General features: G+C 37.8%; 7 protein-coding genes and 1 non-coding gene across 14 annotated transcripts; 4 read left to right on the forward strand and 4 right to left on the reverse strand.

Annotated features, from left to right (window-relative positions):
• Positions 1-2,223: 2,223 nt before the first annotated feature.
• LOC135074616 (cytohesin-1) lies at positions 2,224-46,759 on the reverse strand. Of its 4 annotated transcripts, none has more exons than XM_063968974.1 (9): positions 46,600-46,759; positions 46,400-46,473; positions 17,321-17,453; positions 11,854-12,052; positions 9,557-9,818; positions 8,070-8,188; positions 6,978-7,089; positions 5,560-5,690; positions 2,224-4,443 (listed from the first exon to the last, which is right to left on the reverse strand). In XM_063968974.1, exons 1-9 carry the CDS (start codon positions 46,676-46,678, stop codon positions 4,305-4,307), a joined length of 1,248 nt encoding a protein of 415 aa, XP_063825044.1. In that variant the 5' UTR covers positions 46,679-46,759; the 3' UTR covers positions 2,224-4,304. The 4 variants fall into 4 exon arrangements, with proteins under 4 accessions (XP_063825044.1, XP_063825042.1, XP_063825043.1 ...); XM_063968972.1 differs by lacking the exons at positions 46,400-46,473; positions 46,600-46,759 and adding exons at positions 42,509-42,806; positions 44,414-44,611; XM_063968973.1 differs by lacking the exons at positions 46,400-46,473; positions 46,600-46,759 and adding exons at positions 42,509-42,822; positions 44,414-44,611.
• A 4,436-nt stretch (positions 46,760-51,195) lies between these two features.
• LOC135074618 (ubiquitin carboxyl-terminal hydrolase nonstop) lies at positions 51,196-63,014 on the forward strand. 2 transcript variants are annotated; one of them, XM_063968976.1, is made up of 8 exons: positions 51,196-51,555; positions 52,213-52,448; positions 52,644-52,709; positions 53,090-53,255; positions 59,563-59,673; positions 60,392-60,531; positions 61,655-62,293; positions 62,566-63,014. In XM_063968976.1, the coding sequence occupies exons 1-8, from the start codon at positions 51,436-51,438 to the stop codon at positions 62,618-62,620; spliced, it is 1,533 nt and encodes a 510-aa protein (XP_063825046.1). In that variant the 5' UTR covers positions 51,196-51,435; the 3' UTR covers positions 62,621-63,014. The 2 variants fall into 2 exon arrangements, with proteins under 2 accessions (XP_063825046.1, XP_063825048.1); XM_063968978.1 differs by lacking the exon at positions 52,644-52,709.
• An 8,296-nt stretch (positions 63,015-71,310) lies between these two features.
• On the forward strand, positions 71,311-71,417 carry LOC135075067 (U6 spliceosomal RNA). Its single transcript, XR_010257961.1, has one exon. It is a non-coding gene; the product is annotated as a U6 spliceosomal RNA (small nuclear RNA).
• Positions 71,418-75,710: 4,293 nt separating this feature from the next.
• On the reverse strand, positions 75,711-80,568 carry LOC135074770 (spermatogenesis-associated protein 20). The gene is made up of 6 exons (XM_063969152.1): positions 80,337-80,568; positions 78,000-79,622; positions 77,708-77,916; positions 77,104-77,324; positions 76,524-76,659; positions 75,711-75,853 (listed from the first exon to the last, which is right to left on the reverse strand). Exons 1-6 carry the CDS (start codon positions 80,486-80,488, stop codon positions 75,711-75,713), a joined length of 2,484 nt encoding a protein of 827 aa, XP_063825222.1. The 5' UTR covers positions 80,489-80,568.
• A 3,159-nt stretch (positions 80,569-83,727) lies between these two features.
• On the forward strand, positions 83,728-216,412 carry LOC135074637 (rhomboid-related protein 3). 2 transcript variants are annotated; one of them, XM_063968999.1, is made up of 9 exons: positions 83,728-83,857; positions 84,947-84,970; positions 86,483-86,581; positions 86,823-86,888; positions 205,316-205,428; positions 209,849-209,966; positions 213,600-213,785; positions 214,148-214,420; positions 214,797-216,412. In XM_063968999.1, the coding sequence occupies exons 1-9, from the start codon at positions 83,849-83,851 to the stop codon at positions 215,034-215,036; spliced, it is 1,128 nt and encodes a 375-aa protein (XP_063825069.1). In that variant the 5' UTR covers positions 83,728-83,848; the 3' UTR covers positions 215,037-216,412. The 2 variants fall into 2 exon arrangements, with proteins under 2 accessions (XP_063825069.1, XP_063825070.1); XM_063969000.1 differs by lacking the exons at positions 83,728-83,857; positions 84,947-84,970; positions 86,483-86,581; positions 86,823-86,888 and adding an exon at positions 197,078-197,295.
• Positions 216,413-216,447: 35 nt separating this feature from the next.
• On the reverse strand, positions 216,448-219,636 carry LOC135074634 (CDP-diacylglycerol--glycerol-3-phosphate 3-phosphatidyltransferase, mitochondrial). 2 transcript variants are annotated; one of them, XM_063968995.1, is made up of 7 exons: positions 218,941-219,636; positions 218,616-218,780; positions 218,323-218,537; positions 218,133-218,203; positions 217,955-218,050; positions 217,578-217,704; positions 216,448-217,079 (listed from the first exon to the last, which is right to left on the reverse strand). In XM_063968995.1, the coding sequence occupies exons 1-7, from the start codon at positions 219,533-219,535 to the stop codon at positions 216,954-216,956; spliced, it is 1,395 nt and encodes a 464-aa protein (XP_063825065.1). In that variant the 5' UTR covers positions 219,536-219,636; the 3' UTR covers positions 216,448-216,953. The 2 variants fall into 2 exon arrangements, with proteins under 2 accessions (XP_063825065.1, XP_063825066.1); XM_063968996.1 differs by having other exon boundaries at positions 218,930-219,021.
• A 411-nt stretch (positions 219,637-220,047) lies between these two features.
• On the reverse strand, positions 220,048-222,909 carry LOC135075001 (probable isoaspartyl peptidase/L-asparaginase GA20639). Its single transcript, XM_063969368.1, has 7 exons — positions 222,721-222,909; positions 221,424-221,613; positions 221,072-221,268; positions 220,867-220,980; positions 220,614-220,782; positions 220,434-220,535; positions 220,048-220,356 (listed from the first exon to the last, which is right to left on the reverse strand). The coding sequence occupies exons 2-7, from the start codon at positions 221,608-221,610 to the stop codon at positions 220,184-220,186; spliced, it is 942 nt and encodes a 313-aa protein (XP_063825438.1). The 5' UTR covers positions 221,611-221,613; positions 222,721-222,909; the 3' UTR covers positions 220,048-220,183.
• A 3,342-nt stretch (positions 222,910-226,251) lies between these two features.
• Positions 226,252-242,986, forward strand: LOC135074619 (E3 ubiquitin-protein ligase SMURF2). Its single transcript, XM_063968979.1, has 13 exons — positions 226,252-226,414; positions 226,519-226,557; positions 226,815-226,956; positions 227,172-227,272; positions 227,935-228,184; positions 229,572-229,781; positions 230,427-230,551; positions 231,935-232,167; positions 233,570-233,752; positions 236,333-236,572; positions 238,132-238,319; positions 240,112-240,475; positions 241,379-242,986. The coding sequence occupies exons 1-13, from the start codon at positions 226,360-226,362 to the stop codon at positions 241,661-241,663; spliced, it is 2,415 nt and encodes an 804-aa protein (XP_063825049.1). The 5' UTR covers positions 226,252-226,359; the 3' UTR covers positions 241,664-242,986.
• Positions 242,987-246,721: the final 3,735 nt, after the last annotated feature.

Below are 246,721 nucleotides of genomic sequence, written 5' to 3' on the forward strand. Positions count from 1 at the left end.
TAACAAGAAAGTGTGGTCTCTGCGTTTCTGTCTACGTCATAAATACATATTTTACTACTTAAGTATTTGTAAACGTAGTTGAGTGTAGTTATTGTATTTGTTACGTTTATTTACCAACACCAATTCCATTTAAAATAAATTGGTAACGACTGAAAACTTAGTTTTCCGGAAGTGAACATTGAAATTACGAGTACCTATTAAATTATTATTAATAACATAACATAATGCAGGAAATTAGTTTCACGTGTTTGTAACATAGAAAATGTGTTACATGTCCATGGTTTCTAGGGCTTGGCTGATGTGACTCTATAAATAAAACAGGCCATCTACTTTTAAAACTGACCGTACCAATAGCAATAAAATTGTCGATAAATGCAGTCGACATGCAAAGATTCAGAGTCATCGCGTGTAACCTTTTGTCAGTCATGCCACAAAATGACCACCACACTACATCGCCATATCACGTGAAGTTGTGGCAGTCAACAAAGTCAAAAAACACGATCCATTTTACCGCACGTCCGAAAACGTGACCAACGCAAATTTGGATTGCTGGTCACAAATTGATGTGATTCTGTTAATATGGTAGGTACCTACCTACCTACGGACACTGACCAGACGAATTTAACACAATAAATAAGTAATTAGAGTTGTTGTTAAGGATAGTTATAATGATGAGTACTAACTGATAGAGATAAATGAAATTTGAGTGAAATACTATCACCAAACCGGTAACACATTCCAGTAAAATTGAAGCGGAAAAATTGGTGAATAGTAGAAAGCATGAAGACACAATAAATAGAGTATCTATGCAGACGATAATGCCGTTATCATATTTTTATTGTATTGTGAAAGTGACTCAACTCACTTCGATCTTTTATTTAACGCCAGACTTTCCTCGATATTTTTCTTGAATGAATTTCAGTATTGATATGTATGAGTATGAGATCAACAGGCTTGACTCGTCTTCTTCCTTGGAGTGTGCCTATAAGGTAAGATCGTTTTTTAATCAGGTCTAAAAAGAGTGGTTTTATGATAAAAATAAAGACAGCAACTGAATGAGAGCAAAAACAGACAACTACCCACAGATTCTTCACTTATTTTAAACTTACATTAATCCGATACTAAAGACGGAGAGAAAGAAAAATTCCAATGAAAAATGTGAAAATTTTTCAACCTTTTGCTTAATTAACCATCAATTTTATTATGTACCTAATCATATCTAAAAAAGTAATTTATACAAGACCCTAAACAGGTAGGTACTACTAGATAATAGGTATGCTCTACTAACCGCCAATCGATACATTCGTACGACTATGGTCGAACTCGATTTATAATTTCAGTACTATAATTTGCGCAACTGAACGTTTCACCAACATCGGAAAAGGAAGTTGATTCGGTCGCGTCACGCTCCGGCGCACTAAACAAGTGTTCGGTAAAACATATGAAGTAACTAGTTCTTTAGGTAACACGATGCTCTATAATCATTTGTAGATTGTTTGCTGAATGAATAGCTTTAAAAATGGTTGGTTAGTCACACTCGAGCAATCATAATAACTTGTAAGCAGGTTGACATCCTACTGACTTAAAACATTGAAGGCTTCCACAGACCAAATGCGGGTCAGAAGCAGTGCGGGTCAGTTGCAGCGCGGCAGTAGGCAGACTGAAGGCTTCGGCAGACCAAACGCGGGGCAGTAGCAGCACAGTTTGAATGCGGGCCCGCGCAAATTGTAATACGAGAAACTTTGAAGTGTGTCACACCAAATTTGAACGCGGGCCCGCGCTCCAACCGCCCCCGCACTGCAACTGCTGAACGACAAACCAGGCGGCGCGGGTGCGGGACAGAAGCGGCAACACACTTCAGAGTTTATTGTATTACAACTTGCGCGGGCCCGCATTTAAACTGCGCTGCTACTGCCCCGCGCTTGATCTGCCGAAGCCTTGAAAGATTCGCAAATCCCTGCAAGTCTTTAGTAACGTTTCAGGAATGATTGCGTTCAGTTTTGCCGGTTTGAGTACCGCTAAAAGCTAACGCATTAGCTCCATGAGCATGAGCATTTAGTATACCGTGATATAAGATGTTTTGTGCATTGTTATTATTATAAAGGTATCGTAACCATATTACCATATTAATAGAAGTTGTGTTAGTGTGATGGACAATAGTAGAGATACCTAGCAAACGAGACTAAGACCTAAAACCTGAAAAAAGGGTAAAAAAACGAGTGATTAAATAAAGATATTTATGTATATTCCTTTTCTTACAAAATTATTTACAACACCATTATTATTATGCAATATCAGTTGTCATATAAAACATTACGATTGAGATAAATTAACATTTTCTGTGGCGAATATACAGCGCGTTTGTTAACGATACTAACTCTAATAATTACTCTAGTTACAGATCGATTGATTTTAGGCACCATTCTCCCAACAAAACATAATATTAGCAATTCAACACCAACCAAATACCGTGCTACTCAAATATGGCTCATTCGATATCCTCTTTACTTGATTGTGACAAAACTTGCACTAACTTTAAGCATACCACAAAACATGAACGAACATTGAACAATTCAACAAGCCGACAAATTCAATACATTAATATTTAAAACGCTTGAACATACAAAACGTAAACATAGACAATCGGTAAAACAGTATACTTTACTATAATCATATAGAAAGAGAGACGATGACAATATATACAAATATAAGGAAATACACTTTACATTACTGGAAAATGAAGGCTCAGATAGAATTAGAGAGGAATAAATATAAATCACTATTGGAAAACAGGAATGTTATCTAAAATTCTTCTAGGAAACGAAAACTGTTTACTTTATATAATTCAGGTAAATTAAACCATATATTTACATCTTCATAAGATTAAAGCGATGGCAATTACTTTACACTAGATTATACTAATCTATACATATTTTTTACACTATTCTGTAATAATTCACATTACATATACCGATAAAGTAATACTTTCATTGAATACAAATACCCATCGACACATTCACACGTGTCGGCTAATAATGCCAAGTAACGTATTATTGTCAAGGCAACGAGCGAAGCATTAAATAATATTTCAATTAAATTAAAAATTTCTTCACATTTTCAATAATCATATTGGCAGTACACACACCTAGTACATAAGTTAGCGTTAGGTTGATAAATCAATGTTTTAAGATGCCTTATATCGTTTCAGTCTTTCATTCGTTATTTACATGGACAGCAATAACGTTCAGCCATGAAGCTGCTCCGACGAGCGCTGCGTATGATATGCACGATGCACTAACGCTAGTCTATTTCTACCACATGCTCTCATGACCCTCAATATCACATTATCATGAAACCTGACTACTAATCACTGATGTCAAATCATTTTCGTATGGTATAATCTGTGATGAACGCCGTTTTTCAATTTGCCTGGGCATGATTACAGCGTTATCTAATCAGATAATCCCTAGGCTTGTATGTAAATTGATCAAAACATTGTTTTAGGTGTCATCAAAACGATATCTATCACTTTAGGCCTCGGTGGTATTAGGCGTATCCTATAAAGATTTTCTAAAAGTATTATAGACTAAGGTAGCAAACACATTAACATGAGGTTTGTTTATCATTTGAATCATTTCTGGCGAGCATAATGGGTGTGCAACCTTAGTTTATGCATACTTGGGGCTGATCGTGAAACACATTCCCTAAACTTCTTGCTTGATAGCTCAAATAGGCGAGCTGTCTACTTGAAAGTTTAGAAAGATGTGAAAAGGACGGCATTGCATTTTATCAAATCGAAATGAGTGAATGCGTTTTAATCAGCACCTCAATTCTGCAATAAATATCTAAGTAGTAATTTTCCTTGTAGATGTATATCGATCGCAAACGTATTCATCGGACCACAATGGAAAATTCTTGCATTCATTCTATAAGACGGCTACAACCTTTCGATTCTTCTAGATGATCACGACTAGAATCGAAAATATCAATGATTCATACCGCAAGGTACTTCGTGTTTACGCAATTGTCAGTTTGAACGATTCAACGCTTACGCAACCGAACAAATATGTCCATAGTCCCAGCCTATGTAACTACACAGATACGTCACTCGAATCACTGTTTAGACGGCTGTACCGGACAGCGTGTTCTCAATGGCTCGTCAACACGTGTATACTGTCGCCATTGTCGAACTACCGTCGAGGTGGTTTGAGAGCTTTAGAGCTTCAGAAGTGAGGTAGCTTTGCGAGCATAGGCTGGCAGCGTTCCGTGGGCTCACTATTCACACTAGCACACTACCACGAGAGCTAGTGTGCGCCAGAGTGCGCGTTATGCTGCGCTTTCTTCTTGCGCTGCGCGAGCATGTCGTAGAAGGGATTGTGGCTGATGGAACGTCGCAGACACTCGATCCATTCGTCTCGCTCCTCCGCCGTTGATGCTGACATTCTGAAATGAATTGTTTGCGGTTAATATGTTGTTTTAAAAGTTTTTTCAGTTTTATTCACAAAGTTGCTTTTGTCCAGATCTATGATAAAGTAGTTATATCATAGATCTGGACAAAATATACGGTTATTATAGACGGTTATTATGAGTACGCTCATAATAGCTCTAATAGAACGTGGAATCAGGAGTTAAATCTTATAATTCACTAATGCTGCCCTCTAGTAGCAAAGCTAAGTATTAGAGATTGACCATTCCTAATGGCAAAAAGCAAACATGCTTTGTTTGCAAAGATGGTGGCGCTAGTGAGCCTGTGAACATTCTGTGTTTACATTATTTGATATTTATTTATATGAGTACAGAATAGGGTAAACAGAAAGCTCTTAGGCCCAGCGGTACAAGTGAGGGAATGACATATGACATGACAAAGCTTACAAGTGTAAAGCACATATGAAGTCTCGCTGATGTTTGACGTCACAAAAACAAGTCTTTTTCGGCTTCCCCTTCAAAACCTTGCTGCGGGTTTTATTTTCCAGAGTTGGTGCTTGCAAGATTTTGTTTATTTTAAATTACTTTAACTATAACAATCGCCAAAAATCTGTCAAACTCCATACAAAAACACCGGTTATCGTAATCGTTAGGATTAAAATAAGGTGGTGCAACTCAGCTTTATTAGTTTTTGAAAATAAAAGTATCAAGTACTAGCTTTTGCCCGCGGCTTCACCCGCTTGAAATTTAGTTTGTCACAGATCGTCATAAATTATAGCCTAAGATGTGTTATTCTGGGTTATTATAAAGAATAATACTGTAAAGTTTCATCAAAATGAAAGAGTAACAAACATCAATCTAGACATCAAAACTTTCGCATTTATAATATTAAAGCCCGGTCTGTGAACACGTAGAATTTTATCCAATGACCCCAAGCTATCCATCCTTATCGCTCGCGCGTAATTATATTGCTGTCGCGACTGTGTGACGGGCGCCCGCAGTGAGTGTGCGAACGCGACAGCAACATAATTACGCGCGAGCGATAAGGATGGGTAGCTTGGGGTCATTGGACAAAATTCTACGTGTTCACAGACCAGACTATAGTAGGATTGTTGTAAAGTTTGTGGTGGTTACCTGTAGACGGTGTGTTTGCCCTCGACGACCTTGCCTTCGGAGTCGGTCTTGCACGCCTTGATGAGGTCGGCGCCGCCGCTCGCATACAGCTCCAAGCAATGCGGCCTCTGGCGATCGTGCGCGCACCGCACCTGAGGATAAACGAGCAAACAATTTTAGATCCAATTCCAATACTCATAAAGGTTGTTTAGGCGTGAGGATAAATAAGTGAGGGACTAGATCCTATTCTAATGCTCATAAAGGTCGTTTAGGCATCGTACGCCTAATTTAGCGCGACTTACAAGCAAACAGTTTCGACAATATTAGTCGGTAAAATTTGCCGTTCGCCTCGGGAAAGAGAGAGATAGATGACCATTACTTGACTTAGGTCTCTGTCTTGCAGGCGAACTGAGTGCTGAGTGTGAGTTTACATCAAACGTCCTCACTAGTGAGCGGGTTAAAAAAAATATGAAAATTTTAGTTCTTGAAAGTTTCCGCTAGGGGCGCTGGACAATCCGTCATACATTTAAAGTCATTTTTTACACGCTCACTAGTGACGACGTTTGATGTAAACTCAAACTAAGCCCTCTGATGCTTATACTTTCCCTAAAGTCAAGTAATCGTGGTCTTCTCTTGTCTCTGTCGCCTTTAGGCTGCTGCAGTTAGACGAACTGCTTTTACGAAAAATTTCGCCCAAATGCCTAGAGTTGAATTGAGTTGGCGATTTATCTAAAGAAACATTTGTATTATGTCATAGAAGTATATTCATATAGGAATTCAAAGAAGGCTATTATGTTGCATCACAGACATTGGAGAAATTGAATTCAATAACACTTTTAGAGAAATGTTAAAATAACATCACTATCATGAATCTTAATTGACCATTAGCCACATTTTCGATTTCTCACAGTTCAGTTAAATTGTTAGCCGACATTACATTAACGCTATAATATCGCGTAACATGTCATAACCCAAATTACAACTAGATGTACTCTAGATATAATTATAACTTTTGTAAACAATTTGTTTGGCTACTGCAATTCCTTGCCGCAGTTTGTATACCAATTTTGCAATTTTTGTAGGTATTGGTGATGCTGACATCTTTCTTTGAGTAAGATGAATGTATTGATCCGATATTGAGGACTTTCTAGTCGTTTTAAGGCCCAGATTGTAGTAGACTTTAAAACCGCGCCGGCGCGATCAAAGGCCAATGACAGGTCGCGCGACCCATGACAGTTCACGTGACCTGTCATTTCCCTATGATCGCGCCGTGATCGCGCTGGCGATGGCGATCTGCACGCGTTGGTGTGGTTGAAGTATTAGACGATATTAATATATTAATTTTAATGTAAAACTCTTGTGGCGGAGTTTTGGGCTGACTGACACTGTGTAGGTTTGTTGTCGACACGAAAAGAAGAAGAATGTAAAACAATACTCACGGATATGTTTTCTAATGGAATGATGCCCCGCGGCTCCTTGTCCGTTGTGTATTCGAAGTAGTACAGGCAGTTGTCGTTCAGTATAAACCACCGTCTCTTCCATGACTTGTATCTGAAAAATAACAATACATTTATGTAAATAAATTGTTTAAAAAACACATTCAATATTACTTGTTTGCTTAAGCAAATAAAATGCCTTAAATATTCAAGACAGTTAGTCATAAGATTTTTCAAAATGTTTTTAACGTAATATAGCGAAAAATTCATATCTGCATCTATTATTTAATAATTGTTTGCTTTGACACAAATAAACACATTTTGTGTTTGACAATTTAAAAATAACTTCTACTGGTTTTTCCGTTTGGTCTGATATGAAATATTTACAGAGCCTCCAAGACAGTTAAATAAAGATAAAAAAGTACACATAAATTATTTGGTTAGAGTATTTAGTTCGTCAATATTACTTTTGTGGTAAAAAATATCAAATCATACCCTTGAACCAATTTGAAATAACACAACATTTTGTACGAAACTAAGTCAAACTTGTATGGACGGCCGACAGCATCGTATAATATGTAGTTGTAACAACAAAAATGTGGTATGACTGATGTGCTATCAACTATACTATCAATAAATGCATCGATCTTAACTTATAGATCTAGCGCTATAAACTCAGTCAGTGCCTGAGGTATGGGAGGGGTAGGGGAGAGGTAACAATGACAAATTACGACGTGAAAGGCATCTGAGGTGGAATTGTGTAAAGCAATCGTAATCATTTGACAGTTCATAACGTACGATAAAATCAGTTAAACAAAGCGTTTGACAGAATAATCGTACCTACGTTATGAACTGTCAAAATATGATAACGATTGCTTTACACAATTCCACCTCTAAAGTCCAGCTGACGATTGACCATCACAAAATCCTATATATTTTCCTACACCTCGGGCACTGACTGAGTTAAGGGCTAGAACTACAATCTACTCGCTAAGGGCTACCAAAAACAGTCTAAGATTTATGTAGTGGTAATAAGTACGATCTTGCAATAAAATTGTAAAACCTGGTGTTGTAGGTTGTAAAACAGCAACATACCTGCCGCCTTGCTTCCACAGCCAGCCCTCCTTGTCCGGATTGAAGAAAGTGTGCATTAGGTCGTTGCCGTCGTCCTCTGGTATCTTGAAGGGCTCCGTCTTTATAGACTCGTATAATGACTGGAAATAATCACACAAACAATTAGTAATAGTCATAAAACATTGTAGGAAAAGGACAATGTAACGGTAATGTTGACAGATGGGATTAAAAAAATATTAATAGTCATAAAACATTGCAGCAAAAAGACAATGCAATCATAATGTTGACGAATGGGATTAAAAGGCATGATCGTATTTCATTACATAAAATAAAATGGCCATCATAAAAAAATAATACATTATCCAGTAATATAATTTACTAGTTGTTTTCAAAAACAATATAAATATACATAATTGCCACATTCATCTACACTTTTGATTTCTAACAACCTAGCCAAAACCCTTACCTACATAGAACCATCAACCTCGAAGAAATCAGAGAAACCACATAATTTATTATCAACAAACCTATTAACCGAACACGGACATTTTCAATTATATTTTAGCGTTTATTAACACAAGGCAATATAACATCCTCAGTAATAAGTTTCACCACAGATAGAGAACAATTAAGCAGTTAACAGTAGATTACTTTAATCGCGAGTTATTTGCGGTTACTTAATAATGGTGTCGGTTGGTACAACAATTTCCTCAGACTGAAGATCATATTAATGTCATCTTGGACTCAATTATTATCACTGAACCCGCACGTTATTGATAAGAGCTGTTGACAGCAGTTACTGTGTTAATGTTTATGCACAGATATCAGTTTGTTATTTAACATCACGTATTGACTTTGAGCATGTTTGTTATGTAAAGTTTAATCAGCAAATCAATTAATAACTTTGTATATTTTTGGTTTTGGCCAAATGTTTGGATATTATTATTTACATAATGATTTTGCATTGAATTATAATATGATTATACAAGGATAAGTAATTTACTTTCTACTAAAATGTTTTATTCAAGTAGGTTTCAGACTTGACAAATCATAATAAGTTTAATGTCTTCCGCAGTTTACTGTTTTGCTGATTAGGTACAGTCGGCTACGGTGGACTGGGACTATTGGGATGGTCACATTAAATAGTTCGTGACACCCAAAGTAGCCAAAAAGTTCGTAACGCCTCTTTGTTACATCTGGAATCAGGTTGAGGACAACAATGGAAAAGCGATTGCGTCTCGTCCTGACCAGTACAGGCATACAAAAGGTCCAAACGCTACATAAAAATTAACACAAGTCCCTCCACTGCAGGCAGATGGTATTGTTAGCAATATAATATTACCCTAAAGACTAACTTGGGGCGGGCTGTTGACCAGTATGATCATATGTGTAAGTGCGGACACTACCGATGTGGTATTGGCCGAGTCCTCATACAATTTAGAAGCGTACTAAACTATCGGCCGACTAAAGTTTGTATTCTGCGGGTAGTTTTAAAAGCTTCCACTCACCAAGAGCAACTCCTGGGGCAGATCGCCGCCATTATTGATCCCCCGGTTCATAGCAACGAACTGCTCCGGCGAGGGCTTGTCCTTCACACTGGGGTTGTGTAGCGAGGTGTTGAGCATGATGATCGCGAAGCTGAGAACGTAGCACGTGTCAGCATTCGTGAAGATGTCAGGATTGAGCTGGCAGTAGCGCTGCGCGAAGCACTCCATCATTCGGTCGATCTTCTGAGCCTCGCCCGGCAATCTGAAGCTCCATAGGAATTGTCTGGAATGTGAAAGAGTAGAGATTAAGCTACTGTAACATTTTTAATGCCAATGCCGGCCGATGGGGCAGCAAGGTTCTGGAGTGGAGGCCGCGTACCGGAAAACGCAGTGTGGGACTTTCACACACAAAGTGGACCGACGACATCATAAAGGTAGCAGGAAGGACGCAGGCCGCTACCAATGAAAATCATTGGGGGAGGCCTATGTTCAGCAGTGGACGTCCTATGGCTGAGATGATGATGAACATCTTTTACCGTACACTCATAAGGTGGACACGTGGACAGATGACCTTATAAAGGTAGGAAAGCGCTGGATGCAGGCCGCTGCCAACCAAATTGGCCATTAGGAAATCATTGGGGGAGGCCTGTGTTCAGCCGTGAACGTTCTGTTGTTGAAACGATGATGATGAATGTCTAAAATACCGCGTATGCGACAAACTAATATTGTAGTTAGGTATCCAACTTATTTTTAAAAATAAAAATAAATAACACTCTTCCCGTTTCCGTTTTCTTCATCATTAACTGTTTGAAATTGCAGCAACAACGGCTATTACTTTGTCCAGTAGTTTCCATTATACAACGTAGTTTATAGATAAAATGTCCAATTAAAAAGTAACGTGTAGCACCAGAACTAACGATGATTCGTAGTAAATATCATTTAAAAATGGCCTAACATGTAAATAAACAATTTATTTTTTATTTTTCAAACGCGCGGTTACACTGGTGTATGGTTATTGGTTAGTTACATACACGTTGTTTTCTTGCTTAATATTTCCAGAACTTATAGGTGAATTTAGTATTATGATATTTTCCAAATAAAATACAACGCTGCTTACAAATGTTCAACTTTGTACTCATTGTCGCTCTCAACTCTCAAGGTAGGCGTTATTTCACCACACGCACGGAGATAACGATGTTTCAGACTTCAGCGCTCAAGGCAACGGAAATTAGTAAGATCTCGCTCCCAAAATATTAACTCTTTGTTTGCCAAGTACACAGATACCTTAACTACACAATTACTTTCCAAGAATTGTTTTGAACCTTTTTATTTGGAAATCATTATTCGTTCAGTTAATTAACTGTTTGCACTAACAGGAAAATCATATTTCAAAAATATGCTATGTAGGGGCGATGACTCTATTTACAATACGAGTAGATGTTGTTTTGTAACAAAAAGATGGACGGGCGATGTTTATGTACAGAGCACACTTAAAAAAACAATTAAATTTAATAATGCAACAATATCAATAAATCTTTGAGTCTGTTCGTGCTGTAATTGTTTTTTTTTGCACATTCGGTAGCAACTACCGCTCAGGTTTTGATTTGATTGGATACGTTCGATTGAGATAATAGCTTGCTGTAATACAGCTACGTCTGGATATAATAAATTGTATCGTAAATCATTTATTAACAAGCAATAATATTAACTGAAGTTTATTAACCTGTGGCAATATTTGTATTTAAAGTTTGTACTATGTAATAACTTAGCAAAATTAATCTGGCCTCCTTTAGTACTCTATGAAGTTATGTACCCACCGACGGTCTTCGAACTTAGACCGCGCGGTAAGGAAGTCTCCTATTATTGCCGACTTGTTAAGCCCCTCGCCCTATCTTTGCTAACTACAAGGATACCGCATGAACTAACCCGTTCACAAAGTATCAAAGTCTTATCTTGAGGCACGTTAGAAAGTCATGATCCGTAAAAGAACGAAAGGTATGCAAAAGCAAGCTGAAGTTGCAATGAAAACACTGTGCCAATAGATAGTTCTCCATTAGAGACCTCGCAGCGATCCCTAACAGTGGAGGGACAAATATAATAAAAATATCATAAAAAGTGCGGCATCTAGTCCCTATTACGGGTGCCAGAGAACGGGTGTAATACATATCAGAACATTCAGACCAGTACGAAGAAAAATGAGTCCATGCACACAATTCTCTCTGAATTCTTCTACCATCTGGCATAGTAGTCCAGTAAGCGCACCTCTATGGAAAGTAGACGTCAAATCCTAGGACCATCAAGCTGAAGAACCAACTGACCTTAAAGCCTGGACTAGTATCAAATCCGTGAAGTCGTGCAGCTCCACGAACGCTCTGAGCACCGCCTCATTGAACTCTGAGCGTTCCCCAAGGTAGTCTCCTATCGCTGTTTTGCTGAGACCCTCTCCTTTGTGCAGGAACTGTGCTACATCCTCTGGTGTCCTCTGTAGTAGTCCATTTTCATACAGGTATTCGATACCTGGAAAGAACAAATTCAGAATTAAGCATGTGTTATCAATACCAATTGTGAATCAAGAAAAAAAACACGTAAAGAGGCCATGTCTAGATTCTATCCTCGTAGAATCTGCTACTAACCTAAAACTTTATGAAAATCAATGTATTGTCAAAAGCTACTGAAATGCTTTTTGGTATTTCAATAAAGGGGAACATCAAAAACTCGAATTCCATTACAAGTAGGGTTTCTGCTCGAGCCTTCTCGAACTCGAGAAAACTCGAGAAATTTGGCTTCATTCGAGACGAGAAAAAAATGACCGGAGCTCGAGAATTCTCGAGTTTCGATTTTGAAGCTTGAATACTCTTGAAAGCCTGTTTTCTTAGAGAAAAGTAAGTTTTTAATTATTTAATAGGTTAACGTTGCTTTTAGACTGGCCTAGTCTTCCTTTTTTAACTGATTTGATTTGCAATTAATGATCTCAATCGAAACTAAGTAAAAATGTTAACCTACGAGTATGCTATACCTATTTATTAAGTATGTTTAACTCTGACTGATTTAAAGACCGAAAAATTTGTTAACTGTCTGTTAGGTTAGGTACACGTGCCTCCTGGTAATGTTTATTCAAGTCGTTATCTTAAAGAAATTTAAAAAAATATTAAAAAGTGTTTTTTTTATTTATAAAAAAAAACTATTAATCGTAATTTGCTATTTGGACTTGTGTCCTTTGGAAAACAAGTGATTCAATTGTAGCTCCAGATTTTTTATTGTTATTTATCCTTAAAGTACACGCGACTTTATGACTTTTGTTCCTTTAGTTAATAACTAAGTTATGATTATTAGTTAATATTAATTATGAAAGAAGATTTCATTTTTTGTTTGTTTCCTTACCAAAATAAGTGGAACTAAATTCTAATATTGATTGTTGTGCATTAAAGTAGGTATATTAGATTAAAAAACCTGTGTTTTTATTAAATTTCAACCGATTTCAACAGTTTTAATTAAAAGACTCGAGACCCGAGAAAACTCGAGACTTTCGCCTCGAGAATTCCCGAAACTCGAGAAAAAAAATAGGTCGAGAAATCAGAAACCCTAATTACAAGTTACTTAGAATAGTTTGAAAAATCCAAAGCAAAATGCATTAAATGTAAAATTCACCGTAATACCTATTGTTCTTGAGTAATGCATCAGGCTGAATGCGGGGTAGTTTTCGAGTGGGCTAAAAGCTTAGAAGAGCGCCGTACAGTACAGTACAGTACAGTCAGTCGTGCTTACAGGAAAGAGAGCCGTTCGGTTTTTACCGTTTATGGCCTTAGCAAGCCGCTCCACTTATGAGAGTTTCAGGTCGTCAAACAAAGGTATTTCGCATCCCTTTGGTTACGAGAACTACTTATTTAGAACTTATGCTCTAGCTCTACATATGGTAAAAGAATCATAGAATTCATAATTCCAGGTTCTGCTGTAGGTGAAATCAAATCTTTTGAGTTAAATTGTATTATTTAGATCGTTGAGCAAAATTTTTGTAAAATTACTCGCCTGCTTTTCATGTATTTCAGTAGCTTAGCTTTTTAATTTCCATTTCGGCAAATTCTGACCTATTTGGAAAAGGGTATCATAGATTGAATGTCGTCAATAATTAATGAATAATACTAGCTCCGAAAAGACATCACGATTCACGAACTTTTTACGTAGACAGAACCTACGTCTGCCAATGACGTCACTCGCCCACGCGACAGCTCGATAAACGGGTCCCATTTCAACTCTCTTCAATGGAGGTCTGATTTTATTTATAAACCCAAAAAGGAGATCTCATTCACTCCTTTTAACTACCAATGTTACATAATTTATAATTTTAGCTGAATGCGTATGGAACTCTCTCCACCCTTTCTCGTTACGTAAGAAACTTTTCAATTATTATTAGTGTAACTGGTAGAACCTTTAATAATATTTTGCTTCACAAAATCTATGTTAAAGTTATAACATGGTTCCTACGCGCAAAATTATGGATATCATAATATTTGTGTTTCAGCGAACGATGTTTTTGCAATCGCAGTGTAGGTAAGGTAAAGTCGATTTAGGGATGATTGGTCAAGTCCGAAAATTTTACTCGTACCTATCTATATTTTAACGTAGACGAAGGTAAAAGCCATGTAACACATAAATCTAGTCTTCGTAGCATCATAGAATTATTGTAATTATTCTAAGTAAGTATAGCATGTAATATTATGAAGGTAACCTTAGCAAATAACTAGCTAGAACAAATATGTTCTTGGTAATAGTGTACCTACACCACTCGTTACAAAATTATCTTTGTCCTCGTTTCATCAACGCTTGCCAATAATCTTGGAACTACCTTCACTTTTTCATTCGTAGAAAACTACGAAGTCATTATCCTTGATATCATTGGAAGAGTAGCAATTTATCTTCCGTGTGACAGAAGAAATGGATGTAACAAGAACAACAAAGTCGTGTAAGTTGTTTTGTGATGTCTGATGTGCAGGCAGCGAAATTGTTAGAGCATGCAAAATTGCAGATGGCTGCATTTGCATCTAGAGTTATATCGCTGTCGCGAGAAGAAAGGAATCGTGCGGGCGGATGACGTCAACCATCTGATAACAAGCTTGTTAGAAGGTTATTGATGGCTATGTTATTTGTTATTACTATACCGTCACGGTAAGTAAATTGACATAGGTTTTACGTCGCAGCGCTGAAGTGAACTTACGTGATTAATGAGGAATAATACATTGCTGTTATTGGGCTTCGTCTTTTAAGTTTTTACTATAAAATGCCGCAGTTGAACTTTTAAAAGTATGCAATTATGCATATCCCATGGGGATTGAAACCCTCGAAGTCGCGTGCCGGTGTAGAGCAATATTTGAATTATGCATGCCTATTGCATATGCAGACGATCACACTTGGAATTATGGGTTATGCAATATCACCTTGGGCTTGTAATGCCTATGATAAGGTAATTTGATTGATTGATTCCCGATAATATTGAGAATATTTTATTATCGGAATGGAATGTAAAGTTCATATTATGTTTAATTAATTTGTTAATCAAATATAACCGTTATAAAGTGACAAGTTGATGACTCAGTTACAAATAGAATCAGGTAAATCCAGTCTATAAAATAAAATAGCAAAACCTGGTGGAAGCTGGTCTCATAAAAACTAAGACAGATTTATTATTTCACGCACGCACGCCTCGCTCGGCTGTAACGAAATGAAATACTATCACGATGTGTATAACCGAATGACGATTTGATTATTCCCAAAGCATGGTTCCTTTGTCTAAGCCTGTTGAAAAGAAATAGCGTATCTTGGTAGCGTGCACGGAAATATTCATCACTTTCATCCGATTGAAAGTTGTGGATCTTTGAACATTCTTTAGGCCGACGTCATTAGGAATCGACGAGTGTGCGATACAAAGCTAGTGAGATCTGAGAGTTCTTCTGGAGAGTGGTTGAATGGGAACGGAGCTGAAGTAGGTATACAGGCAGAGCGCTTCACGACTGTCTTCGTGACCTAATTACCTAGTGTGAAAGACTTTGTTGACGGCCTTAGTGAGAACACGCGAGCGCCACTTTACATACATTTGCCGCTGGACTCACGGAAACATTACTAATGTAGCTGGAACTGTGTAAATAACTATGCAAACGAGCACAATAAGGCAAGTGGGCACGTTCACAGAATTGGTGATTGAAAAGGACCCATAACGAATAGATTGAATGATGTTGAGCATGATGATGTCACCGATACAGTCATGGGTGCGTGCTGGTATTTATTAACGCCACTATACCAAAACATAATGTTAACACTGGTCACTAACCTTAAATAAAAGTTTACCTTAACCAAATACGACACGTAATGAGTTTAATATAAATACATCGACAAGGTCACCGCCGTAAATTATTGAGGTTGCAAGTCAAGGATTGATATTGCAAATTGCATCAAATGAAATGAGATATCAAACTATCATCCCAGTTGGACGGCGACCACAAGGCCTTAGTGCGTAATAAAGTAACAAAATTAAATGAAACAGACAGGCGTCTTGGTCTTTGCGTCAGCGAGCAGCCATTTTCGTTTTAAAATATAGTTGAATATCCGCATTTTTCTGCCATGTCGAGAAGAGTTACTGAGAGGTCAATAGGTCTTTAGCATTGTCTTTACTCTTTAAACAACCAACGTTAGATTTGCGTTGTTGGATGTTCAAACGGCTAACGTTTAAGAAGCAACATTCACTAATTAACAATTTGCAAAACAAAGCGACGTTAATTAACTAGAATAAAAAGAAACAAACGTCGCAATGTCGTTAATGAACGAGAAGGCACCACGGTCAATTAAAATTTCCGTATCAGAGGAATTTCACCATCTTATTTTATCAAACAAGGGTCGCTCTACACGCAAATTACCCTAGTAAAAGTAATACTAATGAAGTGTGTTCTTGATTGTATCGCAGGACGCAATAATTTACGGGATTCCACACAAGGGCCGTTGTATGGCTGGGCAGGTGTAATCATAAAAGTGCAGGAATAGTAATAGAACAATTTTCAGTGTATGCTGACATGCCGACCGACCGTGAGAACGGTGCACCTGCCCCCATACCACGCAATGGGCAGTGCAATCAATTTGTCCCTATTATTTTAATTATTATAATATTTGATACAAAAACAAGCAATTCATGAGGCATCTAAATCAATTAAAATGAAAACTATTAACAAATCACGCCAATAATTTCAGCTTTGGAAACGTGCAACAGGAAAATGTATAGGTTCATAAATAATCCAGGTGTTATCGAGAAACAAGAGTTGTTATTGGATGTTATTAATAGAATTAACCCACTTGTTACGGAATTCACTTTTTCTATGACTTACCTTAAATCAGTCATGATAAATTTATCTCAAAACAATCGCTCCAAAACTTTATAGTTATTTACGTCAGTGTACTTATAAGACTTGGACAGTACTGCGACACACCTCATCTTTCAAATGTTGCACATAAAAATTGTTTACACTACCCACATTAGTAAAAATATTTATGTAAAAACTAGCGTTCTTTTAAAAGAACGCTAGTAACAAGTGGGTTAACGCAGAAGTTAGTGGCATGATGATGAGATCACGTCACAAATAGATTTGTATAATAATTACACCTATGCATGTAAGATGCAATACGAATATTCGGTCGGTATGATGATGTATACCATTTTGTGTAAAAACAAAAGAATGCTAGTGGTTGATCAACAAAGACCAATCGTTCTTGTGCCTTTAAAATTAAATGTGATTTTAGACTGACCTTTCTTTGGGTCCATATTAAATTTCTTCCTGCCTATGCTCATCTGTTTGGCTTTGCTGTTCTGCTTGCACTCCTCCTGGCCGTCCAAGGCCTCCAACTCGGCAACCACTTCTCCGAGCTCATCTTTGAGTTGCTGTAACAAACAAAAAAAATGCTATAACATAAAGGAACACATACAACAGAATATTAATAAGAGCGCGTTGCTTTACAGGCTTCTATTTCATTTTGTTCTTATTTATTATGAAGAAAACAAACGGCGGAGCTTTGCTCACAATTTTAATATTATGTTCTCAAAGATATTCGCTTCTTTTATTTCTTGGCTGTACATTCTAGCTGAGATTCTACTTATTTAATACTTGCATGAATGTAATGAAACCAAATGAAGCCCTATTCATTCAAGCTCGTATTCAAAATCCATAGTTTCATGGGGTTATTCTTCTGTAGTTAACAATGTACATTCCCAGAACATCAGACTGTACTTTTTGTAGCAAAATTACTCGTAACGTTACTGTTTATGAGGTCATTGTTTACCATTACCAAGATGTGCCGTCATACGTACGAAAAAAAAAGAGAATGCCATGTGTTTACTTATTGTTTGTACCCCTAACTTTCATCGACATTATGTTTTTTAGAAACATATTTGTTCAGCAGTCTATTAGAAATGGAAATAAGTCTCAAACGTGAGCAAGTCGCGCGACCACAAGGCAAACCGCATGACAATGTACCAGTAAGAACTGTTGCACCAGTTAGACCGATGGAATTCTGTAGTCAGAAACTAGATCACCTGCTCAACGTTACACGTGTTTCTTGCTATTGTTTTTGATTGAAATTTTAAGAATTTTTGGTATGAGACTCTACCAAGGTATCAGAACGCCACCCGCGTCGTGATTTGGGAACACTTGTTCGCAACGTGGGACTTTTTACAACACCTGAATATCAACAATACAATGTGAAACTGTTGCTTTGTGGAAAGGTGGAAACGTGTGACAATGTTGCATAAAAATATTTTATGAAAAAGAACAAAGTCAAGTCCCTAACTCTAGCTTGAGTGTTTGATTAATAAATATAATCAGAAGCCTGTTATTAAATTGATATATTGTATTGAGGAACAACAAAAAAGACAAATAAATCACTTTTGTATTAATTGACAGCGCCCAATTTTAACTACTATTTTTAATATACTTAACATGAAAATATCACACATGAATGCTTCTTAATTTGCCGTGGCTAATAAGGCAAAATTGTCGTTTCAACATTTTAAAAGTTTTTTAAAACAATGTTTCATTATCGTACCGAGCGCTCGCCAGAAATTGAATTACGCCAGCGTTGAGAGAATACTTCCACCAGGCTTGAAAGGGAGCAATAATTAGAGGATTTCTTTCGAGAGGCGAATTCGGTAAAATTTAAAAACATCTACGTTGGTTAAACTTGCAAACGAAACAAAGTAAAAAACCATCTCAGAGACCATACGTATTCCAGAGTAAAATTCTCCAAAGAAATTAATAAAGCAATTAATGAAATGAAATCTGAATGGTATACCATTTTGATCCGATTAATACCAATACAAATGCGGCAAATTGGATTATTTGTTAAAGCACAAACAATGGTGGTTGTATAATCCATCAGGTTATACACAATCCGCTCAAGGCACCAATGTGATTGCTAAATTCGCACGTGTGAGAACCGTAATGCGATACTTCGTGGAAATATTGATGGTAATTTACTGCCATAAGCTAACAAACCGATTTTTAACGATTTAATTTAAATATAAATTAACACAGTAATAATACTGATAGATTCTACATTCGACTCATGGGATAGGGAAGTGGATAACACAAAATAAAGTACAAGAACATTGAAAATGTGACGTTCACTACTAATATTTCCGCCAAAAACAAATATAGCTGCTGCTTATATTAGAATTATGAGCAGCTAAATTGAAACCGTATATTGATAACCTAAACAGTGGGTAAACACAAACAACGACTGGCATTGAATTTTAATGAAAAAGGAAGATTTGCAAACACATTTGAATATATTGGACGGAGAACCAGTTTGGAGGATTTTCCAGTTTACCCAGTCCTTGCCACAATGATAGATAAGTAGTTATTTATATTTTTTATACTATGTTTTCGCAAAAATACTCTAAATTAGCGTCAACCAGTTCAAGGGGCCATGTTAATACGTAGTAGCAATAATCAAGACAAGTTATTTGAGATAAATAAATTGCGTCACACCAGAGATACCTACTTCCTCGTTATACCTATACCTTGTTCGAATAAGAAAAACAAAGAAAAAGTCGCATGCTATATGTATATGCAAATGAATCCCTGGTAGTGACCAAGTTCATAAACTTATGCAAGCCATTTTAATGAGTTTCGTAATAAATCGAGCCACTATTTTGCATAGCAAGTAAGGTCCGCCTGGTGAACAATGAAACAATTATGCGGATTACTATATTTGCTTCTAAGTAAATTTACTTAGAACCCAACTAGCCAAGCAACTTGAAGCAATAATTCACAATGAATTTTCCGAGGGGCTTTTTCGTGGAAAAACGTTTAATTTAATTTTGAAGACGAATAATCAAATGTTCTTAGACAAGACCCAAATGATCATAGAGCCATAATTTTCGGAACGTATCTCGATGGCTCCTACGTATAAGGGCGAAACTGCCGCTTACGCCTTTTTCCAATTATTTAAGCAATGATTTCACTTTGCTCTAATCTATAACATCAGTAAGAAAAAAAAAAATTTTTTCCATTAGATACAAAATAAAATTTTAGGCAAATAGGCGTATGTGCAAAACTACGCCACGTATAAAGCCCAATCATACGATTCGTCAATCTATACGAGTAGTTGCTTACATAAATACCTATATATTTTTTATAATCCAAATCTTAAATAAAGCCATGAAAATATTTAGCAAATTGTTTTATTTATAAATTATGACACATAATATAGTTATTTAATTTTTAGCGTTAAGAGTCGCATCTCAAACTAATTTGAAAATTATAAATAACTTGAAAAAATCAAACTGCCTAAGGCATCGTGGGTTCAATTCCCGCCTTAGGCAATTCGATTTTTTCAAGTTATTTATATTTTTTAAAAATATGACACATTATGTTAAAAGACCTAACTAAATCTCGAGCACAGTATATGGGCGTATTTGCGTTAAAACGTAAAACGGTACATTAAACGACTTTTTCTAACTGATTTATTATTGATATAGCACATGATAATAATTAAAATAATTACATGCATAAATAAAGAGAGTAATCGCTTAAAATATTATATTTACGTTGTCATTTAAGTCTCTTTACGTTGAACAATATACATGAAATTATAGAAATATGCCGACGTAAAAGGGCAATGCGTAAAATCTCAAAATATATAAGAAAAATATAAAAATTGATAACAGCAGTAGCAAAAGCATTACATGTTAAGGCTAAATGTGAAATTTCATTAAATTCGTTTTAGTAGGTCAGAAGATATGACCCAAAAATATGGTTCTGGCCACTAAAATGGCTCTCCTGTAAAATTTACTTTTTTCACTTACGCCAGTATACGTAGGAGCCATCGATCTGTGTTGTTCAAAGTGCGAACGGGTACAATATTTGCTATCCTCTAATTTAAACTTATAAACTAACCAAGGTACAATTTGTGATGAATTTTCCGAAGGGCTTTTTCATGGAAATAGTTTGATTTCATTATGAAGACGAATATCCGAATGTTCTTGGACTTTCGGGTTATTTGTGTTATTTCAAGTACGGACGGTTGATTAGATATTCCCACTGCTGTGGGCTATTGTGTTGCGTGCACACTAGTGCGCAATATGCACAATGCCGGTTAGCCGCGGGCGCGGTCAGCCGCCACGGTCTGGCTGCCGGCTAAGTTAACAACATTTGCGGTTCGCCGAGCATCCCCAGACGTCGAGCAAACACTAGCTTAGACAATTAAATTAAGCAACACTCACTTCACTATCCATCCTCAAAGACACTAGAACGAATGTATTCGTGTATTCTTCCATACAGGTAGGAACGTTAGGAGTGTGTTCGAGCCTTCGAGTATACTTATAGGACCTAATTATGACGTTGTGTGCTTGATTGCACTACGTTTTTCAGTGCAGAATTTATATAATTAAGTAGCCACTGAGAGAGCTATACGTAGAAGTGATAATAATTTATTATTCATGCAAATCTTTTTCTCATCAAGGAGAGAAAGTATGATATCTCTTATTCAATCGAGATCGGGAGAATTAATAATTGGAAATGGGTTATTAGAAAAGTTGATTTTATTTCGTCTGGCTCTTATCGAATAGTCTTACTTAATTGACTATTAATGCAATCTTATCATGGATCTATCGATAAATAACTAAAAGATATAAACGCAACTTTAAACCTCTAGTCAGGCACACATTTGCTAACAACCTGACTGCGACCAGAACAGCCGTACTAAGTTATTGTAGAGATGGCTTATTATGGACGTCGCCCCCGGCGGAATGTCACCCTGCACCCTGACGCGTGACGGAGGCAACATCAACTGATTGTACATAACAATAAGGTCCACAATTACATGAGCGTATTTTAAATTGTATCAATACATTGCAGAGCATAGGCGCGGAATGTGCCGTTTAGGGTACCCCGTCTAGACAAGTTTTTGCACAAAGTGTACTACAGGTGTCTCTAGAACTAGGAAAACGAGCTTGCTGAATTGCCCTGGAACAACAAATCTAACTATGGAACTAGAATAGCAGCCCTATTGTGTCCCTACAGATGCTAGAAGCATAACTTAAATTCAGAAAGAAAGTGTGCGAATCTTTGATCCGCGGATCACGCTTTCAAATCAAATGACATCAACAAATGAGGATATTATAAAACTCATTTCCGTTGATTTTTAGTTATCTGGTCATTCATAGTCCAATTCATTCACAAGTAATTAAGGACAATCCGGTTAAGTCGAATACGAGATATGTGCGACTGTCAATACACGAGGCAAATATCACAATGGCTCGTGGTACAGATTAGGGTTCGTGGTTCGCCGGTCGTTTCGACACAATGGGCGCGTGATCTATGCGTCTACGATGGCTGACACACGATCATTCCATTCTACTTTACAGACATTATTATTCAGCAATTTAAACTGCGATAGAAGTCATTCAAATAAGTTTCAATGGGTACTTTAATTTCAGCGGAAACTTGAAAACCCTTTGACAACTTCAATAATAAAGGTAACTTTTAGCCGATTCAGAAATCTAAACCAAACTTTCAATTAGACTAACTTACATCAAGGCTTTCAATGGTATCATATTTTTTATAAAGTTTCTAATTTCAATTCTGTGGTTTTGTATTACATAAAGTATTCAACGCTGGATATTTACTTTCGCTTATCTTATACATTTGTAAATGAACCTTTCACCAATATCGTTTTATCAGCTAGAGACGTCTTTTATTTGCGAATCGACAATATAGACATCGTAATAGGTACTTACTATGGATTCTCTAAGTCTAGCTAGATTGTTTGATGAATAAATATCTCAGAATCGTGATAATTATAATGGTTTCCAGTATTCTGGGAAAAGGTATCAGTAACTCGACGATGGTGAGCATTGAAGCGTAAGACAAACAGTCGTGTTGATACAGCATGTATCATAGTCGGATAAAAAAAGGTATTTAAAATTCCTAGGTAGCAAGGTTGAATGCACATGAGTAAGTGTAGTGTAGGTATTGATTGCCAAGTGAAGGTCGGAGTGAATGTCGTTTACATCATCTGCGTTCACTGGCCGACGATCCTGCGCCGAGATAGCTTCAAAGGGATCTCGGATGGGCCCTTACATCTAGAGACTAGAAGATTAATTGCCGACTGCAGACATTCGATCGGCCTTGTCTCGTCTAGACGAATTGTTCGGATCTAGCCTTACTTATTTCTTTGTAACCGAAGTCCATTTACAACATTTCTTTCTATCTTTTAGGTCTGCTACTGACGATAATAATAAAGTTTGTATCAACTTACAAATGAAAATTCATCTTGGAAGAGTTTAGTTAGATTCAAATTCACAATAATTTTTTTAGAATTGTCTCTTATCAAAGTAAACAATAATGAAGCTTTTAAATAATATACTCTGCACTGCGAACACTGGCATTTTAATGTGCCTATTATTTCATACAATATGCTTACCAAAAATAAAATGTAAAGACGGTCACGAATTTTGAAACGATTCAATTTTCATTCGGAAGACGTAACTAATTACATTAAATCCGTAATGCTCGACTGAACCATATCGTTATTATAAACAACAAACTATGTAGCCGAAGTGTGACTAACGAATCGACTTGCATAACATATTGCGTATTATTTATAAAACTTTCTATACCTATATTGGTTAAAATTATCCAATAGATCACGGTCATTTCCATAAAACTGATAGTTTTGTTACAATCGCCTCTCTAAATCGTTTCAAACAATCATCATTACTACCCGTACGTCAAGAAATTTGCGTTTTGTATTGTTACATCTACTATTGCAATACGAAAATGTGTGGATTGTTAAATGAGAATAATAGACGATAGCTACATTGAGGTACATCAGACCGTTTCAAAGCAAGATGTCGCAAGACCGTAACACAATCCACAAGATCAACGAGCAATCGAACTTTTTATGGCCGCAGTTAGAAGAATCAAAGATACTAATTGAGAGGTCAAAGCACACAATTGATGTTTGACCTAAAATATAAAAATATCTCATATTGTTGTAATGACCAATGTTTATGTACTGACATAATAAGGAGTGATAGGTACTGTCCAGTAAAATCTCAGGAGATTTTGGACTTCTGCAACTCTACTCTTTTTGGAACCCGCACCACATTATGAAACATATGGGCTAACGAAATCGCAGGTGTTCAATGTTAATAAATTACCAACTGAAAAAATGTAAGGTTAATAAAGACACGCACAATTAATTAATTCTTACAAAAAACTCAAGAATAGAGTTATTAATACATTTTCCAGATGTGCACAGCTAAGGTAATTTTAAACGACCCCACGTCAGAGTATACAGCACATGTGGTGCATTAAGTTCTCATCTTCTAACGAAAAGTAACTATTTTAAGTAACCACATCTGTACTAAATACGCATATCTGTCACAGACAGCAGACATTGTTAATCATAGAATCGTAAGTCAAGATCTTGATGATTCTTGAATGTATCCCTTTTTACAAATGACTGAAAGCCAGTGTTAATTATGACGTTTTAATTTAATTGTAAAGCTAAAGACCTGTCAGGCGTTTAATAAAATTGTTCAAGGAATTCTAGGGTTATGCAAATAGCATTCACGAAGTTTCATATGTCATTTGAGCCCGGGTCGGGTCGTCAAACAGTCGCCCGCTTGTCGGCTTTTTAAGATATGGAACCCTTTAATAGCGCAGGGTAAGTGTATACGGGCGTGAAGGGGTCGCCGAGAATAGCCTGGCACGTGACCCACATATTTAAATTGCAGTAAAAAGACTGCACAAAGCGTAAATAATGGAGTAATTACATTCAGTATTACACCGGTCACAGGTACGAGTACTTCGTGAACATGTTTTGTGACTACATTTTACAAAAGTATGTATTTGTTTTAACAACTACACTCAGGTCAAACCAGTACAAAAATGGAAACATTTAGCATAGTGCCACTTTCTTTCTTTAGTTTTGCTGAAAACAGGTTGTTCAAACAAGGCGTGCGTATATTTAGAGCTAGTATCATCGGAGGCAATCTTGACACAATCACATCTGCGATCTATTGAGAGGGAGCCATAAATCTGTATCAAGACGAACGATGCAACGAGCAATCATGTAATTTAGACCGTAAACCACTGTTTGCAATTTCATCGCCAATTGGTTATAGCCCGGTAAAGAGTGAAACAATTTTAAAGGTTGTTATTTAATTTAGGCACATCCCTAATCCAAACGTAGTTCGTAGAATTATTTTGCGCGCTTACTGGTCAACAAAGAAAAGCGTTTGAAAACTCGTGACATGCATTATTTTTTGCACGTAAAGAGAGCACGCGTATCCTTCGAGACTTTCCCCTATTAAATTCACTTTCTCATTGTTATTTAGTTTCAATTTCACGACAGATCCGTATGGAATTGAACCTTGATTACGAAACAAACGTATTAAAGATCATATAACACGCTGACGTTTCATTACACATAATCATAAAGGTTACATAATCAATAATAATAACAAATTGACGAAAAAAACATGAGTCGCGATCACGAATCACGACACTAATTATTTGCGCGCATTATTTAGTCATAGAATTTTAATAGGCAGTTACATAAAATAAATAAGAAAATGTTAATATTGCAACTAAACTCAATTACGCCTCGTATGTTTGGTTTGCGTGATTAGCAGAGTTATGTTATCAGATCTGAAGTAAAGGTTACTCTTGAAGGTTAGTAATTATCAAATGCTGCAAAAGATCTGAAAAGAAGTTTTCATAAAAGAACTAATGAAACCGTCAACTGCAGCTAAGAGGCGTATTTTAAAAGCATTGAGAATCCGATTCATAACATAGTATACCTACTTATTCGTCTAATGTAAATGCACTTTAAAGCAATTTATTCGCTACTTGAGTTCTGACTGAATCATACAGCCGCTGAATGCTAACAAAAAAGGAACAGACAGAGAGTAATGGTTTAGCGCTGATTTAGAGGAGACAAGTGCCTGCGTCTAGCTGAGGACGACGTAAGAGTCAATGAATTTATTGAATTTATCACCTGGATTTCTAGAAGTTGATATTGAATATTCAAGGCGAAAATATTTTTTGGAAGACTTAGCCGAATGTTAAATTAGATTTGAAAAGGTCGCTTCAACAGGACTAGAAAAGGATACAGCAAAAGGGCAGAGCAAGGAACTCTCAGCCAGAAAACTTCGAGCAAAGAAGTCGAAGTAGTTACATCAGATCGTACTCATTTAATCAGGCATCGGGTCATGTTACACGTACTTGACGCTGCGTGGCTGTCCACGTGAACAAACAGACGGTAGACGGGAAACTATTAACGCGGGAGGTTGTTTACTAACTTCACCCATACATCCTATCAGCGACGAAAATTGTTGCTTCGACAACAACAAACATTAGGAAAGGCGAACTTCTGTGAAGAGCCTAATTGGAAGCACAATTTACTGGAGTAATTCCACTGCAGGCATCTGTGATTGGAACGAAAGATCGTTTTCCTATAATAATAAATAAAATCTGTAGAGATTAAGAGAACGGTTGTAAAAACCTATAAAACGTTATGATTCCTAAGAAAGATGATGTTACGATCGAATTTTCAAAAGATGGTAAAGCTGTATAATTTTCTACCCAGCCACTTCATAACACTGCACAACAAAATCTAACTTTTTTTTTGTTGCATGAGATTTTTCACTTGATGTTTACTAATTTAGGCTCGCTGATTTTAAATCTACCCTCAGATTTTTTCTAGCAGCTCTAGTTTATGAGATACAGGTACCCTCTTAAAATGTACTCTCCATTTGACTGCTGATATCGCTATCGTCAACGTCTTACTAGTTTCTGTTTCTTTTTTTGCAATGACTTCGTCTAGAAGGACCTATGTAAACAATCCAAATAGATTTGTCACATTTGTGGCAGATATACATTCAAAAAATCCCGTTTAAATGTGTCAGACTTCGTAAAAAATGCCTATTTGGAGTACTTTCAACGGCTGTTGGAAACAAATAACAAGCCCTGGATACCGAATATAGTGTGTAAAACGTGTGTGGAGTCTTTACGATTATGGAAAAATAACAAGAGGGATCCCTTGAACCTTATTAGTCCTATGATTTGGCGTAAACCGTCAAACCACCACGACGACTGTTATTTCTGCATTGTTAACATAACAGGAATTAACCGCTAAAATCATTCTAAGTGGGTTTATTCTAATGTGCTGTCAGTTACTAGACCTGTCCTGCGTTCAACTGATACACTAAAACCCCAACCAAGTATATCTCAGGTACTGTACTACAGTACGTCCGCACGAAAATGTTCAACGAATTGATCGTTACGAAAATTGGGTGTTGAGAAGTTAAAATGTGAAATTTTCGATGGACCACAACTTAGAAAATTAATAAACGATGTAGTAACTGAAAGTATGACAAACACTGAAAAAAAAATGCCTGGAATGAGTTTGTTTGGTTCGTAAAAAACTTTTTGGGAAATAAGTAGTCCGTAAATTTTCCTGACCACGTCAATCAGTTAGTACTATACTTTTAGCAACTTGAATACAACATGAGCATTAAGATGTATTTCCTTCATAGTCACCTTGATCGAATTCCTGAAAATCTTGGAGATTTAAGCGAGAAGCAGTAAGAACCCTTTCATCAGGATATTTGCGCCATAGAAGAGCGGTACCAGGGCTATTGGAGAGAAAGTATGATGGCTGAATACTGTTGGATTATCCAGAATAGTAGTAACACTCGAACTCATTCAAGAAAGTCACATAAAAGAAAGTTTTGTTCTAATTAGATAGTTAAATAAATTGTTATGTGACAGAAAACCATGTTTTTTTGTTAAAAATAGCTACTCTTCACATCTCAAAAAGTAGAGCTGCTAGCGAAAATCTGAGTACAGATTTGGAAACAGGGTAGAAAATGCAGATAGATCCATAAAAAACATTCCATGCAACAAAAATGCTGTTGTGCAGTGTAATCTTCAAGTGTTTCATATCTCAATATCCTATAGTACCAGCAAATATTACGAAACGTGTCCGTTTTCCGCATCGCATATAAAATTACAAGAGTGTCTAACAATAGATTTCAGGTCATTATACGGCTTTTAACGGCGGCCCATCGGCCTAATGGGCTGGCTAATGTGTAGGGTATAAATATATAACCTACTTATAAAAGGGCCCGGGCATTTTCCAATAATGATGATTAGATTAATATCCGATAAGAAAGCAGTCGAATTTGATAATTTCACGCCTATAATAAAATTTAGGGCGATATTGTAAGTATTAATGTTTTCAATTACACGTTTTGTAATACACAAGTTACTTATACCAGTGTTAATAATGTTACAGAGGTATATGTTAACTAGAAAGAATTTAAAACATTGCGATGTCGTTACTCGTTAGCAGCTTGTTACTAAATTAATAGTAAATATTGCATCACTGATATTGCGAAACAAAACGAGGCTACTAATCAAAATAATTTAGGTTTTATACCTACGATAGAACTAGTTCTAGCCTCTGTCTCGAGGTGAATTGCGGTCAAGCGAATTCTGAACAATATCTGGCATGTACCCAAATCCCAACTAATATTATAAATGCGAAAGTAACTCTGTCTGTCTGTCTGTCTGTCTGTCTGTTACGCTTTCCCGCTTAAACCTCGCAACCGATTTTGATGAAATTTGGCATAGAGATAGTTTGAGTCCCGGGAAAGAACATAGGATAGTTTTTATCCCGGTTTTTGAAACAGGGACGCGCGCGATAAAGTTTTTCTGTGACAGACAAAAATTCCACGCGGGCGAAGCCGCGGGCGGAAAGCTAGTCTACTAATAAATTACTGACATATTGTCTTTGTATGTATATTGACCTTCACCGTAACACTGTATTTAGTCGTTTAGTGTTTACTAGAATGCTTCCAAAGGATGTTATGCCACAGTGGATAATAGTACAGTCGTTATAAAGAATGATTCTGTTTAAGGCAATGACAAGATTGCACAAGATGGTTAGCTAATGACGCCATAGGTCATAACAAGATCTAAAGAACCGTTAGAATGGATTCCGAACATAGCTTCATAAGTTTTGCTATTTCAAACCGTTTGGGTGATTTTTATGATATCTGAACCACGTGCGCCCAAAAAGTAATTCAACGAAGTACCTATAACATATGAAAACATATAGTATATGCAGATGTTTGTGATGCTCATACAATATACATCCACATGGATAAAGCATAATCAGTCACAGTGTTCCTGAAAATCCAATCCATCTCGAAATACCAACCCTAAATCCATTCGTATTGGCAGAAGAAACATATTTTTGGTACTTTTTGTGGCCTAGTGATATTTGCAAAGGCGGCGGCGTTATGTCTGCCAAGTCTGTTATTATTGGGTCCGCCATTTTAGGATGAACTGTGATATTTGCAGGGAAAACATTCACATTCTTGCATACCTATTCAAACTTGACAACCAATAAATGCGTTGAATTTCCTGTTACCTTGGATAAATGTTCCTCTTGGTTTTTATCATGATTCACTTTTATTGTACCTAAGAGAGATATTTCTTAACCTTAAATGGGGTAAAGCGTTCATATAACAACCTGATTTTAAAGATCAATTAAAGTTATTTTTATCAGATTGTCTATGTTGATCATTACGCATCTGACACCTTTGGCGGATGTCTCATAACAAACAACGGCCTTTGTGCTGATGTCACGACTATTCATAATTGATTGAAAGGGCACTTGACGCGAATAAATCAATCCATTTATTTCTGTAAAAGATTGATACAATATGTTTCACGATTATTCTTTGTCTTGCTGGCAGTAATGTTTCGTCGTCTGGCGATAAAAGATATATCTATTTCATGGTACAGTTTAATTTACATTATAATGGTTAAGACGTAAAACAAGTAATAAACCAATCAACAAAAGCAATTCATCATATTAATGAAAACGGTGCATGAATAACAAATGATTGCTCTAATTAACACGGACGTTGGTCAATTACTATCGTTGTTCGCGAAGAGCATTGAGCAACTTTTCATGTGATTTTAAACTTCTGAAGAATTGGAGGCTTGTTTTGAAATGACTTTGAACATGGATGCTAAGTAAAATTCAACATTTGATCGAAACAAGTAGAGCTACTATGATTAAAACCTACGCTACTATGATTAGAACTTATTAAATGTCAAAGAACTTTATCAACTATACGAGTAAAGTCAACTCAATGTTCCGTATCTTTAACAGATTTTATTAATTTAATCCTAGGGGTACAGAGAGAAACTTTTTATGTTAAAAACCCAACATGAATAAAGAAATTTCTGCTAAAGGTGCACATGGTGGAAGACATTTCATAATTTAATCGCAAACTTGGTGAAAAAAATAAAAGGTGTAGTAAATAAATAAGTCAGGAATTTTCTGCGTGGCATCAAGTCACACCTTTCCTTCAGGTGGTGCGGAACAACAAAAATAATAAATTATTTATTAAATAGCTCTCCAATTATTACAGAACACCCAAAGGGGAACTTACGTAATTGTTTACCATTCTTGGACAGAGATGTGAGAGTCTAATTATTTCAGATAATGATGCTCTATGCACGAAATTCGGATTCGAACCCACAACGCAACCGCCTGTTTTTGGAGCGTACCTCGAACTACCAGACCCGACGGGCACCGTTTTATTTATGTATATTTTTCTTTTGTTTACCTTTTCAAACGACAATTTGAACGATGGACGTAATCGATGGCGCGTCTGTTACACGTACGAAAAATGGGGACATGCACTATTATTAGAGTCACTAATGTGACGTATTGAGATGGGAATGGACAAGTGTTTGTTTAAATGAGCAAGAAACACTTTTATGTACAAGGGGTTCTGGTTTTTTATTTACGGCAAACTCGGTCTGAATGTTGATCAGGTGTTAGGCAGTTAATACAAGTTCGGCTGAGAAATCTTCCAAACCAATAGACTTATGTATGCGTGGACTGCTAGGTGTTATTTGTGTAACTGTAACAGCAACAACCACTACCTAGTTAGTGCCAAACGGAAAATACACGTTCAGAAGAAACTGATTTCGGCAATCACTACAACAAATGGTTTGATTCTCCTACGCAAGTTTTTTAGCAAACAGAAATTTAATAAATGCTAATAAACAAATTGTTAGCACATGTGTACGTGTAATAGAAATATTCGGAGCTTAAATTAAAAACGTGTCTTCGTGTCTTATAACACGACGAAAAAGGGGAAAATAAATAGGCATCTGTTAGAATGGCGAATGTGAGAGAACATTAGCATATTCCGATATTCAATGGTAAATTTATATGCCTCTCATTATCATGCTCATGGTAGGTACGCAGGCTGCAAATGGAAATAATATTACTGAAATTCACTCAAATATGATCGTGATGATGATGATGTGCTTGTAATTTCAAAATTGTCTTTTTATTAAAATAACCAGCACGAATCCTTTGCAAAAAACGTTATTGGTACCTATTCTTTATAAAGGTGGTTAAAATATAATTATCAATAATACGCACCACCTACAAAAGTCACGTTAACATTACTCATGTTATTTATGCTAAAAACCTACAGCTCCTTGTTTCGTATACATTTTCACTCAATTTAAACAAGCCTCGAATGTGACGGGGCTGCTTTAAATTTTCAATAAATATGGATTGTCGACCGCGTTCAAAGGTGCTACACATACATTTAAATCTGAAAGCATTCAAAACTCAGCAACACAGCACGTTCGATACCGGGTGACTCAGTGAGCAATATACATTCGCGTCTAGCATTCAACGATTCTGAGAAAGGCAATGCACAAATTGGAATATAACAAGAGTGCTTTTTTAAACTTAAATGGGGAGAGCCAGTAGAAACGTTAGCATTGCGCAGCTTTCTGGCATTGACATTCCTTGATTGCGGCTGCGAATATAAACGTTCATATAAACGTTATGTACATACTAACTAGCTCTATGAATATTGTATGACTTGGCTTATACACTTTTGTTTGCTTGTAACGTTCTTTTTACATTATTAACTACAGGAATGATAATATAATACATATTAAGTGTTCTATTGGGAACTAGTTTTTATTTTTTATTTTATTTATTTATTTTTGGGAAACATACAGTTACAATATAATTTAACTTAGGTGCAGTAAGAAAACACATAAACCAATTAAGTTTCCACAGTTAAATATACACATAAAGTTTTGCAAACCATTATGAATAAAATTTTGTTGTGAAAAATATAAACTTATATAAAAAAAAAGTAAACAAAGTGACAAAAGAAAAATTATCAACTACCTAATTAATAAAGGAGCGAACTGCAAACATCACCCGACGCTCGCAATTTAGTTGCCACAAGACAAATCCCGGATTTGTTTTTTAAACTTACTTAAATTAGACCCAAGTATGTCTAATTCTTGGAATTGTTTGTTGTAGCAACGGCAAGCGCGAGGCAGAAAGGTGTTGAAAGCATAATTAGTCCTACAAAGGGGCACATCAAAAAGACACCTATTACGGGCACTAAGCCGGGGGCAACGGAGATATATTTCACTTAAAAGATAAGGAGAGTCAATTAAATTGTGCAGCAATTTGAATAGGAATATCTGGTCTCTTTCAACGCGACGGTCAGTGAGTGAGGGTACAGATTCCATGTGAGAACAAGTACCTCTGTTAGAACATCTAAAATGAAGGTGTTTAATAAATTTATTTCGGATACGATCCAACATATTGATGTATTTCTGATAGTGAGGATTCCAAACTGCAGATCCATATTCCAAAATAGAACGCACATAAGAATTAAACAGCAGAACAAGCGTAGAACAATTCTTAAATTCCTTTCCAGTTCTCAAAACAAATCCCAGCATACGATAAGCCTTGGCCGATATAGCATCCAAATGGCAACAAAAGGACATCTTAGCATCGAGGTAAACACCCAAATCCCTCACTTCATTCACGCGCTTGATTATATTGTCGTTCACTGAGTAATCAAAAACGATGGGACTTTTTTTCCGCGTGAAAGTAATCACATTGCATTTCTTAATATTCAGGTTAAGACAATTACTTAAACAATACCGAGACAAAGCTTCGAAATGCGTTTGAAATTACTATTGAGCAATCATCGGGAACAGGCGCCAATGAAAACAATACGAGTACAGTGTGCGGTTTGCCGCCGTAGTAGTGACCCGATCGACCTCGGCTGGTCGCCACCGCATTCCTGACCCACGCGTTCTTTCGCACAGAAATAATATGCGACACTTGAAAAAACCCGTTATGCCGGCGAATTTTTTCGGTCTCATTTCAATTACGGAATGACCTTGCCCGCTGGTAATCTTACCGCTCCGATGCTATGTGATTCTGAGAAAGAACACGTACCTGAAAAAGAGAAAACAACCCGTTAATAATTCCATCGGTTTTGCGGCGTGCATGTCAATGACGCTATGGCCTGGTGCGAGGCGAAAAGATTAGTCATAAAAAACCCCGCGCTATCTGCTGCAGCAAACGGATGTTTTTTGCCATCCATGTTTAAAAGGCCAGCTTTGTTGATGATATTTGCCAAGTTATTTACACTTCGTCGAGTATTTGTAAATTCTTTAACACTATCAGAGTTGGCATAGCGTGTACCTAATATTGATGTTAATTTCAAAGAATTTGTACTTTGTACCTTAACGTATACATATTAATTTGAGTCGTGGGACCAAGAAGTTATCATTTGCATATCAGGTTCACTAGTTACACAAGTCAAATATGGTGAATATTTAGGAAAATTCGCTATTCTATAATTCAACATGCCTACCGTAATTATTATTCACGATCGTCGCACATTTATTCAGAACAGAACAAAAGAGAATAGTTTTTGCCAGAGTAATACAGATTTAACCTAAACCTTTTTAAGAGAAAATAACAAGGAAAAAAAAACAAGTGTCATATAAAACCTGAGTGTACCAACTAATAATAATGCACAGGCTCGACGAACTCCAGCCAGCTCCAGCAAAAAGACGAAGCGAACATACAATGGGTTCATATTTCCGGACCGCGGTCACGGGCTGGCACTGTGCAACTTTCGAAGATTTTCGCCGGGCAGAAGCTCCGACCAGTGCTGTGCCGCTAATTACTGACATCGAGTCGAAAATGAATAAGATTTTATTTCCGATGTAAAGTATCGTATCTCGAATTCTCGAGAAATTTTGCCAATTCCAATTTGACTCAAATAAAGAGAACATCCAAAAATCCTATATAGATTTCTTTCTAGGCTCGATTAATGCTGAGCGGGCGCCTTTTTGGCACAAAATATGCGTGTATAGTTTTAAGTCCCTTTGTTCTGTTTTTCTGTTTTCTTTTGTGTCAAATAAAGTTTTTCTTATTCTTATTCTTAAAATACATGAATTGGGATTGCTCTTGCATACTCAGTTCAAAATAAACAGACTAACGGCTCAGTTGTTAGCTTTTCAATAAAAAAACTGAAATTATCGATATTCAGGTGACAATTCCCGTCGCTAGCTGGAACAATCTGCGTGTAAATTAAGGCCGATTGTAAATCTGGCAGACACCCAAAAAGCGAAGAGGAACATCGCGACATTAGAGAAAATTAAGCGCGCCGCCCCTTGGGACTGCTTCAAGTAGACTTGTCGATAGAATTCCAAATGCTCTTCGAGTTTTTTGCCTTCGATGATTGATACGCAGTCCGCTCGGGTTTTTTAAAATGTGAAAGTATAATCTTTTCAAAGAATAAGTAATCCCCTTCTTAACCTTCAACGTGGATTAACAATAAAGCAACTATTCAGACGATTCATATTACAAAAAAGTATGTTATTAAAATGTATGTCAATTTCGAAAACTAAAACAATGTGCGGTTAGTTCTCAGGCGCATCAGCACTAAGTTGTTGAACAAGGGAACAATTCATTTCAATTAAATGACCAAGCATAACTTCCTAACAAATAAAACGAGTAGCATGTCCGTCGACATTATACTCCGATACGAACGAGGGTCAGAGACGCGAGAGGATACGAGAAAAAAAAACCTATATTCGCCGAGGGAAATAATGAGACAGTTCGTATGGGAGCGGTGGCTCAACACATGCAAGAGTACGGGCAACGCCCCCCGACTAATTCAAGAACGCCGCAGACACTTGATGAAATTTGTAACGCTGCTAATAAAATCACACCCAAAACGAATCCTAACATTTTCGGCAAGTGAGATGGGTTACAGAAACAATTGTTTGATGAAGAATTACCTAACATGACATGCAATCTTTCCGCCACGGTTGCTTTATATTATGCTGTGTGCGAATCAAAAATTCAGACAATAACTTTGATGATTGATCAACAATATTGTATTGTGATGTAACAAAAGCTAATTTACGAAATAGCCAAGAAATCTTAATATTGCTAATGTAAATTCACACGAACAGTAGCTGTACCCTGCTAACCATTAATTTCTTTACGTAAGAAGGATAATCTTCCATTTGACCCGAAAGGCAATTACTCGACGCAGATACAAAGATAATTAATTGCAAACGATGTTGTTACTTCAAAACTTGATTAGAATTTGCTACGATTATTTTAGTTTAGACGTTATAAATTGCATTGTAATCCATGTATGACGATACATTGTATAATAAACAGATACAGGAATATTGATACCTAACGGAAGAGGTTGTATTTTGGTCGTTGTTTACTTTCAAGTTGCATGTGAGATATGATAAAGAAGCCATGTGGCGGGGCATGTGTTATTGTGTAACCATCCACTGCTAGCGACCGTGGCCGTGAACATTCTTGAACTTCGATAGTTATGTGGCTATGTACTTTTTATTGTTTCTTAATTGATCAATTAATCATTGACGAAATCATAATAGCACTAATTGGAAATGGAATGTTCTTGTTGTTTCCGTTACTATTTCATTTACGTTCAACATTCCAGTCAGTCATCGAGAAAATAAATCAAATTCCGTGTCACTAATTACAGCCTGAAACAACAATTTCAATTGCTAACTGAAGAATTCAAACGAAGGAGTAGACAAGGTCGGTGTTAAAATTAGATCATTGAAACATGTGACACATCCACTCAGTCAAGTTGATAACACCATAAGATCATCAAACGACTTGTGTGTGTATTTTAAGAACATGGGTCTTGTGTGCGATAGACAAGATTAGACGTAGTAAGATTGTAAATTCTAGTCCATGTCTTTCAGTTAAAACTAGAAAAACGTAACACTTCAAAAAGGTTCGTAAGCAGGTTAGCTATATGTTTTTACAGATGTACACACACATGACCCAGACAGAAGCGAAGGTATGTTGACCACTTGTCAAGTCTTTCTGGGACTGACAACAAAAAAGGGCAATCGAGTAAAAGCTTTCTAATAAATTATCCCCACCGCAAACGTGAGTGGCTGGCATTTTTAACGGAATTGCACAGCGCAATTAGAACTTACTTTGGTAGTCCTCAAAAGACCATTAAGTGCCCCTAGTAGAGCATTTAGCACTCCCCAAAAATGACGACGAGCGCCCCATTCAAAGTGAATTTGTTTTGTTGCGCATCACTGATAAAAACCACTTTCGTAATGGCATCGCAAATGTCAAGCTTCATTTCAGACAAACAGTGGAGCTGAGCATTATCACAATAAAATTGACATGATTAAGCGTGAATCATGGCATAATATTTACTATAATGTGTCATCGAATTCCAGTGAAATAATAATGTCGCAAATTTTGAATATTTTATTCAGGTAAGTACAATTAAATAATAAGGTATGTGCCGTATGTATGAGTAATATGTCACAATGATAATGTAATGAAGCTACTGACTAAAATAATGGATTTCATAGTCGCAGCCACATGTATTTTTTCCATATTCAAATATCAATCCCTTTTAAAAACATGGATGAAAAACAGACTCAAGAGCTAACAGACAAATGTTTACAAACGAAATGTAGAGCCGTAGATTAGTTTTTTGTTCGAATCCCAACCATGTTCCCCGTCTCTTCTTCAGAAATAAATGCATGCTACAGTGAATTAGTGAGGTAACTACCTTCTATTGTTATTGCCTACACCGTAATAGTTTTAAAAAAAATACTATAGGAGTCAAGATTCTGAAGACCTATAATACGGTGTTGTTTAGAAAGGCAAGAGACGATTCTCTTATGTGCATACAAAATATCGAAACAAAAACCGGCAAGGGCTCAAGCCAAGTAGGTACAAAAACTGGCAAGTCGCCAAGAAAGTTACCCGCTAAAAAAGTTGACAAACGTGGCTTTCTATTCAGCTAGAAAAGGAACCAGCGTGAATGTAGTAAAACGATTGCATCTTTATTTCTCCAATCTTGAAATAGGCTGGCTTATAGAAATTCTTGTCACGTGTCGGGCTGGAGCTACATTATTTTCTCTTGGACGTGTTAAAATACAATTTAACCATTTCTCTTTCTTTCGTGTTGTAAATATGTAACAGATGGGAGCTTTGAAAACAGTTTTGTAATTTTATAAACGTTATTTATCTTCAAGCTTTGGAAGAAATCAGGTTAAATATTTCATAGTAATCGCCATTGGTAAAGCAATAACTTTGCGCCGAAACCGCAAACTCTTGGGATTTATAGTGTCATAATCAGTGAATAATCCGATAAATCTTTTCGCGGTTCCGATAGGCGTTAAAATTTGTCAAGAGATTTTTAACGGTCTACTTAAAAAAAGTTTATATAACAGATACCGTTGTACTTGGCTAACTACTTAGTACTAGTATTTCCCGGAACGAGAAGGTAGCACTTAATACTATTGCGTGTTACTAGACTTCGGACACTCAACGCGTAGTACCGTCTGTACTGATTGCTAAAGAGAAATCACTTAAAAACATTACTTTTAAATGCTTCGGTTTTAGAACAATAGAAGTAGCGACAAGACTACCTGCAGTAAAACATAAAATCGCAATTTAGGATCCACTTTACTGACCCCAAACTGCAGGCGATTTACATTTGGTAGCCCTTGCAAGACTTGCAACGATACCAGAAACTGACTCTGTTTCTATTGACCGATTAGGTAAAATTTCCGATCTGTAACTACGTCATTCTAGTACTGCGTCATTCTAAGGTAACCTTTAAACACTAGATTCTCAAATTCTAACGAAAAGCTGATTATAATCTATCACTTAAAAAGTCATTTATAGGAATTAAAGGCACTTTGTAACAGCATAGACGGTCGCAAATCACAACAAGCAACAAAACTAAGTATCCGATCGAGTCAGTGACCGTACCAACCACGTTCGGTTCGCAGGCCCACGCCCCTCCCCCGGGCAAGGTCAAGGCACCTCTCCTTGTCTTGACGGATGCTATTCCCGGACCATTCCCATTCATTGACTATTGGCATTGAGTGCTTTACCAATAAAACCATGCGTTGCCAGCTCGCATATTTAAACAGTCGCCATTCAACATGAACGATGCTGAAATTCAGTCAAATTGAAGTAAAAAAAAAAGTCAAAATTTCTTTATTTGTTTAGACTAATAAATAGTTCTTACAAATCGTCATTTTGCTCTTAAGGAGCCTCTACATGTCTCATAATCTTTTTACCCTACCAGCGCTTCGAGACCAACATTTGGCAAGTGCTGAGAAGAAGCGCCGCAACAAACTCAGTCACCACTGTCTGCCGGTTAATATAAATAAATAGAAATAGCAGTAGTAGGTACATTCGATTCAGGAGCAGTTCACTGAATTTACCATGCATTCTTGTATAGTGTATAATGGGTATACAAAATTGCGTGGTATATTAAACAAGGTAGTGACGTGCTAATATCTAGACTTACAGATTACATACTTAAATACTAGTAGAAATGACTCGCATACATAAATTGGAATAACTTGGATTGACCAGTCCCCGAAAGCAGCGCCTGTTCACAGACATGACGAGTGAACCAGCCATCGCTTCACTCGACCATATTAGAGGGAATGTAACGACCCGCCTCACTACGCCACCACCCCAAAAAGTGTTTTCATCTGCTGGTCAATGTCATCATTTACATAATGCTCTTATCTAACAATTTTGTGTCACGTTACGAAAATGGAGAACTCCCACGCCGATGCATCAATTTGAATTCAAATGCTCAGATACTGTAATTTATTTGGTCATACAACAAAACTGTTCCAATTAATTGAAAATTGCGTGTCGCAAAGAAGTGGACCACGGAAATTTGCGAAGGAGTGTCAATGTGTGGGGCACGCGAGTGTCATGGAATAGCTAATAGACCTCATTAGCGTTAGGTGACGCAAGTCCAGATACCTATCTAAGGTCAACTCCATTCGATTCTGCGCATAACTGTTATATTGTTTAGAACTGAGACAAAGTAGTGTAGGGTAGGACACTTGACACACAAAACATTGTGTGTAAAGACATTCAAACAGAATAGTGTGACTGTGAATGTTGATGTCCAAGTTCCTGGCAGTGGAAACTTATGTAGAAATTTTGTTTCACGGCTGTCTTGCATCATAGTTTCCAACAATGCATATTGATTAGAATGGAAATTAGCACTTTAGTAGTTGGCATTTTTGGCCAAATAAAAAAACCTCTTGCACCTTGAACAAGAAAGAAAAACAGGATCAAGGGTCATTTTAGTTGACTACCGTACCGTAAAGATCTACTAACGCTGTAACAAAATGAATATCTTCATATTTTAAGTTGAAATATTTTCATTAACTTAAAAGTAATTATTTGCCCTGGCAACGATGTGTTCCACATCGAAATCACTGTGGAACTAATAGGCCAGCATAGAAAGAAAAACATTCATCGTCATGCATGGTCGGCTCCTTTATACGGGTAGGTCGTTTAATTCAACGGGTCGTCTACAGCAGACAAAAACATTGTACGACGGAAGCTTTTGTGATACATCGGTTATTTAAATTGAAAAGTACACTACTGTAATACAAAATACATACAAAAGACACTCAAGTACCGAAACCAGTGGTTCTGGTAATGGTATTATCAAAACCAACTATTTTAATAGACCCGATAAGGTAAATTAGTATTATAGAAGAAAAGGGGAGAATAATAATTTAAATTTTAGGTACAGCCGTATTTAATTTCGGAAAGCTATTAATAAAGCGACAGGATCCAAATACGACCCCACATTACCAAGTTAATAACACAAAAGCGAAAGTTAGAGGCGTCAAATTAATATCCAGGCACAAAGGGTTCGTGGAGTTTATAAAGGAGGTTTACCAGCTACATTAATTAACTCTATTATGTATCTCCGGCGTAAAGAGCTTTCTTCAGCCCCTGAAAAAATGACAGGGTTTTTGTTCTACGATTCTAATTATAACTTTCAATGAACGGTAACAACGCTTTATTTTATACTGATTTGAAAAAACGAGCTAATAGAGAAAAGCTAAATGTTATAATAAAATTACTGTACATATACATTTTTACTGGAAATGTTAGATATTTTAGTAATTAGTGTAAAAATATAGCCGGCATGTAATGTAAACGTTGACTTAGCCAATAAAGAGGTTTACTAACTAACTAGTGAGTCACGTTTACAAACTGAAATGCGGAAGCACTTGTGCACATACTTCGTCAAACCAACCAAGACAACACCAGCTATCCGTTTCCACAACAACCACAAACATGTGGGAATTGATTAGCACACGAAAAACAACCTGATGTTGCGGGTGTACATGGGCGACGGCAATTGCTTACCATCAGGTGATCCGTCTGCTCGTTTGCCTCCTATCACATAAAAAAAAAAAAAAAAAAAAAAACCTCGTATTGTGTCTTTACAACTTCTGTTTAGTCACATGAGTAAACTGAATATGGTTTTCAGTCTGCACTGAATAACAATCAATTTATGCCAAGCAACTTGGTATAGTAAAAAAATCTATGCAATGATAGAACAGAAAGTTTTCGCTCTTAGATGTTTTGTCGGATTTTCTTTTTTCTGCTGCTGCTTAAAAGCAGACTAAAGTCTGCAGCCAGATGACATCTTAAATATCTGATAAACCAGTATAAACAAGTGCAAATCCTGACCCGGGTGGATGCATACTTGTATTTGTATCACATGTGCTGTTCACATGATTAGGTCGTCCAAACATTGTTTTAGTTGTGCATACAGTTGCTGCTTGTTTAATGATGTCACGCCGCCTTCTGCGACAATGGACAGTATTGAGAACACATTTACTTATAGGCAAACAACGTTGCAGCACAAAAATTATTCAAATAAGTGGTACTATACAGTGCAAGAAGCGTTTGCAAATGCTATTTCCTAATTTTAGGATTCATGAGTAAGTTAGATAGAATGTTTAATTTTTAAATAGGATTCTGAATCATCATCTAATTAATTGCTCAGGGTATTTTTGGGACTAACTATTTAGGAGAAGTATCAAGGGAATATCAGAAGAAAGGCGTCAATCAAAAATCACAATTCAAAAGTCGTGTTGCATCTATCGAAAAACTCTTCAGTTCATCCTTTATGATGGTTGCTGAGGTGTCACACAAGTATACTGGTTGGATTTCGTTTATTGGACATCATGTATAAAGCTGTTTAATTAAACTAGCAAACATGATATTATGGATCAACAAGGGGGATTAACTTTAACATTTGTAACACAAGTGGACGCTATTATGTGACTGTGTCAACAGAGGAGACGCAGTCCCTGGCACGCAGCATTTGACCGAGGCAGAGGCTTAAATTCTTCGAAAACATTGATAAATTGTTGACCAAATATGTTAAGTTTTACGTTTCTGCCGAAATTGGTTAAAGTCTGTCCGGGTAAGTAATCCTACATCGTCACAATGAAATCTTAATCACATACGGCGTAAGGCGTAGGCTCAAAAAATAATGTATTCCAAAATTGGATAACAACACAAAAGATGGTGTAACTTGCATCGTTTAGTGGGTGTGAAATTTCGAAAAAATGGCCTTTAATTAAGATACGTTGACAACGGAAGAAACACAACCTAATGGCTATGCTCGCTATAAAATCATTATGGCTGAGGGTTCACAGACCTGCAAACCACATAAGCTCCGTTGTGCGCGTGTAATAACGCGATAATTAATTACGTTGAACTTAGGAAAACGCGTACATAGAAATAATTAAAAGAGTAACCATGAACGTATAACACGATACTTGTTTTTGCATCATAAATGAACTTAAGTTCTGCTGAAATAATAGCACACGTGTATGAGTCACTACACTCCGCGTACGGCTATCATATTTGTCGCGTATATCGTTTCGATAGTGATAATTACTAAATTCAAATATCTTATCGAACAATCTGCTCTCAAAAGTATAAATATTTAAAAACAATAAATGTTTGCACAGTAATTAAAGGGCGGCAGTGTCATCGTGAAAACAATAACTCCAGCACGCAAAACTCGTGGAGTCATCATTTTGCACGCAGTCGCAAAGACCATGATCGATCCAGCAGATTTGGATAAAAGCCAAAAGCGGTCTCCAGCGCAGTATGCCATCGGCGAATTGCCATTTTGTGATAATGAGTGATACAGACCAGTCTCGTGACGGTGGTAAGATCCCAAGCTGATCTGGTCTTGCCTCGCGGTTGAGTGCCATCTTTCCGCCGCCCTAACGAGCCATAGCTGGCGGGCACAGCGGATTCTTCACGCTTACGCCGTCCAGCACCACGTCGCAGCGATGAGAACCAATTGGAAACCGAGCCTCGGCGCTCCTGCTCGGCCGTCCCCGGCCCGGCCTTGATGAACATTTCACAGGTGCCGGTGCACAGTGCACATTACACACCGCCGATAGTCAGTACACTAATATTAGTAAAGCTAGGAGCCACACGTTACCTAAAAGCCCACAACACTTATTAAAAAAAGAAAGATAATGAAGCAAAACAAGTAGAAAAATGCATGACTGCCGCCGTCGGTTGCTCCGCGTCGTTGAAATGATTGCCAAAATCTGAGAGTGAATGTAACAACAAAGGAACTTTTAACCAATGCGAAGTGCACAGAAAGCTGCGTCGATGACGAACCTGTTCATAGCCGTCGTCGTAGGTGCGTGCGGCGCGGGCGCACCGCATCAGCAGTGGCCACCACAGCGCGCCGCACAGCAGCCGGACATGAAAACACATCGCGCGTCATACACTTCCCGCTAAGGTGCGCACTCGACTGAAGATAGTTGCGGGCGCCACCGCTGTTTTGGCACGGTGACAATAACAACGTAGATACGGCGCGGCGGTTATCTTTCTGCGCGTGTGACAAGACTCGATCCGTACCTAGACTTATCGGTAAAGTAAATAACAAAGATTTGACACAATTTTCATTGAATGAGATTTCGGATAAAAATACTTTATCCATAAACCAGATCACATTGTAATTTGGTCATAGGGATAAGATACGTATACCCATTGACGTGATATGCCAATCTTATCGGTTATAGGTTGTTTTCCAACAAACTATCCGGTTAGCGTCATGTTTTGCTGATACAATTTATCGAGAGCTACGCTATCAGAGCTGACCACTCTGCGGAAGCAGGGGAGGAAACATGATAACGCGATGAATCGCGAACACTGTCCGGCCATGGGAAAGTGGACACAACCGCAACTCAGGAATGAGTCAGACAGAAACTTTGTATACAACTGTAGTTTATTACTTTAATGTTACAATTATTCATCACATCCGCCAGAAAATTTTGAAAAATGACCAATTTTTCTAACCAATGATGAAAATTGTGAAAATAATTGGGTAAGTAATGTGAACTTCAGATTGTTAGAAATTTGGCAATTACTGACACAAACGAAAAACAATAGAGTTTGGAATTATGATAATGAACGTTACATAAATAAGATACAATTGACTCCTTATCGTAATAGATAACAAAATACAAAAAATCAGTGATCACTCATCACAGAAGCACCAAATGAATCATACAACAAATAGCTAATTAAACGACGTCAGTAATAATGACCTAACCGGTAAATGAGCGTAATACAATTGTACGAAATTGCTTTGATTTATCAAATCCAAAATATGTTTTCCTGTTTCACATTGGTTTGAAACGTGTTTGTTTCAACAAACAATGATTCAGGATTGTTTTTAATTTTTGGTTTGTTTTAAAGTACACACCCTGTATTTTTTAATACAAGTAGATATATATGTAGAGAGTGTGATAAAATATTTTGGTTCAAAATTCATAAGTATAAATAATTGTAACAGCCCAATAATAAATACAGAAAAAGAAGAATAGTTTGAAATATTACACAGAGGGACGAAACAGTCTATTGCATAAAACCAAGGCAGAGACAAATTCCACATGGGGAGACGAATTTCATTGTGAAGAGCACAGACATCGTTCAGTGGCTCAATCTCAAATAATAATACAACAACAAATAAATCCCGGGCCCGACGGCGTAGTCATAGCAATTTCCACTTATCCTTATCACTTGAAAACTTACTGCAGATAACACTACGCGTAACACGTGATAGTATCAGACTTTTATGGTTAGCACTTCACTAGTATGTGCAAACTGTAGTTTCACGGCACTATGAATTTTTGGTTACTGGAATATTGTTAACCGGCGCGAGAGGCGGCAACACGACGTGACCGCGCCGCGTCTCCACAGTCACTGAGCGGCGTACAACCGGGCTGTAGTAAGCTATGCATTGACGACCTACGTCAGACTGGTCCGCGGGTATTGAATGAACCCCGGCTCTGCGGATTTTAGGATTGCTTAGCTAAACATTCGAATTGAAGTTAGGGGAGGCACGTTAATAATAATGACGTATTTATTCTGCTAATGTATTAATGGGGGATGCTGCACGCGTCCCCTATAAAATATCGATAAATTAACAAAAACAAAATACAATTACATCATAAAACACATAATAAACATATTAATGGTAGTTAATTGATTTGCTTCTAAAATTATGATATTATTTTAGTTGGGCTGTTGTTGACCACCTTGTATATCTCTTAGGAATAGTTATTCACTCATTCCCTGGTATAGGTAACTATAGTTTTTACATACAAGATTTACTAACTCAAGCTCCACACATTATACAGGCTACTGGCAAAGTGTTAGGTCCAGATTGAGAACATCAGCGGAGGGCACAGACTCAATCTCAAACATGTTTTATTGGTCTGAATGTTTTCTAGGTGTAATGTTTGTAAATATTTTCAAAAAACTAAGTAGGCATTCTAAGATAAAAATAGAATAAAAGCTTTGTGATTAAATAAGGGCTACATGCCATCAAGCAAATGTCCAAGAATATTTATTAAATGAACAAAAAAAATATCATATTACACTAAGCTTCTACAATAGTAGTCCTAGGTCTGTTTTCACAATCAATCCCTAATTTTTAGGTAATCCCTATGGTAACACATACAGGAATTTTGTTTTCATAGGGGTCACTTAAAAATTTGGGATTGATGGTGAAAACGGGCACTAGTCTAGTCTACTAGTACTGTTACTGTCATTCACTTTTGGCTGGAATCACTAGGAATTTAGCAGGATTCCCTACCTCATAATGGCAACATGAGAGAGTACCAATTAATAACACTGAAGTTATGGGTGTCATTGTACGCCTATGACATAGGTATAGTCTATCATGGCTTGTTTCAAAGCAGTTTTAAATCTGGCACAAATCGGTACATACTCTAAAACTTTCACCTCCTTAATAATAAAAGTTACATATGCAGAGAAACCTACATTAAAGTGGCATTGAGTATGGAAATGTTGTTTTAAAAAACTTTTCAACGCACATGTAACTTTTTATTAGTAAAGGGGTTAGTGTACAACTGATAACTTCATGTCATTCGCCTATATTACACCTGTGATGCATTTATGCATAAGGCTTACATTACTTTGTGTATTTCTTAAATATTTGTGGTGTACGAGTGATGAACGTACCACCTTGCCATAATGATATTAACAAAATATTACAATCAATTCAATGATAGATTATAGAGATTGTAATGGAATACTGGATTTAACAAATCTTATCTACTCATATCTACAAGTAACTGTATCACACAGTGACAATGTTAGAGCCAATAGTGTCACTGCCAGAAATAGAGACAAAACATAGGAAATAGAGACAATTACTTTAGTAGCTGAGCTAATTTTACTACTAACACGTAAGTTACAGAAGTACTTAAATAATAAGTAGGTATTTGCTAATGGTACTAGTGATATCTAACAAAATAATTGACTGGTAAATGTCTCTAAACCTAATAGCTACTTACAATCTTTCAAACAAGGGCTTGGGAAAGTTATCATGCATCAAAGTTGGAGATTAACTTAGTTCTACATTATGTTATTCATTTACAGATTAACCAATCTTCTGATATCATAATGTTGTCACAGGATCTGAACACTGGAGTAGAGATTGTCATGAGTAATAGCTAGGTACATTCAAGCCAACGATTCTTTCCAACTCACCTGTATCTCTAACAGCAACTCTGTCTTCCTTCGACGTATATCTATCAAAGTCTTCTGCTGCTCAGGTGTCAGCTCTGAAATTAATTTAAAATAGTGTTTCTAAAGATACACAGCAATAACCCAAGCCATTGAGGTCACGTTATAATTGGAAAAACAACTTGTTCTACGTCTACTCTTTCTAAGTCTGTTGTGACTCATACCTGTATGAGTAAAAGGATCACCATGATTACTTGCAGCATTGTTTCCACCAAGGGACAAATTTTCGAATTCGCTGATCATTTCTAAAATAGTAGGAGAAAGAAACAATAAACAAAGTTTACATCGTTATTGCTGGCTGGCGGCCATATTTATTTACTACGAAAATTGACTGAATTTGACTGACTGACTGACTGATTGAAGAAACCAAAGACTTTATAATTTTATCAATCATTCACTTTTCTGTTGATTGTTGGGTTATTCGGTGCAGTGAACATTATTAAAATGTTGCGCTTTATTTAACTGGAAATAAAATAAGTGAAACCACTTCATCTTCGAAAAATAATGATTTATACGGATTTTTTTAATATGGCAACATTAGTAAAAGAGTTGTCAGTTTGTCAATTGGCCTGCCAACATTAAACGCTTTCCTTTATTTTAGGGAAATTATTTTCATCATTTGAAAGAAAGAAAAAATATTTATTTGATACCAAAAATAAAACAATACAAATCGACATAAAGAATTGTTGTACAAAGGCCAATTTTACAATGGTTACTGAGCAGAGGCTTAGTATGAGGCCATTGTAACGTTTCGAGAGCACTTAGCATTTTTTTAATGTATGTACCTTCCTTAAGGCCTGCTGCTCAGCCCAGGGATTGTAGGTTCTACTACCTAGTAGGTAGTACCTACTATCGTGAGGGGCCATTCATTTATTTACGTAAGACGATTTTAGGAAGGAGGGCGGTCACCCTTGTCTTATTTTTTCTTACAAGGAGTTGGGAGGGAGTCTTGCTCTTGAAGCAAGATCACAAAAATGCACAAAGTTAAAATCATACTTTGAAAAAAACGCAGGCAACCACGCCACGCCAGTGGCAAGTTTCGCTCCCGACGGATAGGAAAACAATTTCCATTTCTCCCGCTCCACCAGCACTGAGCTTCCCGGGAATTCCCCGCTTGTGTACTAGTCGTCAAACGTGTTACTTTTTCCTTTATGTAAATAAATATCCTTGGACATTTTACACTACGCTTGCGCTTCTAGTCCCAAACTAAGCAAAGCTTGTACTATGGATTTAATAAAGCAGCCCCGAGACGATCAATGAGGGCTATCGTTTTAGCGCTCACCAGTTAACGCCACTGTAGAGTAAGGTCCTGTCAATCGCCAGGGGTGCCAACTGTTAAGTATAAAAACGATAGCCCTCATTGACGGAAACGATTGTCAATTGCTCAGCGAAACGATCAATATTAGCTTCAATGGCTTCAATTAAAATTATCATCAATTTGCTTCAATCACGTAAATTCAATTGACAATCGCTTCAATGCCTTTTGTAAACGATCAATGTCAATAATAATTGACAACAACGTAGAATTGACAATCGCGATTTATCGTCTCGGGGCCACTTTACGTAATAAATATAAAAAAGGGGGGGGGGGGGGAGCGGGTCGGCCTATTCTTATTTTTATTTGGGGGTAAAAAAACACTGAACAAAAACATCTCAACGTTCAACATAATAATTACTATAAGTTGTTTTTGTTGTGTAGGCCCTACGCTGTAGGGCAAACACGCACTGGAGACCCCACTTTAGGGTAAATATAATTTCAAGCTGGCGACATTTTTAATAGTGATGTGACGTATTATTATTTGAAACACAAATGGGGAAAATTGAATACTCAACATTACTCAACAATATTATAACTTTATAAAAGTGGCACTTTGTGATCGAATCAAAAATTGAATCCGTTCGGCTCCTTACAAAAAAAGGCCTTTCGACCATCTTTCGACATTAAAACTGTCTCGTTTTGCCACTTATGTCTAGGGGGCTGAGGAACAAGGTTGATTTATACGTGTTTAGTTGTTAAGTAGGTAGGTGATTAAAATTAAGTTAAAAGGATAGTGCCAGGGTCTGGACCAAGTGTTGCCCAGAATCAAACCATAGTGAATTTTCTTCCTCAGGCCTATACTAATGTGTAAACCGAAGCGCACTGAAATCTATCGCTGGAGTTAAGAGAAAAAAAGAGTTTTGTTTTGAATTATTTACATACAAAATATCATCGATGTATACGTAGGTACTACGCATAAGATTTCGCGACTGTGGTATTAAATAACACTTGCTATGTTGAACTTAACCATAATGCATCCGTACACGTACTTTAGTGCGATTTAGACATTCTTTATAAACGATCTAGCGCTGTTTTAATTGTTTGGTAAGTTGAAAGAAATTATTTATTTCCAAAATGAAGCAAGAAGTTTTAGTTTTCTATACTTGCAAAAAATCAATTTATTGGTGTATTACATTACAATCGATTATTGAAGTTATTGTAAGCTAAAACTTCTTGCTCCATTTTGGAAATAATTATTTTTTTGTCAAGTAACCAAACTACTGCAACAGCGCTTGATCGCTTATAAAGAATGTCGAAGTCGTACTAAAGTAAGGTGTACACTTGTACAGGTGCAGTATGGTTAAGTTCAAAATAGCGAGTGTTATTTAATGCCACAATCGCGAAATCTTATGCGTAGTACGTATACATCGATGATATTTTGTATGTAAATAATTCAAAACAAAACTCTTTTTTTCTCTTAACTCCAGGGATAGAATTCAGTGCGCTTCGCTTTACAAATTAGTATTGGCCTGAGGAACAAAATGCTCTATGGTTTCATTCTGGGCAGCACTTGGTCGAACTTTCATACATGGATTGGCACTGTCCTTTAATGATCTATAGCCTGACCAGGAACATAAAAACCCTCGCCATGTTGCGGAAAACTAATGGTACTAATTTCTTTTAATGGCAACAGTAACTGAAAACTTCATTGACATGTCACCTTGCATGTCAGTCTATTGCTGTCAAAGTGTAAACAAACTTTATTTTAAATGTGCGCAATTGATTTTGTGAATTAAATTGCTAAAATCTTTTTATAGTCTTGAAAGAAAAGTGGTTCACAATGTGTTAAAATATTTGTCGAAGAGAAATACTAAGGGTTCGGACAATATTTTCATTGAATAATGTTTCCGACAAAGGTTGTCAAATTGACTGACATGTTTATCGTATAGTACAGTCCACTATGAAAATTAGCTGTGGTTTGTTTCAAATACCTATTTTAAAGTTTTTGTCACTTTCTAAGTGTTGAATTTTATGGAATTGGGAAAGAAGTACCGAGTTTGAAGCGTTCATGAGCAGACATTGCAGTTGAATATTCAAGTTCTGAATTTGATTATTGATGAATAATAAAATAAATCCTACTAACTCGATTGATGGTTTCATTTAATTTATTTAAACCAGGTTACCTATAATAATATTTTTTCGTTAATTTGTGAAAATATCAAATTAGCCCGTAATCCTGAATCCTGATACATAAAGTTAGCCTATTAATTTAACACAGGTACGACTGTACTCAGTGTTGCACTATCAAATGCAATTGACGCGCCTCTATGCCAGGGTTTTTATGTTCCTGGTCAGGCTATACTTAACAACTTTTAAATCAGTCTTTCGTTAACTTAACGTTTTTTTTTTATATCGCGGCATCGGTATAATAATAATATACATCGATATCAAACATAATTATTGTTATTTATTCATTTTTATAATAATTTTATAATAATACACATAATTATTTTGTTATAGCCTGACCAGGAACATAAAAACCCTCGCCATGTTGCGGAAAACTAATGGTACTAATTTCTTTTAATGGCAACAGTAACTGAAAACTTCATTGACATGTCACCTTGCATGTCAGTCTATTGCTGTCAAAGTGTAAACAAACTTTATTTTAAATGTGCGCAATTGATTTTGTGAATGAAATTGCTAAAATATTTTTATAGTCGTGAAAGAAAAGTGGTTCACAATGTGTTAAAGTATTTGTCGAAGAGAAATACCAAGGGTTCGGACAATATTTTCATTGAATAATGTTTCCAACAAAGGTTGTCAAATTGACTGACATGTTTATCGTATAGTACAGTCCACTATGAAAATTAGCTGTGGTTTGTTTCAACTACCTATTTTAAAGTTTTTTGTCACTTTCTAAGTGTTGAATTTTATGGAATTGGGAAAGAAGTACCGAGTTTGAAGCGTTCATGAGCAGACATTGCAGTTGAATATTCAAGTTCTGAATTTGATTATTGATGAATAATAAAATAAATCCTACTAGCTCGATTGATGGTTTCATTTAATTTATTTAAACCAGGTTACCTATAATAATATTTTTTCGTTAATTTATGAAAATATCAAATTAGCCCGTAATCCTGAATCCTGATACATAAAGTTAGCCTATTAATTTAACACAGGTACGACTGTACTCAGTGTTGCACTATCAAATGCAATTGACGCGCCACTATGCCAGGGTTTTTATGTTCCTGGTCAGGCTATACCTATCGATGACGTTGATTGATTAGGTTAGGTTGGACGTTAGTTGCCAAGTTTTTAGGACTAGGTATTTACACTCACTAAATCTGATGACAATACGCAATATCCCATTTAATCAGTATGATAACCTAATTGAAATTTCAATTTAAAGGCACATCACTTTTGACAATAGAAATTTAATGTTGCCATTAACAAATTTAGTTTAGCTATTTTATTTTTGTAGTGGCCAGTATTTTTTCTTTTCTGTCTTTTGCCAAATCGCGAGTCGGCCGAGTCGAGTCGAGTTTTGAGAGAAGAGAACTCGCCCCCCTCAACCAACACCATTCATCATCTGTCCTTCGTATCAAAATAAAACCGGGTCTTCTCAAAATTCCATAAAACCCTGTGATCAAACCACTTGTTTGTATCATGCTTTTCATTTAAATAGTTTAATTAAAGGAGGATCGTGTGTTTGCAAGCCGGTGTAATAATTTCAAGCGAAATAATGAATGACAATGGATGCATACACTTGAATAACTTTAAGGCTGCCAAGGGGACAAATCCATATAAAATTGTGCATGCATTTTTTGTGTCTTGTACGTCTTTGGAAGCCAGGCGTTACAAGGTAAGTGTAGAAATTAAGGGTGGTATAAAATCCTAAACATCGGTCATATTATTTGACGTTTTACAATACGCTAAAATGTATTTAGTTTGATAAATTGGAATACATTGTTATAATGTTATGTAGCGGTACATATTACGGCCTTTTTGCGTTACATTTTCTCATCTATTTGTGCCGAACATGGTTAATCAGCTGATTTTGTGATCTTTGACCTCGGAACAGCTGTTTGTGGAATCGTATCGTTTTTGTCGCATTGTTGTGTTGCGTGATTCATTGACCAGTATTTTAACGACAAATTACATTAATACACAAACAGATTACTGAGTATGTATCCTTAATTGTCAGGTATGTATTTATACAATGATGACAAAGGATGTAAATTATTATAAAGAGTAAACATGTAATTTGTTTAACCTGAAGTTTAGCATAGAATGCCAAGGCATTAAGTTCGCCATTAATACCAATTTATATGCCATTAATCTTCTTTGGAGTTAGGCACAGTAAACAGCACATCAGACATGTAATACATTTACCAATTACCAATATAGCCTATTAGAACATCATTAAAGATATCACACACTAGCTTATTTACAATTTAAAAATTTGTACAAGTAATTTACAAACTTGATGTGATGTTACATGGTATTTTATTTTCCACAGGCAACATCATGCCTTTGTTTTGCCTGTGGCAAGTCGGGGCCCCGGATGCACTCGTGCCTCCACTGCATTTACTTTGCATGCTATGCGGGTCACATTCAAGAACATTCAAAATCCAAGAAGCACTTTCTATACATTGACCTGAGCTACGGAAATGTTTTCTGTACACAATGTCAAGATTACATCTATGACCGGGAGTTAACTGAGATTGGGATGAATCATCGACTTAAAGAAGCCAAGTAAGTGTATACTTTTACGTTTGTTATTTATTTTTACATATTTACTATCTTATTGAGGTGCTTGAACTCTACAATGTAGTTAATTTCTATGACGTAGTTACTGAATAGTTATTGAATATATTGTGTGCTAAGTTTCTACGGACCATGGATAGTATTTTACTGGCCAAATATCAGAAATAGAATCGTTCGTTTCAGCCAAATGACGTCCACTGCTCTGCAAAGGGTTTCCATAACGACCGGTCCTGTGCTGCCTGCTTCCAGGTACTTTTGAAATGGAATATTTAGTTACATTTTTTAAATTAAATCTGAATGACTTGCACTCCAGTATTTTTTTTAAATCTGGGTAGATAAGTATCAAGTCACTTAAAAACATACACATTGTACTGACAGTGCCTAAGAACTCAAATGAGTAGTATAGCTGAGTATTTAAATAGTGTTTGCTAATCTTAAGGAAACCCATGTAAAAAGTGTATGCCATTTCTTCTTTACATGATACACCAATGTTAATGTAGGCACAAAAGACAAATTTATGAAAATATTCACACACATTACTATTTAAACATTTCTAGTAGATAAAGCAAAGTCCAATATGATATTATTCATAATAGAATTGTGTAGTTTAACACTAAACTTTATCTTAGGTCTTTGGGCATAAGTGTGCCATTCATGCCTTGGCTGCCCAACACCAGCGAGGCTCTAGCGCTGCGGCGACTTCGGAAGCGCCGCCTCATCAGCCCGCACACCACCATAGGGCTCCGAGGGCTGCAAAACTTGGGCTCCACCTGCTTCATGAACTGCATTGTGCAGGTATTTATAGATTTAATTTTCTTTTATGTACAGTACAGCACATCAAATGAAAAACTTGTGTTACTACAAAATAACACCTATTACAACAGCATCAGGCCTGGTTTCCACCAAGACGGACCGTGGCGGAGAATTTTTCTATAGAATTTGACAGCGGAAGGGGCGCAACGCGGCGCGGAACAGAGCTGTGCGGAGTGGAGAGTAGATGTGGTAATAATGAAATCTGATTGGTTATTCATAACACCAGCCTTGGTGGAAACCAGTCCTAAGATACTACAGTGCTTAGCTTTATGTGCCATGGTCTGTACTATGTTAGATTTGGTTAACTATTTTCAGGATTATTAAAATATCAAGACCAGGGGGTTCTGCTCAACATTACGTCGTAAAAAATATTCTAACTTGGGGATTTCAACTTAAGACGGTTCCTAATTGGAATTTGATTACAACGCCATCTTTTCCGTGATCTCCACAATGCCGTGGCTGACTCTTATGTTGTTAAATACGAATTTAGTGGGATATTTATAATTTGCTTATGTGATAGGTAGGCACTAATATGTCTAGTAGTTGATTTGTAGGATTGCTGACATATAGCTAAAACCCTTGGTGAGCTGTTGCTGTTATCGCCCAATGAGGCTCTTGATTCTTGGGGTCTAGCCATACCACACTTATCTACAAAGATAGAAGTCATCAATGTGCAAGAAATCTTTCTCTATTTCATTTTCCAAATCCAAAGCTATTTTATTACAGTTAGATGGAGAAATTTACGACATTGTTACGTACAAATAATCTTCCTAATGATCATAGTAAGCTTTCAAAGTGCGCGCAGTTATAATAGTGTGGTATATCGTCTATCTATTCCAGTTTCGATAACAATAGCATTAATAATTAAATTCCTGCTTCCACATTCCTCAATCTGGCCGCATCGATTCTGCAATCGAGCTCACTTTATTACGCGTTGAATTCAATTACTTTGCGTCAATCAAAACGTGTTTAAAGTCCATTCGGACCATTAAACTGTATCTCTCTGGAAAACTTTGAACGGAAATTGTTGGAATATTCTGCAAATCTAAACCTTAATACAAGTAATTAATAAATTCTTGTATTCAATCTCAGCAATGATTAATGGGATTACACCGAAATGTCCTCTGAATTAGAGGCAATGTCGTTTAAGTAAATAAATCTTCTTCGGCTTCTCAGAAGTTGCGCAACAACTAGCTATCGATTAGAAAACCTTCAGCTCAGAGGTAATATAAATGTCAGAGGTAATAATATTCCAGGTGCCTAATGTTTTCTTGGGCAACAGATATAAGAAATAATACGCTTAAACCCGAATGATCATAACAATATAGAAATCTGCTTGGTCATATCAGTAACCAAATCACTACGTAGCATTGTAGGTATTATATCGTTTTTAAAAGTGACTTTCGTATTATTATTTCTGAATTACACGACACCCTCATCTCTTACTTTTTTCCTTTCTTCAAGAACCGTAATTCCTCATCTGCACTATTACTACCACTAAGTTACTAAAAGAGAGAACTAACAGCCTGCTCAATAAAAATAGCGACGAACCTCGAGCCCGGGCTAGTTTTCAATTCTCGTGGCATTCGCGTCTCGTTCACTGCAAGCACACGTGTATTTGCATGAATAACATTGATTTTTGCGATTCCGTTTTGGAGGACAAATAGCAGGCTACATATTCTACACGTATTTTGCACGTTTTATGCAGTACGTGGGTCATGAATAATGATTTGAGCAACTTAGTTGTGGCCTGAGAACTTGCTAGAAAACTTCGGCGATCTAATTGTAACTCTTAAGATATTTTGACGCTGAATGTAACTCTTGGAGATAGGGATGACGTTTTTATTCTTGTAATACCTGACCGGGTTGATATATAAAATGAGGACAGTAATAATTTTGTTTGTTTCCCTTTTTTACAACGGTAGCGGATTTCAAGTTGAAACATATAGACTCAACTCCATCCGAAAATCTAAACTTGCGAGAAATACAGTTTTCCCGGTCTGGTTTTTCGCTCGCATTTTTCCCTTTGAGCTAGAAAAATCTTAGGGACCTAAATGAATAAAGTCTCAGTGTAACTAATGAGCACTCATGATGAAAAATCTACCTATGTGTATAATTAATGTAATCCCCTGCGCTCTCTCCAGGTTGCTACTTACACGTGTATGGGCGACTCTCACCGGGCGCCCACACTATCTTTCAGACCACCTACGTCATTATTATTGCAGTGACGTCATTCATTTGTGCTTTCAGCTCCCACGCCCTTTTGAAACTCTTTCAGTTTTGATCTTGAGAACTTAATGAGCTATTAAAGACGTTCGGTTATTATAGGCAATAAGGTTCTTTGAGAAGGTAAGATGGTTTAAATAGGTTGCCATGACAGTTAATTCTCATTAGCCTTTAGAATGGTTATCTTTTTTTATATTCTTATTGAGAAGATTTAGATGGATTAAGGCGAGCACGCTCCTTAATGCTTGTTTTCAGGCTACTTAAGAAGCTTTCTTTCCATTTAAAAGTTGATCTTTATCGATTTTTCAAATATATTTATAAGGGATGAGATTGTGAAAGTAAAGCTTTCATTTTTGTAGAGTTAAAAGAGTAAGTAAATATCATAAAGATTTTTAGTATTTGCTTAACAGATCATTAAATCAAGTTGGCAAAGCCCTCGCGATTTGATGGTGACACAACATTACAAACGATAACTTATAAAAAAAGGTTACCGACTCCAATTTAATGATGTTGTAAAAATGTATATTTATGCGGGCACGTGTAATTCTATAGAAACCAATTCCCAAAGCGCCCATAAAACTTCCCTCTCAGTCCCGGTAAAGCCTTTTTTGTACGAGTTCATGGAAATCGTAGAAAGTAAAAGTTTAATTAAATTATTTCTTTCAACGATTGCTAAATGGAAATTACTGTCTCGAATTTTATAAAACCGAGCAAATTATAAAACATCGCTGGCAAACTGCGCAGCACAATCTGTATGAAGTTATCTCTCTGGGTTATTCAGATAGGTAAGTAGGTGCTTGTTGGCGGTACCTACTTTTCCATTAAATTTGCCACAGAAACGTGAAGAAACCCAACAAATAAAACTTTCCTTGGCTAGCCGTAGTTATGACAAAGTACGCAGCATTTGTCAAACTTCACATTGTAGTCGATAACGGGGTCGCAAACAATCTTCAAGTTAAAAATAGCGAGTTAATAATGCTCATTAAAAATGTAAGGAGTCAGAGCGATCATACAACGCAGGTTCTCAGGTATAGAACTTGCGCAGTCTAGGTTTATCGTTATTCTTTGTTCAAAAAGATGGCTGACGGTACACAAATCATCGATTTTGAAATGTCTGGGCTGAAGCCTTGAAGGGCAACAAATGATAAGCTCCATTTATTTTCTATTTCAGCAAACATTTCACGAATACAAACTAAGGAGGACCAACTTTTGTAGTTCCAACCGAAATTAACTGAAATTTAATACTCAATTATTTCTCTTCAGTTTTATAGAAGTTCTAAAGAATCTGTACTTAAATACATACTTCTTAATTTAGAACTTCTATAAAACTGAAGACAAATAATTATTATGTTTTATCAAATACGTTTTTTAAAACTAATTGCTTGATTGATGTGATTTATGATCTTTATTAAAAAGAAAGCTTAAACTGAGAGCTCAATAAATTTTATCTTGTTTGCTTTAAAGCTTCATCGTTGTGTGAATTTTATTGCGACGTAAAATTAAACGCCCACATGGGCAGCTCTACAACGAAATGCAATAATGAAATGCCTGGAAATTTTATTATCTAGACTCCAAAGGTTATGTTACAAAGCTTTAGATTTCCCAGAAAGGACGTTGGATGTTTGCTTTCCACTCGCAATGTACGTGGTACTGCTTCGTATTTATTAAATCCCGCTCCCTAGGTAAATTCAGTTTTCCCTGTAACTTTGAATCTATTTGCAGCGTCCGTTATTGATTTTCCTGGTCGAATGAAATCAAAGACCGTTGTGCCTGCATGTACACAGTCGACAGCACATCAAACTATTTGTTTGGTGCAATATAGTCGCTATTACAACGATACAAGATGTCATAATGTTTAACTTGGCGCACTGTCCGTACAAACTGCGGACGGAATATTGCGCCGTATTTACAGTGTATTCCATGACATTCGTAGCGTTCCCGATAATTGAATTAATTAAGCTCCCAAAATGTTTTCAGCCTCGCTTTGCGAATCGTATAGTGCACAATGCACATATATGCATTTGTTAGTTACGTAAATCCTCTTATGGAAAAGCTTCTGTAATTAAATTAATATGAAGCTTTTGTTTTATCCTGTAGCATGGTGTAAACAGGTAATTTTGCTTGTTATTGTCTGTCACATAAATATTCAGAGTAATAAACAACTGTATTATTCACGTTTTCAATCATCAACATTAAGAGTAGGCGCACACCGTTGATTTTTAGTTGGCCGATAGTTGTGCCCGATTTTAAATTGTATGAAGAATCGGCCAAATCGAATCGGCGTAGTGTGCGCACTCCCATACATGCCCATACTGATCAACTGCCCGACTATCGGCCGACGAAAAATCAACGGTGTGCGCCTACTCTAAAGCCAAAGAAATGTTCCTCCACTGAAGTTTTGATTGTTACAGGTTCTCTATTATGTTTCGTTAGAAATTGCGCTTTTAAATTACCTATCGACAAATTACTAAGCTTCGTTACAGTTATGTTCAGCTAGCTAGTAGTAGCTAGTTGGATAGTCAATGAAACGTTTCATCTATTGTTTGATGTCTTCATTATTAGAAGTTAATATTTAAACTGATTTCAATTAAAATTATTGTATTGTAGCTATTGCGAAGTAAATCACTACAGTGGAAATGTACAGACACCTAGTCTAATTCTAATGTCCTTTGAAGGGGCTTTCAAATTTAATAATACGCGTCACAACATATGAGTACGACGTACTATTATGTATAGTCTGTCTGCGATATGTGTAGTGTAATGTCTGTGGAAAGTTTTGAACCTTGGAATAGGTAGAATGTGTATCAAATTATCGCTTTTTTTCATAACCTTGCGCAGTAAATCCCAGATTACACCTACCGAGTATTCAAATTGATTGCGACGTAGAAATTGAACGAATTAATAAAAATCTGATGTCGCGAGTCACCTTTAAAATTTTCCATCCAATATGACTTGTTAGATGTAATAGCCGAGCTGGTACGTATTACTATGCAATTTAAGTTGTCTTTCTGCCTTCTACATTCACGCTTCGTAGCATATTGGACGCGACATATTGCACTCAATCAGCTCCGCCCCGCTCGCCATATGCGTAAATTGACAACGCATTCTGCTCCGATGGGCTGACTTCGTAATATAGGGTACTTAACCCATGTATTATCTTTCTTTGTTGAGCACAAATATGCTTCCATACCATATTTTTGGTTTAAAATCAGCACTTCTCATGCTCAATCATTGCGATATCAATCCACGCAGATTTTTTCGTGAATCGTGATTGCTCAGTGATAAAGCTGATAAGCTACAAAAAGATGCAATGACCCCAGTCTAATGTCCCATGGAAAGCAATAAGCCACATTTTTTAAACCTACATTTACACGTGTATTCTGTGAAATTACTTTGTGACCTCGTTTATAAATAACTTTAGGGGAAGGACTTACTTTACTGGTATAACCAGACTTAACTACTATTATTATTATAGCAGCTATTGTACCTATCGTATTGCACATTCGCAGTTCGCAGATGCAGAATCTTTATGTTTGATTAAATTAAAGAGTCACTGACTCAAGATTTAATTTTTCGATCTAAATCGAACTAGGTCATCATCATTCAGTTAAAGAGCGCTTTATATCATGATCTCCTGCTTTCTTAATTCAGCTATCTTCTTGAGGTCGTCGATCCATCGAGCAGGGGCGGCTCCTACACTACGTTTGACGAGACGTTATCGCCATTCCAGAACTCCTTCACCAATTCTGCGATAAATATGGCCAGCCCACCGTCACATAAGCTTGCTACATTTTTGTTGGAACTATATCCATTTACTTTGGTCTTTTTCTGAATGACCTAGTTCCGGATTTTATCCCATTAAGCGCACCAAGGTGATCGGGTTCAATCCTGTATATGAGAGTACATATTTTATACCGTACGATTTTTCAATAATGCCTATCTTTTATGGACTCATTAGTTCCATGGACTCATTGTTCATGCTCAGCATATTATTTTATTAACTTTGTAGGTTGTATAATTACTTACCTACTGAACCAATGTAATATTGCCGTTTTTATTGCAGACACTAATTCACACTCCACTGCTCCGGGACTACTTCCTCGGCGAGAAACACAAGTGCAAGGCGCAGAGCAGCGTCAAATGCCTCGTGTGCGAGGTCTCTAAGCTGTTTCAGGTGAGCTCTCATGATTTTGTATAGGGATAGTGTAATATTTGGTATTACAAGACTATAGGTTGCAACCATGACAGGACTATTTATCGTCTCTCTCTTTTTCCTTGCCTTTTATTTTGTGTATTTCGCTGTCTCGCTGAGTTATGTCAGTAGAATATGAAATAACATTACAAAGGAACTATGCAGCACTCTTGTATCCAGATGACCCTTGTACACATAACCACAAGCATAGCCCAACGAACTCCTGGAATGTGTATACCACAAACTACGAAGCGTTTGCAATTTGCATGCATGTAAACCAGTGTTTCTCAAACGTTGTTCTTATTGCCCCGTAATTTTGTCACTGCCCTTTCGTGAACCACTCAATACTTTTTGTTTCGGGATTTATGACAGTTCAACTATCTCCCAGAACTTTGTTTTTATTGACGGTCAAGCTGTATACATAGATCGTTTCATCCACGAAGACGCGCCCCACCAATTTTTGGCCGAGGGATGCGCGGGGTACGGGGAATTTGGACCGAGCAATCGACAATTTAGCGTGTACCGATAACACTCAAACATTAGCGGAAGAATGGTGGGGCGCGCCTTCGTGGATGAAACGATCTATAGATCCTGTTTCCTGGATAAACAGGAGTTGCAGTGATGGGAATGTGAGATGGGAGCAATCACGTATACCAAGTCGTGACCCACCTAATGGATAACACTTGTGACCTCTTCCCAGGAGTTCTACTCCGGCGCCAAGACGCCGCTGACGTTGCACCGGCTGCTGCACCTGATCTGGACGCACGCGCGCCACCTGGCGGGCTACGAGCAGCAGGACGCGCACGAGTTTTTCATCGCCACGCTCGACGTGCTGCACCGGTGCGTACCCAACGCTTCCACTTGCAGCGTGACGTCATGAGTTCTACTCCGGCGCCAAGACGCCGCTGACCCTGCACCGGCTGCTACACCTGATCTGGACGCACGCGCGCCACCTGGCGGGCTACGAGCAGCAGGACGCGCACGAGTTCTTCATCGCCACGCTCGACGTTTTGCACCGGTCAGTAATATTGACTTCCATTTGACAGCGTGACGTCATGGGTTCTATTAGGGTGCCAAGACACCGCTGACGCATCCACTTGCAGTGTGACGTCACGAGCTCCACGTGGCGGGCTACGAGCAGCAGGACGCGCACGAGTTCTTTATCGCCACGCTCGACGTGCTGCACCGGTCAGTAATATTGACTTCCATTTGACAGCGTGACGTCATGGGTTCTATTAGGGTGCCAAGACACCGCTGACGCATCCACTTGCAGTGTGACGTCACGAGCTCCACGTGGCGGGCTACGAGCAGCAGGACGCGCACGAGTTCTTTATCGCCACGCTCGACGTGCTGCACCGGTGCGTACCCAACGCTTCCACTTGCAGCGTGACGTCATGAGTTCTACTCTGGCGCCAAGACGCCGCTGTCGCTTCCATTGGCAGCGTGACGTCATGAGCTCCACCTGCCGGGCTACGGGCTACGTGCTACACCGGTCAGTCTTTATTGATCTTACAGGGTTCTACCTGTAGTAATTTATCTGCCAAACTATTCGTTGGTTTCAGCCGAAAGACGTCCACTGCTGGACAAAGGCCTTCCCCAAGGATTTCCACAAACACCAGCCCTACGCCGCTCGTAAACAGGCACCTCCCGCGACCTTCACCAGATCGTCGGTCCACTTAGTGAGAGGCCTGCCCGCGCTACGTCCTCCGGTCGTGATCGTCACTCAAGAACTTTCCTGCCCCAGCGGCCATCAGCTCCACGAGCTATGTGCCCCGCCCACTGCCACTTGATTTTAGCGATTCCGCGGATTATGCCAGTCACTTTGGTTCAAACTATTTATTATCAAGTGGGGAAAAGGCGCTTAATCTTCTTTACTGAATTCCATCGGATTCCATCGTTCATTTTACGGAATCGATTTCAATACAAGTTTATAGTATCTTCATATTTTTTCTTTTAATTCCAGGCATTGCATGAACGGCGTAGAAGACACCGAGCGGCGTGAGAACGTGCGCTGCAACTGCATCATCGATCAGATATTCACGGGCGGGCTGCAGAGCGATGTCGTCTGCACGTCTTGCTCCGGAGTCTCCACCACTATCGACCCGTTCTGGGACATCAGCCTCGACGTGGCCGGCCCGGGGTCCCTTCAAGCCTGCTTGGAGCGTTTCACTCGCGCCGAGCATCTTGGCTCCGCTGCTAAGATCAAGTGTTCCAATTGCCGCGCGTACCGCGAATCCACGAAACAACTGACGCTCGAAACGCTGCCAATAGTGGCCAGTTTCCACCTAAAACGCTTCGAGCATTCTTCGCAGATCGACAGGAAGATATCCGCGTTCGTTTCGTTCCCCGCCGAGTTGGATATGACCCCGTTCATGTCGACGCACCGTCGCGCGGTCGATGTGGGCGCGGCCGATAACAACAACGCGCCTGAAGGAATATTCGAGGACAACCGCTACTCGCTGTTCGCGGTGGTCAACCACCTGGGTTCTTTGGACGCGGGCCACTACACGGCCTATGTACGCCAGATGAAAGGCAGCTGGTTCAAGTGCGACGACCACATGATCACCCGCGCGTCTCTGCGCGAGGTTTTAGATAGCGAAGGGTGGGTATTATACCTTATTTATTACTTAATTTTCGTTTTAACTCTTTATAGGACTTTGTTCATTATGACCACCTTAATTTGAATGTTATTTCGCTTACCATAATCAATGAAAATGTTCAATAGTATCTTTTTATGAATATTCAAATAAAGCAGTCACAAGTTCTCCTCATATATTTTTCTGAAGAGTGAAGGTCTTGAAAAGATTTCTTTAGCTAGGATTTTGTCGTCTTAGCATACTTACATGTAATTATCTATTGTTTAATTATTTCCAGGTACCTGCTCTTCTACCACAAGACTGTTCTGGAGTATGAGTGTGAAGTCTCATAGATTTTATGGGGACAGGCTAGTTCATACGAAAGTTATCTGCAAAAGATATTATAATATCTTTGAACCTGACGTTCGTATCACATTAGTCAGATTTGGGTTTGCTTTTAGTTAGGAATAAATACTTTCAATGTGGTAAGTCATGTCCCCTACGTGATATTAGCGCTTAGATTCGAAAGAAGTCTACTGTCATCTTAAATTGTATCTTTATGGGGTATACTCACCGGGAGCATTCCCTTTACAAGAATTCGATGTGCGAGCGTTTGTTAGGCACGTAAGAAATTGTGCAATTAACCCAATAATTGCAAGGCACTCAACTTCTCAATATCTTCTACCTCATTTCAGCCCTGTAAAAGTTTCTTCATGGTTTCTATTGCTATACAACATTGCGTTCTGAATAGATAAAGATCTAGTGTAGATTGTGTTAAACACCCTTTTTCCTAGCCTGAACTGTATCTAAACTGTGGCTAAATTCACATTCATTAAACTGATTGGTCAACAAAATGATTCGCAGAACTTTACAAAGCGAATGCTCCTAGTGAATATGCTTTTTTTGTGGAATCATTCACGAATTTGTTAGTCTTAAGCTTTAATGTAATCTTATCGTAAAATATATTATCCATAGCGATGGTTTACACAACAATTATATTGACGGTTTATTATGAATTGCAAAAATTTACACACGTTCTACTTTTTTTTGACACTAAGGCTGGGTTGCACCATCTTACTTTAACTTTGACAAACGTCAAAAATCTGTCAAACTCCATACGAAATACAGCGGTTATCGTTATTGACGGTCAAAGTAAGATGGTGCAACCCAGCCTGAGTGTTGCTTTTTTGAGCTACAGAGAGCAAAGAATTCTTACACTGTGTAAATTCATTAATTTATTTCATTGAAATACAGGGCAAGTATCTTTACCGTTGCAGCTAGCTACAAGAAAGAAATATTAATGACTTAAGATTCTGTCTGCAGTACACCAAGATTTTTCTAAAAAAAATAATCCTATAGTTGCAACGGTAAAAGTAAATGTGTTTATTACCCCATCTCAAAAATCCACCCTGTATTAATGTATAGAGTAGGTAGGTAGGTTAGGCTGCTTAAAGCTAAAACATACAAATGTTTTGCTTTATGATGATTTATTATACCAGTATGTAAAATCAAATTGTAATATAAATATTAAGTAATGCATATTATGATTATGAATTATGTAAAAAGGTCAAGATCGTCTCATTCCTATTTAAAAGAGATATTTTTTGTTTATTTCATTTTATTGTCTACAGAACAAATGTTTCAATCTACCTCGTTTTCTCGTTCGCATTTCACGAGGATCTTGTAAACTGTAAATAAGTGTTCTATCGAAACACCACGCTATAATGTGGGATTAATTATTATTATTTACAAGATCCATTCATTTCGTAAAGATAACTCTAAATTATTTCTTCTACAATTAAATAATAACTCTTGTTCATGTCAAGTACATAAATGCAACAGATTTACGATTACCTATGACCTATCTTTTTGTTACAAAGTGTCTGTTTTTTGCTAGAGTGAAGCCAACTTAGCATAGTCCTTTTTTCTAACTTGATCCATCTATCTATTGTAGGATATCAATGCTAACATTTATTCTAAAATCTTAATATTGTAGATTATATTATAATCTAATATAATCTATCCCTGAAAAAGACAAGTAAATCAATCGATGTTGCATTTTTACTGGCGAGGGTAATAGAAACGTTTTGCATAAAAATAGTCTGAAATTAACACTTCTTAAAAATACCTATTCAACTTCAATATACCATACTGAATTAACCATAATCCAGAGTTATCTTACCTCATGCATTTGACTTTACTAATGTAAACGTATTTAGTTATTTTCGCTGATGTATTTGGCATAGTGGGAATAAAGTAGTTGGTAATCTTTGACTGAACTGACATTAGCTTAATGTGATATTTAATATTTATGACTTGTATTAAACGTAGTTAGTTGTATGGTTTTACATTTCTCATGTAGTAGAATAATTTTTGTTTTAATGATATTGCTTGATGCAGCGACGCGGCGCAAATGGTTCAGATTGCGTTTTAATTGGAACAATGGGTTTTTATTTTACCATTATTTATTTAGCCTGTGAGGTTAATGTAAATCAACTTCACTTTTAACATTTGAATCCTTGGAATATTTTAAAATACTAGTCACAAATTTATAAACAATGTTTGGAACATATTTTAAGGATTGCAATTGAGACCATTTGTTTGTCCGTGCCAACAATGAAACAATTTGATTTGCATTTAATAATTTAGTGACGAAGATCCGAGCCTAATCAAGTTTCGTACTATTTTAGTCCATAAATATTATAATAAAAATAGTTAAAATGTGATAAAAACAAAAAACAATTTCAATATTACAAAATGACATCGCAATTCTTATTTTGTGTATTTATTTAATGACAAATTATGCTTATCTTCAAAATATAGAAATAATAAAATAATATTATTCAAGATAAATAGGTATACATAAAAAAATACAAAATACAAAAATATTACAAAACAGGTATGTATTTCGAATTATTCGTAGTTTAAAGTTGATGTTGTGTACAGTTTAATCATGGATTGTCGTTGCCCTATAACTCAACATTTAAAGATCTGGTTGTCTCAATGTAATATTGTAGGTACAGTGATATAATCCTCTTCAAGAGCTATCTTAGACTGGTAAGGTATCTACTGTTTGTTTTGTAAAGTATCATCTTTATCGTTTATAGTGCCTGATGATCTGAAATATACTTAATCAGTTACTGAATTCCAACTAGCCTTTACGTTAGCAGTAAAGTCCTGCTGAGATAAAGGTGTAAAATTTCAGATTATTTCAAGAGCCTAGGTCACTCTAAACATGGAGATGAAGCTTTACAAAACAGAAATCACTAGCAGTAAATATGTACGTATTGTACGAATCCATATTGACGGGGATTATGGAATGTATTGCTAAAAATATTTGATGTACTGTTGTTGTTAACCTATAATTATAATAATATGATCCCAATGAACCTGTAATTACCTATTTCTTCTATCCTGTTTTCAGTCATACGTAATGACATGTATGATCAATCTATATAATAAAAAAATACTTTAAAATAATACTTCTTTTAATTTATTACAGATTTTATTTTAAGCGATATTCTTTGGACAATTTCACACAGCGCTATCTATCCCCAAAGTAAGCAATTAATATGCTTGTGTTATGGGTGCTAGCTTAACGGATATACTACATAAATACTTTTTTTTAATACATTATACATAGTAACAACTAACACCCAGACCCATCACAGAAATTTCAATTTCATTTAAATTTCTGCCCAGCCGGAAATCGAACCCGAGACCTCTCGGCATAGTAGTCCGTTTAGAACCACTACTGCCACTACACCAAATGGCCGACTTGTGTGATATTAAACGTAACATCTGATTCTGTCAGTCTGCGGAACTGTTGAAAATTTTTAATCCAAAATTTCTCATCTAAACTCTTACGACGGTTCTGAAGTTATATCCCACACATTAATTCGAATCTAACTCAAATGATCTGTTTTTATTATGATTAACGCATCTCGGCTAATCATGAAATCAGGCGTGCTTCAAGGGTCACACTTAGGTCCTTCTCTGTTGTCTTAATACAATGTCTCTATTGACAAGAAAGACTTTATCAAGAAAACCAAAAAATTAATTAAATTTCAACGTAGTATACCTAAACAGTTAATTCTAATGAAAGAGAAAAATCTTTTAAAAGAAAAGCTTAAATCATACAACTTAATAATAGAACAAAACAAAAAGTTGTATGATGACAATACTTTTAATCTTACATGAGAAAATCGATGACTTGGAAGTTTATCTTAAACAGATCCAATCTCGGTATGAAATGGCACAGAAACAAATCAATGAACATGTACTGGCCACTTCCGAACTTGTTGACCTATGTAATTATAAAACTGAGCGTTTTGAGTCCTTATCAAATAAACATTCTTGTAACTGTATTAATGGCCTTCAGCCCACTATAATACCAAAGTCTACTCAATCTGAGTCGGGGCAGGACACATTCGCTAAATCCCAAACTAATGTAACTGATTTGCCTAAAAAAATTAGTGCTACCTGTAATGAAGGGAAAACTTTTATTTATTCTGATCAACTTGGTCAAGGGTTGGGTTCTATGCTCAGGGAGCACTTGAATACACAAGTATTGAACTATTGCTATCCGGGTAGGTTTCTTACAGAGATAATTTACGAAATTAGTAAAAACCAAAAATTAGATGAGAACTCCAATGTTATCATAATGTATGGTAATAGTTACTTAGTAGATAAAAAGAGTATAATTCAGAATATTGACCAACTCTTGGATTTGCAAAATAGATTAAAATTTAAGATAATTTTGTGTGCTTTACCCTATGTAAATTCAGGGTATAATTTCAATAAGATCAACAAGAAAATATTTGATTTAAATATACTAATGTATAACCTGACTTATCGTCATAGCGACGCACTTTTACTCTTTGACATAAATAAATTTATTTCTAGCTTTAAGTTGACTGTAGATACAATGTATCTCTCTAAAAAATTAAAGAATAAATTAGCCTCTTTGATTGCATTCAATATAAAATGTAATCATATTCATAAAAATAATCATAATCAGGGTACTAATAATTTGATTTCTCACTATGTAAATAGGAATAATATTAAGACTGTACCTACTACTAGTTGTTTAAACTGAGGCACTCGACAAAGGCCAAGTCTGGAACATTCAAGATTGTTCATCAAAATATTCAAGGCTTGACCAGCAAAGTTTTAGAAATAGAGCTTTTCTTAAAAAGTTTTGACATTAATGTAATGTGTATTACTGAACACTGGCTTAAGAAATATGAAAGCTCTCTTTACATAGATAATTATCAGTTATGTAGCGCGTTTTACAGGAAGTCTGCCATTCACGGAGGCTCCTTAATATTTGTCAATAATAATATTAAATGTAAAGAACGCAAAGATGTAGTAGGGCTATCAGTTGAGCGTGTTATCGAAATTTCCTGTGTCGAGCTTGAGAGTTACATAATTGTATGTGTGTATAGACCCCCTTCTGGGGACTTTGGTATTTTTGAAGCGGCTATTGAGGATGCTCTTAATAAAACTTGTAACAGCAACAAAAAGGTCTTAGTTTGTGGAGATTTTAACGTCAATTTACTAGATAGCTCATCATCATATTCTGTAAGACTACTTTCCCTTTTTAAGTCATTTAATTTGTTTAGTCAATTTAAGGAGCCAACTAGAATTACGGAAACCACAGCTACTTGTCTAGATAATATTTTCTCTAGCTGTGTCCCTGACAAAAAAGCTGTCATACACAATCTTACGTCAGATCACTATGGTATTAAAGTAGAATTTATTTTTAATAATTCTAATAATACAAGTAACAAAAATGCCGTATGTAGACCTGTAACCATTAGTCGTCTAGAACGTTTTAAGAATAATCTTGGAAATAAATTGCATTTAGTGCCGTACGTGCAGGGAGACCCAGATGCTCTTTACAATAACCTTTTCGAATGTATTAAAACCGAACATGACAAAGTTTTTACTGTAAAGCCAATAAAACCAAATACCAAATCTAAGTTTAGTGACTGGGCTACTAAGGGAATATACAAAAGTCGAAATACGTTATATGAGCTTTATGGCATGAAAAAGTATAATAATAGTATATCTTTTCTTGAGCATGTGAAAAAGTATTCCAAAATTTTTAAGAAAGTTTGCTTCATGGCTAAGTCTTTTTATATTCGGGACAAGATAGGAAACGCCAGTAATAAAATAAAAGAAACTTGGAATGTTATCAACCGAGAGACTGGTAAACTAAAACCAAGAGATAATGACTTTTCTCTCAAAGTTCACGACAATTTGATATCTGCAGATAAAGATGTAGCAGAAGTTTTTAACAATTTTTTTGTTAATATAGCTTCAGCAACAACTGCCAACTTAAAGTCATCTCCCTCCGAGGCTGAAGAAATATTGAAAACCCACGTGACACCCTGTGACTCGCACTTCTCTTTTAGACATATTACTCCATTAGATATCACTAAAACTTTTAATCTTTTAAATGTAAAGAGTACAACTGATATCTGGGGCATCTCTGTCAAGATAGTCAAACACATTATTGATATAATTTCCCCACAGTTAGCGATAATATTCAATAATTGCATAGAGAAGGGAATCTTCCCCGACCTCATGAAACACAGTAGACTAATGCCATTATTTAAGTCTGGTAGCAAAACCGACCCTGGCAATTATAGACCCATTTCTATCTTGCCAGCTTTGAGCAAGATTTTTGAAAAAATCATACAGGAGCAACTTATGATTCACTTTGGCTCTAATAAACTATTTCATAGTGAACAATATGGTTTTACCAAGGGTCGTTCCACCACCGATGCCGGGGTTGCACTACTTAAACATATCTTCGAGGCTTGGGAAAATTCTCAAAATGCACTAGGGGTCTTCTGTGATCTCTCAAAAGCTTTTGACTGCGTAGAACATCAAACGCTAATTCGCAAACTGCACTATTATGGGGTAAAGGACTCGGCTTTGGATTTAATACAATCCTATTTAAACTTTAGAGTTCAAAAAGTCGACATAAATGGTGTTTTGTCTTCTGGGTCACCTGTGAAAATGGGAGTTCCGCAGGGGTCCATTCTGGGTCCATTCTTGTTTCTTATATACATTAATGATCTACCATATTTTGTTAAAGACTCTTGCGAAATCGTGTTATTTGCTGATGACACATCTTTGATTTTTAATATTGATAGAAGTAAAAATAACTTTGACGATGTAAATAATGCACTAACAAGAGTTTTAAGTTGGTTCACTACAAATAATCTACAACTGAATGCAAAGAAAACAAAATGTATAAAATTCTCTTTGCCTAACGTAAAAACAGTTAGTACCCAAATAGAACTTAATAATAATGCAATCGATCTGGTAGAATCTACTGTATTTCTGGGAATTACCCTGGATTCAAAACTCCAGTGGGGCTCCCATATAGAAACTCTGGCGGGAAAGCTCAGCTCAGCGGCTTTTGCAATAAAAGGATACGGTCATTAACCGATGTTTCAACAGCTCGCTTAGTCTACTTTAGCTACTTTCATAGCCTAATGTCATATGGAATCATGCTATGGGGCAAAGCTGCAGATTTTGAAACAATATTTATTCTGCAAAAACGTGCCATAAGATACTTGTATAAAATGAAAGCAAGAGCGTCCCTTAGAGAATTGTTTAAAGAAATTGGCATTCTCACGGCCGCTTCACAATACATCTTAAACTGTATTCTATTTATTCAACAAAATATTAATGAATTCAAAAAGAAAAGTGATATTCACCAAATCAATACTAGAAATAAAAATAAATTGGCTATACCCGCTTTTAGACTTAATAAAGTGTTTGCCACTTTTATGGGACAAGGTATCTATTTTTATAACAAAGTCCCTGATAAATATAAAGAGCTACCGTACAATAAATTTAAAGGTATAGTTAAAGATCACATGCTTAAAAAAGCCTATTATACAACTCGAGATTTTCTTAATGATAAGTCATCCTGGGAGTAGGATTATGGTCCTCTCATGCTCGCACTAAAAAGAATTAAAATCGTGCTATGAAAAGTAATGTATAAACTAATCTAATTTTCTAAAATGTTATAGTGTCATGCTTCTCAATCTGGACTGTTACTTAGCTTTATTATTGGTTTTTTTTTTCTCTAAGAGATAACTTGGTATTGTCATTCTCACTAAAATGTCTCTGGGGTGGTGGCGTAGTGAGGCGGGTCGTTACATTCCCTCTAATATGGTCGAGTGAAGCGATGGCTGGTTCACTCGTCATGTCTGTGAACAGGCGCTGCTTTCGGGGACTGGTCAATCCAAGTTATTCCAACTTATGTATGCGAGTCATTTCTACAAGTATTTAAGTATGTAATCAGTAAGTCTAGATATTAGCACGTCACTACCTTGTTTAATATACCACGCAATTTTGTATACCCATTCTTATAAGATACACTATACAAGAATGCATGGTAAATTCAGTGAACTGCTCCTGAATCGAATGTACTACTGCTATTTCTATTTATTTATATTAACCGGCAGACAGTGGTGACTGAGTTTGTTGCGGCGCTTCTTCTCAGCACTTGCCAAATGTTGGTCTCGAAGCGCTGGTAGGGTAAAAAGATTATGAGACATGTAGAGGCTCCTTAAGAGCAAAATGACGATTTGTAAGAACTATTTAATAGTCTAAACAAATAAAGAAATTTTGACTTTGAAATTTTGACTTTGACTTTGACTTTGACAATCTCAAAGTTAACTAAGTTAAGCAAAAGAATTAAGTTACCAGCATACAATGAATTTGCTATTAGTTTAGTTTTATATGAGTTTTTTTATTTGCACATACGGCAGTCTGCTACTACTACTACTACCATCAGGATATTTTTTGTCCGAGATATCGATTTCCAAAAATATCCCACTACGCATGCGTCACCCTGTATTTCAAGATGGCGTCGAATAGTTTACAAGTGTCATTTATAGATGGCGTTGTTTTGACAGCTACATACAAATGACCACGAAAGTATGGAAACCTGAATCGCGGTATCGAAGTTTTTTTTCCTGCTCCGTATATATACAAAAATTCATTCTTGCCAAGTGTACTTGCTTCGGCAGTACATATACTAAAATTGGAACGATACAGAGAAGATTAGCATGGCCCCTGCGCAAGGATGACACGCAAAATCGTGAAGCGTTCCACATTTTTTGGACATATTTATTTCTAAAAACCAGTATTATTTTTGGACAATGTTCAATGTTCTGAGTTGCAAACATTAATTGGTTGACTAAAAGAGAGTGCTACATGGCAAAGTTTCCAGAAATATCGTACCGTCGGCGCAGGAGGATCAAAGGTAAGGTAATAAAAAGCATGTTTACTATAACATTTTTTTATTTTAGAATATATCACAAGAAAATAAACAACTAATTTGCTTCAAGCAATGAGACAACATATGTATATTACCTACCAAAACAATGGTAATTTTTAAATTAGCTTGACTACATACGGTAAAGCTACTTCGTTAAGTCATTTTATGACATACTGAAGTAAAAGTGAGTATGTTCATAACAAAAATATTTTCACGCCAAATATGTCCTTTTTGGACAATAATCCCTATCACATACCAATCAGACTTCCATTCATTTTTGTAAAAAAACTTGAGTTCTAGTAATTTCACCTTTAGTCTAGGCGCAGACCACCGATTTTTAAGTTGGCCGATAGTTGGGCCCGATTCTAATTTGTATTCATCATCATCATCATCAACAGCCCTTTACAGTCCACTGCTGGACTATGAGCCTCCTCCACTATAGTGGAGGGTTTTGCCATAATCTCCACGCTAGGCAGGCGGGTTGGAGATCGCAGTTTAAAAGATTGATGTTTTTCAGAGAGCGCTGCTGCCCATTCTCTGTTTGATGTGTAGTCCCTAAGTCGCCTCTTACGACACCCGCGGGAAGAGTAGGGGTAGGGGTTCTAATTTGTATTAAGAATACCAAATCAGGTGCGATTGTGGTCAAATAACTGCCTTGTTATGCTTAAAAAAAGTAATGTGCGCACTTTCATACATGTCCACACTGATCAACAGCCCGACCCAACTATCGGCCAACTTAAAGTCGGTGGTCTGCGCCTAGGCTTAGTAACTAAAACATATGACCAATATAATTCTTCTTTAGCCATTATTGTTAATTTTTTACATCGAATTTATTAATTTTATACATTTTGATTGTTGTTTGTTTTTAACAATAATTTTGTGAGTTCATTGAGAATACGTTGACTTGCGTATAAACTTAGTCTTCATAAATTTTATTTTATGTAAGTTTACACTAACGATTTATATGCCGTTAACTTATTGATATTAAGCACAATAAATACTTTAGAGAAAGATGTCGCACTTTTCTCGTGTGCTAAGAAATACCTACTGTAGTATGTAGGTATTAACTTGCTATGATATGAATATAAAAATAAATGCATACTGCAAATTGCCACTGGGTGATTAGATAGGTCCTGTATGACAACATCTAATTTGAGTTTAACTTTTATAAAAATAAAAAGGATTCCAAAAACACAATTTGCAGTTGCAAAATATACATAAAAAATACTACACTATCCAGATCTACACATGAAAATGTTTTACAAACTGAAATGTGGATTATTTATTAGTTACTAAAACTAGCTGCCTAGTGCATAACTATAGCATAATATTAATTATCTTCTGAGCTTCAACGACTCACCAGTTTTTATATCTTAGTACAATCAAATATATAGATACACGCTATTATTTTGACGCAATTATTTCTTTACGATGACTATCAGACGAACAACTAATTGACTTGTAAAACACTACACAATCTAAGCATTATATTAAATCCTACTCGTAACAGTTAATAATTATCGATTATATTGATTACATTGGAGTAAGAAAGCCAAAATAATTAAGCAAAAACAATGTATGTAGGGCGTGTCGCAAGCTCAAATAAAAACTTTATTTGATAATATTGTTGTTAGTGAGAAATAAAAAAAAATAGACAATATAAGACTTAAGTAGTTAACAATGTATAAAACAAAAAATATATTATTATGTATTTTTTTATTACAGGGTGATTGATAACACTGGATGCGTTAACAAGATATGCGAATACATTACGCGATTAATCGAACCAAAGATGTTGGAAGAAATGGGCAATATGGTAGTTTTTAAATTAGCTTGAATACATACGATAAAGCTACTTCGGCGATTTTGTGTGATGTCGCCAGATATATCTTCCCTATCGCTCAGCGCAACATTATCGGATGAGTGAGAGAGACGAATAGTGTTGAAAATATCAGGACAGTAGAGATCATAAAAACACGAGATTTTTAATTAAAAATATAAATATTTGACTCTAAAAGTACCTCAAACTACCACAGATAAACGACGAGATAATTAAATAAAGCTAAGTATATTATGTACCTACCGTTGTTTATGGTGTTTTGTAAAATACCTATTATATTTTTAAAGAGAATGTTTACCTCCTAAACTACAAAGTTATGCATTTTTGTTACAAAACCAGCACCACTTCAAGTAGCGCTGCTTTTGACGAATACAATTTTCAAAACCGTAGTTCAAAAATGTTATATTGTCTAGAGACCCTGAGTCTCTAGACAATATAACATTTTTGTTATCGATTAATTCCAAAAAGTTGCGCGCGAAAATGTATTATTTTGCAGCAAATGTGATATTAGTAGCGAAGCGATCACGATTCTGGATCAAAAACAAATGTCACATTGTCTACAGGCATACAGGGTGGAAACGATAAGTGATCTCATTCGATTATTTCTAAACTATACAAGATATCGAAAAACTGATTACTAACCCTGAAAGTACTTCACAAGCTCTATCCAACGGTACCAATATTAGGTTACAGAATTAACTGAATCTATCCGAAAACTTAATGTTTTCAGCTTCCATACTAAATGTATGCCAGCCAAACAATAATAGAATTATTAATTTTGTTTATTAAATAATAAACACTTAAAATGAACTCGTAAATAGCATTCTTATTTAAAATTATTCTTGGAAAACATTGGTTTTAGGTTTTACTTGCTATAAAATTAACAAGACATGAGTGCCATGACTGTGGCTGTACTAAATGTATGGAAGCTGGAAACATTGAATTTTCGAATGGATCCAGTTTATTTTGTAACCAATTATTGGTACCGTTGGATAGAGCTAGTGAAGCAGTTTCAGTATCAGTAATCAGTTTTTGAATATTTTGTATAGTTTTTAATATTATGTGGTTTTACTAAATGTATGGAAGCTGGAAACATTGAATTTTCGGATAGATCCAGTTTATTCTGTAACCTATTATTGGTACCGTTTGAAAGAGCTTGTGAAGCACTTTCAGAATCAGTAATCAGTTTTTCGATATCTTGTATAGTTTAGAAATAATCGAGTGAGATCACTTAACGTTTCCACCCTGTATAGTTGACCCACGCTGAACTGTCCCACCAAACTATATGGTTTACAACATGGCAAAAATCGGAACCAGCGATCCGGTATTGACGGCGGCGCCCCGCTGTCAATGTCATGGATAGGACAGTTCAGTATATTGGAACTATAGTTTTTGATTCCAGGCAGTAAAATGACATTTAAATTAACACTAAGGCCCAGAACATATGGTAAAACGAAATTGCAACGAAACTGCAACTTCTAGTTACTTTTGAGTTGCATCTAAGTTTCTGCCATAGATTCCGTTGCGAGACCATACATGACGCGACCAGTTCGAAACCGGTTTGAAATGGTCGCGTCATAAAATTTATTATTTGTTGACCATGATTCAAATATCAGTTTACTGCCTCACCCTTTTGCTAATAAAATGTACACGCATGTTGAATATAGCATGTAAATCTGTGTTCAACACGCGTGTAACTTTTATTACTAAGGAATAATAGATCTTTTGGTGTACCGTTGACTGTATGTACACCATACATTGCCCGTGAACCTTCTGCTCAATTCTACTGGTAGTATTACGGGTAATTTAGTTTTTCGGTGGTACAACTAACCTTATAAAATCATAACACCTACCAATGTAGGACCTCTGCAAAATACTTTTTCCATGGTTCTACCAGTGGCCTAATTCACGTACTCGTATCAAAACTTCAAAGACATGCAAGCGATTTGATCGCTGGAGTAACTTTTCGTATTCACGTATTAATCGCCCGATTTTGTTTCGATTAGTTTTTATGCGTATTCGATCGTACCTATTACTTATTTTGAAGTTAGGTTTAATCGGATTTCAGTGATTAACGTCAAAGTGACAAATAGCTGAGTTGCGATCCTATCGAGTAATCGTTCTATCGAATGACATGTGAATACGGATTTAAGACTGTTTTTCAATAGGACGACTTCTAAACGTTAGACGTTAACGTTACTTTGACTGTTACAAAATACGTGAATAAGGCCACAGGTAGGACTGAGCAGTAGGACCACGGGCAACGCACAATCTACACGGGTACACTTATCCCCTACTTTGAAGCCGCGGGAGGGGCGGGCGCCTCGTCAAGCAGATTCTCCAATTGCTTGACGTCGGTGACGGGCAGCGAGCAGGCGTAGCGTCGGCATACATACGCCGTCGGCGTGTCGCCCACGCTGCGGATGCGGCTTAGCACTGAAAAGTACGGCGGGATGGTCAGTTTCAGAGTCAAGTTTAGAATGAGTCTTTGGGAATCGGGATATTGAGATAATAGCTGTTGTTAGTATAACGATTGCATTCGTTCGTTCGTTTCAGCCGAAAGACGTCCACTGCTGGACAAAGGCCTCCCCCAAAGCTGGACAAACGATTGCATTGCACCATCTTAATTTAACTATAACAAACGTCAAGTCTGTCAAACTTCATACAAAAACACCGGTTAAAGTTATAGTTACAGTTAAAAGGTGATACAACTCAGCCTTAGAGTTAAGTATGAAATAACAATTAACGTGTTCTACTTCTAAATAAATGGGGTGCGCAATGAGTATTGGCAGCATACTAACTCTTAATAGTTGGTCCTTCGAGCCGGGCCAGTGTATGTCAAAAAATAAGAATAATTATATGACGTAGTTGGTCCCTGGAGCAAAACCAACTTGAGAATAGTAAATAAAATTTAAGCATGTGTATATCATACATACCAGCTTTCAGGGGCTGTGACGAAAACTACTAGCACCGTCAAACCGCAACCGCTAGGTTTATATGACATGATCCCACATATTCAGGCCGCAACCGTTAATAATATGACATGATCCTTCGAGCCGGATGAGATGAGCGTGTTCAGTGTTTAGTACAAAGCACGTGGACTCACGTATGTCGGACATACCGGCGGGCGTCTCGGCGGCGGGGTCGGCGACGGCCAGCACTCGGCCTGGCAAGAGGCGCGAGCGCACTACGCGCACCAGCTCTAAAGTACGCGGGTCAGTGCAGCCACCAGCAATTAGTACCTGCAAGTTTTAAAAGATATCACCCATGAGTGCGCGGATCAGTGCAACCGCATGCGATCAGCACCTGTGGGTTTTATACAACAGCATCGATTAAATTATGTATGTATTAGATTAGATACAGATAGGACAAAACAGTAACTTTAGCAGCAGCATTGAAAGTTAGAGAGATAAATTTTGACGCTCACTTGCGTACAAAGGCAGTCAGCAACAAATTCCGTACATAACAAATGAACAATTGAAAAACTTCTGATTATATGTGTCATCTCTTTTTTTTTTCAGACTTCTTTTAACTCATAGTCAATCAATACGTGTTTATAACGGAGAACCCAAAAAAACTTCACACACTCTTGAAGCAAAAACTTGAATAGACAATTTGAAATAAAAAGTAGAAACCACTTTTCTGTAGCATACAAGACAGTGATGCAGCGACAAATCGATTCTTACCTGAGTAGGCGAGTCATTGAAGAACATAAGCGCGGACATCATCTCTGGCAAAGCGGTGGGTGATTCTTCCAGCCTCTTAGCGAAGGTCATGAGCAGTTTCTTGGCCATTTCCCGATCGTGGTCGCCGCCTTCAGGCGCCGCACTCTTGTCGGCGTAAGCGGCCAGGCGCTGCAGGTTGTGGCAAGCCACACTGTTCCCGGATGGCTCGGCGCCATCTTGATCTGAAGTTTCAGTGAAGAATTTCTTTAGACTTTATAAAACTTACATAATATTGCATGATGTTTTGAAATAACTTGACTTTTGATTCATAGATGTTGTGTGCCCATCAGATTACGTATTTTTGTTGCAAAATAACACCTATTACATCCAAATAAGATGTCACAGTGTTTAGCTTGATGTGCTGTCATCTGCACATAATGTAATAAAGAAAATAGAAGAAAGGAAGTTAAATTACACCAAAAGTCTATAAAATATAAGATTTGAAAATCAGTATTTTTCTTCATAGAAGGTAAGAGATTTAGGTAAATGCAATTTAATGCGAGTCTGGATAAGAATATTATTATTTCTTTCATAACTTTAATGATTGTAATTAAAATTATTATACCCTCTTTGAGCCGCAAAACTACAGTATCATCCTCAGTCGAGCAAGTGAAATAGCCGCCGTTTTTGGCGTCCCAGAACAGATCGTTTTGTGTTTGCTGCAATTCGCGCGCCCAGTTCAGCCACCGCAGGTCCAGTGACGCCTCATACAAATCCAGCAGGCCTTTGATCAAGAACGCATAGTCATCTAGGAAACCTTTTATGGGTTTCTCACTGTAAGTTAAGAAATATAAATTGCAGTAACTTATATTTCAATTATAAGTATGAATGAACTACATTCAATTTTGTACACTTACGTTTGAGCAATGGAGCCATCATCAGCCCTATAGCAAGAATGTAGTAAAGTTTTAGTAGAAGGATCATACAGATGCTTCTTTATAAACTCGGCTGTTTTGATAGCATCCTCCACATACTCCTTATCAGCTAGGCCCTGGCCTGCTTGCGCCAATCCAGACAACATGAGGCCATTCCAAGAGCACAGCATTTTGCTGTCCAAGTGCGGACGAGGTCTCGTCTGTCTAGCGTCATACAAAATACCAATGCATTCAGTTATCACTTGATTAAATTGATCCATAGACAATCCAAACTTTTCAGCTGTTTCTTCCTTACTGCCATAGACAATCAACACATTCTTGTTCTTCAGTTCACCATGGGGATCACTGACCGGAGAGATATTTCCATCCTCTTCAACACTGAAGTAATCACAGAAAACTTCTAAGTATGGGGTAGAGTTAATATTTTTACCATCCAAAAGTGATTTTATTTCCTGAAATTCCCACACACAAAATGCTCCTTCTTTCTTGTGGGGAGCACCAAAAGTTGGATATGAATCAGCATCTTCTGCACTGTAATATCCACCAGATTCATGCCTCAAGTCTCTATTGACATATTTTATTATGTCACGAACTATCTCTGCATAAAATTCATCCTTTGTTGCCAGAAATGCATCAGTATAAGCCACAGTAAGCTGAGCTTGGTCATACAGCATTTTCTCAAAATGGGGAACATGCCAATCGTTATCAACTGAATAACGAGCAAACCCACTGGACACATGATCATGTATACCTCCTTTAGCAATCTTTGTTAGAGTATGGAGGCACATTTCAAGACATTTCTTTCCCTCAGGATGGGATTTGTCACGGGCATAATAATGGAACAAGAAATTAAAGATGGAAGACTGTGGGAACTTAGGGGCAGTACCAAATCCACCAAAATCAGGTTCATAGATGGATGCATATCTACGGACACACTTGTCCCATGTAGCTTCTCCTGGCAAAGATGAGGAATTTTCGGAGTCCACAAGAGATATCTTCTGAAGTGCTTCCATGATGCTAGTGCTAGCTTGAACAAACTGCTCTCTACTTTCTTTCCACTTCTTGGCTAGAGATAGCAAGATGCTTTTGAAGCCTGGTCTTCCCCATCTGTCTTCTGGGGGGAAATAAGTCCCTCCAGTTACAGGACGTAGATCTGGAGTCAGGAAAACTGACATTGGCCAGCCTCCACTGCCAGTAGTTGCCATTACAAACAACATGTACACACGGTCAATGTCTGGGCGTTCCTCACGGTCCACTTTGATGTTGACATAGTGTTCGTTCATTACTTTAGCAACATCTTCATTTTCGAAAGATTCTTTCTCCATAACATGGCACCAGTGGCATGTTGAATAGCCAACAGAGAGAAAAATAAGTTTATTCTCTGCTTTTGCTTTGTCAATAGCTTCTTGGCACCATGGGTACCACTGCACAGGGTTGTGAGCATGTTGCAGTAAATAAGGAGATTTCTCAGATACCAGCCTATTTGTATGTTTTGGTTTTTCAACTGGATTTGTATCGGAACTGGGTGCAGCCATTTTTATGATGTTATCACTGAAACTTCTTTTGAGTTGAGGTGTAGGAAGAGTTTGACCCAATGATGTAAATCTGAAAGCAATGGATATATTTTATTTCATTTATAGAATCTTTAATAGTAGTTTTTTTGCTTTTTATCTGCATATCAGACTACATGTAAACAAACAATAGACCTTAACTTGTAGATAATAAAATTTATAGCCTTGATATATAAATAAGGAAACTAATACTTATCAATAAATTATTATAGGACAGACAGTATGTACTAGTACTTGTAGTTGCTATGAAGGCTATTATCTACCAAATGGTGTTATCATAACATACACTAATGTAAAATTGCGTATTATGCAATGTTATGACTGAATTATAAATCTTAGAGATAGCAATGAATTGACAGTAATTAAACCTTTAATTATAGTTTACACATGACTGCTATATTTTGTGTTGCACTTGGCTGGTTTGCGTTATTATCGGGATTAAAAAAATGCGTCAATTAATATGCAGCACTAATCTGCATCATAACCAGTTGCATTATTCAAAATCAATTGCATTTCGTAATGAGGCATACAAAGTGCGACTTTATAGGTTCGTAGACCTCATTACATTCATTTTATGGTGTCGTGTTGTTCCTTTCTCTTGCTGACAAAGTAACTAGTAAACAAAAACAAGGTCACCCAACAGTGCCAATTTTTTCATGACATAACTTTTGATATCAAGCAAAATATGTCCTATAGGGCTTCTAAAAATGATTATCAATAAACATAAGCTAGTTAATATTGATTATACCTTTTTGGAACTCCCAAATCACGATGATTACAAACCGGGTTCGCAAGGGTCTCCTTCGTCGCAGATTGATTGAGATTTAAGCTTTTAAATCTATTATCGCCCGTCGACAAACGCCGCAGCAACAAAACAGCACGGCCAGTAGGCATAATCATTTAATTTAATCAATTAAGGTGACTTTACAACATTTAATTCCACTTTATTTTTAGCGATGCATGATTACGTACGAACAGACGACGAAATTTATTATTATGACATTCATTTTTTTAATCCGCTACGAACGAAGTTTGACAGCACAAGCGTGGGGTAAAGACTTTTGGCCAATATTACTGAAGCATAAAATGATTTATCAAATTCCCATTAATTTCAATTGTTTTACTTAATAATGGTGTTTAGCAGAATTATTACTTAGATTTCAATCCTTAATTATCAATTTATAAACTGTATTAGAACTTTCGAAGAAGTTAGAAGACTCCTGAAAGTTTTTAACATTACAATCCAATTGCATTGAAATTGCTATAATAATTTTGATAGGAAAATTCCACTTTCTATGTTCGACTTCAATGACTCTTTTTTTAATTTAGCCAACGCAGCGATGACATCAGCTAACTTATTGAAATAATTTAATTACTTCCACCAATCATTTACTTCCTACTTTGGAACTTTAAGTAAAGTTCTTGATCGTCGCTACGAAACTAGTGAAAATATTGTACAAGATTTAAAGATGACCTACCCTACGTTAGGTTACGAAGACTAATGTAATAGTTCCTACTAAGAAATCTAAGACCTAGTATAGAATCTAGCCAGTTGCTTCACACTCGTTGTTTACGTGAGGAGATAGGATAGCTAAAAAGGGTCCTCATTAATTATTTCATGCAGCCACCCTCTTGAATTTCACGCATGCGCTGAAGGCTTGACGCCGTTCTCACTTTCACCGCAACACGGCGTGTTTTGACGTATAAATAAATGTCCATCTCATTTCGGCCTAAGCCTAATGTGTTCTTGACACGAAATGTACAATATTTCGGAAATGAAGTCCGGTGTGAAAGTCCCTTTATGATACCTAGTGAAGTGCACGCACGATTAGAGCAATTTGTTATTGGTAAGTGTTGTTGAAATAAATTGAACTGGGGTTTTTTGCCATTGACTCCTTTGTAATGTAAACAAGAGGTATTCGAAAACAAAAGAGCTTTTGGTTGTGTAAATTAGCTAGATTATTGTCTTTTATAAATATATTATTTTTAAGCAGGTTACATAGTAGTTACTTCAATTTATTATAATAAAACAAAACTTAGTTTATATTGCTGAATAAATAGGTATGAATTGAAGGTGACTTATTTCATTAATATAGTAGAGCGACAATCTTTTATCGTCTCCATAAAATAATAACCAATAGACGAACTGTATTGAATGAAGGAGAGCATTAAAATTGCAGGACAGGACCAAAAAATACTCAAGCTTACTAGTAATTTGCCCAAGTTCTCCAAATAAAATGAAATAAAGATTTTACCAAATTAAAAAAATGTCAAATCAAAAGAGAATGAAAATCCTATAAGTCAACCCTATGTGAATTATACATACGGTATATGGTCCACCAAGATACCAATGTACATACCTACATGAAATCTAGATTTAAGAAAGTCTGCCATGCCGCCTAATAAGATCAAACACTCCACCACGTGCCAGCCCGAGTTAGTTCGTGCTAAGTGGTGCATAAAACTGCCCGTCTCCATGGCAACCAAGAGAGGGTTGCGGCCCTCCGCTTAGCCACGTTTTCTCCCTCAGCAGATCGCCTATCGGTTGTTTACCGAACCTCGATTCGCCTATAAATTCTTTTTATTTACAAATGTTGCATTTTAACGTGTATTGAGGGCAATTTACAAATTGTATTGCTTGCAGTACAGTCCAGTAGAGGAATCGACGTTAAAATCGTTAAGCTTGATTTTGTTTTAGTATTTGAGTGTATTTTCTACACTTTTGGTATAAAAGTAAAAGAAAGCTTTGTTTATAACCGTTAATCCCTTGTGGTAAGCTAAAATAAATATGCTTATGTTACGAGTGGGTTCATCACAATAAGTAGTCGAGCGGCGGCGGGGATTGAACCCGTGTTCCTCAGATCACGAGTCGGCAAGTCCGACACCTTCACCTTTCAGCTTCAGCTATCGTTAAGGGCACAGTCACAGGTGTGGATTGCTTAGGGCATCAAGTAGTCTTAATCCGGTTATCCGGTACTGTAGGATTTTAAAGGTGGTTTGTAGGTACGCAATAATCTACGACTAATGTTTTTAGATCAATTATCATTTGTATAGGATTATTTAGACGCATTAAGCGATGGTTTGGGCAATTAATAAACAATAGATGACCTTCTACCTCCAAATATAAGAGGGTCTCTTTATTTTATTCCATTGGGGACCACTGCCAAGGACATTTTAAATAAATTAATGTCACGACATGTCTCAAGGTCGCTTTCAAACAAATTAGGAAAGGGTTACGGTACTTAGGGTAGGTAAACTATGACTACTTACATTATTTATGTAGGAACTATTAACGGAATTATTACGGATATTCATAGTTGCGTGAGTACAACTTTAATTAAATACTGTAAAGTAGACAAATTACTAAAGTCCATTTGTAGGTGTAGACCACATGTAACAATTTTTAAAGTGGTAGAGATAGGTTCTACTTCACTTGACCTCGGCCCTAGACTACTTGATTACTAGATAAGGAAACTGCGTCATTTTTTTAACGTAAATTAGTTATATCAGGTTACGTCCTAAGGTAACGTCAAAAAAACCCATTACTTTTCCCATCACTATGTAACTATTTCTATTCCCAATTTATTTTCGAATTTATAGACTTAATATTTTAAAATCTGACTGTAACGGAGTTACCTATATTTTGTTTCAGGTACACCGGAAACAAGCCAAGATAAATAAATACGTGCCTTATGATCTTCCTCCGTTTCTCTTGTATATTCTTGTTATTAAATAAATTAAGCACTCTGTCCAGCTCAACTCATTGCGTCAAAACTTTTAAAAATTACGTCGTCCAAGAAATTTATATATAATTCCAATAATTCTTCCCGATTTTCAAGAGCAACACATTTTGTAAACAACGTGACCTTTAAAGAAGCAGAGAGAAGATAGAAGATACAGATTATAAAGCGTTGACGTTTCAAAGTCTAAAATATTTACGGGCAAAGGAAGCTATGTTGTACAGCCGAATTAATTAGCAATAGAGTGGATGGTTTTGTTAGAAAGATGTCGGTGTGGGTGGGCAGTGGCTGCGGAGGCGGCGAGGTGCGCCCGCCTCCGGCCGCCACCGCCACTCTCATGTCTACCAATACGTCTATGGAGTCCGGGATCGAGGCAGGGGTCCTGCCGACTGTCACGGGATCCCTGGCGTCCGCCCGGGACTCGCTGGGGTCTTTGTCCAGGGCAGCAGAGCCGTTGTATGATACAGACCACACAGACCTCGGCTCGGAGTTGGATGAGGCGGATATTAGGCGGGAGTTGATGCACGATGTAAGTAGCTGATGCAGTTTCTTCAGTATTCAATAATGAATATAAAGGACATCATCCATTTTGGTCCAAAATCAAAAGTGCCGGCCAAAAAATAAAAGTGCTGTATTCTGATAGAATACGTCCGCCTTAGCATTTATTACTATGGCACCAAAGCTGTAGCACTACTGTGCATCGTAGTATTTGAGCTCTAAAAATATATGAAACGACTGACTTTGATCTCAAATACTACGATGCACAGTGGTGCTACAGCTTTGGTGTCATAGTAACAAATACTAAGGCGGACGTATTCTGTCAGAATACAGCACTTTTTTTTTATTGGCCGACATTTTTGATTTTGAACAAAAAATGTATGAATCGTCGATGAATTTTAGATCTCAAATACTCGACGCACAGTGGTGCTACAGCTTTGGTGCCATAGTAACAAATGCTAAGGCCGACGTATTCTGTCAGAAGACAGCACTTTTTGTTATTGGCCGACACTTTTGATTTTGAACAAAAAATGTATGAATCGTCGATGAATTTTAGATCTCAAATACTCGACGCATAGTGGTGCTACAGCTTTGGTGCCATAGTAACAAATGCTAAGGCGGATGTATTCTGTCAGAACACAGCACTTTTTTTTTATTGGCCGACACTTTTGATTTTGAACAAAAAATGTATGAATAATCGATGACTTTTAGATCTCAAATACTCGACGCACAGTGGAGCTACGGCTTTGGTGCCATAGTAACAAATGCTAAGGCAGACGTATTCTGTCAGAATACAGCACTTTTTTTTGTTGGCCGGCACTATTGATTTTGGACCAAAAATATATGAAACGTGGATGATGTCCTTTTTGGATGCTTTGTTTGACCGATCTTGGCCTGTCCTATTTTTCTTATTCCTATTTTATTGGACATAAGTATATCAACTAAAGTACTCCAAACAACTGAAACTTGTTTGAAAGCAAAGTTTAGACTTTTACCTGAATACAGAGTTCTATAATAAAGCTCAAACATTGCCTGAAAAAGTTTAATATTGTTTACGAGTAAGAGCATTCTTACTTAGTTACAATTAGTTACTTATTTCATAAATGTTGATTGTTTTCAGAAATGGCGTCTCCTCTTCGATAGGGTAAGTTGAATTTCTTCATACAGTGACATCTTAATGGATAAGCATCAGGTATAAAAATATCGTTTCGCCACACTACGTGACTTTTGGTGTGAAATATAAATTTTTGTAACACGTCCCGATGATATCGCGTGAAATATCTTTATTTTATTTTGCTACCTGTTATTTCATCTACCACGAGCCGACGTTAATCGAAATTTAAGATAAGCTGGTCGAAACCCCAATAAAAGTCTTAAATAAGTAATTCAAATTCAAATTCTTCATTAGTCCAAGTCCCAAATAACTTAAATAACAACCTGGCTTACGAGTAGGTAGGTATTACATCCAGCTACTATTTCCAAATATTTTCATGGTAGTAAAACATGAATAACATTTCCGTATATTGCCAAACTGAAAAAGAAAAATGATATTCGTGGAAATAGGTCAGACAATTGCAATGTAATGCAATGCTGACCTATTTCCACGTACGAAATCTTGCTTTGTACGTACGTTACAAATCGCTATCAGTCACGCACAGATCGAAGCATAACAAATGTTTCTGAAATCAATATTATTCCTGGAAGTTGGAAGCATGAAAGCGATTTTCGACGAAGTACGTGGTGGTTCAAATGTTCCTAATTGCGTAACCCACGTTTGACTGCACGGAAAATGGGGCGGCATGTTCACAGACTAGAGCTAGGGTTGCGTTTTAAAATATGAAACAAAATTAAAATAAAACATTGTTTTTTTACCCAAATATTAAAAAAAAAGATTACATTGAAGAACTGATTATAAGCCTACATGAATTACACTGAAACATTACTTTTGTGTATTTACTTAACTTTTTGAATTCATGAAGTGCCATTTGGCATTTTTGATTTTCAGAAAATGCAAACTTGATTTCAAGGGTTTAGAGAATTAAAGTACAATTTTAATTTAACGAATTAAGTAACTAAAATTGTCATCATTACCTAACTACAAAATTACCTATTTTAAGTCAGATTTACGCATAAAGCAAAAACTAGAGGTCAAATGGTATCAAATGATATAATACTTAATTTAACGCCCAAACAGTAGTAATAAAAACGTTTCATATTTAATTTTGAAAGATTAACAGTCATGAAATTGACTGGTAACGGCACCATTATTTTAAACGCTCGTAAACTTAGCGACTTTCGCTATAAACCTGCGTGTTGAACACGCATATTTCATAAAACCTGTCGTTTACGATGGGGAGACAAATTTCAAAGAATAAGCTTTGTTTGGACTGATTAAAATGTACAGAAGCGGGATATAAAATGTTTTAAAAGCAGATAAAAACCGTCGGTGGCGCTGCGGATCAAACGTAGAGTGGTCACGTACAGGACATTGAGATAATGCGAGGAACAAGATAGGGGCGCTTGATTTTTTGAGCTGTCTTTTTGGAGAAATGCTGTAAATATGAAACACATGTGTGAAGCATGAAGGTGCGTGGTTATGACGTTAGGACGCTCCGTTGAAATCTAATCGATGTGGCACGTGACGTTTTGTTGGCAGTTTGATCCGGAGGGGTTTGGAGAGATCCCGTGGCCCGACTTCTTGCAGACGCTCCAACATCCAGACTTCATCGCTCAGGTGCCGCCGCATAAGAGGGAGGTTAGTAAAAAGAGTAATAAGTAAGTTAGCATTAAGTTTTTATGATTTTGTAGGACAAACAATATGTAGAGTAATTATAAAAGCTCCAATGATTCGCTTATTTCGCGATAGTTGTAGGACGTAACAACTGATATCACTACTCTGGTTTCAGTGTATATTTTATCTTCAATCAACTGAAATAGTTTAATGTTTATTGCAAAAAACCTAGTTACTTAATGCCTTTATTTTCTCTCTTCTGTAGATTCTTCTGGACAAAGCGCAGAGTGCATCGAGCAACGCCATAACGTTTCAGGAGTTCGTGAATGTGGTGAGTACTACCATAACTTATTTTGACTACTCTCGAACTCAAATGAAGGTCGTAAATAGTTTACGGCCACGTCCAATAAATATGGCGATATATGCGTCAGTCGGGCACGGCGGCCTTTGCCATCGCAGTGGGTTAGGTTATGTCCCACAGCGCCGCCCGCCTCCCACAATACAAGACAACTAAATTAAGATGCAACGCCGATTACGCTCGACTCGCGCGCGTTTCCAAACACAAAAGTCACTAAACCAAACCACAATCTAAAATACGTTTACCTTACACTAACTTAAGGAAATCTGAACGCAAACGCACGCGTTACTCCAATTTCGAAGGGACCCACATCCTTATCTGGTCCTTACTGTCCCGTCTCGTGAAACGATAAGGTCCGGCACGATTTATTAGGTGGACATTTTATTTTTGTGTGGTAAAATATATTATCTTAAATACGTATTAACACTGAGCACGGTCGTTTATTACTTATTTTATTTGATTGGGATCATTGTATATAAAACTTGCTTTAGATAACGAGTCATATTTGGAAAATAATTATTTATGTAGGTCCTTAGGCCTCAGTTTGAATGAGGACTGATTACATTAATTTTTATACTGATTAATTGATTAAACTAAGTGTTTTTATGTTCTGTGACTCTACAAAGTGTGAACTCTCTAAGTAACACACATTTGTTAGAGCATAAGGATTCTAAGGATGGATGATAAGGATCAATCATTTAATAATCAAATTATACTAGGTGTCCATAGTTTGCGACAATTTATATAGGTAAGTATAGGTAACTGGTCTGTTTTGACTTCCAACCTAGGTATTGCACCCATAATACAATTAGACGTGTTTCTAGATACTTGTCATAATTATTTGCAAAAGACCATAATTTAACGTCCTACTTTATTTATGATCTGGCCCCGATGTGTTGAAGAAGTAAAAGCGAATATATTTAAGAGCATAATTAAAATTAATTGCATAAAAAATATTAAAATTTATGAGCTGATTAAAATAATTAGGCGACTTGATTCTCTCCATACATCACTTTAATGCACGAATGTGTCAAAAGCGAGCAAACCCTCAATTAATAATTCCTCCGAGACGGGGTATTTTTACCAATATTTGCATAAAAGAATCTTAGGAAGCTCTTTGTGGCGACCCTAATGTCGTTTGAGAATTATGACCGTGGTCCCTTGCCTTTATTAATTAAGTTATTGGGTGTTTTAAACACTTTTTAAATTTTAAATTGGATATTATTTAGAAACGATCGCGTCGAGGTACCTTAATAAATAAGGATTTAAATTTTATTGCGAAGTCGGGTGTGAATTCTTGGATATAAAGTTGGTAGGTAAAATAGTCGCTAATATTTCGAGTGACTTTTCTTGGTGTTGCGTACAGCCGGGCCGAGGGAAGGAATGTTTTGCGTACAATTGTGTGGATAGTCGTAAATCAAAATTAAATTCGACGTATAAAGAGACAACGAGGTACAGTGTAGGCCCGTGGGCGTCCATGATGCGGCATTCTTATGCTAATCCACGCACCACATTCGAACGGGGTGGGCCAAATTGTTATTTATATTGTCACCTCGCGCTTTTTATTCGAACCTACCCAAACTGCCGTTAAATTACTGGCCGACATTGCTTTAAAACTCCGTTTGCAATAATTTCGCGTATTTGATTGGAGAACCTTACCTAATGTTATATTAGGATTAAGCTCCTCTCTGACAGACACATAAGACCCAAACATACTTATTTTATACGGCAGTCACAAATAAACATGCATATGTTTATGTTAAACTGCGTACGATTGAATATTTTAAATAACAAAGAGTAAAACACTCGTCACGATAAAATAATAACACGTCATCGACCGACCCATGGTTTTCCTATGAAATCGATGTCATCTATTGTTATGAAAATATTTTACATCGTTTGGAAGCCATGATTGATGTTGTTCGGGTGACTGGTAACGGAGGCTTTTAAGGAAATCGCACTCTTACGCCGAAGCAATTTCCTATAGGAAATTAGTTCACTCCATTACGCCGATTTAGGCGCGAAAGGGAAGCAAAAGCAACATGGCGGCTTCATTAGTCAAATGTGTCGGAAAAATCAAGATAAATAATTTATATGGTACCAAACTTATTAATATACATTCTTAAGTAAATGAACACGAAAAGAGATTCGATTTAGTTCATTGAAACTAGTTACTTGTACGTGTAAAATATATTTTTAAATGTATTGTTAGGTATGTTTGTAACAGGATACATTTAAGTTCCTGACATTAATTTGCATTCGCAAATACCAGTGCCTTTCCAAATTCCTTACGCTTTGGTTTTTCCACTACTTCCATAACCCTTTCATCACAATGAAATCGGTAAATATACTAGTTTATTGGTGCTATGTATAAAATAGATGAGAAGAGGTTCTACACTTTTGCAAATATAAATTATCAAATAGTTTATTTTTATAAATCTAAAATAATATAAAGGCTCCACAAAAATTTTAAATGGTTCAAACGTACCCTAAGATAATAACGTTTATGCTACAGGACCCAACATAATTCATGGTATCTTAAACTTAAACGACAACCATTTAATAGGTATTTTTAGTTTTAAACTGATAATAACTAAGATTTAAAAACGTATAATACCAATCGATTTATCTGAAGATTATTAGTTAGAACTAAACATTTTATCTTAACCCCCGGCGCTGATACCTGTGAGGTACACAAAAACTGAACCAAAGTGGTCCCCTAATCAATTTATGAGGCGCTAACTGGAACATGGAAAATGTATTAAAGCGCTGTGGGAACTCTACACACGCCAAACAGTTCGGATACCCATAAATATCTGCTTTGACCACAATATTCTAATGTTATTATCGGGGGTACTGTTGACTGGGATTTATGCTTGCAAAATAGCAGTATAAAAGTCATAAACTTTGAAATGTACAAAGTTTGACCATTAAAAACCGTCTGCATGAAACCACACAAAATTTATTAAGAGGCAAAGTTTGTAAGCTTGTAAGTTTATAGACGGTAATTTCCGATAGTTCGCCAATATTACTGCAATTTTCGTTGCACACAAATTGAAATAAAGGGTTGCTTATTCCAAATATGTATCTATGATCTTACACGTTAGACGAGAAAATTACCGACTCTACATTTTTTATGCATCTTGTTGCTGCAGGCAATTCCACTCATCACGGTCATTTTGAGGCACCTAATTTGCCATCTAGATAATGCAAATCCCCATAAAAAGACTGCCAAAAATAAACCAAAGTCACATCAAAAGTCCACAATGCGTCACTAATCCACATTGGGAACAAAAACAATTACTTAATAAAACACACCTCAATCAAAATTAATTGCTTTACGCATTAATCTCTTTATCTTCCCTTACAAAACAACGTGTCCGTTCTCTAAGGTAATGGAAGCAATCATTCCAGATAAGATCCCTCTAATGTGAGAAAAGGTAGACGTTCCGTTCGGATCGTTAATTTAATTTGAAATAATAAAAGTTATATCCATCATTTATCACTTTCGACAAATTTATTTTTAAATGCCCACTTCTTATCTGTGACTGGCCAGCGGGGTGGGGGCAAAAAGAGGAAAAGGTCGCGTAGAATAGGCGTAGGCGTGCCGCTGTCGGCGAGGCGTCAAGCCGTCATTAATTCGAAGTGGCGGAGACGCGGCGCGGGCGCAGCGCGGCGACAACCCCCGCCCGTCGCCCGCCGAGCCGTAGCATCGCGGAGAAAACAGCCAACTCGTAGTCTACGTAGCACACCTGTATTTTTATATTACCCATAAATTTTTTAGAAAAACTGTAGGGTTCTCTTACTCTAATCTAAGCAAAGTAGGTTCTTAAAAAACAAGATAAATTATAGTTCTTCCTTCACTCTTCATTCCGCTACCGCGGTAGCAAGAGTAAGAGCTGTTTTAGATATATTATTCGACATATAACATACATAACAGCTATTGCTATTGCAATTCCTTTTCTTTTGGAAATAAAACGTTTAGTAGTAAAATTATTCAGACTTAAATATCATACCATACCAGAAATACACGCCATAATATACCAGGCAATAATGGTATAAGTACCATAAGCTCCAATTTGTAACATATAACATACCTACATACTTAATTTGTTATTAAAAGAGTCAATAGGTAGGTACAACATTACATTCGAAAATTGTTAGCCGTTCTAAACGGGCTGTGGTGTAGCGGAACTGCCCCGACGTCGCCGTCGCCACCGAAGGGTTAGCAGCGGCAACCCTCGCCCTTGTCGTGACCTATGCGTTTCTGCATTTGACGTCTCGGGTCCAATGTTCTTCATGTTGTCAACAAATAGACCCCGGATCTCAGTGTTGTTTTGAAATGTTATGCAAAACAGTGTTTTGTTTAGTAAAACTATGAAGTGTCTTTTGATTAGCTATATTTTATTAGTTGGCAAGATTTAACCTTATCTTATACAACGACGAACGTAGATTATACACATCATTCTTTGAAAAAATGGACTTAGGTATAGTAGAATACCAACATTATGGCATAAGATGAATTTCAGGAACTTCTGAACCTAGAAAAGGAGAGCAGACAAAAAAGGTAAATACGAGTACCTAGAGGTTATTTAGGAACCTCCTCAGAGTTTACTTTAATAATATAATAGACTTATTAGCTGAAAATGATAATCCAATGAGACTTTAGAGAGATTGTACCGTTCTCACAGAGGGAAAACCTGCAAGCATATAATTCATCCTTAGTTCCCTAACAGCGGTGCCAATAAAACAAAACAAAAAAGCCGGGAGCGTTCCTAATGAATGATTATAAAAATTAGAAAAATAAATCGTCCTCGGAAAAGTTTGGAGCAAGCTAATTCGTTAGGTCCTGTCGGGGGCGCATTCCTCAGCCGAGTAGGTTTTCGTGTTCGGCCGTGTCCGCTCGTAAGTCAGCCGTATCGCTGCCATCTAAATTGAGATTTTATTGACGATTACTGTTCTAGCAGGTATCGTTGCGATCTTGGCGCCCGGCGCGGCGTCGATCCCGGCTTTGATCCGCCCCGCTATGTGTTGATGGGGAATATTTTTCTCAGCAGTTGGAGGTATTAATTAACCACCTCTACTTTTATGTGGCTTTTACTTTGAACGGTCTCCCAGACTTGCTTCAGTTGATCCAGAAAATAATAATTTACAGCTTCAAGTTCCTAGTGGATGGTTTTGTGCGTTAAAAATATTGGTCAACAAAAAGGCATGAGTAGTAATGTTCATCTCGCACAAATGATTCTAAAAGAAAATGCAGAATGTGCATCAAATGACGTGTTTTAATGAAAGGTTAGCCGAACAATTGAGTTATAATTATGTTTTATTCAGAACCATTATAGTAACGATTGTTTAATGTTTAAATCACCTTTTAATACGAGCATTCCTTGGCTGCGGATCTTTTTGTCATCCGGTCAGAAGGATAATACACAAATCACAAATGTCTGCGGTGAGTTTTTACAGGTTTTCGTTGTCTGTCGGAGTGTCTGTTGACATTGATCCGAACATTAATTTCTATATCGGCTATTGTTTTCGGTCGCACAATGCGAGGTATCCAAAGCCCAGCCATTACTGCAGAGGACTTTTTCGTGTAAGCTTTGATTTGATTGCCGTCGTTAAAGTAAGTGCTATCAAGATTATCATACAAAAGCGTGCATTCTGAATTTAGTGTTTGGTTTCCAAACTTGGTTATGATTCATCGTGATGTTTGCGACCGATTTTTGTCCCGTGTGATGTCATGATGCGACTAATCCGACATGCCGGGCTGTATGGTAATGTAATGATCAACTGAAAGCATACCGTCTGTAAATTGTTAGCGGTTCTTTTCGTTCTGTTTATGAAATTCTGGTTTTGCATGTGACTCAGTTTTTAATGCCACACATATGTCGAATTTGACATAATCAATATAAAGGCATGTTGACTTTGCACATCATGACCTGTGTCATGATGACCCTAATCATGACCATGTGTTTGTTTTCCCTCAACTATAAATACCTCTACGTGAAGATTTACCTGCAATACCTTACTAAAGACCATGCTAAAGATCTATATAATTATTATCTTGTTTCATCGATAGTACACCTCCCAATTAGACAAGGTTGACGCAGATAAAAAGCTTTAAGCTCAAAACTATAAGGTTCAAAATATATTCTACTATTTCCCCCCAAGGGTATTCTTCAAAGATATTGAAAAAACACATTGTGGTTATTTTAACACAATAATAATTGTCTAACCTTTACGACACGTAAACAAACCAAAGGGCACAGGTGCGTGTGAACTCGCAGCGCGTGAAATTACTGTAAATTTAACAAATTCACTCCGGTGTGGTCTTAGAAAAAATACTGTTACGATTACACAAACCATCTACCCCCGCGCCGATTCGCTACGGGACCTCCGCCCTAGGGTTGCCAACACCTAAGTTGGAAACCAGAAGTAAGTGGTGACAGACCACCTTCGTGACCGATCGTGTGAAAATAGTTAATGAATCACTTTTGTAAACCCTGGACGCTATGGCAGAAACTTGATGCAACTCAATAGTAACTAGCAGTTGCAGTTTCGTTGCAGTTGCGTTTCACCGTCTGTTCTGGGCCTTAGAAGTGTCTACGTCACTCTAACGAAACCGTCAAGCTATTAATTTCAATTTGACAAAGATGTAGAGTTCGAAGAGAATTTAAGGACCTAGGATTCACGTAGAACGCTACGGTATGATAAGAGTTAGAAGAAGTTTGCCTCTCCATAACATCTGATAAATTGTTTAGGATGCAAGCAATAATGGATGTACTTATATTGGCATTACTTTACCATCATGAACATATATTTAGTAGAATTACTTTATTTTACTACTACATTGGCACCCCTGCAGTCCAGCCCATCATCATTTGTCCCTCCGAGCGCATTACCCTTGGAGGGATGCCGCCATTTTTTGTGAGGGCTTGGGCCCTACATACATGATGACTCTTTAGCCTCAAATGATTTTGCTACATAATGTTATTGCGCATCTTTAAAATGCAATAACCATTTCAAGAGGTATTTGCCGGCTTTTTTTTTTTGGGAAGTATCTCAACAAATTGCATATCTTGAGATCGTTAGCACCCTGTTGAATATTTGGAAGAAATTTTCTGTTTTCTTGTGTAACTATCCAAAGCCAAAACATCTTGGCTTCATAGAGTCTTTTATCCAAACAAATGTCCAGTACTTTCAGGAGTGGACTACCTGGTATTTATATGAAAATCTCGAGGATGCAGAGACGAAGTATAAATATAACTACAAATTATAATTATTATGATGATCTAATAGATTATGTATAGGTAAAAGAGCTTTCAGCTTATGGACCTAAAACTTCCTCACCTTCAACCTTTTGAATAAATTTTATTATACCTACCAAATATCACACATAGCGGAATCTGTATTCAGTTCCAAAAACAAAGACAGCCTTCACGCATCGCATCCTCAAGTTCTTACAACAATGTTGCAAGGAGTTACGAGGTAGGCTGTTCAGGTAATGTAGAGTTCCCACTATCATACTGAGAAGACATTTCATTAAGGCAATAAAACATCCGATCTTATTTATGGCGAAGCAACAAAATTTTTCAGTCCTTTAGTACAACGACTAGCAAATTGAGCTACATTTGAATACGTCTGTAAATGTTATGTCAAGTTAAAGGCCTCTCACTTGCTATAATGTTTAAACATTTTAAGTTTCCAAATCTTCAGGTAACATGAAGCCATTGGTAGGTAGGTAAGCTTACTAAAATTATGACCTTTGACCCCGTTTTTTCTGTGAAAACCAGGTTACTCGGTGACCCCCATATTCGTGCTAATCAGGACCCGAGGAGGTCATTGTTATTTTACACCACAGAGCTCTCCCACGCTGATGTGACTGGTAAGTTAATGGGAGTAATTATTTAAACGTGAAAAGCTGGCTGAATGAGGTCTGTCGTATCTATTTGAATTTTATTTTGTTGTCCCGAAGCAGTGGTAGGATTAAGTAATACTGGAACGCGTAAAAGCTCTTTTTAAAAGCTTATATCATCATCATTTCAGCCACAGGACGACCACTGCTGAACATAGGCCTACCCCAATTATTTCAATATCGCCTGGTTGGTAGCGGCCTGCATCCAGCGCCTTCCTGCTACCTTTATGAGGTCGTCGGTTCACCTTTTGCCTAAAAGTCTTAGCATAAAATTAATCACTTTTATGACTTCATTTTGTCCACGTGTAGGCACCATGTCCGGGTAAGTATGCGCTGAATATTGTGTTTGATTGAAATCGATCCGAGCAGATACACGTGTAAACACATCTTAGTTTTAGGGTTACGTATAAGTTTAAATTAAACGGAGACCCCCTAAGAACACTCACGATAAGATGTTTATAATATGTTTTCATATAGGTACACTTAATACGTGAAAAAGTTCAGACCAACACAAATAAATTAATTTTTCATACACTTAATTAAATGTTTGCATTGTCCAGGTATCGAACCCGCGCCCTCTACTATGTGATAGGTGGCTCGCGTTCCATTAATAAGTAAATGACTATATTTTTTAAAACTATTTTTACAGTATTTATCTGTTTGTAATTCTATAAAATATGTATAATACGGAATTCTCTGTAATATTTACATCTCGCTTGACTTATTTTTTTCACAAAGTTCACATACTTACAATGATCCTAACTGAGAGCATTACAAAAAAGAGTCTAGACGATAGAGTATACTCGTGTAAGCTCTCCGGCGCTTGGGACTTGGGCGGAAGCGCCGCGCACTCTTCAAGTAAGTTACACATATACATTTGAATGAAACTATTAGTCCGCTAAATATGTTTTATATTGCGCAGTTGTTTTCTGAATATTTATAACTATTGATGATCAAGGTTATTAACATGCATATTGATATTGACATTAAACAAGGCTATCTAGATGACATCACAATACCATTTGCAGAAATTAAATAAACTATGCTAAATACCATCAAAGCCTTATAAACACCTGTCAAGATAATTTACTACAACTGCTTCATACTTTGTAATGCCCTTTTGATGAACTCCACATCGCCAATTCTAGAACTGAATGTCGCATAGACAAATCTTTTTTGACAATGATCTTCTCATTTTACCGGTGAATGAACTGCTGCAAATATGTGGAGGTGTAGATCGTAAAGTTTCCAAAACGGGCACCGGTGATGGCATGGCCGTGACATCACCCCGGTAACAACAATAACACTGCTCCAAATAGGAATTCGCCGCTTCGTCTCAAACAAGTGGCATTTAAATAAGAAATTGCAATCGAAAAAGGATAATAAAACAATTCGACAGTTGACCGAGAACAAGGCGCGTTGCCCGTGGAATGCCGCTCTCTATATTTAGCGAGCTCGTTTGCGTTGTGTCGAAATGAATAATATAATATGAGAACAGAAGTTGAACTGCGCGTATAAATTAGCAGATAATCGACCGACATCACCTGTCGGTGCCCACGCGCACGCGACTCGGCCGCGGCCGCCTGATTTACGGCCCAATCTCCGAGCTATGATATCGAACCACGTGTCTAGTATCTACCATCACTGTATAAATAAACTGCGATTATCCGCTGGGAGCTTTCAGTAGGTGCGACTTTCTAATCACTATTTAAATGTCGGCACCGTAGCAGCCCATGAAATCGCTCGCGCCCCGATGACGAGATAAGACCGATGCCAGACGCCTCCAGAACTAAATATTTACAGTGCGACTGTGAGGAAACATAAATAGTGTACGTCCGACAGTATTCGTTAGTGCTGTTAATTGGATTCGTCATGGTGCCCGCGGCGTCGCCGCCGACGGGTCACCGCCGACAATCACGCCGACACTTGCCGAAACGTTGCCTTGCACCATACAATGATGCGCTGATTATAATATACGAGTCGTGCGAAACGACTTTTCAGAAAAAAATAACATTACAAACACTACGTAGGAAAGTAGCCGCCAACGCAACGGTTGAATCGAGAGTGGGAAAGCTTGCACGGCGAATTACCATTCATATGTATGCACATGGATGAGGGGTAAACGCCCCTAATGCAGTCTCTAGCGTGTATTTGATGTCCAGATAATAACACATGTCGAGGCTTAACCGACAATTAGCCTGCCGTTCTCAGGGAGCTGCCAATTAAAAAGAGCAGCAGATCCGAACCTTCACCCATAGGAACTCAGAGATGATTGCTGCACTAGGAAATAACAAGCGATAGAAATGTAGGAAGGCGGTTATTTGTCACGCATTCTTGATCGCCGGTTTACAACAAAAGCAGTTTACGCTGTGCACATAATAAAAATTGTTAGAAATTATGTAAGTTAATACGAGATTAGAAATTAAATTACTGTGGTTATGAAAAAAAGTGGTTAATCTGGAGTTTATCAGCGTTCTAGGTTATTGTTGAAGTATATGTATTTAAATGGGATTACTAATGTTTGGCCAAAAAACGTTTCCCAAATTATCACATCGCAAACAACGTTTCGCAAATTTTCATTTGGCAAATTCTCATTTGGCAAAGCAACTTATTGCAAACTTTTAATTCGCAAATGTTGTTTTTGGCATATTATTGTTTAGCAAATTATTGTTTGGCAAAGTATGGTTTGCCAAATGTTTCATTAGGCAAAAATATTTCACGATAAACTATTTACAAAATAATTTGATTGGTGCATAGAATGGATACAAATTAGCTTGTGGTTATTATTTTGTTTAGTGGGTAGTTAATATAAAATTTGTTCTACATTAATTTCCTTATTTCATTCTTTTTATCGAAATTTCCAAACGATTCATTAACAATAGAGGTTATTCTAGCGCTCGGCGGCCGCTGCCGCGGCACGCTTCGCTCGCCTTCGCGCATTAAGGGTCACTGTTCTAACCTAACCTAACCTACTTTTTTCTGTAATACCTACTTTTTGCAACCATAGTATTTCCTGCAATGTTTTATATAAAATTCTTGTGAAAACCATGATCATGTGCCTTATACTTTGATTTGTGGGTAACGGTGGGTAAGTATGTGAAGTGTCAATTTGACCAAACAAATTATTTGGGATATAATATTTGGCAACATAAAACATTTGCTATATAAACATTTGCCAAGTAAAATTTGGCCAAATAATAATTTGACCAAATGAATTAGTTGCGAAAAGTACAGTTGCTAAAAGTTCATTTGGGAAATGAAACTTTGGCGATAAGTTGTTTGCGAAGTGAAATTTGGCGAAAAGTAATTTGGCCAAACGGAAGGATACCATTTAAATGGTATAATTTCACGGGCGATGCGCAGGGGCAATTAGTCACCTGGCGTGAGAGTAGAGGGAGAGAGATAAGGATCGGGAACGTTCTGAGCGCTGGGAGTTCTGGCGCAGTTCACACGAGCCCGCTATGTGATGGACTGAGATTAAGGAAACGGGGACATAAAATATAGGTATTAGGTGAATGTGGACAGTTACTCTGATCTATGTCAAGTTAGAGTCACCAAATCGTCAAAATGGTCATATCGTACATTTTACTTACCTTTACATTTGACTCATTTGTTTGTTGTATTATTCCGATATGGTAGGCCTTTTATAGGTAAAACTTAAATCAGCACCTATCTGATTTATTTTTATACTATTTATTTAAACCACATGTTTTATAGGTCCATCCTTAAAATGTAGAGTCTTAAATCATCTTCTCCTTAAAGACCTCAAAAGTGCGTGGTACTATGATACTGTAATTGAAGGCACGTAACACAATAAATAAACTGTGGTGCCTGTCTAAGATAATCACATCGTAAACCAAATGTGGGTAGGTGCTCACGGTATGAATATTAAAACTTATTTTTACTTGACCCTGGAGGTGATTGATCAGTATAATAGGGGCCAATTTGGGGGTGGACAATTTGACAATGTTGTAAGTGCAATCATACTTTCGTTAGATAAATCTTTAGATAATACAAAACCAAATTAACCTACGAGGACATTACCTACATCAAATCCGACTAAACTTCATGGCAGAAAATATGACTACGGAACAACATAGCCACATTATTAACATAATTTTCTGCATTTTGGTGAAAAGCATGTTTTAACGAGACTATGAAATAAGCATTGTCGCACTTAATATTTTAGTTCTGAATTTTCTTTCCATAAAAACTAAAGTCAACTAACGACCAAAACACAAAAACCCGACCATAACGACCTATACGGGTGAATATCAACAAACTCGTTTTTTGCCTAATTCCGGTGGCGAATTTTAATTTCCACTTTCCAAAACTTTTTTGTGGCAGAAATAATAGTAAATAACTTGTATTATTCAATGATATGGTAGAGATCAAAATATTATTAATACTTCTCGAGATATGTCAATTTGAAATTATCAAGAGCCACCGAAATTGTATTTGAGCCACCGGAATTAAGAACCAATCCACCGAAATTTATTTATACAGCGGACTTCGGAATGTTACGGATGATTGTCTCAAATTAGTTATTTATTTGTAATCAATTAAGTATTATTATCCAGTAAAGATGTTTATAATTAAAAACAATATTCAGGCCTGTGTTGTGACCCTAAAAAAGCATCAAATCTTCCCACGTGAGTCGTAATAGCCGACTAAGGAATCAAAATACTGGAGGGTGGGCTGCAGCATCTTTCCGGGTATTATACTACCATACTAGAACTACCAACCAGCCTGCTAAGCATGGTGATAACGGCAAAATCCCTCCATAGAGAACAAATCCAAAACTTTCTGGCTCTAGCCGCCAACAGCCCCGTTATTCTAGTGTCATCACAAATACATCATACATGACCCTCAAACCCAGAAACCAACTCTAGTCCCGGGAGGGCGACCAACTGCCCCAGGTTGGTGTTAGGTTTATCTTCCATAAGTAAAAATATTGGTCCAGGCTAGCCAAGTTTTCATGATGGTATCATACCTATCCTATACTCAGAATTACGCAACTAATTATTCGCTAAAGACCATGCGAACTGGAGATTAAGTATGAAGATATTTCTAGATCTATACCAGCTACTGAACTAACACATTACATATTTGTGACAGGGTAATTTAACGGAAAACTATGCATACCTAGCGACAATGAGCTAGATGAAAGTAGTACAATTAAGAAACGGAGGACTAAATCCAGCCAGCCTCATAGAGAGAGAAGGCCTAGCAAAAGATGCCAGAACTGTAAAAGCGTACTGAGCTGCACCCTAATAGTACTGCAAAAATCAAAATGTAGTAATCATTTTTAGACGAACAGGCAATTTAATCACATTTGCATTCTCCGATCACCACACAGCTTATGACCGCAGTCTATGAAGGAACACTATCTGCGGTTGCGATCCTCATCAGTGAGGGACCGAGGAAGAAGAAGAAGTCATCACCGAAATAGAAGAATGCCGAATAAAAGATGCTCAAAAGCTGTCGACTGATGAAGCCTAAGCCACGACCAGTGCCAATCCAGCTCCAAAGCCCCACGAATTTTCATCTCGAGTGGCAGAATAGATTGCAACCTACGAGACTAGGGAAATATTAGCTGTTTCAGGACTATTCTCATCTGTTTTTAAGATTCTGCTTAGTATCGATGTATAAATAGCTATCGAAGTCCTCACGCTGATACAAAGTGTATTATAGAGACGATTTTTTGTAATAAATCGAAAGTATGTATTTGCGAGGACCAAATTGAATATACCAACATGAATAAGGAGGATAGCAGAACCATTTTGGTAAATGCCTAAGCTGCTAGGAGAGATTAAGAATCACTACTAGTAATTAGGCTGAAGATCGAGATTATCCCGACACTTTAGCGAAGATATCCTAGACTTTAGCTTGAGTGAGATTAGAATGCCCTATTAAAAACAACAAGGTATGTACCAGGAGATAATGAAATCACAACTGAGCTTATGAAATCAGATGGAATGCTAGTACTAAAGTTCTCTTAAATACCACCATGTTTATTGGTCGATAAACCAAAAAATAAGACATGGTGGTGGTGCTAGAGACTGGAATGGAATGGACGTTGGCGATGGTCCAGAGTCAGGTGAGGCAGCTTTTTCCTGAAACATAACACTCTCGCTATCCAACATCCAGTCTCCCAGACAACCTCATTTTCGAAAAGACGTTCGTAATACTACGTACATATTTAATGCTGCGTCAAATTATGCAGAAGACTGAGGACTATAATCAGTCATTATTATTGGCCTTTTTGTACCTTCTTCGATGCGGTCAAGACCTGGGCTGTGCTACAGTCTCTTTAATGGCGTCAAATTGACTGTCGATACATGCAACTTCTGAAGTATTTGTATGAAAACTTCATCAGCCCTCCCCCAAGATCAGAACTCGAAACTTATCTGATTGCTGCGAGGGTTCAGAGTTGGAGACACCATAATCCCTTAAAGTCTTCACTACCTCCCACTTAGAGGTTTTCAAGCTTCTGAGCTAGACCGAGCTCAGTATCAAGATACGGCGAGTACATCACACAACTTCGATTCACTGACGATATTGTAGTTATGACTGAGACCTTAGTAGACCTAGGTACAATGCTCCAGAGCCAATAAGACCAATTCCAGCAATAGATTCGCCACCGGAGCCACCGAAATTGCGCCACCGGAATTGAAAAACTGTTACAAAATTCAAATTATAAAGAAAACTATAATTCTGATCAATAATTTCTGTATGCAGATACAACAAAACACCAAACTTTAATCATGTTAAAGAATCGTTTAGCATCTAAGTAAGTAGCTTTCACTCATACACTTGCCAGCGAAATTGAAAAATTTTGTATTCCTGTGCCGCTGATACAAATATTTACGGGTCTGCTGGAAAAACAATACCACAAGTCGCAAGTCTTTATAGCCCGATCAGGAGGACACAGTTGAGTGATGCAGGGAAGAAGAACTCTACGTCTCTCAAAGCTTCTTTGGAGAAGTAAGAGAGTGTCGAAATTGAGCCACTGTAATTGCTTTTTTTCGTGGGACAGTTTTGAAAGGCTATTTAAAACACTTAAAATATGAAATATCACATTTCTTTCATATCATTTGGAAGTCTTATTTAATGTATTTTATGGCTATACTATTTTTAAATTACTAGAATCCCCGAGAAAGAAGGAATAACACAATTTATGAGTAGAAATAGAGTTAGGACGCGCCACCGCTATTAGATTTTTGGTCTTTGAAAATTTTTTTAGTACATAAAATAACTACCTAGTGTCCTGAAGACTTTGCTATCGTGTAAAACGCTGTATAAACTATATACAGAAAAAAAATCATCGCTCTAGTTACATTTCTCCCATCGATTCTCAGCTCCGCCGCGTAAAAAACGTGTTTGGGATATTCACCCATACCTGTCTTGGTAGGTACTTTGATTATATTGAAGTGTGGTTACGGACTAAATGTGTCAGACCAATCAATTCTGATTGCCTATTTGTTAGGTGTGTCTAAAACAAAGCCGTAGTGCGAACGTGCGTGTTTGAGGTGCGCGTTAGTGCGCCCGCGCCGCCCTCGGGTTCCCACGCCCACGCAGCTTTCCTTCACTGCTTAAACACTATATTCACTCTTCGATATGCACGCAAGGATTACTTTGTTGTCTATGTTTAATTGTACTGGGTAATTGATTCATGAGTTTCATATTTGATATCTTATTTTGATACGGTTATGACGATGTATCTCAATAAAGTTGAAAAATCGCGCTGTTTTTCAAATTTTTCAGTTAAAAGTTCTTCACAAAATACAAACTGACATTCAAAAGTGACGAAACTGTATTCTAGTCAGTTACTTTTCAACTTCAATTGAGTTTAAGCTGTACCTATGTAGAGTCGTAGGAAACCACACACGAAGCGAACAATTTGAAATGCGTTTCAACTAGGTTTTAAGCTCCTCCTTCATTCGAACTGCGTTTCGTCAATTTTGTGTTAAGCCGAGTGTGTTAGGCTTTATTAGATCCTACTTAAGTTTATTATGTTTTCCTAAAGCGCAAGTCTTAACTGCAAGAACAGAGAGTACAAAGAGCGTTTACGAACACCTATTTATAGTTCGCGAACGCATGTCCTTTGAAATCTGTTCGCATCCGGGCGGAACTGGGCCTCGCTCGCCACACAGGTCGTTTCACCCTTAATCCCCTTTACTGAGAAACGTACTAATAAGCCGTCGGCCGGACACATCCAATTGTTGGGCACACCCAATTGACCACTAATGTGATGTTTACTATATCTTAGATGCCGCAGATATAGATTTGTGTGGGATTCTGAAAGGGATTTAGTTCTTAGTGCAGACCGCCAGGATTATCCGTTAATGCCGATTGTATTCTCGACTTACAAGCTTTTCTCACCTTTGTTAAGTGATATGAATGATTTTAGCATGTAGAGTATTGTAGAGCAGAATCGCTACGAATAGTAGGCACTGAAGATTATTTTGCGATTTGTCGTTTATTATTAACAAATGATCTTCTTAGATCAAATCAAATCAAATTAGTTTATTTGTATAAATGTGGGTAAAAATGATGACAGAATATGGATAAAGCACAAACACATTTACCATTACTGGCATACAAATCTTTTATGGTATCGAATCAATATTAAAATGTCAAATCATATAAGTCTTGAACAAAGATCACTTAACCCTGATATAGATAGATTAGCCACCATAGGTGTTATATCCACCCCTTGGTTAATAAATCATCAGAAAGTGTCAGATACTGCCTTAAAACAGATTATTTTGATTTACTTTCAAAGTCTTTTATTCATACTTACATACGGTATGATATTTCACTTGAAAAATCTACATGCTTAGGTTCTCACCAGAGCGATTGTAACTCGATCAAGTCAATAAGTCTGCGACAACTTATTTCGCTATTAAAAAGTTGAAATGTCTATATTTCGCTATGTTGTACATTAGCGTATAATTTTTTGCCAAGTAATTAAGCATATCTGTGAGTGCCGTGACGTCACGCGTCTGCACGTGGGCAGACAATAGCCGTGGTAGTGGGCGCGGACCAAAACGCGAGCCCACGCTGTAGGGGCACCAAACTTTCGAATTCGCCAAGACAATGATTTCATCATTTATACGGCAGTCTTTATTTCGTAGACATTGATAACATCATCGGCATACAATGCTTTCTAATGACAATAATGGTCCGGCCATTAGAGATATCAACTTGGAAATGATGTAGTCAAATAAGAATTAATCTGTCTTTTGCTTGAGGCTTTCAGCACTGGAAAGCTTTATGATTTATTATTTTGTGGACTTGAAATAATTACGCCGAATCAGCTGAATTTGTAAAAGCTATGGAGATCTGATGGTCAGCTTGAGGTTCGTTCGTTCATTCGTTTCACCCAAATGATGTCCATTGCTGGACAAAGGCCTCCTCCAAGAATTTCCTGGCTACCCGCATCCAGGTTCTTCCCGCAACCTTCACTAGATCGTCGAGTCACTAGGTACGTTGTCCAAAAGAAGTTTCTAGGCTCGAATGTCCTCCAATCTCCGAATATTAAAAAACAATGGTGTCAGTACAGCGCGGTCACGGCGCGCGCCCTGACCCCGCGTGCGTGCCGCGGCTTTACTTATTATATTTTATTGATTAATTAACATATTTCAGCTATGGCGGCCGCTAATCGAGATCAAGCGGCAGATTTGCGTTTTATGCCGCTTTATTTTGGGTCGTTGACTGACTGGCTACTCGTAACTGGAGCACGTTTATTGGCTACCTGCTGGTTTTAGGGAGTTTCGATCCGATTGATTGTGACTGATTATTTCGTTGCGTAATGATTATGATTCTGATTCTGACACCAAAAATATAGGACATGATGGTGAGAAAATAAGATAAAATATAGATCTATGAGAAAAGCACATGTCTATACGTTTTTTGATTTAGGAGGCTCTTTCTTCAGCGATATCTTATTTTAGCGGGTACTTTATGTAACTGCTAAAGAGGCTACAGACGGACGCTAATTACTTTATTAAGCTCTTCTTGCTTTTATAAAATAGACTCTTAAAGTAAAAGCGATCCATAAACATAGACTTCATTCACGTTAGAGACAAGATTGCTTCAGAGGTGTGATTACTTCAGGGACCACCCTTCAGGAGAAATTGACATCAAGAACTTTCCCATACTATTAACTAAGTATGTACCACGTATCGCCCACATTATCCGTTTACATAGGTATAATAACAGTAGTTCCTACTGATTCGAAACTTTTAAAGCTAAATTCCGTCACCCAAAACCAGTGCTAAGTAGTAAGATAATAAAGTGTCACTTTATTAATCGAGTTAGATTGGTATGCGCGCGCGCAGTTGGAAGCTGCGACCCCCGGGGTCTTTGTCGGCGCCCCCTGCAGCTAACCTGCACTTACTTGTAACACTCACCCAAATATCATAAAATGCCACAACCGATTATCAACTTTAGCCTTTTATATTTTACGTCAAAATTGGCTTGGTAAAATGGTTGTTAAATATTGTTTTCTTCTTTACCACTCTGATACATCAAGATCGCCAGCGAAGACTTTATTCCAATAAGATAAATATGGACTGCGTCTTGTTCAAATATTGTCAATTGATTTATTAATTGTGATCGTTATTACGTGTGCATGATATGTTATGATGTCTTCTTTTGATTATAAGAAAAATCCAAGACTAAACAAATATTATAAGAGATTTTTTGATATACAGGCAAAAATGCTAATAATGTAGGCTAGAGCCAACTAGAGTTGGGGAACCAATTCTACTTAAGTAGGTACCTAGCGAAGTATCGTGAAGTAAATAAGTCCCAACTCTACATTAATGGTCATCGATAGAAAATTAAAACGTAGATTACATTTCACAGTTTATTTTTCTAAATAGATCTTATGTCAAAAACGAGAGAGTCCAATTTCATTTAGAACTGGACGTAAGCGGTCTCGGTGGCCCATAGTGATATATCACTGTGGACATAGACAAATAAAGGGCCCCGCAAGTTACAGGCGCCCATTTAGTAATTTTCTCCTTCTTTATATCACAATATAATGTTATTGATGTTGGATGGAATCCATAATGGGAATAAATAATATAGCTGCGCTTTTTTATTTCGAAGAATAAAGTATTAAGACATTTCTTGTCCAAATATTTCCTTTTCATACAGAAAATAACGACGTCTTTGGGTGATGCTCACGTTTCTGTGGCATTTATCTTTAATGTTTAGAAAACTAGCTCTTTTATGCACTGATTTGAACTGCCTACTTTCATTAGAGCTTTTCAGAAGCTCCATGCTCTATTATTCTGAATAACGAAGCTAATTGAGTTACTATTGTTGAGAGCCAACAATTTGAGTGTCGTTAACCTGACAAAATCATAATGGATAATTTAGAAATCGGATCGGAGCAAATCGGTACGTCGATACAATTCAAATGAAGTCATCAACGTTATAAAATCGATTCGTCACCGGTCAAATGATGTGATCGACCGTCGTGCCACCGTGACAGGTGCGCGTCGCGATCGCCACGCTCCCGATCTTTACCGATAATCCATCGATTATTTACAAATAATTGCTCGATGCCGCGTTCCCGAGCTCCCGGTCACGTCTATTACCGAAAAGACCGATTAGAAAATCGTGCGGAAAACTGTGATCGATTGTTCGGCTACTGTGTCCAAAACGTTGGTGGTGAAATTGCTTTTATGTCGAGCGATTGTAGACGAGTAAACACTGCAGACGAATGGCGGAGATCGTAAATAAAAGAGGTTGGACAACTTATTCACAGCCCATCAGCATTCAAAGGGCAATGCGAAAGTTCTCGCCCGATGATATATCACAAAATCGGTGGCACGCAGGTACCTATAGTGACGGGACAGCCATACATAATCGACACTCGATGAAAGTGAACCTTTGTTCAGTGCTATTTCTCGTCTGAAACATTGTTTAGACGTAACTTTTTCAAATGATATAAGAATGTAACTCAACAACACTTCATCATATTTTTATGATGATAAAGTATTGTATAATTTTGTTATTTGAATAAAGATTAATACGATTATAATTAATTATGCAAGACGCAACTGACCGCTTTTTCTTTTGTTTATATGGTCATTATATTTGGGAAAGTCTTTTCATGTTAAAATTTTTTCGATACCTACAGCTTGAAATTGGTTACATCTCTCTTAAGCTCAATTTATAATAAGTTAATTTTTTGACAAGACCCATAAACCGATTACTGCTAACAAGGTGGTCTCCGCCACCGTCTTCTGTCCTCTTCTTTTTCTGTAAAAATATATTGCTGTCGCATCCAATGAGACGTGACGACACAATGCACATACGAGCGTAGTCGACGAAATTGCCATCTTTAGGCCGGTCTTATGAAAGGTGTCTTTGAGATGCATTGAAGTTTTTGATATGTCGCGTTCGTAGAAATGGAACAGCTTTACAATTTAGAATGGAATTACCTACCTAAAAAAAGTTAATAGAAATCACGAAACGTGTTTGGATAGTGTTAAGGTTATAGGAAGATTTTCTCCAATGAACTTAAAAGTCAATCATTTACATCAGTAATTATTAGTCATTACCTGAGCTTTATCTAAAGATCCTGCGCAAAGGTGTCAACCAGTCGATCCTTCTGGAATTTTGTATGTTTTCCGAGTTTGATACTCCTAACAGCAAAGCTAATAAAGCTAATAATAAATAAGTACCAATAATTTCTCCTCTCCTCTAATTTTGCTATGCCCTCGGATTCAAGTTCAATGCAGGGTTCATTCTGTTCAAAATTATTGGAAGATCGCAAGCGATCTTTGAAAAATAATTAAAATACTTATGTACTTGAGAGTCTGTACTATTGGAGCTTTATTTCGTTGCTGTCTCTGACTGTTCAGGGCGTGAAATTCATTACCAAAAGCTATAATACCCAATAAGCTAAGCACGTTGATTGCCGTTTAGATGCGCGGGTATCACCGCTATTCCTGTCCCGTTCCCGGAATGCGGCGGAAGTCCCGGCGAGTCCCGCCTCCTTATTAACGACCTGTTTAGACGCGCTCCTTTGTTACTCGCGTCCTGCCACTTCAGTACACGTACACCGGGAATAGGTGGACGAGATCGGTCATCTCAGATTCCAAAGGATTAACGTTTAGATACAAGGTAGACCGACGAAGGCGCTGGACGCAGGCCGCTACCAACCGGGCAACATGGAAAGCATTGGGGGAGGCCTATGTTCAGCAATGGACGTCCTATGGCTGAGATGATGATGATGAACGTTTAGATATGGGTACGAGATAGTGTTAAGACTAGCAGACCCCATTTTCTTCACATCGACTCTATCTAGTTAGGGCCGGGCAAATTATTCAGTTTGATGTAAGGGGGCGTCCATTAATTACGTGAGACGTTTAGGGGGGGGAGGGGGTCAAGAAAAACCTCACTAAATCTCACGTGGGGGAGAGAGGGGGTCTCCACAAATATCACGTAATATTTTTTCAGCAAGAAATAATGGAAAATTAAAATATACATTTTACAGGTTTTACATTCTACAACGAACCTAAAAAGATATTAAGATACGTTACGAAAGATTACTACGCAGCTACGTTAAGAAAGGTTTAAATGTATATGAATCTAAAGTAGGTACTAACTAATCGAAGCATAGATTCATTTACGTTGCAATTACGCATTTTGAAAAATCTCACGTGAGATTACTCACCAAGGGGGTGGGGGGGTTAAAAAACTGCCAAAATTGTCTCACGTAATTAATGGACGCCCCCTTAAATCGATTAGAATTATCGAAAATGCTCTACTGTGTCTCTATTCAACCTATGTACATATTTTCAATCTACTTCCACTGTTAGAGACTGTTTACATCTCTATGTAATTAGATGATTCAACGATTCTATTAAATTATAAAAGAAGAGAGCTTGCCAGATTGGGTAGTCTGTACATTACTTACATAAATTAGTTATTTCATCATCGTAAAATATACCCTATAATAGTGCACCATTTGATCTAATTTTATTGTTTAAAACTGTTATTGTACAGTATCCTTGAAATATTTTCAACATATAAATACATAAGTTTAACAATTTTATTAAGGAATTTCTATTACAAGAATAAAACAGCTGGCTGTTCTAACCTGACTGTGTCAATTTCCGACCAAGATGAACAACATCCCAAACCACATTAGTTTTTAGCTATAAATAATTTCTGAGTTAGAGACAAAGATAGTCAGAAATCAATACTACCAATGTTTGCAAAGATTGGAAAATACTTTTTAGCAGTGAATTTATTGTAATTTGAAAAATACTACGTGACGAAAAAGGTTCCTCATCTCAAATAACATCCATTTGGTGATTCAAAAACGTTCAATTATTTGGTAAAATTAAGACTGATTTTCCAATCGCCGGATATCTTAAAACTGAAAAATAAAATGTCAATTTTTTTCTTCAGTTAAAGGATAAAGACGATTGAAAAATCAACCCTTAATTATCTAATAGGCAACCATTTTCGTATTAAATTGTTCTCAGATCTCTTGATTTTCATTGTATGATGGTGTTACGCTGAGTATTTTGTCTTTTGTGCTTTATTTTTCCATAAAGAACTCCGCGTCTATTTTTTCCAGCCTGACATCCCTAACAATAGAATCACTTATTACCGCCGACTAGTTTGAATTGACGCTTCCTGTTGGTTGCACTGCGTTGTCCTCAGGATTGCTGTTAAATTACTCAGCTTCAACACATCCTTTGATCTTTTGATGGTTCTTCGAAGCGTCTGTTTTTGATACATTGTTTTTGGGAGAAACGAGGTGATTGGATCAATGAAACAAATGACTGCACTCTTTTTGTTCAAAATTTTGTTTTGTGTAAAGTTTCTGAGCGTGTCTTCAATCGCACAATTTTCTTTATCAATAGCAGTCTTCTTTATGTATAAAATGTGTAAAGCCACACCTATTTACAACTAGGTACATATCAAGCCACAGTGTAAAGCTTGATGTGCTGTTTAAGAGTGTTTATGTATTAAGTTCAAAACGCCACCAACAGATGGCGCTGTACGTTATTAACTCGCGCAAGTGAAGTATTTTTTGGCCCATACATATATGGCTGACTACAGAGTCCATTTTTGAACAACTTAATACACGTCTTGTCTTAGTACAATACTATTGTGGTTTTATTTGAGTTAACCCTTTAGTACAGTTCAGAACATCGCAAGTTCAGTGTGTTAACATTGGTCCTAAACGAGACCGGATTTTGGGAACAACAGTCCCAGTCAAGGGGACGCGACGCTTCGTGTACTCGCAGTGGATCGCTGTGGCAAAAGTACACGCAACAAACCGCCCGGCAACAAGCGGTGCAGCGGCGGTCAGGCGTACTGGGCGCAGCAGCGCCAGCGCCGCCAGCAGGAGCGGCCGCAGCGACGTCACGAGGCGAAAGCTGAGCTATCGACGTGATTGAAGGTGACGACATCATCAGGACGACAACAGTCAACGGCACACAGGCAAAGGAAGTCGACGCAAGTGTGAGTGATTGTGTGGTGATAAACTGTGAGTACAATTTTGACATTTACCCAGTTCAAGTGAAGAAGTTCGAGGCAATTTGGACCTTATTACTTAAGAGTTTTTAACTTGTAATATTTTAGATTCTATTGTGAGTAATATTGGACTTGTAAAATTTTAAATGCATGTTTTAGGACTTAGAATAATTTGCTAAAAAACGAGGGAACGGGGAATCCATGCCCGATTTTGTTGATATTTAAGTTAAGCGAAAACACTTGTAATTTTTTCATAGATTTGTCATATTAGTAAAAAGTTAGATTCTACAAATTGCAATATTTTGTTTATGCACAGTCTTTTAATTGTAATTTCAATATGGAAGGTTTAATTAACGTTCAGAAAGACTTACAAAAAGCTATTGAAAAGGGTGCAGTTAATTATAGGAAAAGTCCAAAGGATAGAATCACTATTGAATATTTAGAAACTAGATTGGAAAATGTAGAAAGAGATTGGGGATTATTTTATAAAAATCACAATAAGTTAGTTCTTCAGTACGAGGGCAAAGAATTGGAAAATAGTTCATATGTCATTAACGACATCTATGATAATACTGAGGAATCTTACATAATGTATAAATCATGTTAGAAAACTGAGTTAAATAAATTATTGGCTTATGCACAAAGAGAAAAATCTGCAAATTTAAATGTTGAAAAATGTGAGTCCAATAATTCTTTTGTTAATTTACCTAAAATATCGATTCCGAAGTTTTCTGGTAATTATTCAGAGTGGCCAACCTTTAGAGACTTGTTTACTTCACTCGTACATAATAATAATTCACTCGATGATGTACAAAAATTACATTACTTAAAAGGCCAACTGTCAGGAGAAGCAGAACAATTAATAAGACATACTCCTATTACCAGTGATAATTATTTGCAGTGTTGGGATCTATTAGTAAAGAGATACAACAATAAACGTTATCTTTCAAATTGCATTTTGAAACGATTATTTAGTCAAAAACAATTAAATGTTGAATCATCATCGGGATTAAAGGAATTGTTGGACACTACATGTGACTGTTTAGGTGCGCTACAGAACATAGGTATACAGGTGTCCACATGGGATGTTATTATCATTCATATAGTAACGTTTAAATTGGACTTAGAAACGCGTAAACAGTGGGAATTACATATTTCTAATATTGATGCCAATATTTTACCAACTTGGAACCAACTTAAGGAGTTCTTAGAGAGTCGTTTTCGGGCTCTGGAGTTCGTAGTTGCGAAGAGACCTTTCCAACAAAATAGTAGTCCTCAGAACAAGCCCAAGGTATTGCTTTCTACTAGTGGTTCTGGTATGCGATGTGAATACTGCTCAGATGTTCACAAGTTATGTTTCTGTAAAGAGTTCGCTAAACAAGATTGTGCAAGACGACGTGAGTTCGTTCTTAAAAATCGCATTTGTTTTAATTGTTTGGGCAGTAATCATACCGCTTACGAATGTAAGAGCCCCAGTACCTGCAAAATATGTAAAAAGCGCCACCACTCGTTACTTCACATAGCATCTGAAAAGGTAAACGAAAAGAGTTCATCTGAAGAGGTCTCTCCACTGGTGACTTGTCTGTCAACAATGGAAAAACCTAAGCAGGTTTTATTAGCCACCGCGTTAGTAAATGCCGAGTCACAAACAGGTGAATTTCAAGTTATACGGGCGTTGCTTGATCAAGGCTCTCAGGCGTGCTTTATTACCGAAGCCACTGTGCAGCTTTTGAGATTAAAAAAGAGATCAATTCATGGCGTTATTTCAGGATTGGGAGATAATAAATCAGTAACTACCAAATATGAGGTCAACTTTACAATACAGTCGCGTTTTGATCCTTTGCATAAAATACCTATCAAGGCGTTCGTGTTAAAAAACATCACTTCATATTTGCCTGAAAAGCACATCAAGTCAATCAATTGGATAGATTTGCAATACTTACCGCTAGCGGATCCTGGGTTCACTGCATCAGGTAAGATTGATTTGCTGATTAGTGCAGAAGTTTATAGCTATATTCTGAAAGAAGGGTTAATGAGAAGTCCAACGGGATCGTTGATCGCGCAGAACACCACATTGGGGTGGATCGTTTCAGGTGTAGTTGACACTGCCAATGTAATTGAAGAGAAGAAAAACAAATCTAAAGCCATTTCAAGAAATATAACTGTCATGCACGCACAAGTAAATGAGGACGACATTTTAAGGAAGTTTTGGGAAATTGAAGAACAACTACCTGATAAACGGACTATCCTAACCGAAGAAGAACAACGCTGTGAGGACTTCTTTACAAGTACCACAGTGAGAACACCCGAAGGTCGTTACATTGTGAGGTTACCATTTCGTGAAGATCAACCGCAATGCACGAATCACGGGTCTAGAGATATCGCAGAAGCTAGATTTAGATCTTTGGAAAAAAGATTCGCAAAGGACAAACACCTAAAAGAAAAGTACACAGAAGTAATAAATGAATATCTAACTTTAGACCACATGAGGCCAGCCAATGAGAACATAAAGGAAAATGAAGCAACGTATTTACCACACCACGCTGTTGTACGAGATGATAAAACGACAACAAAGGTTCGAGTGGTATTTAATGCCTCAGAGAAGAACAAGAAAGGCGTATCATTAAATGATACTCTTATGATTGGCCCCACCATACAAGCGGACCTTCGCCATACTGTGATGCGATGGAGAGAACACCCGATTGCATTAGTAGCGGACATCGTCAAAATGTATCGCCAGGTTTTAGTAGCAGAGGAAGATGTGAAGTACCAACGTATCCTGTGGCGCGACGAACCTGAAAAACAAATAAAGGAATATGAATTGCTGACAGTTACTTTTGGAACAGCATCGGCGCCTTACCTTGCGGTCAGAGTGTTGCAGCAAATCGCCATGGACGAAGGCCAAGAAGTTCCTCAAGCTGCTGAAAGGATTCTACAGAGCTTTTATATGGACGATCTGATGACTGGTTGTTCAAGCGCCGAAGAAGGTGTAGAGCTCTATAATCAGTTAAGCAAAATATTAGAAAAGGGCGGATTTAAATTACAAAAGTGGAACAGTAATGATAAAACGTTAGTTGAAACTATCAAGGAGATGGAAAGGGAAAGTGACGGGTTAGTGACGGAGGAGGTGATAGAAGGAATTAAGGACAGTAATAATACACAAGAAACAGAACTAAAGCTCAAATTAGACCAAACAGTAAAAATATTAGGACTTACCTGGAACCGCGACGACGACTTCCTGCAGTACTCGGTGATCCTTCCTCCAGCAACCGCACCTGTAACTAAAAGAACAATTATAGGAGATATAGCGAGACTGTTCGACCCACTAGGATGGATAGCGCCTACAATCATCATAGCAAAGATTTTTATTCAGCGTTTATGGTTAGCTGGTGTAGGTTGGGACGAACAGCTTTCTAATGAACTATTAGATGAATGGAACACTTACCGAAAATCATTATTGGATCTAACCAAAATCAGAATTCCACGTTGGCTTGGTACTTGTCCAGACGACGTCCAGGTCGAACTTCACGGGTTTTGCGATGCCTCCAAGGCAGCCTACTCCGCAGTTATCTATTTAAGGACAATCAACATACAAGGACAAGTGAATGTATCACTTCTAACTGCCAAAACAAGAGTAGCGCCTATCAAGCAAGTGAGCATCCCAAAGCTGGAACTATGTGGAGCGGTTCTGTTGTCAAGATTGTTAACTGAGACTGCTAAGGTTCTTAACATTCCCAAGGACAAGGTTAAAGCGTGGACCGATTCCACCATTGTTCTTGCATGGCTGAATGCTCACCCTAGTAAATGGAAAACCTATGTCGCCAACAGAACCTCGGAAATTCTAACGAACATGAACTCATCGCAATGGAGCCATATTTCTACGAAGCACAACCCTGCCGATTTAGCTTCTCGAGGAGTTTTGCCGGTTCCTTTAGCTGAGAGTAGCCTATGGTTCAAAGGGCCACAGATAATTCAAGAACAAATCATAACTTACCCTAGAGCGACGGATTTGAAGGGCACCCTTGAAGAATCAGCCGGTAGAACTTATGTGGCAACCATCCCGGATGATACGATTTTCAAAAGATTTTCTTCACTGTCGAAATTACTGAGAGTCGTAGCATACTGTAGAAGGTTCATAAGACGAACAAGATCCACATATTTACGCAAGGATGAAATTGATGAAGCTCTACAGTGCTGTATTAGACAAGCTCAAAGAGAATCATTTCCATCTGAATATGCTCAATTGTTGGTTGGAAATTCGGAACACAAGTTAAGTTCATTGAGATCACTATGTCCATATTTAGACGACAACAAGATCATCAGAGTCACAGGTAGATTGCAAAAAGCACAAGGAGATGAGAACTTTAAGCATCCAATAATTTTGCCAAAGAATCACCAACTCACCAAGTTGATAGTAGCTGACGCACATGAAAGAACGTTGCACGGCGGTCCCCAGTTAATGATAAATTATCTGCGGTCTGCTTACTGGATAATTTCAGTCAGAACAATTGTGAGACAGCACGTTCATGCATGTGTGATCTGTGCTAAACAAAAGGCTCAGACCAAGGCTCAATTTATGGGCTCATTGCCTTCAGTAAGATGCACGCCAGCTAGACCATTTCTTCACAGTGGTTTAGATTATGCTGGACCCATCAATATAAGGACATCCAAGGGTAGAGGTCATCGCTCTTATAAAGGATACATCTCATTGTTTGTATGCATGAGTACGCGCGCTATTCATCTCGAGCTGGTGAGTGATATGACCTCTCAAGCTTTTCTTGCAGCGTTCAAGCGATTCACTGCTCGTCGAGGACATTGTACCGACATTTGGAGCGATAACGGTACGACGTTTGTAGGAGCAAGCAAAGAGTTGCAGCAATTAAGTTCCATCCAAGAACCCATTGTACAAAATCTTGAAATGAATGGCACTACGTGGCATTTCATTCCCCCCCATGCCCCCAATTTCGGAGGTATCTGGGAGGCTGGAGTGAAATCTACTAAATTTCACCTCAAACGCGTAATTGGAGACCAAACTTTAACTTTCGAGGAATTAAGCACTCTTTTGTCTCAGGTGGAAGCATGTTTGAATTCACGTCCGATAAGTGTCATTCATAGTGACGATCCTAGTGAACCACTTCCACTAACTCCAGGACACTTTTTAATTGGAGAGTCACTCTTGACAGTACCAGAGCCCAATTACGAAACCTCATCATTAAGCTCTTTAAGTCGTTGGAAGTTAATACAGAGATCAGTTCAAACCTTTTGGAGACGTTGGTCTCAGGAGTATTTGGCATCAATGTTAAACCGATATAAATGGAGATCTCACACTCCAGAGCCAGAGATCGGTCAGATTGTTTTAATTAAAGAAGACGATTGGCTCCTAGTAGGTGGCTTTTAGGGCGCATTTTAGAGAAGCATCCAGGTAATGATAACCTATCACGTGTGGTCACCTTGCGCACTAAGTCATCCGTCATAAAAAGACCTACCTCAAAACTTTGTATTCTGCCTATAGCAAACTAAGTTTGTATTGTTAAAAATGTTATTTTATTAAGTACCTACTATGTTATTTAAGTTAAGACATTAGTTAAGTACCAACCCAATGTTTAGTTCATTAAGTTTTGTAGGCCATTCCTGCAATTAAATGGCCTAAGGGGGCGGTATGTTTAAGAGTGTTTATGTATTAAGTTCAAAACGCCACCAACAGATGGCGCTGTACGTTATTAACTCGCGCAAGTGAAGTATTTTTTGGCCCATACATATATGGCTGACTACAGAGTCCATTTTTGTACAACTTAATACACGTCTTGTCTTAGTACAATACTATTGTGGTTTTATTTGAGTTAACCCTTTAGTACAGTTCAGAACATCGCAAGTTCAGTGTGTTAACATGTGCCATCATCCATAAATTCGAATTGGCGGATGGTATTCAAAACATTTTTTTCATGAACATGCTTATTATTTGCATAATTCAATATGTTTTTATCGAGTTGCATTAACGGAAATTAACCGACGGTGAAGTAATAACGTTAACTTAATTAGATACGAGTACTATTTGACCACCCGCATTGAGGCGACCTTCCAACATGAACAAAATACTGTTAATGTCAGAGCCAATAAAATCAACCACATTAGAGCAAGATTGACAAATAAATTGCCTGTTTCCCTAATAAACCTAACCTGCGAAGTAAAATATTGACCCTTTCCTCCTTTCATAAGGAAAATCTTGTTTTATTTCAGTTAATTTAATTATATCTAATGTAGAGTGATTTACAAGAAACAATGACGAAACCAACTTTCCTGCCAAGGTTACTTCGATAAAGCTAATTCGATCGTAAGGAGATGAGAAGTGTCAGTAGTAGGTTAGGTTGTTGGAAAGTTAGAAACTTTTTGGTTAAACGCAAGCATATTTGAATATTTGAATTTGGCACTCCGCTGTCAATGTAAGGTTTCCAGACTTCTGGATTAATTACTCGATCTCATGTAGTCTCTGTGTGCTGTATGTTCTAAAATAAATCCGTGGTAATCTTCGTGGTCTTTTCCTTCTTACGCTCCAAACTCCAACATAGGTCAGTTAGAGCGTGTAAGACTTGGTGTCAAGTGTAAGACTGTTGAAGATGTCACAACTACGCCGTATCAACCGCTGATGGTATTTATTGAAAGACGTGTATAGCTGCCGAATGCTTTAATTGCACTAATTTTAAAAACGTTAGAACTACCAAAGTCCCAAATGTAGGTCAGGCGCAGCTGGCCAAAGTGCATGAATAAAATGCAAGTTAACAATAAAATAATTAGTAATAAAAAATGTGCGAGTTGACTCGTACAGAGCGTATCGTATCGCCTCAATTAATATTATATTGTTGTCAACTGTACACGAAGTTTCAAATTGTCCACAACTTTTAGATTAGTGTACCAACAGTATTTCATAACATGGTAACACATGTCATGTCATAAACAAGGATAGTGTGACCTGTCTGTGTTCCGTCTGACACGCCCGTGAGTCACGCCGACCGCGACATTCGCAAGGTCGGGCTAATGACCGTGGTAACCTGCATCCTATATGCTGGTGCTTAATCATACAGCCGCCGGCTATCATAGCGCTTTGGTGATCCGTGTTTATTGGCCAATAAAATAGCAGCTTGGGACAATAATGTGTCACTGTGTGAACAGGAGACGTATTTTTCTTGTGATAGGTACAGGAACTCACACAAACCGCGAAACGGATTTCGGTATAATCGTTGGAAATTCGTATGCGAATTGGAATTCAAATGATTCAGAAAAAGGTTGACTCTACTTTTTCGCTTTTCATTTTCACAGATTTTTCTGTGGAAACAGTTGAAAGTGCAACATAGTGCTCGTCTAGCATGGTCAATGTATATCTATGTAGTAGCTAAACTACGCTGTGCTACGGATCATGTGCTACAGAAAACCGTAGTATCAGTATTAAGAAATAAAACAAACATTCGTTTTCCAAATTAATATTAGAGTTCCAAAACAGTATGTTCTGATATGACAAAATTTATCTTTCTACGGAACCATTCGCATACTTACATAAAAACTCATTATAGCGAAACCTGTACGCGGTGACTGTGGGTTTTTATCGGGTACCTTTATAGCTATTATATCCGTAAATATTTGAGAGACCTGTTTTATGCTAGGCATTGTGCTTCTGTTGTGGTAGCTTTGCGGTCATTCGTTAGTCATGGTTAAGAATTTTGATTACAAAATATTATTTTGTATCGGGACAGTGGTACCTACACAGGCTTAAGGCACAATCTTCTTTAGAAGACAACAAACGATTAATGTGTTTAAAATTGTTAACTTAAACAAGATCACGTTTGTACAGCATAACGCAACAAGCCATAGAAATCCTTCCCTGTTTAAATCCCGTTCAAAACATTGGATCTAACAAATAAATAAAACAAATAGTAAAGTTCATTTATTTTCGATGCGTCGCTCACCGCAACGGGCTAGAGTAGATGATTGCTCAATTACCAGGACCTCCTTAGTAGAAGCACTGACAACAATAACTGTTGGAAAGGCATTTACGACCTTATTTGATTTACGAATAAAATTGTTTTTGTGTTAATCGAGCGGTAATGTCAGGCGGCTTTACATAAAAGGTGGGTACGAGTCTGCGCCTTGTCATTAGTGCACAATCAAACATTATGTTTAGGGATCGCCGACAGCTTAACCGGGGTTTTTCATCCATTTCATAATTTGTTATTCGGGATTATAGGGAGCGTGCCGCGAGACAAAGTAAATATAAGGGGCGCGGGCGCGGCGCGTAACGACCCGTGATAATTGACCAAATGACCACCTGAGGGTTTTTTGCAGACGAGCCAAAATTGTATTCTGGGTAACGGCTGAGCGTGGATGTCTGGTTTGCTTAGTTCTTGGCTATTAACTGTACTGTAGTGGTCCTTCTTACCTTACTACCTAAGATATTAAAATTCAAATTCATACATAGATATAGGTACGTGTACCAAACATACCTACACAAAAAGTTTACATTGGCTAAATGTATGACTACCGATTCGAGCAAACATTAGTGCGATCCTGTCGACTGCTCTACACACACTCATTTTATTGTTATCTAGTAAACCTAAACTTACTTCACTTTTTTGTAAATCTTAATGGGACGATCAATTCACAACATGTGGAAAATCAAGAATAGTGGACCGTCGCGTTTCTTAATTAATTGTGTAAACAACATAATAGAATTTCAACAGTTAAACTCCCACATTAGCGCAGTAATCTGAACTGTGCGTTTATTTATTACTTCTAGTTCTATTAAGCTAACCGCGTGAACCTTCTTGCTACTGAATTACAGCTGATTTTCAAAACAAAGATGTGATTCCCTGAGATAAAGCCACTATATTCCTACTTGCACTCAAACTGGTAATTTGCCCCAAGATTAATTTTAATTACTTTCACACAGGTGTCGGAAAATAACAATTGCTACAAAACGAAATAAATCGAGTTTACAGTTATTGTAGAGGTTAGTAACCCCATTATTTATTTTTATGAGTCTTTTGTATTTGTTTAGAGTTTTTTTCCTGCTCATATACATGTATTCTATTGTATAAGTGCTAACTTTAATTATGGGTATACCACTGTGAAACCGTATTAAATTAATTAGAATAATTCAATTAAATTATAATGAGTGAGTATAAAAATAACTACGTTTGTTACGTGAAATTAAACTGTTTCCCTTTACTGCGATATTATGCATGGTAATGGTAATTCAACGTAGTATCTATTTATTATGTAACCGAATAGGAATAAGTCTAAGTAAAAAGTAAATTATGGAAGAGAAAGAAAAGAGAATTAGGTATAATAACTTCTCTTTAATTTTCACATGTCTTTGTAATAATAAGCTGTCCAGTGCTTTCAATATTTCTTAAGCTTGACCCTGTCACATCCCGTCAACCAAAAGCACAAATGCCTACTGGGAATCGAACCCGTAATCTCTAGATCTGAGATGGTGGTTTAAAATCTACCAAACTAGGTACGTTATTTCACTTTCGCACTTCTGGTGAACGTCGCGGAAAATACCTGGATACGGGCAGCACAGGACCGGTCTTTGTGGAAATCTTTGGGCCTTTCTCCAGCAGTAGAAATCATTTGGCTGAAGCGAATGAACGAATTTCGCACAGTGAGGTATAATTCGTTAAGGTGTTCCCCGAACACGCGTGGCGCACATAGCTGTATCTGCGTGCTCTACGCTCGTACGGCAGAATACGGTAAATGTAAATGCGGCTGATTAGTTCCGCCACATGCCGCCGTCGCATCGCTCCGTTTCACGGACACGGTTGACGACGCTACTATACTGTTTGTTTCCGTTTTTTACTGGACGACAAGCGTACGAGATGAGTGACTGCTCTCGTTGGCCCCGCTGACCTTTGACTGTACAGGCGACAGCACATCTGGCTATAAAATTTGTTGCAAAATCGCCTCTATTACTTAGTATGTAGAGGCCACGTACGACATTTGTTCAGTAGATCACGTCACAACGGCACGTGTAAGCGACATATTTGTAACAACTTTTCGAATGCCCGTCATTTTCTGGTCTGATGGGTATCATTGGAAGCTAAGGCAAATCCTGGCTATACAGGAGTTGTTAATGTGAGAAAGACAGGTGGTACTAGTCGTTCTGGTCTGATGCCAGCTCAATCTTCTTCTTCTTTTTCTATATTGTAGTCTTAAGTTAGTACCAGACTTAATGTACCGCTATGTGAGAGGTCTGACATGACATGGATCAATAGGACTAACAGCTTAACATGCACTCAGTAATACGAAATCGTACTTTTTTCAAAAAAGAGAAACTGATTGACTTATCACTTAGGTAGGTATTTCCTATACAAAGGCTTTTTATGAGTATTCCTTCTGAGAATCAAAACTAAAATCTCCAACTCCTGGGAGTCCTAGCATCAGCAGATTACTCATTAACAGTGTCCAGACAATTCAGTAAAACTTTGGAAAATGGGTTCAATAACTTTTAAGCTCTGATTACTGATGATTCAAATGTAGAGACAGGATCTATAAACAATATATTGTCTCGCTGTCTGTCTGTCTACCCACACACCTCAATACATTATTATTTATTATTTGGCCTGCTATCATAGAATATAATAACCATTGGAAAACATACGTTATATCTGCAATCAGAAATTAAAAGAATAAAAGAACTAAAACTACAAACGATCTAAGAAGTTCTCTTTAAGTGTTTCAATAATAAGCCTCATAAAATGGCATTATCATTCATCAAATAACCATTGCGATATTCAATGGAATAAATTAATGTACCGAATAATCCTTTTACTGCCTATTATGTTTAATCTGAAATATTTTTGAATAACGTTTTGTGCACTTGAACTGATGCGAAGTGCATCTTATTTACCCCTTTCACAGTAAAATGAATCTTTGACAACCGAATACAAGCTATGAAATCAAGATTGCTCGACTTAAACCACATTCAATGGATGATATAACATTAAATATAGTTATTCATTTTCAAGTACGCACCAAACTAAAAAAAAACTGTAATTGGCCACTCCAAATACTCGTAGTTACTTAAAAGTTATAAAGTGATCCAGTTACTACATAAAGTTTGAGCTTTACATTAAATAAGTATAATTTATTGGCATGCTCGCTTTGTTGTGGATGACATCTAAAATATAAAGAGCGGGACCCACTCAATGTTATTTGCACTCCTGAGCAAATAACTCAAGACGTACGCAACAAGCGTGCAACCAATTGGCCAGTAACGCAGCTGACGTGCCCTGACGTCTATTGCTTCACAAATTCGCAATTTGTAAACATTACTAAATCACTATAATAGGCCCCAAAAAACTTGCGGATCTACTGGCCTCTCTACCTGCGGCTTCCGAATCGGCAAAAAATGCCAAATGGAATCAACGGGTCCACACAAAAAGCCCACATTGTGTCCCCTGTATTTAGACGTGCCGATTTGAATCAACAAATAGGTTATATCGCTCGGAAAAAAATTAGGATTATTGGTTTGAGAGAGGACGATTGTTGTTTATTTGCACATGTGTGTAGTTGTGTACGGGTGCAATGCTTTGCCTTTGATTGACCCGATTACCGCGGTTCCAGGAATGTGGGTCAGTGTTAGAGGTTGTAGGTATTTGCACCGCAGTTTTGATGCACATAATTGCCTCAAATTGCTTGCTAGTCAGTGTTTCGAGAATTTTCGGCGTCGAGAAAATTGCTCCTAACTATTATACAGTGATAATGTAAAAAGAAAATCCTAACATACTACTCGTACCCATATGCCTAGAATTTTTTAGAATCTCTGCCAAATAGAAAAACCACCCAGCTTCTAAATCGAGGTAATAAGCTCAAATTATCAAATATGACCATGTTAATAAAGTAGAGATTTAAGACGTCTTCTAGCCAACACAACCTAATATTATAATGTCGCTCGCATTAATTTACGCAAGTTTTTTCTACGCCTTTAAAGACAGGTTTTACCTTACCTTTAAGGACACGTCAAATTTACTGGATGCCATTCAATTGACCTAATAATGATCATTCGGTATTTAGGTCAGTGTTAGCTAAGGAGGCAGGATGCTGCAGCGGACGCGCCAGTTAGCCGATGAAGTAAGCCGGCCCACGCGCAGCAGACAAAGAACTAGAAGTTGGGCTCATTAGATGAAGTTTGCGGATGCCTTTATCATCTACGTAATAACGTTAATAACGGACGAGTTTGTTTACTATGAAGTGGTGGAATATTCCTATTGTTGTCTATGGTTGAAATCCCAAATTGGATTTTATTTTCGAATTATACGAGTTATGTCCAGCTACAAATGGTGTAAAGAAGACGAATCTTTTAAACATACAAAAAAGTATTTATGACAATAATGATGAGGTCTACACATACAAAACTTCTTTGAATGAATCATGTAGACACGAACATCGTTTCATTCATTCATTAAAATTTATTCGTAACCAACGTTCTTTAGTTTTTCTTCGTACAGAACTTAATATTATGTCCAGTACGTAACGGGTTTGTTCATTGATGAATAAAAACGCCATACCGGACGCGGGTGCGCGTGCGCACGCCAGGAAATACCGCGGATGTCCGACGGTGACGCGAAAGTGCGCGCGATTTATGCGCGAGACGATGCGCATTATTTATCATTATATTTTTTAATTTTGAAATTAAATAATAAAAATTCTTAAGAAAGAAGTGCCATTTGTAATTGCTTGTAATTACTACTGGACTTAGTTAATGAAGTCCTACTCCCGTGTGTAGAGTTGCTGAAATGCTAAAAGTGGAGTATCGCGTTAATTTCAATTGCGCATACCGCCGCCAAATGCCGACAGCAAAATACATTAAATGTACAATTTCACGCTTTTTATTACAGCCTATGTAAAATTTTAAAAACTCCAGGGGTTGTCGCTGAACGATTTCATAAAGGTTAAACAATAATAATCAGTTGGTTTTTAGATCAGTAAAACTAGAACTTTAAAAATGAGCACGCTCTTGATTACCCACAATCTCATACAGGAGTCATGAGCAAAGAAGATATTTTCAACGAAAAGAGGATATCAATAAGTTGGTCCCTTTGTCTGATGCAATTTTACTATTGGCTTTGATTGAATAAGTTGTTATGATGAAATGATCAAATTAGCACAACCGCCAAATAGGTGTTATTGCCAGTAGAATGAATCACCAGTATTATCTGCTATTACGTTCCAGATCGTTGTAATGATGTGCAAGGCTCCACGGCTCTAAACGGACAATTGCTGCTTTTTCCGGTGACGTGTGGCGCCGCCGTCGTTGGCATATGCTTACAAAAGTAACAGAACCGAACACTACATAAAATGTATCATTTATGTAAAATGGTCGGACTTTTCTGCCTACACGAGCTTTTACTGTGAACAAAGTAAAAATGGAGGATACAAATTAAATGCGTACAATAAATAAGACCAAACCAACTCACGCTTAACTTTTCGCAGACAATGTTGCTAACAAGGAAAACAACAACGCTTCAGTAAATAGATCCCAAATGAAGATGTATTCAATAAGGCTCACAAATCACGTAATTAATAAAATAACTTCAACCTTCGGCCTCTCGTGTCTAGTTATTCGCAAGCGACGCCGGCGCCATATGTTTATTGGATAATGAGCCAATCACGATCACGAGTGCCCCGTCGCGATCAATTGAATGATTGCTCTGTCTTTTGATTGTGCTATGATGTGATGCGACTATCGAACACGTACTAGGTACTAAATAAGCGATGTTGGCAGCTTGTTGGCCTTTTTATCGAATTAGTTGAAACTGACGTCTTCTTTAAAGTTGTAATTCCAAAGCTTGCAACTTTTAAATTCGTTTGGGCTCTTACTTATTACCTACTCAAACGAGCACTTTTTTATAGCCCATGGGTAAATTAAGAACCTAACTTCTGTGTTAGAGGTAGACGTGAAGAGAATAAAAAACCATAATTACTTATTTATTTAAAACCTTATTATTATTTTGCTTCAAAGTGTTTTCAAGCGAAGTAGATTGATTACACATATCGGCCCCACTTTTTCTCGTTTAATCACTCAACCGAAACAAGGAAACCCGACCAGCGATTCGCAATAGTATTTTCCTAGTGGAATATTCCACGAAAATGCAAAAAGTAACTAAGTATAAGTTTACAGTTACCTTAAAGACAATAACGAAAGTCATCCAAAGATCGGCGGCCGTGTTCTATTCTCGTCAAAGTACCACGCTAACGAAGAGCAGTTTTTGTAAGAAAATTCATCAAGCTCGAAACTCTATATGTATTCGTAATTGTTCCGTAGGACTTTCTAATTCGTAGGGACTTTTTTCTTTAACTATCGCAATTCTCAATACTTACAACTGTCATAAATTTTGGCAACTGCTCACTGTAAAATGCATAATTTGGGTAGCTAGAGATTGTTTTACGGAGATAAAAAAAAAACAGTTGCTGTTTTGCAGTCCTGGCTGGTCAATCAAGATTGGAATACCATAAATTACTAACATGGATAATGGTGTTGAAAAGAATGTCTGGAAGCTGCATCGGATTTTTCAGCTGCACAAAATGCCACGGACCCCTAAATAAGCTCGGTCTAACTTGAAGGCCAATTAATCGCTACTTGTTAATTAATGGATTAGCGCGTGGATTTGACGACACGGTGATTAAGGCTCCGTGCGAATACCGTCACGGTAGTTACGGCTCCGTGCGAAAATCGCTTCGGCCGAAGTTCTTTGATGTCAGGAATACCTACTAAATACCTGCTCTTTCAAGCGCTACCACGTTTTTGTAGGTTTACATTTAGTAAACTAAACACTACAAAAAGCTAGTTGATTTTGTAGGTAATATCTCGTCAATTAAATCACCAACGAGCTCGTAACACATCACTGTTTATTAACTAAGCTTTGTTGAAAAAAATAGTGGCGGCTTTACCAGTAGGTTGAGTAGACTAGATCCTAGAGCGGGTTTTCAGAGAGTTTTAGAGGAGGCAAATTCCGACCTATATATGTATTAAGAAATAAGAAGATGACATGTCAAATGCTAATACAGATCTTATCTTCTGAAACAAAGGTTTGATAGAAAAAAAGAACCCATGCAAATGTAAAAATTCGATTCCTTCAGCGTCCTTTATAATCAACCCGTGTACCTACACTGAAATGTGTTAAAACAAAGATGACGCTATCAGTGGCAGAATAAGCCACCCCCGCTAAGCTGACACCAGTCACCAAACACTGCCCGTTTCTCACACACTCAGCGTTGTTGACCCAAACTCACTCCGCTAGTGATGGGCTGACTCGATCACTCATCGTTATCCTCAATTTAGGCTGATATAGCAGAAGATGATAGGTTATAGTTCGATCCTCGCCCTATTGGGTATTGAGAAATAGGAAAGACTGCGTAAACTTTACTGATGATGCGTTACTATACAGGGTGTTAGGTAAATGGGTATATGAGCCGACACTAGCCCATGTTAACATATGCATATAAATGGTATAGTGAAGTCAGAAAAATGATTTCATAATTTTAATTATTTTAATTTTCATACGAATCTGATTTTATAAATTTTATTTTGTATGAACATTTAAAAAATTAAAATGATGATATCAAATTACTGACTTCACCATACCATTTATATGCATATGTTAACATGGGTTAGTGTCGGCTCATATACCCATTTACCTAACACCCTGTATAACACACCAGTAAACTTTTTTTCATGCAATAAAGCTAGTTGCCCCTTAGTTGTTACACATACAATATGCAAAACATTATAATTACCTAGTGATAGATTTATTGATTTTTTTTATTTGTTTTAAGAATATAAAAAATATAAAGCTAATTCGTATACCTACCGATATTTCAAAATCGATTGGTTCCAACGCGACGTGCTCCACGCTACATCTCTGATCCACCGCCCGAGTTTTCCCACAAACTTTAAAAAATACTCGCTCGAGGTTTACATGTATTTGTCGTGGCGGCTACGCTAGTTGTCAGCGCAAACAGCTCTGGTCAATCTTTTAAGTAGGCAGTGTGTAAATATTTTTGTTAATAATTTGGTTTGGCTGGGTTGTTCCCACGCGTAATGGAGACCGGCCACAGACTGAGGACATGGATCTGTTTGGATAGAGTCACCTGCGGGGGTTTATAGCGCGGGGTCATGTCACATAGACTTTGGTTAATTGAGTATGAGAATGTTCCTAAGATTTGGTCCTTTGACATGGAGCAAAGTAACACCTTTTTTGTCATCAACAAAAAAATTTAAGAAAGTTTTCTAAATTCTCATATTTTATCACCATTCAGATAATTTTCAGTTTTTTCTTCTTTGTTCTCGCTACTTAGCAGAAGTGTCTAGGTATTGCATCACGTCTTAATTACCCTTTGTTAGAGTCTGTATTGTTAATCTGTCCATTGACCAACTTTTTATCCGATTCAACAATGTACGATGATAAAGTTACATGTATAATTCTAATTATGAAGATTAGAAATCTTACGATTTTTACTCAATCTGACTGCAATTATAATTATTATCACATGTCATGTCATAATCATTGTCAGTTCATAGTGCTGCGGCTACGGTCCCAACGGGTTCAAATTCTCCAATCTCCAGCTTCAATACTGGAAGTTTGCAGCAGCCTGGACGACAGGTTACTCGCTTCTTGGTGCGATCTAGGTTGTTTGGAGTAGGAAGATAAAATCACAAATCACGCAATGGCCCAATCAGAAGGCTAAGTGCGGAAATCTTGAACCGTCAAAGTAACTAATGTAGGACAAGTAGCTGGTCAGGCTTAGTCGGAATCAACTACCTTTTCTGGTAATTCAAAATACATATCCGAGTAGCCACTAATTGGTATGCAAAGAATTCCAGTGTCGCAGCAAAAAACAAAGTTTTCAGCGAAGCCGCGAGGCCGGGGTGTGAAGGCGCTACCTCGGGCGCGCGAACGAACCGCAAATACCGGCGTCGGTCAACATTCCCACGCCGCGAACTTCCACCTTTATAAAGCTGTTGCACACTGATTGATGCGTATGTTGCGATATATACTTTTTGAAAAAAATCTGCTTAAAAATTCGTATTTTTTTGTTTATTTGAAAAATTTCTCAAAAACATGCCCCTATAACAGGTGGTTTTTATTACTTTGTGTTATTTTCTATCGTATTATCTTTGTAAAACCAAAAATCGCATGTCTCTATCCCTATCACAACATTTGCTATGATTGTTTGAACAAAGGCCTGCCACAACATTATTCTCCGCTACAGGTAGAGACAATTTTAATTTTAACTAAAATGCTTATTTTACTTCGAAATCTTTTGTTTTTATTTGAAATCTAACTTGTCTTTATCAAAATTGCAAATCTAGAGCCATTTTCAGTTTCGTTGTTAACGAAGCGTTGAATGGCGCGCCCGGAGAGGCTTAGTTCAAACGATCATTGCAAACGTTGTGATAAGGATAGAGACATGCGATTTTTGGTTTCACGAAGGTACCTAATACGATAGAGAATAATACAAAGTAATAAAAACCACCGGTTATAGGGGCATTTTTTGAAGAAATTTATCAAATGACCAAAAAAACACGAATTTTTAAAAGCAGTTTTTTTTTCAAAAAGTATCATTTTTTATTATTTAGCCTTTTTTGTGTATTTTATGTATTTTTTTAGTATTGCCTGTTATTTAGCATTATTACTGTTTTTATTTTATCAGGATATACCGCTTAGCTTAAAAGTTATTACGTTTTCTTTACAATAAGTAATTGGAAGAAAAAAAATTCTATAAAAAAATTAAAAAAATCTCAAAAGTTTTTTGACCTCTTTTTTGTCGATAAAAATAGGTCTAGTTTCATATATTTTCATATGTACACTTTAACGTGACTCACACTGTATATTTAAACTAGCGGCCGCCCGCGACTTCGTACGCGTGAATCCCGTTTTTCCCGCTAAATCCCGTTCCCGTGGGAATTTCGGGAATTCCTTTCTTAGTGCACCTCTACGATACCTAAGCTACGTCCCTTCCAAATTTCAAGTGTCTACGTTTAGCCGTTTAGGCTGTGCGTTGATCTGTCAGTCAGTCAGTCAGTTTCTCCTTTTATATATTTAGATATGTATAGCAAATGCAAATCTCAGACAGTTTCGGAATAGAACTTCTCACTTATGTGTTACGCGGTGTACACGGGTTGAAAGCTCAATGGTAACGACATCGACTAGCTATCGTTTAGTAGACTGTTGAATGATATTAGTGAGCTCTTTGTGTATGTTACTGTTAACTTGGTGTAAATCCACCCTTATCCTTTAGAATTCAAGTTCCGATGAAACTGAAATGTATTCAAGTCTAATTGGCTTATTCTTGGAGTTTCTATTCCAGTAGCTTTCAGTGTTTTATTGCATTGCATTTATAATGGGGGCGTTTAATAACTGCTTTCACGGCGATGGACGAGCAAATATCCACGTGTCGCCTCACGTCAGCCCACCCGATGTTTATTTTTTAGTTATTCCACCCCGTACTTTATTGATTTGAAATCAATAATTACTCAGTAGGTTGAAACTATTTATAAATGTGTTATTATTTCAAGTGAATGAGAATAAATTTTTCATTATAAACGTGTCGTTATTAGGAAATTATTAAAAACTTGTCGTCTACGTAAATTCAATACTCCGTTTCGATAGATCTCAGGAGTTTAGAACGACGTTATCAGAGCATCTCAAATATTGTTCATATGATAAAATGATAAGTTAGGTCTTAACCTAAAGCAGAAGAACATCTCAAATACCTACGTAAGGCTTTCCAAAGGAATAATTAATAAGCTGGGTCTTATTCTATGTTCTCTACAAAATACACTTTCGTAGATCAAAAAATAATGAATATTGCCTTGGATTTGTGTATTTGTTTGGCTCTTGTAAACATTGTAAGTAGGCTAGTTGGTGCAATATGGCATAACGCGCGAATTGAAGCAAGGCTTCCGGCCTAATGCACGCAAATTGGGGCGCGTGGGAAACGCAAACATGGAAGGCTGCTCGAGGTCTAACTTTTGTAGCAAGTACCAGCGAAGTAGATGCTCGCATGTAAGCTACGACACCAGCTAAAATATTGGTTACTTATGTTTTGTACTTGCAAATTATTTTTACACGTAGGAACATGGACCTATAAAAAAAGTCGGACGGATTCTCATCAACAAAATACTGTGACATTAGGATACACCAGCTTGCCTGTACGTACAGGCCGGCACGCACACATTCACACCCTGATACATCACTTCGAGTGCAAACTTCACACAGTTGACACATTTTAGCAGTGAAAAAACAACACGAATACGACATGTCTTGTGTGATGAAATTGTGTAAAAACCGTTCTGTTCGAACAAACAAAAATTAAGGAATCACATTTCACAGGCAAAATAATAATCCAATCACTTATTTCCCGACATTAAAATATTGAAATTAATTGAAATCAAACGTCATTCACTCGAAAAAATAATACGTCAAAGACCAGTGTTCTCAGTTATTTACGTGGGAAAATTACCCGAAATATGGGAAATTAATAATAATTTTAGGACTTTTTAGTTATTTATTACGCATACTATGGAAATAAAATAATTTATCATAATAATTGTGTTTTAATGGGATATATTTTCATAGGCAAATTTGATCCTTCCCAAAAATGTGGAACTGCAAAATTCAAATTTTCTTACATTGATTGCAAGTCAGTGTCAGGTTGTATGTTAAAAAAAATCTATCAGAGATAATAAAATATATTGATGATGCATAAGATTATGATTTTAATGTACACAAGATTCGTAATTTGTAACTGCGTGAATCATTTTTGATCAACATTATGTACATACCCTGACACACTGACTTGCAAACAATGTAAGAAAATTTGAACATTGAAAATTTCGCGTCTACCTCAACGCATTCACCTTTCATCCTTTTAAAATGGCACGGAATAATTCTGTCTACATTTCTAAGTAACATCTGCCGATCTATGTTTTTCTTAAAATAAATGGGTAAAATGTTTTGGCTAACATGGCATCCCTAAATTCACTCACACAATAGACAAACGCCAAAATTTTGCGTCACAGTTTTGTTGTAGCGCGAGTTCCGTCCGCCTTTTTTTATAGGTCCATGCGTAGGAAAAGCTTTTTTAACAATTGTTATTTGTAGTCTTGTCATAGATCGGATTAAGGATACTGAAGCAAACTACGAAGAAAAAATTAACCAACGAGGTTCGTTAACACTGGGCCAATCTTTTAGCTCCAGAGAATGAACATTATAACTACTTAGTTGTAGGTACGAGTACTCTACATTTTTGTACATAACAAAGCATTAGCCAAACGTCCAGTTTTGTAAATATTTTTGACACAGTCTCCATAACGATCCGATGTTACAAAACTGCACGGTCGACAACACTGGCGATGATTTGCCCTAATGACTTCCGAGGGCGACATGACAGGCGCGGGCGCAGCATAAACGCGCAACCATCAATGGGTGCACGGCTGTGAATGGCCGTCACTCCGCGGCAGCGGACATCGAGGACATAGAAATGTTAGAGCTGGAAGAGTCATAGTCAGGGGTGGCCCCACAAAGAATGTACGGACCGTCTAGGACTCGTAATTCCACGTAAAAGAGTAAAACTTTCTGTGTTTAGAACTTTAGATGGCCTTGGATCCAAGATTCGAAGTTTAAACGTTGAACAAAGGCTTTCAAAAAATTTTGAACTAAGTACGAGTACGTTACACGTTTGGAAATTTCAAACACAGCTTGAAAGATCATCATTCAATAACATAGTTCGTGTGTAATGTGCAAGATTATATTTTGACATGACATAATGAAGGTGAACTGAATGCTATAGCTAAGTTGCTTTAACACGTAAAAACTACTGCATGTAATGGTTACAATTGGGTATTTGACACCATTTCCCAATAATTCTAAAGCACAACTTTTTTAAAAAGACACTTCTTTCTGGTCTTAAAAATTTAATTAATTTTTAATTACCTGTAAATTACGATTTTTGGTTGCATTATAATTGAAAAAAGTAGTTTCATTGAGTTGATAAAATTGTGACGTCACATGCTAGTATTGCCGTACAAAATCTATGGGACGTTTTGACAGTTTTAAAAAGTACGTCAATTGATTGGTGGTGTCAAATACCCTATTGTTTTTATCTCTGTGTTTATGTGTCACTGTCAAAAGGAAAAACTCGTATGACTTTGCTTATCCAGCAAAGTGACATCCACGTACTACTCCAAAACAATAACAATGCCGCCGCGCGTGCGCCGACTGCGCAATGTCACAAATTGTTTCACAGCGCCCGAAGATTGATGTACAACAATCGTAAGGGACAAGGTTAACCATTTTCACATTTTAATGTATCAACCACCTTTTTATGGCCAGCTGGTTTATGGCGTGAGACTTCTTTGGTAGGCCGAATAATGATATTTTAAATTCGCATACGCTGAATCTATAGAAAATCGTATTTAAAAGCTTAATTGTATTTTTCAAGGATCAATTTTATTCTGATAACAAACTAGATCCCAAGTTTTATGAGCCTGCTATAGGCAGATCTGAAAATCAGTCTAGATTATGTGAGGTAAAGTTATCCATTATAAACTTTCATCTCTAACAATTAAACACAACAATAAACTAATAAAAACCCTTTTAAAGGACGGAATTTCAAAGGACATCTACCACTTTCTCACATCCGGAATACCTCACAACAACTGAGCATCCCGACAAATAATTCAAATCATGGCGCGGTCAGTCAATCAATGAGTCAGTCACCGCCGCAGGTCCGGAACTAGCCCGACGAATTTCATTGATGAAGTGACGCGTGACTCACACCACTCGATGTGACTGCTAGGGCTGGTGCAAACATTGTAGGCCTAGAAAAAAACTAGCAAAAACACCTATTAATATACATTCCTTGTTTACTTCCTAATTCTTTATATCTTCTTCTCTAGTATTTATCCACATTTTCCAATATGACCATATTTCTTTTACAATCATCATAATCATCACAATCAGGTCATATTTTACGGACGAATCTCTTTAATTTACAATCCTCGTTATCACCCTGGCCAGACGGGTTGGAAAAACCAGAAAATTAGTCACTTCTTACAATATCCATGTGAAGAGTAATGTTGTGGAGAAAAAATAACTTTAATAAGTGAACAAATATGCATAAAACAGTGTTACATGAATGTGGCAACCCTGTCACCATCAGTAGCGGCGCGGACACGACGACATTCCGGTCGGGCAGGAAGCCTCAAAGACGGACATGAATGACGCGCACCTCCGCGCTGCGTACGCGCATGCATCACGAATCGACTTACTACAGATTACAGATTCGATTACAAACCGGACTTAATTGCTTCCGACCGTTATCGATACCGTCTTATGGAGTGCAATACTTAACTCGTGGAACCTTAAGCGGTCGCATGAGACAATTTATTTCTATTGTGTCTCGGTTCGCTGGTACTTGATGAGCTACAAATTAACAATACTTTTTAGTTAATCTTCATCATTAGGTCATTAACAATGCACTGCAGTAACTGGTGCCAGTTGGTCTGATGATTGCATATTTCTGCCTTAGTCACCTCTTACGACTCCACGGGAGAAGAGCTAAGCTTAATCTTAAAGTAATAAAAACTTTTAACGCACTAATAACTAACACTTTTTCAAATTGTTAGTATCATGTACGAGGTCCCACTACCTTGGGTCCACAACATATAGGTAGGGACTTTCGCTGAGAAGTCTCCAATAAAAAAAAATACATTTATTCTTTCCTAGGTAGGTAAATAAAAATATCGAAAAGCTTCATTTTTTACCACATTGAAAAAGCACGAAGCTAAGGTAAAAGCTTCTAAATTCTAGTTAAACTAATTCAAAGCTCCAGAGCACGCGCTACACTAGTTTTGGTTTTAAACTAAAAGCACTACTTTTGATTGCGATTTAGTAGATAGGCGTGGAAATGAAAGGAAAGCGCTGAATAGCCGCGTCATCCAGCGCTGCCAAGTAAAGCAACTGCATTGCACCTGTAGCATAGAGCAAGTAACTTCAGATGGTTCGGAAGTTCGGATAACAGTTTAAATGCCTACGAGTAAATTAAAATTAATCACAGTCACAAACTTCCTTTAATATATAGGATTTAAGTTGGTAGGTATACTGTTATTATGAGTGTTATTTTATCATCACAATAAATTATAACGGTTTAATTTATTTATTTATTTGTTTATTATATAATAATTATAACGGTCAAAAAATGTTTACTGGGATTGGATTTAAACTCGATTTTTTAAAGTGAAAATGTTCGAATATCGCATTATAAATCTCAATTATAATATCAATTGACTCTATTAGGTGCTTTCATATTTTATTATTGTGTCTACTTATTTATTTATTTTATAGAAACCAACAGCGATACATTGAAAATGTTGGTTATAAGATTTAGACTGATAGTATAGCCAATGAAAGGTTTCCCTTTTTATAAAAATACATTTGTACAGACATTGCTCATCATATCGAATTAGCACACCAATAATGCCAACAAAACTACAGAGCTCTTTTATCATTGCTATAATATTTTTTTAAAAATCTTCAAGACGTGCCGACAGCCAGCCCGTAAATAAATCACTGGCCACCAACAATGTTTAATCTGTGACTATTGAGTAAATTGAAAACACTGCCGGCCGATAGTACGTGACGACACTGCAGTATATGCGGATACTCCGTCATCCGCCATAGCCGAACAATGACACCGGTGACGAACTATTTCAAACCTTTTTGTGATCGAAATTAAAAAAAAACCTCATTCAACTTTTCACTGTTTATATTTCACAAGCTCACGTAGAACAATAGGGGCGGTAAACGAAACGTAACGGCGTCCCCGGTTTGTTTACAATAGATGCAGATCGTGAGAATGTTGGTATAGACCAGTGGTCCTCAACTGTGACACTGACCATCAGGAGGACATGAAACCAAGAATATTATGGATCACATAAATGTTAAATCTACTTATTATTATGCCAATATTTAATTTTGTTGGCGTAGTTAACTAAATAACATTTTGCTGCGAAATCAGTAATTTTCACATTTCATTCAATAATGATAAAGTCACAAGGTACCATTGAATTACCAGAATTTTATTTAGCATCGATGTACCAATGTATCTTCTAAAATGAGCTTTAAGAAGCTAGCATGAGATAATAATTTCTTAGTAGAGCTCGTTTAGATGAAATACTTTGACAACTAATTACTAATTCTAATCCAAAAAGTTTGTAATTTGGAATCCAAAAAGGTTGGGATCCGCTGTTTAGACAAACTCAGTGCTTAGAAGAACTTCTCCTTACGTGCCCGGCACAATAACTGGCCGGGCAGGAGTCCACGTTTTATTGTGTAGGCTGTATGCAAAGGTGTCATAAACAACGGCCGTAGGGACTGATGAAAAAAAATAAGCCGACCAACCCGCATACAATCACGTAATGAGTTTTGGGTGAGGAAATGCAATTATTATTTGTGCCCGTGGGAAACTATTAACAATCGCTCGCTTTTTACGCCACTTCCGTACGAGCGAAGTGAGCTGTGAAATAGCGGAGGCTTTGGAATTTGTAATTTAGCAGTTTATTACAACAATAAGTAAAGGTCTACGCAAGTAAAATAACAAATGAAATGTTAGCTGGCTATTGAAAATTGATTTTAAACACTGTCTAATTAACATTTATAGCTTAAGCTACTAATGCTAAAGTCGGTTTCTATTAAACAGCAACTTAATAGTTGCTTATTAAAACTAATGTTATTGTGTTTTAATGTGCAAAAATCATTATAATCATAATTTATCGTCTATACTTAAAATTACAAATTGCTTGTTATTATCTTTGTAAGAAATTGAAGTTTATGTAAGTACCTTGGTATACAGTTTTAAATCCATTATACATGTTATGACCTAACGACGTTTACACACAGATAAAACACGAAATTAAATTAAAGATTAAATCTCTAAAACTTCGACTGTCTTAGAATAGACTCGAACTCAGGACATTTTAATTGCCAAGGGACTCTCTAACTACTGAACTAAAGGGATTGACTACAATCAATTTTGTTATCACTCATACGTCTAATGACATAATTTATGTTATTTATGCAAGTTTATACTCGTACTCGTAGATAAGTAGACAGATTATTGTGATCGCTGTTAACTAAGCTCTTAATAATTGTTCAAATGAGAGGGTTGACGTGCGGTAGGTAGCGGTAGAGTCGCGACTTCCGGCGGACATAGAACTTCCTCGCTCGCTTTGTCCTCTCCCCTTCATCGAGCCCTGTATTGGCTCGAATAACAATTGGGTAATGTAGAGTCCGGTTAGACGGCTGATTGCGGGTAGTTTGGCAGAATTGGCTCAATCAACTAACCCCTTTATGCTATAACGGACGTATAACTGTAGCATACTTTTGTTTGCCTTTCCATCTCGGTGAAATAAAAGAGGGATAGATAATGACAAAGAAATTACCTATAAGACAAAAGCGCTATTCTTATTAGAAAAACTTTATAATATACATCAATGAAATCGTGTATTCGCTTTCTTTGTTACTGCTATGGTAAAGATAAAACTATAAATTAATGTTTCCACACAAACCAAACAAGGTTTTATTCTTCCTTTGCGAACATTCCCTAACACTAATACATCGTAATGCATAATTACAGAAAATACCAATTTGCTATTCTCCAAAGACTCTCTGTACATCATAATCCCAGTGATTTACCAAACACATAAAGCCGTCTGCGGCGGCAGCTGTGCCCGGGCATCCCGCGACAGCGAAATTAATCGCTTAGTTTAACCAACAATTAATGATGCCCAACATGAAAGGGGAAGTTCGATAAATGCTAATTGCTGCTTAACAACTACTCAGGCGGCTGTAAAAACCAAGTAATCGCCGACCAACGATTAAGCGAAATGTTTACTGTCCAAATTACATCAGGTTAACTTGTTTTTTTACTAATCTCCACGAATTACGTTAAGTGAATAGTTAACCTGCGTTTAAAGGAAATAAAAGTTACTTTAATGTCCCATAATTAAAACTGATTGTAATGCGTAATCGACTCGTTATCGTCATGCGATGAAAGCTTCTTGAAGTATAGCTCTTGCTAAATAATACTTAAGTAAAAAACCGTCGTTAAAACTTTTATTTGATGTTTAACATCGCCGTTATCAGTATTTAAATTTACGAGTGTAAGCACAAAAGAACAGAGAGTTTATTAAAATATCATCCACTAATATCTGTTCCGCGCGTGTTATCAGCCGATGAGAAGTCGGGGGGATGTCTCAGGGCTGTCAATTTATTCCCAACTCCATTTACAAACAACTTATCAACGCGTGAAACCTTAATATTCCATTGTTCGGAGAGCACAATATCGCTATTTTAATGCCACTATTAAACGCTAAAGGCTATCTAGCTGTGACTGACATTCTCACATAAACCATGGATAAATGTCACGTGACTTTGAATCATTAGCATTAAATCCTGTTACCATTGCCTATACATAGATAGTGTAACGTTGTTGAGTTCGAGTTTCTATGTAAATTAAGGATGAAACGAAGCGATCAGGAAACTGAATCCATTGTCTTATGGCACAATCATTAATTTAGGGGCCATTGAAAAGTTTCTTTTTACCCGACTGCGCGACTCAAAGGAGTGGTATTGTGTTTATTTATAGAGCAATTTGTAGTGCACAAAGTATAATATGTTTAGCATTTTATGCTTGTTTTAGGATTATGTTGATATCGAAGATTGAATTACTAACACTAGAATCGACATTCCGATTCCGTTGGGCTTTTGTCGTCTTACATACTTAGAAGCACAATTTTTTTACCTGCATGTTTCCAGAGGTACCTATTTATAAATGGTTGTTGTATGTAGGTATATTATATTTATGTTTTTTTGTAGGTATGTATAGTTTTAAATATTTTTCATAATAGTTTTGTATCAGCCCTGTCGCACCCCAGCACCCGGGGGCGGGGCGGCAGGTGCGCGGACGCACGTGCGAAGCAGCTTTCGTCCGCGCTCGAGGATCGCCCAAATATCAGATTTTCACACAAAAACTTAATTTGCTCGGTATGCTACTTGACAAACTTGTTAGGATAGTGATTGACAAATTGATTTTAAGTAAAGATAGCTTTGTCTTAAAAAAAGTCTCATAGTTAATTGTTTAAAATTTTCTGCAAGTTGGTCTTCACATTATTGCGAACATAGATAGCTTAGCTTACCTGTACGTACCTACACACCACTGTTCAAAAACCAAATATGTTTCCCAGTTGCTCAGGTTATACCACAAATAAGTGCAGCTATAGGAATAACAAAACAACATCAGGAAAAAATTGTTGAAAGTCCTTCCAAATTCGAAGAGTAAAACAAAAGAAAGATGTATGTAAAATTCAGAAATCGTCGGGAATTCACTTACGTCACCAAATTGTAAAGTTTGCCGGAACTTTGTTTTACACTGGTATCTTGAAAATCTCTAAAAGGGCATGTTAATGCGCCGAGCCCAGGAATTTCGTGTACAAAGTTCAAAATAAAGGCACGTGCACCGTTCTTCCGTGTATGTTTACAAGTTTTGAACTGAAGTACTTGTAATTTAAACAGCTCGCTTTCTTTGCTGTTGCGTAACACGGATCAAGTTCCTTCTCAGACAGTAACACAAGGTTATGTACACAATTACCTACCTAACATTCTATTTTAAAGTAATATAAGATCCTGCATTCACAATGCTTCATTCCGGATGCAGAAAAAAGATACTGTATTAACACTAATAATGTGTTTTTCTTTATTAGAATCCTTGCCTACATTTTTTAAAAACTTCTTCGCCAAATGAAAAGAATCATGTATTATTTTAAGTTTTTAACTAAATCAAAAGAACTTCCTATTATTGAACGTAACGAAGTGTTACTTGTAGCTGGTAATGTGTGAACCATTACAGATTCGTGTATTCCTGATATTACATACAGATATTACCATTAAATGTGTACAATAGTTCTTTTGTCGGCCACAACCACCGTGATGAGGCGCATACCGCCGATTCAAATGGCTCCAAACTGAACTCATTCATTGTTGCAAGTGCAGTCAAGTGTGTCACCGATGCCTAGTTTACGGGTCCGTCATTATATTTAATGATGAAGATAAATATCTACATTTGGAGCTTCTATCATATTAAGACGTCATAGATAATGTAGAGAACTACTGAACAGCTGAAGCTTTAAAAATCAGTTAGTGACAAGTTTTTTTCCAAAAGCTCTACAATTTCCGAATTTTCACCTTTAAAATGGACATCGACAATAATTAATTCACTTTATCACAACCTTTATACAAGTAGAACTCCGCTGTCAGGAGAACTTTCGTATATTCACGTCCAGAAAATACCTTCGGCTTCAGGACCTATTCACGCCGTGTATTTAATTTGAAACATTTGAAAATGGTTCTCGTCTCACCAGTAAGTACCCCAACCGTCACAGCAGCGGAGCAAGTAGTTCACAGACAATAGTGGCCGGCACGCAAGGAGCAGTTGTCACAATTCCGTTGCCCACCAGGCCCGCGGGAACCTGCCTGCCTACGCTACTTGGTAGTTCACGTATTGCGCGCTAGCGGGGGCGACAGCGGATATGGAAGCCTAGAGCAGTTGTTGATTACTGCCAGTTGAGCTATTTCTCAAAATCTACTCAACCTTGACAGTCGAGAAATGAGTAGATCAACAGACAAGAGAGGCAGATACAGAAAAAGTCAATCCGATAAGGAGTCCACACGAAACGTCCTGTAGAGCAGCTCACGAAAAGGGACTTTTCCTGAATGAAGACTTTCAACAATTGGACCGACAGTTAAGTCTGTTGACCTGATAAGTGTCTGGGGAAAGTCTGCTAAGGGTCACAACTCACAGACCTAAAGATGATGTTAACAAAGGCAGACTACAGAAGAAACTCCACTAAAGTTTAGATTTTTGACACCGCTGGTCGCTTCTGTTGGTCGGTGTGAACAAGCCTTTCTCCTAATTATATCACATTACATGCGAACCGCTAACTGTGAACACAATTGACGTCGTTTGCATTGTTGACAATGCGACTTGTCACAGCATGAACGGGAAACAAATAATACTGGTTTGAATAGGTGTACGGATACATAATTATTCCTTCATCACATTCTCTGGCATTCAACGAAGCAGGACGAAAATGTAACTAACGCGCTATTAATATTGTGGCATGTTTTCAGAAACTAATTAATAACGAGATATGTTATGAGCGGATTTAATCACTTTCATCTCAAATTAACTTTGCTGAAACGTGTCGTTTACAGTTTGGAAAGGGGATTTGCTTCTTACAAAACAACGGTCTCAGTTTTACAACAGCCCCATTGGCAAATTCCTTACACACATACACTATTTAGTACATGTGGTACTTAATGCAATGGCCGTTACCGTTGCTACAAAAAACCGGATTACAACTTCCCCAGCGGCATTTGGCGATTGTCAATTCATGTCCACCCTCAAGTGAGCAGGAACAAGGCAGCACAATCGGGCGGAAACGGAAGGCGCGCGTTTCGCGATCTCGCGGCGAAATTCGGCCGGCAGCTGCGCGCGCGCCGCGGCCGCCCCACCTGCCGACGTCTAATAGGTCATTTCCGCTGCAAACGCCGCGCGGGTCGGACGTCGCCGCTACGTTCAGACTGTAGAACATAACGGATTAAACATAATCTGTAGGATTAAATAAACCTACTTGAGATTGTGGTCGTTTTGATATCCTTTTTAACAGGACTATTCTTAATTCTGTAGACAGGAAGAACAGCTTGACCGTCAATCAAAACTCGACCAGTCAAGTTCAAGTTTGCCCCAAAGAAAAGATAAAACTGTCAATTGACCTGCAATGAAAATCAGATAAAAAGGACTTTCCCACCCTATTCAACTAAAACCACGTGTAATTTCCTATCATTTCGTCTAACTTTTTCAGCTAAAGTGCAAAAATTCTGAAACATGCGAAAAGGGAACCAAAGATACGAACGAAACCGACAAAAATCTAATAAGGAACCGAATGTCGCCGCTACATAGCTCGTTTACATAATATTCACGAAAAAGAACAGTCCTATTTTCCTTGTGCAATAAATATTTTTTATTAAGATGTGCAGCCGTGCTGCGTAACTTTTTACCAAAACAGTTATGACAAAAACTAAGTTGTATTTATAGAAATCAGGGGCGTGCGTAAGCTTGCATTAATTAATCACCTGGATTAGAAAAAACCATCTCGCGAGACAGTTCTCTGCAAGGGAGCATAATACGACGCATATGTTCTAGTATGTCATTTTGATGAACCCTGCATGAAAGAAAGTATTTTAAAGATAGAACGGAACAAAAACGATTTCATGTGCAATTAAAAAGCCTGCGAGCTATTTTTATAATGTTACACTTATTAAAAAAACGCAAAAACTTAACTCGCTACCCTTTGCGTAACGAAAATAAAACAAATGACAACCAAATACGTTCACGGTTATACTGCTTTAGATGTCTTCGTATACGGAAGTGATCATACAGATGTCATGATTTTTTTATTACTTTTAAAATAGACTGAGGATTCCTCGATTTACATTCGTGGAGTGTTGACAAATGGGTCATAATATACCTACCTACTTTGGTAGTTATGATTTGAAAGTTGCTGGGTCTTATTGTGGTAGTTTTAGGGTTGATATTGGACTATCAGAGTGTGTGTTTACTTTTCTTATTAATCGCGTCTCCTGAAGCTAAGGAAATTTAATAAAGCAGACGATTTATGGCCCTGTGTCGTTTGCAGGAAGCGTTCCCGGCCCGGGCTGGACATTTAGTGATTCCTTTTAGCGGTCGTGTTTGGTTTATAACTAATGAACCTTATTTCCCTTTTATTTTAGCGATGATGAAAAGAAATTGACTTTTGCTTGGAAGGAAATAGAAGGAATTCCTTCTCTTGGTAGGTCTAAATACCTGTGTTTTCAATGAAAGAAAATTTGATTGTGTAGTAGTGGATAAAATAATTTCTTGATGTAGAGCATTATAACTAGAATTATCTTAGGATAGCGTATCTTTGTACGTTACCCAACGTAACATCATTAAAACAGGAAAAATTAGGTATGATTGCGTAAAAAAAATTATAAGCTAGGTATTGCATGAATTTATTGAAACGCTCAATAAGAGATATTGTCCAACCGCTGCGGCTTTCCGACTTGTAGTGTTTACTGAAGCTCCGTATCTTAGTACCGTGTGTTAACACGTTTCATTTACATTTATTTTTTGTAGAAACACTTGAAGTTAACCCCCGACAACCGCGGTAACTCGACTACTGGCGCTGCTCCATCTGTCAGCGAAACCCTCTACGGCCAAAAAAGCCACGCGCCATCTTCCGCCAACCTGCTTCCGCTCGGAGATCACGGCCACTTATCGGGTTCTATTTTTGAATTTGAACGGCTGCGTTCTATTGAATAAACAGTAAACAATATTGGTTATATACTGAAAAAAACCTTCTTTGTTTTTTTTCTCTATTAGCTTCAAAGGAGGCACAAGACAACGCTGCTCCAGACAATATTTTCTCCTGTCCTGCTAGAATACTATAACTAGATGTAACGTTTTTCAGGAGATATTTTAAGGTGGATACTTATTAAGCTTCGTTATTTGCATGCTCTACATTTTTTTTATTAAAGATCAAATTATTATTTTTAAAGCTTTAGCGGCTACTAACACTTTAAACAATTTAAATTAAAAATGTGATTTGTACTGAATTTTCAAAATTCATAATGTCTCGAGTCGACTCTACTACTAATAAAATTATCGCCTTATAACCATTCAGAAGCACTATCCCGTGCTAATCAATTGCTAATCCATCATTCACGTCATGAATATTCAAGGAAATGTTACGAAGAAAACACTAAAGATAATATCATTACTCAAGAAGACGCCTTACTCACGGCGCCAGAGAGAAGCCCGCATAATCATCATAGTGAATCATTGACTCTGTAATGATTACGTGTCTTTCGGAAAAGCGTTTTCCCACTAGAAGCGTCATTAATGTACTGGCTGGATAAATATATGCCCATTGATACTCGTAAAAGATTAAAGGGACTGAATTAAGCCATAAAGCATTATAGCACGGCAGTCAGAGATGAGCCCACATAATCATCATAGTGAATCATTGCCACTGTAATGATTACGTGTCTTTCGGAAAATCGTTTTCCAACTAGAAGCGTCATCTATCTGTAGCATATGCCTATGGATAAAAGATTAGAGGGAGTGAATTAAGCCATAAAACATTTTAAGAGGACCTATGAGTCAAATTAGTAACGTTGGTTTATGAGAGAAAATGTGTATGAAAAAATAAAATAATTGTATTGTCGTATGAAACCTTTGGGAAATATGACCATTGACTAGCCTTCCGAATTAATAAAGTGACTCTTTACAATGTTAACAGTAGGCTAATTATTTTTACTAAAGTTACGTGAAAACGATTTTAAAAAGATATGTCTTATAAAAAATCACGAAGGAAAACATTTGTGACGACCGTGAACTACTTGAAGACATCTGTTATCGGATGTCGACAGTGCGGCCCCACAAACAACCACTTGAGTGCAAATGGCTGCTACTTGCCGTTTACACGATGCTCTTAAGTGTATTTCCGAATACGATTGATGGACAAAAAATATGTCGTCTCTTTCGCAAATTTAAAAGATCTATTTTTTTATTGTTCTGCAGACAAAATTATAGTTAGGCTCTGATAAAAAACCAGCGTGAACTAATCACCTTAAAAGTGAATAAACTCCTAAATTGATCTTATCTTTTGTATTAACGACATCTTTTTTGTTGCAGGTACGCATCTCAAATTACCAGTTTTGGTGACAACAGTAGCTAATAGAGGTGCCTCGTAATCTTATTACGGCTGTTCCTTGTAAAGAGATTATGTTCGTGCATGATCTATTGTATTTGGGTTGTAATCCCATTGTGCTAACACAACTTAACGCCTGCAGCATTATCAGGCGAGCAATCTACTGCAGAAAGATAAGGTAGGTAACTTGATACGGTTATTTTTAAAACTTCTTGCTTGTTTTTTCGTCTTTATCATCATTCTAGAGCTCCACTGATCTGGTTTTGGAAAACAGAAATCCTATTATCCCTTCCCTCGTCGGATTTACATCGATAATTCAGTTACGACGATCCCCAATTTATAGGAAATAACTAAGAGCAAATTGCGCGAAGCCAATTTCGTTCCAATTATGCTAAACCTAAATTTTATTATAAACTGTTATCAAATTCCAATCATTAGGATATTATTAAAGTATTTTTAACAGTTTTCTAATAGTTTTTTAACAGCATCGATTTCTTTAAATGCTTGACTTTAGTTAAATGAGAATTTGAGGTAAAATTACTTTATGTTTACTGTTCAATGTACATTATGTATATCACTTGAAATTTTAAGTACCTAACAAATAAAATCATGAATATCAGCTAAAAAAACGGTTTTTAAAGTGTATTCTTAATTTAAGTCTGAGCTTCATAGACAATAGGAAAAAAGTATAACCATAAAATGCAAGCCAATGTAAGTACCTATATTCTTCTCGTATATCCGTTACCATAAGAGGGAATCGATCTGCATGATTGAAATAGAAGCGGCAGAAAAATAAATACAATCGCATTTTGTTTCCCGCATACGTTGTGCACTCGCTACGAATGGAAATTAGTACTTCCAGGTTCTATTTATGTTCCATTTATTTTATTGTCTGTTTTATCCGTTTGAACGAAATTATATCTAGTTATCTGCCGATCAAAACTTTGTTCTAGGGGCTTTCTGAGCTTTGCGTGTATAAAAAAGCTTAAGTAAGAACAAAACTCGATGCCTCAATGGTGTTTATAACCTTTACTGAGATTGTAGAAATCCTGTAGCCTGAGCCTGTAGCATAAAAAGTTAATACAATTAACTATCGCTTATTAATGCTCGAATATTCTTTCCATTCACCAATAGTGTCCCAAATGGAAAAATACACAAAAGAAAAAAACTTTTTTATCTAATCATGCCCACGAACTCTGTCAATCATACCCATACACCTTTCAATTACCGTCTCCTATGCGAAACCATTAACCTTGTTACAATGATATTCCACAAAGCATGTGTCGACCCGGGCACAGCGCTGGGCACAAGATACCATCTGGTGGGCAAGGTGGAACTGTAACCATTCAATTACATACGACACACGTGCGCCGAACGCGCTAGCTGATGGATTAGGATGGGATGAATATTGTCGTATGCAGATGGGATATGATGTATGCTATCCTCTAAACTGTGGCAAATTTTCTATATACCTATATAACATTGTTTTACTAGAGTTAAATAAATATTTTAACCCTTCATACGCCAGTGGGAAAATAGTTCCCACCATATTTTGAACTTTATTCCTTGTCTTAGGTTAAAGACTAAGCCCGTTAAAGGCTTAACTTACTCCAAATATTTATTTACAAAAGAGGCTCTTACTATAAACTCTCGCACCATAAAATTCACGTTTAAAATATATTACTACGTTATTTTTTGCATATTTTCAATCTACATGCATTAACAGACCACATGGTTTAAACTAATTGTTCTGCTTTTAATTTCTTATAAATCCCGGCTCCCCCAGTCTGCATTAGCCGGGTGTTAATGCGTTTTTTCTATGACATGTGCTACTGCCAATTTAAGGAAAGGTGTTCCGCACGCTGCGCAAGCGCCGCCGCTGTGATTTTACACATTTTATCCAGGATTATGTAGCAACTTTGTACTTTATAATCTGAGGGCTTATTTCGAATTTATTTTTCATAGTTTTTGTTAAGTATTGTTTTAATTAATTGGGCAGGTTTTTGACCGCATTCTCACCAGATGTGAAGGTAACTTTAAATATTAATCGTGGAAAGTGTACCTCATATTAGAAGCATCATTGTTACACAAGCTCTCTTTTTTTAAATCGGTTACATAGGTACGTACCTCTGTTATTTGTTTAGGTGAGTTTTAACTTTTATTTAGATATGTATTACAATGGGTAGATACTGATTTTCCTATTTACAACGAAAATGGCCCTAGTTGAATCAAACAAAAACAGAACATTGCTTTAGAATTGCAACAATATTGCCTCTATAAAACATCAATTGGAGTAAGTGGCCGTATACACGATCCTGTCGCGAAAAATATCGTAACATTTAGCCGAAGTAATGGTTTTGTGAACCCCCATGACGCTGGTCGTAAACCAAACCGTGCGTTTGTAGGGGACATCGAATCGTTTTAGAGCTTTCAGGAAGTTGTGCTTGTGAATTTCTACGAAGAAAATTCAATAAAATGTAGGTCAAAACTTTATTTCTAGTAGGATTTCTTCTTCATACACGCTTATAAAATCTCGTTTTGATGTACGGTTAGACAACCGCATAATATTAGCCTAAACCACAGAATAAGTAATAGTACAGGTACAGAAGGATTACTCCGCAAGACGATTTAAATAAATGCGAGTCTTGCTACGACGCGATACAGTGGAATTCAGCTCGCACAGCACTACGTACCTACAATTTTATTCACCTACAAGTTTTGTCTCTTTCTATCGCGTGCCTCTGAACTTTTCTTACGCTGTTAGGGTTGCTGTCTAGTGAAAAAATATTAAACTACTTATTTGTAATGAGGTACGTATGTAGGTAAGTATGCATTCATTATGGAAAACCTTGGGAGAGGCCTTTGTCCAGCAGTGACGCATTCTGAGCAGTAGTCATAGTAGGTTAGGTTCCTATACTATCCTAGTAATTATTGATTACCCACTTGGCCAACATACCTTTCAGCATCTTTGGGAAGCGAAAAAAAAGATGAATCCGGTAGATTACTTTTCGAATTTAAACACCCGAACGCCGCACAATATTTCTTTCTCTTTATGTCCATTTTTAAATAATACTTCGATCATAGAATTATAATCATACTACAACGCACGCCAGCGTCCTGACGAGCGCGCGCGTGACACTCGACTGATATAATACCCGCCGGCGGGGCGCTTCGCTGTAGGTAATTATCGGATGTACCGCGCGGAGTGAGCCAGGCCTGCCTAAACACTATCGTATGTAGGTATAATGAATTTTAATAAGTTCTGTTTTCCAAAAAAAAATTAAGTAAGTAGGTACAATAGGATATGCAGGCTGTAATACACTTACAATAATCTACACCAACACTATTAGTAGCTCGTTAATCGGAAATTGGCTAGACATTTTTTACCAGCATGACTGATAGTCGTAAAAACACAAAATGAGTGTAATTTCGTTATTAAATGTTCAACAATGTTAATAATAGGCACAAAAGTAAAATTGGGACGAACTTGTAGAGCGGAAATGTAGTAGCAATTCAAGTAATTGCCGTTCATCGCTTTTGACGATTGCTCGGTTTACCTATTCAAGCAAATTCGCTCGAGTATCGTACAATGGACAGTCCCATTGTGAACATTTAATTGCCTTTATTCGTCAAACGTTCCATTCGAATGTGAATTATTTCATGCTTGTTATATTGCAAGGTAAAATCAGTTTAGGGTTGAGATCTATTTACAAATCGATCAAATCAAGTACATAATTCGTAGATATCGAATACGTACGAGTAATATTTTAGCCTTCTTTAATCCTTCGTCATATCTGTAGAAAAAACATTTTTTCTCACATAGAGAGCAGCACTGCTGCTTATAGGTACTTATGTCTCAAATAACCATTGCTACATTACATCTAATAGGTAAATAAGGTGTCTGTCTGAGCACACTCCAATGACATTAATACTATTTTATACCACAAAGAAACAAACAAATATTAAGCTCAATTGAATTAATAAACACGAACGAAATAGTCAATCTAACTAAAAATAGTATTGGCGGTTGGCGCTATAAACCCATAATTATGTAAATGCTATGGTATTAAAAGTACCTAAAGCTTACAGCCCTATGCGTAAATAGCTCTAATTACTTTCACGGCCAGTATTATTCGAATCCGGTTTGATATTTCATTGTTCTTAACAAAATCAGTCCCATAAAAAGTAGATTACTTTTCTGGGCCAAATCCAAACCTCAAATAATGGAAGATTGAAGGCATGGCGCCGAGGAGCCGATACGTCTGAAGTGCTAGATCTTTTCATGTCGACCTAGATAGCCTATAAAAATAGTCTAACCGGAAAATACATGTTTGTCATCCTTTTTATGGCGTGGATAATAATGCGAAACTGTGTTAATTCCGATGACCAGACAGCGTTTCTGGGAGTAATAAAAACAGTTTTCGATGCGAAATTATTCTGATATCTTGTTCGCGCATAATAATCGCGTTTTATATTTATGATCGTATCACGTGAAAAACAATACCACTGATAGAGTTTAGTTATTATAGTAGCCAATACAAAAAATATATTTATAAGTGTTGCTGTTAAAAAAAAATTATATGATTTTCTTTTGTTTTCGCTCTAGAAGTTGGCATAGCATAGTAATAAATGGTGCCGTCACGCTAAGTGATTCGCGTTGGCGCCGATCCGTTTAAAGATTTTTTGTACGATTGCATCGTTTTATGATAAAGTTAATAATTATAGAAAATTAATTTAGTTTCAAATCACTCAATCGACACGATAGCTATGAAGATAATTAACTAATTTTAAAAATGAAAATAAATACCGATGTTAATTGAAACTCTATCTGAAATTTTTCTTAGTTGCTTGGATTTATATTTTTTTGAGTTTTTTAACCTTCTTCATGGTCAATTTAACTTTCTTAAACAGATCTTAGAAAAATTAAAGCACTTTCGTTAAAAATGTATATTTCATATAAATACTTGGGTTCGTCGTAAATTATGTAGGAACAGAGAAATTCCAAACAAGAAAGCCCCAAATTTTCCTTGTCTACAAAGACGAGCATATCCAAATTGCTGTAAGTTTTTGTGGTGGATTCTTTCATTATCCGCCTTCCGCCCTCGATTCACTTTCTTCCTATGTATAAAACATGAGACGAACACAGTAAAGTAACGCTAAAATATTCCAGAGGGAAGCTCATTCCGGTTTATTATCAAGAATACACTAAGTGTCACTATCGCCACTTTTGTAATCATGCATATCATATATTTTTGTCGATAAATCCTTAGGCAATACCAACCATAGCTTAGATAAATTCTTAGATAAGAAGAAGAAGTAAAATAGATTTTTTTGCTGAAAAATGAAAACATAACTGCTTTGCAATAAAAACGAATGCTTGCTGCTGATCCTTAGGTCACTAACTTTTTTCCCCTCCCTTTTACAGCCGTTCAATGTAGACTTCTTTCGTATCGTTTACTGTTAGCTAACATGCCTATTTTAAATTTCAAAGCTTGACTAAAATCTGATAAAAAATGTCGTGCCCGATTTGCATTTAGCGGTCTGTAGAAAAATGCATTATAAACAGGCAGTTTTATTTAGGTTGTATGAAAGGCGGTAAAAAGCACAGTCACGCGCAATCGGACGTATAAAAGTGGATGTGCATTCGACAATCGACTGTAGTATGAGGAGTTAGGAGCCAATCTGTGGGTTATGCAATATGTTTTTTGTGTGATTGTAAGGGTTTCGTGTATGAAGCCCGTCAACGGCGGAAGACGGCGCGGCGCAGCCCAGACGCTTTCCTTACCCTCGGATTAGGGATGTCACTTGGTTGAACAGTTTAATCTGCGGAGTATGTTTTTGGGTTAATGCTGTCGAAACAAAAAGAGAAAGTTTGTAGTAGGGTACTTCTCATTTACACTCAAATTTGATGGTCACTCAATAATAGTTCATAAACGGTAAAAGTTAGAACAATAACTTTGAAATCAGATGATAAAATATCTATTTAGCTACATACAAAATAAATTTTATCGTAATAGAAGCAAAAATAATACGAAAACATCACATGAAACGATAAAAAACGGGGTCATTTTTCGCGTTCTCATCGTGTCACACCTACGGTTGCAATGAAACATTTGGTTACTGCATCCACAATTTTCATTCAATTTGTGTGTAGCATATACTAAAATCATCGTTCTTAAATATACTTTCCACACAATAGTCAAAAAAATATCTTCTTATAATTATTTCGAATTGAGAAAGCGAAATACGTTGGTCACATGATTTTAGGTACCTAAAATTTTGAGTAATAATACAAGATTGCCGTTAAACCGAACACCAGCAACCAACCACAGCGTTCTATTCGGTTAACGTCAGTCGCGCTCCGGCCATTGGGGAGGTGAGATAGGTCGATCGTCGCTCCGCGAAAAAAATACGAAACTTTTTGTGATTATCCATAGACATACCTTCACTTGCTTGAACAATATTTTCTACCTCTAAAATTTAAACAATTTAATTAAAACTTAGGCCATTAAAAACTTAACATGTTAGACTTATTTGTGTAGTATTCGACTTGAACCGTTAAATTCAAATTTAAGGATAATTCATAAAAAACTAAAATTTTCGTCACCTTCGTGGCATCACCTTCGTGGTGTTTTATACACGAAGGTGATTTTAGGCCACGAAAGTGATTTCTTGCTTTGGTTTATTTTAAAATATAGTGACTGGTGTTTATGTTTTTACAATATTTTAATAACTAATAAATTATACGTGGTAAGTATAGTTCAGTACATCAATAAAAAAATAAGGGCCTGGTATTTTTGTTGTCTGTCTGTCTGTATGACTGTATGTCTATCTGTATGACTGTATGTATGTCTGTATCACTGTATGTATGTCTGTATATGTAACTGTGTATCTTTTTGTAAGATAAATTTAATCTGAAGTTTGAGTTAAAAGTTGTACAACAAAAATACGAGGCCCTCTGGCCTCAATAAGAAATATTTTTTTTTTGAGGGACTGATAATCAGTTTGAGTTCTTTTTATTGAGGTACTGATAATCCTTTTTTTGCTTCTTTAGCATTTCAGAATGCCACCAGTATCACCCTTAAAACCAATTGCGTAGAATCTTGTAACTTAGTAGGTGACGTTATCGGTAAAAAATTATCTTGTATTTAAGTAGGTACCTATTTATATTATGTTGTTGCTATTTATCTATGAAAATAAGACTAATTATATGTTTTATAAACACTTAAGAGTCATTTACAGTAGTAAAGTTTGAAAAAATATTGCTGTGAAATACAGAGTCACTTTCGTGGCATCGAAAAATTCAAAACGTTAAAGCTTCCAAACGAGACTCACTATTTGACTGATTTACTGAGAATACACTCTTCACATCAAGCGCTACAATTTTTGTTTACAAAAAGTTGAAATAAGTTAGAAATAAAATTTGCCACGAAGGTGACGATGAGAACCGTGGCGATGAGAAATACCCAATACCTACATGCGTTACGTAAAAAAAACGGCTTATTCATAGAACTAGTACAGATGAAAAACATATTGCCAATGCTATTATTTTTGAAATCAGAGTACTATTACACACGTCTAGCTGACAGTCGTTCGTACTAAAATAGCATCCAAAAACTAACGATGTTCTAAAAAACATTTTGGTACAAGACTTACCTACCAAATACTTTTAGTCTATAATAATTCTTGAAGAAATAAATATCTTTACCGGAAACCGGAAATAGGCTCATCTTAAAAATTTCTCGTTGTTTTATTTTCGGTACCTCGTTATTGTCCGTATAACTAATAAAAAGGAATACCAATAACAGCCCTAGCAGAGCAGTCAACCCCCTAAATTTATTGCAATCCGATACAGCGCCATGTCTACGCGTATTGATTGCAATGATCCGCGATCACTCGGGGAAAACTATTTGGGAAGCGGGACGAGAGGACATAAATATTTCAGTTACGACCGCCAAGGAAACGGCTGAGAGCGTATGCGATAACTTGTTTTTTATGGTCCCTAGGGACTAGGGAGCTCACACTATGTGTAAAGTATACCCAGCTATATGTACCGAAATTATAGAGTCAAATGGTATTATTTCTTTAATTCCCTTTCTTTGAGCGGGACATGGAGAGTAAAATGCACGTTGCTATGAACCCTACATATTTTTGCCTTTTGGGTCGAGACGCTAGGTCTATGTGGGCTTATCATCTTTTATAGGTACACAGAATTAGCCAGGTGGCTGATTGACTGTAAGGATTATGGGAAGCTGGTGAATTTCTTAGTCAACACACAATTTGTCCGTACAACGCGGAAATGCAATCACCATTTAGGTCATTACATCGCGTTATCATACTCAAAATTATTTGATTCAATAATAAAATTGGGGCTAGTCATTTCTTAGAAACGGTTGCGTTTATATTCACGTAACGAAAATTACGAGCTTAAGTAAAGGTTTGCATGTCGGGGTGTTTTATGGGTTTATGTTTCCGCCGCTGCCCGAATGCGAGAAAAGGGGTGGCGTTGCGGTCAATGCCTCTTAGTTTGTACTATATGGGGTAAGGGAAACATGATTTTCCACATGAGAAAATCGCCTGCCTCAGGTAGAACTTGAACGGGTGACCTGTAACTTATGAGACTTAAAATAGAACTTAGGACTTTGGGATCAATAGAGTTGAACTCTCTAAATCTACCACAGATTGCGTTAAAATTTTATGTGAACATGCTATTTGGTAAGACGTTAAAAAAATGACGTCCACTACTGGACAAAGGCCTTCCTCAAGGATTTCCACAACGAACCGTCCCGGGCTGCCAAGCTGAAAAAAAAAGAGTCATATAACACAAATAACATGAAAAGGTTTGATGTCTCATTAACTCACATAATTTTTTTGCTGTAGCAGATAACACGGCCTTAAACTTGGTATACCTATTGAAATAATTTAACTTGGTTAATTACCAGTTGACAGGTGCTGGTCACATAAATTAACCCTAAAGGAGTCTACTGAAGTTACTCATGCGGGCTTCCTAATGTTAATTAAACATTATCTTCAGCTTAAACATAGTTCACATTGGATGACAATAAGTTATTTGGCAATCCTTCCAAACATTTTGACAATTAATTATTTTGTTTTATAATAATTACCATGAGACGATAGCATGACTAAGAGGCATGAAGGAGTAGAGTCATATATCAAAAACATTGCCTGCTGTTTTTATTCTGCTTCTAAACAAAGAACTAGTCCTAGCTAGTTTTTAAATATGCAATAGCACCCACGCAAAAGGGTCACTCACTCAAAAGACCAGAATATGTAACTTGTATACCTGATATCTTTTTGTACCATATATCTTTTACTCTAAGGTACTAAGCTAATCATAAAGTAAGCTAGAATAAGTGAAAACGTATACCGCTTGTTCAACATTTCATAACTCTTACAGTTATTAAAGCATAATTAATTGATTCATAAATAGCTGGCTTATGTAAAAGTTTCTTCGCGTTCTATTATTGTCAATGAGCTCTTATCTAGAGAAAGCTTTCAATCGTAGAAAACGTGGGAATTTACAAAGAAAGCACCTAATAAACTACGAGTATGGATCGTCAACACCGACATGTGATATACCACAGTATAGCATAAGCAGTAAGCACAAGTGACTAAACCAACAAGTTACGATAAAAACCGATAAATACAAATTTTATTTCAAAAGTACCTTCAACAAAAAGAAAACAATTTCCTTGGGTAAAAACATTAAATTTTCCTTAGTTACAAACTAGGTAAATGCATCTTACAAAATATTATGTTACTAAAAACATTGAGCATTGTTTCCTAAGTTAGGGCGAAGCCCTGTATTTTAAGATAAGCATTTGTATAGGTATTATAAAGTTATTTTTTCTACAATAAAAAGTTATAAAAATATCAAATTCCTTAGAATATTAAACCAACGTCCTTTCATTTCTAAATTATCCAACATTATTACTTACTACTAGGGTTTCTGATTTCTCGACTTATTTTTTTTCTCGAGTTTCGGGAATTCTCGAGGCCAAAGTCTCGAGTTTTCTCGGGTCTCGAGTCTTCTAATGAAAACTGCTGAAATCGGTTGAAATTTAGTAGAAACAGTGTTTTTTTAATCTAATATAACTACTTTTATGCACAACAATCAATATTAGAATTTAGTACCACTTATTTTGGTAAGTTAAGAAACAAAAAATAAAATCTTCTGTCATAATTAATATTTACTAATAATCATAACAAAAGTCATAAAGTCGCTATAAATAATAATAAAAATCTGGAGCTACAATTGAATCACTTGTTTTCTAAAGAACACAAGTCCAAATAGTAAAATTACGATAAATATTTTTTTTATGAACAAAAAAATTTTTTAAATTTTCTTACAGATAACGACTTGAATAAACTTTACGAGGAGGCACGAGTACCTAACCTAACGTCTGTTAGGTAAGGTAACTGTCTAGTTAACAAATTTTTCAATATTTAAATCAGTCAGAGTTAAACATACATAATAAATACATATATCATACTCGTTGGTGAACATTATTACTTAGTTTCGATTGAGATCATGAATTGCAAATCAAAACAGTTAAAAAAGGAAAGACTAAGCCAGTCTAAAAGCAACGTTGACCTATTAAATAATTAAAAACTTACTTTTGTCTAAGAAAATAGGCTTTCAAGAATATTAAAACTTCAAAATCGAAACTCGAGAATTCTCGAGCTCCGGTAATTTTTTTCTCGTCTCGAATGAAGCCAAATTTCTCGAGTTTTCTCGAGTTCGAGAAAGCTCGAGCAGAAACCCTACTTACTACAGACAAAATACACTATAACACCGTGTACAATATTAGAAGCTATTTGCTGTATAGTAACGTATTGTTTTTTACGGCAAACATATTTCTTGCGGTAGAACAATCGTCTTTGTCGATAAAATCAATTGAATTGTTTGTTACGTGTACATTCTTATATTCTACGAGCATAAATCACACTTAAATAAACGCTACTATTCTACAAATTATTTTGTTTTGTTCATTTTATTTTTGCGTTAAATTGCTACATTTAAAAGTTCGATATAATCTTTGTAAAGTAGAGTTTGTCTGTTCTTTTAATTTAGAATAGGTACCTAAGCTGTTGTCTGTAAGGACCGCGAACCATAATTAGATAGTGGTACGATTATAATAGAATATTAGACTACAATAGAGGTAGATATAACTACGCAGAGAGAGATGTGTGTTCTTATTTTTTTATTTACGACTGTTTTCCGCCTCTTTTACCTTACATTTGCAGATATGGTTTTTAAAACACATAAGTTTATAAAAACACCTTAACGCCAATGTGAAATTATTGAAAACACAACAATTATGATCAAACCTTGACTTTTTGAGTTAAAGTAGCCCTGTAAATGCATCTTAACATGTTCGAATCCACCTGCGAGCCCGTCAGACCGGAGTCCGGGCGACGCGTGCGCATCGGCGACGCAAAAAACGCGCAACTTCGGAATCCTTGGGCGAGTCTTGCCAATTACGGACTTTATGGACAATATTGTTTTATAATATGGATTTTTTGAAACATAACGCGTTTTAAAGTTTGTTGTATTGAATAAGTTATAATACTTGCCTGATAGAGAAATACATTATTATATTGTAGGAATAGCTGAAGAGCTGCTGAATCAGCAATATTCAGCGATAGATTCATTGAGTTTCCATCATATTTTATAAATATTGTAATGAATGAATTTGTAGTTAATCGGAAAGTGATACCCAAATTAGAAAATAATTTTACTAAGTACAGTCGCTCGAAACCACCAGAAATGTCTCATTTCAATAAACATTTGGGGTAAAAGCGATAATGATAGCGCATTTGAAAGTTTACGAGATACTCTTCCTGAAAGTCAATTTTCAATTTCGAAGCGTTAATTGTAATTCTACATGCTGTAAACGTATTTGTACTTTGATTTCTGACGCGATGCGTTTGCGCATCCCGCGAGCATGAATGGCGGGACGGACTCATAAATTAGCTGAAACAAGAAGCGGTCCTCCCAGCTCGGATCCTGCGCCTGGTTTTTACTCACCCGTCTAGGGTTGTCAGGGTGAAAAACACAAAAGCCGGACTCGGTGCTTAATTTGGCCGGACATTTAGGTCTAAAAGCCGAACATACCTTTTTTAATAGCTAACATGAGATGTGACGCGAGGAGGAGGGGCAATAAAGTATCTTCGAATCGGCATGTGTGCTTGATATTATTCTGTGGCTCGACATTCGACGGGCGCGGCAAAAAGCCGGACAGGCTGGATATGAGATTATTTGTCCGGACAAGTCCGTAAAAAGCCAAACATGGCCAAAGCCGGACACCTGGCAACCCTAACCGTCACCCTCATGTATGATCCGCAAGGAATTTAACACATCCTGCAATCGATTTCTGTTCCTCAATAATAGGATTCCACTTTTTAGTTATATCCGTATTTTAATAAAACATTGCAACTAAAGTGGATTAATAAATCAACGTTCTGCTCGGCAGTTTTTATTGCTTTGTGTATTGTGTAACTTAATAAAAGATAACTATAATAATAGCAAAGGAATATTTTTTTCCTGAACACCTGAAAAAGGTTATGAAATCAAACTTTTTTGATGCAATGTAGTAAAAGGAATCCAAACCGACTCTAATTAACGTTTGTATAATTTCATAAAGGGCATTACACACGTGGAAATAATTCCCAGAAGCCCAAAGTTATCTCGTTACGCTTTCTAGTCATATATTTTGTAACCATTTCGTTTTATGTAACGCTCTAAAATGTTATTATCTATGTAATCACGATGCGATTTAATTACTTGCGCGTGCATCGGATTTTTGGAGCACGACTATCGCTTTACTTTATCTTTGATGAGGAATATGTGTTCTCTTATCGTAAAATATTTATTATAGGTAAATGCATTCAAACTTTTTAAAAGTACATTAAGATGGGAAAGTATATTTTTTTATTATTGCTTTAAGATCGTGCTTTGTTCTGGCAAACTGTAGCTTTGCTTTTAGGATGAAAGTGTGAAGATAGAAAAGTTAACCTATTTATAACTAACTGTGCTAGACATTGTCAGCCCACATTTAACAAGCATGACATGTTGATTGTACCAGCACTCTCTATCAGTTAATCACCTCAAAACCGAACAACTATGTACTTAACTTAGTATTGTACTTTGAAGTTAAATAAGTATCAAATATTTAAAAAGACCGATCTTTTTGCGACTTGTTCAAGTTTGTTCAAACTATATTAGTTAATTTGTTTCCTAATTTATTAGTTCAAGTATTCTCCGAGCAGAGCATTGTTTATAGCATTCGCAGTAAGGAAGTATGGACATCGCTGGAGCAGGCCCGTGAGAGCAGTTTAGTGAGTGCGTGTGAAATGCGCGTGACAATGGACCAAGCATACACCGTAGGGCTGTCACCAACGAAGCTTTAAAAATCTATTTTAAGACGAAATTTAATGTAACTTAGATACTTTTTCCAGCTCTCTGGTAACAACAATGCAACTTGTACATTTTCCAGCTGTAATTACTACTATCAACTGTCAGTCCATCCATCTATGCCGAGGTAAATTAATGATGTTGCATCGATATCTAAAAATACACTACGGAACAAAATGAATAATTAAGAAATAGGAAAATATACTCGAACCATTTTAAAATGAATTCACGGCTAAGAACTTCAAAAGTCACGTACAACATAGTGAAAAATCTGTTATTTTGTGGTACCGCGTTCAATCATGCGTTATGATGAATGTAAAATCTTGATATCTGAAGATCATTAAACTTCAGGTGTGCCAACCCTGCATCACCACATGTGATGCGCCAGCCAGCTCTGATTTAGAGGAGGCATTACACGAACAATGCGTCGCGCAACTCGGTGATAATTACGAGTTGCGTAGGCGGCCTGGGAAGCGACTGGCAACCCTGCGAGCGTTACTCTAATCCAATAGTATCATGACTAATTGGACGTGATTGAGCCTTATTAATCCCGCTTTGGGACCTAATATTTACTTTTATTGTTTGTAAACAATAAACAATCGTAGAAAAGTTCAGAATAACCTAACTTTTTGTGATAGACACGATCGCTGATATAAACAAGTCTTATTGTATATGAACAATTTGAAGAGTTTGTATTCTGCAAATGCAATTTCCTCATATGTATTCGTGATTTTATGAAGTTCTCTACTTTAGGCAAACAAAAACTTTTAATGTGACCTAACCTAACCTATAAATAGGTGCTACATATAAAATTTTAACCTTTCGTGTTCCATTTCGACAAATAAAAAAAACTATTTAGATGCTACATATTTTGTAATAAAAATGTAGAGTCAGCTCTACTATCGACTGTACTAGCGAACACAATAAACCACAAGGCATGAGAATTCACCGAGCCCTCTAATCAGACGTAACAAGTAGGACAATAAATGAAAAGATAGAGCACGATAAATAGTATGTCTGTCAAACGGCTACGAAACCTTTCCACATGGTCCCATTGTAGAGGTATAATCATTATACTTAATGGATGCATGTAATTTGCTATGACGCAGATGATAAAAATAGACTGAATACGATGTCATATTGATTATCTATACTTATAATAAATCTGTAGAGAGGTCAATTCTGTACATGAAATATATTTTCAAAATAACTATCAGGGGGTGATTAGTGATCGATACTGATGCCAAAAATGCAATCAGTAAAATTTTTGTCTGTCTGTCTGTCTGTCTGTCTGTCTGTATGTTCCTTATAGAAACAAAAAATACTCGACGGATTTTAACGAAACTTGGTACAATTATTCTTCATACTCCTGGGCAGGTTATAGGATACTTAGGAATTCCCACGGGAACGGGCATTAGCGGGAAAATCCTTTTGTATGAAAAATCTAAACCGCTTAAGTTAGACGCTTGAAATTTGGCAAGCAGGTACCTTAGTAAACTTAAAGCTTAGTTATAACAGGATATTGCAAAATTCCTACGGAAACGGGAATTAGCGAGAAAAAACATTTGTATGAAAAAATCTAAGCCACGTAAGATAGACGCTTGAAATTTGGCATGCAGGTACCTTAGTAAATTTAAAGCTTAGTTACAATAGGATATTGCAAAATTCTCACGGGAACGGGAGTTAGCGGGAAAAAACATTTGTATGAAAAAATCTAAACCGCGTAAGATAGATGAAGGGGGTAAAACGGGATCCACGCGTACGAAGTCGCGGGCGGCCGCTAGTATCATAAAAAAATATGATCATATCGGTCATCAATCTAGCAAGCTTACTAATGCTAATGGAAAAAAGAATCGAATAAACAAATACAAGTATTAAATTAACTTTCTGTGACGTAGGTAACTTTCTGTCAACGATATTATCTCCATACACATTTTTTCATCAATCTTCAGTAAAGTAATTGCAATGTCGTCTACAAAAAATTAAGAAATCTCTTCATCACTTAGAATCTTTCAAAAAGACTGTTCTTAATTATGTCTAGCACACAATGTGGAAAAGCATGCTTCCCAGCCATTGTTACGCTGCTATAGTTTACGACAAATTAATCTAATAAAATAGCTAGATAACGATCTCGAGAACAACGATTCATCACGGGGTCACGGCACTGTTTGCAGCCCAAAGAAAAAAGCAACACCTAACTTTTACAATCTTTAAGGTGGGTCTACCTACGCTAGTCGAGCCGAGCACGAGCCGAGACAAAATTCGTGTAATGTGGACCGACATACGAGTCTCGAAAGAGTGCGCTTCGAGCGTTTGGCTCGTGATAGACTGAACAATTCGTCACAAACACAAAGGGATTGCATCGCGCAAAAGAGAGTGATTGTTGTACGTCCACACTTGACACCACGAGTAGAGCGGCTCAGCTTGCGCTCAGCTCGTGTTCGGCTCTTTAGCATAGTCATAGACCCACCTTTAGGTTGTACAGTTTTCGTCACCTTCCGTTATAGCATGCTGGAATTAATGAATCAAAGATGTCATGCGATTTAATAGTTACATAACAACATGAGTCATTGATTTATTTATTTTATAGAAACCAACAGCGATACATTGAAAATGTTAGTTATAAGATTTAGACTGATAGTATAGCCAATGACAGGTTTCCCTTTTTATAAAAGTACATTGTTGTTGATTAACTTTGGTATATTGTACTGAATTTCCTGAATAAGATTTAGGGATTAACGGTCTATTTCGTCGGGCTGTGGCTGCGGTGTGTGAACACTCCGAGAATGTACGGTAGATAGATGTCAGTCAACGAACTAAATCATCTTACACCTTATCTAACGTCTGTATTAATCATAATCATCATCATCAAATAGAGTAGAATCAAACATACCTACTTCTGTATTTCTTATGATGAAGCTGAAAATTATCGAAGGCTAATAAAAGACAGTATGTACCTATTTAAACCCTATTTAATATAAGTAGGTGCGTTTTAATTTTGAGGAGTGAAACAACAAAAGTACTTATATGACAACATATTCACTGCTCTAATAGATGCACTAACTTCAGACTTAATGTCGCAATCACAACTGAAGTTCCGTGCGCAATTAGCTCACATAAAATACACACATGCATATCGACTACAATTATCATTTACGATATTTCTCATTAAATAAATGACGTAGATTATTGTATTTCTGAATTATAAATGCGCATTTAGATATAAATAATAACTAGGTATTGCTAACGAAGCTCTTGTATAAAAAATACAATAAAGAGGGCGTTCGCTTTTTTAAAATGTGCAAAGTGACTGAAAAATTCTTATCAAATTGTTATAGCTAAAGCACACGAAAGTTTTTACATTAACGTACAATTTAAATTCAAAAAGTTGCTCTAACTAGTTGAAATCTTACCATCTACTGTGAAATGTATGAGAATGCTTTGTAATTAATTTAAGAGCCGACATAATGATCGCAGAGAAGTTACATTAATTGTTGTAATTATACGTAGCAATATTTTCTGTAATTCAAGTAAGAGAAAGTATAAATGAACCAGAGGAAATAGCTATTCTTAGCTACACTGGGACACATATAGATTACTTCTAATATTAAAATAAAACATTAGCAATTATAATATCCGTTTAATGAGTCATAGTATACTAATGCGCGAATTAATCAAAGCGTGCAGCGGAAGTGTCATTCTGTTCTGCAGGCGGAGAGCGCCGGGACACGGCGATTAAAGTAAAGTTTCAGTGTTTTGTTTATAAACAGACGGATACTGCTCGAAGAGAAACAAACGAGTAAAGCAAGGCGACCGGTCGAACTGAAATCCAGTTATTTTTGATGCGCCCGCGTCTCCGGTTATAATTACTCGCCCGTGGCCTACAGACGAGCAATAAAATCGGAACTGTAACCAGAAGTATAAAGGGCTTTGTAGGTGCGGCTATAAATCTAATTATAAGTAATGCTCAGTTTTAAAATGGTGTAATTTACATATATATGGAAGCTATTAAAATGGGCAATAAATAAAGAAAACTTACCGTATTTTACATGAAACTGCGTAGCGTTAAGTAACTATGATGTACTATTTTAAGCGATACCTCGGCATTGAGCAAAAGTGTGATAAAACGTCTTGTAAATAAATAATACATTACAGAACACGAATCTCGACTGCTCTTACATTTGATGTTCAGTAAATAGGACTTAATGTCTTCATAAACTTACCTGAAAAACTAAAATATCCCGTCTGAACAGTGAATATCCATTACAATGGCGGCGTCTAAATAGCTAAAATATTCCAGTAGGCACCTACATAAGTATAACTTGGCACGTAGTACGTGTAGAAGAGTCTGGACGTTGCAAAGAAAGAACTTTGATGTCGTGCAGGGCTGGCTACCACTACATAGCATGAAATAAATGTAGTTTAACGTAATCAAAATACCTACGGGTTAAAAAAACCGACCAAGATTTGTCTCATCGTCATCTAAATTGATCTTCGTTTTGATTTTTAATTAATAATTAGCGGCGATGTAAGAAGAAAACACCTTCAACAAGTTGAAGGGAAAGGAAATCCTTTCCTTCTAACATCAGTTTGACGAAAGCTCCTAAAAGTTCAATAAGTTACAGCTAAATATAATAAGAGACTAATTGTAAATGAAGAATGAGTTTGAACTTAATGGACAATACTTCGCAGTCCCACTTTACGTCCACTAGCAACCCTAGGCGTTGTAAGTCGCGTGTCGCGTCGACAGGCGGGATGCCACCAGAATTAGACGCGTGCGCGAGCGCCTCCGCTAAAGGATTTGCGGCGGAGTGGCCCTCGTTGCGACGCGAATTGCTCGCTAATTCCGTCTGCATTTCTATTTCAGGTTGCATTACACTTTGTGCGGTGACGTCGAGCGTTTAGCTCCTTTCATCCCACTTTTAATGCTACTTAAAATCAGCCAAAAGGATATTAACAAGAAAGAAGAAATCACCATTGATCAACTTCCAAGATTCTATCTCTTAATTAAAGAAAAAAAAAATTTTAGTCTATTTTTGTACGAGTTACCTAAACAGGGTGTTAAGTGGCCGATACTTTTGGATCAGATCGGGGGGACATCTATGCGATAATTTCCAATCTTGTATCTTATGTGTGGAAACAACTTTTTTAGCCAAAAAAATATTTTGATCGTAACAAGGGGTATTGACTCCTAGTCAACAATTCCACACCTTACCTACATGGTAGCTGTTACGTATTCAAATTCCGCGAGCTTAGCAAGTTGGCGAGCCAAACCTGTATGCAGCTGGAGCGAGCCCTTGAACCGTAGCGGGCTGGCCTTGTGACCTATTGCGGCCTTGCGCGCGCGCAGGTGAGAACCGCATAATTGTGCATTAATTGAGCCGCAACTGCGATATGCTTACGCGCTAGGGATGCACCGGAACGAATTTGAATCGATAACAATATGACGTGTTATTGAAAGATTTTTATTGATTCGTCGAACTGAATACTTAATATTATACTAATTTATGGTACAAGATTGACAGATTTTAATTTAACTACCTAGTTGATAGTTTACTTTCATAGCTTACTACATTATTATGAGATCTGACGCTATATTTGTTAGTTAATATTATTGACGACTCATGAAATGGAAAAAGAGATAAGAAATTAACAAATGATGACAGTTAACTCTACAAATTCATAAAAATGATTTTGTGATTCTGAAAACCACCATATTGACATATAATAGACAACACATCGATTTTATCGTCGTTCTTATGACAATGTTCAAATTGCCTGGACATCTCTATTGTGCGTTAAATTGACCTGCTATACTTATGTGCGTTGACTCACCTGGCACATAGTTTTATTGGACATGTGATGCCGTAACATGTGGGATGACTATTTCTGTATTTTCCATACGTAGTGACAAAAAAAGGATTAATATACTCGCTTACTGAAAATCGATATGCTCTTTCCTGCAGTCGAAACCTTTTTAAATTCCTTTCTATCCATGTACTATGTACTTACCTACTTAATTTAACTGCGCATGCGGTTATCTTACAAGACATTTATACCTATTATGGGAAACGCGAAAGTATTTAGAGCTATTATAGTTTCTTAAAATACTCATTTTGCTAACCACAACCTGATATGTGACCACTTTAGCGCTACATTCACTTTTTAAATTAAAGATTAATAGGCTTGACATTTTATCTTAATCGTTCATTGCTTTTTAATATAATTATCGATAGGTACGAATAAAAAAATATTTTCCTCGTTGTAGTGGAATCGAAGGTGTAATAAATATGGCCGATTTTAATAACAATGCTAATGACGTCACGTTTAAAAATGATAAAAACAAAAGCATAAATCCAAGTGCAAACATTGGTACACGTTTATTGGCCATCCGAACCAAACGATATCGATCGCGCGACACTTGCCCCGGCAAACACAAACAATGTGGTGACGCGCGACTTCACTTGAACTATAGATAACGCGTCGCGTGTCTGGGGTACCTACATCAGATAAACGCATCTAGAGTTGGAGACGGACACTGGAAAGAAAAAACGATCATTCATAAGTATCTTGTTATGTACATGTAGTTATGTACGTATGTATAAGCTCGCAATTACACCGGTGGGCGCTTAATAAATCAGTTTACGTTCGACCGCTGGCTTATTGCTACGTACCTATCACTGGCGACGAGGATGGGATAAATGGCCCTGATGGGGGAAAAACGATCATTAATAAAGGTATCTTGGAGTTGCAAAAAGTAGCATATTTCACTTTAATGGCTTGTTTATGTGACTCTCCTCACTCAAATATTTAGGGAATATCCTGTAGATCTACAAATCATGAGTACTTAGTCTTGTGAAAAATGATCCCAATTTCAATAGAGGCAATAACCCTTTTACTATCCAAATAATTTAGATTCCTTCATAAACCTTTCAGAGATATTTTGAGCTTTTGTAAGCTCTCGTACTTTTTACAAGTTGATGAAACCAAAGTGGAATTATTCGTGTCTCTACCTCGAGATATGGTCAAGATATGGTTTTTTAACATCCCCTGATTATTTTAAAACAAATTGCGATTGGCATCTCGTTTGTTACTGACAAAAAACTGTATAGGTGCTTCATTTTCAATTATTTGTACTTCCTAATAAGATACTTCTACCTTCCATGCACATTTCAAACCACGGCCAGCTTTATGTCTCAGTGAGCGTTTCTTCTCTTACCTCAACAGATATACTTATTACCAAAATAAAGCACGCCAGCCGCTCTACTCCCATGTCATCTTCCTTATTCTTAACATAATAAGATTCAAAATGTCATTCCTGTATAGCAAACGTGCGTTTGCGGTGTTCGTCGGCGTCAAACAATGAAATGTTTGCAAGAGATAGCCTGCTATCGCCTGGGAACCTCAAACAGGCGGGTCCGACCGCGTGCCACCGCCTCTGCTGGTCTCACCCATATGGGGAAATACCTCTTAATTAGAGTTTTATGGAAACACTTCGTTCCCATGACGGTGCACGCCATAGAAGGCAGTGTGAGCTTTACTTAGTAAGATAATGGCGAAAATCATTTTAGTTTGTAGAATTCCAAGATTTTAATGAGTAGTGTCATTATGCATAGGTATGGTGACGTGAGTAATATAAAAATTCATTCAAGTACGAGGTAGGCACTTACGTCCTACTTTTTTTGCCCTCAAGTTTTCCTACTTACATAAAAGTAAAGCCAATTTTCAAGTAAATTTAATAGCACACGCAACATTTAAGCATGTAGATTTTTAATTGCAACGAATTAATGACTAAAGTGCTCTAACTTACCACACACAACATGTGTAGTAAGGACTTGAATTAATGCAGTCATCCGGTGTAAAATTTACTGTGCGAATTCCAGTACATTTGATTATCTACAGGGGAGCATTGTGGCCGTTTATTTGTTGCATAAATAGCTCAAAATTTACGAGCCGCAGCAGACAATGTTAGCCGTGGCTACTGCCTTTTGTCTCTGTCCAACGTAACAATGTTGGGGAGGATAGAAGATTAGTTTAACCTGCAACAGCTGGGTAGCGAATGGTCTGTCAAAAAACCATGGGGGTCGGATAGATATCGAGGAAAATTAAAACATTTCACTTTCATGTTTCTTTTCGTAATTATATTATCATGTCAGGCAGTTGTATCAATTTGCTTTTTGGTTTTTTAAAATAAGTAAGTTCAATAGATAGATCAAAATTGATTTATCAGGCAAATTACCTAAAATTATTCCTTTCGATGATATTTCTGCATATTGTTAAAAAAGTTTATACCAGACACTTCAATGTATATTAGGAAAAAATTACCTGCGTCCCAATAATATGCGCTCTTTGTAAGTAATATTTAGCTTTTCAGGCTTTACGGACCCCTACGATAACGCAAGGGTTAAAGCAACAGTTTGAGGGAGAGCACTCCGTGGACGTTGCATGGTGTCGGAATTAATTTGACGGGCGTCGGAAATGCATTATTTGGTATGCAGCGGGCTGCTGACGTGTCCGGCTGCAAGTTGTGTGCTCATCTCAACGGCAACGTTATTCTTGGGAGGCATAGTATGCATAATACCGAAATTGTTTACTTGAGCACTGAATACTTATTCTAGAAGTCTGTAGAATCAGATTTTAATATATGGTTGCAGTCTACTGCTCCTGACTGATTTAATGAGATTTCCATAAATCTAATTAAAGCTTTTATATAGTAGGTAATATTCTTAGCCTGCGTTGCACTATAATAATGAAATGATGAAAGTTAAGGTAATGCAATTCAGCCTTAGATCTTTCTTCATGAGATTCATGAGAACTCCTGCCAATTGAAGGTTAACACTAAAATATTATATGTCAGTGTGCGAACCAAAGCAGTCTCCTACGTCTATCTAATAAAGTAACGAGTAAACACACATGGCAACACTAAACACCGTGATGTACAATATCCTTTACATGAGCTCTTTGAACAAGCTCATGGTTTGCAAGCGGGGCCGATCCACGGAAGGCATCAATATACTTAGCACCTTATTGATGCTCCTGAGTATTTGCATTGAATATCTAACGCGTTTTATCGCTAATTTTAAATCGGTCCACATGTCTTCCATAGTTTTTCTTGTACCCTTTTTACTTAAATTGCTGCTTTTACTGCAACGGTTAGTTTGAGTATAGATCACAAACTAAAATTAACTGTTTGATGTTGTGAAAAGTTTGAAATTGTATTTCTTTGGATTCTATCAAAAACTTGGTCCTTGTCTTGTTTAAACATTAGCTGCTCTGCTCCAAGACCTTCTTCAAGATGCTGTTTTGCATCCTGCAAGTTTTCATACTAAGCCATAGTATTCTTTTGAACACGATGTCGAAAATTGGACTGTCTCTGCAGCTAATAAAAAAATCTACCGTATAATATCCTAACATGCTTGTCAACTGAAGACGAATCCCAACGAGCCGGTACTTCTTTACGGAATGCAACAATCGAGTTGCGCGAGCGCAGACCACAGGTGCGAGCGCACCTGCCGACCGCTCGTGCGACAGCCGATGCGATGCAGGATCGATATACCTGATCAATCGATTAGGCGCTCCGCAAATGTTAGGCTTGTTGCCGACAAAACAAACCTCCGACCAGTATTTTAATTTATACCAAGTAGCTTTTGCCCACGGCTTCGCTTGCGTGAAATTCAGTTTATCACAGAAAGACCAGACCAGCTTACTTTATTTAGTGAAAGGATATTTGATAGTGGGTTAGCAAGTAGGATAGGAGGTAGTACGATTATAATGAGAGTGAGACCAATTACCATTGATCATTGGTGGTGTCAAATCCTATTTAAGACTACTCTCTATCATCAAAAGATGCATAAAAGATGGGAAATCACAGTTGTCGAATGCTCTTGGGGTCCAGCTGAAGTGCTTATTGGTTAATGTGGTGAAAACAAAAATAGAAACGGGAACAATAACAAGCGAGATAAATAAAAATTAATATCTTCTGTCTTCGACAAAAACAAACGAAGACCAAACATTATTACTCGTACTATGACGTTTGAGGGCGACTACAAATAACGTCCAGTTGCACCACCTTAACTTAAAACAGTAACTTTAAATAACCGGTGTTTTTGTATGGAGTTTGACAGACTTTTTGACGTTTGTTATAGTTAAATTAAGATGGTGCAACTGAGCCTAAGTTTGCGCTCTACCTTTCCACTTACCACATTTGATAACTCGATCGATTAAACTTCTCACGGCGTATTAAAACCCTGTTAACATTATCAGATTGTTAACAATTTCGTTTGCTGCCGTTTTGCGATAATTATCTAATGTCAAATGTTGATGACGTTTCAATAAAACATGTTAACACCTTCACAGCTAATTACGGCATTTTAATTTAATATTTCTCATTCGTCAAATATTATTATAACAATCTTCATCGTAACCTTTTTGATTTCTTCTATTTGTAACCTTCAATGGGTGCACATTCTTTCTTTTAAGATGTCTAAACCTGGGTAATAGAATCATTTTGTATCCACGTAAGTCTGTTGTCACATAATTATTTGAACTTAAGAAGATTTCAGTAAACAGTAAACTTTACAGATACAGATTACTTCATTAATATAAGTAGCCAAAGTACGAGTAAACCAAACTAATCCAACCTAACACTAGCAGCCATTGTCGAGAGTAACCGGTCGTCCACCGGATAATAAACGTGCGGCGCGGCCCGTGCGGAACGCTTGCGGTTTCCGAGTCGGAAGCGGCGCGATTACGGCCCGGGCCCGTAACGATCGGAGCGCGTTGTGACCGAGATCGCGGCACTTACCTTTATCGGTCGGCTGGGCTAATTTGTCTGCGACCGCGCGGCATTAGTTTTGCTCGGTGTTGCAGTACCTACCAGACGGTAAATAGATAGATAGAACACGCTTACATAAAGAAAAGGAACAGAAAGAAATACCTACACAAAAGTTACGGCACAATTTAGGCGGTCTCATTGCTATAAAGCGATCTCTTCCACGACAGCCTAGATATTTATACACCTCATCATCATCATCATTTTCAGCCATAGGACGTCCACTGCTAAACATATGCCGATCATTGTGGAAATCATTCACAATGGCTGGTTGGTGGCGGCCTGTATCCAGCGCCTTCCCGCTACCTTTATGAGGTCGTAGGTCCACCTTGTGGGTGGACGTCCTACACTGCGCTTTCCAGTACGATGCCTCCACTCCAGAACCTTGCTGCCCATTTATATACCTAGGAAGATTTATTTGTCTACGTCTAGCTAGTAGCGAACAATATTCGAGAATTTTAAGAGGGCCCCTGTGCTTACTTAGGTCAATAATCGTCACTAACTCACTGGCTACGAATCATCTAGGACTCTCTCGATTGCTTTATGCTTTACGTTGCCGCTAAAAAAGATATTACATCAACAGGTCCTTCTAGGACTACTTAGTTGTTTATTATGCTTTTCATTAACACCTGCAGTAGTTCCAGCGATAAGAAGTCGACCATTTCAAATTGTGATAATACATTGTGTGTATTAGCATAGTCAATTCAAGCAACAATAGTCAAATAGTTCCCACCTCGTCTGCTATAACGATCGGCGCTTGCGGCTGTCAGATCGCCGCTCATTTTATCGGTCGGCGGACGGTCTCGGCCTGACGATCAGTCTACTGTGTCTAATGAGGTTCATGTTACAATTTCAAACAACTCCTTGTTATAAATTTACAAAGTTATACAATTTGTTTTAGATAGTTATATTTTTTCTTTTTATTCTTTAATGCCACATAAATAGACACCTACATAATGCCATCATAAAGCACTCTCTTAAATGTTGTTGAAGAAACCAGCTTTCGTCAATTTTCATATTACAAAGTAGATTGGTACGCAGCGTCATCTGATCGCATTGCGAAATACAACAATGAAAATTACCAGTTTCGCGCACCTGTCATCTGAGTCGTTCTATCTGTAGTTTTTTCAAATATCTCAGTCAAAAAACTGAACAATAATGAACATTTTGAGCATTTACTGTTGGTATTATGACGTGTAAATATTCGAGGTTTTTGTGTGGACGAGTCCCGCAGGTGCGCGCGCATTCTACAAGCTCTGCTTCCGCGTCTTCCCGCCTCATTAATACTGCAACACATGAATCGATTCAAAGTACGCGCCAATTACTGCCACGCTGCCACTACAGTAAAAGTAGGATTGGTTATTGATTTTCCGTAAGGAATCCCAAGTTCTAATGCGGCTGCTTGTACTATCTGTTAAGCATAGCTATATTCAAATAAGCTCACATCATTAAGACCACTGCCAAACATTGGACTCGCTCGTAAACTTCCAGATACAAACGACCGCATCCAAAAAGTTGCTCTAACCTTTATACTATTCTTCAGTGCAAGTATTCTAGCTATAATGTCTAAATTGTGAACTTTATTGTCCCAGTAGCCACCAAAAAAGCTCTAGTAAGAATTTCGGCGTTATACAAATCGATTAAAAAGCAAATCCCAGTACAGCACCATTTGTTACAATTACGACTTCCGATGGAGAATACCAGTCACGGTTGAGTGGGCGAAGGGAAAAAAGTGGCATAATCGGGAAATACCTAATCGTTGGATCGGCGCCGGCGCCGCTGCTAGCGACACCTCGAGCGTGACGCGTCGTGACCCCTGAACGTGAAATATTGGGTATTCTAACACAAATTATAGAATATTGCAAGCATTATTGAAATATTACGGTAATATTCAATACTAATTGAATTGTTTGACGAGCTACTTCTATCCAATGTAGTACCAGTAGACCATGACGGCAGCTTGACAGCTCCCTATCTTATGTAGAGTTTGTGCTGAACTTCTAAACATAATGTGGTAAATAAAGTAAACGTTTTGATACATGATCCCATTTTCTTAACATAAAGGTTGTCCCAAAAAGTAGTGTCAAGCTGAAGCCCAGAGGAAGAGCATCACTAGGACTTCGGCTTGACACTATTGTTTGGGACATCCTGTATAAAGCTAAGCTCATATTCAAAACAAATATATTGTGTGTGATATTGACAAAACTCATGTAAGTAACTGACTATTTAGATACCATACCAAATCTGTCTTACAACTTATTTAAACGCTCAAAGATTACTTAGATCAGAGAAAATCAATTCAGTAGTATGAAGGTTATAGAAATAATTTATCCACCAGTGACTTGAAGCACGTTCTGCTGACACTATCTCACGGTTGTAACTGACAAGTATCTTCATCTCATCTGTAACATCGTGTCGCGCAAAAAGCGTTTCACGGGAATCACAAAATCGATTCTCACCAATTCGGACGTTTGTATCGATCTCTCTATTGATCGCTGTTTGTTACAAATCCGGTATGCGGCTACTAAATAAAAAAGTCCTTTGAACGAGTTACGATGTGGGAAAGGATTTCGATTTTTTGTTTTCACACCGTAACTCAATGAAACATGTATATTTAAAGGCATATTTATATTCTGCCGAGCAGCTACTTATTTCAATGAATAATTTAAGTTTATTTTCTTTCTACTTTAGTATTTTAATTATTGAACACATTACTATGCTAAAGCCTATAGTTAGCATAATCCTATAAACAAGCGTTTTACTGTCTGAAAGTGAAATATTTAGATGTAAAATCAATATTTATCTCCATATTTTATCAAAACGTTTTAGTCCATAATTACTTAAATTACAAACACTTCACTCGCCTTTCTAAAATTCCTGGATCCAAAATTGAATGTGAGGTGGAATATGGCAACCCTATTATCGGTTATTATAATGGGATGGACGCGCGGTGGCGCCTGCGCTCCGCTTCTGTAGTGTTTTAACAGCGGTTAACTCGGGATCATGCCAGGGTTGCGATATCAGGGAAAGATAAAAGATTTTTAAAGGAAGGAAGGTTAAATTATTATTTAAATGATTATCAAACTTTTTTCAGTACATCGCTCTATGTAGGTATACCTACTATATCCCGCTAATAGTGTTTCAGAGTACTGTTGTGGCATACTAAAATGTTTTATAATGTTTTTGTTGTTGGTGCTCTACAATTCTATTATTGACAGTCAAAACACATGTTTATTGAAAAATATCATCATCTGCAACTAGTGTTTAGCTTCATACATCAAATAAAATATTAGCTATAAATCGCTCAGAAAATAATAAATAGTGCAAGGGCAGCGCCAATGCATGTACTAGCAATAAAATAAATTGATTCTAAAGCTATAACTCAACAAATTTATATAGATCATAAATTGAAAAATTAAGCTATTAATTATTTCCATTCCACACGCCCAATAGCACAGAAAATACAATTTTCTCACGCAGAAATTAAAATTTAAATGCATTTAAAGCAAAACACAGCCCTAGTAAAGTGATTAAAACCGCCGCCGCGCGTGCCCGCGGGCGCAGGCGCGCGTATATCACATTCCAATATAAATTAGTTTCGGCGGCTTGTGCCGAAAAATACACCGCCGGTAATTAGCCCGCGTTACTGTAACAGCTCCGACGGGTTCATAGAATATATTTAAAGGCCTTAGCCCGAGACGGGAACGGGATTAAATGGTACGAAATAAGGGTAAAGGTGCGTCGTGTTCAAGCGCTTGATTTAACAGCCCGAGTCGGGATTATATCGTAAGAAATAAGGGTAAAGGTAGGTACCTACGTCATACTTTAGCGCACGACATAACTTATAATAGGTATTCAAGCAAACGATATCCAATATAAGTTAGTTTCGGCGGCTTTTGCCGAAAAATGCACCGCCGGTAATTAGCCTGCTAACAACTCCGGCGGGTTCATAAAATATATTTAATCTAAAGGCCTTAGCCCGAGACGGGATTATTCGTAAGAAATAAGGACGTACCTTTAGTAGTTATGTCGAGATTTTTGGCCCTTGAAAGGATTTGGCCAAAGATACTCATGAGCTAATAAGGCATGAATTTAATATTATTATCACCTGTTGTTCTTCATAAGAGACAATGTCACCCTTGGTTGTTGAGCTAGACAAGAAAAATTAATGCTACCTAATAATTTTGTCCAAGCACTTTGAACAATGATAGAGTGATTGATTTTGGCAGAATGCCTCGAGTTCGAATTATCCTTTTGACCTGAATCTATATTTTTTAAATATTCTGCTAAAAAATCAAAAGATAAAGTTCCAATCTATGTTAATCATAGTAAGAAACGAAGATTGATTCCTTAGGTATGGGTGCCAAAAAGTTTTTTTTAAATCATTTATTTAAAAAAAAACATTCTTTACTTAGAATCTTAGATGGACATAATATTGTGCTACGTACAAAGAAAGATAAATACATAATGGCACACGCAGTACAGTCTGCTTACGTATTAATTATAAGAAAAGCTTTACATGTAAGACGTTTGAACAGAAAGGCGCCGGACGCTAACAACATTCGTACGTATTATTAACGTATTGGATCGGAATTTACGATTGGTAATTGAAGAGTTCATTTTGAAGAACACAGCGGCCAGTAGTTTGACGCGCGCCGAAACGCACGCGATATTTGCGGGGCTCTATTCTTGACTCGATTACACTAACATTCGCAATTGAGTTACGTCATAGGCAAAACAACAACAACAGCAGCAAAATTATAAAAGGAAAAATAATCACAACAAAAATGCCTCTTATAAGCTAATAATTATAGTTACGGCAATGGTTATACTCGTATTATTAAAATCGAGACGGAAAAAGTAGAAAAATAAAGCAATCAGTCGCATTAATCTAAATCTTACCATATTTATTCAAATGAGCGGAATCAACCCCTGGAAATAATTTTCTTCATTAACTATTCTTATATATTTTTGATTATTAATAGGCGGACTTTAAGACGCCAAGGGTTCGTTCTAGACTATCTCTTAATCACGTCACATCAACAAGTCAGTTTTAGTCTCCACTGCAGAAGAACGGCTCTTTAATTTACCAGACTCAAATTATTGAGGATTTCCAGTACCTTGCCTTCACTTCCTATTCTAGGCTGTCTACTTAAATAAAATTAGAGCATTGTTCTACAGTAAAAGACGAGCGATGTCCAAATACGACCGGCGCATTTCGCGAAGGTGCGCTGCTGAAAGCGATCGCAATTTTTGCGTTTAGCCCGGGGCCACCGCCAAATTGCAGCCGCCGGCGTAATTGCGGGACCGTGTGGGAACACCGACCGATTTATTAAGATTTAATCGCGCCCAATTAAAATACGCACCGCGTTATTACAGAGCACCGAGCCGGCCAAGTGCGTGCCAATGCCAACAAAGAGGTTTCCGCTGTTAGCCGACTTTGAAGCCGTCAAACAATATTTTTTTAAACTGCACTTGGATTAGTGTTGATTACACAATTTATTGTTATCCACCTAAAGACCTCTAAATAGATCACAATCTTTTAAACGAAGCGTCAATCAGTTTTAGAAGGGTATTTTGCTTAGCACTACAAAAAATAAAATACAAATAAAACACTTCTGACAAACTGGAAAAAAGTATTGCAGTTGACTACGAAACCCTAATAAAAACATGCAAATTCAATACACATCGGAGGGCGCCGGCGCACGCGCTACGCCGCTACGCCGTAGCTCGTAGCGCGGCAATCTACGATAATTACTAGGGGCAGTGCAGCCGATCCGTTCTATGATGGATTCGTATTTGTAATAAATCACGCTATCTACACTTCATTGAAAAACGTGTTGCTATCATTAAATCGTATCAGACATAGACGATTAAAAATAATGAAATCGCTTTGTAATGTCGATGGATAAGTAGATTTATTTTTCTATTGTTTCTTTTTCAACGTTTTTAGTTATAATAGTTTCTCTTTATTAAATTACGTTTTATTTATTAATGTGTTCTGGAAAATCGAAGTAAGTTAAATGAGTAATTCGTTCGGCAAAATAAAATTAGGAGGTGATTTTCCACGATTAAGGCGAGGCGATTTAAAATAACGTTAAACCACTCAAATACATTAATTTCATTAAACGCAACGTTAGGCTCTAACTGCAAGCAATCGAGAGAATTATTTTTAATCTGGATAGATGTTAATTCTATCTACGTAGGTATGAAAAGAATACAAATATTAATAACGCGAGTTTGTCCAGAAGTCTCTACGAACAACAATAACGTGACACTTTTTAACAGATATATCGTAATAAACATAATATCGGTCAAAAAGTGTGGCTGGAGAGATCGCGAGATAGCCTTCCCACGACAAAGGGACCTCCCCGGCGCGCATACATTACACGCAGCGGGCCACACGCACGCCCGACTAGACCTAATCGGAATTACCCCTAATTGTTGGAGAACACTCTGAACTGCTGTTAACGCCTTGGTTAACACGGTGACGTGGAGTTAACGCGCTTAGTTTAATCACACATTTATGCAATGATTCTATTTTTCATTAAGAGCAATCTAGCTTAATAGAGTCGTGATGTTTTAAATAAAATATGGTATGGCTGATATCGTCATAAGCCAAATAAGGTGAATGTACTTAAGTATCAGTGCTAGCTATTGACGATCGCCTAGATTCGACAGTGTAAACATAACATTGTTAGTAGAATTCATATAAGATAAACGTAACCCATAATAACAACGCCTTATCGCGTTCGTGGGTATGCTAGTAATGAAATTACTGACTTTATCGTTAACCTAAATAATAGACCTAAAATGCCTTCGTAGGGTTATAGGAAACCATATCGCGCTCTTTTTACAAATGTTTCAAGATGAATTAGAAAAGAACTCTCAGTTTTTAACCGACTTTATAATTTTTCTTAGCTTTCACACAATAAATTAAATCTCTTTTTTCAATCTGGCACAAGTTTGTATTTCTGTTATGATGAGTGCAGAGCGGTCCTGCTCCAGAATCAGCATTAGCATGTTAATGACGGGGCGTGTCGCGCGCTCACAAATCAACGCGCGCGCCGGTGAAATATGCGCTTTTTAATAACCAATTACATTGTCCACTAGCCCTTTGTTTAGGCAACATGCATCGAAAGGGGTTGTCAGCACAATATCAGATGATATTTTAGACATGAAAGGTCTGTTTTTGTTCAATCGGATAATGTTTTTGTGACTCTACAATTGGATTAGACTGAATTCCAGGGCACACAAACCAAACAATTGGGATTTTCCTCGCTTCTTAAATCCTAGAAAAAGAACTAGTATTCTTTCTTGGTTCAGGAACATAGAATTTTATCTATTGTTGGTTAAAGTTAACGTGTTTAATATTTACCTACTTAATAAAAATCAAAATAACAAAGTTGAATTTAGGGATGCATTATTGGGACTAAGTTTTGAAAGGTGTATTTGGTTTTTTTTACCGTTTAGTACGCAGTAAATAAAATCAAAAACCTACTATAGAAGTCCCTTAAAAAGCATTTAAAATATCATACAAAGTAAAATCTAATTTCTGGATGGACAGAAATTATGACATTTGAAATGAAGCACCTGTCTCGACCGGTCGAGATTAGACCGGGCGCAGTAGGTAGCCGAATTAACATAGTAACGAAGGGGCGTGCCCGCGGTAACTCACGCCCTACAAAATAAATAATTTCCTCCAGGAATGCCGGGATAATGGACCACGAATGTTTGCCTCGAGATGGAATTCCAGAGCAAATTAATTTATGGTAAATTAAAAAGTAAATCTGTGGTATTTTCAGCTGAAGTCAACAATTTAACCTACTAAATGCTTAACCATGTAAAGCCATTTTATAGATATAATTGCTGATTGAAAAGTTTTTAGATGGAACACTTAAAAAGATTTAATGCTTGAACAAGACTAAGTTAATTTCTTTGTTAATCTAGTAAAATGTAGGCTGTATTTTACGCTGAATGTTGCTACTAAACAATCAACGTAATTTGTAAAGAATCACAACTTTAATATCATCATTATGTATCGGGTGATGCTTTAAACATAATACTTTGTTATTAAATTAAAGCCATTCGCTTTTTGCCGACCGTAAAGTTTAACAAGGCCGACCTTCCGAATATCAAAGTCGAATCTTCCTCGTCTGCCGTCCTGGGCCCAAACATTTTATATGATCCTCTAATTTACACGCGCCGACCAATTAAGTGTCGAATAAAACTCATTACATCGGAATTTGCCCGACATTTTTATGGGTATCAAGAATTTTAAGTGGGTTTAGCTCTGACCTCCGATCGATTTTGCGAGATTATGCATCCTTTTATTTACTAAGCGAGATCGATATTCCTGGGGTGCTTCATAAATTTAAAGTGGTTTACATTTGTTTATTTATGACCAACACGGCTACAGTATTTGTGATGATTTTAGCTCGCATCACAAACGACCTTCATCATCATCTTATCTTAGAAGATAAGAAGATAAGATTCATCATCATAATCATAACGTTAAAGATTGACCTTATTTTTAATTGTGGTTGTATAACCAAGGAAACTAATGAAACGATACCCTTTTCAATGCTTAATGACTAAATATCGTAACTTCTCGAATCAATAACAGAGTTAGTTGTGGTATAGTCATCTATTACCACTATTTATTGACATAAATACTTTAAGAACTAATACTGTACGTGTTATCTTGCATCAATAATAATTCAACACTTTATTTAGATAACTCCAACTAAAGTATCAAGACATATTTTATTTGATTGATATAATAAACCAACTAGAAATTCGAATTTAACTTCCAAACAATACACAATCACCTGGCGTCTGGATTAAGCCATCAGCAGTAGAATTGAGAAGTAAACAAAAACCGAGGAGGTATAAATTGTGAGGTATTTATTGGATCGTCCGCGGTCGTGCGTGCGGTGGGTGGCATCGACATTTGTCACCGAGCGCCCGCGACTACGATGCCGAGCACACTTCGACCGGAGTGAGCGTACTTGCTAGTTTAGTTTGATTCTTCATCATCATCATCATGATTTAAATCAACATAGGCCTCCTCCGATGATTCCCATAATTCAGTTTAATTTTTCAATATACAATGATGAAATAGGTAAAACATTTGTTGCTGCAAATAGCCTGAAAAAACAGATGCAAGAGAAACATGAAATGCATGTTGCCAGCGTCTCAAGCGGATATTTATACCTATACGTAGCACTGAGTTTTCAGTTACACTGACTGTAATACGTTCGAAATAAGCTACGAGTATGTAGAGAAAACATAACTCGTGTAATAACGTAGCGATAGTAAAATAAAAGGTGGGATGAATGGAAACTAATGATACCGATACAGTAAAAACCCGTTTTAAACTTAAGAGCGTTTACGCCGTTTGGCGCAAAAACAGTACTTTTTCAACTCGTTACAATCATTAACCAGTAATACTACAAATATGTTATAGGCATAAATAGTTAGGCAATTTCGTCGTCTAAATAGTTAATTGAGAAAATATTGCGATTAGTTTAGTATTTAAGAATTCTATCAAGATAAGTCCACACAGGTTTTGTAAATTTCCACTTTAGCGTCAGTTTACAAGCTGAAATTTTTATAAAAATACTGTGAAAACGATTTAACAAACATTTATATCCTATAGCATAGATCCTTAGGCAAATAGTTATCTGAGAAAATTTTTAGATTTAAGCATTTTACAATAAGAAATCACAAATTAAAAGAACGTGAAATACCCAAAAATCAAAGTGATTTTTTCACCAATTTTCTTCCTTTATTCAACATAAAAATAGCTTAATATAATAAAACAACATCTTCTTTAAAATATTTACTTTGAAACGATATTTAATTCATTGTTATTGTTTTGCTATAAACATTTGAAAACTATTAAAAAACGCCGCGCGCGAATCATTTCCAATGATGCCCCTTGAAACGCCGCGCTTCGCGTAAACGCTCTTAAGCAATAAAATCTCTCGTTGAATTCTAATGTTTGGGCCAATCCAGGTTTTTCCTATATTCTTGAGTGTAGATTCATATTGAGTGTTACTCGTATTTCAAAATAAGGGACTTCATTTCACAATACTATTTCTTAAATTCTTGGCCTTCATCTTCATGATAAGGCCGAAGATGGAAGCGAACTTCAGTCGGAATCCTCAACCACAAAAGAATTGACTATTTTACGACCGCATTTATATATCTCTAATACCGCATCCATAGAGTTAGGAGTGCGAGGAGAACCTCTGCGGCCGCTATCTCGGCAAGCATCGAGCAGTCTATGCAAATGCAGTTTTTGCCAGCTACCAATTGAGGAGTACCGAAGTCGGATCTGCAGTGGGTGGCCGAGGTGCAGGAAATAATGAAAGTGGATTGCGTAAACTGGGCATTCATTCGCCTTTGTTGCTAACCCACAATGTTATTAGATAGAGCCAATGTTTTGGACATATTCGTAGTTGATAAATGAACTGCGCGAAAGGATCAGCGTGATATTGATTATTATTGGACTAAACAATTTCATGATAAAGAGTGTGAAATATCCTTATTTCACACTCTCCATCATGAAATTTTTTAGTCTAGATCCTTCTAGCTAGAGACATACATTTAGGGAGCCGTATAATAAGTATTCAAAGGAATGGTGCTAAACTGTACGTAATGTAGGTACCTACCTAATTAGATATGGTTATTATTGCTGGGAAAATGAAAATGTTCATAATACTCGTACATCAGAGAAAACAAAACTCTACAATGAATATTGAGATATGTAACCCATTTAAATAAAACAATTATGAATGTATTGTTAATTTGTGAGCACTGTCAGACTAAGTAGTATAATTAAATTGTACTGAAAAGTGTATTCGTTTACTTGTACTTTCTTAATGTAACCTTTAAGAAGTAATTAATGTAGGCTATCGCCTAGATACTCTCACTAAAAGAGACAACGAAAGCTAACAGAATAACAATTCATTTATTCCACATATCCTCGGCTGAGCCTACTCATGAGAGTGAATTATCTTGTTACTAATGGATTAATTATGCAGACAAGGGCTTAAATAAAGATATTATGTTAATTCTACATACACAACGCCGATGTTATTAAAATCACTAGATTGCGATGAATCACAATTACCATAGAGACGCTTATAAATAAATGAATGGAAGTGATACTCGATGTTCTCATTTAATATTCGAGATGACTTTGATATTTTACGTGTTAAAATCGTAACTTTTTTTCGTCCCAAACAATCGTTGTTCTAATAAATGTCACTAATTGTATAGCGCATAACACGGGTCCCGACAGCACCTAGTTTACATATTGTAATATTCAGGATTGGCTCAACGACTGAGTCATCCCGGGGACTTTATATTCAATTTGGTTTAAGGTGTCGTTCCGTCGCACGCGACCGATGTGTCGACGATTTTTATCGGCGGGTGTGAACTGAAACGGTCTGCCGAGCTTTTAAATCGTTTCATTCAGGAACAGCTCAATTTCTGCATCGAGTCCCAGTGCAATTTTACTTTATCGTACCCTGTCGTTTACTTTATCGTACCCTGTCGTATACCTGTGTGAAAATTGGAACGTATCGATTCGAAGCTGCAATAGGTTTCGTGAAAATCCGTTCTTTCTTGTTTCATGAATTGTTTCATGAAAGCTCTTTCTTAGCTGAAAATTAGACTGTCTTCACAGACATCGTTAAAACTATGAGATTTTAAGGAACTTTAACCCGAGCAATTTAATCTTTAATCAGAATGGCCGGGCAATGTAAAAAACATGACAGTTGTTATTCCGAAAAGCTCTAATCCGGATTTTTTTCTGTTATGAAACAATTACAACGGTCACGAATATTACTTTGTCTAGGATTGCTGTGGCCTTAATTTTATTATTATCTTCAAACAACTTCAAAGCACGAGCCCTTAACCCAATATTTTTTGCGTTTGCGGCGCAGTGCGACACGACGATAAATTAGATGCGTTGAAATGTTTGTGTTGTGGCGTCGGCCCGCTGTGGCGCTGTCGCTGACGCGCCGCACGCGCATACATTAGCGCAGCGGTTCTTAAACTGATGGTTCCTTCTCAGTTAGGCAACAAAAAAATTAATAAACGATCATAAGTTGACAGTCTGACACCATTTTACTCACATCTGGCACACGTACTTTTAGTTACAGAAGCGCTTTATGACATTATGCATAAAACAACCATAGCATCAGAAATGAGGAGATCCGCAGGAGAACCAAAGTAACCGACATAGCTCGCAGAATTGCTAAAATCAAGTGGCAATGGGCGGGGCACATAGCTCGTAGAGACGATGGCCGTTGGGGCAGGAAAGTTCTCGAGTGGCGACCACGGGCTGGAAGACGTAGCGTGGGCAGGCCTCCTACTAGGTGGACCGACGATCTGGTAAAGGTCGCGGGAAGAGCCTGGATGCGGGCAGCGCAGGACCGTTCATTGTGAAAAACCTTGGGGGAGGCCTTTGTCCAGCAGTGGACGTCATTTGGCTGAAACGATCCATAGCATTTATAACGGACCAATGTGACGCAAAAAAGCTATTCACAAAATTAAAAAAAATATATGGGTATTTCTCATCGCCACGGTTCTCATCGTCACCTTCGTGGCGAATTTTATTTCTAACTTATTTCAACTTTTTGTAAACAAAAATCGTAGCGCTTGATGTGAAGATTGTATTCTCAGTAAATCAGTCAAATAGTGAATCTCGTTTGGAAGCTTTAACGTTTTGAATTTTTTGATGCCACGAAAGTGATTCTGTACTTCGCAGCAATATTTTTTTCAAACTTTATTACTGTAAATGACTCTTAAGTGTTTATAAAACATATATTTTGTCTTATTTTCATAGATAAATAGCAATAACATAATATAAATAGGTACCTACTTAAATACAAGATAAAATTTTACCGATTACGTCACCTACTAAGTTACAAGATTCTACGCAATTGGTTTTAAGGGTGACACTGGTGGCATTCTGAAATGCTAAAGAAGCAAAAAACGGATTATCAGTACCTCAATAAAAAGAACTCTAACTGATTATCAGTCCCTCAACAAAAATGTTTTTTTTATTTAGGCCTCGTATTTTTGTTGTACAACTTTTAACTCAAACTTCAATTTTCAATTAATTTTTAATTAAAATCTTACAAACAGATACACAGTCACATATACAGACATACATACAGACAGATAACAAAAATACGAGACCCTTATTTATTTATTGATGTACTTACCACGTAGAATTTATTAGTTATTAAAATATTGTAAAAACATAAACACCAGTCACTATATTTTAAAATAAACCAAAGCAAGAAATCACTTTCGTGGCCTAAAATCACCTTCGTGTATAAAACACCACGAAGGTGATGCCACGAAGGTGACGAAAATTTTAGTTTTTTATGAATTATCCTTAAATTTGAATTTAACGGATCAAGTCGAATACTACACAAATAAGTCTAACATGTTAAGTTTTCAATGGCAAAGTTTCAATTAAATTGTTTAAATTTTAGAGGTAGAAAATATTGTTCAAGCAAGCGACGGTATGTCTATGGATAATCACAAAAAGTTACGTATTTTTTTCGCGGAGCGACGATCGACCTATCTCACCTCCCCAATAGTCGAAGCGCGACTGACGTTAACCGAATAGAATGCTGTGATTGGTTGCTGGTGTTCGGTTTAACGACAATCTTGTATTATTACTCAAAATTTTAGGTACCTAAAATCGTGTGACCAACGTATTTCGCTTTCTCAGTTCAAAATAATTATAAGAAGATATTTTTATGACTATTGTGTGGAAAGTATATTTAATTACGATGATTTTAGTATATGCTACACACAAATTGAATGAAAATTGTGAATGCAGTAACCAAATGTTTCATTGCAACCGAAGGTGTGACACGATGAGAACGCGAAAAATGACCCCGTTTTTTATCGTTTCATGTGATTTTTTCGTATTATTTTTGCTTCTATTACGATAAAATTTATTTTGTATGTAGCTAAATAGATATTTTATCATCTGATTTCAAAGTTATTGTTCTAACTTATACCGTTTATGAACTATTGTTGTGTGACCATCAAATTTGAGTGTAAATGAGAAGTACCCATATACCATTTATTTGCACTTTCTTAAAAAATGACTGAAAGCTCCTCCTACTGTTGATTGGACGAGAAACTTTTTTTCCTTAAATACCAAATTTTTCAATATCTAAGTAAACTGAATTTTGATTTTTTTTATAAAAACTTTTTTCAATGATTAGGGTTTAACGCAACAAAGTTTCAGAAACGCTGCGCCGGCGCACAATACCATGGGGTGCCATTGTCCTCACACTACGTGCCCCCCGCGCCCCCTGACCCGTGAAGGCTTCGCGCGAGCCCCGCAATTAGGAGATAAAAATCGGTCCACGTACAGATCCTAAGCTGGACCCTCGCGAGTGTAAACAAACTAACAAACAGTTGGTTTTCTTGCATTGTGCCTTAACTGGCACAGTATTTTGAAGATTCATATAACCGTGATCCTAAGCCGTGTTTTTGCAAGATCATGATTGATGACACCTCGTCAGTTCATATCAATTGAATATGAGAAATGGCATAGTGTACCAACGTAATTTTTAAAGAGATTTTTTGCTGTTTAAATTACTTACTAACAGTCAACGGGCCTACCGCGTGAAGTTAAGCGATATACATATTTTGTTTCAAGATTGAAAGAAAAGTGTTACTTTTATTAAAGCTTCACTTAGCTCTTTTATTTGAAGCTTCAAATAAAAGTTCAAGCGTAGGTTAATTTGGAAACACAATTTCAAAAACATCGATTAACCTGTAGTAATAGTCCCCATAAATGGATCACGGGCTGTACCATAGATTAAAGACGTCATAGAGTGTCGTTGATGTCCCTTTAAAGGTCACGTAGCCCATTAGGAAAACCCATTAAAACTTGTAAACTTCAATACATGTTTACGTGTTATTTATAAGCTTCCTTATATTGTTTTCAGAATGCGTGAAACCCCCGGATTTAAACGAGTAGTATTTTACGTTTAAATACGTTTGTCCTCTTAATCTATTTTCAATTCATTATTATAACTTGGAAGCAAGTTTCATTATGTAATTAAACATGAGTTTAGATATAATTATTTCCCATACTGAAACTGTCAATGTGCCAGCTATACCAGGAGTTATTCTCGGATAAAAGTTTGGTCGAATCGGGCCTTAGTGGTCTACTGGCAGAATAATTCGGCGTTTCCGCGGGTTCCGTGCGCGCTAATAGCGCGGTACTAATGACGGCAGGTGCGCGAGCGCAGAGCACGCTACGCGCACACGACAGCCCTCGGAACCTTTTTAAGGTTCCGTATGTTTTGATCAAGAAATTAGAACTGTTATGATTAACTGACTGGTTTCAGTGAGCTATTTAGTTCGTTGAATTTGCTGGACTCCTACCAAAACTCGGGTGTGGACGTGTGGACAACCGTACGGTCAAGATCCAATCCCCTTTTAAAGAAACGTTTGTGTTTCATATTTTATGAATTCTTATACTGATGTTTTATACGTATTTATCTTTCTTGTTCACACTTCTTAGCATGGATGGCATTTTGGCGCATTTAGTTGCGATTAACGCAACCAGGTGACGCGATGACGTGTGTTAGAAAGCATTAGAATTTGAAATCCCTCAATATCATATTCTATATCCTAAAATTTTACTAAATCTAAACTAAACTTAAAATTTTCCTTTAAGTCGCATACTAATTTCTATAAGATTACCACCATTCTCTTACCACGGAACCCACAGCGCGGGCACGACACGCACTTGGCCCATTAATTTTTTCGTAAACAAATCATACAATAACCACCGGAATCGGATCGGGCCCTAATCGCGGAATTGAATAGATGTTATTGTGCCTACACGCTGCTTCCGTTGCGTGTTTTCGGTAAGCGATCCATTCATTCGATTATTTCATTAAAACATTCGATTTGATAAAATTGGTCCACACATGATCAATCGAATTCAGAATCAGTATTGCCAACTCAAAATCAACATGATCATGAGATATATTTTATGTTAAGAGACATTTAATAACAAACAGTTAACAAAATACTTAAGTACTTAATGCAGCATCAGCTCAAACCCAACTCGAAAAATAAACAGCGACCTTTCAAAAGCTCAGTACTTTAGCTTTCGAGTACACAACAGCTGCGTGACGAGATGTTGATGTCTTAATCTTAAATAATATTTTAATGCTGATGAACACAAAGTACTTTGTATTGGTATCATTATTAAAAATACCAAAAAATAAGGTCATGTCGTCAGATATTTTGATGAAAGCTAATTGAAACGTAAACAAATATTCGCTCTCATTTCACTCTACGTCATCGTACGTGTAATCCATCTTTATATTAGGTAGTTGGTTACTTTGTAAAATATGTATGTACCGTGAATATTGGTCTATTGCTCTAATGTGACTTGTATCTCTATGGTTAATTAATTAATTATATTTTTACCGTTCAAATTAGACTCAACTAAGTATTTATCACTAACGACAAAATATTTTTTCTAATATCGAGTCAATTAACCACAAATTACCCACTTATTGTTGTACGTACTTTCAAAGGCATAAATAATATTGATACTTTGGAACATTATGTCCTCAATGAAACAACGTAAACTCATTTTCCTGTCCGCAAAATTGAAGTAAACACATAAATGCATGTTACGGTAAACGTGCAATCGATGTCAGACGTCACTGTACTCGTACTTTATTTATTTACCAACGTCATGCGGTCGCTGGAACTCATTCTATACCGCAATAAATCATTGCTTCAAGAAACTCAACTTACGTGTTTCATTCATTATTTTCCAGAAATGAAAATTTCACGAACGAAAACGTGAAACAGAAATAGGTCACAGGTCAAATAAAAGGTACAACACTAACTTATAAGCATAGCTGGGCATTAACTCGTTAATCCGTTAATCGTTAATTAACGAAGTTAACATTTCTATTAACGGATTAACTTTTAAGTTAACTTTAAAAAATGTTAACGGACTCGTTAACTTCCGTTAAATTATCCTAAGTCCGTTAATCGTTAATCCAGTACCTACTATTTACCAAAAAGATACAGCAGGCACGCTGAAAAACGCGTTCTGACAAGTACGTTCGGGCTTCTAGAACTTCCAGAACCCAAAACAACAGTTTTTGTAACCAGATCACTAACGACACTTGTTAGTATGTGTAGGTGGGACAACTCTTGCAACTGAATTTAAGACTAGTTTTCCTCAACCGATTGAGCTGAAATTTGGTATACTTATGTAAGTACGATGACAATGCAATGTTTTTGTACCATTGAGCTGGTCTGATGATGGAGTCATGAGGTGGCCATAGGAACTGCTAAATGAAACGGCAGCATCGCTTCGAATTTGGGTTCGTTAGATTTGTCTTTTCGAGCACTTTAGTACTAGATGATGTCCAGGGTCCTGATGATGGAGTCAGGAGGTGGCCATAGGAATTCCTAAATGAAACGGTGGAAACTTATCGAGTTTGGGTTTGCTGGATTTGTCTTTTCGAGCACTTTGGTGCTAATTTGTATTGTAATTGAACCAAGGCTCTGAGATTGAGATATTACTAAAAATTGTAGAATAAAATTATAATAATTATAAAACTTTTTTAAAAACAAGCTTTTATTCTGAAATGCAGTTGTACTAAAACGAAAAAAATAATTGTACATATGCAAGGTTCAAATAATTTCGAAAGCTTGTAGCGCAAACATAAAATAAATTATATGCGCGATAAAGCTTTCGAAATTATTTGAACCTTGCATACAATTATTTTTTTCGTTTTATTATCATATGTTAACGGATTAACGATTAACGTTAACTTGCGTTAAATTTTGCGAAATGTAACGTTTTAACGTTTAACGAAGTTAATTTTTTTATTAACGGTTTAACGATTAACGAAGTTAACTATTTGATTAACGGTGCCCAGCTATGCTTATAAGAGTAAAACGTGTTCAACTAAATGTGCTATCGACGAATATGAAATACGTTTCAGGAAATAGAAAAAAAGTAAAATTTTAATTTTCGAAAGTCTTTTAAAACTTGAAAAACCTTCTACAGTAATAAATCTCGTGTGTTGCGTAAAAAGACTTGCATGTAATTGCGTAAAACCAGCAAGCTGAAAAGCCAGGGCTTCTTTATTGGAGTATATTGAACAAAACGAAATCAATCTACAATATCACTAGCACAATGATTTCAGTATCACCACATTGTGTACGATTACATTAGCCCCGCAAGCTGTTACGTTGAAAAAAGCAGTTTTTTCGAGACCACCTGGTACGCCCTGCGCCAGCCTCACAAAAAGTCACGGGGAAAAAACGTCATAATATTTGAATATTATTACAAAAAACAATTAAGGGTGCCGCGCGTCACCTGTCGCGGGCTCAAGATACATTTGCATAGAAACAGAATTCGGTAAGGATGCGCCTACACGCGACCACTTCTACGACTTCGATCGGCTGCCCCGACAAAAAACTCGACGACAAAATATGCATTTTCCGCCTGGCAATAGGATATTGCACCTCTTATTTGCACTTGTGCTATTTATAAGTATATGAATGGCAAGAAATTATATAATAAATAATATATCCTGTTGTTCTATGTTCGTATGTGTAATATCGGTACTCGTATGAACATAATATGTAAGTATGTCGCAATAATTGATTACAACTTGATAGAACTAAACGCTACGTTTTGCGTTTCCATTTCTTTTGAACTTTTTTGGCTTTCGGAGCTTAACATATAAGTAAATCTTGTGCACACAGCCTTACCGCGACACCGCATCATTTTTATTTCAAATATCCGTTACAAAGGACCTTTTGTTATACCTACACACTCTCTTTCGCGATGCTATCTCGAGTCGTATCAAAACACGCATTGTTAACGAACCAAACAAAAACGTTGCGGTGACATCACTTTCCATTTTAATCTAAAGCCCGTGGGTGAATATTCAAATCATTTTGAAAAAGTCTTAGCCAGACGTCAAAATGGTTTAACTCCATCTTAGATATACTGGCTCTATTAAAAAGACTTGATTGGTTAAAGCCAAGGTTATAAAACTTCAAATGGCGATATGTGCGTTCACTCGAGCCGCTTACGGAGACAATATTAATTGATTTTTAACTGTTAATTAGCATTAGGACATCGAGCCAGCACTTTTATGGATCTAGTCAGCAAATAGGCATTCGACAACATTCATTTAATTTTGTTGGACACCGGCAAAGACAGTATTACATACATAAGATAAATGATACTTCATTTACTTATGTAGAAACGATCTTACTGATCGTACAATTACGGAAGAGTTAACCCATTAATGCTCGTCTTTGTTTCCAATTTGTCGTAGATTTAGCTGCTACTAATGTCAGTAGTTTGTGTAAATACCACCTCTACCATCTCGCTATTGTGCCAGAAACAATCCGATGTTATGGATGCCCCCGCGGTGACTATGTCACCCTGCTTGTGCTATTGTCCACCTCATTATTGTTTAGTTAATTAGATGAAAGAGCAATGTGAATCAGCGTGTCACACTCTACTTTCGTGGCTCTAGCAACAACATTCATAGCAGTTTATATTTGCTCAGCATTCACTAGCATTTAGAAAAGCTTTCAAAAGAAAAGCGTGCTGTAGCCGATTAGCAACAGTGGTATATTTGCTAAAAGCGTAATTTTTCAGCCCTTGCAAATGGTGGCTTGTATGTCATTGTATTCATTATGTACCTATGCTATTTCAAAAGGTTAAGGTAAAAGCCTTATAGCGCCTCGAGCGATATCATTGGGATAAATAAGCGTCAGTGCGGAAAATAAAAATAGTTTCCTTAGACTGCAGCCTGCACGCCGCGCATTCCGCGGTTTGTGGCTGAAAATTACGACTTTCATTCCAAAAAGTATTATATCATCTACATAAACCGTGCTCGAAATGGGCTTTATCGTGTTTAAATAAGGTTATTTTTTAAGTGAAAGGGGTAATAGTAAAGGACTTATTATGCGATATTTAGGCTTAAGCAGGTGCGGCGGCGGCTTTGAAATCTGATGGCCGGTGATCCGTCCGCGCATCGGAACAAATTGGATTGTTGCGCGCTCCTACTTACGGCGAGTGCCTAAATGCGCCACTTACTGTTACGACCATTTAAGGACAAGGCTTCATGCTATTACAAATAATGTTAGTATAACAATCTATATGTAAAGTTATCTTGATCAAGAAGATGCACAGACATAAATAGCAGACAGGTAGACAATATAATCGACTGAACCGTTTTGTTGCAAAGTAGTTGTTGTACTTGTTGTAACCCATTAGATGCGAAGGTACGCCCTACAAAGCTTACTTAGCTTTTCGGCAGAAAATTATTTTTACTCTTCAACCATAGGACAGTTGTATGAATTAAAATTAGGTTAATAACCCAACATGTTCCTAAAAACTCTGGCATGCGAACACCATAATCGGTGATCGTTGACACCCGCTCCGGGCGACAGTCGCACAACAATGCCGGCCACAGTCCGTCCTTGCCTGAAGGAACACGACCAAAACACATGATTAGCAGTTTAGCACATTGTCGACCTCGATCCTGAATTAGAGGCTTTAAATGTTAATGAGATAGTCACAAAGACTTATAAGAAGATTTGGCAGCAAATAAGTATCTTGAATCTATCAATAACATCTTTTCTAGGCTTTAATAGACAGACTCGGTGGTACATAATAGGCATCTTACAGAAATGAACAAAACAGCTTGCAGAAAAATTATCATTAGAGGACACGCCTAAGTAGCCTCTTCTATTTAGGTATACTAAAAATAAAATTGTAGAGTTACATTAATACTTAAGTGTCAAAGTGTTTACAAGCAAGGATGTTCATCCTTAGTAAAAACTTTGCACTTTTAGCTCAGTGAACTACAGCAGTTTTCCCAAAAGTAAACACGTCGTTTAGCAACCGTTGACACCATGTCGCTCCGAGCGACATAACACGGCCAGCGCAGTCAGCAGTTAAACAAATAAAGGAAGGATTTCAAACTCTACTATTGATGCAATAAGGATCAATTTTCGTTAGCTTTTCTGACTGATATTACACCTAAAATGCCATCCAAGAAAAGCAATGAATTAACTTCATTGTAACAGAAGTGCTTCTTTGGCGGAACATTAACTACTTACTTTACCTGTATCTCTACACTTGCTCATTTCGATATTTTTCTTTTAAGTTTTGTTGACTTAATGTTAAATAATATCGGATAATTTTGAATTCGAGCCATCATTCCGCTTTTTTAAAGTATAAAAAATATTCTTATGCGTAAAAAGTAGAGCCATTGAACTCGTTATTTACAAAATACGATATCATTAACCGTAATAATATAAGAATAAAAACCCACTTCCCCTCATTACAATGTTGCCTTTAGCAATAACCACAAACTATTGTTTCCCTAAATGCGAGGATTAGCATGTTATGAAATTACGATAATTACAAAAAAGATGAGCGCGTGCGCACCGATCGATTGTGCTCAGTAGCGCCGCCTGGGGCGCTCGTGCCATTCGCGTTCCAATTTCGAATGCAAATTTATTTTCAAGAAACAGAAAAGATCGTTATTGTTTAGGGCTGCTAGCATTAAGAAAACTTTACCAACTTTGGAACTTTTTACACTCAACTAAACTAGTGTCGTATTTTCTGTCACTTCCTGAAAAACATGTTAGATATTTAAGCCTTTTATTAACATAAGTGATGAACAATGGTTACAGATTTTTGACAACGATGAAGAGTCGAAAACCTGTAACCATTCTTCAGAGCAGGACTAAAAGCTTTAAAATTACTCTTTTCAGCTCTCCTGCCTGAAAAGATGCTATTTTTGATTCATGTGATGTTTGAACTTAAGACTTGGACCTAGCAAACACAGACAGATCACTATATCAACTGTATGTTGCCCATATGTTTTCCCGAAGTGGTGGTAGGGCAAAGGTGCCCTGGAAAGGTCCTATACAGAATCTTCTTCTTCTTCTTTTCAGCCAAATAAAACAAAGGCCTCCCCCAAGGTTTTCCACAATGAACGGTCCTGCGCTGCCCGCATCCAGCCCAAGTAGCATTTTACTCCATTTAAGAGTTCACTAGTCGTTCACATGTACTCCACAAGCTGTGTATGTCAGCTGTATACGAGCTGTATAGCTTGCTATAATGCTTTTATAGAACCAGTTTGGGCACAAATTAGACAGCCTTAAGTTCACTATGGCTGTACATTAGCAGTATAATAGCATTATAATAGCAGTTTAAGTAGTAACATCGGACTTAAGGCTGACTTACGGCACTATATGGGACGCAGTGTGAACCATACAACGTACGTGAGTGTAATAAAGAGTAACAAGTGGCTAAATGCACAGCTTTCAAAGTTATAAAGTCCGACAAAAGTACTCCAATGCTACCTAAAGTTCACGTGTGTCTTAAATTATTTCCACATTTTAATATTAGTTTGGTATTTGTACGTGAGTGCCAAAAGGGAAACAACTCGGGCGGATAATCATTTATGCAAATAATAACACGGGTTTTAAATACTTAATAATGTTAATGCCATTGGGAATGCAACTTTATCGTGAAATGTATACATATTTACAGCTAAAATATTTACGCGCCTCTGTAAAAACGCGATATTCATTTTAAAATATTTAAAACTGGCTGAGAGGAAATCTACAATTTTCAGTTTTTGATATTGTATTGGCATTATAATTATATTACGGTAATTAATTATAACATGAAACCAAAACTCAATCGCTCTATCTGCGAATTTTGTGATAAATCTGCATTAATTTTGGAGATTTATTTGGTAAATATTTTAGGTTATGTAGAACAAAATGGTGGAAATGAAATACGGCTATGTGAACTGTTATAACTCCAATTTAATGCGGTGAGCGTATATTAGGTTCACATGTGTTCTGTTAGAATGCTGTTATCTATATGAAGTTCCACATTTGTACCACTACAGCGCTAATGTCTATAAATTTATTCTAATGTGAACTTATGTACAGCTTTAAGATGTACCTAGTTCAGGTCAATTGTGTATCTTTAATTCTTTCAAATACTGAAATTTTAGAGATCCGCAATAAAAATTATTAATGTCCGTTAAATCGCCTAGCCCAGGTACTAATAGTCATCCGCGCGCTTTGGAGGGAGCCGGTTGCGGCAGATGCGCGAGGTGCACACTTGGTGTTAAGCCCTTGGTAAGCCCTATGTGCACCTCATGTCGCGCTAGCAGAGGACCCCATGAGGTTTTAGTGGGTAGGCCCCGTCCTTCTGGCGGGGAGAGTCCCACATAACCCCTGGCTGCCCCCGCGGCCCATTTCCTCATGTAAAAAAAAAAAAAAAAGGTACTAATAGTCAAGTATGAATACCTAAAGCATCAGACGGTAGTGTTCCCGGTTTAAATTCGTTTATTATGCTTGACAATTTATTCAAAGCGGAAGCTTATTTTTTTTGCGAAAGGTTAAATAATTGTCCAAATCAAAATGGTATTCACTATCACTAGAACTGCAATCATCACACTCTGATATCTGTATATTTTGAAGGGAAATTTCAGGTTCAGGCATAATATTTTCCTCTGCATCATGTACAGAACCACCATGAACAACTAAAAACAGGCTTGGGGAAATGTGTAATAGAATATCACATTCATGTTCAGCTTAAAGCAAATAAGAGTAGTACTTGTGGACTAATAAACTGCTATTGATGTTAATGGACAACATATATAGTCCTTTTAACAGCCTACAGTGTACATGCGAACCATTGAAACACTTTTGTACAGATAGTAAAAAAAGGTTATTTTAATTATCACAAACAAGTCCTACTACAGCTACTAGCTGTATAACAGTCTAAAACAAGTAAACATAACAGCCTTTGGCTTTATAAATGACCACGTGTGTTCTATTAAAATGCTAGCTCTATAACATCGTACAAGTAGGCCGTTAAACAGCGGTTGCCGTATCTCTACCCTCCTATAATGCTCTTAGTCAGATGGCTGACTAAAGAATAGTTGTTAGAGTATTATAACACCAACAATCGTATAAAAGTATAACTCTACACTAGTCTACACTCCTATAAGTCCCTTAGACAGGTATAGGTGTAATTAATTGCAATAATACAGCTTATACATCACGAGTGAACTGTACTAATGCTTTAAGTACACATTGGAACTAAATGTGAACTCTTAAATGGAGTAAAATGCTACTTGGGAGGCTCTTCCCGCGACCTTTACCAGATCGTCGGTCCACCTAGTAGGAGGCCTGCCCACGATACGTCTTCCAGCCCGTGGTCGCCACTCGAGAACTTTCCTGCCCCAACGGCCATCGTCTCTACGAGCTATGTGCCCCGCCCACTGCCACTTGATTTTAGCAATTCTGCGAGCTATGTCGGTTACTTTGGTTCTCCTGCGGATCTCCTCATATCTGATTCGATCACGCAGGGAAACTCCGAGCATAGCCCGCGCGCATAGCATTCTGTATAGCCCCTATACAGAATAAACTATTTGATTTGTATCTTTTCGTGAGCCCTACGTAGTTTTGACCATACTGGCAGGAGTTTGACCGCTCGCGTGTCGGGAGCGTTGCACCGCGCACCGCAGTACCGCGGGCGCCGATCATACGAATTTGTGCAGCACGCCATGCGCAGGGTGGCTTGGTAGCCCAAATTAGATGTTAGTGTTAGACGGTTTATGCACGCAACTCGATTAAGATCAATGAAAGGCGAATGTACGATCAAAATACATAAGTCCGTGTAAGTACCCGTCAGAATCTCTCGTCCGCGTCCGGTGTAACTACATAAAATGTTGTTATATCGATAAAACACTTTCCCTTTATTAAACTGACCAAAAATATGAATTTCATAATACCTACTTGAATATTGAATAAAGCTTGTGGTTGGTCTAAAAATTAAACCAATTCATCAAATTATGAATATTTTTTTGTCTAATTTCATAATACGGTATTCTACAAACATAGCATAGTGAAGAAATATCACAATTGACATCCTATGGGACTATCTAGGTGTAGGTAGGTAAAGATGGAGTAGTATCATAGCATTCGTGTGCCCTTTTATTTCCTAACGCTCCATTCGTTAACTTTATTTTAATGCATCAAACGTAACACTGCTATCTAGCATGTCCCACCAAAATTACAGCAAACATTTAGCCAAATTGAACCATAAATCTTCGGCAAAGGTTGTAAGAAACGGCGACGATGATTGTGTCCAAGATTTGTGTCCAGTGTCCCCCTGAAAGTGGGGTAACGACCCCGTCGAATGGGGCACTCGGCACACGGACTATCGCCCGCTGGGGCGCTGGGTCACGCACCTCAGTCGGGGCCCTCCTGAAAACCAACGTAGAGAAGTTAATTACGTAGTAACAGACATTTTATTAACTGTTGGAGACTATTTTTTCTGTTTGAAACTGCAATTCAATCTTTGTATTGTCATTTGTCAGTTTAATATTCCTTCTTCAGTTTAAATTAATTAACTTGTAACTTACAATCAATGTTACATTTTAACGCTCTGTGGTATGCTTTTGCCAAATCGCATGGAAATGTCACGCTACGCCCGCCCGTTGTTTGACAGTGGATTTATAGTAATCTGGAAGCATGTTTATTTAGGTATTACGCTTTAAACCATATACTAAAACATAATAACTTCAATCTGATAAGTATGATGCTCATTCTCATTATTTTTACTACATAGAGAAATCTCTACAATAACATTTATCACAATTACATAAAACCTGTCAAAAAGTGAACTGTAACAATTAGATAATAATATGATAATTACTTAATTCCAACAACAATCTTAATCCCGACCGATTTGATTACTAATCACTGCTTATTTTAAGTTGTAGCAACATGTGACGCATTGCGCAATGACCGACTTACGAATTTCAGCGTGTGTACTACCGCAAGGACGGTCAATCACAGCGTCTAAAACCGTCTAGCAACTTGTCTCAACTAGTTCTCTCGCGAGTTATCAAACAAATTGTAACGTGGTGTAATCGCCTTTGACTCATCTGATGAATCAGTAATGTGTTGGATAATTACGTATTTTCTCTAACACGTCGAAACGTAGTCGGATGTCCGGAGGTAGAGCATCTCTAGCTTGCCCTAATTATCCAGTATTTTTTCGAGATTCCTGAAAAACCACTTATAAAACTCAACCATAATATGATTTAGTTTATGGGAAATAACCTGAACGAAGATCATGGATCTGAAACGATGTTAGTCAGAAGAAAATAAAAGAAATTCGAATCTAGATTCGACTTCTCTTGATATAGACAAGAAAGAAAAATTAATTAAACAAATGATTGAAGACCATTCAACTTTAATAGATACCTCTAATAAAGAAGCACTTAGTTTCTACCCAAAGCTTTAAAAGCCGGATGATATAGAGGCAGTATGTTATGTATGGGTACGTACAACGTAGAGTTAAAAAACCTTGATGGACCTCCGAATTAACTGAACAAAATTACAGGTCGTTTACTTTTCAAGTCCTTGTAATTGCTGACCGCTTTAACATCCAGATTACGTGTGTGTATCAAGTATCGAGCGAGTATCGATCATCATGGCGATGTGGAGCGGCCAATTTGTCGGTGCTACTAAATCATCGGACAAAAGCGCCGCCGATCTAAATCGATTTGTCCAAATTATGAGACGGCTCCGAGGCCGTAATGCGACCGCCAGTGGTGGTTACTATCCTCTTTAAATATTTGCCGCTCCGTAAAAAGAAAGACGATCGCAAAGATCATTTTCATAACGCATTCAAAGCTTGCGTAACAACATGCAACCGCAGCTTTTTTCAGGTTGCAGTAAAATATAGCGCGCATAGATGAGAATGAGCGTCTTCTGAAAACAAATAAAGTTAGAACGTTTCATAACAATGAATAACAGAAAACATATCTGCTTGTATCACAGTGCCCAGTCGTAACTAAGCTGGAGATAACATTTCGTTTCTCGTAGCGCGTTTCCGTGTTAAAATGTGAGAAGTTGCAAGTTGCAGCGTGTGATTTAGCAATTATACAAGCAAACCTCGTTACGTTTTGTAAGCACTCCCAAAGTTCTCTCATTCTCTCGTTTATTTGTTGTGCTTAATTATTCTAACGCGCAATACAATGTGAAAGAAAATAATCTGCAACCTATTTAAGATTACTAAAAAAATATCTACGATATTTGTCTATGACTACATCCAATCAGTTCTAAGTCAATAAGTAGACTTGAAATCCAGGTTAGTGTTGTTTTCCCTTGGTTTTTTTATTTTGTTATGTGTAGTGTAGTACCTATTTAATTTTTATTTAATTTTTGCTCTTACTCAACTTCTCGTCCATTTTATGCCACGTTAATGAACGACTACTAAGTCAAAGTGACCCCAAGGCTCAAATAAAGAAGGGTCGGCGGCAGCAGACGGGATGACTGGGTATTTTGAGTAGATTAACAAATTTGTGATAACAGGGCATCAGGCACCATATGTTCGGGTCTTTAGCTGAGCCACTTCGTAAATGATACTCGCGCGAAACGCATATTTTTTAGTTTTTGTTACTCTCTATTTACTGTCGGTTTAGCTATCGAGTTAATTATTGTGGTAACTTATTTAAAATACAGATAAAAAGTGCCAATAACACGCTCGTGCGTAGACTAGAACCACACTTGGTGTATAGTATTTTTTGCAAACCTTATTAACTTTTTTATATTAACCTTATAAATTACTCAAGTCTTATTAACATGATAAAGTTTTACTAAAAAACCACTCCATTTAATCAATAGAACTCTGTTAATATCTGTGGATGTCGATGTTTATTAATTTCTAAAAACTTAGTTACAAACACTACTTTGCTACAAACTAAGTAGGTATATGGTATGTAGGTAGTTTTTCTCATCACACTAAAACTTTTTGCGATATTTGATTTAAACCCACGATCAAATCTTTCGCAGGCTGTCAAAACACAATCGTGTGCCCCAAATAATTTTTTAATAAAAATCTGATATAGTCAACTCACACTCACATAAACAATCTTAATCGATTGGGAATTCTTAATTACCTCTTCACGTGACTAATTATTACGGGGACAATGCATGCTAATTAGTCACTGCACTATGTTATTAGAATACGTGAGAAATATATACTTGCTGTAGAAATATTATATTTTAGAGATCCAATTGTGATTATTAAGGAACGAGCTTCCTAGAAGGTGTTTATTCGCGCCCTTTGGCCTTCACAGCGGCAGCTTCAAGAACTTTTTGCTGAGACCGCGGACTGATAAAAAAGTTTGGGTCTAAACTGGCTGCATTACCAGCGGCACCTCGCCAAATGTCAGCGGTAATGACCCGCGATTTGCCGGCGCCATGATGTAAATATTGGGCGAATTAGCGCCCGCCGCGCCACCTGCCATGGCCCATGCGCCATGTGTTGACGGATCGCTGTCCGGAGTCCGGCGCACGCACATACAGCTATAATGGGCTAGGGTCAAAGACAGAAACATATGGGCGATTTTTATAACGATACAGCTACATGATCAGGTGTTTTCTAAAACATAGTAATTGTTTTGCACCGCCTTACTCTCTTTCCATGACCCGTGGTTGACTGGCAGAGAATGCCATCCGGCATCAAGTCCGCCACAGTGCATTGTATGTATGTGCAGAAGTTTAAATAAATAAAATAAATAAGCCAGTATTGTAAGCCAAATTGTTTTGTAATGCAAACGTTTATAATGATTTCTTCCCACATTTTACTATTTTCAGATAAGCTTACAAAAGAAATACTAAGTAAATAAGCACATTACTAAAATTTTTAGTAATAAAGTCAAAAATAAATGCACATTATTTCTCAAATTTGAAACACCTGAAAGAGATTAAGATAGGTAGGTTCTATAATAAAGACAGGTAAGTAAGTCCTAAACAAAGACCGCTGGCTCATCATCTGGACACCAGATGTTCTAGCAGGAACAATGAGTTGTAAAACAATTTAAACTAGACAGCTAAGTGCAAAACTAAAAAAAAACTGATGTGTTAAAACTTTTTAAACTGTGTGAATTTGTGGGTGGAAGCTTTCTAGCCCTAGGGGCAGGTAGATGATAAAGTTCCTACAATGATTAAGGTATAGTAGGTAGGCATATACCGTATAGGTACCAACCTACCTACCTAGGCATTATTTAAAAAGATAGGTAGGTGTACGTACGAATCTAATAGTAAGAAAATTAAGTTATGTAGGTTGTACCAGACATTCTATGTATGTATAGGTTCTTTATTGTATCAAAATACTTAAGTACCTACCAACACAATTTTATAAAGGAAACATCAAGGGTCGAAGGACATCCAAGTTTCTTTTCTGTAGCTGGCCATTGACGTTCCACAAATACCTACCTACCTAAACAATAGGGAATACAAATAAAAATGAATAAATTCGGAACTATTCAAAAAACGCTTTACGCTCGGAAACGGAACCACCCTCTCCAAAACAACTGCTTCAACCACCACACCGCTGAGGGCACAAAAAATTGGACGGCCCGCCCGACTCCGAACGAAAACGAGTGAATGATGATCAGTCTGCGGCGAGCGCTCGTGAGTGAGAGACGCGCGCCGATTCGGTCGCACCGCACAGCTGATCGCACTCGATCTTTTTACGAAAGTATCTTTCCAACAAATAATTTATTTACGAAGTACAAATAAAAACAATCAACGCCCAGTATTATTTAAAATACAGTTTGTGACTTTCTAGTGTTGTGGTTTAGTTGAAAAACAAAACAGTGTAATATCAAATTTCGCAAGTGATGGGTAAGTTAAATCATTGTTTTCTTAAGTTTTGGTTAGTTATAATTTATTCGCATTATTAATACCAATCTCCTTTTGATTTCTCTCCAATATATAAAGTTCAACTTTAAATTAACACAGTTATTATTCGGGATATTTTTAGGTTATTTTGTCAAGTTTACAAGAAGTTTTCTAGTTGTTACGGAGACAATTAATAAAGTTTATAATTAATTAACAAATAAAATTATGTTATTACTTACAACAGTATGTTTTAATATGTAATAATTTCATTGGTGATAATTTTCTTTAAATAATAAATTAATGTGTGCGCCATTTGTATAGAATGTCCAAAAATGATTGATACTTTCGATTTAAATATGATAATTTAATGCAGTCCTAATAATGTTTTAGGTTAACATAATTAATATTTTTTTGTAAATGTACTTACATAAAATTGTTGTTCTATTTTTTGGTCAGATTAAATTAAATATTGTAATTATTGACATCATCATACATAATTAAGCACACATAATTTCTTGGCTGTATTTTTATAATATGTATACCTATTTTGCGTACATTAACAAAATAATAGGTATTGATCACTTACTGAAATAACTAATGAATTGAATAACCTAGATAGGGTTCAATTTTTTATCAAAAGCAAGTTAATCAAGCTAAAAAGCAAGTTAATCAAGCTATTTAAACTCCGTGTATTATTATAAAGCTACATCAAAATCTGTCCAGTAGTTTTTGGTGAAGGAATAACCATTAAATTATAAAAAAGAACTTTCACGCTATTAAGTTTACCCCAATATCAAAACTAGCGAAATGAAACTAAATTTTTACCATAATATTTTATTTAGACATTGAAACCTACCTACTTTCGTAGTTTTTAATAATATTGCATGAAAGTTTTAAACAGTTACGCAAATAATAAAAAAATACTGAGAACATTACTGACCCAAATAATAAAAGTAATAGGCGTAAAATGAATCGGTTATCTAAATGACCAGTAAACGAGGCTTAACATTTAAATTGATTGATACGTAAAACTTTGATTTAAGTGCAAGGTCTTTGAAACGAAATTAGCAACACGAAATCAATAAAGCACCCAGCTAAGTCCGTTGTGCAACAGTTAGAACAAACGTTACTTAGTCAATTTAGTAGATTTTTATTACCTACATGTGTTGATTAAAACTATGCAAACTTTAGGGATTTTATTTACTATTAAGGAAAATGGAATTAACTATTGCAAAATTGTATGAATAATAATCAACTGCAGGCATTAAGACTTGTATGGACTTGTCGCGACAAGGAACGGCAACAAAGCGGTCGCTCGCAAGGAAGTGTCATTCATAAAACGAAGAGGTTCTATCTAATACATAATATAGTTTTGATTTCAAATTCAACGCACACAGTATCAAGACCGCCAAGACAATGCTTGAACTTCCTTTATATGCAATGAATTATGCTACATATTGTATCTAAATCAGCAGCTTACCATTTTAAAATTAACCATCTCTACAGGGTGGAATTTTAAAATGCCACCTGGAGGAAAGTACTCTTAATAATGTAGATAGAAAATTTTACTCAAAGAAAACATTCCTTTATTTTTGAAAAGAAATAGAACTGCATACAAAGATTTCCACAAATTTGCTTGCCACACCTGGGAATCGAACCAACTAAAATCTGTTAAAAATTACACCCTGTATTTTTATTGCATCGATCGTTATGGTTAAGTATAAGGATGAAAATTAAATCTCTCTAACAAACTTAATGAATTAAATAAAAGGAAAACCATGAAATCTTCAATTATTTAATTTACTGAAAATGTTATGCTATGGTGGTGAATTTTCGGAAAAAAAATCGGAAATCTTTGAATGTAAAATTTTCTATTTACAGTATTAAGGGTACTTTTCCTTCAGGTGGCATTAGAAAATTCCATCCTGTATATTGCAGAAAACTTAAATGTAATAATAATATGTTTGTACATTGTGGCATAATTGTAATTAATAATAACTTCTATCAATTTTAAAAATAATAACTTTAAAATAACTTTATAGGCAATTATAATGGAGAATTTGTTTTTAAATTAATTCTCATCAGTAATAAAAAACTGATATACCTATTTGTACTGTGTGTAACTGTAAAACATTGTCGAATTCCGTAATACATTCGCTTCCCGCTTGCAAAACGTAGTGTACTTTCACGGCTTCATAATAATGGAAAGAGACTACAAGAGATTAGAACATAATAGTGCGGAGGTGGGCGCGTGGGAACGCTCCCAGCGTTCACGTGCCAGGCACATCACTCCGCAACACTAAATCTAACATTAATATGCTAGATTTAGATAAAACATCCCGTTGATTTGTACAGATATAACTTAAAGAAGTCATTATTTGCGGCGAAAGCTTTGGTGCGGAGGTAAAAGCTTCAGAAGAATAGAGATTTTTATCTCCATAAAAATGAATATTTAATTGTGTATGTTGAACGTCTGAAAAATCTCTATACCGTGTTTCCACGTCCCTTGCGTAAACAATAAAGAATATTAACTGCTTGGAAATATCACAAGTTGGGATTTAAGAAAATCTAGTTACATAACTAATCGAAAAGTAAACACTGCAATTAAAATGTAATGTTTTAAGATCAATGAATTTTTAAAGCATGTAGGTTTCCTATAAACCTGAATGGAGTGAATGAACTGCAGAAGTAAATGAAATTATGTATAGTAATAGTATAATACATCCATTCATAAAGGCTCTGACTGAGCTTTGATCCTATTTGAGCGTAGGCGCACATCGCTTAGCTGTTTTAACATTCATATTTTTATTTTATTTGTTTCTGTTTAATAATCAATTTAATGATAACATTATTATGATAACATACTAATTACAAATTGAACGTTACTGCCAATACTGGTAAGAATGGATAAAAATATTTATTTTGCAAAACTCGTTACTCTACCATGCAAAAACTAACGACTTTAATGACACTGTACTGTAAAAAAAAATGGTTTAAAGATAATTTATAAAGTTTGAGGAAGTGTTTCATCACTTGTAACAATTAAACCTCCAAAAGTCCAAACCAAATAATGCCTTTCAATTTAAAAAAAAAATCTTTTAAATTAAGTGTGAGCTTAAACCAATAAATTAATATGAAAATTTTATTTGTTTGTAGTATTTCATCACAATATTATTATTGAGTACCAAACAGCAAATCATGAATGACGGTGTGGGTTATTGAAATGAGTATTGCACGCTGCTCCGCGTAGGCTCGCGCGCTCGTTTGACGGGCCAGGCGATGGCAATAGTACCTAGTTAGTGGTTCCGGATACGTATCGGACGTGTCGGATGTCGGCGTGAGTCACGCGGCGCCCACGCCGCCACCGCGCCCACTGGCGCCCGACCCGTGCACCCACCCGCAAATTTCTATTGCATCAATTTATAAATACACCGTGACATATGACCTATAATATAATGAGGACCTAGCAATTGTAAAAAAAACAACAATTTCAAAAAATAAAGAAAGAATCAACTCTGTTCTTTTTGGTAACTGAGAATAGAATATAATTCTGACAATCAAAAGACAATGACAACTATGGAATGAAACAATTCGCTTTAAAACGGTACATGGCTAACGTAGTGGTCTAAACGAGACACAGGGGCTGTTGCTGAGACAGATATAGCGTGCGTCTGCGGCGCGTCTAGGCTATTTGTATTTGGGTTTTGGCATTGGACATTTCGCAGTCTCGTGGGAAACTGAGTTGAACGACTGCGGAGACAATGCGGTTGTCTGCTATCGCGAACAGTCGTTCACCGACGCGCGCTACCGCCCACCCGCGCTGCCGATTGCCACTGCCTTATGCCATCTTAAACATCTTGCAGTTTCAACTCTTGCGCCACTTAAACATCTCATTGTTTTCGTTAAGAGCAGTATTTATGATATCACTTACCTGTATCAAATGTTGATACAACTTCTTTGTTGCATGTACTGATCACTGTATAATTTAGCATTAGCCAACATAAAAAGCTGCTGGGTTGTGGCTCAAATAATGATTTTTACTACATCATATTTATTTATGAGCATTTATGTAATATACTTATTTATTTAATATTTGTATATTTACTAGACCATGCTATACATATTTCATTTTCACATACACATGCTTTAAGCTAGGTGCTCGCTCGCATACCTTTCGTTCCACTGACCAGCTCCACGGATAACTGGGCGACCTTAGGCCTGGCACCTTGGCTCATGAATCTCACAATACCAATTTTATCGCGGGGCAAGGTGTCTCAAGGGCGGCGCGAGGGGGGTTGGTCGATATGGCCGCTGGCCGCGAGCCAGCCGCCGCCGACGACTGCGACGCGCCGTGACTTCGCGACACATAAATCCACCCTCACATCGGTAAAGTGCCAGTCCGCACAATGCCAAACGTTAATAAAATTGAAGGCGCTCATAATCTAGAGCATGACTATAATAATAGCACCATAATACCATGACGACAAAAAGAAACAAAAAATGTTGGGCCCTTATCAATTTAACTGCACTTTCAAGTATCAATTTTTGATGGCGGCGTATATTTATTTTACCGCATTTGAATGAATGATCTGGATCTTATTCATTCAATTACTCATTCATTTAGGAACTTGACTTGTTACCAAAATTTAAACGAAGTTCTCTATAATTTAATAACTGTAAATTAATTTATTTAAACTAGATTTATCTACATACAATGTAATAAAATAGCGAGCGCGTTAAGGAGTTAACCGAGTATGACAATTACTATATGAAAGGGGGAACTAGTTATGCTCGCCGATGATTAAAAAAGCCGTGCCGTTAAATTATATCGGAATAATTAAACGCATGCAATATGCACATTACAGACGCTACCATCTTGATTGTGGAGTAAGAGCTGCAACTGCGGTCAAATCATCTGATCGCGGGCCGATAACAAAATGCGGGTTAGCACAACTGTTAGGTAATCTGGGAACCTAGGACAGAAGTTCCCAAACTGTTACTGTAGGTAGGGCAGGGGGTGGTTTGTCGTGGTATCTAAACAATACATAAGTATTATCCTTACCGACCCTTTTAGTATCTGCCCTTCTGGCGGGGAGAGCCCTACATAATCCGTCGCCATGACCACTGTGACCACAATGGCGGGTACCTATGCAGTTTTATGCATTTTTCCCACGTAAAAATAAGGGGGTGGTTTATCGTGGTATCGAAACAATACAAATTATCCTCCTTACATAAAAAATGGTGGTTCACATATTAAATGTCAATCAATGGAGCTCAAATAAAACCTTAAAGTAGTTCAAGCTAGTCGCCCTATATTCCCGAAAATCGATGGTGATAACAGCTCCACTGGGAAGGCAGCTTTCCCTTGAGGACCACTGACCTAGAACGTAGGCACTAATATTTCTAACAAGGCTGCAGATAAGCCAATTAGGAGGTTAGACGCCACCAGGCCCGCCGCTAGCTGTTTCGTCGCCCGCGTGCAAAACCGATTATGCCGCCCTACGACTACCTACTTAATGAGTTTTGTCAAAAAAAGGCTAATTTAATTGATGTTTTCTCATTTTTCATGCTATGACATATTTTCTTAAACTTAATAGTCCAATCAATTGGTATTTTTTTCCTGCAAAAGGTGGAAAGTAAAATGTTTTAATTTGTATTAAGTATATTTTTATGTATGGGCTAGTTATGAAAAAAGTATGTTTTCGAACTCGAGAGGTCAGAGCGTTAGTCACCATCTTGAGTTAAAGGGCCGAACATTAATTATTTTTTACATTTAACGCTTCAATAGTTGACTATATGAGGAAAATGTCTTTGAGAAGTATAAAGACAATAAAATTTCAATTGTTTAAGTATTTTTATTTATTCTGTACGTCGCGTTGATAAAAAGTTATACAAGGTAGAAAATTTTCATTTGCACAAAAATCATTGTAGTAGCCTCCCCATCCCTCTTGGGTATAGGGACGGTGCACACGAGTGTGCGATAGCAGGGAGGGTTAGTGGTAGACGTTTCGTGTGCTACTCCCGCTCTAACCGCACTGGACTGGAGCAATGAAGGGTGCGGGAGCGACCCGCTCAATTTCCTCTCCCTTACCCAGATGGGCGCTTACCCGCTTTGATCGGGAGATGGCCAAGGAGGCTGCATTCGTATGCGATAGTCACGGACGGTGATATGGCGGCCAACCAATTAAGAAAATCGTTAATTGAGGTGTGTGATGTTAACATGCCTCGATAACGCTACCGCACACCTTGTCGTGCTGTCTACTGGTGGTCGGCTGAACTAGCTGAGCTGCGTTCACTCGTAGCTGGCGTAAACGTTCACGAGACCCGTCATATGGCTTGCCTTTATGAAATCGGAGCCGCCAAAGACCGAGCGAGGGCAGAAATGCTCGCAAGTTTGGACGACGATACTAACTGTGGGAGATTTTATGCTAGAAACCAACTACAGCCTATTGGTCCTCCACTGACTAAAGAGCAGGCTCTGCTAGATAAGGTTTTGCGAGCGCTCTTCCCGAACCAGTTTGCCTTTTTCGCTCTACCATCCATGATAGATTCCCGCAGTGTCAACTCAGCTGTGGAGGGAGCCCCTCTTTGCCTGCCTAGGCCGGATAACTATGCCTGCTGCGCAAGGAAGGCCGTCCAGGTAACTCAACATCGGATATGACTGGGTACAAAGCGGCGCCCTCCTCCCGGGCGTAGATGTTATCAGTTATGCAGGTGACACTCGTCACAGCCTGAGGGATTGTATGGACGCGGCCAATTTGGCGACCACTGCCAGTACTTAAATTGCCTGCGCGCGTCTAGAGACTTGAGTGTTTCTCCTAACGCCCATATTATTTTACCGTGGATGGAGTCAGGATAGAAGTCAAGGTTCAGAGCAATTGTCTGGGCCTGATAGTCGGATAGCCGGTGTCAGTTTGACCCTCATTTTGCCATACTGTCATAGCGCCTGCTTAAGGCCGCGGATGCTTTATCGTGGGGGGGTTCGAGAGCCAAATGGCGGCTCCTTTACGCCAGCATTTTGAAAAGCATTGCGCTTTACGGGGCTCTCATATGGGTTGACATTCTCGACAGAAGTCGAGAGGCCCGCTCGAGAAGAGAGGTGGTCCGCCGCGTGGCTCGGAGGACGAGGCGCACGATACCCTCGCAGTGTGTGCGGCGTGGGCTCGAGGCGCTGGGCCGGGACCTCGTGCTGGCTAGCATAGTCAAAGCAATGCTGGACAGTAATGAGGCCTGGGCGGCCATAGCCTCCTTCTGCAAAAACGTCATGTTGCAAAATGAGTCCTCGGAGCGAGAGCACGAGGACGAACCAAACGCGCCCTCACTCCGTCGGCGGCGGAGGGGTCAGAGGAGGGGACAATATGATCGCTTCCTGATTCCCCTCCACGATGATGGTCAGCGGCTGATAGTGTGGGGGTGCCCCCGCCTGCATTGCACACACCATCTCTTCCGTCAGACGGGAACAGCTGCGTGATCCCAGCTGTTCTAAGCGCCCTGAGCTTCTCTTCTCGGAAGCTCTGAGCGCCCGATTTGCCGCCCCCCTGGGCGTGCCGCCCGCGTGCGGTGCACGCATTGCACGCCCGCTTGCGGCGGCCCTGGACGCCACGAACGTACACGGGTCATGGGAATTGAAAATCTTATTTGAAATGGTAACATGTTGTGTTGATACCTTCACTTGTTATTCTTAATACAATAGCAATACTCGGTTTTACGAAACTTTTTCATAACTTACACGTTAGTAGATAAATAGTAAATATCCAACCAAACATCTATTGTTTACTCATCAAAGACATCCTGGAGTTGAGGCTGATTTATGGTTTTGGTTTCGCAAAAAAAATCTTTACCATCAGACAGAACGATTTGATGAGGCTCCGAAACTACTGGACCGATTTGAAAACTTTCGTCGCCATTAGAATCCTACATTGTTTCTAATTAACATAAATCGTACTAATATCGCCGGGTCATCTAGTTAAGAATAGAACCAATACTTGAATGATTTACTAAAGTTATGTTGTCATTGTTGCAGATGAGCGGCAAGCGCACGCGCAGCTATAGATGCGCCGTGCACCAGCGCGACCGCGAGGTGAGCTCCGAGAACGACTTCCATCTGCTCCTCGAAGATCCCACACTATTCGCCAGGTAATACAACAGAATAAATCTTTGTTTGATACAAAATTGAAACAAAACAAACAATAATAAAATTAAGAGCCGCATTTTGTTTTTGCCACTATTAGCAAAAATAAACGGGGTCTCTTAGGACTCAGTATATATCCCGCTAAGTCCTTTTAGTATGGCGTAGATCCTATTAGAAACTCGGGGTCGGAGACTCGAGTAGCCCGGACTTCGGCAGAAATTGAGGCTATTGGTTGGTAGTCATTACTTTTGGTAATAAAGAATAGATTCCGTCTGCTGATAATATTAGATCCTGGCCTGCTGGTCAAGAATTCACAGTTCTGCAATGCTATGACGGATGGAACTGAGTCTATTGCCAACCTTTATGGTGTAATCGACTTGAAAAGGATATTGTAATGTCTCACTAATTCAATTATTGTTTATCTATAACTTAAACACCTGTTTGACTATAATTTCCCGTTTGCAGTTAATGCTTTTGCAAGAGTGCTTAACAATTTAGATATTTCATACTTTCAGTATTTTCAATTTAATATCATGCAATAGGTATGTTTAATTTATAATTGATTGTTATCATAGTCCATATGTAGAGTATTATTGCATGATTGCAACGAATTTGCCAACTAAATTGGCACATTTGATTTGTGACCCACGCATTAAGCAACAGTACATAAGAAATTGGTCGTGATAAATGATACATGATGTTTACGTAACTGCACAATAGTTATTATAAAATTATTAATATTTAGGAAGTAATAAAAATTCCAAATTGAGTTCAAAATATTCACAAAGTGCCTATTTCAAATTCCGATCATAAATTCAGGAATGTCGCGTGACTTACCTACATCTCGACGGTCCCTACGTATAAAAACGTATCTGAAAACGGTCAATTTTACAGGAGAGCGGTTTGAAGGTTTAAACATGTGTAGCTCGCGTTCTATTTATCATACATTGATGAAATTTGGTATGATAGTTTTATATGAGGTATATTTTATAAAACATGAAGAATTATCAAAAAATAATCACAATAAGTGTATTATTTGTCATTTACTCACTTATACAACGGAGAGTTTCTAATTACAAATTACATAAGTGGTACTTACTAACTTTTACGTCGGAGAAATATATTTGTTAAAATTATTAACTGCCACATAAGTAGTTGTACACGGAAACAAAGTTCAGCTACTATTGACAGTAACTCTCTGTACGAGTCAACTCGCACATTTTTATTACTAATTAATTTATTGTTAACTTGCATTTTATTTATGCACTTTGGCCAGCTACGCCTGACCTACATTTGGGAATTTGGTAGTTCTAACATTTTTATAATCAGTGCAATAAAGCATTCGGCAGCTAATACACGTCTTTCAATAAATCCCATCAGCGGTTGATACGGCGTAGTTGTCTGACATCTTGACATCAGTCTTACTTTGACACCACATCTTACACTCTCACTCTAGGCCCATAGTCCTGCTTGACTAGGCATAACAACGTCCCGCCTCGTTTCCCAGATAGTTGCATTTTGGAGGCACTCAATACCTTAAGATTCTTCCTTATCTAAGGGGTCTTTTGACTGAAGAATACTTGTAGAACCGGTAAATTTTCTTTGTCAATAGTGCCGGCCAAGTTTGACAGCATGGCATCGAGTACGAAGATCCACATGGCTCTTTTTTGAGTTCGATCTTGTGGAACATTGAATACAACTGGGTACTAAATGGAACCCTTTTCAAGGCATGGATATTTCAAGGTATCTGTCATGCAGATAGTTTCATCATTACAAGAATATCCTCATAAATAAATAAATAACTTTCACAGCGAGGCGGCTTGCCTGGGCGCCACAGACAACATTATGGTCGCCCTAGGCCAGGGACCACATATATTTAAAGGCATCCCTGACACCTTCACATGACGCCCACACCACTGTCAAAACTAAAGCCCAGATAAAATATCTAAGAGTTATCCTGTTAATCACCAGTGGCGCCAAGTAGTGAGCGCAAATACGGTGACCTTATGTATATAACCAGTGGCAGCTCGCACTTTTTCCAATCCGTCGCCGTGCGAATGGAAGACAGCTTGCTTTTTCATGGCTGCTTCCCAATTTGGAGGTCCGAAAACTCTCATGTCGAAAAGCTATGGAGATACGCTATCTATACTAGTACCCTCAAAAGCATGATTCTGTCCCATCTAAGGCATCACCCTCATAGGAAAGGGTAACGCTGCCCATCTTCTAAGACCTTAACAGGCCCAGAAAGTCTACAGGGCTACATCGTCGTCTTTAACGCAGCGTGAAGAACGAGGTGAAAGCTCCGCCATAAGAGGACAGAGAGGCCGTTTGACGTGAGACTCGCTAGACTGTGCTGTAGTCTAATAGTTGATAAACCACCTCGCCGTGGGCCGTGGCTAAGTTGGGTTGCCGAACCTTATTCGCACTCGTGCTGAAGTTTAAGGTTGCTCTAGCGATCGCACCATGACTGGGCACGGATCCTTCGAGCCCTACCTGTATTGCGGTGGCTAGGAGCATACGACACACCATATTCTTGCGGGATAGCATAGTCAAAGCTATGTGGACGGTAACAAAAGTTGGGTGGTAATGAATCACATCTATCTGAGAAGACAAGGTGCCACAAGAAGCTGCAGTACGATAGCGCGACTACGAACCAAGTGCGGGTGCATTTTAATTCGCTCCAGGGAAGGTGACAGTATAATTGCCTCCTATCTTCCTTCCTCGGTAATGGCCAGCGTAACGGGGGCGTGAGGCCGCACGGAAGGCATTGCATAGATAGGCCACCACCACCGTCTGCTGACGGTGAGTGTGTGTACGGAAAAGCTGTGTGCTTCCAGTTGCTCTCGTCCCAACTGTCGCCGTGTAGGTGGGAGATCTTTGTCCGGAATCTCAAAGTTAGCACTTATAGAGAGTGACGGGGCACCAGGGTATTTTAAGTGGGTATACCTCATCCTTCTGACGGGTATATGCTTGCAATATCATGTAAGCATTATCATGTAATAGTAGATTCTAAATGCAGTTAATTTAAACCTTTGGTTTGTAAGTGTTACCTGCTTATCTTTATTTCTGAATGCCTTAATATGCTTAATAAATAAATAAAATAAATTTTACGATTTTTTACTTATATCATGTATTATAAAGTAGCATAGGAGAATAACTTGGTTGCGTTGAGTCTAATAAATGACCCTAGATACTTCAGTCGTGTTGTATATCATATTTTATATTGTTTTGTCTTCACTTTTGTGTCCACCAAATATTGCCAAAATACAATTTCTCAGCGTAAAACACCGTTACTGGCACTAATTTATAGACAAAAAACAAACTTTTCCAAAGTAAAACATTTATAGTGGCAGTTACGGCTAGAAGATTCTTGAATTTTCCGACGTAAAAATATGTAAGTGCCACCTACTTATAATAGTAACTTCAATTTTCCCGAGTAAAACAACGCAACTACGTTATGCATACAGTTAACTGATTAATTTACCGTTGGTTTAATGTTGACTGAAATAAGTTAGGTCAGAAATCATAATAATACCTATTTCCTTCATAAATTACGTATCAATTTACTCGATCTGCGCGGATGAAAGTGGCAGTTGCGGGGCTGGGCGCGCGGATTAAGGCGTGTGGTCCAACGTAAAATTTCTTAACTCCCACTAATGCAATTTTACTGCGGAAATCGTTCTAATTTTGTAGTTGCGGGATTTGTTTTTTGACGTTTTAAGGTTCAATTTGAATAAAAACTGTATGTTTTTTTAACTGAGCCGAAACTGTTGGGTGCTCTGAAGGTTTTGCAAACAAAAACGGCAAATCACGGAACTGGTAGATATTGAACTATACGTAGGGACCGCTGTCACATTTGCATAAGGTCCTAGACCCAATATAATTTTTAGTAATATGAAATTTTAGTAAAATGTAGACAATTTTAATTAACTAAAACCAATTCAAAATTTTAGTATGATAAAATTCGTAGTTTTACATTAAAACGATTAACAAATCGATCAACGTTTCAATATATTTTTTATGTTCACTTGTCGTGTCACACTGACATGTGGTGTGCTTTGGTACAACAATAAAAATCGTTATTAAATTGCCTCCAAACGTGCCAAGAATAACGTGAAAGTAAGATGATTGATTGATCGCTAACTATTTTCTCAGTTACACAGTTTTTCCTCGTAATTCGTCTTTCAATATTGGAAAATTGTTATCTATTTCTTATGAAGGTATTTGTTGTCTACCCGACTTACTTTCCGTGGTATTTTAATAACTTTCTATATTATAAAGCGTTAAAGAATCTATTTAAAAGTACGCCTATTGTACGAGTGCTTTCAATATTCAAAGTTCAACCTGCTAACCTAATCTTTTTACTTCTTTCTTTTCAACGAATGTTGCGTAAGCCTTACCACTAATGAGACCCGTTTGTTGCAGAATGGTGCACTTGGTGGCTATGGAGATGCTCCCGGAGGAGCGCGAGCGCAAGTACTACCAAGAGCGATACACTTGCTGCCCTCCGCCATTCTTCATCATATGCGTCACACTTCTTGAGGTAAACATCAAAGCAAACCCAATGTTTCTCGTTACCTATTTACACAAGTAAATCATTGATGTACTAAACGTTATCTTTAGGAATATCAGAATCTAAAACTTTTATAACGGTTATAAAATTGCCAATGTTCTCGAAACCTGATTTTGCTTACCTTTCTTCTTCGGATCTAATTGTATCGCTTGGTGATTTTTAAATGCTCTGACTTTCTGACACAAACGGCTTCAGAAGTTGCGACCTACACAGCTTCTTGCTCAAATACCTTTGTTGACGGCTATAAAAGTGAAGATATAGTTCTAAAGCGTTTACAGATGCATTGACGGTAATATTGCAAAACGATGTTGTATTCATAGTGCAAATGTGTTCAAATGGTGCATCACTTTCTATTGCACGTAGAGACCGCTGCGCGAGCCCCGCTCCAGTTACCGCGGTTAATTAAAATTTGTAATAGCGGATTTCACATCCGTGCAAACAAGCGGTTTACGTGAATCATAACAATTGGTGCGCCCGCGCCGCGCGTGCGCGCCGTCATACGTTGATTCACCGCAAAGTGCACGATTCTTGCGGAGGTGTGCTCCGCTATGGGCAAATCGCACGCAGCTTTCTGTTAACGGTTTTCCCTCCATGAATAATGGACTAAAACGTCAATAGTTACGCAAATCTCTCCTTAAACAAACAGGTTTCTAGTTGTTCAGTATCATCTAATGAAATGAGACGCTCTTATTTGTGCTCTTGATTGGGTCCGTCGGCGAGCGAGCGCGACAGGAAATTCCTCGTTATACGCAAAGCCAATCTCAGGGAAACAATCCTTCTGGAACGTCATTTACCAAATAGCATTCCCATGGAATAGAAAACAAAAAATGATATTTCCTCCTCAAGCACTTACCGTAGACACCTGATCATTAGCATCGGGCTTAACTTGTACAGACCCTGTGAAGCGTTGCGAATTCACCGGCCCGTCATGAAACATTGCATTTGATCTAGATCATATCAATATAAAGAAGTTAATGACTATAAAAAGATACAATTCTATTGCATGCACACATTCATCATAAGAATTTTTTGTTTGACCACACTAGGTATCTTGGAAAAGCGACATACCATGAGTTGCGAGTGGTGGTTGAAATATCTATTGGGATTTTATATCGCAGTTGCCTCGGATGCCTATAGGGGTATATGGGCTGTAGGTTTGAGAATCACTGTCTTAGAAGATTTGTCCGTTATATTTTATATATATTTTATAATCGTTAACAAAATACCAAAATCTCATTCAAACCAAGTAAATTCAATCTGAAAATGAGTTATTCCACGCTACGTTCCGAATTGAAAAGCTCTTGAAATAAAGTAACAAACAGCTGCATTGGCAGATCCAATCCAATTCCGAAATTGAAGCTGCAGTCTAGCGTTTGGGGGTAATGGAAATAGTACGAAAGCCTGGGGATTTAGTACCAAAACCCGCGGTAGCGAAATCGGAGAAAATAGGGGAAATTAATTTTCATCGAGTCTGCTGTGGCTGTGTGTAGTGACCGACCGAATATTCGTTTTCGTTTTCGTTTTCGGCCATTTTCGGCCAAAAAATGGACATTCGGCCATATTTTCGTTTTCGGCCAAAAACCAGCCGAAGCTTCGGCCAAACCGAATATCAAAAATACGTGAATAAGATGGTGACGTTTATCGTTCCGATATCTTCGGGAGTGAATCTGGTGCACTCATGGTTCCAATCAGACTTGAACGGACGCGGTATTGTCACACTCTTTTGAAGTTGTGAAGTGAGGTTACGTTGTAAAGGGTGTCCAGCGACAATTTTCCAAGTTCAAAATTGAATACAATAAACCCAAAGAGTTTTCATTAAGTTTAATTGTTTCAAAATAGAGTCTTATGCGGATTTGAAATACGCCATGAGTCACTGGTTGGGAGCCTACAGAGCGTTCGCAGTTGAGCAATAAGTATTTGAAATGTATTGTCGAATGATCGATGAATGTCTTATACCACAACTGCAACTGCATCCCGGTCAACTACGTAACTCTATTTCAGCAAGAAGGTGTCTCACCACACAGGGAGAGTACCTCGATGGAGACACTGAGGACTATTTTTTTTTTCAAATAAATGATCAGCAAGTACAGGTACATACCCTAGCCGCCTCGGTCACCAGATCTCACACCATGCGACTTTTTCTTGTGGGGATATCTCAAGTCAAAAGTTTACAGCAAACAATCCTTAAATAATTCAGATTCTGTAAGAAAATATCCGCCGTGAAGTTGCAGGAAAATTATTAGCGCGATTTGCTCTCGCATAGTTGCGAATGTAATGGTCCGGCTGTGAGAGTGCCTATAGTAAAACGGGCATCATTTAAAAGACATTGCCTATAAAAAAATTAATCCACATTGTTAAACTCCAGTTTGCATTAGTAATAAATAATAAAAAATCATTAATTTATTTGTATTCATTTTTGAAGTTAAAAAATTCCCACTGGACACCCTTTATTTCTTCTTCACTTCCCAATATTTCAATATACACCGGAAATAATATTCTACTAAGAATTCATGATTAATTTTTTTGTGTTTTAATGCCGGTTTTCTATAATCAATCTTTGAAAATCAACTGTCAAACGTCATTATGTTTTTGGTCAAAACATTAACGGTTTTCAAAGTTTTTACATAATTTCAGATTGAAATTTGAGAGTTGAAGGTCATTTTCGTTTTCGTTTTCGTTTTCGGCCGAAAATGAGACTGCAGCCGAAGCTTCGTTTTCGTTTCCGTTTTCGGCTGAAAATCCATATTCGGTCGGACACTAGCTGTGTGTCGATTTTGATTTTGACTTTTCGGTTCATTTTTTTCTTCTGGGGTTATCATCTACAGTTAGTAGGTATATGTATAGAGTTAGGTTTTCAAAATTATTTTGTTGAGTACGTGAAGCTCCTGGATGCGGGTAGCACATGACCGGTAGTTGTGGAAATCCTTGAGGGAGACCTTTGTCCAGGTGGACGTCCATTATTTGAAAGGAACGAACTCATTTGATTCTTGCAAAGTTAACAATTGTTTTCCCGCGGGTGTCGTAAGAGGCGACTTAGGCCGGGTTCCCACTATGCCGGACCGGCAGATCTCCCGGTCCGGTAAAATCGCCGGAAGGCCTAGCGGCGGTACAAATTGTATGAAGCTGTTCACATTATCCCGGATCCGGCTTTTTCGCCGAGCCCGGCATTTTTACCGAGCGTTTTGTCGCTACAAAATGCCGGCAAAATCACCGGACCGGAGTAATGTGAACGAGTTGCGGTTGCGGCCCACCCCGCCGCGCCCGTGCCTCCCGCCCCGCCCCGCCCGTGCTCCCCGCACTTCATTCGGCTCGGATTTCGGATCCGGTGATCCGGTCTAATGTGAACACCCTTGTCCGGTGTCCGATTTCCGGCAGAAATGCCGGTCCGGCATAGTGGGAACCCGGCCTTAGGGACTACACATCAAACAGAGAATGGGCAACAGCGCTCTCTGAAAAACATCAATATTTTAAACTGCGATCTCCAACCCGCCTGCCAAGCGTGGAGATTATGGCAAAACCCTCCACTATAGTGGAGGAGGCTCATAGTCCAGCAGTGGACTGTAAAGGGCTGTTGATGATAACAATTGTTTTCTCTTGTTTCAGTTGGGCGTATTCGCATGGTACGCGTGGGGCTCCGGTGGCGTCGCGGCGGCGGCGGGCCCGGTGCCGGTTGATTCTCCACTGGTGTACCGGCCCGACCGGCGCCGTGAGCTGTGGCGGTTCCTCACCTACAGCGTGGTGCATGCTGGCTGGCTACACCTGGCCTTCAACCTCCTTGTGCAGCTAGCGGTGAGTTCTATCCTCTTTTTACTAAGAATTTGTTTGGCCAGACCAGAACTTGGGGCTATTCTAAAAAAGTTTCAATGTATATTCTGTCAATGATCATGCCAGGAAAAGGGGACGTAAATGAATGAAGATTTGATTAATAAACAATGTTTCGTTGTGAATTGTCACATGTAGTTTTGCGAGCAATAAGTATACCTACGACTAAATTCTAAAGGTGTGCATCCAGACTATGCGTCATCTGAGTTGCATCAATCAAGTTAAGTGACTAACTGCAGTCCTTATGATACCGTCACAATTGTCTCAAACCGAGCACAGTTATATGTATAGATTTGTAGTACCATTACTTACTAGGGTTTCTTCAACAGGTCGGTCTACCTCTAGAGATGGTTCACGGTGCGCTGCGTTGTGCAGCGGTCTATTTAGCGGGAGTTCTGGGCGGTTCTCTGGCCGCCTCAGTACTGGACCCAGATGTGTGCCTTGCGGGCGCTTCGGGCGGCGTTTACGCGCTGCTCGCTGCCCACTTGGCGAATGCCCTGCTGAACTTCCACGCGATGCGCTACGGTGCGGTGCGACTTGTCGCTGCGTTAGCCGTCGCGTCTTGCGATGTAGGGTTCGCGGTGCACGCTAGGTATACAAAGGTGAGTTACACATACATTTTTTTATTCTTTACTAACATTTCACTTGTGTTGTGTAGGTAGTTGAGCGAGTGATAATGAGCAATAAATGACGAATGTCATCATCGTAGCTGCCGATGTAATGATGTTGTTCTGTTTTTATGAAAATCATGATAAAATTGATCACGATTTACAAATTAAGAAAAACGTATACCGATCACTTTCTTTGCCTAATGATATCATTGGTGTAGGAAACTTGTATGACACTTTTTACACGCAATCTAACTTTTGCCGTATCCTTTACTGACAATCACAGGCTTGAATCTAGTTTTGTCATCAGCGTTTTTTCATATTGGGCTTTATACTTCAATTTGAGTAACAAGAGCTATTTTCTTTCCAGGAAGCGCCGCCAGTGTCATACGCGGCGCACGTGGCAGGCGCGCTGGCTGGTCTGACCATAGGGCTGTTAGTGTTAAAGCACGCACAGCAGCGGCTGTGGGAGCGGCTGCTATGGTGGGGCGCGCTAGGCGCATACGCGGCGTGCACCTTATTCGCAGTCCTATACAATGTGTTCAGCGCGCCCGTCGACGAGCTACACTACATGCCACCCGACCCGCCGCCCGACGTCGCCGGCTTCTGACTCACGCCGGCTACTAACGGACGTAGACTTTGACTTTGAAACTACCCTCATTTGTCACCTCAGTGCGGGTCCTACCCTCAGTTTCTATATTGGTAGGGGCCTACTCTGAAACTTATTGGCCCTTGCATAACCTAAGAAGACCCGGTTTCAACGCTTCACTATCACTATCGTACTGTACTGTAATCTCGTCTGCCGCAAAATCTCGAACATAATGCTCGCAGCCTCGTCGCTCGTATGTCGCCGCTCACTAAGTTATTGCTCGCGATTGCGGCAACAATAATTCGATACGCGGACAGCTTTATACGTTACTTTTAAAGTCAAAGCCTAAGTCTCACGGAACCGGTACGACCCACTCACAACACGCCTAGTCAATTTACCTTAGTGTGATTCGCGATAAGTAGCATTATTATTTGAGGAGGCTTGTGCCCGGTTTGATACACGTCGTGTATTGCGTCTATTCCAGTGTAAAGATTTATGAATCTTTTATTTTAAGGCCGCGTTTCGCGTCAGGTCGACGTTCAGTTGAATGTGCGTTTTTGCTGTTCGATTCGTCAGAGCCTCCTCGCAATACTTAATTGTTAAGTAGTATTAATTGTATTGAATAGGTGAACTATTTTTGTACCTACAATCTGCGTCCGTAGTTAGCGTAGGATGATGGCGTTACCGCGACACCACACTCAGTTCCGTGCCGGCGGCCGGCCGCAGCGCGCGCGCCTGTTGCTTGTTGTGTGGCCCAGTCGCGCTGCGCTCGGGCGCCGGCGTATAACCCAGAACACCAAAGATTAGGATAAAACTCATCCATACCTGCATGGTGGCTTCACTTCACAGCTGATTCAATATATCTGATTTTGATATATAAAATATTTAATTCAAGTTTTGCTCAGAAGAAATACTTTAAGTATGCCTAAATATTGATTTTAACATGATTAATTAATATTTAAGTGATGTTGTGTAAATTGCTCAATCGCAATTTTTATTTTATTTACTCAATTGATTGTGCTCAAAAGTGAGTTTTTATTTAGCAAAATTAATTTGATCACTCAAATTATTTCAAATAATTATGATTTTGTAAGGTGAATACGTCCATTCCGATTAGACCACTGATGTCTACTTTCAGCTTCTACTTCTAGCAAAATAACTCACTAGTATAGATTTATTATAATAATGTGCCTGATTCCTATTATTGTAAATTTGATTGTATACTTTTAATTCTAATCAAATAATGTCACAAAACGACTGATTTTTGTATAAATTATTGCAGAGTGTTTTCATTTAATTTATTTTAAAATTATTTTAAGTGTGAATCGAAATAATTATAATTATGTGATTATATGAATGAAAAATAAGGATGATAATAATTAAAGTGATTGGAAAATCATTTTCTGTTTCTTTTTAAATCAAACACCTTGAAAAGGATTGAATTTGTTTGTAATTGATAACATTATAATAACAGTATTATCACAACATTAAAGCATACATAAATATTAAATTAAGTCATTTTATGACAATAAAACATTTTGCTTTGTTTTATCCTGTTTTGTCTGCAGACTAGCATTTATCTTATATGTTATACTGACGACTGATTTGGAACATAAAATAATATTAATATTCATAATACTAAATAATGTGTGTCACGAGTTAATAACAAAAGCAGCCGCCAGATTTATAGCTGTGAACTGTGATACATACATTATTATAATTATTATGTGAGATCAAAAAAGAAAGTAAGTATGGTTATTGTATGAAGTCATTTTGCAAGTGCTTGCCGAAACGAATTACCTACTCTTATACAGCTTTCTATTGCAATGTGAAAAATATAATTGACTTACAGCATGTTGGTGAATGTATGATAGCATACTTAACAGACTTCATCTCTTCAACAGATGACTATGCTCTGTTAGAAATAATAATATGAAATTAAAAGAATGTCCTAAAAAGACCTACTGTCCCTTTCACCCACAATGGAGTTTTGCGTTTTTGTAGTTCTTCACTACATTCTGATGCATGTTCATGCAACTTCGAACACTCATCATGTAGCCTCTCCTAAAACAAAAAGACATAATCCAATTTTTACAATCAATGATCTACTTTTTTTTATTTACTATCTGTTTGTGTGTTCCTGTTATGCAAATAAATGTTTTAACTATCTATCTACCAAACAAGACACTTTTGTGTGGTTTCTTCCACAAATATTTTTTACAAATGCAAAAATAGGACCATTTATGAACCTACTTATTATGAGGAAAATAGCATAAATTGGCATTATAAGTAACTAGCTTTTGCCCGCGGCTTCACCCGCGTGAAATTTAGTGTCACAGATCGGCATTAATTTTTTATAGCCTAATGTTAATCTGGGTTTAACAAAATCCGTTTAGTAGTTTTTGCGTGAAAGAGTAACAAACATCCAGATATCCAGACATCCAAACTTTCGCATTTATAATATTAGTAGGATGATAGACTATGTAATTAATAATTTTGATCGCAACTGGCATCAATTTTGTATCCAAAGAAGGTAATTAAGTATGTATAGTGAGTAGTGACCTGTAAATCTGGTGAAATAGTGAGGATGGCAGCCTGCGCCTCGAGGTCACGCCGAACTGACCTCTCGCCGAGGTTTGCCGAGCCTACCAGTGTCGCCCACGGCACGTTGCTCCCTGGAGGGTAGTACCTGTGAACCAGAACATTATACTTCGAAGTTATGCAGCAAACCATAATACACTTCAAATTCTGTAGCACTTTGAGGAGAATGGATGTAAGTACTCAATACTTAATTATTTATTGCATTCATAAATGTTACAGAGGTGATATGGTATAACAAGCATATTGTTGCTAACAAGTCATAAAAATAATGTACTGTGGATTTTTGTTATTCTATACTACTATAATTTTAATGAATGAGAAATGTAAAACAATCATACCATAAGCCCTTTGCATGGAATGTCCAACCTGGTCTTTCATACTCAAGCATCTGCACCCTACTTGCTTGGTTTGTCTGGACAACTCTGTCCCAGAATCTGAAAGAGAGGCAGTTTGAGACTTCATTTTGTTTTATCAAGATTAAAAATATAAATTTAATTAACATGAAAAGAAACTTACTTTCTAGCTATTAAAGAATATGCGTGTGGAATGCCCCCTGCAGGTCCTGATGCTCCCAAAAATCCATTTGCCTGAAAATAATTTCAAATGAATATATGGTATCAGATATTGTTTTCATTTAACATTTCAGCAATTATTTTTCAAAATCAAGAATAAGTATTGTTGAAAATGCATTTATAAAAACACTCACATTAGGATGGGCCATCAAGAGGCTAATATTTGCTTTGCAGTCTTTTAGCAGAGTGTTTGCATATTTTTCTGTCAGGTTGAAGTATCCAGTTGCCAAGCGGACATATGACCCTTTAGGGACACACCCGAGCATTTCATGAGTGGCCTGCTCATCCTGGCAAATATTGAACTCTCCCATTTGCAACAATGGGAACACCCAAGTGTCTGTAGTCTCAACTGGAATGAAAACCCAAATTTAGCCAATGAAAGTTTTAGTAATGGTTTTTAGTTGAAAGAAAACTAAGAGTCACTTACCAAAATCCTTTTGAGAAGACAATTTTGATTCTTGTAAACTTTTCCATTTAGTAATAAGACTTGTGATACCCTTGTTTACATCTTGTATTACCATACTTTTGGGGCTTTGTTTGTCATTTACAATGCCATCTTTCACACACTTTTTACTGTGGTTACTAACTTCATCTGCAACATTTAAAGAAAATATTTACCACAGAATCATATTGTGGACAACATGCCAGTGTCTTGGCGCTGTAGTTAGTCTATCTAACAATATGATGACAAAATAAATTTTGGTTTGAAATAAAAAATTAACCAAAAAAATTAAAACTTACAGCCATCATACCTATAACATCACAATAAAAATTTGCAAGATCAACATCCTGTATTTCAATATATCGATCCTGCCTTTGCTGGAAGTAGTCATTGGAGCAGTTGGCCCCACTAAGCAGTACTGAGTCATCGGCGATATACAACTTCATGTGTTGCAGACCAACCAGTTCGTTGTATCGCGATGGCAATGCCTTAGACCAGGAACCTTGCAACCGAGGCGTCTGGTACATAGTTATATTACATTGGTCAGGAACATCCTCAACAAAGTTTTGTAGAAGGGTACGCGAATTTATCTCCCCTCTAGTTCCTCTTTGGTAATCTAAAACTACAGTAAACTTTAAATTCTCTTTCTTCAACATATTCTGCTTTGTAACCTCAAGAAGTTGTCGTTCCAGTGCTCCCGTTCCTATATACAGGCTCGCAATAGATACTCTTCGATTCGCATTTCGAAATCTCTCACATAATGTATCATAAAACTTTCTAGGATCAGTAATTATATTAACTTTAGAAGAATGTACAGGAAAACATGGTGCAATGTTATACAACCAACTAAAGTAATGTAACTCCTTTGTTTTGAAACGCACTGGAAGACTACCATGCTTCAACATATTGGTAACTTTCGTGACGCTCGAAATATGTATATTTTAATATATTTAATTAATTATAAAAGAGTTTTCGAAGCACAATCAACAATACCAAAAGAATTAGTAACAAATGTCAATGTCAAGTTTCGGAGTTGTCAGATATGACAATTATACTTTTAATTCAGTTACGGCCCTGCTACTACACTATTTCGCCCTACGAACGAATGAGTTGCTTGGAAACCATAGAGGCTAATTCATTCATTAAAACCAAAGATATTGTAAGAATATATGGAGGCAATCGGATCAATCGATATTATCGTAACCATCGTATACTCGATACTGAAAAGGTGATAAGCCATCTCATGTTTTGCCCTACACAATCAACAAAAAATCTCAACATTCAACAAAATTGGCGTGCTTTGCCTTACAAAATTATGTCAATATTCATATTGACATAATTTTGTAAGGCAAAGCACGCGCTGGAGTTTGCTTTGGGTTGTCGTTTTTATAAAAACTTCGTTAGTGAAAAAATAAAGTAAATTATTATGGTATTGCTGTATTTATTATATCTCAATGCTTAAGTAAAATATATATTTTTTATAATTAGTATTATAATAGGTATATTCAGTTATATAAGAATATCCATACAAAATACAATTACAGGCACATCATTTATTGTGAAGGGTAAGCATCTTCTAAAACCTGATCATGCTCAATTCCGTAGTATATCTTGCCGTCTCTTACATAGGCCCAAGACATACGGTTAGAACTGAAATACACTCCAACATCGCCATTCTTCGACAACGTTATGGCCCCAGCGGTATTATTTAGTCGTTTGGTCATACCTAAATTAAAAAAACAATATTAAAATGGTATAATATTATAACAAAAAAGTATTACTTTATTTAAACAAAAGACTTACCCAATACAGATTTTTTTGTAGCAGTATTAGCATCGACGCCACTTTCTATTAATTTCACTATACTATGAGCCAAGCAATATTTTAAAATGGATTCACCATGACCTATAAAGAAAGTTCAAGATAGTAAAGAAAAACAATATGCAATGATAAAATACATAACACTTGAGGATAAAATTATACCGGTGGTTGAGACTCCAGCAATATTATCATCTGCATATGTACCGCTTCCAATTTGGGGTGTGTCACCTATACGTCCCACTGCTTTCCCGCTCATTCCACCAGTGCTAGTGGCCACAGCTACGTGGCCATTCGCATCTACAGCTACAGCACCGACAGTGCCTACACCACCCTAAAATATTCATAGTTTTTGGCAGGTTGAAACAGAAAGTACTAGTCACATGACAATACTATTGTACCAGTAAATATTACAAACCTCATCTTTGATGCCGATCTCAGTTCTTCCAAATTCACCATGTTTTAAAAACTTTTGCAATGCATCTTTCGCATTTTGACTTATTAACGACTCCGGTGGTATTGTTTCGAATCCCTAAAACAAGACAAGTGAAAGTTATAATAAAATATGATCTATGCATCGCGTTACTTTTGTGAAGAAAAAAAATTATTAAATGATAATCTACCTTCTGTAAAGCAAATCTTTTAGCACCTTCTCCACCTAGCAAAGAATGCGGGGAGTCAGATAAAACTTTACGAGCAATGCTAATAGGGTGTAAGAAATCTTTTATCAGTGTTACTGCTCCGACGTCGAGTCTAGCACCATCCATAATACTGGCTTCCATTTCTACTTCTCCATCTAAATTTAATACTGAGCCATAACCTGAAATGTAGGTATTTTATAAAACACTATACAATCAACATGAATGAAAAAAAGGCAGCATTTAGGTATAGGTACATTAAAATGACAAAAAATTAAGATAATTAGTCAGGGATGAGTAATAAGGCTATTTGTTCAAAATCGGTAGACAATCTCACCTGCGTTGAAGTTTTCATCTTTCTCCATTGATACAACAGCAGCTTCGACGGCGTCAAGTGCACTCCCACCTTTCAGCAGCACATCATGGCCAGCAATAACAGCAGCTTTAGTTCCTATTAGCTTACCCGTGACTCTGCTGTCTGGGATGTCTCCCGCACCACCATGCACAATGATTATAGGTTTCATCGTCTGAAATATGAACATTATTCCCCGCTCGTTTATAAAGTGAAATGTAGGTATTTTTATCATCGATTCGTGATAGTTAAGTTTTTATTTGAGCTGTAAAATAAGGCATGATAAATATAAAGAACGTCGCACACTTATCAATTCGGAAAGGGATCGTAACGATATCACTTTTTGTATAAAAATCCATTCTGCAACGCACACTTATCCTCACCGTAACGTAAACGCCTCTCCTCGTGATTGACAGCACGCGAAAGGCGATCACAGCTCGCGAAAGACGATATGGTGTTGATCCATTTCCGAGTTGATAGTCTTCTGCTATGAGCTTGTCTTGTCTGCTAAGTAACTTGATAATTCAATTTATCAATTCCTAGCTTTTGCCCGCGGTTCCACCCTCGTGTAATTTAGTTTGTCACAGATCGTCATAAATTATAGCCTACTAGCTTTCCGCCCGCGGCTTCGCCCGCGTGGAATTTTGTCTGTCACAGAAAAACTTTATCGCGCGCGTCCCTGTTTCAAAAACCGGGATAAAAACTATCCTATGTTCTTTCCCGGGACTCAAACTATCTCTATGCCAAATTTCATCAAAATCGGTTGCGAGGTTTAAGCGGGAAAGCGTAACAGACAGACAGACAGACAGAGTTACTTTCGCATTTATAATATTAGTTGGGATTGGGATAGTTGGGATTAGTTGGGATAATGTTATTCTAAACAATAATACTGTAAAGTTTTAGTAGTTTTTGCGTGAAAGAGTAACATCCAGACATCCAAACTTTCGCATTTATTATATTAATAGGATAGGATTTTAAAGGCAGCTCTAAGGTTTTGAATTCGAAATGCTAATGTGATATTGTGGTGAAATGAAGCGAGCACCCCACACTACGTCATACTCGTCATGCCCATCACTAGGTACGTTTTTTTTAGAAAAACGTATTATGTGGAACTTTTACTTAAATTATTCTTTAAAAAACTTCACTTTAAAAACTTTGGGATTATAGCTTTTTATACTAAGCAATATAGTTATGTTCCCATGACCCATAATAATAATAAACTTGGCATAATACTTATTGTGTATTATGTTATGATAAACCTTAAAATGCATACTAGACTCACCTTCGAAAATGATAAATAATTTCCACAGATCTATTTTTCAAGGCGACAATTTTACTAACGAATTTAAATCAATTCTCTTTTCCAATTATTACAGCAAACATGCAGTTTGCTTTGTTTATACGTTCCTTGGTGTTATCTTACTTAACTTTATTTGTAAAACTTGGTAAATGTTTTGTCAGTGCACTGATAGTGATAAACTGCTGATTAGTGTTGTTTATCGAAAGGTAAAAATGAGATGCTATCGATACTATCATTGTGCAATAGTATCAATATGGCATTTTGAGCAATACTATCAATACACTGTGGTTTACATAAATATTAAACAAAACAATTACCTACCTCTGTAAATTTATAGCGATACCATCGATATCCTGCCCTCCTAGACATATTGTGGTACTTTTTGATCGCTCCGGAAATCGAATTCCTTTATGGAGAGAAGTAACTCTTTACAAAAATCTCCAAAATGAAAGTCTAGAAACTACAACTATCATGTTTTGCCATTTATCTAGGGGGGCTGAATATTTTTCAGGCAATTTAGATACTTATCGATAGTGAAAGCATCGATGGTTCTGCAACACTATGACTGATTTTGTATCGAAGATAATATATTCCTATAGATTAGCACTTAATACCTACTATAGGTGTACCAGAATCTCATGGCAAATGGGGAAAATAAACTTTGTTGAGTGCAATACTGGGGAAATTGGATTAAACGATCTTGATACTGTTTAATTTTTATTTATGACTAATATTAATGAACATGAAGCACGAATGCCTGCCTATACATTTTAGGTATGTGCATGAAGAATGTTGTTATACATCGGGATTTTAACATAGGAACATGTCTTGAAAAATAAGTAAACCGTATATTACTGTAAATAATTTTATTAAGTATCATACTTCTAACTTATCACTTCATTCAGAACTGGAAAACGATTCTAAGAATTCTACTTGCATTTCTTGTTCTTCAAATAGATGGGTTAGTCCCAACGGCCCCGGTGGATCTGCCCCGTCAACGGGGCGGATGGGAAAAAGTGTTGCAACGACCCCGGTAGTCATAGTCTTAACGTTCAACGGGGTGGATGGAACACATCAAGTGTCAACCACCCCGGTATATCGTTTAACGGGGCGGATGGATCAAATCAAGTTTCAACCACCCCGGTATTTCACTAAACGTGACGGATGACACAGATCTAAAAGGTTCCACCTCGGTATTGCATACCGAAAATAAAACCTGTTAATAAAATAAAAAATAATAATAATATGTAAATAATAATCAGTTTTATTTAACAGTCACTGTTTAAAAAATGTTCAGCATAAAAGTAAGTTTAATTGTCACAAATATGGTCATAAACCTTTTAGAATCACAGATCCGCAATTGCATTAATCAGTCAATATTAATAACACTCTAATAGTCTAATGTGATAAAAACTAACTCTAAAACTCCTCACTAACAAATAATAACAAGGAAATCTAAAATTGTTACAAAATATAATTATTATTTAAGAATCACAGATACGTTATATTAATCAGGTGTTGATTAACAATAGTACTTAAACTACTAATTAAATAAATCATTAATAACGAAAATAGTATTCTAAAATTGACATAAAAATATCACGGTAACAAATTATGATTATTAGTTTTAGTATCACAGATGCGCAATTACATTAATCAGTCAATAAACACTTTAATGTTATTAAAAGTAACTCTTAAACTAAATTTGTTAGTAGTAGTTTAAGAGTTACTTTTAATAACATTAAAGTGTTTATTGACTGATTAATGTAATTGTGCGTCTGTGATACTAAAACTAATAATCATAATTTGTTACCGTGATATTTTTATGTCAATTTTAGAATACTATTTTCGTTATTAATGATTTATTTAATTCGTAGTTTAAGTACTATTGTTAATCAACACCTGATTAATGTAACGTATCTGTGATTCTTAAATAATAATTATATTTTGTAACAATTTTAGATTTCCTTGTTATTATTTGTTAGTGAGGAGTTTTAGAGTTACTTTTTATCACATTAGACTATTAGAGTGTTATTAATAATGACTGATTAATGAAATTGCGCATCTGTGATTCTAAAAGTAATCTATAGGTTTATGACCATAATATTTTGTGACAATTAAATTTACTTTTATGCTGAAGATTTTTTAAACAGTGACTGTTAAATAAAACTGATTATTATTTACATATTATTATTTTTTTTATTTTATTAACAGGTTTTATTTTCGGTATGCAATACCGAGGTGGAACCTTTTAGATCTGTGCCATCCGTCACGTTTAGTGAAATACCGGGGTGGTTGAAACTTGATTTGATCCATCCGCCCCGTTAAACGATATACCGGGGTGGTTGACACTTGATGTGTTCCATCCACCCCGTTGAACGGTAAGACTAAGACTACCGGGGTCGTTGAAACACTTTTTCCCTTCCACCCCGTTGACGGGGCAGATCCACCGGGGCCGTTGGGACTAACCCAAATAGATGATCAAGTTAAAGAGGTATTAATATAATATAAATCGCTTTTTCAGCATTTCAATTACTCAAACTTGCTTGATGAAATCTTTTTCAATTTTCTTTACATGGTTATAACATTTTCACCATTCTTCTGCACCAATGCATGAAATACACCTGAAAACCCCGATAAAGCAGCTATTAGGTAAGAATAATATAAAAATAAACATAACCCTCCTTCTGACGCAGTTAGGTAATAAACTAAATGTAGGTAAGTATCAAAACATTTCACTCCAACTTACTGTCAACTCAACGACGCGCTTTAAAATCAAAGATTGACTTTGAATTATGGCTTATTTTACAATACACTTTGAAAACAATACGACTTGCTTGAGTTTTTTCGTCTTTTTCACAAAAATAACAAATAGGCATGAAGAGATTACAAAATTTCTGCAACGGCTGACAGACATAGAGAAAAGTAATACATAGCTGACAGATCTCTTGATTTACTTTGACAGGTGACAATAAAGCCATTGACAATGGCCATATGAAAAACACACTTTTCCAATATTTTTGTTTGCCATGAGATTCTGGTACACCTATAGCAGTCCGACAAGATCTTTTCCGTTTTTAGCCTGAACAAAACTATTTTGTAACAAGATGGTCTTTTATAAGCACCGCCAAAAGATACAAAATTCTTCAACGAAAACGTTGAAGGAATTTGCAAATGTCGTATTGCGAACGTATTATACTCGTAATAGATCGTATTAAATCATTCATAATACACATACAAGTCCTAAGCCCACTCCATCTTTGTTTTGTAATATAGATGACCCACGCTGAACTGTCCCGCCAAACTCAATGACAGGGGGGCGCTACCATCGTTCAACTATATGGTTTCCAACATGGCAAAAATCTGAACCAGCGATCCGGTATTGACGGTGGCGCCCCACTGTCAATGTCATCGACAGGACAGTCCAGTATTTTGGAACTATATCTTTTATTTTGAATGAATGAGTGATGAGTACATTTTGTCTGTGGTTAGTTATGAATGAATGAATGAAAGAGAAAGAAAATAAAGATGGTGGTCTGAATCTGAAGTTTGCGCAGTAGGAATGTACATTTTAATGAAATTAAAAGGTTTCTGTGATGTTTCGATGAAAAATATATTATAATGTCGACTCCTGTGTCGAATCGCAAATATGGAGCACAAAAAGTTCGACTCACAAGTGAGTAAATCTTCCTGAAGTCTTCCTGGAATTATGTGAATATTTTGCTTTTCACAATTTACACATTCCATGTTATTAAAATGCACTTTATCCTTTCTTTTTAGTTCTGTGTGCAAGAAACTTGGTCCGAAGGGATCTTTTTCGTAAGTCCATTTTCATTTCTTTGTTGTTTTACTCCTGAAATATGTTCAAGGTTTTTTCGTCTAGAATTTTTCACTTGCAAGTTGTATTGTAGCACATTCCCAATTATTCTTCAATCTTATATAAATGGTAATTGTATCTCTTACAGCAATACTTTTAAAAGAACTAGTTTTCAAACTGATTTATTTAGACTATTATCACATGTTCTGTTTACAAAATTTTGTTTGAGATATGTGTTAAAATTAGGCTTACTTTCCAGGTTTGCCAGATCCTTTCGCCAAAATATCAGTGGATGGTAGTGGACAAGTGTATTCAACAAATGCTGTGAAAGCTACACTTGATCCAAAATGGAATACACATTACGATTTATATCTCACTAAAGGAGATGGTATTACGATCAGGTATACCCACAAAATATTAAATACTATTAACATTTAATGAAAGATTGACTTCTTCTGTCCTGTGGTTTGTATCAACTGTAGTCAGAACTGCCATGGACTGACTGACAAAAGACTAATGCTAGTTTTGTTATTCTGAGTAATAATGCTCTCTATCATGTTAATGTTCCATTGGAAACAGATGTTTTATGTTGTGTTTTATAAATGTTTTCTTTTAGTGTTTGGAATCAACGAAAAGTGCATAAAAGACAAGGATCCGGATTCTTAGGATGTGTTCGAATACAACCTTCTACAGTGCACAAATTGAAAGACACGGGATGTAAGTAAACACCAATCAAAACAACAGAAAAAAAACACTCGTTTAGGTATTTTCAAGCCTTTGTTTATTAAATGATAGCATAGTGACATATTACGAGAAAGTCTGTTCATAATACTATCTTGTTTTCCATAAATGTAACTTTCTAAATATTATTTTTTGTAATGTTAATAACTTTATCAATACATACACTAATGCATATTAAAGTTTAGAAAAAAAAGGAGCATGATGAATTTATAACTATCATAATTTCTACTTGAAATTCAATTTCTTTGCACACCACTATTACCTGATTTCACATTGCCCGATTGGCATTTATTGTCTTCAATCATGCAACATTTACTTTCAGAAATTATAGTATTTTCAGTTGCCATAGGGCAGAGAATAGAGTTTTTGTTACCAATTCTACATTTCTGACCTGATTAAAGATGATTTATTATTATTTTTTACAACAGTTGAATAATTAATATGCCACAAAAATTTTCGTTCTAAATCCAGGAAAGTGTTTATTGTTTCAAATAATAATAAAAAATTATCACTCAAGCTTTTATTGTAAAAAAATATGAAATACCAAATGTCTATGGACAGCACATCAAGCTAAGTTTAAAGTTATATTTTAACAATCTGATGTGCTTTTGTTTCATAGTCCGATTTCTTACACCCAGATCAATGTTTGGAGCTGTGCGAGGACGGGTCTGGCGAGACGTGCGGTGTCCGCGGCCAGGTCATAGTGTCCTTGCTGTCCCGCGACGGCGCGCGAGGGGAGCCGGCTTCCGCCGCGGGCGAGGGATCTCCCCTCGCCGTGGTGGGGCCCGCGGGAGACGTGAGGTCGCCGCGTGACCCGCCCGTCAACACCAATGCAAATCAGACGCCGCTGCCGCCGCATTGGGAAGAGCGGTTCACTGCAAGTGGCAGGTAATACTAAGTACTTAGTAAGTTACTTACATTATCAGAGTAGAAAAATCTTAGTTTATTAGTTGTAGTATTGCAAAAATCGCACGGTTGGTAGCGGTTGGTACCTTTATCAGATTGTCGATTCACCTTGGAAGTGTGAAGATGTGGAAGTCATTGGGGGAGGCCTATGTTCCCAGTGGACATCCTATGGTTGAAATGATGATGATTATGGAAAAAATTCTATTTGCCAATCAGATATTGATTGATATAATACTGTAAATAAAGTTTAAATAGATTTTGACAAAGCCATTTGAAAAGTTGACACTAATTATTTGAGAATTGTTACATAAAAGGAAGTAAACAAACAAAACAATTAACTATTTGACTCTGCAAACTAAGTGAGCCTTTCACTTGAATTCATTCAGATGTGAATGTTGATAATGGTGGGTAAATATTATGTACCTAATGAACACACTTTTTTATGTTAACTAATATGGACTTTCCTGTTTTCTTTGGCAAATTGATATTAGATATCAGTAATTTTATTTGTTAATTAATTTAGTGACTGTTATTCAGAAAACTTAATTAAATATCATTGGTAATAGCTTAGACATACTAGTTTATTATGTGTTAGTAATTGGTTTTCCCTTGTATTTTTTGTCAAACTTTCCCTACATACCACAATCAACATCAGCAGGATGCAGGATAATAAAATGTATTTGATTAATCATGTATGACATCAATGATGACAATGAGGCATTGTATGATCTACTAGGAAAAAACCCCTTTCTGGGGCCTTTGGGAAAATATGTAAATAGTATTTAGTTAGAAGAATATTATGACAACAAAAACTGAAAACTTCGAAGTTCTGCTTTTCAGTCGTTTTGTCTACATTAGTTATGGCACATACGATACGAAAGCATACAAGCATATCTAATGCACTTTGTATGCCAACAGGCTATATGGTCCTCTCTTGCGAGTGACGACGCTGTCTGCCATCAGTCGTCAAGAATTAGTGCTACGACTGATGGTAGCATATGCAATCCGCTAAATTAATATATCCCTATTAGTGCTCACTAGTTGGGAACACTAGCGAATGAACTGACTTTACTTTACAGGCAGTGGTGTCATCCTAGTGAGTGCAAGTCCTCCTATCCCTTTGGCACTTACCAGTAGGTGCCACCGTCTTAGCCACTGAAAATAATACTACAGTGTATCATACAATAGAATTAGAGACAGAATTTCTGGCGCTGTTACTTTTCAGTACTGGCCCATAAAATATTTAATATGGCATTATAGTCACGAAGCAGTTATTGGGTTGGGACGTATAAATATGCTCTTTAATTTTATGTTTTTTTTAATGAATGACATCTACTGGTGAGCGTTAAAACACCTTAATTATTTCTAGGCCATACTACGTAAACCACGCGCTCCGCCGTACGCAATGGGAGCGGCCGGCGCTAGAGGCAGCAAGTCCTGGGTCTCCGTCGCCTACGTCACCGCCCTCGTCACCTTCGCCCCCCGGAGTTGCGTCGCCTGCCACCACCCTGTCACCTGCGTCACCCTCGTCACCTGTGTCGGACACCGATGTCAATGTCTCCACTTCCATATCGTTAAGGTGAGTGAAGATGCGAGGTTTTGTTACTGGGCAATGTCTTTGTCTCTGCAACTCCTGTTCAACTGGAATCAATAGCTAGAGATCAGCATAGTTGGCAATAAAAACCTACTCAGGAAAGTTCAGTTGAGGTAGACTTGGGCACACTTGGGGAATGTTCTACTGTTTGTAGACCAATAATGAAATTGATTAGAAGATCTCAAATTAAATTTAGTTTTTAATTTGAACAAGTAAACTAGCATTTGGGCCGACATTTTATATGATTCTGATTAGCCAAATTGTTTGGGGGAGGCCTATGATCAGCAGTGGACGTCCTATGGCTGAGATGATGATGAAATTGTATTTCAGTGATAACTATTGGTATTTGAAAAGGTCACCTTATTGAGTCCAATTAAAAACAGGAATGTAGGCAATTTTAATGTGGTGCGTGTTATATGTATTTCTATTACATATATTTATTGTTATCAAACCCCGATATAGTTCAAATAACTCTACCTATTTCATTATTACTAATTAATGTTATAAAGGAAAACTCGTCTCTAATTAAACCCTTTAATTTGTCACCTACTGACTGAATTACGTATACTTAAATTTTGATTTACGTTATTGCTATAACCAGTAGACTAACAAAGCCGGTATTCCCCGCAGACCGGAGCCGCAACCCCAGACGGCGGTGCGTTCGCGGCAAGTGAACACGGCGGACCCGGGGAGTCCCACCAACGCCCCGGCGCCTACCACCTCCGTAGCGGCCACCGATCTGCCTCCCGGCTATGGTAACTGTTTATTATTTATGTATTTAACACTTTATAGCTCAAAGAATAAGGTTCAATCGACAGTGCATAAGAAGACTTTAAATTTTTGACCCAAAATAGCAGCTATTACAAATTGTTATGATGCTACAGTCTTGAGCTTGATGTGTTGACTGTACAAAAGACGAACCTATGGCATTCAATGAGACTCCTGTACAAATGCTTGCCTCCTTTATCAAATGGAAACTTGTCACATATTTTATGCCTTACGACATGATCTGCTCTGTTTTTAGTTTTATTGTGTTTAAGATTTGGTTTGACTTTCAAAATCATCAAATTACTTCCAAAATAATAATTGATGTAAATCAAATAAGCAATAACCTGTTTAACCACGCCTTACAATAAATTATATTCAATCACAATACAAATTTAATCTTGTATCAAACATGATATCCCAACTAATATTATAAATGCGAAAGTAACTCTGTCTGTCTGTCTGTCTGTCTGTCTGTCTGTCTGTTACGCTTTCCCGCTTAAACCTCGCAACCGATTTTGATGAAATTTGGCATAGAGATAGTTTGAGTCCCGGGAAAGAACATAGGATAGTTTTTATCCCGGTTTTTGAAACAGGGACGCGCGCGATAAAGTTTTTCTGTGACAGACAAAATTCCACGCGGGCGAAGCCGCGGGCGGAAAGCTAGTTTCAAAATAAATCCGTTGTATCTTCACTTTCATCAATCGATAGTATCATAGTGAGGTTTTGGAATACATTAAAACTAATTCCTTATAGTACTGTTATTGATAAGATTACATTTACAAAATCAGGTCAGTAAAAATATCTGTGTAAACAAAGATTCTATCAGACAGCCTTGAGTTTATTTTGGCGATTGAATATTGATGATTCAAAATAATCGTAATTCTGTACATTACTTGTCATTGAAACGACATTTCCGCCTAATCTCAAGTTTGCATATAATTATGGACAGACTTGTCTAATGACTTCAATACTGAAAACAAAGAATGCAAATGGTTTTGTTTCAATAATATTCAAATTCTCGATCCCTTCACAATATTACAATCAATCGTTTAGTTTTTATAGATAAGATACTTTCTTTCATATTATATTATTTACATTGCAACGGGGCATGCCCGGATGTTACGTTTGTTATCTCCGCCGACGCCACTGAGGATTTGCTGACAGTTCTCATTGGTCAAACCCTAAACTCGTGGTAACTATCTCAACGCTGATGAATGTAACAACCTAGAAACCGCTCAGTAATCGGTGTCTCTGAACTGCGTCGCACAACCGCCAAAATTACCTGCCGATAATAATTGTATTCCTAAAACTGTTGGTGAGTCGTTTACATAAATTGCTTGTGTATAAAGTTGGGCTTTCCCTTATTCCAGAAATGCGCACGACCGCACAAGGCCAAGTATACTTCTACAACCGCGTGACGGGCGCATCAACTTGGCACGACCCACGCGTTCCACAACATTTACGTCACTGCGCCGCCGCCGCCGGCCCTCTGCCGCCGGGCTGGGAGATGCGCCACGCGCCCTCCGGCCGGCCCTACTTCGTGGACCACAACAACCGCACCACGCAGTTCACTGACCCGCGTCTCGCGCTGTCTCTGCGACTGGTGAGTCTTATGTGCGGTGTGATAAGGATCATAATCGCAACACTTGCGCTGCCGCCGGGCTGGGAGATGCGCCATGCGCCCTCCGGCCGGCCCTACTTCGTGGACCACAACAACCGCACCACGCAGTTCACTGACCCGCGCCTCGCGCTGTCTCTGCGACTGGTGAGTCTTATGTACAGTGTGATAAGGATCACAATCGCAACACCTGCGCCACTGCGCCGCCGCCGGGCTGGGAGATGCGCCACGCGCCCTCCGGCCGGCCCTACTTCGTGGACCACAACAACCGCACCACACAGTTCACTGACCCGCGCCTCGCGCTGTCTCTGCGACTGGTGAGTCTTATTACGGTGTGATAAGGACCACAATCGCAATACTTGCGTTGCCGCCAGGCTGGGAGATGCGCCACGCACCCTCCGGCCGGCCTTACTTCGTGGACCACAACAACCGCACCACGCAGTTCACTGACCCGCGCCTCGCGCTGTCTCTGCGACTGGTGAGTCTTATGAACAGTGTGATAAGGATCACAATCGCACCACCTGCGTCACTGCGCCGCTGCCGGGCTGGGAGATGCGCCACGCTCCCTCCGGCCGGCCCTACTTCGTGGACCACAACAACCGCACCACGCAGTTCACTGACCCGCGCCTCGCGCTGTCTCTGCGACTGGTGAGTCTTATTACGGTGTGATAAGGACCACAATCGCAGCACCTGCGCCACTGCGCCGCCGCCGGGCTGGGAGATGCGCCACGCGCCCTCCGGCCGGCCCTATTTCGTGGACCACAACAACCGCACCACGCAGTTCACTGATCCGCGTCTCGCGCTATCTCTGCGACTGGTGAGTCTTATTACGGTGTGATAAGGACCACAATCGCAGCACCTGCGCCACTGCGCCGCCGCCGGGCTGGGAGATGCGCCACGCGCCCTCCGGCCGGCCCTACTTCGTGGCCCACAACAACCGCACCACGCAGTTCACTGACCCGCGCCTCGCGCTGTCTCTGCGACTGGTTAGTCTTATGAACAGTGTGATAAAGGTCCCAATCGCAGTGCCTGCGTCACTGTGACGCCAGCGGGCCGCAGCCGTCGGAATGGTAGTTGCGCCACGCCCCCTTTGCCACACCTCGTGAGCTACAACACCCGCACTGTGCAGTTTACAGTCTTGCGCTGTCTCGGCGGCTGGAGTTATCGAAGTCATTTTGTCTAAAATAATCGATAAGATTTCATCATGGCTGCGCTACTGCGCCGCCGGCGCTGGGTTGCGAGATACGTCACTCGCCCCTCAGCTGGCTCTTGAATTTTACTGCCAATCGAACTAACTCTGTAATCAGAGCCAGAATGTTTTTTTTTCTTAGATTATTATTAATTAATGGTGTATAACTGGCTAATTAAACCGTTATTCTTCTTGCAGCCGCCGCCCGACCCGGCGCCGCCCGCCGCGTCGCCACCACCGGTGCCCGCGGCCGCGCCGGCCAGCAGCGAGCCGGCGGACGACGCGCTGCCCAAGTACAAGCGCGACCTGGCCGCCAAGGCGCGCGTGCTGCGCTCCGAGCTGCTCGTGCTGCAGCCGCAGACCGGACACTGCAGGATAGAGGTCAGTGACCCTGAAGATTGATAAAGCCCGGTCCGTGAGCGCGAGCGATAAGGAAGGGTAGCTAGGGGTCATTGGACAAAACTCTACGTGCTCACAGACCAGACTATAGTCGTTTGTTTTTTAACTTTTTCCTTTAGGTTGCCAGTCTATTTTTGTTAGCTTTCCTCGAGAAAGGTCTGTGATAGATTTCAGTCACCAATTTCCCATACAAGTTGATTACAAGCGCGACCTGGCCGCCAAGGCGCGCGTGCTGCGCTCCGAGCTGCTCGTGCTGCAGCCGCAGACCGGACACTGCAGGATAGAGGTCAGTGACCCTGAAGATTGATAAAGCCCGGTCCGTGAGCGCGAGCGATAAGGAAGGGTAGCTAGGGGTCATTGGACAAAATTCTACGTGCTCACAGACCAGACTATAGTCGTTTGTTTTTTAACTTTTTCCTTTAGGTTGCCAGTCTATTTTTGTTAGCTTTCCTCGAGGAAGGTCTGTGATAGATTTAAGTCACCAATTTCCCATATAAGTTGATTACAAGCGCGACCTGGCCGCCAAGGCGCGCGTGCTGCGCTCCGAGCTGCTCGTGCTGCAGCCGCAGACCGGACACTGCAGGATAGAGGTCAGTGACCCTGAAGATTAATAAAGCCCGGTCCGTGAGCGCGAGCGATAAGGATGGGTAGCTAGGGGTCATTGGACAAAATTCTACGTGCTCACAGACCAGACTATAGTCGTTTGTTTTTTAACTTTTTCCTTTAGGTTGCCAGTCTATTTTTGTTAGCTTTCCTCGAGAAAGGTCTGTGATAGATTTCAGTCACCAATTTCCCATACAAGATGATTACAAGCGCGTGCTGCGCTCCGAGCTGCTCGTGTTACAGCCGCAGACCGGCCACTGTAGGATAGAGGTCAGTGACCCTGAAGATTGATAGTCGATTGTTTTTTAACTTTTTCCTTTAGGTTGCCAGTCTATTTTTGTTAGCTTTCCTCGAGGAAGGTCTGTGATAGATTTAAGTCACCAATTTCCCATATAAGTTGATTACAAGCGCGACCTGGCCTCCAAGGCGCGCGTGCTGCACTCCGAGCTGCTCGTGCTGCAGCCGCAGACCGGACACTGCAGGATAGAGGTCAGTGACCCTGAACATTGATAAAGCCTGGTCCGTGATCATGTAGAATTTTGTCCAATGACCCCAAGCTACCCATCCTTATCGCTCGCGCTCGCACACTCACTGCGGGCGCCCGTCGCACAGTCGTGACAGCAATAGTCGTTTGTTTTTTAACTTTTTCCTTTAGGTTGCCAGTCTATTTTTGTTAACTTTCCTCTAGAAAGGTCTGTGATAGATTTCAGTCACCAATTTCCCATACAAGTTGATTACAAGCGCGACCTGGCCGCCAAGGCGCGCGTGCTGCGCTCCGAGCTGCTCGTGTTACAGCCGCAGACCGGCCACTGCAGGATAGAGGTCAGTGACAGTGAAGATCGACAGTCGTTTGTTTTTTAACTTTTTTCTTTAGGTTGCCAGTCTATTTTTGTTAGCTTCCCTCGAGAAAGGTCTGTGATAGATTTCAGTCACCAATTTCCCATACAAGTTGATTACAAGCGCGACCTGGCCGCCAAGGCGCGTGTGCTGCGCTCCGAGCTGCTCGTGCTGCAGCCGCAGACCGGCCACTGCAGGATAGAGGTCAGTGACCCTGAAGATTGTTAAAGCCTGGTCCGTGATCATGTAGAATTTTGTCCAATGACCCCTAGCTACCCATCCTTATCACTCGCGCGTAATTATATTGCTGTCGCGACTGTGCGACTGGCACCCGCAGTGAGTGTGCGAGCGCGCTAGCAACATAATTACGCGCGAGCGATAAGGATGTGTAGCTAGGGGTCATTGGACAAAATTGTACGTGCTCACGGACCAGGCTTTAGTCGTTTGTTTTTTAACTTTTTCCTTTAGGTTGCCAGTTTATTTTTGTTAGCTTTCCTCGAGAAAGGTCTGTAATAGATTTCAGTCACCAATTTCCCATACAAGTTGATTACAAGCGCGACCTGGCTGCCAAGGCGCGCGTGCTTCGCTCCTAGCTGTTATTGCTGCATTCGCAGACCGGACACTGCAGGATAGAGGTCAGTGACAGTGAAGATCGACAGTCGTTTGTTTGTTAGCCGGCCGGCTAATGCAGGATAAAGGTCAGCGAACTGCCTGAACATCTCCACTCATTTATTTTTGACTTACTCTTATGTTCGTCAGTCACTTGTTTTTTAACTTTCTCACTCGATTGCCAGTCACTTCTTTGATAGCTTTCAACAAGCAAAGTTTTTGGTCAACCCCAATCCCGTAGTCTGGTCAGCAGGGCTCTTCGAAACGTTATTTACGTAGTTTCGGGGCCATCCAACACCGTTGTTTATGATGGCATTTCGTTTTTCATTTAAAGGATGGCAAAATTCCAAACTTAACCGGAACCCTGCTGGTCTCTATACAATCGATCCAATTTTTTTTTGGACGGGCAAACAAAATGCGACAAAAATAACCATATTATTATTCTGTAGGGTCATCAATTTTCCTCCGTTTTTTACGCGTAACTTTCAAGTTCAAAACAATTCGAATTTCCAGGTGTCACGCAACGAAGTTCTCGAAGAATCGTACCGGCTCGTGATGAAGCTCCGCGGCAAGGAGCTCCGCAAGCGACTGCTGGTCAAGTTCCGCGGCGAGGAGGGGCTCGACTACGGCGGCGTGGCGCGCGAGTGGCTCCATCTGCTGGGCAGGGAACTGTTCAACCCGCAGTACGGGCTGTTCCAGTACGCCAACGCTGGCGATGACAGATACGCGCTGCAGATCAATGCTGATTCTGGGGTAAGAGCTAAAGCATTTTCTACCTAGTAGACAGGCTAGAGAAAGTTGTGCAAAAAGGGGCAGGGCGAGATTAAAGGAGCGTGGCCCGTGAGTGGCTCCATCTGCTGGGCAGGGAACTGTTCAACCTGCAGTACGGGCTGTTCCAGTACGCCAACGCTGGCGATGACAGATACGCGCTGCAGATCAACGCTGATTCAGGGGTAAGACATAAATCACGTCTCTAGCTTGTAGTGACGTCAGAAGTTCCGCGGCGAAGAGGGGCGTGGCGCGCGAGTGGCTCCATCTGCTGGGCAGGGAACTGTTCAACCCGCAGTACGGGCTGTTCCAGTACGCCAACGCTGGCGATGACAGATACGCGCTGCAGATCAATGCCGATTCAGGGGTAAGAGCTAAAGCATTTTCTACCTGGTAGACACGGTAAAGATATTTGTGCAAAAAGGGCTGGGGCTCGACTACGGCGGCGTGGCGCGCGAGTGGCTCCATCTGCTGGGCAGGGAACTGTTCAACCCGCAGTACGGGCTGTTCCAGTACGCCAACGCTGGCGATGACAGATACGCGCTGCAGATCAATGCCGATTCTGGGGTAAGACATAAGTCACGTCTCTAGCTTGTAGTGACGTCAGATAAGTTCCGCGGCGAGGAGGGGCTCGACTACGGCGGCGTGGCGCGCGAGTGGCTCCATCTGCTGGGCAGGGAACTGTTCAACCCGCAGTACGGGCTGTTCCAGTACGCCAACGCTGGCGATGACAGATACGCGCTGCAGATCAACGCTGATTCAGGGGTAAGACATAAATCACGTCTCTAGCTTGTAGTGACGTCAGAAGTTCCGCGGCGAAGAGGGGCGTGGCGCGCGAGTGGCTCTATCTGCTGGGCAGGGAACTGTTCAACCCGCAGTACGGGCTGTTCCAGTACGCCAACGCTGGCGATGACAGATACGCGCTGCATATCAATGCCGATTCTGGGGTAAGAGCTAAAGCATTTTCGACCTAGTAGACAGGCTAGAGAAAGTTGTGCAAAAAGGGGCGGGGCGAGACCAAGGGGGCGGGGCCTGCGAGTGGATCCATCTGCTGGGCAGGGAGCTGTTCAACCCGCAGTACGGGCTGTTCCAGGACGCCAACGCTGGCGATGACAGATACGCACTGCAGATCAACGTTGATTCTGGGGTAAGAGATAAGTCACATTTCTGCCTAGTCACATTTAGTTAGATTTAGTTGCGTGGCGAGAAGGGGCGTGACGAAGGGGGCGTGGCGCGCGAGTGGCTCCATCTGCTGGGCAGGGAACTGTTCAACCCGCAGTACGGGCTGTTCCAGTACGCCAACGCTGGAGATGACAGATATGCGCTGCAGATTAACGCTGATTCAGGGGTAAGAGATTAAGCATATCTAAATACATACGTTAGATAAAGTTCTGCTAAAAGGGGCGGGGCAAGATTAAGGGGGCGTAGCCCCAGAGTGGCACTGCGTCAGTCGTAGCTTTCGGAAAATTTCTTATAGCCTCACTCCACTAGCACTATCTTAGAGTAACGCTAACAGATGTATACTTATCTTTACTTATTCCCAGGTGAACCCGGAACATCTATCATACTTCCACTTCGCGGGACGCATCCTGGGCGTGGCACTATTCCACGGGCACCAACTCGACGCGGCCTTCACGGCGCCCTTCTACAAGCAGCTGCTCGGCCGCGCCATCACGCTGCGAGACATCCGCGAGGTCGACCCCGAGCTGCACCGCTCGCTGTCCTGGATGCTGTGAGTGCGACCGTCAAGCGATATTGTGTCTTGAGTACTTGTAATAAGTGCGAGCGCGGGCTTCACGGCGCCCGTTTACAAGCAGCTGCTCGACTGCGACATTCGCGAGGTCGACCCCGAGCTGCACCGCTCGCTGTCCTGGATGCTGTGAGTGCGACCGTCAAGCGATATTGTGTCTTGAGTAGTTGTAATAGGAGCGAGCGTGTACTGGGTGCGGCCTTCACGGCGCCCTTCTACAAGCAGCTGCTCGGCCGCGCCATCACGCTGCGGGACATTCGCGAGGTCGACCCCGAGCTGCACCGCTCGCTGTCCTGGATGCTGTGAGTGCGACCGTCAAGCGATATTGTGTCTTGAGTAGTTGAAATAGGAGCGAGCGTGTACTGGGCGCGGCCTTCACGGCGCCCTTCTACAAGCAACTGATACAGACTACAGACATCCGCGAGGTCGACCCCGAGCTGCACCGCTCGCTGTCCTGGATGCTGTGAGTGTGTCATCATATTTTTCAGCCATAGGACGTCCACTGCTGAACATAGGCCTCCCCCAATGATTTCCACAATGACCGGTTGGTGGCGGCCTGCATCCAGCGACTTCCCGCTACCTTTATGAGGTCGTCGGTCCACCTTGTGGGTGGACGTCCTACGCTGCACTCTCCGGTACGAGGCCTCCACTCCAGAACCTTGCTGCCCCATCGGCGGTGAGTGTGATCGTCAAGCGATATTGTGTCTTGAGTAGTTGTAATAGGTGCTGGACTTGGCCTTCACGGCGCCCTTCTACAAGCAGCTGCTCAGTTGCGAAATTCGCGAGGTCGACCCCGAGCTGCACCGCTCGCTGTCCTGGATGCTGTGAGTGCGATCGTCAAGCGATATTGTGTCTTGAGTAGTTGTAATAGGTGCTGGACTTGGTCTTCACGGCGCCCTTCTACAAGCAGCTGATACAGACTACAGACATCCGCGAGGTCGACCCCGAGCTGCACCGCTCGCTGTCCTGGATGCTGTGAGTGCGATCGTCAAGCGATATTGTGTCTTGAGTAGTTGTAATAGGTGCTGGACTTGGTCTTCACGGCGCCCTTCTACAAGCAGCTGATACAGACTACAGACATCCGCGAGGTCGACCCCGAGCTGCACCGCTCGCTGTCCTGGATGCTGTGAGTGCGACCGTCAAGCGATATTGTGTCTTGAGTAGTTGTAATAGATGCTGGACTTGGTCTTCACGGCGCCCTTCTACAAGCAGCTGATACAGACTACAGACATCCGCGAGGTCGACCCCGAGCTGCACCGCTCGCTGTCCTGGATGCTGTGAGTGCGATCGTCAAGCGATATTGTGTCTTAAGTAGTTGTAATAAGTGCTGGACTTGGTCTTTACGGCGCCCTTCTACAAGCAGCTGCTCAGTTGCGAAATTCGCGAGGTCGACCCCGAGCTGCACCGCTCGCTGTCTTGGATGCTGTGAGTGATATAGTGTCTTGTATGGTTGTGATAAGCTCGATATTGCAACAAAACAAAAATGTGATGATGGCTGCTCATGAGGAGGCTACTACGTGATTATGTAGAAGTTTTGTCTGCTCATGAAGAGGCTACTACGTCATTATGTAGAAGTTTTGGCTGCTCGTTAGGAGGCTACTACGTCATTATGTAGAAGTTTTGGCCGCTAATGAGGAGGTAGAATTTTGCATCCTGGACGCTATGTTAAGCTGATAAACGAGTTTGTTTTTGTCCAGAAACACGGACCTAGTTTATTAATTTATTCCTATCATTCGCATTTTAGTGGTAAAACGAGTATTTGTTCCTGTTATAGCGAAAACAGCATCGCGGGCGTGATCGACACGACCTTCTCAGTCGAGTGCTCTTCCTTCGGCGCCGTGCGCAGCGTGGAGCTCCGACCGGGCGGCGCCGCGGAGCCGGTGACGGACCAGAACAAGCGCGAATACGTGCGTCTGTACGTCGCGCACCGCTTCACGCGCGGCGCTGAACGCCAGTGGCTGGCCTTACAGCGCGGGCTCACCGACATTATACCGCCGCAGCTGCTGCGACCGCTGTCGCCGCGCGATCTGCAGCCGCTGCTGGCCGGCCGCTCCGACCTTGACCCGGCCGACTGGAGACGTCATACGCGCCTCAAGCATGTGGCGCCGGATGCGCCGCTCGTGGGCTGGTTCTGGGAGGTAATGATAAGTGTATTGTTACAACAAAGGGTCCCGCCTTGCCCGCATCCAACCAGGTTACTTCACGCGACCTTCACCAGATCACCGGTTCACCTAGCGGAAAACCCATAAAGTTATTATTCCTTCGAAATAAAGAAACAACCACGAGCTGTCAAACGAAACCGATTTTGAATGACACTGAATGTCATTTGTGAATCAGTGGTCAGAATTATTTCACTGTTTTGTACCAATAATCAATCACTGAACCAGTCACCACGTTTCTTTAGCATTATTTCTCATAAAAATCCACCATTTCAATCACGTAAAATCTAAAAATATCTCAGCTCATATTTTCAGCGTGCCAATGAGTGCTAACGAACTATCATATAGTTGAAAAAAAAAAACGGTTCCGTTTAATGTGACGGCGACGGCATAACGCAGAACACTGTCGCAGCAACAGCTGCTAGTGACATCTCGCTCGCTCAGTTCTTTGTTGCTCTATTCCGCTAGGTATATTCACTTTATGGGAAGACCTGCCTACAATACGTCTTCCGGGCCGCGGTCGCCACTCAAGACGACAATCATCACGACGACGACATCAACGAGCTACGTGCAGCTGAAAGCGCAGCGACTAAAGCCTGGTCCGTGAGCACGTAGAATCCCGTCCAATGACCCCAAGCTGCCCATCCTTGTCGCTCGCACACTCACTGCGGGCGCGCGTCGCACAGTCGCGACAGCAATATAATTACGCGCGAGCGATAAGGATGGGTAGCTTGGGGTCATTGGACGGGATTCTACGTGCTCACGGACCAGGCTTTAGCTACGTGCCATATCGCTGCAGTTTCAGCTGCACGTCATTCATCATCTAATGGGCGGTATGGATTTCACTGGGATAGCTAGTATTAATACTTCTTTTTTTAAAAGGTGGTGGAGGAGTTCGACGCAGAGATGCGAGCACGCCTACTCCAGTTCGTGACGGGGTCGCGGCGCGTGCCGCTGGCCGGCTTCCGCGCGCTGCAAGGCTCCACGGGCGCCGCCGCGCCGCGCCTGTTCACGCTGCACCTCGTCGCCGACGCGTCGCCCGACTCGCTGCCCAAGGCGCACACATGCTTCAACCGCCTCGACCTACCACCCTACCCGACCAAGGAACGCCTCCACGATAAACTCAAGCAGGCCGTGCTCGAAACCGCCGGCTTTGCGGTCGAGTGATGGCTTCACTGCCCACGCTTCTCGGTTGTGTTCGCGTCGTTTCGGGCGATAGAAATAAATGTCTCTTTCACTCCGACCGACCCGAAACGACAGTCGTAGTGTACTTTCGACGTAAAATTGTACAGGTATCTTTCTTTTATGCTTTTATCGTTCAGTACGGGCAGGTAGTCTGTTAACATATTATTTTATTTACATCTGCGTTCTTGATTACGTTTGCAGATGATATTTTTGAATCAAACTGCTTAATTACAAGTGTTCAGAAGACAAAATTTGACACCGCGCTACTCTATTTGCTGAGTGTTATTAATATGTATAATGAGACTGATACAAAATTGTAAAAAAACATGACATAAGTAATATTTAACAGACCACATGAATACTATTTACTCGTTAGAAAATTATATCGGTAGCCTTGAACTATTTTAAATCGAATAAGGCATGACTTTTTAAATCAATTTGTGTTCATTAGTCGTACACAAATTTTTGTTATTTTATTTTCGCGTAACTCAGTTTGTGGTTAGGTGTTGGTTGCACTTAATATTTGAATGCACATTTATATCGAAAACGAACACATACACGTACATGCATGACTAACAATTTGATAGCACACCATGCTCAATAATGGTATACATACATTTCATAGACTTTAAGGAATATCTTGAATTTATAAGAATTTATTACATAAATAATTCTGTGCGATTCTCCAGTGAATAGCATATGGTCTATTTTGTATTTGCTGGGCTTCCTTTTTCATGTTTTTCTCAACTGTTACAGCTAGCGATATTTATATGTAACCTAGATATCAATCTGTGTTAGTTATATTTTACAATGCGGCACTATTGTGTGAGATGTACAAAACCGAACATATTGTATGTATTAGTATTTTTATAGTTAATATTAACATGTTCAGTACAAAATCTAAGAATGCTGATGTTAACATTTTATGTATGTATGTAAGGAAAACGATGGGATTAATGCATAAATAAAGCTTTCGAAAGAGGTGAATGCTCATGATGTTGGTGCCTTATTAATCTCATAACATTAATAATTTAATATGTAAATAAATCACATTCAAGTTGCAATAAATTCAGAAAGTAGAAACTCGTTTTGTAAAATGCTATTTATGACTGAATATTCCACTATATAATATTATTCAACATTTTATATTATGTAAGATTAATTTACTGTGTATGTTGGTAAAATGTATATAATATGAAATACCTGGTTTAGAAATTTATATTTATAACATGGATGAGTGCCTTTTATCTATTAAGTTACTTGTAATATTAAAATTATGACTGTTTAGTTAGTAGATAATGATTTATTAATGATAATGAATAAATATATCATTGTATTTAAATAAAATATTTTTTCATAATCAAAGAATTGTTATTTATTATTAATGTGAGAGGCTGCGCTGCCTGTGGCGCCGCGGCCGACCATTACCTAGCCAATCCACTTTTCGCTTATAATCACTTTTAATTCTTTAAAAGTACGCAATATTTAACGAAATAGTCGAATAATAGGTAGGTAGAAATGAAGCTAACATTAAATCCTCATCCGCCCGCCGATATAATTTGTATAAAATCTCCGTTTCTCATGTTGCGCATAGTCTGTATAATTTAATTTTAATCGTACAAGAGCGGAGCGGAGATATGTTTGTGGTTACATCTCGCGGCCTAAACTCCGCCACACTCCACGTGCGCAAAATTATTACTACGTTCCGCGTAAATACAAGCTACACATTTCTGACCCACCGCACTACCAAACCACACTACCAGTAGTGGTCGTGGGGAATATTTTTTCCCTTCTGCACTACCAAGCCAGTAGTGTCGTGGGTAACATACATCTTCATTCCCATCGACACTACTACCATAACTAAATGTAAAATTTGTAAAATTTTGGATGGTTTTGTAATAAATTATGTTTATATGCAACCCTAACCTAACCTCTGTGCAAATGTGCAGTTTGACGGAATTTACTGAAAATAAAATATTACCTAAAAGGGCTTAGGTATACCTATATAACTTTGCGTGAAAGAAAAACAAAAATTAAATTATTTTTACCCGACTACGGCAAAGCAAAAGGAGGGTTATGATTTTGACAGGCTATGTATGTATGTATGTTCATCTGTTCTCTCGTAACTTCTAAACTACTTATCAGAATTCGACAAATGACATATCATTAGAAGCGTCTTAATTGTCCGCTGGTTATAGGCTATATGGGGTTTCACAAAATCTAATGTGGCGCCCTCTAGCGGACAAACCATACAGAGTAAAAAAATAAAGTTAAGATAAATATGCCGTGTTTGGTATCATTTGAAAGCGCTTTACTTGTACATTTACCGTAACATGTATAAGCCCTTTTAGGTAATATTTTATTTTCAGTAAATTCCGTCAAACTACAAAATTGCACAGAGGTTAGGGTTGCATATAGACATAATTTATTACAAAACAATCCAAAATTTTATAAATTTTACATTTAGTTATGGTAGTAGTGTCGATGGGAATGAAGATGTAAGGCCATGGTAGTGTAGAAGGGAAAAAATATTCCCCACGACACTACTGGTAGTGTGGTTTAGTAGTGCGGTGGGTCAGAAGGGTTTTTCCGCCGGTCATGTCGTTGATCTTTGCGACAAAAGGTGTCGCAAAGATCAACATTTTTGATGAGAGGCTGAGAGCGGGAGTCTACGCTTCGCATTGCTCTTGCTGACCCGCTCTACTTCAGTGGACAGGCTACCTTATAATAGGCCCGGTTTCCACCAAGGCGACGAGAGATTATAGATGTCTTTTGACTAACCATAATCTCCACTCAGCTTCGGTGGGAATAGATCAAGTGGAGACACGTGTGTCGTGCGCCCTGCTCCTCGCACACCCAAACCATCTCCGCTCCTTTCGTCTCTTTTTTCCGCTTTGGTGGAAACCGGGCCTTTAAGCTCCATGTTCACACGGCCACACTGTTAACTATCCATTTCCGTTTTTGCTCTCGCTCTCATCAAATGGTGATTCTTTGCGATGGAACGAGACGACATCGGCAATGAGTAGTTAACACTGTTGCCGATTAGTTCAGACACTGACCATTTCACAGTCTGATATGGATTAGAGGACCATTTTCTTGCGGGAAATGGGAATGGAAACATGAAGCTAAAGATAAAAATGGAGGGCAGAGTTGGAACAAAAACTTGAGTCAAATACCTACTTATATCTATCTCGCTCTCTGCGGCCCTACCTCTCTTTTTAGTGTGAACTGGGTATTTCGCCAAAAATGGTCAATTTTGCCTAATTTCCTTGGTACGAAATATATTTTTGTTTTTAACTATTTTTAGTTTCCCATTGTAATAAGTAACAAAAACTAAGCTAATATATCTAAAAGGGGTGTCATAATTCGTTTTAGAAACAAAGTTATAAGGTCATGAATTTTTGATAGCCAAGGAAATTATTATAAATAGTTTTTTCTCTAAGTTTTCTTCTGTGATTTGCTTTTTTTTTGTTCGACCCATTTTTGTGTACCTTCGCAAGCAAACATACCAATAAATATTGTATCATTACGACCTTTTTACACAACTAAGGAAGATAAATTCAGTAGATTGAGTTAAGAGTTAAAAACAAGTTGTTCTATATCTATTCTGATACCCATTTCTTAAAATGTAAATTTTAAACTTATTCCAATAAAGAAATACTCAAAATTTGACTTTACGCCGAATTAAAAATGGTCTTTTATAATTTCCTAGGCCTTTTTATGCCACGGAAAACAAGGAAATTAGGGCCAAAGAAATTAGATTTATGCCTAAAAGACACCACAGACAAAAACCTATTTACCCTATGCATTTACTATTTAAATCATGGGTTTACCCCTACAGACACTACATCTGTGTAAATAAACAATAAAATTAATCCATTGTTTAGCTGCAAAAAACCGTCCAAAGAAATTGACTTTTTAGTTAACAAAAACCCAAGGAGGGACCTACTTATGCTATTTGTCGCGAAACTGTTCAACGAAGTACTGTCCTGCCTCGATGGCCTCTTGGGACGAAATGGCCGAGTGTAACGGTGCCGTGCATTACATTCTAAGTTCTTTCGTTTCGTTACTACAATGGTCGAAAAGAAGACCCAGGGAAATTATACTTTTGACTCGGACAAGAACTTAACTTCACTTTATTTCCTTCCTTTAAGTATTTGACATTTAAAGTTTTTATTTTCCGATAGCCAAACATTTCTCAAATATAAAGAGAGTGCTATTAGAATGAAATTACGCTTCAATTTGTTATAATGTGCCTTCATTTTGGCAAACAACAGTAATGGACATAACAAGGAAATTAGAAAAACGACTTTTGATTAAATTTTTCTACGGTATTATTTGTAGTTTCTGCTATTGTAATAGCAAAAACAAATAAAACTTTTGATTAACTTTCCCATAAAAATAGTTTTATACATATAAATATAAAAAAACATGTGTTCGCCTGCCTGGACACAGAAAATTTACTGTTTCGGCGAAATACCCAACTGTAGTATTGCTATCTTCTGATTTAAATCTCCTTGTAAATTCTTCGAAATAGCCAATTCACTAACCAAATCAGAAGTTAAACAAATAAATAATTAATATTTGAAACTAAGATTACCTAGTTAAATAAAAAATCACAAAATTGTCGGCCATTTAGGCTTAATGTGTTGGCGAATCAGGGAATTACAATCCCAATTCCTGGGTAATCGGTACCATGTGGCAACATCGGCCCAATCCGGCCCATCATGGCGGTTGTTTACTATTTTGTTTATTAAGCAGATAATTTCGTTTGAGATTGTTTACAGGAAATAATCATTGTTTTATCACAAGAATTGGTGCAAAATTTTGTAGTGCGTGGTTGCGGTAGTACGTGGTGTCCTGGAAGTGACATAAGATTCCACGCGTAAGTGTTTATTTCGTGATTTCCGACATTGGATCATTGTAAACATTTTTCACATTTTTTACAGTAATTTCTTCCTAAAACGTTTTACCAGTAATTACACTTATCATTTTTAATGATACCTATGTCAAGAAATAAAGATTTTACATTGGTTTCAT

Source organism: Ostrinia nubilalis, chromosome 9, assembly GCF_963855985.1.
Source record: "Ostrinia nubilalis chromosome 9, ilOstNubi1.1, whole genome shotgun sequence".
NCBI classification, from domain to species: domain Eukaryota; kingdom Metazoa; phylum Arthropoda; class Insecta; order Lepidoptera; family Crambidae; genus Ostrinia; species Ostrinia nubilalis.

Coding starts and splice junctions, on each gene's coding strand:
- LOC135074616 (XM_063968972.1), bottom strand. CDS start 42,721: ATGTTCATCAAGGCCGGGCCGGGGACGGCCGAGCAGGAGCGCCGAGGC. Junction 5,691..6,977: donor TTCCATTAGAAAACATATCC/GTGAGTATTGTT, acceptor GTTTATCCTCAG/GTGCGGTGCGCGCACGATCG. Junction 4,444..5,559: donor GGCAAACACACCGTCTACAG/GTAACCACCACA, acceptor AATTCATTTCAG/AATGTCAGCATCAACGGCGG.
- LOC135074770 (XM_063969152.1), bottom strand. CDS start 80,488: ATGATTATGCCTACTGGCCGTGCTGTTTTGTTGCTGCGGCGTTTGTCG. Junction 79,623..80,336: donor GATTTGGGAGTTCCAAAAAG/GTATAATCAATA, acceptor CATTGCTTTCAG/ATTTACATCATTGGGTCAAA. Junction 76,660..77,103: donor TCAATGACTCGCCTACTCAG/GTAAGAATCGAT, acceptor TAAAACTTGCAG/GTACTAATTGCTGGTGGCTG.
- LOC135074637 (XM_063968999.1), top strand. Junction 86,889..205,315: donor TTCAGGAGTTCGTGAATGTG/GTGAGTACTACC, acceptor TCATTGTTGCAG/ATGAGCGGCAAGCGCACGCG. Junction 205,429..209,848: donor GATCCCACACTATTCGCCAG/GTAATACAACAG, acceptor CGTTTGTTGCAG/AATGGTGCACTTGGTGGCTA.
- LOC135074634 (XM_063968995.1), bottom strand. CDS start 219,535: ATGTTGAAGCATGGTAGTCTTCCAGTGCGTTTCAAAACAAAGGAGTTA. Junction 218,781..218,940: donor TTTTTATTGTGATGTTATAG/GTATGATGGCTG, acceptor TAAATGTTGCAG/ATGAAGTTAGTAACCACAGT. Junction 218,204..218,322: donor TCTTGATGGCCCATCCTAAT/GTGAGTGTTTTT, acceptor AATTATTTTCAG/GCAAATGGATTTTTGGGAGC.
- LOC135074619 (XM_063968979.1), top strand. CDS start 226,360: ATGTCGACTCCTGTGTCGAATCGCAAATATGGAGCACAAAAAGTTCGA. Junction 226,558..226,814: donor GGTCCGAAGGGATCTTTTTC/GTAAGTCCATTT, acceptor CTTACTTTCCAG/GTTTGCCAGATCCTTTCGCC. Junction 227,273..227,934: donor CAAATTGAAAGACACGGGAT/GTAAGTAAACAC, acceptor TCTTACACCCAG/ATCAATGTTTGGAGCTGTGC.
- LOC135075001 (XM_063969368.1), bottom strand. CDS start 221,610: ATGAAACCTATAATCATTGTGCATGGTGGTGCGGGAGACATCCCAGAC. Junction 220,783..220,866: donor AGATCGGCATCAAAGATGAG/GTTTGTAATATT, acceptor TGAATATTTTAG/GGTGGTGTAGGCACTGTCGG. Junction 220,357..220,433: donor TACAAAAAAATCTGTATTGG/GTAAGTCTTTTG, acceptor TTTTTAATTTAG/GTATGACCAAACGACTAAAT.
- LOC135074618 (XM_063968976.1), top strand. CDS start 51,436: ATGAATGACAATGGATGCATACACTTGAATAACTTTAAGGCTGCCAAG. Junction 51,556..52,212: donor TGGAAGCCAGGCGTTACAAG/GTAAGTGTAGAA, acceptor TATTTTCCACAG/GCAACATCATGCCTTTGTTT. Junction 52,449..52,643: donor CATCGACTTAAAGAAGCCAA/GTAAGTGTATAC, acceptor CGTTCGTTTCAG/CCAAATGACGTCCACTGCTC.